This window comes from Lepidochelys kempii, chromosome 3 (genome assembly GCF_965140265.1).
Source record: "Lepidochelys kempii isolate rLepKem1 chromosome 3, rLepKem1.hap2, whole genome shotgun sequence".
Lineage (NCBI taxonomy): Eukaryota > Metazoa > Chordata > Testudines > Cheloniidae > Lepidochelys > Lepidochelys kempii.
Genome location: NC_133258.1, coordinates 161,393,691 through 161,682,048, shown reverse-complemented (window position 1 = coordinate 161,682,048; position 288,358 = coordinate 161,393,691). Strand labels below are relative to the sequence as shown.

Here is a 288,358-nt window from a genome sequence, read left to right as displayed (position 1 = left end):
AATTCGATAGGTCCAGTATTTCATTCATTTTTGTGAGCGAGAAATTTTTATTAAACACCTGCTTGTTAGTCACTGGATTCAACACCACCAATTCATAGGCCACCGAACTGTAATCAAAGGTCAAAAATTCCTTGCAACAGATGTCTATTAACTTGAAAACTGTTGCAAGTTAATAGACCACTACATAGTGGCTTAGGAAGATTCATCAGGCCCTTTCACCATAGACGAAATGATTAAACATGATCCACTCCCACAAAAGCCCACCCAAACCAGTTAAAAATGAAAAACCGTGCACCCAACGTGAGGATTGTAAACATCATTCTGCTCATGTTGTATCCCTTCCCCTCCCTTTTGTCTGTCTTTTCTGTCTAAATTTAAGCTTTTCAGGGTAAGGACTGTCTGACTCTGTGTTTATACAGTGCCTAGCACTATGAGGCACTTACTTAGCAGGTGCCTAGGCAATCTTGTAATAAACACAATAAAGAGTAGTAGTAATTAAAATGTTAACAAATATCTACATAATCTATAGGCTTACGTTAAAGTGTGAAAGTCTCGTTCATTCACTCTTCATTCAGTATTTGGATAGCAATGTAGAGAATTTCCCTAAAATACTCAGTTTCGCAAAAACAAATTCAGCCTTTTTCAATACTCAGGCTCTAACATGACATAGGAAAGTATTCAGTCAGGACGTGTGTGCAACTCCCAGCAGTGTTAACAGGAGTGGCACAGTGCATGGCTATACCTCAGAGGGGAAAGAGTGATCTTAGCACCATCCAATTGTCAAATCAGCAAAATGTCTTTTTTAGTTAACTAAAATAGAAGGTTAATAGTATGGAATTTCTGATGTATACACTCTTTCAGAAATATAGCAGCAATTGAATTAGTCATGGTGGTTTAATCATTCATAAAAGAAAAGTTTCCTATCTCAACACACATGCTCTTGCAATCACTTTGGTAAATAACCTTGAGACAGTTGTATTATATGTTATGGGATAATGGGTTCAAAGTTGTAAAAGCTGGAAATCTTTCACCATATAAAATGCTGTTATGAGCATTAACTTATTAGGTGTTTGCTGTTGTCATGAGTCAGGAAGTTTGCAAGACCAAGCTGTGACACGTACCTTAAAGATGACACATACCAAAGAGTTTGTGTCAAGCACTACAGTACCTGAACCTAAAACACCTACCTTCATCCGCCAACGAAAGGTAAAAGCGACACCTACACACAGATTGTTTTTAGTTTCATATTCATCACAGGCTAACTAAAATGCCTTTGAAATATTATACAAATTAGAAGGACGTTTTACATTTCTTACAGTGTTTCTGCAGTTTAGGGGGTGGTATGGTTTGGAGCAGGTGATGAGCAGACAGAATTCTGTTAGTGGGTCTGTCTCTAATTTGCTGTGTAACCTTGGGGAAGTTACTTAACCTTTCTGAGACTCAATTTACTCCTCTGCAAACTAGGATACCATAGAACCTTTATACAGATGTGTTGTGGGGCTTAATTCTTTTTTGTTTTGTTTTTGTTTTTTAAGACCCTTGGGTAAAATGGGCTTCATACAGCAATTCCAAAGTATGAATAGCATGAAGAAGCTAATACTTCATAGATTTTAAGGCTTATCATTAAAAAGCTCTGACAGGGTGCTTGGTGATGTTCAAAACCTAACAGAAGTCAATAGTCTCCTGCTCTTAGAAACTTACACCCTGGACAGAGAATGCTGTATAAATCATCAGCTAGATCTGAATGGAAATTAAAGATAAATGTCAGTGTTTTATTTGCTGCTCACATGCTGATGTAGCATCCTCATTTCCCCCCTAGATTAAGATGGAGGTACTATGAGCATATGTTGTGTCCCAGCTCCTGGAGTCACATGATGTCTGTCTCAGCTTTCATGTAAAAAAAGACATTGTTTCTAGCTTTCCTGATTGCAAAGAGAACCTTCAAAATGTGAATAGAGTATAAACCAATGCAGTGATATCTGCCTGAATCTGCAGACAGCATGAAACACTACATGTGAGCAATGTGAATGGCTCCATGCATCTTACTCAGACATTCATTGCTCTGGTAGCTCACTGACACTTCTCTATGTAGTGGTGGCCCTTGCTGCAGACAGCTCACCATGTTGAGGTGGTATTGGGAAAGGGTGCTGACCGTTGAGAGCCTCTGGTGAGGGGATGCAGATTCCTTCTCCTGACATGACAGAGCCCAGCCAAGGAATGGTGGTCTGAGGAGGCTCAGCTTGCCCAAAGGGGAGTGGAGGCAGAGCAGGAGTGTGCTTCTCCACAAGCACAGCAATTGAATTTTGTGTGGGTAGTGCCCACTGTTGCCGCCTCAAGGAGGAGTAGAGCCACAGTGTGGGGGTATATGGCCAAAACACAGGATTGGGGCCAAGGGGTTCCCTGTGGGGATTTGCCTGGCCCAGACTGCCTTAATTCAGCCCTGCCCACATCTACTGTGTAGACCAGTTTGGCAGAGCAAGTCTCCAGCATGTAGGTGAGCCAGATTAAGGGTCAGTCTCGGCTCCCGCCCTTTTCTACATATGTTACGTCACGCTTGCCTTCAAGCAGGTGGAAGTGCAGTTAAGGAAGAAGGTTGTTTGTCAATGATCTCTTGTATCCATCTGTTTAATGGGAACACCCTTGAGAGGACTGTAGGCTTTGCCAGTCTAACCAGTGAGAGTATTCAGAAAATTGGGGAAATGGTGTCAAAGTGAAAAAAGCAAATGACTCTGAATGAGGTTGGGGGGGAATTGTTCAGAAGAACTCAGTAAGACCCTATTAATATCTGCAGAGTCTGCAAATACCTGCTAGCCAAATGGCTTTCTGCATTTCTGGTTGGTATAATAAGCTATCCCCTGTTGTCATGGCCTGATTTTTCAGTGATCCACTTCTGAAAACTGCTTTGAAACAAACCATCCATTTTTCTTTTCTTTAAATGTATTCAAATAATGAATAATTAACAAAAGGCCAAAATGTCAATCTACATTCAAGCTATATTGTGTAATTTCATAGGCTTCCAGTAAAAAGATAAAAAACCAGTAATTGGCAGGCTGTATATTTTCAAGATTAGACATGAAACTGGAGATCGGAGGCCACAGAGTAGCAACTTTGTAAAGTCAGTGAGCTTTCCAATTGGTTTCTCCTAGCCTCTTAACTTGTAGCTTTTCCAGTCAACTCCCTCTCCGTTCCTGTGTGCTCATCCACTGCTCTTTGGATTTTCACAGATTATACGAAACAAGAGTCCTACAAAAGACACATAATAGCTGAAGAAGGGAGATAGGAGGCCCCAAGGGGAAGAATTCAGGTACGCCCTGGAGTACTTGCAGAGAATAGATTGGCAGCCTAGAGATAACTGACGGAGAAAAAGAGGAGATTAGCGAGACCCAAGGTGACTGGAGACCAGCAATCAGAGGACAGTGGCTGAGTAAACTATCCAAAAGATGCAAGTAGCTGGGAGTTCAGAGCCCCTGGGGCTGGGCAGTAGCCCTAACGGGTTGCAAAGGGGAGATAAGAGGCTTGGAGATCATGTTTGCTGTGGCACCGCTGAAGAACTTGAAATACATCGCAGCAGCTATCCATTGAACTCAACAGCAGTTTATCACTTTCCCAAAAGGATAAGTAGCCACTCTGTGTGGGTATTTTGCCAGAAGTGCAGTAACAATGTTGTTCAATGCTCTTTTCTTTTTCCCCAAGAGTCTGTCTAGATAGCTGTTAAAATACAGAAAACAGAGGTGCTGTTTTAGCAGTGGGTTAGTTCTGTAGTCTCGCCTGTGGAGACCTAGGTTCAGATCAAGTTTAGGAGGATGTAAGTGAAATGGGCACGGAGGTGCTAAAGCCATCAAAGCTGGCCACATTCCCTGTTCCCACACATCAAAGGGGACCTGTGCCTCCCATTCAAGTTAATGGGACTGGAGCTTAGGTATCCGTGTGACCACAGACCTCAGATGATTGAATAATGAGCTTCTGATTCTATATGGATAATAGACTACCAGGCTGGCGCTAGTGCTCATTGTATTTCATGTTCTTTGTCCTTAACAATTACAAGCAACATTGATTCAAAAATAATGAAAAGTGAGCATGTGCTATGGTCTTTATAGAAATATGTTTTCACTCTGACACCCCTCTGCCCAGCTTAGTCAGACAAGTAAAAATGGATGTATAGCAGGGTCTTGTGGGTCTGATGATAGATGTACCATCTGTTGTCTTTGCTCTCTCTACAATATTAAGAGTCGGAGGAAATCACATTGACACAATTGCACTCCAAATAACCATGTTTATTAATTATGTATAAACATACAATGCCTAACTACATAAATCTCTACACTTCTCTGGCAGCATTCTGATGGCTTCTGCAACAGAAGATCAGGAGGCCCACTAGTGGGCCCAAAAACTATTTAAAGGGATACTACCCAACTCCTATACACACCCCACTTTTCAAGGGACAAGTTAGAGGGGTGTATGAGATTGGGAAGATGTACCTGGATGTGACACCACAGTGAAAAGTGACCAATATTTGTATTTTTCATTAAGACTGGAATAACGGCTCTCAGCTGCTGAATGCAACATAAGGCATTTCTCCCTTCTGCTGCCTCTCTTTCAGTCAATGGAGTTACTGTTGGCAATAACAGTGGAAACTACTTCCACTTTGCAAAAGGAACATGCTTCCATTCTTCCCTTTCTTATGGCATGTTGTCCAGAGGCCACGTTTAGCTTGGCTATTCTTTGCCTTGTGTGTATGTCGCATACAAAGAAGGCTCCCTCTGTCCATGCAGTAATGAGCATGGAAATGTGCAAGAGTAGTTGGCTTGGAAGAAGACACAGGAACGTGAACTACTATTTTGAGAGTTCTGTCAGATAGAATCCTTGTGGTTTCTCTTGGTCCCCTGCTGCTACTGTCTCATATGATTATTTTTTGGCCAGTACCGAGTGCCTGAGAGTTCCATTATTCTGGTATCAAAACCAAACATAACATAACTGCTATTTGTGGGTTGCAAATATAACATGAGGACTAGAGCCATTGAGTTCTGTCAGTGGGAGGCAGCAATTTGCCTTAATGCGCTATAGTCTCCCCATTGTGCCCAGGACAACAAATTTTCACTGGCTAAGGGTGAGTGATGAACTACTCCCCAGCCTCCCCAGCAGGGTTGCTGGCTGTCCTTGTGGCAGCCCAATTCTCTGCCACGCAGAGGAGATCAGAATTCAGCACCAAATTCTCTGCTGGTGAAAATGGACAAAAGTCAGTTGAAGTCAGTGCACAATCACATAGTTCTACCAGCAAGGGATTCAGCCCTAAATTCTTGTACTCAGGACCTGAATTCCTTCCTTCCTGGGCTGGTAAAGGCTGAATGAACTGAAGAGAGAGCCTGTTTAGTTTGAGAATTATCCAAGGAACCTCCCCACACGTGACTCCTCTCCAACTAACCCAAAATTTTCATGGACAGGCTTTGAAGGAGCTGTATCCTGCCCTTATGACTAGGGAAATGGCATATCCACTTTACAGCTGTACAGGACGTCACAGTTGTCAGTAGGAAGATAAGGTAAGGCCTTCTACCCCAAAAACTCAGCCCCTACTGCTTGTGCTAAAGGGGAACCTCGACTAGCTATAGTGGTGTTAGGGCTTACAACAGGCCCTAGAGGGGAACAAATCATGTCGCAACAACCTAATATTCTTCTTTCATAAGGCTTTTGATACTGTCTCACATGACCTTCTCATAAACTAGGGAAATACAGGCTCAATGAACCTACTATAAGAAGTGTGCACAACTGGATGGAAAATCATACTCAGAGTAGTTATTAATGGTTCACACTCAAGCTGGAAGGGCATAGTGAATGGGGCCCTGTGGATCTGGGTCTGGTTTTATTCAATATCTTCATAAATTATTATAAATATATTCTCTATGCCATTTTCCAAAGGTTGCAGATGATACCAATTTGGGGAGGGGTGCAAGTGCTTTGGAGGACAGGATTAGAATTCAAAATGATCTTGACAAAATGGAGAGAAGGTCTCCAATAAATAGGATGAGATTCAAATAAGGACAAATGCAAAGTACTATGGTTTGGAAGAATAATCAATTGCACACATACAGAATGGGAAATGACTGCCTAGGAAGAAGTACTATAGGAAAGGATCTGGGGGTTATAGTGGATCACAAACTACATGTGAGTCAAAAGTGTAATGTTGCCAAAAAAGCGATCATTCTGGGATGAATTATCAGGAGTGTTGTAAGCCAGACGAGAAGAGTAATTCTTCCACTCTACTCAGCATAGATAAGGCCTCAACTGGAGTATTGTGCCCAGAACTGGGCACCACACGTTGGGAAGTTGACAAATTAGAGAGTCCAGCAAAGAGCAACAAAAATAATCAGAGGTCTAAAAAACATGTCCTACAAGGAATGATTGAAACAATTGTTTGTTTAGTCTGGAGAACTGGGGGGGCGGGAGGCATAACAGTCTTCAAGTATGTGAAAGGTTCCAATGAAGTTGGAATGAGCTGCAGTTTGAAATTTTTAATACCCATCCATTGAAAGACAGACAAATCTCAGTCGCTTTCATTGAACTTTTCAGGTATAATTAGAAAAGAAAGCATTGGGCCAAATGGTTGGAAATCTTGAAATCTGTCAGAAAATTCTGATTCCACTTCTTACAATTTTTAAGGTGGGGGTGCTTAGCTGCACCCCCTCTTGCCCCTGTCTGCACCCCTTACTGCCCCAGGCTGGGGCCAGTGGGCCACAGCTGGGGGTGGCTGCAGAGCCCCAGGCTGGCGGCCGGGACCCCAGGCCAGCAGCAGAGACCCTGGGACTGGTGGCCAGGACCTGGGCAGTGTGAGTGCCACTGAAAATCAACTCGCGTGCCGCCTTTGGCACGAGTGCCATAGGTTGCCTACCCCTGGTATAGATAATACTTAGCCCTGCCTCAGTGCAGGGGACTGAACTAGAAGAACTGTGAAGGACCCTTCCACTCCTACATTTCTATGACACAGATGCTTCAGTAGAACTGATATTCCATCCAGCAGAGAGCAGAGCTCAGGTGGTACATAGTCATGAGCTCCTATGTAACACCTGGTCTGGCCAACCAAAGCTGACCTTGTGAGGGGAGGTAATAAAAAATGAGGAGAAATCACAGAACAGCTGCCAGCACCATGGCAAAGCCCCCCACAAGGAAGACTGCTGAGCATCCATGTTGCTGTAATTAATTTGAGTGAGAGTGCACACCACTCTAGGGTGACGAGATGTCCCGATTTTATAGGGACAATCCTGATATTTGGGGCTTTGTCTTATATAGGCGCCTATTACTCCTCCCGATTTTTCACACTTGCTGTTGGGTCACCCTGACCACTGCACACTCATGAATAGTCTTAACGGTTGAAGTGAGAGGCACAGGGCCTAATCTGCTAAGAATGATTGTCCTTTAGCTCAAAGGTGGGGGGGGGGCGTTAGAGGGGTGACTATGGCTAGATCTTCACTGACAAAAAGGGTGTGTTTTTACAGTAGAATAGCTAACACATGCTAGCTATCTTGCTGTAAAACCATAATGGAGCCGAAGCCCTATAGTTTTAGTACAAGATAAACTAGGTGAGGTCAACCACCAGCAGGGCTGGGGGGTGATAATGCTGACCTCGCCTTGCTACTTTGAAGTAAACACAAGTGCCTTGTCTCAATTTAGGATTTTACAACAAGCTAGAACTATTGCATGTTTGTTACCTTGCTGAGAGGAGGGGGACGGGATGTGTGGAAACCACCTTTGTGTCAGTGAAGACAGCCCTATGTAGCTGAAAAGGTCAGCATTACTGGTTTATTCCAGAAGATGGCTGGCTTGGTCTCCTGCAGCCATAATCATATGGCTCCCATGTCTGCAAATTCACAGGCTGCATCCTGCCCTAGATAACACAGGACTTTAACTTCATGTCAACCATCCCGATGTGCAGAATACACAATCGGAGTTGCAGCTAGCAAGGGATGTGAAGGGTAACAAGAAGGGTTTCTACAGATATGTTAGCAACAAGAAGGTCAGGGAAAGTGTGGGACCCTTACTGAATGGGGGAGGCAACCTAATGACACACGCTGTGGAAAAAGCTGAAGTACTCAATTTTTTTTTTTTTTTTTTTGCCTTGGTCTTCACAGACAAGGCCAGCTCCCAGACTGCTGCACTGGGCAACACAGTATGGGGTGGAAGTGAGCAGCCCTCAGTGGTGAAAGAACAGGTTAAGGACTATTTAGAAAAGCTGGACATGAACAGGTCCATGGGTCCAGTTCTAATGCATCCAAGGGTGCTGAGGGAGTTGGCTGATGTGATTGCAGAGCCATTGGCCATTATCTTTGAAAATTCATGGCAATTGGGGGAGGTCCTGGACAATTGGAAAAACGCAAATATAGTGCCCATATTTAAAAAAGGAAAGAGAGAGAACCCCGGGGAACTACAGACAGGTCAGCCTCACTTCAGTCCCCAGCAAAATCATGGAGCAGATCCTCAAGGAATACATTTTGAAGCACTTGGAGGAGAGGAACGTGATCAGGAACAGTCAACATGGATTCACCAAAGGCAAGTCATGCCTGACCAACCTGATTGCCTTCTGTGATGAGATAACTGGCTCTGTGGATATGGGGAAAGTGGTGGATGTGATATATCTTGACTTTAGCAAAGCTTTTGATATGGTCTCCCACGGTATTCTTACCAGCAAGTTGAAGTATGGATTGGATGAATGGACTATAAGGTGGATAGAAAGCTGGCTAGATTGTCAGGCTCGACGGGCAGTGATCAACAGCTCGATGTCTAGTTGGCAGCTGGTATCAAGTGGAGTGCCCCATGGGTCGATCCTGGGGCCAGTTTTGTTCAACATCTTTATTAAAGATCTGGATCAGGGATCGGCAACCTCTAGCATGTGGCATGCCAGGGAAACCCCCTGGCTGGCCAGGCTGGTTTGTTTACCTGCTGCGTCTGCAGATTCAGCTGATCGCAGCTCCTACTGGCTACGGTTCACCATCCCAGGTCAATGGGGGCTGCGGGAAGGGCGGCCAGCACGTCCCTCAGCCCGCACCGCTTCCCGCAGCCCCCATTGGCCTGGAGCGGCGAACCGCAGCCAGTGGGAGCTGCAATCGGCCAAACCTACAGACGCAGCAGATAAACCAGCCCAACCTGCCAGGGGGTTTCCCTGGCGCACCACATGCCAAAGGTTGCCAGTCCCTGATCTGGATGATGGGATGAGTTGCACCCTCAGCAAGTTCGCAGGTGACACTAAGCTGGGGGGAGAGGTAGATAAGCTGGAGAGTAGGGATAGGGTCCAGAGTGACCTAAACAAATTGGAGGACTGGGCCAAAAGAAATCTGAGGTTCAACAAGGACAAGTGCAGAGTCCTGCACTTAGGAAGGAAGAATCCCATGCACTGCTACAGGCTGGGGACCGACTGGCTAAGCAGCAGTTTTCCAGAAAAGGACCTGGAGATTACAGTGGATGAGAAGCTGGATATGAGTCAGCAGTGTGCCCTTGTTGCCAAGAAGGCCAACGGCATATTGGGCTGTATTAGTAGGAGCATTGTCAGCAGATTGAGGGAAGTGATTATTCCCCTTTATTCGGCACTGGTGAGACCACATCTGGAGTATTGTGTCCAGTATTGGTCGTCCCCCCCTACAGAATGGGTGTGGACAAATTGGAGAGAATCCAGCAGAGGGCAACAAAAATGATTAGGGGGCTGGGGCACATGACTTATGAGGAGAGGCTGAGGGAACTGGGGTTATTTAGTCTGCAGAAGAGAAGAGTGAGGGGGGATTTGATAGTAGCCTTCAACTACCTGAAGGGAGGTTCCAAAGAGGATGGAGCTTGGCTGTTCTTAGTGGTGGCAGATGACAGAACAAGAAACAATGGTCTCAAGCTGCTGTGGGGGAGGTCTAGGTTGGATATTAGGAAACACTCTTTCACTAGGAGGGTGGTGAAGCACTGGAATGGGTTACCTAGGGAGGTGGTGGAATCTCCATCCTTAAAGGTTTTTAAGGCCTGGCTGGGATGATTTAGTTGGTGTTGGCCCTGCTTTAAGCAGGGGATTGGACTAGATGACCTCCTGAGGTCTCTTCCAGCCCTAATATTCTATGATTCTATATTATAGCTGTAACAGCGTGTTCTATGTGGTCCTTCAAAATCTACCACTGGCCATTCTGATTTCCAGCCCCACACCCCATGCCAATTCTTGATGCAGAACACCATCAACAACTCACAAATAATGTCTCATCAATATGTAAGTGGGGGAATGGTCCTGCTATTGTGGGGAACTTTCCTGGCTTCTGCACTACCCTGGTAAAATGGGCTAGCAGAAAGATCTGAGTCCTCGCTCCCACTTCCTTTACCCAGAGGCCTCCCTGCCCTCGAGGACTCCCCTTCCACTCTTCTGTCTGGCAGAGTCCTCATAACCCTGACAAGGCTGGGCCCAGGATTCCTGGGGGGCTTGACCCCCAACCTTGCTGTGGTCACCTAGGACAGGGGCTAGGGTGTCCCCACTCTGGGGTATTCTCTCTGCACTGGGCACTTCTCTGACCCACTGACCATTACAAGTTATTTAATCAACAATTTTAACAAGAATAAGGAAAAATGGGAAAGGTTAAAGGAAACACATCACCCCGCTCTGTGGCAGGGAACATCACAAACAGTGTCTCTGGAATGTCAGGGCAGTTCACAATCTGTTCCTTTTTAAGTCCCAGGCTGCCTTCTCAGGACCTGGCTGTGCTGCAGGGATGCTGTGGGTTGGACACTTGCTCTGGTGGTGGCCACATGCTCTCAGGCTCTAAGTGCCAGGACCCTTCATCCCAGTGTCGCCCCCCCGCCCTGTCGGGGTTATGATCCCCCTCCAAGCCTGGCCTGCAGAGCCTCTTGGCTGAGGCATCTCCCTGTGCTGGGCCTGCTGCCCAGGGTCCCCCCTCGCTCTCCCCAGCTGCTCACCGCACATGGCTCCGGCCTGCTCCAAACCCAGCTCCACCACTCTGTCTCAGCGCTGCTGCTGCTCTGTGGGCTGCTTCTGTGACTCTGCTCCTAGCACTGGCCTCCTTCCTGGGCTGCTTTTCTGGCCCCTCTGGCTCTGGTTGTTGCAGCTTTCCTCCCAGGGCTATTCTGGTCCCTCTGGATCTGGCACAGCTCTGCTCCCCAGCTCAGCTTTGGCCCCTGCTTTCTCCTTAGCTCAGCCCCACTCTATCTGACCCAGGCAATTCCAGCTTACATGGAGGACAGGACCCCCTGGCCTCCTGACTCCCTGATCAGGCTGCCCACCCTGTCATTCAGGCTGACCTGGAGCATTGGCCTGTCCCCATTGTTCCTGGGGACTGTCAGTCTCAGGGTCCTGATTTCCCATTGACCCTTCCCCTTTTAGTATTGGGAGCTAGCCAACCAAAACACCCCCACTGAATGTTAGTAAGGGGGCAACAGTCCCCTTACAAATACACTGGTATTCTTGGGCAAAAGAGCCTCCTGAAATTTACTCACAAAATTCCCACATGTGCAAGCATAAACACCTGTATTTGCACATGCATATTAGGATTTGTGAGCCTAATTAATTTTGCCTGTATAAATAGTGAGGTTTACATTCACAAATCCACACATTTTGTGGATGCTTTTTTTGGAAGTCATTTTTAAAATGTGACCTCCTGCATCGGACCAAATTCTTTCCAATTCTTCTGTGGCTTCTTGGGAATAGGAAAAGACCTGGACAGTAACAACCTTTTTAGTAAGGAAAAATAATGAGTCATAAAGGCTAAACAATGGCCTCTATATCTCCAAGGCCTTCAAATGGTTGATGTTAGCCCTCTAAGCATGTTGCTATGTGCTGTTGGAAGAATACTATAGGCCTTTCAAATGTTGATAAGTTAAATGTGTCAGAGCTAAAGCTCTGACAAGCTCCAGCTTTCCATCCTTCCCTCACTCCCCTTACCATAGAATATACTGATTTCCCACAAATGTTTTTTATATGAACACTGGAAATGTAGCTCATATTAATGCTTTAGTTATTAGACATATTAATCAATATAAAAGTTGACCTTTATTATGGAGTGTTTCCATAATCTTTATTATATAGTAATACTAAAGGCATGCACAGTTAATACTGGTCTTGCTGAACATTGCTAATACAGATTTGTGCAAATCTGCCCTTGCTCTTTGTAGCCACGTGGGCAGGGAGGGAAGCAGAGTGAATGCAGTAGGCTCCTGGTGGTGCCTGGTTCAGGTTAGCTAGGTGGAGGTAGGAAGAAGCTGTATGGTTGAGCATGCCTTACAACTCCCTCAAAAAGCAGCAGTGTATGCACCCTCCCTACACACTGCTGCACACTCAGATGGTGCCAGGGGCCTGCTTTGGAGATCTGGCCCATGAATGAGTATGTTTGTGCCCCAGGGGGCACTAGCAGGGTATCCTGCCTTGCTCCTGCATCAGTTCACAAGCTGGGTTTCACAGGACACAGGCTCCCTTTGCCCTCTTTTCCCCCACTAATGCATCTGTGTTACACAGATTTGGCCCTTTACCAGCTGGAAAACACCAACAGCTTCATCCTGGGACCTGTATAGCACAGAGGATTAAAGCTCTAAGGGTAACTTTCACAGGTGGAAATCTAGATTTAAATCTTGTTTAGTTCACATGCCCAGAATATGTTTTGTCTCTTAGTTGACTCTGGTCCACACTGCAAAACCCCAGCAGAAGTCACAAGCGTTGCTCAGAACTGGCACTGGAATAGCAAACATGAATTGGCAGAGCTTTGTGGTGACACTGAACACATCATCTGCATTCTGTACATACAGTGCCTGGCTGTAGCCACTACCCTTTCTTAGATCCTCAGTATCAAGAGCTCTAAATTCACTCCACAGTGTAACAAAAACAGTTTGAGTGGCTGAAGATAAACAAAGAGGGCCAGGTTTTCAACATCCAACAGGTCCCCCATTTCTTAGTGAGCTGTGGGATGCTGAGCACATTTGAAAAATGGTTTGTTTTTTCAGTCTAAACCTCGTTCTCCCTTCAGAGGCAAGATTCACAATGAAGTCAAGTAGTCAACAAGTCCTTGGCTCAGGATTGGTCCTTAACAATCATGGACATGTTAAATCAATTTCATATATTGACTTTAGGTCTCCAGTTTCTAATACACATCAAGCACGGGACTGCCAGTTTCTTTAAAAATACATTTTATTATAGCACCTCTGAACTTTCTTTACTTTGAAAATAATATAAAATGTACATAACACATTAAGAAATCTCTCATTAACAGTTAATAAAATGACTGACGTTTACAATTCAGGGATTTCAATGAGCAAGGAAATAATAGTGGCACATTATTCAAATCATATACTGTATAAAAGGTAGAAAACAAGTTTTTAAGCAACGTAACTCCAACATTGTAACAAAACCTTACAGTGATGTCCTCATATAAGGCATCACAGTCCAAAATAAAGCATTTATGGTACATCCACCATACAGGACACACAATTCAGACTGCATAGTAAGCAGGTTCTATAGAAATCTTTAACATTTTGATAAACTCTTCTGCAACTTGTTCCTTTCATGTGTGAAAAATCAATGGTCAAACTCTTCCTTGAATTAAACCCTGTGGATTTACTGATTTCATTTTATCCTCTCATGGTCACAGGACAGCCATTTAAAAAAAAAAAAAAAAAAAGCTGGACTATTTGTGAAGAACTCAAATTATTCACAGCAGTGTGAAATTCATCCTTGTGTAGAGGGTCAGCACAAGGCTGCCCCAAGCATCCACATGGTGGATGATCAGATGTTAGCAGCCTAAAAAACAACAAAGACCACTGTTGCTTAGTCTTGTAGTTAGAACTACAGAAAACTCAAAGATTTGGGGGGGGGAGGGGAAATAAGGCTGAATTCCCAGGAAAAAATGTTTGGAAGACACTGGAATGTTGAGAAAGGGAATGGTGTAATCAAATAGGAAAGGGCAGAAATACAAACGATCCTGACAGCAGAGAGAATTTAAAATGTTCAAAGATCAATTTGCAATGGTTTTGTATCTCCTCTAGCAACAAACACAAAGGAGGAGGAGGCGGCAAGAAAAGGTCGATCTGAGTGAGGAGTGCAAAAGATAAATCAGGGAATGAAAGAGGCAGATGCAAGTTGTAAGACAGGTACAGGAGAAGAACTAGACAGCTACAAAAAATAGGTGGTGTGTAAGGAAATGCAGACAATAAAATGAACTATCAAAGCCAAAGAGAATGAAAAATGGCTGCACAAGAGCTCAAGTATCTTCCTACAGAAAATAAAGAGCAAGAGATCGGATGAAAATTCAGTAACACGAGGGAGGCACTGCTAAGAATAAGTTAACTGAATTCCTTCTCTTACTCTTTACAAAGAAAAATGGGGGCAAGATGACAAGTATAGCAAAATTATTGGGAGAAAATATATAAATATAATCCGTATGGCTATGATCAGAAAGAGAGAACAAAGAAGACTGAGAACTTGAATTCACTTAGATGTTTGGGCCAGATCCTCAGCTAGGAAATCTGAGCATAGTTCCACTGAAGTCAATGGAGTTATACGAATTTACTCCAGTTGAAGATCAGGTCCCAAAAGACTGATCTGCAAATCCAATGCATAAATAGGGCACCAGGAAAAACAACGAGGAGTCCTTGTGGCACCTTAGAGACCAACAAATTTATTTGGGCATAAGCTTTCGATGAAGTGGGTTCTAGCCACTCCTCGTTGTTTTTGCTGATACAGACTAACACGGCTACCACTCTGAAACATGGCACCAGGGTGAGCTGGGTAAGGGGATAAAGAACTCTCTTATCTAGCAAATTAAGAGGGTGCTTATAAGTTGAAAGCAGTTCAGGAGGAAGAAGATGGATGACTAGTTGAATGTCATCTGTATTTTAAACAGATTTCATTCACTATAGGCAACTATGACAAACTGAAAGGAGGAAAGTTGAGAGAGGTTCTGAGGACGCCAATCTGGTGTGGGATGGAGGGCAGTAAATCAGGAAGGGCTGAGGATAGCACCCACAATCAGATAGGAGATTTTAGGTAACTGAATGCAGAAAAATGTAACAGAATTAAAGAAACCAGAATGGAATGTATGCCAAAATATGCTAAGCTACAATCTATGACTCAGAACAAGGGTCTGTAGATAAGGATGAATAAAATACTGAAACAAACAATGGGGTAAACAAATTTCAAGAGAATTAAGAGACACTATGGGAATTCAAGGGAAATCGCTTCACGTCCAATAGCTAATGGATAGAATGGAGTATCTCAGAACAAGGAACACCACGAACAACCAGTATAACTTGTTTTGTAATGGACTTAAGAAAAGCATTTTGAGGAAGAAAATGTTGTGTAGCATAATCCTAAATAAAGGCAGAGACTTCATCCTACCAGGTTTCCTGTCCTGCTACTATCCTGAAAGTGCTCATCATCCCTACAGAGGGGAGGCAAGGCCCATCTTCATAATTAAATGCTTTTAAGTAATTTAAAAAGATTTAGTACAAGGAAGCTATTTGATTTCTGTACCTAAAGATTTCTATAGTCCCCACTATTTGCTTATCTATGCAAAGGTCACAGATAAAGTATATTAACAGGTAAGCATACAAGTAGAAGAGAATTACTTCACTATACATTCAGGTTACAATACTTTAAAGAACCTGAGAAGTAGGTAACCACCACTCTATCAAACATTGGAGGGGGGGGAAAGAGAAAGAAGATGGTCTATATAAGCAAACATCAAGGCATTACACACTTACTAGTTTTTTGTAATTCCAGAGTCATAAACAATACTGACAACCAATCTTTCAAACTTAATACAAAACATGGTAACTTGATTTAAGATGTATGTACGCAAGTATGAAGGTGTGATTTTTTTTTTTAAGTTCCATCATACTAATAGTTATGATTTGGGGGAAAAAATTTTGCCATTTCTTCTTTGATTCTCAAAAGGAAATATAAATAATATTAGATACAAAGGAAACTACATTTAAATAACACCACAGTTATATACAAACCCAACAGAAGCAAAGGCAGTCTTAAGCTCACGCCATATTCTTTTAAAAGGCAGAGCAGTATAAAAAGACGTTGTTTACTGACTTGTCATATTGTGCAACACCCTTACAGCATGACTCTGCAGTCCTTACATCCAAACCTCCAACTGACATAAATGGGATGACTGAGTCAAAGAGAGTGCAATATCGACATACAATTTAATCTATATAATAAAAATGGATCTATTTACCCAAGAGATAAAACCTGCTTAAAGAGAATAAATATAGGTCTTAAATGGGTATTATTTGCCATGTTGATGCCATGTTGGCTCCTTCAGAAAATGGAAGCTCTCGAGCAATGAGAAACAGGGCTGTATGCTTTAAGTCTTGCCTTTAAGATTATGTTAAGAGGAAGTAATTGGCTGTACTAAATATGGGTGTGCTACTTTCAAACCAGCCTAACCTACGGGTCCTGGAAGTTTACCAGCCCAGGCACAGAATCTCTTTGCCCATCCTCACAAGGCGATGCTGAATTATGGGCCATGAAATAAATAGGGAGCGTACCCTGGGTGAATAGGATATTGAAAGGCTGTTTTTGACAGTGAACCCATGCTGAAGGTTCTGATTGTGAGCACTGGTAGAGCTGCCTAACATGGTGAGGTCAAGTGGCATTTTCAGCCAGGGTAGGTAGGGTTCCCTCTTGGAAAAGTATACTCACCCCAGGCCTAAGCCCAACCCTAGTGGTAGGATGAGGTGTTTTGTTTTTCCTCAAAGCACCTGAGAATGGATTCTAAAAACATAACTAGGAGGCTACCTAACATTTCCTAGTGATAGTGTAATTTGTGCACATAACACAACGTTTTGAAATATACCTCTGTGGGAGAGGGTGGGAAGCTAAAACCCTTTAAAATGAACCCAAAGAAGCTACCGTGATAAAATCAAGGCAATAAACTCCCACTGTTTTAAAACAGCTCCCTTTAAGCATAAAAATTGTATATCAAATTTTAAGGAACTTTCTTAATAAACAAAAAAAAAGGTTGAACTGTGTCTTACTGAAAAGAATGGAATTGCAGAATCAAAGTTATTCATGAATAGGTAACACTAGCTTATTTATTCATTCATTATGAATGACAACTAAGATATGGTATGTTAAAGAAATCATAGTAATTCCCACCTAACTTGACACATTAGACCCAGTGTAGTTATTACAATTACTTTGGTCAGCAAAACAAATTGAGTTTTAAAATCAAAATGGTGAACAAGCATAGAATTAATTGGATGAGTGTCTGCATATCCATTTACTAGAGTAGCTACAATCCTCATATGAAATTAATTATTATCAAATGTCCCTATGCTTTAATGTCAGCAAGTGTATTCTTTACACTAATCAGAAATAAAAATACTAAGGTTTAAAAATTACTACTATTAGAGAAGCAAGAAATCAGTTTCTGCTCTGTCCCCTCAAAACAAGAGGCAGTCCAGAAAATAATGAAAGTCAAACATTCCTGTGTGTGTTTTCCAGCTATCAGACACTTTGATTTCATTCACAGGCTCACAGTTCAGAAGCACAAGAGTTACGGTTACAACTGAAAATTCCTGACTATGTAAACCGAGTTTAAGGATTAGTGAAAACCATATCTATTAAATTCCTTAATGATGATACAATAGTTCAATCCAGTAGAATCATCAACACACTATAGGGCTTTCATGAAGCAGCCTGTTTCAGTAAAAAGACCAGAGTTTTATTCCCAGTGCCACTGGCCATAAACTGCGAGCAGTCTACACTGAAGTACACCTGCTACACTCTAAAAATAAAAATTCCCATCTAGTTAGTTCAAGAAATTTGTGTTAAATTGCCTTACAACTATTTTAGGTGAATGCAAAAAATGAAGATGATAATCCTTATTTCAGATAAACAGGTTTTTACATATGTTTTGGTTTATAACTATAACACAGATGGCTTTTCCAATGCGCATTTCAGCTCCAACCAGTGGCCTCTGACCTTTTGGCCATTAGGGCTTGTTCTATACAGAGATTATGAAGTGTAAAATTAAGTGTTTCAAAAATGTGTACTGTGTGGATATGATTTGCCATCTGATTTTTTACAATTGTCTGTATTTTTTATTCCATCCCCTGCCAATATATGCTCAATAGGAATTTCAACACCATTTTTATTTAAACTATTGTCTTTATGCAGTGTTGCGGGAAGGCCATTTTTCTCAGGATAACCATTATCATGAGTAAGTTCAACTTCCTGCTGAGGGCAGCACAGCTGAGAAGCACAAGCTTTTGAGATACAGGGTGAGCTGCATATTAGCTCAGAGGTCTTGTGGTCAATGTACTCTGGTTGGATGGTTACAGAATGGATCCCTGCTTCGTGGAAAACCTCCCGCATTTTATAAGAGGCATCTTGGTAATCAGAAGTGGTTTGGCACTTGACATGAAGGGTAGCAATATTCTTCCCACCTGCCAGTTCCCAGACATGCACCTCATGAAGGCTGCTAACCCCTGGCACATCAGTTAGTCTTTCTGCTAGAAAACATAAGAGAAAATAATTTAAGAGGGTTGTTCGGGGGGGGCCAATTGCAAGTTTCTGGTTATTATGAGGAATAGTGTTTAAAAGCCACAGCCATGAAGAAAGACACCTATCAATGCTCATCCACTTAAGATATAAGCATGTGACTTTTTAAAAGTAGTTGTATGTAATGTAACACCGACACCCCCTTCAAACTTCAACTTTCTCCTAGTCCTCCAGGGTCTGAACTAAGTCGCTTAACTTGGGGACCAATCCTTTGGACATGCCTTTAACGCTTATTGGCTTCAAACAAAGCTGAGGGCACTCAGCACTTTGTAGGATCAACGTTAGACTGTAATCTCCTTGGGGCAGAGATCATGTCTTCCCTGTTCTGCTCAGCTCAGAGCCTGATGGAATTCAAAAAAAAAAAAAAAAAAACCACACACACACCAAAGAAATCTCTTAAGCGTGCATTTATAAAGTTACAAAATTAACCAAACAATGCTACTGTCAATTAACATTTCTAAAGCGCTTTGAGATCCTTGGACAGAAGGTACTAGGAAGTACTATTATAATTCAGTGTTGTTCCACTAATAATATTTTGTGTGGGTTGTTTGTTAACAGCTCAAGGTCTGGTATTTTTATGTATTGTTGGAGTACCACATTCTCAAAATGCATGCTTTAACTAATCCACAGAGATTTGAGTCATGTTGCTAGGACACACACATGTGACTCCATTTCTCACAGTTCTTGAGAATTTAGAGCTGCTATGAGTATATAATCCAAACATGTCATTCCAGAAATAACACGAGCACTAAAGTATGTCACTATAATTAATAAAAACTCAAAAAAATTGACTTACTCAGTACTTGCATATTAACACCTTTGGGAACCATCTGCAGCAAAATGGTTGCGGTCTCTTTGATAAGGGGGAAGGCAGAGGATAAGATGATGACCACCATAACTATGGTCAGGCTTGGATCAATGTAACACTGCCAGTTACACGGGGTATTGGCATCCAGGGGAAGTGCATAGAATATTGCAGCAGCAACTACCACAACCACAGATCCAAGTGCATCTCCCATCACATGTAAAAGAACACCTGAAATAAATGACATAATACCATTTTGCATAAGCCTTCATTTGGAGGGGGAAAAATCCAGATGAACTGTTACAGACTTTTGAATTTATTTTGTTCAACATGAAATTGCAGCATTTAGGAAATCAGTACCATAATCAGATATAAAGCTTGCAACAGCGGAGAAGAAAACAAGTGGGGTGGGTGGGACAAGCCTGAACAACTATATGGTTGCATAAATTTGGTGGGTTATTAAACATTTAGGCTACACAACAGATCCACAGAAGTTAGCACTGAACAGCATGCCAACGTACAATGTTTTTAATCAAACTGCTGGAGCTTACTATGAGCTGGGTACACCTATAAAGGGCAATCAATTCGTATCATGATTATGGATGATCAAATAACCGAGCTGCTAAATGAGGCATAGTCCACTTCTCTCCTAAGTAGATCAATTATTCTCTTTTGATAGCAGTTCTGTGACCTTGCTGAGTTCTGAAATAACAGCAGTAATATAACTAAACAACACTCACTTTGGAGGGAGGGGAAAACTTCTAAGTACACGATACAGAGATGGGCCTGAACCAAAACGACAAATCCAAACACTGGACAAGTTTGGATCCTGATCTGAGCTTCAGAACTCACATAGCTTTATACAGGCCAAATTAACACACACACACACACACACGCTTCATTTGCGCTCAGACTGTGAGAATAACTCAGTTTGGGTCCCAATTTTTCAGCTTGGTTTCATCTCTTTTAGTGTAAGTATTTGTCCTAGTGCAAGTTCAGAAAACACCGCATACAGCTCTTCTACTTACTTCCACAGTCATGGAGGGAAAAAAAGAATGAGAAAAGTGTATACATTTTAAAAGATGCCTGTAATACCTCTCTAGGCCAGCCCTGTGCATTACATTGAGTAAGATAATGTGCTTGCTACACATTCACAGTAATCTTAGAATCTTTTTTAGAGTAGCAGCCGTATTAGTCTATATTCACAAAAAGAAAAGGAGTACTGTGGCACCTTGTTAGTCTCTAAGGTGCGACTAGTACTCCTTTTCTTTTTAGGATCTTCTGTTTTCTTCTTGCAAGAAGTATCTTTCCCTTGATGTGCTTTCTAACAATCTCCCCAGTCCAAACTTGCATTTTAACATAACCCATGTTAGATGGTAATACTCTACTTTTATAAGACTAACTTGCCATTACTTTTTATTTTTGGGTGGCAAGGGGATAAGCGGAGTTGCCGCCTCTAAAAACTTCCATTTTCTTATAAGCTTCACTCCTACATCTCTCAACTAGGATAACTGCTTATAGCTCCCTCGTAAACCTATCAATGCTCAGCTACGAGTTTTCACTTTGCAATGATGTAAGACACTAAACTCCCTAAGGCTGAGAACACTGCCTTTGCTACCACTTCTTACCAATTTGGGGCCCAAATGCTGATCCTCCACATGGGAAGGGAAGGCAGTATATCACTAGACTGCCTTGAATCACTCATTAAGAGCCAAGTAGTCATTAAGTCACTAGCTTTCAGCTGAAGGAAGTTTCTTCCTGGTAGGGTTAAGAGAACTCTCCTTTTTGGTTTTCCAGAGCAATCTGCTGCCTAGAGGTCACAAGGGTCCTGAGTTCAGTTTTCGCTGTAGTAATCGTGGAAACCTCACTGCTTTCCATTTAAAATTAAATTGGACTGGAGTATGTACTGCAGAGTTTACTTCTGCACTGACAAGGGGGAAGGACAAGATGCAATTTCCCTATAATTCTCGGATGCTAACTGTGGATGTCTACACGAGGGAAATCCTAAAATGTCCCATCATTGCAAATATTGATTCAGCTCCACTGGTATTAGCAATATTGGGAGCCCTAATGAGGATGGGCTGCTCAGTGCAGCTCATATTTTGAGCACCACGACAATTAGATCTACTCTGAGCAGAGTTAGAAGATACAGTGCTTAAAATGCACACCTTAGTGTGCCAAATACACTAGCATGTGGTATTTTGAGGATATCACATCCACCATGAAAGTCTGCTGAACCTGACCTCTAGAAGTTCAAGTAAGTGCCACTGTTTTAGCATATGGTGCGGTTTTGCAGAATACTTTTTTACACTGGTATAATAATGAAAACTTTGCAAATCTTTGCCATATACTAAAAATAGACACTCACCTGACCGGACCACCCCCTTATATTGGATTCACTTGGCACTATCTGCATAATGGATGTGGGAACATCACACTGGTGCAAGAGATGGTGATCTGTGATCAAGAAAAATCTTTGCTTAACATTTTTAATAGTGTTTTGATTAAATAAAATGTTAAGTATTATTGGTGGGACTTTTCTGTTTTTAAAGAAAAAGTGTATTTAAAATCAGTTATGCTCTGGATGCATTTGGGAAACTCAGGATGTATCCACATATCTAGTTAGTTTTGTTTGTTTATTTTAAGGCCATGCAGGTTACCTTCAAGAATAGGTTAATTAGCATATTTCATTCTGCAGATATTCAGAGCTCTGTGGATCCTTTCTCGTGTTGGACAGAAATAAATATTTTGAGAAATAAATGTGAGGAATGGGCTGCTTGGAGGAGAGGTGGTCCGTAAGAGGGTCTCTGTCAGGAAACAGTCCACAGAACAACAGGGCTGCAGAACCACTATGCTCTTCTTCAGTACTCCTTACCCAACTGACTATGGGGCATCATTGATACCAGTCTTTAAAGAAAACTGTGCTCCAGCTCTTCAGCTAAAAATACTGAAATACTATGGTAATGATGCTCAAGAAATAGACCAAAAAGAAGAGAATGGGGACTTCAATCAGCTAAAATTAGAGGAAGAGACTTTGAAGATAAAGCTGTTTAAAAGGGTGCAATCAAAAATAAAAATGTGAACACATACAAAGGGCCAGACCCTCAAATGCTCCATTGATTTCACTGAAGTAATCATTGCCACTTCAAACCATTTGGGGACCTGGCCTAAGAACGTAAAAAAACCCCGAGATAGTCAAAAATTGTGAAAACTATCATCATTTTTATTTTCATTGGAATTCTGAAAACAAATAAAAATTGAAATTTGGAAAATTTTGACCAGCTCTACTTCAGAAGTCTTTAAACAAAACAAAACAAAACAAAAACCCGTACCTCTGATGTTCAAAGCTTCAGACTTTTTCTCTTTTTTCTGTACTGTCTGCTCTTCAGGCCTTTTCTGAGTGTTCAGGGAATCACCTGCATTCAAAGAAACAACCCTGTGTTGTGTATAAATTCTACAAACAGAAAAAAAAAACACACCAATCTTCTCAACACCAACTTATTTTAAAGAGAAACAAACATAAACTCAAGAAAAAGTCAGTCTCTGGCCAACATCTCTTTAATCAACGACCCTTCTCCCCCTGCCTATTTCAAACAATACAGTATAGAATACATACAAGCGTGAAATATGTAGGATGTTTGCATGGAGTTTGTTCACAGTGCGGTTACCATTAGAGCAATCTTTGGAGGAGATTCCACTGCAAACAATAGACAAGAGGATGTTTCCTTTTATTTTAAGGTTCTCTCTCCCTCTGTCCCCAAAGGAAGAGCCACAACCACTAACGAGGTCATTAGGGTATCACAATAGCAACAAAACTATAGAAAAGGGGAACATGAAATAGCAGAGGAGGAAGGAGGGGATGGAGCCCGAAAGGACATAGAAAAGGGAAGATTGATAGATTCCAAGGCCAGAAGGGACCTCCATGATTATCTAGTCTGACCTGGCTAGGAAAGGCCACAGAATTTCCCTGGAATAATTCCTAGAGCAAGGCTTTGAGAAAAGCATCCAGTCTTAATTTAAAGAGGACAAGGGGAAGGGGGGGAGGGTGGAAGAGGAGAGGAAGTGGGGGGGCAGGATGGAGGGCCGGAATGCGGGCAAGAGAGAGACAGAAGGAGAAAGGGAGGGGCAGAACGGGAGAAGGGAAAGCAAAGGGAAGAAAGGAAGGAGGAGGGGCGAGAAGAGCCGGGGCGAGCTAGGATGCAACTGAAAGGCACCTGCTTCAGCAGCCTCCTGACACTCCACCACGGCCGCCTCCTCCCGCCCGGGGCCGGGCACCACCTGAAGCGGCTCCGGGGTGGCGGCGCGGGGCTGCAGGCGGCTGCAGCAGGAGCCCCAGTCCTGGAAGATGAGCAGCCCCACCAGGTTGACGGCCAGGCCCAGCGCCCCCACGATGAGCACCAGCGCGGGGCCGTCGATGGGCTCGGGCCGGGCCAGGCGCAGCACCGCCTCCACCAGGATGGTGAAGCAGAGGGCGGTGAGGAAGACGGCGTTGCTCAGCGCCCCCACCGCCTCGGCGCGGCCGTAGCCGTAGGTGGCGGCGGGGCCCCGGCGGGCGCGGCGGGCGATGCGGCCGGTGGCGATGCCCACGCACAGCGAGATGAGGTCCGAGAGCATGTTGAACGAGTCCGACACCAGCGCGATGGAGTTGCCCAGGTAGCCGGAGACCAGCTCGGCCACGAAGAAGCCGGCGGTCAGCACCAGCATGAAGATCAGGCGGCAGGTCTTGCCCGAGTAGCGCCCCATCCCGGCGGCTGGCCCCGGACCCGGAGCGAAGGCGGCCGGCGCGCCCTGAGCCAGCGCCGAGCCCCGCTGCCTGCAAGCCCCGCCCTGCGCCCTGCCCCGGGCCGAGCCTCCGCGCCCAGCTTATATGCCGCGGCGCCAGGCAGCCCGCCCCCGCCGCGCCAGAGGGTGGCACCTGCCCAGCCCGGGGAGGCGTTACCCGCTCCCCGCCCTCCCTGGCTCGCCTGTCGGGACCAGGGTTTTGTTCTGGGTAAAACCATCGCCTGTTTCCAGACCCTGGTCGCGGGGAGGGGGGTGAGAGATGCAGGTCACAATCCTCCGGGCAAACGCGGGTGCTGGCTGACGGGGCTGGTTTTTTCTTGCAGCATGGTGACAGGGTATATGATGTGGAGATGCAGTCGATGGCACCCTCGCCTTTGGATCAGCGTCAGCACGGTGCTAGCGGTGAGTTCCTCCCCCAGCTGTGTGTGGCTCAAAAGCTTGTCTGCCTCCTCCCCCCACCTTGTCTCTCCCCCTCACAGCCGCGGCAGCCCCAGGAAGGGCACATAAGGGCCCTTGTGAAGAGGCAGAGAGAGAGGTTTAGCTACTGGAGATAGAAAAGGAGGACTTGTGGCACCTTAGAGACTAACCAATTTATCTGAGCATGAGCTTTCCTGAGCTACAGCTCACTTCATCGGATGCATACCGTGGAAACTGCAGCAGACATTATATACACACAGAGATCATGAAACAATACCCCCTCCCACCCCACTGTCCTGCTGGTAATAGCTTATCTAAAGTGATCATCAAGTTGGGCCATTTCCAGCACAAATCCAGGTTCTACCGCACGACTGTCCCTTACCCCCTGCCGGTACATGCCCAAATATGGTCCCCCTAGGAGAAATCCAAGGACTGTTGGTGGAGGGGGCTGTTTGGGGCGGGGAGGGGAGATTTCCAGGCCTGTTTTGGGGAGTCAGACTGTAGTGGAAGGAAGAGTTAGGGGAGTTCATCCAAAGAATAAGCAAATAAATAGGTGGCTGGTTAGCTGAACTGTCATAGGCTTGCCCATCACTAAACTCCAGCGGCAGGATCTCAGTGCTCACCTCAGTCCAGAAATAGAGTTCTTGCTCTTCCCTCAGACACACGCACCATCTGTTTTGGTTTAAAATAAGGTACATAAGGAATGCCAATCTATGACAGAAAAATCTTGAATGCATAAACCCCTCCCTCCTCACATCAGCAAAGGACTGAGTGCATTGAGGAAATACACCTTTGAGAAGGGTTATGCCTTATTCCCTCTGCTGGATGCTTAAGGTACTCATCTAATTAAACAAAACAGAATTGGGAGGATTATGCTAGCCAGTAATGCTTGTTGCTAGAATCTTCTTAAAAGCCACATGATGGAATTGAAATAGGCTCTGTGAAGCAATTGTTACTAGATAGCCCCTTTCAGAAGCCCCTTTACAGAAATAAAAGTTATAGATTGTGACCTCTTGATTTCACCCACTACAAAGCTGTTTCTGGGGTGGGGGTGCAAGAGTAATTAAAATGACACAAGTAGCCTGAACAAGATGAAGTAAATTTATGTCACATCTAGAGTGTTCTGTGTCATGTAAATACAAAAAGTAAATAAGTAAACTTCCGTGCCATGTATCCATTGTTGTTCCTATTCTCTTTTTCTTCATGATAAATCCTAAGAAGAATTGTGTGCGTGTGTGTAAGCGGGGAAAGGAGAGAATGTGTCTGTTAATACTACCCTTAACTGATCACGTAGCCCTCAAAATTTCAAAAAGAGATGCAGTAAATTAAGCTGTTTTCAAACTCTCTACTAGGTTCTTACAAGAAGTATCAATGACACTGGAATTCCAGGGATCCAAAAAATGAACTTCCATTTTTCCTTTGCAAAATGTTTGTTCTCTGATCTCTAATAATAAATCAAAAATTCGGAGGTAGCTCCTGGAAGAACATCAAACTTGAATTTGATGCAGTTAGAAATCTGAGAATAGTTGACAGTTAAAAGAAAGAACAGTATTTCTTTAGAATTATATCTTGTAAGATAGCCTTTAAATTGAAAGAAACATTTTAGTGTTCAGACTACTACTTACCACACACGATTCACCCTAAATCCCATGGCAACTATCCCTGAGCCTGGCATCAAGAAAACCAATGGATTGACTGAATCTCCCTATTAAAAAAGACCAAAGCATATAGGCTACAATCGGAAACAGTAGACTTGTTAGGTCTGTCATAGTTTCCTAGAGCACCTAGGTTTGTTCCTAGAAGTCTTCCCATCCAATTTTCAAAGAACACCAACTCTATCAAGCTAGATAGATCTGATGAAATCACAGTCAGTGGTATTATGACTTAAAATATGTAATGGAGTCCAAATATCTTATGTGAATAGTAGAATATATATGTAAGAAAAGAATATGTGGCAATGTTTGTAACAAGATTTTAAAATTTTTCCACAAGCTGATGTGGAGCCAAAAGTGGCAAAAGGTTGACAAACTCAAACCAATCAAATTCTGTTGTGTTCAACACAGATTATTCTACTTAGTCCTCCTGAAAGCCTGAAAAATAAGTAGCACTGGAATGACAAAAGTCTTCTATTAAGCTCAAAAACAACAAGAATTTCCCTAGAAATCACTAAAAAGTTTTCAATCAATACAAGATATGTTTTCATTAAAAAGTCCCTCATTTTTTCACATCAAGTTCATCTTTAAGAGCCATAAGATTTAAAGCAAGTTCTGGGAGATCTAGCATGCTAGAAAGATGTTGAGTTCCAGGTGTATATCAGGTAGACCTAGGCAAAGTATTTCCTCTTGAACATTTTTTTGTTGCTGAAAAATGCAGTTTCAGCAAATTTGTGTTGGTCTGCTCTTTTCTCTTGTTGAAAAAAATTCTGACCATCCAACTGTTTTGTTTTGACATTTTTGAAACAAAACATTTTAATTTTTTGACTGAAAACAGCTTTTTCTTTTGAAATTTCCTTCGATTCTATTTTAAAAATATTAAAAACCCTTAAACCACTCAAAATTGAAACAAAACATTTCATTTTGGGTCAAACAAAACATTTTTGTGGGGAATTTTTTGTTTTTATTTGCTGAAATTTCAAAACAATTTGGCTTTGGGTCAACCCAAAAAGAATTTTTTTTCAGAATTTTCAGCCAACCAAAAAATCAGTTATTCTCACAGTTCTAATTTCAACTGGTTGAGTGAAACTAGGCAGCCATTGAGAGGATAATCTTCTACTGATGCACAGGAATTTACAAATGCAACTTCCATGTTATTTGGGTATTTTTGTATATATCCCTCACACACTCCTCATGTAATAAACCACCCTCTAACCATTAAAAATGTACAGATGCATACAAATTACTTGATAAAAAATTGTATTGAAAGCACACTTTAAAAAGGAGTCTCACCATAAAGACTAGCACAATAGTGGGAGAGGATAACATCGTTAAAAATAATTCACACACTTCAATAATTTTAAACTAGAATTAACAAATGTATGATAAAAAAATCTTAAATAATGGTATAAAATCAAATGCAGGGCAACTTTTCTATAAATTAAAAAAAAATGGCCAGGCAATGGAAACCAAAATACCTTTTATAAGAGTTAAATCATCAGATTCCCCAAATAGAGAGTTAGATAAAAAACAAGACAATGGATCTTTAGTAAAATAATAAAATTCATAATACCAATTGCTGCTGTTAGTCACTGGCACTCTGTTTGCAATCAACAAATTCATTGCAGCCTGACAATTTGCAGGACTGGGACATAGCTGTTTAAAGTTAACATGAAGGCTCAAAGGATTTTGTTTTAGTAACATGTACAGTATTGTATTTGGAACTTGCTAATGCTAGGTAAAATATGCATTCATTCTCTTTGGAAAAAAATTGACATAAATCACAGTTCTGAACTCACTTCAAAAATCTTATAAAAACACTACAGTACAGTAATTATTTTGAAGAAATAGCACTAAAAATATTTTCAAACACCTCAGCAGCCTGTGACTAACTCATCTTATGTTTTAATACAATTAAAGATGACTCACTACAAAACTCAGAAGAAATACGTATTCTTTCTCTCAGTTCTGAACTTTTTTCGAATTCCCCCACCCAGTGCCCACTGGCTCTTACTTGCCCTGCATGTCAAGGTCAGACTTCTTGTTCTAACTTTCAAGACTTTACCCTTCTCTGAATTGCATGTTCCCAGCTTTGTCAGTGGAAGTAACCTTCATGCCTCTTTTGTTTCTTTCTCCCTGTTCTGCCCTCCATGTGTTTTCCCATGCCAGCCTTCCCAATCGCTGCTCACCAAGCCACATACTCTTCTCAGCTAAATCACTCCTCAAAACCCACTTCTCCCTATTCCCTACACAAAGTGACTTAATTTACCAAACAAGAATTATTCATTTAATTGAACCTTCAGGATAACCACGTGCCTCAACCGACTTAATTGTGTGATAGTTCTGTAACCCTTGTCCCATTCTGTCCTCTCTGTATTCTTTGTTAGCTTCACTCTTTGCACCCAAATTTAGGTCCTAATCCTGCAATCGAGACTGTGCGGGCAAACCCTTCTGCTACCAGGGAGTCCCATTGACTTCAGTTGGTTTCTGCCCATGTGAACATACCGTTCTGCCCATACCAATCCAGTTGCAGTATCAGAACCTTCGCTTGTAAGTTCCTTCAGGCAGGAACCATGTATTTTCAATTGCTTTGTAAAATTCTTAGCACACTGTGTATATATTTAAACAATGGAGTAATAAGTTAACTGGCTAATGTTAGTTCCAGTTACTTATCCAATATCTGGAATAACTGAACAAACCATTTCCATTAAAAGCAAGAGCCAACCCAAACCTCCACCCAAAACTTGAACCGAATCAAACTTGTTTAAGAGGTTCAGCTTACTTTTTGGTTTTCTAAATTATTTGTCCTTCTTGATTTCAGCTAAAATACTGTTAGAAAGGCTGCTGTTGCAGTTCCTCCATCCTAGTCAGAAGCAAAAATTGTTAGATGTCTTATGAGCAAGACTGTTCTCCTATTCAGTTCTGAATACCAAGAATAGTTGGATAAGTATCCAGACTTTTGGGTATCTAACTTGTAAGGTTTGCCCAGCGCTAATTTTAAACACTTTAAAAGTAGGAACTCTGTCCCAAATTTAGCATTACTTTGTAATAGTGATATTCTTCCACTACTCAACAGAAGAGATAACAGAGGCTCACTTGTATATTACTGCCATCAAAGGCATAGGGCTGTGTGTGTTGATTTGAGTTTCATTGCTCAGAGAAGTTACAAAGTAGCGAGGGATTCAAAGGTAATAACAGATGTGACAATACAGAGAGATCAATTTTCAATCCATTTATAAAAAGTGCTTACCATGGAATAATTCCTTTATCCGGTGAGTGTTGGTATGAAAGTATTCTGTTCATAACTTTTTGTTTCTGGTTCTGTTCTCTACTGTAGCTCTACCTTTAATACTACTCAAAATAACACCTGTCAAATTGATGGAGAAAGAGCTACATCCTAGGGGACTGCTGAGGGTTTGGAGGACTGGCAATAGGATACAGAGATTTAGGATCACCAGGTCAGTAGTAGCCTAAAATCATTATCATCAGGCAGCTACTCGGTGGCTTTGATTAAATGTGTACAGTAACAGCCCACAGTTTCACCGTTTCAAGGACCCACTTCACAAAAACCATCACTACTCTTGGTGCCCTTGGGGTATGTCTTCACTGCAGAGTTAGGCTGGGCTCCAGCCTGGGCATTGCCCCTTCCATGCACACAGAAAAATTTGTAACCCGGGTTTAAGGGTGCTTTAAGACCAGGCTAGCAGGCATGGCATAGGGAGGTTATAGACTTGAGCTCAGGCTTTGCTCCAGCCCAGGCTGGCAACCCACCTACTTTGCAGTGAGAGAGCAGGCTAATCAAGCCCAGGTGTTGTTAGTCCTTCAGTGCTATCCCACAAATCCACCTGAGCTGTACTTTCTTTTTTAACTCCTCCCATTTTCTCCACTGAAAGACACCCTATACTGGCTTAGCATTTTAACCCCACATTTCCCTGCTCCATTTCTGTTGTGCTTCCACAGCATTTGAAGAGAGATGCCAGCCAAGGAACCTTCCTCCTGTGCTGCCATTTTTTCCAGAGGCTGACGCCAGCCTTCTGGTTAAGCTAGGGTGTGATATCGGTAAGATGCATAATTTGGGAAAATGTACCCAAAATGACATCTTTATATTTAATGGACAGGAAAGAAACAGAGGGTTGGGTTAGTGCACTGCAATTCGCTTTATAGTTTGCAGACTGATTTTCATCCTTAATGACATTATATTAAGAATTCTTGCTGCCAGATGCTGTTTGCTTTTGCCTTAGAACTGTCTGCATTAATGAGTCACTCCATTTGGAAGTTATTTACGTAAAATATTGTTCTCCTGTTAGTGCCACAAACAGCAGCTCCATGCTAGGCTACACAGACAGAGCATCCTGCGAATGGATTCACAGAGCAGTTCAGTTCAATGCAATGCTAAGAACCATAGGATATCCCACCAGAAACCCATCCCAGCTCTTACAACACTCTTGTGTGCACACACAGGCCTGGCATGGGTAATGCTTTGCTGTGCCTAGCCCTGGCGAACTCTGCAGTGGAGACATGCACCTAGTAGCCGCTCTGAGACTGCCATGAAAGACGGCCAAGGATTGATTGAACACAGAGGATTAATTACTCTCTCAGCCTAGAAGCGTCCCCTTCAGAACTGGGCTGAGAAATGTTGGTGGGTCAGCCTCAACTGACACATGGAATGATTTGATTCATAGCCTTAGAGTGGGTTTTATTTTTAAAAGACGCTGAAGCCTTGAAGACCTTTCAGGACGTCCTCCCTTCCCACCAACTCATCCTACGCTTAATATCCAGCCTACAAATGCCCTTAAATTTATCTAAATCACATCCATGTATTATCTGCCCTTCTGACATCTGAGCAATCCTTTTCTGATCACTTCAGGTACTTAGGAAGTCACTTCTTTTTCAGGTTAAAGATGGTCAGTCCCATTTACCTCTTCTCATACACTATCCCTGTCTGTCCTGAGTTAAACGTGGTGCCCACTATGTAATGCAATGTGGTTCAATGACGGCAGTATATAGGGGAAGTTAGTCATTTTTTAGTTTTTCACTGAAAATTATACTAAATCAGATTACCAGAACTTAATGTTGTCACTTAGCAGCACTTCTAGACTGAGGTTCAATGACAAACCCTGTGCATACATTGAGCTTCTATGCAGCATTACTTGACCAGTAAAAGAAAAGAACTGAGATGAGTTTAAACAGCACCTCAACATTGAAATTCTCAAATCTGCTATACTTACAATATTAAAGTTTTTTATTATCATATATCTAGTTATCTTAAAGACCTTTTATTTTCTTACTGTTGACATCAGATGCTGTAACATAATTCTGAAAGTTTGCCTGTACCTTGAATATGAACCCTGTCACCCAAAATTAAATTGTACAAACAGTTTTAGAATCAAAGGACACAAGACAGTTCTTTTTAACTTTACTACTGTAAACTGCTCTATGCAGTGCTCTGCATGCTTTACTTTCTGTGCTTGTAAAGTTTTAAGTTTTGCATTGAAACTTTTTTTTAAACAAAAAGGAAAATGCCTTTTTCATCAAAATGAAAATTTGTGGGGAAAAAATTCATTTTGATTTTGGTGGAGGGAGGAAAAGGCATCCACCCTTTTTAAGATAAAAGTTTCCACAAGAAGGAAGTGTGGAAAAGTTTGAAAAAAAGTAAATGAGAGAAAGTGGGGTTTTCCCCCACAAAAATTACACTTTTTGAAATTTTGAATATGTTGAAGAATTTCATTTTCAAATGTTTTGTTTAAAGAACAAAAAAATTCACAGAATATTTCAAATGAAACAAAAACACCCTTTGTTTTAAACATTTTCATGAAGTATGCTTTTCTTTTTTGGACCAGCTTTACTTATGAGTGGTTGACAGGCTCTTCAAAATCCATCTTTTCTGCCTTAAGATTCAGGGTCAAATCTGCAGTTAGGGTAAATGAGCATGGCTTCATTGCCATCACTGGAGCTTCACCAGTTTACCCATACTGAGGATCTGGCCTTGTTTCTGGATAACTGTTTACATGAAAAAGTCATCACAACTCATGGGCTTTGGAAGAATTTGCTGAGGACTGTTTAGCATATTATTTCAGATAAAGGGACTGATTAAAGTGCCTCTGAAAGACATAAAATTCAGCGGTGATAACTGATAAGCACCAAACATTGCTTTCAAGACTTATCTTTTCTCTCTTTAATTTTTTTTATTATTGTTGTTGTAATTATCTTAAACCAATAAAAATCTACCACAGCAAATCTGAATATAACTGTGCATTTTAGCCTAGATTGGGCTGACTCTTTGTTATATGCATGCACACTTCCCTATGATTGCATAGGAGCAATTGAGAGCTGAATATGGCCTTTCATTAATAATTACTTCTGTTGGCAAACATGTAGCTAGGGGCTAAATGGTATTATGCAAAATCCATTAGCACAGTGCACAAGGATCCATGAGAGTCAGGCGGTCAGTGAACTCAACGGACACTTTCTTGTTGACAACCATCTGTCTATAGAGAAATTTAACCAGAGCACTTGGCATATGCATCATTTACTATCTTTCAAGTGGTTAGCACTTCTCAGAAAAAAAACAGTTAATAGCCATCCACATGGTGAGCACATCTGTCAAATGGGAATATGGATGCTGACCTCCTTTATAAAGCTCTGTAAGACTTATGGATGAAAAGCACTATATAAGAGGTAAGTATGATTGATTATTATTCTGCTTCAGAGTGTGTGTTTGTGTGGGGGGTGAGAAAAATAGCTGTCACAGTCTCATGTACACAATTCTGGTTAACTTTATTTTGGGACACTGCCAATGACACATTGAGACTACATCAAGTGGGTGGGCCAGTCTTGCCCATGCACTCCAAAAATGGGCCCTAACTTTTGAGGAGAAAGGCAGGATTTTTGCCCCCTTCAGAAAGCATACAAAGCTTTTCAGCTCTGTTTTTCAGAATTGGAGAGCTACTTTTTGAGGAGAACAACCAGAACTATTTCACTGTAAGAACTCTGGACTCTAGGTTAAGGCTGAGGAGCCCTCAGATGACTCCAGAAAAAGACTGGAAGCACTGATAGCATGACAAATGTGATGATGAATGCAGAAAGAAAAGATGATGTGAAAGAAATGGAAACTACTTCGTCCATATACAGCAACCTAAAAATAGGAAAGTTTGGGGTCCCCCTTTAAAAAAAAAATCTAGGCCATTTTTAGCCATCCCCAATTACAATTATAAGATGATGTGAATTGCCACAGGAAAACAATGTATTGGTTTATCAGTCCATCTTGATTAGTCTTTGTGACTACTAATAGCTCTGTGCAATTTATCTTGTGTGTGTCACTTATTGGTACACTGGCTGTTGTATGTTAGTAATAGGGATTTGGGTCAGACTTTAGGTTTTCTTTCATCATACTCTCAAGGCAATTGAGAGAAATTGACATGGAGGCTTTCCTTGGCCTCTATAATTTCCTTCTTTCATAATACCTGATTTAAAAATTCTCTGCATGCTCTGTTCTCCCCTTGATAAGCATATGTAAACACCCTACCCAATAGTGTTAATAGATATTACATGTATAGATATATATATATATATATATATATCAAAAGCCAGGAACAGACACTTTAATCATCAAGTCTCACTCTCTCTTTGTCAAATATCAATTTTAACAAATTGAGAGTACAAACAGCACCTTGTTTTTAATTGGGTCTTCTGAGAGCAACTGTGATACAAATAATAAAAAACAAAGAATAAGAAAGAGCAGACAGTGTTTCTCCAGGCCCACACGGTTGTTCTGTTTTGCTTGTAAGAGTTGGAAATATCTGTAGTGATTGTAGAAAGCGGGCCATTGCTGCTATAATGCATGATTGCTACAGCTTATAGCTGGTGGTCTTTTACACTCACTAAAAATTTCTCCAGGCCATCAAGCTGGTGCAAGTGTGTTCATAAGCCAGTGAGTACACACAATGAACATTTTCCCCCTTTTTTAAATGTAGATTAATTTAATGCTCATGAAAATCTCTGTATTAACAATCCTAGAGCCTGAAAGCCTCCCTATTCACTGAACAGATAGTGGCAGTACAAGTTCTCCGCACAGTCTTCTTAATATGCTTCGACTCTGACCTGGAAAGTAACAGCCTCACTGCTGAGACCATCACAAAGGATGCAAATTAGTGCCAGTTGTGTTGTGGATACCAGGCAGGTAGGAACCAGAGTGAGACCACCAATTCATGTCACATACACCAAACAGCTACTACATCACTGAAAGCTCTTTGGGGCAGGTTTTGTGTGTTCTTATGACAAGTGTGGAACATGCCTAGTATAATAGGGCCCGACGACTAATTTGGTTCTCTAAGGCACTACTACAAAACAAATTAATTACCACCACCAATTTAGGCTTCAGTTTTGAGCTGGAAATGGGAGGTTCTCTACTTGCCGTGTGACTTCAGGCAAGTCAATTTCCCTAGGCCAGTTTCCCCATCTGGAAAAAATTGGGAAAATGGGCACCTGTTTTGTGAAGTACTTTGAGCTCTGTGGATTAAATGGCTTTGTAAGTGCATGGTATTATAACTTAATTGCCTGACTCAGTCAGTCTCCCTCAAAGATTTTTCTTCTCAAATACCAAACCTTATGGAAAATCCTGATTCCATGAAAGTCAGTGGGAGTTTCCCAAAAAATAAAACTCAGCAGCAGGTCCACTTGCTCCGGCAGTTGTTTTTCCGCATCCGTTAAGTTGTGTATGTGTGATCTCAAACGGGAGAGCACACAGCATTGGAATGTATGTCAGCCACGTAGTTACTTTTTTATTTAAAAATGCCCCAATCATGGCAGAAGCAGTGTGTGTATAAAAACCATTAATCTGCTCTGAATGATTTGTATCAATCCTAAAACCTTCCCACCGACCCAACCTGTTAGAGCATTACCACTAGCTCACCCCTCAGCCTCACCTCCTCTGCAAAGGCCTGGAAAAATAGGTAAGCCTTGCAGTGTGCCTCAAATTCAACAAAGTCAGGTCCTGTTGGCCAAGGAGAAGCACAGTATGTATTCCATTTGGCCTCTGGCTCGCATGCCATATCCTATCTCATATGGAGGTTTCTAGTGCATTGTGAGTGTTCTCCATCATCTAAGAAGCGTACACACAGCACCAAAACTGTACTCGCTGAAGTGTATGGACCCTCCACCACATGGCTGTAACTACAAAGTGCATGTTTTCAGATTCTAGTTAATGAATTGTTGCTCATTACGTCCATCCACTGATTAGATTTGCCCCTTCAGTCCCAGACATTTTGTAAACAGCTCTATATCAGGTTTTGTTGTCTTTTCCACCAAAACAAAAAACATAGCCGAAGTACATGAAGGAAGACAGGAAAAATGCTTTCTCCAATTCAATATTTATTGTTTTTCTTGAGTCATACATAGTGGGACACAGTAATTCCCTGTAACACAGTGAGTCCACCAAGTGAGCTCCAGTGCACTGGTTGTCCAGGGAATATTTATTGTTTTTCTTGAGTCATACATAGTGGGACACAGTAATTCCCTGTAACACAGTGAGTCCACCAAGTGAGCTCCAGTGCACTGGTTGTCCAGGGAATATTTATTGTTTTTCTTGAGTCATACATAGTGGGACACAGTAATTCCCTGTAACACAGTGAGTCCACCAAGTGAGCTCCAGTGCACTGGTTGTCCAGGGAAAGCTGCTTAGTCACACAGAAGTAAATAGTTACATGTCTTGCTAGACATACAAGAATAATCTGAAAAAATTGTGCAATAAAGCAAGCTCCTATATTATTAAATATTATAGGTGGGTCGGATAATACTGCCTATTAAGGTTGCCTGACACTTCCCACTATAAGTTACTGTTTTCAGTTGCTTATGACTTTGCCAAACTAAATATATTTTGCAAAGGCTGATAACTTGGCCAAATATGGGCAGATTTTCATGGGAATGGCAAAAGACATCCCTGACATGAAGCCCCCAGGGGTGTTTGTGAAGCACTCAGATACTGTAGTGATTTACCGCATAGGAATGCCCATGAGGACAATAATAATTCTGGCTTTCAAGCATGGTTTGAATAGTATGCAGTAAATAAAGCTTGGAACCACACAATGAGGATAAAATAGCTGCTCATGAACTGAGCACTGTCCATACTATGCACTGAATGAGGCAGGGGTCCTGTGGAGAAAATGGAATGTGGACCATGTAATTAAACACCATCATGATACATCTCCACAAGGGGGGAAAATTAAGGTTCTCCTGCAACCGTACTACTGGTATTCCCTAACTTTTGAGTGCTTGACCTCACAATCTTAATGTTCCTTTAACATACCATTTAAATACATGCAGAGACTTGGTCCTGCACAAAACAGTTTACAAAACTAGCCTCAACACTTTTTTTTCCTTAAAAACACATCATACTCTTACAATATATATTGTAGAAGCCATAGGTGTTTATACAATATGCCTCTCACTCCTTTAACAAGGCTACAATATCAGGTTTATCATAGAAAATGAAGCATACATGCACAGGAACCATGCAAACAACATTTCCTTATCAGCGCTTAACAAACAAACATGCTTGACCTCTCATGTTAGATCACTTGTTAGGGTTAAGAGGTGTCCGGTTTTCGACTAGTTCCAGTCAAAAAGGGACCCTGGCAGCTCCGGTCAGTACCACTGACCAGGCTGTTAAAAGTCCAATTAGCGGGGCTGGAAGGGTCTCTACTCGGCTCCATGCAGCTCCTGGAAGCGGTGACATGTCCCTGTGGCTCCGAGGCACGGGGGCAGCCAGAGAGGCTCCGCACACTGCCCCCGCCGCCACCTGACCACTCCCCAACCCTCAGCTGCAGCCCGGAGCCCCCTCCCACACCCAAACTCCCTCCCAGAGCTCACACCCTGCACTCTAACCCTGTGCCCCAGCCCTGAGCCCCTTTCTCCACCCAAACTCCCTCCCAAAGCCCGCACCCCACACCACCTTCCACACCCCAACACTCTGCCCCAGCTTGGAACCTACTCCCACACCCAAACTCCCTTCCAGAGTCTGCACCCCACACCCCTGCACCAGCCCTGAGCCCCCTGCCACACCCCAGACCCCAAACCCCTGCCCCAGCCCAGAGCCTCCTCCTGCACCCTAACCCCCTCATTTCTGTTCCCTTCCTAGAACCCGCACCCCCATCCCAGAGCCCGTACCCCCTGTCTCAGCCCAGAGCTCCCTCCCATACTTTGAACGCCTCAGCTCCACCCCCCAGCCCGGAGCCCCCTTCTGCACCCCAAACCCCTCATCCCCAGCCCCACCTCAGAGCCGACACCCCCAGCCAAAGCCCTCCCGCCCTCCAACCCCCTGCCCCAGCCTGGTGAAAATGAGTGAGTAGGGGGGGAAGAGTGAGCAACAGAGGAAGGGGGGGATGGAGTGAGTGGGGGCAGGGCCTCAGAGAAGGGGTGGGACAGGGATGGGGCCTCAGAGAAGGGGCAGGGAAAGGGTGTTCGGTTTTGTGCGAGTAGAAAGTTGGCAACCCTATCACTTGTACCTCAGCCAAGTCTATCAAGGTAAGAAATAAATCTCTTCCCCGAACAACACCAGACCCACAACTGACCAAAGTCAGAGTTAATTTTGGAGGTTCAGAACCATTATACCCTTTTTACATGCTTAGGCCTCTCCTAAAACAGCAGAAAGCAGAGGCTGTGTGTGAACATTTAAGATAAGAGATCAGAAGGATGGTGGCCTGTCTTAAGAAGTGTCTTCTTCTATTGTTATTGTGAGAGAATTTACCAGCAATATTATCTTGTTTTGAGTCTCAATGGGCTTGATCTTGCAAGTAAGCTCTTTCAGTGGCATTTTTGCCAGTAGGGACTGAAGGATCAGGCTTATTATATAAAGTACATATATATATTTTGACATCTGAATCTCTGAAATATTTGTGCATAGCTGATTTACCCACCACTAAATTCATATTTCTTACTAAAAGCAGCATGGTTACAAATTGAAAAAAGCCAACTAGTCAGTGCAACTAATGGTGAGTACCCCCTTCCTAGATAAAGAGTCTTAAAAGGTCCCCAGCTGATTCCCCCCAACTTATTTTTTATTAAGAGATGATGGTGGAAGATAAAAATGAAAACCAAATGAACTGAAACATATTTTGTGGGTCAGCCTCATTCAGTAACACCATAGCTCATCACCACAGAAACCATTGTGCTGTAAAAAACCCAACAATCCTGGATTATGGTATTGCTATCCACCTTCAGAGCTACAACTATAAATATAAATAAACCTAAATGGAATATAGCAAGTACTGGGAATGAGCCAACTATATTCAACACAACACATAAATATAGGTCTTATTCCAGTACTGACTGGTCCATGAACAAACTTCCATGTGCTTTGGTGGGAGTTCAACTAGTGGAACAATGGCAGGACTGGGTAATCAGCAATGTTAAAATATAAGAAATACCCTAAAAGGGTTTGAGGAAACTACCAAGTCTATTTTTGTATGTTTGAGAACAGCCGGGGCTTCTTAAAGTGCAGTTCTACTCTGAAAAGTGACTATATAACAATGGCACCTTTCCATAACCGAGTTGTTTCTTTGTCTATTCAGAATCAGATTTGGTGGTGTTTTTTTAAATGTTTGTTAGGCCTGCAGAGCAAAGCCAGTTAAGAGAGAAAACTGAATACTATTCCTTTTGTGCCTCAACAGGATTATACATGAAATTCCATTCTGTGATTTGTCAGTACTCAGACATGGGTGCTGGAACAATTTGTATAGTGGGGTACTGAAAGCCATTGAACCAAACTGCAAACCCCGTATATGATGGAAACTACTTCAAAGCAGGGGGTGCAGCAGCACCCCCAGCACCTATGTTCATTGACATAAATGGATTGCACAGGTGTTAGAGGGTACAATATGAAGACATTTGGGTAGCATGAGCATAACTCAAGGGCCTTATTTGTCCTCTATTACACAAGAAAGAGTCTATCTTCTACTTATAAAATGACCACATTTAATATAGAAAACTATCAAGAGAGATATGGAACTCCCATGTATTCATTATATATAGATATAGATAGATTTTATACATATACACTGGCACTTTTCAGAGTAGAACTCCATTTAAAAATAAGCATCTTTAATTCTTTTAGTTTAATCAAAATAGGATCCTATGTATTTATTCTTAGAGAAAATAAGTTTGAATTTTTCAGCAAGGCTACGAACCTGCAACAGGTGGAAGAAAAGGGATGAAAGATAAAACAGACAGTTTTCAGAGTAGCAGCCGTGTTAGTCTGTATCTGCAAAAAGAAAAGGAGGACTTGTGGCACCTTAGAGACTAACAAATTTATTTGAGCATAAGCTTTTGTGAGCTACAGCTCACTTCATCGGATGCATTCAGTGGAAGATACAGTGGGGAGATTTATATACACAGAGAACATGAAACAATGGGTGTTACCATACACACTGCAGAAAGAAAAGTAGCCCCCTCCCATCAAAAGAGAGTGATCAGGTAAGGTGAGCTGTTACCAGCAGGAGAGCTGGGGGGGGGGGGGAAGAACCTTTTATAGTGATAATCAAGGTGGGCCATTTCCAGCAGTTGACAAGAACGTCTGAGGAACAGCCTGGGCGGGGGGAGTAAACATGGGGAAATAATGACAGGTTTCAGAGTAGAAGCCGTGTTAGTCTGTATTCGCAAAAAGAAAGTGAGCTGTAGCTCACGAAAGCTTATGCTCAAATAAATTTGTTAGTCTCTAAGGTGCCACAAGTACTCCTTTTCTTCATGGGGAAATATTTTTACTTTGTGTAATGACCCATCCACTCCAAGTCTTTATTCAAGCCTAGGTTAATTGTAACCAGTTTGCAAATTAATTCCAATTCACCAGACCACACCATACGATCCATTATCTACAGCCAAGCTCTACGATACAACTGCATTTGCTCCAACCCCTCAGACAGAGAAACACCTACAAGAGCTCTATCAAGCGTTCTTACAACTACAATACCCACCTGCTGAAGTAAAGAAACAGATTGACAGAGCCAGAAGAGTACCCAGAAGTTACCTACTACAGGACGGGCCCAACAAAGAAAATAACAGAACGCCACTAGCCAGCACCTTCAGCCCCCAACTAAAACCTCTCCAACGCATCATCAGGGATCTACAACCTATCCTGAAGGACGACCCATCACTCTCACGGATCTTGGGAGACAGGCCAGTCCTTGCTTACAGACAGCTCCCCAACCTGAAGCAAATACTCACCAGCATGCACACACCACACAACAGAACCACTAACCCAAGAACATATCCTTGCAACAAAGCCCGTTGCCAACTGTGTCCACATATCTATTTAGGGGACACCATCATAGGGCCTAATCACATCAGCCACACTATCAGAGGCTCATTCACCTGCACATCTACCAATGTGATATATGCCATCATGTGCCAGCAATGCCCCTCTGCCATGTACATCGGCCAAACTGGACAGTCTCTATGTAAAAGAATAAATGGACACAAATCAGACATCGAGAATTATAACATTCAAAAACCAGTTGGAGAACACTTCAATCTCTTTGGTCACTCGATTACAGAGCTAAAAGTGGCAATTCAACAAAAAAACTTCAAAAACATACTCTAATGAGAGAATGCTGAATTGGAATTAATTTGCAAACTGGATACAATTAACTTAGGCTTGAATAAAGACTGGGAGTGGATGGGTCATTACACAAAGTAAAATTATTTCCCCATGTTTATTCCCCCCCCACCCCCCCGCTGTTCCTCAGAGGTTCTTGTCAACTGCTGGAAATGGCCCACCTTGATTATCACTGCAAAAGATCCCCCCCGCCCCCCCCCCCCCGCGCTCTCCTGCTGGTAATAGCTCACCTTACCTGATCACTGTCCTTACAGTGTGTATGGTAACACCCATTGTTTCATGTTCTCTGTGTATATAAATCTCCCCACTGTATCTTCCACTGAATGCATCCGATGAAGTGAGCTGTAGCTCACGAAAGCTTATGCTCACATAAATTTGTTAGTCTCTAAGGTGCCACAAGTCCTCCTTTTCTTAAAACAGTGGTTCTCAGTATAAATTGTAACATATCTTGTTTTTGAAAAAGATTTGCGTCTGTGTTATTCCAAGAACCACTGCCATGTTATAGAAAACAGAAAAACAAAAACAGACCATTTACAAATTTTGCCTACAGTACATGGACCAAATTAAGACCCAGCTTAAGCCACTGAAATCCCATTGAAGTCAATGGGAGTTACACTGTATTTCCCAGAGTTGAATTTGGCCCTATGTTTTTATTTGAAGGAATGGCGAGCAGTGGATCGTCTTTTCCAACTTAAGCATTTTATAAAAACCAGTACCTTTCACTGAGATTTCAAAAAAGTTTACTGGGGGATTTAGCCACACAGCTCCTTTTAATTTCAATGTGAAGCCAAGTCCCCTACTTCTTTTTGAAAATATCTGCCTTTAATTTTAATCACTTATCTGTTGCTCATTATTCACCTGAAGTCATTGTGCTCTGCTTGGGATGACACAGTCATTCCTGAAACAAACTATTATGCCATCACAAATTTAGGACTAGAATTTCTGGTGCAGAACAAGCAGCAGAATCTGATGGAGCCCTAAAGTAACAAAACTGGTATTAAATATCCCTGTGAATTCAAATTAAGCATGTATGGAGAGTATCTGGCTAGCAGAGACTCAAATTGTCATAGTTGTGAATGCAAATGAATAATATGCACCAGTAAGTGTGTGCAGATTTTGAGAGAGTTGGGCCAGAATTCTTTTACAAAAGTGATTAGGAGACATCAGTGGGTCTTTAACAATGAACCGAAATAACCTACACATCAACTGGAAACACACAGAAGATTAAGAATGCAAATAAATATACAATAGAAAACATCAGTTTCTGGCACAGAAAGCTGAAATGGGAAATAATAATGGTGTTAACTGAAACCTTTGGGCCAAATTCAGTCTGTGTCTATCCCTTTAATGTTTAGTGCCTGCACTTTTAAATGAGTGTCTCTGATAATTTATATGCAGCGAGGGATGCATAAGTCTTTGTCTACACTAGGAAAGAAACTGTTAGAGTCCCAATCTATAAGCATGATACTAACAGTTGTGGACAAACCATGCTATAAACAAGATTTATTCTTGCATTCGTAGACAGAAATAACAAATATGTGAAACCAAAGCATGATTTCTCTATATTTAGACAAGTTTAAAACATCTCCCTTGCATGATTTTTGGATCTCCCCCCCCCCGCACCATGCCAATCCATAGAGTCAGCTATGATTTTAGCCACAACCGTGTTACACGACTGTTTTCACAGAGTTTTGGGGGGTAGGAGTGGGTAAGAGGTGACAGTATAGATGGGACCTTATAATAAAGATTTCAACAGCATTTGTCTGTTTCTTTAAAGCCAACATCTTACCTCATCTAGAACATGGTTTATAAAACCAGTTGCTTTATCCCACTGTGTACTTCAGCTTTCTCCCCAAGATGATGATCGATCAATGCAGAATTTCTATCAAATGTATGTTCCCCCTCTCATTTTAATAATTTTATTTTTAAAGGGGGGGGGATCTTGCCACCTTTAGTCAAATAGAATAGATTAGCTGCTCTAAAAAATTAAGAGCAAATGAGGGAAAATTCTCTTTTAAACATTAAAAAAATCTTCTAAGAAAATAAATGAAAATACGGTAGCTCCTCTGTGCCACTTTGTCAAAAACACCTTCTGTAAGTTCTTTGCCGAGTGTGGTGAATGGTTTGCGCCAGGTGTGCTATCATGCTGACCAACATTGTCTCATTGTTTCTTTTCACTCTGTCTGTATTCATCTGTTTTCTCTTGTCTAATACAGTACTAAGATTGTAAGCTCTTTGGAGCAAGAACAGTTGTTTCGTTCTGTGTTTGCGCAGCACCTAGGACTCCATGGTACTACTCTTGGTAATCACAATGTAAACAGAATGTTCATTGGGAGGAGAGAGATTTAAATAGAAAATCCATATTTCTCTCCCAATTTGTCAATCTGTAAACCATGCATCTTACTAGCTCTTTTTGAGTCTCCTAAACCCACTACATCTGCTATAACAAACAGCACCTCTGCAGTAAGCTCTGGTAAAACAAATTGCAGACTTTTAAAAAACATCTTTTTTTAAATGATTTAATAAATTGGTAGGCTTAGAATTCTCCTCTTGCCATTAGTCAGTTCTTTATCTTGGCTTACAAACCCTAAACACTTCTCAGATGTGCCTTGGACAAAAACTATTACAGCTTTGTTGCAGTATTTACAATTATCCCTGCTTGCTCACTGGTGGTAACTTCAGAGATGCTGAGCATTCACAGTTCTCAATTAAGCCAAGGGGTGCTCAGCATCTCTCAAGCACTGACTTTCTGATAAATCTGGACAATTCATCTCTCAGTAGGACAATGACAGACCCTGATTCCAATTTGGCAACACAGAAAAAAAGAATTTTCCCCACTTGCTCATTGCTTGATGGCTTACCAAAGGTCAGCTACATCATTGGGACACCATTTACTTCAGACAAGTATTAGGAAGCAAATGTGGTGATAGAAGCCTTGTAAAATAAGCATGAATATCTATTGGCTCAGACACAATCTACTCCCCACCATTACCAAAATTATTGTGAAAAAATTATTGTACTTGCTCATCACAAAGAAATAGCAAGTGGTCACCAGGCTAATTGTCAAATAGTGCTTTGGAAGGCTGGTTTTGGACAGTCTAGAAAGTTCATTAGCTTATTTACCTGTTTCAGTGTCTTCTTGGACAACGGATGCCTCACAGTAACAGCAGTCCATAAAGACAACATAGTTTAGCACATTGAAGAATAGACCTACAAGTCCAACAATGAGGACAATCAGTGCCTCTTCCGTCTTCTGTGGATTGAGATACCTCTTAATTGCCTCAATGAGGATGCTGAACATCAGAGCAGTGGCAAAGATGGAATTGCCAAAGGCACCTACCACATCTGCCCGGGGGAAGCCAAACGTGCTCTTCTTGTGCCACCTGATGCGGCTGAACCAGATGCTGAGTAAACCGATAACCATGGAGATGAAGTGAGATAGGACGGCAAAAGCATCAGAAGCTAGAGACAGGGAATTACCAATGTACGCTACTGATATCTCCACCACAAAAAGCACAAGGCTCACAACACACATTAAGATGAGCCGGCTGCTTCTTCCTGAGTAACGTCCCATTTCTGTACTCTCTCTTATCCTGTGGTTAGTCTGATCTCTACAAGCAGCAGCAGAAGAGTTCGTGGCTACAGCTCCGCAACTCCTCCTTTTACCTCAGTGCTACTCACGTTTGGAAGTCACTTTTATAAGATGCACTAAAACAATAAAATCAGTTTAAAGGGCAGTTTAGCAACAGCTAATCAGGTGACGGCTGCTGCAATGCTCTATCTCCACTCTTCTAATGTGCCACTCTATGGGGATTGTTTTCATTTATTACAAATAAAATGAGGGGAAGAGAAACACCAGACTGAACCCCAATACCAAGAGCATCTTTAATTAGCTGCCACCACCAGTATCATAGCTTTCAAGCATGAGGGAGGCCCAAATATAGGACCACAAGAACCATTGGTGGAGCAGAAAGCTTTACATGATGAGATGCACCTATATTAGATAGGTGATAGAAATTGCTTAATAATAAACAAAATTTTCTGTTAGCAACCATTTATAGTATTATCCATGTGTCTGTGGAATACAGGTAATTTGAGGTCTGTAGTGTGGGACAGCTAAATACAGTTTGTTATGAACAGAGTGAAAATGCCATGCCAGAGAGCTGTTAGAAATTAAGACATTCTCCAAAAGCCAAGTTTTCACAAAGGCCTTAGTTGAGCCCCAATTTTTGCATACACCCATTTCAAGGATTAACACCTGCATGTGCAGATGGGAAATTCTAACAATTACATGCACAGGTATTAATCCTCAAAAACTGTGTACTTGAAGGCCATTTCCTACAGGTTTGGCCCCCAAATGTGCAAGCTGAGTATTAATAGAATCCAGAATTGTACGCACTGGGAGTTATTTTCTGCTTATAAACCTCTCACCAACTAGAAGAGAAGGAATGTAGGAATCCTGGGGCTAACCCCAGTTCTAAATCAAAATAACCTGCTCCTGAATATCTAGGAGAACGGGAAGCCTTTCAGCGGGTCCCCCTTTTGAATTCTCATGGAAATGCGTGTCTGTGTGTGCACTCAGCTCAATGATTCCTGTAAAGAAAATAAAGCAGCCAGAAGTATGCTAAGTGATAGACATAAAAGATAACATGCCTGCCCTGAAGATTTTACAATCCTTTTTTAAAACTTAAATTGCCCATTTGTGTACACATGAGTTTAGTCATGAGATAAGGGAGGAAGAAAACAGCATACAATACAGTCAAATATGGATAAAACAACAATAATGTTGGATGGTTAATAACCAGGGTGTGCCATTGCAGGCATACATTTTGACTGAGGTGAATTATGTTGCAGTCAGAAAGTTCATCTCCAGTTCCCATCTATCATTTTCTGCTCATGTTAAGGGATAAGTGAAATATCGATCTTGTTTAACCCCATTTGCAGGTATTTAACAGAACCCACCACCAGGATTAACATTTGTTTGCTGATTGTTCCACCACTGAATCATGGTACCAACCTATGGCTTTTGCTGTTCACCTGTCCCTCTGTTCTAGGGGCTATGGTGCATTTAATTTTCCTCCACTTCCCAAACTTCTCATCAACCCTTTTGACAGCTACCCTGCTGTTCTGTGGACCTGAAAATAATGTTTATATTGCTGTTATTCATTGGTTGATCCATTCACATTTCAGTTCCCTCAGTTACAAAGCTTAATTCATGTTTACATTCCAGTTGGTACATTTTCATCTAGGGCCAGTTTATTACAAGTACTACCCTGTACCCTGCTCAGTACCTGGTTGAACTAATTACAAAACTGATACCTGTGATTATTACTGCTAAAGTTTTATATCATCTGTTTCCAAACATTACTTCTAGTGTTCTAGCTGTATTTGAAGTGTGCTATTTCTTCCCATAAAGCACAATAATGCTTTACTACACAGAAGAAATTAACAGTGGGATTTTGAAAAAGGGGTCAGACTGATTTCCTTGGGAGCAGAGTTAGGCCAAAGCTGAGTGCTTTAGAAAATCCCACCCTGAGGTGTTAATAGTTAGTGATGGACCTAAAGCAAGACCTGGATTTGAACAGATCACCTGAAATCTCTAAAGATAATGGACCCCGCTAGTAAAATAGTTACTTCCTTTCTCTAATACTGGGCATTGTCACTTTAGCAGTGAGAGACTGTGGGACAGCTGATCTTAAAAGTATTTACCTAGAAAGTGTTGGGTACGGAAAAAACCCTAGAAGTTTTTTACTTGGTTTTTGGTAAAGATTTAATCTGTTCTGGAACTTGTGCAAAATACTGTACGTGAAGTTTCCAAGCAGTGAGACAAAGTGAGAATATTCATGCTACAATGTTCACAGCATCTCCTTGCTCTTCTCCTAGGAGCCTAGATACTGGTTTGATGACACGTTCTGAATTAGGCAGAAGTCCTAGAGCTTTATTAAAAATATATATATATTTATATATACACACACACAAAATCTACACCACATACCTGAACTGAGCAGAGAAACGCTAAAGTTGTTTGGAGCCCAAAAGAAAGAGGGAAAGTTATGGGATGGAAAACTAGCACCCCCCCTAATATGCTAACTCTCTTACTGGGATAAAGAATTGTTGTTGGATATAGTGGATAAGTTATAAGGGAGTGCTTGTAGCTGACCCACAACTAGTTCTGAACTTGGCTGCTGTCCCAGCCATCCTCTCTCCAAGAGGCTTTGGCTCATTCCAGTGAGTACAATGTACTGCATCCGATGAAGTGAGCTGTAGCTCACGAAAGCTTATGCTCAAATAAAGTCTCTAAGGTGCCACAAGTCCTCCTTTTCTTTTTGCGAATACAGACTAACACGGCTGCTACTCTGAAACCTGTACACTGAAATTTGTTTCTCCTGTGGTTTTGCCATGGTTCTCTTTTCCCTGTGGTTCATTATTATATGATGCTGGGCACTGTGAAAGTGTATTTCATTCTACAAATCTCATAAATTTACATTTAATTTTCTTTGGTATTCATCAGAACGGATAAAGACAGACACAGGGCATCCAGGTTTGGACAGTCAGAGCAGAGGAAAGAGGTAGGTATTTAATTCAGAATGGCATGGTGTTGCTGAGAGAACTTTCAGGAGAGAGAGAGACAACACAACTCCGCTTGCAGGAGGCTTCCCTTTTACTTAAGGGGTTCTCACTGTGGCTGCAGGAGACACACAGCGAGCTCAGCAAGAGGAAAGTGGGGACACCATTAATCAACCAGTGAAGGTTGGACTCCAAACACAACCCAAGTGCTATTTCAAGATTTTGTATCAGTCACCCATTGCCAGGAAACTATAACCTACTTGCCTCACATTTCCGTTATCCGTTCCTTTCATGGGGTTATTTGTGATGTAGAATTCACAAGCATGATCCCCACATTGCTGAAGGGTTTACCTCTGAGCCTCTTTCATGATGAATCTCCATGTCCTTTCCAAAAATAGGTATTATTCCCATTCAAGTCCAGAAAAGCTGTTACTCTGAACCAAAAAGGAAAGCCTGCAACAGGATGAAGACTCCTTTGAGTGAGGATCGACCATGTTCTATGAAAAACCTTTTAGCTAACTAAAACTGGCCCTATGCTTTTTGTTTTGCCTTCAGGTGGCAGGGAGCTGGATCACTTCCAGAAGTTTGAATCATTGCAACAAGCTGTGCATTATGGACAGAGAGTTTACCAGGGGCCCAGCTTCCTGAACTAAATCGGATGTTGGTTTAATTGACCATGTTTCATGCTTAATTAGTTTGATTTACCATGTTTCATTAAGGATTCTCTCAGGGAATGAACTGATTTTACAGTCATCACTATGTTGCACAACAGAATATGTTATAGCAACAAGTAAGGATAGGACTCAGATCCACCTACCCAAGAAGCAGCCCCTTGAATTAAAGGCATTTCTTCAGCCGCAAATAGCAAATTAGATCCTCTGACAGCCAAGTTTTCTGATTCTGTACAGTAAGTGAGGGGTGATACACAAACATTACAATATTTCTCTCATCAACCCACAACATTATTTTATTCAGATTGTCAGACTGTTAGGGCTGCTTCAGTTTTCTTGACCTGCACTTACTGCAGTTAAGGGATCAGAAATTCCATTATAATGGCAGACAATGTCATTTCATCAGCTTTAGTGGAATCTCTCGTTTCTGATTATTCTTTACAATGTGTCCAGATTTACCGTTTTTAAAAGGTAGAAGAGTTTGCAGATTTGCATGCCAGTAGAGTGGCAAATTCATACTCATATTCAACAGGATGGGAACGGTCTCTCCATAAAGTGTTACAGAACAGCTCAAGTGGTGCTTCCAGATGTGCAACTTTTTCCTCACCGCAGAAACAAAGACTCTCTCCCCCTCCGCCAGTAACGAGCACTGCGGAGAAGTCATCAATTCAAATGCTGCTATAATTAGGAAAAAAAGTGCACGGAAAACCTACTCTTGTGAAAAAAAACGGGTTCTTTCGGACTCATCAGGTTTTCATAGCAAACCTATGGCAGATTGAGAGCAGCTCATTTCTAAGAACAATGCCTTCAACGTATTTTGTTTATTCTCGTCTCTGATCAAAATAATTGAATGCATGCTGCCCCTTTAATCAAAATAATTGATAATCGGTGTCACACCTATGAGATCACTAAAAGCGGTGGGCAGAACCAAGGAAAGGCAACCTGGATGCAGCTTCCATATTTTAGATCTTCTAACATTTGAACCAACCTTTAGAGCGGATACCCTGGGGCACTTCAGCAGGAGCTTGAGGATGTTCAGCAACTTGCTGGTACACGTCCTTACTAATGTAACTTTTGCTCTATTTGATCTTCCGTGTCGTTCTTCTGTCTCACTTGTCACCTGATGATTATGGGCAGCTGTGCTTCTCAACCTCTGCAAGATTGTGCACTTTGGTTCCACTGCTAACCTGCCCTTCCAATCCCGATTCCCACCTCTGGTAACCCTACCTATACTGGGATTTCTGAAAGTCCTTGGAAGAAAAACTGCAGCTTTTTCCACTGTTCCTATAGTGGGGGGGATTCTCCAGGACTTTTAGAGCCCCTCCCTTTATGCTGCTTCAGCACCTTTACCCAGCATAGAGGGGCCAGAGTGGGGATAAGAATTTCACCCCCAATATCAAATTGATGGGAGGATTAGGGCATCTAAGGACACCTATAGTGCAAAAAACTCAACCTCAACGTCATTACTAGTGTCTCCATAGTAACCAGTTTAACAAGTTCAACAACAAGTTTACCAGAAAAGGTTGGACATACGGAGGATTTATCTCCAGAAATCTTTGGTGCCAGGAGGAATAAAAGGTGCTACCAGGGATGATTCTTCTATATCTCTATGCCACACTGATCTAGTCGCAAAAGAAAATTGCTTTGATCTCAGCCAAAAAAATTCTATGCTTTGTGACTAGGTTTCAATTGCCAGTAAGTACAGTCATATATTGCAGTCTGATGCAATACCTGATCCTCCTCTTTTCTGCACTATTTGAAAAGACTATCTTCTCCCCCACTAATCCCATATACAGCAATTCTATATTCTGCTCTCAGGAGCTTTATTTTCAAGCTATGCAAAAATTTGGCAGACCCTCAGCCTGTCTTCTAAGCTCCATCATGGAGGCTGATAGTTGAAAGCAGGAACAGTGCTAACCAAACTAGCTATTACTGGATTATAACACAATATTTTGAATTTGATCTAAAAATCCAGTGTCCATATACATTAGTTTGAGTCCAGAATCATAATCAAATGGCAAGTTTTACAACAAATATAATTAGAGCTTTATAATGTGGCAAGCACTGTGTCCTCATATGCATCTATTCTATAACAGTGTGGATCTCCCAATTCCAATTGGAGCCTCTGGGCACTACAGCAATAAATATTATATCTTACTGGGTAGATTCCTGCAAGGACAACATAGATATGAATTGTTGCATATGTAAAGATCAACTGCAACTTTAAAAATGACTCAACATAGAACATCCACAGTTATGTCACATAGGGTTTTTTTGTGGAGGGCGAGGGATTTTGGAAATGGGATAGATACAAATACTTCAAGAGCATAAGATAACCATTGACTGACAGGGATTAGGAAGAAACTTTGTTCTGAGCAGTTTACAACTGTCCACATAAAACCCCCCCACAAACAAACAACTTACCCTGAAACCTGGTACTGACCACTATCAGAAACAATACTACACTAGATGTACCACTGATTTGATCTGACATTGCAATTACTATGTTCACTTGAAAACTACTTAGTGTATATGTATTTCTAGCCAATCTATTTTTAAGTTTAAATACAAATAGTATCCCATATCCCACTGATGCATGAAGCAGCACATGCCATCACCATCTCCTGATTGCTATAATTCTGCAAAAAAACAAAACCATGGGGCTTGATTTCAAAGTTTTATCAGCATAATTTTCTCTTGAGCGGAGAACTTGTCAGATGTACTCGAATTTTCCCATTGTTTGAAATAGTATGGAAGAAACAGTAATTGATACAGACATGTACTTCTAGGAGGCTCCATACAGTGAGAAACCTGGCTGGTCTCCCATAAAAAAAAGCCATTGTATTGTACTCAGTCATTTTGAATAAGAGTCTAAATCACGGATCTGCATGAAGTGGAAATAGCATTTCACTCCCTTTTGAAAAGCTGAGAAGGCTATAAAAGTTTGGGGATAAGGCTCTAAGTGAGTTTTGCATCTAAGATTGCCAGAGTTCACATTTTTATGCATGAGAAATAACCCCAATCAATTTGGAACACAGGAGACACATGCAGAAGACAAGCCTGTGGGAGGGTAAAACTCCAGTTTAAGTTTCCTGAGTTTTTGTCCGATTCTCCCTCCAGGATGCTGGGTTTGGAAGCCATGGCTGCCAAGGATTCACAGGAATGTAATGGACAAGCTCACTGAGCCTGTGCCATCTGAACTGCACTCCTAGCCACTTTCTCCACCCTGGCAGCATAGTTTTTGTGAGCCATGTTGCTACTGGCTAATTCCTCCCTCCCGCCGATATATCAGAGCCCTATCGTGAAGGGAAGGTGCACGGGAAACTGGTGCGAGAAGCAGATTTTCACTCAGAAGTGTCAGAGCAGGGAGCATCTCGCTGGCTCCACCCACTCTTCACACCAAAGGACAGAACTCCTACCAACTTAAGACTGGAGATGGAGTTTCATGGTCTCCAGAGCAACACCCTGTGGAGGTGGGGCTTCATCCTATTACACTGGTTTGGGGGCTTTTCTGACCCATGTTACTCCCTCTCCGCTTCATTCAAAGGATTTATACATGGGAGAGAGAAATGGAAGTAAAAACAGGATATTTGTGAGGGAACTTGCCAAAATATAAACATGACAAAATATTCAACACTCAATACCACTGTATCTTCAAAGCATTTTACAAGGATTAACATTCGGCAACCCTTGCAATACCAATGAGAGACAAGTAAACATCATCTCCAGTTTAGAGATTGAGGAACAGAAATTAAGTGTATTGTTCAAAGCCAGGCACCTAGCAAGTTAGTGGCAAGCATGGTTTCAAATTTCTAGCTCCCAGTCCTTTGCGAGGACTATACTAAACCATATCACTTTAAAATATACAAACACTCCGCACGGTGCAGAATAGTTTAACCATTTCCCTGGTTTAGTTACATCATCTACAACACTTCAGGTTTTTCCTCACAGATCTGTGCTTTGCGTACATGAAAGCACACTCACTCCCCACAACCAAAAGAGAAACCAAGCAACAAAAACCCAAATCTTTCCACTAACACAAAATAAAACACAAAAATAAAGATAGAACCACTTTATAGCTCACAATACATATTTATTATTAGAGATGTTTACAGAAAAGTCTGAGCAATACTGCTAATCTAAGACTGACTGGGGGTTTTTTATACTTTCTTATGGCTTTGTTTTTTGAATTATTTAAAAAGTCACAAAACTGATAAGATCTGGGGAGATTTCAGTCTTATTAAAAAAAGTTGAGTTCAGAAATAAGGAACAAGGTGTTTTTGCTAGTAACTTAGTAACTACGACCAAAGACGGTGTAGAACTTGGCAGGGTTCTTGCCACAGACACATTTAGCTCCCTGCTGCAGCTCGCAGAGAGGTTTGAAGGGGATGCAGAGACTTTTTGCTCCCATCGATGGGGCACCAGGTTCAAGATCTTGATCTCTAAAATAGAAAACAAATTTAATATTCTTAATTCCCAAAAGAATTACAAGAAAGAAATCTCACACACAGTGATTACTTCATTGGGTAAAAACTTTGAGGCTAAGGGAATAATAATGCCCTGTCTTGTAGTACAAGATAAGGCCCAAGAGTGAGAATCCTATGTGGAGGGTCTCTCTAAAGCAGTGATACTCAGACAGAGGCTCGCGAGCCGCAAGTAGCTCTTTAATGCGCCTCCTGTGGGTCTTTGCAGCACATGATATTAAAACATTGGTTAATAATTAAATCACACAATCAGGATGTTTTTACTACGTTATTAACCAGGCTGTCCCTAGCCTCTGCTTGCCAGAAGTTTGGAATGGGCGACAGGGGATGGATCACTTCATGATTATCTGTTCTGTTCATTCCCTCTGAAGCACCTGGCATTGGCCACTTTTGGATAGACAGGATACTGGGCTAGATGGACCTTCAGTCTGACCCAGTGTAGCTGTTCTTACATTCTAACCAATTGTGGTTGATAAAACAACAATACTTGGTCAGCTACTTTGCTGTGAGAATAATTTATAGTAATTAGTAAACGAAACTATGAATTCACACTTCTGTGGCTCTTTTGGATAATGTTGATCGCTAATTTTGCTCCTGAACCACTGAGGTCTGAGTATCACTGCTCTACATGAATGTTACTTTCATGTTGTTTTATACTCAGATACCCAACTTGAAAGTTAAATGTAAATTCTCTTAAATTCAACAGTTACAGTTTACCTGGCAGTAGTTTTCTTGATCCAGTCCTCACACTCGATTTCCCCACAAAAGGGAATCTGCACAATCTGAAATGAAAGAAAGATGCAGAGTTTATACAGTGAAAACAAACAGGCATTATTTTAGGAGTGACTCCCAAACCCTACCATTATAGGTCTAACACTTCAGACATTGAAGACCAGATTTTTGATAGTGCTCAGCACCCATAACAGGAATCAGATTTTCAAAAGAGTACAGTGGGAGTGGATGAATGCGGAGCACTTTTGACAATCTGGCTGCATACGCATGCCTAAATGAGCTGGTAGGTGGACAGTTCTGAAAGTCTGACATCCTTTTATAATAAAGCAGAATTTTTAGACTGCAGGTAAACTACTCATTTTACAAAGTTAGCTCATAGAATCAAAGAAATGTAGGGCTGCATCTAGTCCAGCCCCCTGCCACATTCTAAACAGGAAAGGTTCAGCTTAATGATAACCACAATCAAAGGTAAAATTAACACAGCTCAAAAGGGTTTTTATAGCCTTTTCATCCTGAAAATATACAGCGACAGTTGCCCCTTTGTAGTGAAATACAGTAGAACTTTAGTGTAAGCTCACAGCAGAATTTGAAGAGTGATGGTTGCTAGCTTATTAGAAATTTAGCAACAGGATATTTTTACATCTATGAAAAGGGGTCCAAAAATTTCCTCCTTCTAGCTCTGGATATCCAGGCTATTTTTTTTAAAAGAAAAAAATAAATAAATCTCAATTCCCGTATCTCTACTGGATTATAGAGCAACACCTATTTACATACTTTAAAGAAATGCTTTCCCAATGAAGTTTCCCATTATAATTTTTAGGATCAGTGCTATACATTCATATTTTCTGAGGAATAACATTATGAAGGGACTTATTTCAGTATTTTCATTAAGGTAAAGAGAACCGTCACCAGCATATTTTCTTCTTACATAAGCAGTAAGAAGGAACATTGGATAGACAAGACAAGATATTAAGCACTGAGGCAGTACAAGATGCAGTAACCATACAGTTAAATTATTTTTAACCACTTCAGCCCATTTAGATTGTTCAGTATTTCTAAACTTAACAGGGCAGCAAATTTCTGTTTCAGAAGTCTAACAGTTCTAGGTTTTCCAGGGATGTTTCACTTAATTTCTTCACTTCATGTACTTTAACAGTAGCAGTTAGGAAGTGTTACTGTAAAGCCAAGAAGACTATTTTTAAAAGATTATGGAAAACTGAAGCAAAGACAACAGCTGAAAAGGACAGTTGCTAAAATGTCAAGAAGTCTTAAGTGCACATTTGCTCCACACACTCCTGTTATTTTAGTTTTCCTCACCAGAAGCCTAAATAAAATTGTTGTGCTATGTTATGCTACAAGAAACAACTTCTTCTTTGCACAACAACTTCTTCTTTCTTTTACTTAAGAGCTGTTGTGGATCATTCCTGCAGCTTTCATTAAACTTTGCATGTAGTTATTACTGAAGACACAAAAGCAAAGAAGTCCACATCTCAAAGATTTTATGGTCTAAGGGGTTAATCACACCAAATACAGGAAAACATGGGAAATCTCCTTTTAGACTGTGGTCAATGCAACATAGTGAGGTTTTAATTAAGAGAGATTTGAATAAGAGGGTTTCCGTGAAAAACTACTACTTTTATATATGTTACCTGCTTTGTACAATATATAAAAACGGACACAAACATTCATATATACACACACGAGATGAAGTGCCTCAAACTTTTATTCTTTAGATCTAGGTACTCAGATAAGTGCTTGTAACTTCAGAGGTGGAACATTTACTTTTCTAAATCAAAGATGTTCACTACACTGCTTCTTTTCCATGTCATAAAGTGCAACTACTTTAGATGTTTTATTTACAAGTTTGAAATCTATAATCTAGTACTATCCCAGATGCAGAGCTAGCTAGGTTAGTGATTTCTCATGGTGCTCTCCAGCATCTGCTTCTGAATAAGTGAAAGGAGGTGGGGTATTCAAGGTTGGACATTGCTGCCTTCCCAGATCATCTTCACAGAAGTAAGAGCTATTGTGATTTGGGGCTTTGAGGTGTGAGGAAATGTCCGCAGATCCTGGAGAGCCATTAATCCATAATGATAATTTGCTTGCAATACAATTACATTTTTTATATATTTGCTTTAAGCTGCATTTTTGCTCTTTATGGATTTTTTTCCTTAGCTTATTTTGTAACTAAGGCTATGTTTACACTACAGCCTATGTCGTCAAAATTTATGTCACTCGAGGGTGCGAATATTCCACCCCTCTGAGCAACATAAATTACACCAACATAAGCGTTCGTGTGCACAGTACTGTGTTGGCAGGAGAGCTTCTCCTGTAGACCTCACTTCTGCCACTCGCGGAGGTGGGTTTTTTTTCATGCTGATGGGAGAGCTCTCTCCCGTCAGCATAGAGTTTCTTCACCAGATGTGCTGCAGCTGTATTGGACAGCTGTGCCACTGCAGGGCTGTATGTATAGATATATCCTAAGTTTACCACATTGCCCAACATTTTGGGAAAGCCTCTGTTTTTCACGTCTCTCCTTTGTTCTGTAGGCCAACGGAGACCAAGGGTAGTTTTTAAAAGCATAAACTGATGTTGCATCAATATATAATAAAATCATTGTGATTATTTGGGGGACAAAGAGGTCTTTACACTTAACATCAGGTAAGCCAAACCAGCTTCTGGAAAGGGTTTGCATTAGTGAAATGTTGCTTCAGAACCAGCAGGCTGAGTGCAAAAATCTTTTTGAGAAGGTCCAAAATAACTTGACATATATTTAGCTTCTGGGGTGATGGCAAACCAGATGTGGTTTTTTAACCACCATATTTAGGGAGCAAACATATACCCCAGTCAAGGTCAGGGTCCCTACTGTGCTAGTTGCTGTACCAACAGAGTCAGTCTCCTCTCTGACGAGTTTACAATCTAATTTAAGACAAGATGCAGATGAGATTGTGTGACACAAATTACAGGAAAAAAGATTAGGGGGATGGGTGGCGGTGAGAGTAATGCATGAGTTAGCTCATAATTGTATTTTTTTCTATTCAACATAAATCCCACTGGCCCTGTACCTAACCCTTAAAGGACATGTTCAGCAAGAGTGTATGGTTATTTTAAGAGCAGAGCCAAATTGGCATCCCACTTTTTTTTTTTTAAACACTTTTTTCTTTTGTATTATTTCTTAGTTGCAGTCTTGCACCAATAGTGATTCTTAGGTGTTAACGAGATGCAGTCTTCAAGAACATTTATTCAAATGTTTTCAAGTGCTGGGGGATCTGGGTATAGAACTTCAGGGATAGGCTCTCCTTAAGTCAATCAAAGGTGGTTTAATGTGCACCTCATGGGAAGAATAAAACACTTCTTAAACATTAAAAATACAGTCTTAATGGCTGATTTAGACTTCAATTGCTCCACCAAAAACTTTAATTTTTTCATAAGTTGCTAGTGCCCTTACCACGGAATTTACTATAAAACTCAGTCCTGTTACATCATCAGTTATTCTGATGATCAATCTTAACTTCTTGATGCCCAGCACCTGTCAATGCACTCAATGCTTCTGATGAGGTTAGAAAGGTCAGTTTTCTTTGACGCAAGTAGTACGTACTTTGGACTCCTGGAATGCAGTCATAATGTCTTTTTTTTTTTTTACACCATTTGTAGGGGAATAATTATAGTATCTTATCTTAATCCAAATAAAAGATATTTGCATTAAGATCTGCTACGGTCACTTCCTGCTGAAAAAGCAGTACACTCATTTTAAATAAATGATGCCGTTTGATAACAGGTATGTAAAGTTTCCCGTAGTGGCCTTGTCACCTCTAATGCCTGAACATAGTATTTTAAAGACTAGTAGCGTGGAAAATTTTAATCAAAACTGTGCTTTAGTATAACAGATGGCAACTGCAACTACTGCAGCATTTGGGAAAGTTACAGTTTGTTGCCAACCTCTCCATGAAAAGTTTCCAGTGTGTAAGCAAATTTGATTAAACTACCAAGCACCCTTTCAAATAGTAATAATGCATTTATTTAGGCTGTGAAAGCATCTGATCTCCAACTGGCCTGTAATGGATAGGAAAATGTGTGTCCTGTTTTAACAATGTTGCAAGACACTTATTCAGACTTCAGTGTATTTGGAACCTCCTTACCTTTCCTGCTTCAAGTTCTTTTTGAAAATCTTCCATAGTATTGGCCACCACCATATGATTTGTTAGGTCTTCAAAAGCTCTAAGACAAGAAAAGAAATTTAGTAAAGACAGATATGAGTATTCATCTTCTAAATGAAGTTACCATCTGAAGCAATTGTGCTGAGCCAAACACCAAATACCAAATTACAAGAGAAAAAGTACAAAGACTGTAGAATCTTCTTAATCAGGATATTCTTCTACAGCTTGTGTTCCCAAAAGAAGAAATTCTGATTAATTAAAAGATATTTCTCTCCAGGCTGTTGCAGTTCCATCACACTATTAGACAAGCCCAAAGGTTTGGGAGATGGCACTGCTATTTGGTTTGCAACAGGACTGAGGATATTGTCTGAGAGAGTACAGCAGGGGCATCTGCAATATACTCAGCCTATACAGCTAGTGTGAAAAGAACAAAATACTAGCCAAGAACAGGCAGGGAAGCATATCATATGTTTTCAGCATGTATCACGGTGTGGAGGGACTGAAAACTGACAGAATCAGCCGGAAATGAAGTCACAGAAAAGTTAAGCATCACCATCAGATCACCTCAGAGATGCACCAGTTAACTAGGAAATCAACTTAAGACTGTTGTAACTGAGTGGAGGGTACTATAATAATGCTTGAAAGCTAAACCTAAAGCGGAAATCAAATCTCATTTACCTCTTTTGGTTAGATCATTTTCTGACACTCAAATACCTTAGTCAACTGAAACTCCAAATATAAACAGGTTTATATCAAGGATGACCTTATAAGGTCTTGAAATCAGAATAGCAGGACTGCCTTTACCACACTTGACAACCCTGCACCTCTCCCATACAGGCCTCAAGAATATGAAACAATCATATTCTTATGCATCACCTTATTACAGAGATTTGCCATACGTAGTAACTTCAGATAAAATTTTCAAAAGGGCTTCAGTGATTTAAGAGCCTAAATACCAGTGAAAGTCAATATGAAAGTGTTACTCATTTTTGAAAGTGGAACTTGGGTGCTTTTGAAAATTTTACCTTAGAGATAGATGTAAGCTCCAATATTATTATCAAAGAATTTTGTTTTTTTGAACAGATTCTAAAAGCCTTCCAGCACTACAAGCCTGCACAGTACCACTACATCAAAAAAGTACAGGGGGCTCATTTTTAGATGTCAGTACCATATGGATATTGGCAGAGACTTAACTTGAAGATCTGAACTTGAAGTGTTGTTAACATTTGAAAATTCTATTTCACAGGCACATTTGGGAAACTTTTTGTGACAATCAGAATGAGCTTCTCAGACTGAAAAATGAAAGTGCACAGAGAAGACTTGTCTTGATGACTCTCTCCACAGTTAAATCTAAATGAGTTGAAGAAATCTCTTCTACAGTTAAAATAAAGTCGTGTCAGTCACAGATGCCATATGATTTATTCCCTTTTAGACTAACCTGTTGTAAAGGTTAGCATGGATCTCCTCCAAAATGTGTCTGAGTTTATCCTCTGCCTCATGTTCTGCAAAGGTCAACTTCTGTCCTGTGTCTCTTCTGACAGCTACAAACTGACCGTTCTTCATATCTCGTGGTCCCACTTCAAGCCTGATGGGAACACCCTACAAGCAAAAATAATGCAATACAAAATTAGTGAAAACTGCAGAACCGGTCAGTCACTCTCAAGAGAGTATGGTTTCATTCACTAAGATGCTTTGTTCAGTATGGATCCACTTGACACATGATTTTTATTTCTCTTTGTCTTGCTCTCAGACAAATCCTATGATTAACAAGAACTGTTTTGCTGTCTTAATACAGTACTTGGAAAAAATTCAGGATTGGGGCAAACCTAAAGCTGTACTGATTCTCAGTTTCGCCTTATCAAAATGCTACTGCAAGGTTTTTATGAACTTCAATTATGCTCATTTTATACTCTTCTGATAGGGTTTGAAACAGGAAACAGAAATAGCCTTCTTTCATTTGGATGACTCCTTCCCAGATGATGCTATACATGTGAATTAAAGATGGCAACCTACAGGGAGTTCCATGAAAAAGCTCCCAATCTTTTGCATGCTCCTGGACTTAAGGTATTTATTTTTACTTATGTGTTCAGTACACTGTTTCTCTATGGACTGTTGAAACGGAAGCTACAAAGGACCTGTTATAGCAAATTGAAGCATCGTACAGTGTAGTATAATAAAGAGTCAAATTAAGTGTCCTTTCTTGAAACAAAAAATAAAAACAAAATGCCTTTCAGTATGCTAAAATAAATACAATATCCCTCCCAAAACAATCTATTTAGATTTATACTTTCAGCAGCCAGTCAAGAGGGAATAATTTTTGTGGATGTGGCTGTTTACTTAACTAGCACAGGTGTTAGGCCTTTTCCTTTCTGAAAGAAATATAGATTCTCCCACAGCAAACAAAATTTTATTGTGTTCAAACAATGTTGTCACAATCAATAATGCAGTGTAATCACCACTTTGTTTTCAATTGCTGGAAGTTTGACCTCCCCTGAGGATAAAAGAAACTGAAAGAAAAGGATTAGAAAAACCTTTGCATACCCGTGCCCAGACTGGGTGACGAGTGATGGTGGTGGGAAAGAGAATCTAGAAAATAACTTTGTATATACTTGTTTATCCAAGTTCCTCTTTCACATGCAACGCTCCTTACCAGTGTGCTGCACCTAATGATTATTTTTTCAGGTGGTTGTTGATTTACGTGTTTGTTATGTACACTGGCATATCAGCCACATTTAGACCGTTTTAAAACATGTTTTAGACACTATTCTAACACAGCTAGAACACAATTGACCTAATTACAGAGGATTGTTAAAATTACAGTAAATATAGCTTTACTAATTTATACCCAATATAACTCTTCAATAAATGATTTATTATAATTTTGGCCTGGCACAGCATGTTTAAACTGTATTACCACAAACGTTTTTTTAAAAGGTCCTTGAAAACAGCTCCACTAAATGTTAATACTGATGTTGGTAGAATACTTGAAGGCCTAAGAGAAGTTAATTGCATTATGTAACATTTTCCTTGCTTCTTAAACCTTATGACAAAGGGCCCGTGACTTCTCATACACACAGGCAGATCCCCAACTGTTTGTTCCCATTTGTAAGTTTTTACAGGTGTACTGGTAACTGCTGGAATTAGGAGTCTAAAGCAATATTTTATTGCAGGAACGTGCTGTACATATCCTTTCATTTAGGAGAGGCTGTTCACAGTTTCTTGTTCCCTGTGGAAATCCAATCAGTAGGCGAAATGCCAAAGAGAGTCTAGATCCTGACCATTTTAAAAACATTTTGTAAGACACCTTTGTCCAGGCTTCCACTCACTGCAGACTCTAGATGATCTTGGCATTTGATCTACAGACTAGGTTTCACGCCTTAGGGCTAGTAGTTTGATACTGATGGGTGACCTATTTTTAAGAGGGAAATGTTTACTTCTATTCCAAGTCAGATGTAAAGGTACCGAAATCCTATCAGCACCTGGCATCAAATAAACTTGTAACAATAATAGTGTTTTTTCATTTACAGAATGCCATTTGGGATTCTGGGAGAATATCCAGTATCTCCACCTCTTTGTTCTCAGGCCTGGTCTACACTACATACATACTTCCATATACCTACGTTTCTCAGGCATGTGAAAAATCCACACTCCTGAGTGACATAATTAGACCGAAATTAAACCTGCATGTGGACAGCACTATGTTGGTGGGAGAGCTTCTCCCAATGACACAACCACTTCCTCTTACAGAGGTGGAGTTATTAAGCAGAAGGGAGAGCTCTCTCCCATTGGCTTAGAGCATCTTCACCTGATGCGCTGATGTAAATTTGTAGTGTAGATCTGACTTAAGGCTGATGCACCTCATTAGTAAGAGGCATGGAAGCAGTCACATGCAGAGTGTGACTTAATGAAGTGCAGTGCTCAGCAAGTGGATACTGTAAAGCGATTGAAGAAGCCACCTTAGAAGCTACCTGCGACCTTCGCAAAGACTCAAGTCTCTCTGCGGGAGTCACACACAGCTATTGTCAAAAAACTTTTTAGACTACGGTCTTTAAGGCAGGAACTCTCTCCCAATGTCTATATGGTGTGCAGGGCAACAGAGCAGCAAAGACACTTAGCACCTCTGGACACTGTGTAATTATACAGTATTATGTCAGCAGGTTAGCTTCCTCCAGAACCTCAGAAGTCTCACTTGGAATTTAAGACTAGATATAACCCTGTCCCCCCTGCCCCCAAAAACACTTCCTTCCTGGTTTGTTCATGGTGAAAAGCACTTCTTACTTTGTGAACTTAGTGGAGCTCAGCAAAATAAGTGCTGTTTTGCTGTAAATCACAGCCTTAACATTATACCATTTTCATATTCTAATATATTCTGACAAAGAAAAGTTCTCTAGAATAGCAAGCTAATGCACTGGGCTGTCTTCTCTGGATACTCAGGTTGAAATTCTACCATACTTTGCAAAGGAAAAGCAAGAGAGGCTATCACCAAACTATTTGGTAGAAGAAGTAGCAGATCTCTGTTTAAGAGGTGTCAGATTGGAATGACATGATTTTTGCAGACGTCAAAGGAGGTCTATGAACAAAGTTGTTTGTGAAAACTCACACAGTGCCTGCCCATACCACACCAGGCTCAAGTCAGCACAAATTCCCCTCAATTTTGTGAGCAAAAAATTAAAACACTTTAAAGTAGAAGTATTTATGAGTCTTGTTCCATTACTGCAACTGTAAGAGGAGGGAAAAATGGATTCCATACTGGGAGCACAAACACTCAAATGTTAAGTCTCTTACTTCTCAAAATGGCTCTGGAGTCGGATTTTAGACTGACATTTTTCATGACATTTTTGGTTGCACTTATAAATTGTTTATAAATCCTTTATAAATGATTTTTAAGCATATCAGAAGGTATTATAAAAGATGGTTGTAAGCCAAGGTAATAATCAACCTATTGCTTCTGTTGGACTCTGTAACAATTAACTGTTTATTGCAACCTTAACTTATTAACCTTTAACACACTACTCAGAAATGGAGCTTTAGGATAAAGTGTGACATTTTCACTCTTTAGGTGCAATGGGAGATTTTTTTCAAGACCCATTGGATTGCACAGGAGGCTTCTACATCATCTTATACTGAAGTTTGTGTAAATGTTCAAATGCCAAACTTCCAACTCTGATGCCACAGAGCTCCATTCTGTCCTATTTTAATTTCTCATCCCTTTCGTTATGTTGTAATATACATTATATTTAAACCCAGTCTTGAAACTTGGTCTCCTTTATTCTCTTCACTTTACAGATATCTTGTTTTATATGCAGTTACTCTGTTTTCCTGTACAAGGAGGACTGAATCTACTTTTAACCATAGTATTTGAGTGATGAAGTAGTTGCTTTTCTGATAAATAAAAAGGATTCTTTATTTAGTGATACCATCCAAGACCATCTTGTATTTTCCATTCTGCTCAACTAGGATATCAGAAGCTAGTGTTACTCCTGGCGGAATTTTGCACAACTGTGCAATGCAGAATTTTACAGGAATTAATGTTTTTTGCACAATGACAGGTTTCAGAGTAACTGCCGTGTTGGAAAGCTTATGCTCTAATAAATTGGTTAGTCTCTAAGGTGCCACAAGTACTCCTTTTCTTTTTGTTTTTTGCACAGCATTTCTGTTCCCCCACAGAAATGGGCTGCAGTGCTGCTGGCCGCCACTAGGGGCCGCCGAACGCAGAAGAGCCCAGCTCACACACAGAAGACACTGCCAGAGGGAGGAGAGAGCTAGAAGTTCAACAGCTGCACTCCCTTTCACGCCCTTAAGGGCAGAGGCGGCAGTGCACAAGAAACTCTGTGCAAGCCTGGGACCCAGCATCAGGCTGTTTCTCCCTCTGGATCCCAGGGCTCTGAGGGGCAGGGGAGCAGGTGTCTGGGCTGGTGGGGGCCATGGATGGGCCCTGGGAAGGGATAGATGTCTGGGCTAGGGGAGGCCCTGGGGTGGTGGTGGTGGGACATTTGGGTGTCTTGGCTAGGGGTGGCCCTGTAGCTGGGTTGGGGGGGGCACGCAGCTGTTCTCTGGGGGGGGATGTTTGGGTGGATAGGCTGGGGGTCCCCCACAGCTGGGCTCTGGGCGGGGTGGGGGTGTGAGTGTCTGGCTCCCTAGGTGGGCTCCTGAGGGAAGGGGGCAGAGAAGCAGAAACTGGGTTGTCGAAGGGGTTTCTTTAGATCTCTACTTCTGGGGGAATTTGTGTGTGTCTGTATTGTTACAGACATATTTCCTGACAGGTATTTTGAAATAAATGATCAAAATAATTGAAACTGGCATGATCTTGTGGTGTTATTTTGATAAATACAATCTGCAGATTTTAAAATATTTGTGCAGAATTTGTTTTTTGGCACAGAATTCCCCCAGGAGTATAGTGTCCTCTCACTCATCACACATGTGTTTGGCATGAGTTTTTTTTTCCTTTTAATTGATTTAGGTATGTACCTCTCTTCCTTAACATTGCTTATAGATCATTCTGTGTGTGCGCATAGAGTCAAAATTCACAAGTTCAAGACATCTCTTGTCCAAGTTAATTATTTTTTCTGGGTGAGAATCTGTCATCTCAGAAACTGCCTTTTTTCTTCAATTAGCTTTTATGAAATTTCAAGAAACACAAGTCACCAATAATTGCAGCAATTCATGCTGTATCAAAAATTGACCATTTTTCAATCGACTTTAGACAGAAAATATTTGCCTGCAGAGAATACAAAAAAGTCCACATGAACATACATTAAGATCTACTGAAAAGAAATTTACCTTAAGCTCCCAGTGATTGAACTTCCAACCAGGTGAATAGTTGTCTCTTAAGTCAGCACGTACGCGGACATTGACACTGACCAGCCTTTTAAGATATTCATTACATTTCTTCATCAGTGCCTCTTTGTCCTCTTCAGAAAGTGTATTTGTGATGCCACAAGGAATAATTACAACCTGTGACATGATGCAAATTAAAAGAAAAAGATACATACAGTAATGGAAAAAGTTGTTCCCAATTATTGTCATGTACTGTACCAAAAATACCAAAAGACAATCAACCTTAAAGTGTTGAGTTTAAGGATGTGGAAGGTTTAAGGAGACAGTGTTGTGGTGCTAAATCTGGTTAACATCTTTCGAAACCCCCTAACTAAGAAACTTTTTTGCCAAGTATTAAAAATAATCTAATTTTGGGTAGATAGAAAATGTAGAAGATATAGCTTGTCTCTCACAAGGAATATAACTCGAGAACCAACCTGATAAACTCTTACTGACTGCATACAGAATGCTCTACAAGTATTATTTTCAGTACCCCTACATTAAAAAAAAGAGTTCTTTTCATCAGGCACCCAATAGGAAATATTGATTAATCCCATTGCAAGACAGGAAAGGAAAAAGGTGAGGTACTTTGAAGTAAAGTTCTGCCGTATGAACCAATTAGACAAGTCATTTGTACACACCTGAACACAAGCTACCCGAGGTGGTAGCACCAAGCCCATATTATCCCCATGGATCAATGTCATCACACCAATGGTCCGAGTCGAAATTCCCCAGGAGTTTTGATAGGCGAACTGTTTTTCTCCTGGTATCTTGGGATCTTCAAACACAATCTCAAACATTTTTGAAAAATTTTGCCCCAGATGGTGCGATGTTGCGCCCTGAAACCGACACATATAGAAGTCTCTGCTCAACAGAAATTTACAATGACTGCTAATTATAAGGTCAGCAACATTCCTTTTTGCTGTCCTTTCTTTCAAAAAAGTGAAAAAATGTATGTATTAATATATACCTGGATAGCTCTTCCACTGGCAGATACATATGCTTCCACAGTGGTTGTATAGTCTCCACCTGCAAACTTCTCTTTTTCAGTCTTTCTTCCTTTCACAATAGGTATTGCCAGGAGTTCTTCATACACCCGAGCATACAGATCAAGAATCTGCAATACCTATGATTAAAACCTTTAAGTTACTTCAGTGATTTGGAGTTACTCTTCAAACATTTTCTAAATCCAAAATATTGCTGAATGGCGTGACTGGCTATAACTGCATAAAAACCTGAACATCCTACTTGTCTCTTCTCTTCAAATAAAACTAAAGATCAATTTTATTTTTTACTCATTTCGAGGTTTTGCAGATGTTTTCTGTAAAACAAAATATTTAAGTCTAGAAACCATTAAACAAAAAGGGTCATTATTACAGAGGTGTCAGACTCCATATGTGATTAAGTGCAAAACAGAAGTCAAAACAGGGATTCAAACCTTATAATATTTGAAGATATGGCATATCATCCCTAAAACTGCAGCACTTACAGTTTGTGTATGCAATGTATATTGAAAACTGAATATATTAGCTTGTTTGAGAGTTATAATTAACTATAAGTTGATCCTTTAAGAAACTGAGAATCCTGTGTCACTCTTCTTTATATACTAACTTCACATTTATTCCACTCCAAGCCTATTCATATCCATGATTCTCTATGCTCTCCTCCCTCACTCAATCAATCACACATTCACTTTGCCTGACCCCTTTTGCAGCATTTAGGCTATGCAAAGCAGCTGTAAACCAACTTAACTGGCCACCCAATCCTAGCTGCTTTGCAGTGCTCAAGAGCATCTCAAAACAGCCAGAGAGCAGGACAAATCGGGCCCTAAAGAAATTAAGATAAAAGATGTGATGTGAACATTTCCAGGTAGTTAAACCTCACTGAGGTGTCATGCACTTGATATACTTGAAGAAATAAAGTTGTGTAGGCCAGGAAGGATTGATTTAAAAATCAACAATTTTAATAATTACTTAAATCGGCAAGCAGGAAATCTTGATTAAAATCAATTTTAATTATTTTGGATTTGTACTTTAATTATTTTTCTAAAGAAAGATTGATAACCATTAAAACATGTTGATTTGCAGCTACACATAGCCTTTACACTATATTCGGTACTACTTTTTGCTAACCAGAAGTATACACCATATCAATAATATTTAAGAAATTATATAGCCTAACTTTTTACTAGATTAAAATTTTTCATTGTCATTTGTGTCAAGACCAATTTGAATAGAAATTCAAATTCAATTAAAACGTATTAAACCAGCATTTTAAGTTTTTTTTTAAGTAAATAAAACTACCTTAAATACGCTGAATGCATCAGAAAAAAGTTTATTAACGGATAACTGATTTATTAAAACAAAGGAAGATACATTATCTGTAGTTAGTGATCTGAACTTGTATCTCATCACCACTGTTCCCTCTAAGCTGTATGCGTGCACACACAGATCCTAAACCCTGCGTGCACAAAAATTTGCACAGAAGAAATTTTTTGCACACACAGCCTGTCAAAAATTAGAGGGAACATTGCTTGTCACCCAGTCCTTCAAGATTCGATAAACTAGTAGATCTAAGCCTCCTACACCTAGTTTTCATCCATAGAATGGAAGAGGAAAACAAGCTTTTCTGCTTTTTCAACTCCCAATCAATTTCTTAACTTTGAATGAACAAGTCATTGAACTGAACAGTTGAAGAGGCAGCTATTGCAGCCAAAAGCTGGGTTAGCGCTTCAACAAACTGGTTGTAGGTGCTTAGCCAGCAAATTTTTACTAGCTTAATATCATGTTTTGTATTGAGTTTAAATTATTTCAAATAGATAAAGTAGAACCTCAGAGTTACGAACACCTGGGGAATAGAGGCTGTTCATAACTCTGAAATGTTTGCAACTCTGAACAAAACGTTATGGTTGTTCTTTCAAAAGTTTACAACTGAACATTGACTTAATATAGCTTTGAAACTTCACTACGCAGAAGAAAAATGTAAACTACTAAAAAATAATTTAAATACAATACTGTACTATATTTGCTTTTTTTTTGGTCGCAGCTGCTGCCTGATTATGTACATCCGGTTCCAAATGAGGTGTCTGGTTGACTGGTCAGGTTGTAACTCTGGTGTTCGTAACACCAAGGTTCTACTCAGAGTTTAGGCTTTAAAAATAGGTTGTCATTTTCAAATTTAATAAAATTATTTAATTTAAATAAAAAAAAATCCAAATTAAAAAGTCCAATTTTTAAATTTTATTAAAACAAAACCAAAAAACAAAAGAACAGATTTTTACCCACCTTGAAATAAGGCTAAGTTGTTAACAATTGTATCTACTCAAATTATCACTCTTCCTCTACAGAGAAATTGCATGCTATAATTCTACTAGCTGTAACTGAAATGAGTCAAGGTGTGGACAAAACGTGCCAAAAGTGCTCATTGGTCACTTTGTTGGCCTAGCTGTCATCATGCTTTGAAGATTCTGCGGCTGCATGCTAGCTTGGGCATCATTGTTTGAAAGGTTCCTTATGGCAATGCTTCATCAGTGCCACTGTTCACTGTGGTAGCACTACCAGGGCTGCTGAGACAAGCACAAAAGATGCTACAGTTCAGGGACTGCCCCCTCCTCAAGATCCCTTTTCATGTAGCGCCAGTCTACCTTCTCCAAACACATTTATTCCACTCCAAGCCTATTCATATCCATGATTCTCTATGCTCTCCTCCCTCCCTCACTCAATCACACATTCACTTTGCCTGACCCCTTTTGCAGCATTTAGGCTATGCAAAGCCGCTGTAAACCAACTTAACTGGCCACCCAATCCTAGCTGCTTTGCACTGCTCAAGAGCATCTCAAAACAGCCAGAGAGCAGAACAAATCTGGCCCTAAAGAAATTAAGATAAAAGATTTAAATTTGATGTTACACTTAAGGCCTTAAGAGGGTCAATGTTCACATCACATTGACGCTGCCAATACTCAAACCAAAAAAAAAAAAAAAAAAAAAAAAGCTGGTGGCGCGCGCGTACGCGCAAAAATGAGTGGCAAAGATCAGTAATAGTTAAAAACATTCAGTGCTTTGTACCTCCTCTGCTGCTTCTTCATAAGTAGCAAATGCTGTGTGTCCTTCCTGCCAAAGGAACTCACGAGTGCGCAGGAAAGGCTGAGGATGTTTGAACTCCCAACGCTGCCAAGAAAAGGAATTTTTTTTTTAAAAAAAAAAACATTCAAATTCAGTAGCATAACTGTGAACTACTTAGATTCCACTGACTGCATCTGACGAAGTGAGCTGTAGCTCACGAAAGCTTATGACCAAATAAATGGATTAGTCTCTAAAGTGCCACAAGTACTCCTTTTCTTTTTACTTAGATTAAGTTTTTTAAAAAGCTACTTCTTTGGCATTTTATACTACTCTGCAAATCCCAAATTTTGGGATTAAAAAAGAAGTTTGGATTCTTTTTAAATAAAGGAATTGAACATACTTTCACAATGTGGTCCTTTTAAACTAATATTTTATTTAATTATTATTAAATCATACCTATGCCCACACGCCAAAACACATTACATAATGAAACTATTAATTGTTTATATTTTAATTAATATTGGTATGATGCCATCTCTTACAGAACGATTGTCCTAATAAATTTAGGACAATTTTTAAGCATACCAAATTCCTTGCCATGTGCTTCACTTTAAAAAAAAAAAAATGGTTGACTAAATGCACCTACCACTACATTGCACCACTGATTAAGCTTGATAGGAAGATCTCTATGTGACTGCACCCACTTTGCAAAGGCAGGATACATTACTGTAAAAGATTATAAAAAATATTGTTGGTTTTTCTGAGGAACATGTCGAACATGTCTCAACCATAATATACATAATTTGTTAAACATAAGTATAAGAGACCCTGTGCTTCATTGTGAGGATTTCACTTTTCATATTTTCTGTCCCACTCAAGTGAAATTCTGCAGTGGACACAGGACCTTGATGAAAGGAATATTTTTGCCTTGCTCCAACTCCTCAGGTAATACGTGGCTTGCTTCTGGTCTGAAGCGAAGTGGTTTCACACACACCTCAGAACTCAAAACACATCTACTTTAGTGACTCTTTACGAAGGTGAACGGGAAACCTAGCTACTTTACACATGCAGTTAGTTTTCATATTATTAAATCACTGTCTTTCATTAAGACTAGAACATTTAGATGCATCTAGATTCATACATACACAATCAGCTAATTAAGAAATTTTCATGATAGCACACGATCATATTACAATTTAGTATATTGTATCTGATTTAACTAGGAGTTGCTCCACTTTTGTATCTTAGTTATATTTAATGACTTTAAAATCTGAATATTAATGAAAAAATGCATAAGGTAAAATACAACATGAACAATGAAAATTATTTTTCGTAAAAGCAAAATTGAATAAAAACCTTTCATCCCCAAAACTTCAAAATATTAAAGAAAATTCCAGTCAAAGAGCTTTCTAAAGTATTAAATAAGAAAACTAAATAATTTGCGTGTGTGTAAATAAAACTACTTTAGCTAGTTTATTGGGAAAAATTTAGAAATGTTTCAAGTTGTGATGAAACAGGAAAATATTTTCCTGTAAGATTTTTCCAGTGTTCAATCAGTGTCCTACCTAGTAGACCACCAACTGGTCTCAAAACTACAACAGGATTCTGCTGTATCAGTTACTCATTCTGAAACTGTTGATTACTTGCAAGTTAGTTTCTTACCTGTTTCACTTGTAGGACGTACAGCAATTGGTTCAGCCAGCTCTGTTTTACCAGATCTCGTAACCCAAGCAACCTAAACATTTAAAATATTAAGTTTCCTCCAACTTGATTTAAAATAAAAAAAAGATCTTAAAGTTCTAGGTTCCCTATCACCTTCATTAATTACACAATATAAATGATATTTAAGCACTACTGAAATAATTGTTCTAACAAGGACTGACAGACACCTACATAGATTCCTTTCCACCCCTTCTTCATAATGGAAAGCAGACCTCCAAAAACACTATCAAGAAGGGTTTACAAACTTTTAACTGTTTTATATTTGACATCATTGCCTACCGGACTAGGAGCAGCAGAAGTTGTTTGCACAGCTTCTGGTTGTAAGAATACAAAAATATCTGCCTACATCATTTATCTGAGCACTATCCTTAGTTTTTAAAAAGACACAGTTTAGCTAAAGTTAAATGTAGTACATGAGTGCAGTAAACAGAATTCTGATGTGTACCTCAGGAGCAAAGTCAGCAATATGAGTTTTCTCTTTCTCCAGAGCAGCCTGGGACACAAACATGGGAAAGTAGCAGTTTTCTACACCAAGTTTCTTGATCTCACCATCGAAAAAATCCTTGATGGTTTCCCAAATGAAAAAAGTCCATGGACGAAGAATGTAGCAGCCACTCACATCATAGTATTCAATCATCTCTGATTTTGTGATCACCTGTCAAGAAAATATTTTTAAGATATTAAGGTTCTATTTGCATGCACAAAAAAGCACTACAATAATTCAAGCCTAATGACACGCCGCTCACAATAAGTTGATCAAATCAGCAGTTTAAAATGGCTGTAATTTAAAACCAAAAAAGCCAAAGAGAGTTTGTAAGCAAAGATTTAACAATTATATTTAACAATTTCCTCCCAAGAAATGGAGGGTTTGGTACAGAATAGAGGGGCTCAGATACTACAGGGAAAAGTGCATATTTTCTAGCATCACTTACAGATCACCTCTATGACCAATTATGGAGTGGTAATGAATGGTTCTGCAAGGATTTTGCTACAGCTCCTTTATCCAAAAAGATAAAGAGTGCGGATGTAGGACCTTGAAGGTGAGTGATAAGGTGGGAAATGTAAGGGGTCCTTAGATCTCAAAGAGGGAGTGCAGATGGTCACTCTCTCCCTCACCCTAAGAAAAGACAAGCATAGGCCATTTTAATTATCAGTGTTCTTCACTCACTACAAAAGGTCACCAAACACATTATGCATTAATCATGACAAATGTCCGTGTTGGTGAAATGTGCCAGTTTGATAGTGGCGGAGACAATCTATTTATGCAGAAATCCGGTACTGTAAACTTCCCTCCATGCCCTATCAGTGTCCCTCAAACCCTGCCCTGCCCAGACTACCCGAGGCACTGTATTAAGATCAAAACTCATTTTGCACTGACCACCCATAAAAAATGGTGGTAACTTTTGGTTACAAACCATCCTGAGCTAAACTAAGACTGCTAACATCCATCAAATACTTATCAAGATCCTTTAGTGTTTCACTGCCAGAATGTGTTTAATGAATAAGGGGGTTCTTGTTTTTTTAAGCAGGTGGCCATTATTAACTTATATAGCTTCACAAGTTTACACAGCACTTGGAAACATACGTCCAGAAATTAAAGAAAAATGCTGGTAGCAATTTAAGGAACAGTGTTATATTACAAAAAAAATAAAGGAGTGGCCAAAAAAATCATTTTTGTGAAATGTGAGGTGAAACAACTCCTTAATTCAAGTGATGCACACTTACCTGAGAAAACCAATCAGAAAGATTTTCTTCTTTTTTAGCTTCTAGACCAAGCCTATGGAATTTGAAAAGAACAGAACCCTATATTTAGGTCACTGCCAAGTGGTGAAGGTAGCATTAAAGCTGCATGCTTGAATGTTTTTTTGGGGGAAAAAGTCCCTTTTAATGTAATTAAAAATCTTTTGTTAAATGTTAAAGCATATTTACTTCAGTGATCTGCAAACAACCTTTTTACCCTATCCCTCCAAACCATGCCCCTCCGAAATTTAACTTGTTTCAGATCATGATGATCCCTCTCTAACAGGACTCAAGAGAAGCATTCATACAAATATCTCAGTTTTTCCTGTTTAGATCCCTCCTGCACCAGTTACATGCCTCGATGCATCAAGCTGTGAAACTAAAACTTCCAAATAAAAGCCTGATTCGAGCATAAGGCTCACCTAAGTTTGTTTGTTTTTTAAACCCTAAGTTTCATAGCTCCACTAATGCTATTGTTTGGCTAAAGAGTTTTGTGAAGCTGTTAAGGTAACTTACTGGCTTGCTTTCTGAAGGCTTTTTGCCTCAGAAAAAATATTAGTTTGTTTTATTTCAAATGAAAGATTAATCCTACCACCACCAACCAAAATAAAGCATACTAGCAATAATGGCAAGAGCTTGCAAGAAGCTGAGCTCCATCAACTCCTAGCAAAGTCAATGACAATAGATCATGTATTAGGTGCTCAGATCAGGGTTTAAGACTGCAAAATCCAGTTTTCTTGCATAGTTTCTCTGATTCTCCACCATACCTGTCAATAATATGTAATATTTGTAATGAAAACAAAAATGTATTATGCTTATTTTATAGCATATAATTTACAGTACATGGATTTTACTCCCTCCTTATATAAGCTATAAATTTGAAATGAACATGATAAAAAAAACACATTAATGGAACATGGCATCATTTCTTTTTTGTATATTCCCACACTACCAACTGAAACTAAAAATTTAAAAACATTGCTCTAGATTTAGCTCTGTTCAGCCCTCCCAATTTAGATTTCATGTAGCTGGATTGCTAATTTCTTTACCTGGTCTGTTTCTTAGGCCCCTGACCTTCTCCTAAACCTTCTGCGGAGAGGCCATTACCACCTTGGTCTTTCTGATATTCTTTCTTCTGAGTATCACTCTGTTTCTGTTGCTTATTCTGCTTTTCAGACTTGTTCTCCTTCTCTTTTTTTTTCTTGTCTTTATCCTCAACACCAATGGCAGAGACAGGCTTATAGTCTACTCCTGCAAGAGACTTGTACTGGGCCTTCAGTTGAAGCAGTTCCTGCACTGCTGTATCTATTTTATCCTTTGGTTTGAAGTGATTCCCATGGAAGAACAAGCAAATAAAGAGAAATCAGTATGAATCACAGGAGTAAATGGACCTACAGATGTTCTATATATACACATATGTGCTACATCTTCTACTCCTGGGGGAATTCTGCACCAAAAAATTAAATTCTGCACCCAGTATTTTAAAAATTCTGCATACTTTGTCAAAATAATGCAACATAATCATACCAGTTTAAATAAATTACCAAAATAATTGAAACTACAATACCATGGATGGAGAATGGGAGTGGAGAGCACTGGAAGAAATCTCCAAACCTCCTTTGTCTAATAGTAATGTAGCTAGGTTTGACCCTTTATTTCTAGTTATTAGTCAACAAATATATGCATCCATATGCTCAGTGTTACATCGTAAGCAACGGAAGAGCAAGTGAGGGCTAGGGAATCAAACTCACAATTTTTTTGGCTACTGACCATCTCCAGAAAGGTCAGTAGTAAACCGTTCATGGAGCACATTTTGATAGAATTTTTCAGTCCAAAATTTAGACCAGTTCTAATCGCTAAAGCATCGTAAGTATTTGTAAGGCCATACTGTCATTTACAATAAGGCTCCTTTATACCACTCTGGCAATGTAAATAAGCCCTAAAACTTTTACACCTGTTTTATACTCTTGGGGGAAAATCCACTAAGAACAATAGGAACCATCCACTAAGCAGGCAGACCACTACTTTCTGCTCTGCCCGAGGGGACAAAGCCTACCCCACACCTACCTCCTCAGAAACACCTCGAAGCCCTGCCCCTCCATGCCGGGCGTGCTTAATAGCGAGCAAGAGGGACAGAGTCTCATTTGCTCGCACTCCCAGCCCTAGCCCCTGGCGGTGACTGACATCTTCCCACGTACACATGACTAGCCCTGCCCTAACATCAACTGAAATGTCTTCTAAGGTTATTATTTTTAACTAAGTTGTGTTTTTAAAAAGTTTACCTTTTCTGCTTTTCCTGCTTTTAGTTTACGGACCTCTTCTCCTTGACAGGCCACCTTGTTAAACAGAGCTTTAGCTTCTGGTGTGTCTGGGCCACCGATTTCTGTGCCTTTTGTTTGAGATGAAGCAGATATCTTAGTTGCTGGCAGATGTCCTGGCTTGTAGTCCTGCCCAGTCTTTTCTTTATACTCTGCTTTCAGAGAAAGGAGGAGTTTCACTGCTTCATCTACTTTATCCTATGTGGAAGAAAAAAAAATTTAACGGTCACAGAAGAGGATTCAAAAGTACTGAATATACTCGGTCATAAGGCAAATTTTTTTTTAGTAAAAAAGGGAAGCACCAGAGATGGGGGTCAGCTTATGAACGGGTACAGAGGGACAGGTGGGACACAGCCCCTCCCCCCAACAGAAGCAGCACAGCCAGCAGAGCCAGAAGGGAAGAGGCAGGGCCAGAGTCTCCCCACTTCTGGCCACGCTGCTCTCCCCCCAGCCTCCAAAGCAGCTGCAGCTCCGGGGCTGGCACGCTGCAGCCGTGCCACTCGGCCCCGCCCCCCAGAGCCGGCTGTGGCCATGCCACCCAGCCTGCCGGAGCACGCCGCAGCCATGCCGCCCAGCCCGCTGGAACATGCTGTGGTCGCACTGCCTGGTCTGGCCCACTACAGCAGCTCCGGCCAGGCCAGAGACATCGTCCCCGGCCCTCCCCAGATAAAGTGGGAAGGGACGGGATGGAGAGAGTGTGAGGGTCCCAGGCTAGGGGTGGGGTCATGTGGGGGGTGGTCACAGGGGTTACTCCCCTGACCCCCCAGCTTCTCTCCACAAAAGGTTTCCCCACCAGTTGCTGTCCCGGCCCATCAGGGTAAGCAGCTGGCGTACCAGGACGCTTTGTTTACTTACGTTTACCTCCGTGCCTGTGGACGCTCGAGGTAAACAAACCGTCTTGGCCCACCAGTAGCTTATCCTGATGGCCAAAGAGCCAAAGTTTGCTGACCCCTGAATTATAGGGACGTCCTATGAATGGGCCATAAAAATTTTCCATTTTTACTTATCCATCGGGGGGGGGTGGGGGGGGGCGGTCAGCTTATAAACGAACCGGCTTATGATCAAGTATATACGGTAGGTTAAGAACATTCTTTTTTCTCTACTAAGAAAAGGCAACAAATAAAACTGGGCAGACAGCAGAGTCCAATCTGTATCTGGCCACAAGCAGAATGTGTGTGGTGGTTAGAGAATGAAAAGCACAGCACTCAACCCACAGTGTTGAGTGCTACCAGGATTGAAGCAGAATGGAGCTCTCTGATTGCTGTTAACAAAACAATCTACTAACAACAGTTATAGCAGTACACTGAAGAACCTGAAAAAGCCTTTCCTCATTCAGGAGGAAATATAAGATCAGCAAGGGCATTTAGAGAGACCAGTGGCTTCTGAGAGCAGATGAATTTTTCTCTTGCTCCTTCTTGGTGCTATTATTCAAGGAAATAGATTTTCCTTTTAAATTCATTCTGTGGCTGGGGAAAGCCTCATTACTTTGGTAGTTTGGACTAATGGGCACTTTTGTTCGCCCACATCACACCACATTACATGGTTTTAAAATTAACAGTGCTCAAATTCCATCCTGGTCATACAGATTCCTCTGTCTACCTGCCAGTCTGACTTTCCACACATGGTGGGACTGTGCTGGTAAGAGAAGAATTTCAGAACTGCATGTCTCAGGAGTAAGAAATCCAAACCTCTTCTGAGATACAGGAATATTTTACTGGATTGAATACAGAATTGGTGGTTTAGCTGCCAGAGGCAGAACAGGTTTCAGAGTAACAGCCGTGTTAGTCTGTATTCGCAAAAAGAAAAGGAGGACTTGTGGCACCTTAGAGACTAACCAATTTATTAGAGCATAAGCTTTCGTGAGCTACAGCTCACTTCTTCAGATGCATATCGTGGAAACTGCAGCAGGCTTTATATATACACAGAGAATATGAAACAATACCTATTCCCACCCCACTGTCCTGCTGGTAATAGCTTATCTAAAGTGATTTCCAGCACAAATCCAGGTTTTCTCACCCTCCACCCCCCCACACAAATTCACTCTCCTGCTCACCAGCAGGAGAGTGAATTTGTGTGGGGGGGTGGAGGGTGAGAAAACCTGGATTTGTGCTGGAAATCACTTTAGATAAGCTATTACCAGCAGGACAGTGGGGTGGGAATAGGTATTGTTTCATATTCTCTGTGTATATATAAAGCCTGCTGCAGTTTCCACGATATGCATCTGAAGAAGTGAGCTGTAGCTCACGAAAGCTTATGCTCTAATAAATTGGTTAGTCTCTAAGAGGCAGAACAGGAATTCAGGAGAATCAGTTCAGGGTTACTTAGTGGAAGACTTCCACCCCGTGGCAAAATGTGGAAGAGTTAAAACTGAAGAAACTCTATATTTACCACTATTATACCTTTGAAGCTTTCTCTGCTTTGAGTCTGCGAACCACCTCCCCTTGTTCAGCTACATTATCATAAAGAGTTTTGCTGTCTATTGAGCTAGAGGATGTCAAATTATTGCAGGATACAGGAGAAGGAAGAGCAGCAGCAACAGAGTACGTAAAAGGAAGAGCTGCAGGTGGATTTCCAGGTTTGTATTCCTGATCTGTCTTTTGTTTATATTCTGCCTTTAGTGTTAAAAGCACTTTCACAGCAGCATCTATTTGATCCTGAAGCAAGAAGAGAATTAAGATGTACGTACAGGTAGAAACAAAATAATGGAAAAGAAACCACAATCTTAACTAGAATAGCGCTACAATAACTGCTGTAATACACTATTTTAGGGCCAGATTCTGTTTGCCTGACTCACACAAGCAGATCCCAGGAATGAACAAGTCTATAATAAGGGGAGTAGGATTTGGCCACAAGTAAGCTCTTTGTAATTTTACTTTGTTTGTCAGACCTACTTCAACAAGCCACACACCAAGGATTCAATCATACAGCATTCATACATTCATGGCTCCCCAGTGAAGTCTTGGCCCCAGGCGGGCACAGCAGTCCAGCCACGTTCAGTACATTGTGGGATTGGGGGCCAAGTAGACAAGACTTTGAATTGAAAATTATTAAATGGGGATTGTCAAAAAAACCAACACTACATTTCTGTTATTCACCCCACTCCAGAATAGTTTTAAAACTACAGCTTGCTTTTCATCATTTATGTCTTATGAAGTTCATTCAGCTAGCACAATAAAAATGAACTGGCTAATTTCCCTTTCTGGTTCTCAGGCACTACAAGCACAAGACTGTTGTGAAGCCAAATAAAACAATTTAGGAGAATTAAAGAAAACCTAATTGAAATTTAAAAAAAAATAAAATAATGAAAATACAGAACCTAATGGGAACAGAAACAAGTTTCACAAAACCTACAGTTTGGGCTTAACCAAGCTGAATATATCTCTTTCCATTAAGAAGCTTTTAGTATTCAGTGTCATTATACCTTTGAAGCTTTCTCTGATTTAAGTCTGCGAACCACTTCGCCTTGTTCAGCTACTTTACTGTATAGAAATTTGCTGTCTATTTGACAAGGAGGAACAGGAGAAGAAATGAACACAGCAGGTGGGTTTCCAGGTTGGTATTCCTGGCCTGTCTGTTGTTTATAGTCTGCTTTTAGAGTTAGAAGCACTTTCACAGCAGCACCTATCTGATCCTAAAGCAGAAAGAGAAAGGGGGGAAAAGAAAGTTGTAGAAAGACAGAAAGAATAAGATAAGTTGTACTGAACAACAGATCCTTTTTTATATAAAAAATAACACACCAAGTTTACAAAACCTTGAGTACCGTATATTCATAGGCTATTTATAACTATTAGTTCACCACAATTTGAGTAGATCTGGTAAAGAAAACATTTACCCTTTAAAGTAAACCCTCAGATATTATTTATTTGTACTGTTGTAGAACTTAGGAACCCCAGTCATGGACCAGACCTCCACTGTGCTAAGCAAACAAACGCCTATTAGAAATACTTTTGTACATTTGCAACAGTTCTCTACAATACAGTACCTCTAAAGCTACAATACATAGATATGAGCCTTCATTCAGATTCTGTAATGCCACAAAGAAAGTCTAATTGCCAGACTATTTAATCACTGGGCAGGAAATGTCAACAAGTTTTCCTTCTTTTTGTGATCTGCTTTGCTGTTGGTCAAAATAGTTCCATATACTCACCAAAAACTGCAGTCAAAAGAGAAAATCAGCAAGTACTTGACAATTTTTACATTTATTTATGAATAATTTTACGCAGGGAAACTTATTCTTGAAGTGTTAGATTGAATTAGGTCAACCATTTGGAATCACCTCTTTTGAACAATGTTGTGGAGAAAGAGGGAAACAGATTATGACTGAGAACTTTTGCCAGGGACCAGTTTCAGACAGTCCTGTATTTGGTTTGGGTGGTAAGACTTGTTTGGGCCAGTTTCTGGGAAGAACAAAAATATGGAAAATGTAGCAGTTCTGCTCATATCTAAGGGACCTAATTAACATTCCTCATAAATATTATTGGGACAGAATTAATCTTACCAGTGCTACTTGGAGAACACCACCACCTGAGAAGAGAGGGCCTAGAGGAACCAAACCCAAATAAACTTAATGAAAGCAAGGGAGGAAAACATAGGTTCACTTACATCCTGAGAAAGCACATTAAACTATACAAATATTCATGAAATATTCATGTTCTCTTAACTAGTTTCTTAAAACACTTACCTTAGGTGCTTTCTCAGCTTTCAATTTTCTGACCACCTCTCCTTGCTCAGCTACTTTATCATAAAGAGATTTGCTGTCCAGATTGCTGGAAGTCTGAGGTGTGGAAGCAACATTTGGTACTGCTACAGCTGCTGCTGGAGGATTTCCAGGCTTATACTCCTGGCCTGTCTTCTCCTTGTATTCCACCTTCAAGGCCAATAGCTGTTTCACAGCTGCATCAATATCTTCCTTTGCAGCCTTTTTACCTTTCAAGTCACGAACCACATCACCCTGAGCAGACACTCTGTTGTAAAAGACCAGGGGGTCCTCAGATGCAGCAGAGGCTGGACTACAGGTATCAGCAACAAGTGGAGCAGGCTTTCCCTTTGAAGCTGAACTAGCCTTTGAAAACAGAAGCAAGTTCTCAGTGTTCCTTTTTAAAAAAACGTTAATAGTAATGTTATTTATGAAAGCCTTTCCTAAAAGCCTTATTTACCTCTTTCTTTGCAGTTTCTGCTTTAGTCTTCTCTTTTGAGCCAGATGTTGGCATTTCCTTTGTGTGTCCATCAGGGATATAAATCAAAATGCATGGGGCTTCTTTACAGCTATATGGGCTACAGAAAGAGATTAAAAGAACGAATGTTTTATACACTATCACTATAGGGCCACTGCACCAATAGGAAAGAATACATGCAGCATGTCTACCACTTTTGAGGGGGAGGAGGAGGGAGAAGATATTCAAAACCACTTCTTACCCTATACTCTCATTACATACTCTACTACAAAAGCAATGGCATTTCTGATTGCAACTACTTAATGTTGCCAGTTCACATTCTGTACTGCTCAGTGTACTGTAATGGATGTTTATTGCTCACACAATTTCTCCATCTCACAGCTCCCTCTCTTTAGGGATCTAATTCTCATCTCATTTAGTTGAAATAGCAGCTGAATGCAGCTTTCCCATCTCTTCTGCATAAAAATGCAGATTTGGCCATCTGGATTTTTTACAGCGCATTCTAAAAGACCTTTAGGTTTTGCATCCAGCATATTCTGTAGATGGGAAACAAATCAAGTGTTTGATAGTGAATGGGATCGTAAGGGAATCTTATATACACAGAGTGAAACACTGAATAGTTTTTCATCATTAGGTATACACCTAATATAAACATGCTTTTCTCTAATCAGGCAATCACCTATTTTATTCCATCTCTGGGATTCTTGATTTACATATTCATAATGAATACAAGGAAAATTGACTCCCTCATTATTTCAGAGAATCCTTGTTCTCACAGAAAACGTCACCTGGATGACACTGTACATCTACATGAAGGCTTAACATAAACGCAGGCCTAAAATGACACTAAGATTTTTTTAAAACTATATTTAAAGTTTTTATATAGTGCCACAGTTGTGCAACTGGTTTAATTGCAAACATTATACCTAGCCCAATGCAAGATATAGATGTGTGTGTGTGTGTGTATATCAGAATGTTTTTTTATTTTTGCTGGACAAGAAAAAAAATACATTTCTTCCTCAGGGACTTCAGTATTGGTGTGAATATATTAAAAACAGAAATGCATTAAAACAGACGTTACAGATCTATAATGGCAATTCTCAGGCTATATATGGTGTTTATTTACAAAGCTGCTTACCTAACCGGTTCATAGGGTTGATCACAAATAAAAAATCCTCTTCTCTGAAGTTGTATGATGTCTCCTTTTTTCAACTCCTTAAGGCAAGGATCACCTAACATCAGTTCTTCTTGCTGTAACAGTTAAAAGCAAATTAAGACCATTTCTTATGAGCATTGTTTAAAATAATGCTAAGAATTATCGTAGCTGCATTGAAGGATTCCAGAGATGTGCTAAATTCACAACTGCTGAAGTGTCAATTAATCCCAATGACATTGGATAAGATACTCTCAAGGAGATGTGCTAGCCTGAAAATATGCTAGGGTGAAAGAGAGTTTCCAAACCATCAGTGCCAGAGGGCTAAAGCGTCATACATATGGTAGGAAGTCAGTGTAAATTATACCGAGAAAAGTTAATACAGTATTTAGTTCTTATGATTTAAAATAAAACCTCAATCTTCTTGAGGTAGAAAAACAAATAGGAACAATTACTGGAATATATTTAAAGATCTTTCCCCTCCCTGAAGCATGAGAACACAAAAAAATTCAGTTAACTATACAATAAGAATGTACAACTCAAACTAATAAGTGAAGTACTATCACAAAACATTCCTTCACACATTACTTTTCTGCTACTGTCATCAACAGACCCAGCTCACAGGGTCTATGCATTCCCTCTCTTACTGAAGAGCCTCAGTTTAGATCCCATAATATCGGCTGAGGACACAGGGTTGGAAGAAAAAGTGACAATGACTGGAAGAAACTCCACAGAACAGTGCCACATTGTACAAGACACTTTAAACCTGCGGCCCACCAGCTCCCCGCAGCCCCCCCAGCATTTACCTAGAGCGGCTACAGCCCGGTGCCCACTGGGGGCAGGGCAGGCTCCCCACCTGCCTGCCCTGCCCCCACGCTGCCCCGGGAAGTGGCCAGGACCTGCAGGGGGGGCGCACAGGGGTCTGTGTGTTGCCCTGGTCTCTCCTCCAGGTACCTCCCGCAAAGCTCCCATTAGCCAGGGAGCTTTGGGGGAGGTACCTGGATGAGCGGGCAGGGCAACACACAGAACCCTGTGCCTGCCCCTAGGTCCCAGCCGCTTCCTGGAGCGGCACGGGGACAGGGCAGACAGGGAGGGAGCCTGCCCTGCCCCCGGTGCGCACCAGGCTGGACCTGCCCCCCAAAACCCCTCCTGCACCTCAACCCCCTGCCCTGAGCCGCCTGCCGCACCCCTCCTGCGCCCCAACCCCCTGCCCTGAGCTGCCTGCCGCACCCCCTGGGGGCAGGAAGGGGGCGAAGTTGGGGTAGGAAGAGGCGGGGCAGGGGTGGGGCTGCGGTGGGGGGCGTGGTCAGTGGTGCAGCCCTCGGGCCAATGTACTAGTCCTCATGTGGCCCTCGTGTTTGAGACCCCTGCTTTAAACTGAGATAGCGAGATACAAAACCAAGTGACTGCAACAACTATAAACCCTTTCTGTGACAAAAAGCAAATTTAACAAGTTCTACCAAAAGAGCCAATGAAGCAAAGTCTTCCTAAAAACTATACAACTTCAACTGTAGTGTTTTATTCTATTTGCTAGACCAGTAGTTTTCAACCTGTGGTCTGCAGACCCTTGGGGGTCCATAGACTATGTCTAAGATTTCCAAAGGGTCTGTTCCTCCAGCCAAAATTGTTTTTGAGGTCTGCAAACAAAAAAAAAAAGAGGTTGAAAACCAATGTACTAGACAACGAAACTCTGCTAAACAGTCTGATCTCCTACCAGGTTGCAGCTTCCATTGACTTCCAATTTGTTGTGCAACATAAAAAGCTTATCTATTTCAAAACATTGCTACGTGTAAAGACTCTTCACCAATATCAAAATGCCAACCATGAGCCAGATCCTCAGACAACATAAATGGACTTACCTTCACTGAAGATCTGACCCCACAGACATTTTTGTAGCCCAGAAGACTATATCTACATTTTTAATATAGATTGGGGGAATCTAGCTTAAGTTTGAACTACTCAAACTGCTTTGAAATATAACTTGAACATTTGGGAAAAGAGAGCCTAATACCTTTTAAAAAAAACCCCAAAACTGGTGCTGATGGTAAGGAGAAAAAGTAAGTAAAAGCTGTGTTGACTAAGAGGAGAATACATGAGTTACCTTACTATTTCGGTTGACATATTGCTTGAAATCTTCATCTTTACCTAGGACAGGTTTGGTGATCAGATGGTCATAGTTAACACAGACGGCTGGAATGAGAGGCGCATGTGGGGTCTCTGCAAGCCAAGTGATCTTAGTGGTTTTTTTGTAGTCCTTGTTCTCCATGTTCAGCTTGGCATCAATGGACACAATTTTCCTGCTTGAGTTTCTACAGAAGAAACAGAAAAATGTGATGAAACAACATTTTTACACAACAATTATGGTATGTATTTGAATATTTCTTAAGACAATATCAAAAATATGGGAATTGTTGATCAAAAAGGCTCATGTCAAAAATAGTCTTAGAATGGATTGTGCATGGACTAGAAAGATGATATTTTCTAGGACAGAGTCCTGTAACTCACTGGCCATCAGAATTCTCCAGGGACAGATACCAAAAAGATCTAGTACAGATTCTTGTACAAGATAGTTTTGTTTTAAAAAAAACCTACTAGTGGTCAAGTATGTGACTGATTAATTTAAAGTCATCATGCATTTCAATTTATTTTTAAAATGCCATTTAGTTTCAGAGGAAAAGGGAGAGAATCTCATGGTTAGGTATCAATCTACACTATTCACATGAGTCTGAAGGGCTCTCTTGATTAAAAAACTGAGAACCACATTAATGACTTAGAAAAGAGCATTCTCTTATCAGGAGAGAGATCATGTGATCCTTACCTGTCAGGTTCACTCTCCCTGAGGCACCTGGCATTGGCCACTGTCAGTAGACAGGATACTGGGCTGGATGGACCTTCAGTCTGACCCAGTACAGCCATTCTTATGTTCTTATCACTACAGGCCATATTCAAAAGGCTAATCTGTTCCCCACACCACCCCAATTCACTTTTATTCCAAGTAAAATATTTTGGATCAGATTAGGATTTACATGAAAAACATAGCAAATTAATAATTCTGGTAACTTCTGAAGCAGTACTTTGCTATGAAGAGGTACCAAAGGGGATATGCAGATGAAGTCTTCCTCTATACTAAGATAGATGTACTTTAGATTTACATCTGTGATTGGTATATACAATTGCCATCAAGCAGAGTCTTGAGATGCTTTTTAATACCTTTCTATACTATAGATCATCAAGAGGTTATACGTAGGAGTATTCAAAGTTTTGGATAAATCACCACACAGCAGGCACTTCTGAAGTATTTCCATTGTTTTAATTTATTAAAAAGAAGTAGCAAAGTGTTGTGCAAGGCATAGAAAAAAGCCTTACACGTTTCCATAAACCTTCCATCTTTCTAAGCTTTCAGTGCAATGATTTTGAAGTTGGTTACATCACATTTTAATTTCACTTTTTTTTGCAACCTTGCAGCCAAACAGATTTTGTTTTTCAATCTGCAAGAGCATATGTTCACTTTTAGGATGAGAGCTCTTATACCAAGTATCAGTCACAGAGCAGATTTGCAAGCTGTTATAAGGTGACATGGGCTTTCTTTTAAAAATAATTCATACTGTAAGAACTAACAGACAGTAACAACTACGGAAGTGCGTCAGTAAACTGAATAAGAAGAATTTTCATGCAATATCTGGCCTCACTGGTGATTTCAGACCCAGAACTACAGTAAGCTGTACTATTTATTAAACAGGCAGCTGTGTGATCCATTTAAAAATGATTGTCCACGCTACCTTTTAATATTTCAAGATGCAAGAAGGCTATTCTTGTCAATGAAAAGCTGAGGTGCAGAAACCTTTACTTGGAATTACTTTACACTTGTTACCTGTGTATTTTAGTGATGATAATGTTGCCCCAATTTATGAATGTAACAGTCTCTCCCTCAGTCAAAGTCTCTGCATCTGCGCCGTCAATCAGCACTTTGGAGCTGTACCACACAGGCTTCAAGCCAACATCAGCATTCTGTATGTTAAGAAAAATTAAAAGTTGGTTATCATACAAGTTGACTGGCTTAGCTAACAGAGCTGAGTCCTGACACACTGCTTTACATGAGTGTACACAGAAAAAGAATTACAATACATATCACATACTTAAAAAGAATCATAACTAAAACAGGGAAAAGTTCTCTGCACAGGACAAAAGGAGGGATGGGTCTGAGCAGTGTTGCCATTTTTTACACAAGTCATGCTATTTCACGTTTTTCTTAAATCCCCAGCTCCCAGAGTCATCTGATTGCAGGAGAATCTTGGCTTTTTATTAATAACATGAGTTTCTAACCTTTGGGGTTGCAGAGAAAAGCCTGAAAACGTGAACACATTGCATCCTGAAAGCTCTGAAGTCAAACAACAAAACTCGAATGCAATCTAGTCTTTAAAAAACAGGTCACCCAATTTTTAAGCCACTCTCTCGATAGTTTGGGGCCTGTCATGATTTTTTAGAGTTTGGGTTTTGTACTACTGTCAACAAGAGAGTTTTATTCATTCCTTTCCCAAGGCATGCAGTCTGCAAGGACAGAGATAAGGAGGAGGTGAAATGCGGTAGTGCACAATTTCTCTTCTCCTGAGATCTGGCTCCATCTCTGGTCACAAGCAAAATGGGTTTAGGAGTCTAGCTCATCCCCTGGTGGACATGCCATTAGCAATTTTTAAATTAAGTTTGAATTAGATCATATCTTCTAGAAAGAAAATCTAACAAAAGTTAATTCAGAGAAATATTATACAGGAGGTCAGAATACAGCACAATGGTCCCCTGTAGCCTTACAATGTATGAAAGCACAGAGATGTCAAAGTCCCTAGCTTGATCTCATTCTTATAGTGCTAAATTGTAACACTAGACACTCCCTCCCCGGTCCCAGTTGATTCCTCTAACCTATGGCTAATGTCAATCTTAATGATCAGTACCATACAGTAGTTTTTAAAGGACGACAAATGCATGCACAACCTTTGGGTGTTTGGCCACTTCTTTCATCTCCTCTAGGGCTTCAGGAACAGTCACAGTGACCACTTCATCCTTCAGTAAAGCAGTATACCGAGGTGCCACTGGGTCTATGACCTACGGGAAACAAAAAGAAGATAATCATGACTATTGGGCAGTGTCAGAGCAAAAGATTACATGAAACAAAGTAAAGTGAAAAATATAGGACTATTAAGTGGTATTCTTTGTGTTACTGCACTTGTTTGCCTTTTAATGCTACTTTCACCAAAAGTTATAAAAAGCAAGACAAACAAGAAAATATATAGTCAAAAGTGAGCAATCCTTAAGCAATTTTTCAGACTTTCCACAAAAAAGTCTGTATTTAAAACAGGCAAAGTTGTTGATAGCAAACAGGTACTATCATACTGCAAGTAAACCAGATCCCAAATCAATGCTTCACTGAGAAGGACGACAGTAGAGCTATATTGGTGTAGTTATACTCTGTATGTAACTGTACTAAATCTGCCTGCTGGACCATTTTCTTTCTAGATAAATCCATTTTAAAACAACATGTTGGATGCCATACTTTTGCTAGCACAGACCCTGATCCTATGTTCATTTCTCAAAGACTCAGAGATAGCTTTGCCTAAGCAAGGAGCACCAGTTGGGTCTATAATATTAAGAAACACCATTTTAATACAGCAGCATTAGATCACTATAATAAGGCAATACCATAGTATTAAACTCATTTTTGAGTTTCCCACCATTGTGTTTTCTTGCCAAACTAGTCACCATCACAGCCTCTCCCTATATTTTTTTTTTTATAAAGTCTGTTTTCCCTCCCAGCACCACCTTTCATAGGGCCTCTTGAATCTCTTACAACTTACTTTCATAAAACATTTGGAGATGCTTACTTAGAATAATACAGTACACACAAGGGGCACTAGAGGGCTAGCAGGAAACAGTGGTAGACTAACTGGCAGGTGAGTTGGGTGCTAAACTTAATGAGTGCAAGTAAATATTTTTATGTTTATCCTTTCACTGCAACAGGAATGCACATGTAAACAGCAATTTTACAAGTAAACAGTTTGTCAATCTATTTTATACCCAACTTGCTTGGCACTAGCAAGTATGAGTGTGCTTTGGATTCAGAAGTCATACATTTATCAGTGAGTCAGTATGTGTGACAGGTTTCAGAGTAACAGCCGTGTTAGTCTGTATTCGCAAAAAGAAAAGGAGTACTTGTGGCACCTTAGAGACTAACCAATTTATTTGAGCATAAACTTTCGTGAGCTACAGCTCACTTCATCGGATGCATACTGTGGAAAGTACAGAAGATCTTTTTATACACACAAACCATGAAAAAATGGGTGTTTACCACTACAAAAGGTTTTCTCTCTCCCCACCCCACTCTCCTGCTAGTAATAGCTTATCTAAAGTGATCACTCTCCTTACAATGTGTATGATAATCAAGGTGGGCCATTTCAGTATACGTGGAAGCCATACCCTTGACGTGTTTTGGACAGATGTAATAGGAAATGGCTTGTTAAGGTACCTCAACATCCAGAGGCCTCATATGCTCCTGTATGATTTAGTAACTAAAACACCTAAATTTTACAATTAAGGTTATGATTTGTTTTCATTGTTATAACCATGCCCTTTGTTTTAATAATTCAGGCCAATACTCCCCGAGGTAACTGTCTCTACAATGTAACAGCATAGTAAGAGCTCTCTGCCTGCAGAGATCTTTTATATCAGACTGGGAAATGTGTAGGAACAATTTCTGCCCTTGTTTATATTATTGACTCCAATGCAACGGCACAAGTAGAGGACGACAGAATTTGGCTGATAAATATGGTGCTACCCAAGGAGCAGGAATTTCAAGACACTTAATTAAAACAGTTTTAAATATACTATCAACTGCCCCATATTTTTAAAACTCCACTACTCAAGTAAGTTATTAGTATTTATGCAGCAACAGAAAGAACCAATTGATAATCCTTATTATACACCAAATGGACCAAAATACAAAAGGTAGGAAGGGATACAAGACACATGCCAGACAAGCAAATACTACTTAAATGAACAAATCTGCAGTAAGGCCTCAGCAAAAACAAGCAGGAATCCCAGTACAAGAGTTACAGGCATTCACACAAGTTATACAGTCAGCATTCTAATGATTCGCCTTATTATAGTGTCCAAGCATTCACTGCCAAGAAGCAACTAACCATATTAAGATGCAGTATTCCTTATTTGACACTCAGTTAAGGAACATCAAAAAGGGATATATATATATATATATATTTATATTTTCATTGATTCGGGCACAGGAAATACACAAAAGGCCTCAGTACTTTCACTCCAGAAAGGAAAATTGGACAACATGAATTGACTGGAATAGTGTTTCCATCTACTTTGACAAATAAGTCAAAACAGAACTGGACAGCATTTTAAAAACAGGAATAATGCATTTTAAATGGATCTGTGCAGCTCATATTACCTAAGCAAATGTGATTGTGCTATGAAGCTGCATAAAGACGGCTTATGCTATGAATGCTTACAGTACTGTAAGCCATGTGCTAAGGCAAAAGAAGCATTAAGTAATACCTTCTTACAGATAGCTCGCAGCTTGAAAGCAGAAAAATGAAATGCAGAGTTTTCAGATCAGATTCACAAAAAGTATCATTACCTTTCTGCATAGTTCTAAGTAAAACAACTCAATATTGGTTTAGCAAGTCAATATGATTAGTGCTAGCTCATGTTAGAAAGAGGAGACATTCCATTTTCCTGAAAATGTGCCAGATGATGCAATATATTTAAAAAATTGCTACTCTTTATGATGAGCACTCCAGTGAACAGTGGATTCACTACATAACCCAGGGACGAGGATACCAAGAAGAAACAGCATCAAACTCATACAAGCATGTACCTTTTTGTTAAATGACCAAATTTTATCCCATTCCATGTTCACAACAGATCGGGAGGAGCCCTGGAAGGCAAGATTAACAAACAAACAATCTTGAATATCATGCTTAATGTCTGTGGAATCACAACAGAAATGCTAAGCATGTTTACCAAAAATAAAGTATTTTTCTGCTTAATCCTCATCTTACAAAATAAACATTAAGGGCCCATTGCTGCCATAATCTCAATCCAAACTTCCATTGATACCAATGGGAGTTCAGCACACTACAGGCTCAAAATCTTGCAGACCCATAAAATTTTACATAAGGGGCTGCTCACATGCATAAATGTAAGCAGGACTGGGACCTAAGCCATGATAGGCATGAGTCTTCAAAAGGAGAAAATCTTGGCAAAGTGACATAAATGCTTCAACTGAAAGCTCACCACATGTAGTTTCCAAGTTTACAATCAGACTCCAAGAATAAGACGGGGAAGGGAAAGACAACACTCACCTGTGCAGCAATAAACTGTTTTAGTCCTTCAACAGTCATGCCTCTTCTCAGCACACCACGCACAGTGGGAAATCTTGGGTCATCCCTGGCAGAAAGAGGAAAAAAGTTGAGAGGTTCATTCAGTATCTACTATTATGCACTAAATTATGTTTATTAATAGGTGATAATGTACTCATTTTTTAATATTTGTGTAAATCACAGTTTCAAGAAAATAAACTTTTGTATTATTTTGCATGTGAGAATTTAGTGCTGGGTGAAAGAGGCTAACCTGACAGTCCAGGAAACTAAACTTCTCTACCTATGGACAGTTCTAATACAGATTCTCTCTCACTGCAGGCCAGCATTCCTGAACACTAACTTGGGATGGGAAACCACCTCTTAGTGACAGCAGCTCTTTTCCACACCAATTCAATCCTTGGTGTGTCTGTCAAGAATTGAAGAGGTACCAGTTACATGTCCCCATCACAAGTCAATACTATGTACTGGGGACTAAGATGTGCTATCCTGCCCCCTCCTTCCCTTTTATTCTAAAACCATTCTTTGCCCCTCCTATGTCGAAGTTTGGAACTTCCAGCTTTCTTCCTGTATCTTATTTAAGTTTCAAACTGGGAGGAAAAAGGTGGTAGTACTCTAAGCTCCACCCATAAAATAAATTCTGCCTGTGTGAGTCACCAAAATGAGAGAGACTGCTCACAGTATATTGTGCAGATGTTCAAAATACTCTGAGCTCCCTTTAAGCTCCACTGGGCTTCCTTGACTGTGGCTCCCTCTCGATATGACTTAAAATACATCTATGGACTCTACTAAGTTCTTTGGATTTGGCTCTTCCTTGATGGGAGGGGGAAAAAGTGGTGGTCTCTCCTAAATGTCACCCGCTTGTGGAATCAAAAGTAAAAACTTAACTCATAGTAAGTTGTGCAGATCTGTGATTTTCCCCACTCCCCCAACTCCACTTCCTCTTCTTTTACATGAAGGAGGGAATAGTCAATGTTTAGATTTAAAATCATCCCTACTAGGCATCTAAGTTAATAACTCATCAAGATGAATGGGGCAGTTCAGATCTCAGATACTGCTCAGGCTCTCTGCAGACTCAAACATCTCTGCATCAGTTAACAACAAAAACGTAAACTGTTTCTTCACAGATTCTGGAGAACAAGATACCAGCTTCCAAGAGATGCTAGTACATTGTCATGCACCAGCTCAATCTGAGCCCTGATTTATTTAAGATCCTTTTGTTGTTGTCACCCACTTTCCTAAGTTCAAACACAGAGGTCTGAACAGTCGTAGGCTTGGAAGGGCACCAGAAACAATGGAACCAACCCAACTGGTACTAAAGTCTTAATTAATATAGTAATATTTTGCACTCCTATATCACTTTTTATCTGTAAGTTAATACAAACATAGAAACTGCCCTACTTGAGCAGCAAACCAGTGTCTATGTAGTTCACTCTCCAGTCACCAACAGTGGCTAGCATCAGATGCTTCAGAAGACTTAACCCTGCAGTAGGCAGTTATGGGATAACCTGAGCGCCACCCCCACCGGGAAAAAAAAAAGTTTCCTCCCTCCATCATTAGGAGGTAAGTTACCTTCTACCAGTTTATGCATTTAAGCTGAAGGGTTTATTCCTTCCAAAGCTAGGGGTTTTTTTGTTTGTTTTTTAAATATTTACTAGTCATTTAAATTAACTTGTTATCCATATAACTATTTAATCCTTTCTCTCAACCCTGGTATCCTCTGAGGCTCATAGGTATTTTGTGGCAACAAGATCCAGTCTAATTGTATGCTGTCTGACAGTATATTTTTCTATCAGTTTTGCTACTTTGCAAGTCCACTGAATGCTCACCTGTACTTCTGTGGGTAAGGGGAATAAAAGTTCCCAATCTACCTTCTTTGTACCATTCATTATGTATTTATGATGTCCCGCTCTCTTATTTGTCTCTTCTCTAAAATAAACAACTTTGGAAGACTCAGCGCCTCCCACTAAAGTCAAAAGGTGCTCAACATTCTCTCAGTCAGGGCATTTTAATCTCTATTAAGAGGTCTAACTTTAGGCACCCATTTTTGAAAATTTTGACCTAAGTGCTTTACAGGGGTAGAAAAAACGTGTCCCCATTTTATACCAGTAAAAACTGAAGCAGAGCAAGGCAATACTAGTATATTTCTTGTCCTGGAAACACAAATATGATGGTTAACTTGTAAATCCCAACAAAATTCCCCTCCTCCCTCCATTTGGCTTGCTTCAGAGAAGACTGAAAAAAAGAGGAAATTGCTGTAGGCATTTATAAGACACCTACACACTTGGCATTTAAGTGCCAAGAAAACTAAGAGAAGAGAACTTACAGGCTATAGGTGAAAAAAGTTAGTATTTCTTTAACCAAAGAAAAGTGACTGCATGCATTCTATAATTTCCTTTATGAATAGCATACATGTGTGATTACATACAATTGCTGCTATAGCAGAAATGCATAAAAACATACCATCCATCTACCAGCCCTTCATTGACAAACCAGGTTAGCTTTCTTTTAGACAGCACAGTGTTGTTGAGGTTTAGACGACTGTACTCCCAGATGTATGGCTTCCTTATGCCCAAGGCTTCAATGATCCAGTAGAACTGCTCGTCTCTGTCATGGTATTCTGTTGTTCTTAATGCGTGTGTGACACCTTCAATACTGTCAACAATGGGGCAGGCAAAGTCATATGTAGGATAAACACTAAAAAGAAAGAAGAGCTTAAATTAAAAAGTCAGAAAAGAATATACATGGTTTTCAGATGCAGGTAAACTATATCCATAAAACTAAATACTACTCCATACTTTATAATCACTCAAAAATCCTTAAAATGGTCACTAAAGCTCCATCAAGAATTAGTTAAAACAGCATATCTGATACTGAGCTCTTCTATAAAAAAGAACAAATTAAAATATATTAAATGACATTTTATAAGCAAAGGCAAAACTATCGAATAATTCAATCCCTCAATACTTCAAAAACCGAGAAAAAATTTTCAACACCTACATTTTTCCCTACACCTTGTACCAATATGTATCATCAAAAAAAAATATCCGTGTTCGGGCCATAGTTTAAACTTCAACAGCCAGCGATTACAACATTTTGCGAATACAGACTAACACGGCTGTTCCTCTGAAACCTACAACAACAGAGGCAGTGATTTGTCAATTACAAGTGAGTACATTATACCTCTGTTTTAAATGCATTTCTACCAAGAGCCAAAGCCACCATTTTAGTTCAACATCCATATCAAGTCAACATTTCCCATCTGTTGAAGCTATAACAGTGGGAAGAGTGGGTGGAAACAGGCGTTTCAAGTAAGGAATAAACTATAGTGTTCTGCAAATAGTCTTAGGTCAATGCACATGAAGTAACTCTTTATACTGAATGAAAAGAACAATTGCTATGAACACGCAGTTGCCACTCAGCTAAATAGGTCAACGACACCACTTCACACTAAAGATTACTCTTCAAAGTTGAGAGATTAAGTAAAAACAAAATCCAATTGTTTGGCTGTTTTTAATGCAGGCAGTCAAAATGGTTTGCCAAGATTTCTTAAGAAAAATGAAAAGGAGTACTTGTGGCACCTTAGAGACTAACCAATTTATTTGAGCATGAGCTTTCGTGAGCTACAGCTCACTTCATCGGATGCATACCGTGGAAACTGCAGCAGACTTTATATACACACAGAGAATATGAAACAATACCTCCTCCCACCCCACTGTCCTGCTGGTAATAGCTTATCTAAAGTGATCATCAGGTTGGGCCATTTCCAGCACAAATCCAGGTTTTCTCACCCTCCACCCCCCCACACAAATTCACTCTCCTGCTGGTGATAGCCCATCCAAAGTGACAACTCTTTACACAATGTGCATGATAATCAAGTTGGGCCATTTCCTGCACAAATCCAGGTTCTCTCACCCCCTCACCCCCCTCCCAAAAACCACACACACAAACTCACTATCCTGCTGGTAATAGCTCATCCAAAGTGACCACTCTCCCTACAATGTCATTAAGAAAAATGGTACTCATCACATGTGGAGAGGTTTTTTTTGTTTTTTCTTTTTAAATGGCCCAGCTTACAAAGACATGAGAATAGGGACCTGCTATAGAATTTTCATCAGTGGGTACTGTTATGAAATGCTGGCCAGAGCGCATGTTTTAAAAGTCCTCTGAAGAAGTTTTGTCATTTCTACAAGGAGATTAGCTACACATTCTGGTTGAGAAAATGCAAACAACTCCCAGGTAGTTAAAAAAGGAAACCTGCTGAAGAGCAGAAAAGAAAGCATATCAAGGTCAATATTAATAGAAAGTGCACGTACTTGTAGTTACTTGCAGTGCGTGGGTGTGGTTGGTTTTTGCAACGATAAAGGGTTGGGTCCCTCATACACCCATTGTTACTATTCATGTCTATTTTTGCTCGTAGACAACACATTTGTCCACATTCTGTTCCCTTTTTCATTTCTTCCCACATTTGTAGATTCTTCTCAACAGCTACCAAACAAAAAAATTTAATACTTTAAGTTACCTAAGGTATTTCTGACTAGTCTCCAGCACCATATTTTGTTACTGACATTGTCAAACATCAAAGGTATTGCTGCATGTGTTTAGATCCAATATCAGACAGTCCAGCTTTCCTCACACGCTTGTAGGTGAGAGTAAGATTATACAGCACATATGCATTATGAACATACATAGATGTAATAAACTGGTGTGTAACAACAAGCTTCTTGAGTCTTTTAGTATTGAAGGGCATGACACTGAGGACCTCAGTGTTCCTACAGGCTTGTTAAGTACTCCCAGTATACAATTAAAACTAAAGATAGGTGGGATGATTAACAATAGAATGAAACAAGATTATATTCCATTGACAAAGATAACAGGGCCAGGAGAAGAGCCATAAAGCATCTTACAGTTATTTCTGTGTTTAGATTCTATTCTCTGCTCACGCTCCATTTTCATTTGTTCTGCAGCAGTATCATCCACATACGCCTTCCCTTCTTGGATAAGCTTCTCAGCATATTTCATTATAGTTTCAAAGTGATCTGAGGTATATGTAAATTGATCTGGTTTGATGTGCAGCATGGCAACGTCATCCAGGATAACCTGCAAAGAGCGATACTGTAATATTCATACATGCAGAGAAGCTTTCTAACTCTATGCCAAGCTTCTTTTGAATTTTAAATGTCTGCATTTGCCGAACCATTAACACACAATGGAACATATGAAGGTACTGAAGTTATCAAAGGGATACATAGGTAGTGATTGCTATAGGGCAGGAGAATGAGATCAGCTCCTCCAGGGGAGGGTGGGACAAGAAAAACTGGCAACAAGTTCTTCTTCTTGTATATTTAATAGAGCAGGAATGGGGAACCCTTTTTCTATCGGAGGGCAACTGACCCACAGTCGCAGGCCACACACAGCCCTGTGGTGGGGCGCGGAGGCTCAGGGCTTCCGCCTGCAGCAGGGCAAGCCAGTGCTCACGGCTCCAGCCCCTAGGTTCCTGGGTGGGGCCAGAAATGAGGGGTTCAGGCTGTGGAAGGGGGCTCCAGGCTGGGGCAAGGGTGCAAGAGGTGGGGGTGCGGGCTCTGGGGTGGGGCTGGGGATGAGGGGTTTGGGATGCAGGAGGGGGCTCCGGGCTGGGGCCAAAGGGTTTGGTGTGTGACAGTGGGCTCAGGGCTGGGGTGAAGGAGGTGGTTCAGGGTATGGGCTCCAGGAGGGAGTCTGGGTGCGGGAGGGGGCTGGGGTGCGGGTTCAGGGTCTGGGAGGGAGTTAGGTGCAGGAGGGAATCCGGGGTGGGGGCTCCAGCCGGGCGGCGCTCACCTCAGATGGCAATGCAGCAGAGCTAAGGCAGGCTTCCTGCCTATCCTGGGCTCCACACTGCTTCCAGAAAGGAGGAACTAGGGGGCTCTGCACGGTGTGTGCTGCCCGTGCCCACAGGTGCTGCCCCAACAGCTCCTATTAGCTGGGAATCACAGCCAATTGGTGCTGCAGAGCTGGTGCTGGGGGCTGTGCGCAGAGCTTCCTTGATCACCCCTGCTCCTAGGGGCTGGAGGGACATGGCAGTTGCTTCCGGGAGCTGCGTGGAGCCGACTGGACTTTTAATGGCCTGGCAACCCCAGCTTCCCCCTGCAGTGGGACAAGCCAGCACTCGCAGGTCCAGCCCCACGGCGGGGGAGGGAGGAGGAGATGACACAACGCCAAGGCTTGGGGCTTCTGGCCACAGCACGGAGACTTCCCACGGGCCGGATGAAATGAAGCAGTGGGCCAGATCTAGCCCGCAGGCCATAGGTTCCCCACCCCTGTAATAAAGTGACAATAGTGCAAGCCTCAAAACACTCCTGTGTGATGAAGAATCCTGAGACTGGAAGCGGCAGGAAATCATACAGATTCTTTCCTTTCTTTCACCTCATGGATGCCACAAATAGTGAAAAGGTGGCAGCAAGAATAAATTATTAAAAAGGTTTAAACCACTTCGATTGTATTGAACACCTAGGAAATTTCCTAGTGTGGATTTTTGCTACAGAAAAGTTATTGTCACTGAAACGAACTGTATTTAAGATTACAGAAGCTTTTAAAGTAGTACCATGATTGCCATTTGTGATTACGTCAAGTAACATAGCAGAGTCTATAAACTGTCAACAGATTTACATGGATTTAACACAGACTATAAATATTAGGGGAGGGGAAGAAAGAATGTGGAAGTCATAGAATAATTAGGCTACTGGACTAAAACTACTTGGTTTTTAAGACAAATATGGGATGGCTTGGAAGAGTTTTCATGCAAAGTTAAACACTACTGTTCTACAGAGCCACCCCTGAAATAGCAAGCCTGCCTATCATTTTAATTTTAAATTGATTTCTCCAATGAATGGCTTCCACTGTTCTTTTACTGTACCTTTTCAAAGTCTTCTTTTTCTTTTTCAGGATTTGTGTCATCAAACCTCATGATGAGTTTTCCTTTAAAGTTAACCTGGTAATGCTGATTTAGCAGAGCAGCTTTTGCATGACCAATATGTAAGTACCTAAAAATAAAGACATTTCAGAAAACAAGGTTAACATAGCAGCAGATTCATTTACATTTCTTTTGTAGGATACAGTCTGTTCAGGGATAAAGGGGAAATAGACAATAGGTTAAAACTTAAAACAAATCAACCACCAAAAGCTATTTTATATTTATTGAAATACTGAACACTTATTAAAGCAATTTAATATATATATAGTATATAACACAATCTGTTAGATTTTATATCTCAAAGCGAGGACTTCATAATACACCTGAACATATGACTAAAATTACTTTTTGCGACATTATAAACTGTTTTAGCATTAGTCTACACTGAATTTGAATTGAACTTGAATGATAAAAAACTAATCTTATTAAAAGTATTGGCATTTTAAAGAGTTCACAACATTCTGAAACACTTGCACTGAGTAACTGTCAGAACACTGGGGAATTCAGATGCATTAGTGAATTCCATCATACGGTAGCAGAGGTATCCAAGAACTTGGACAAACCCAAATCCACAAAAGTGTCTGAACTGTTACTTCTACAAATTATTTCATTTTTCCAGAAGTTTACACATGGTAGTGGGGATCTCTCCCCCTCAGATTACCGTATAGATTCCAAAAACCAAACTATTTTGTTTATGGTTCTCTCATCCATACCATTTGTAAAATTACATGCATATACAATATAGCAGTAGTACTTAAATAGCATGATTTATATCTGATTAACAGAATGAGAAACAGTATTGCAAAGTCTGAAACAAGTCATAAGATGTTGGCTAACCAGCCTACAGAAAAAATGCATTAAACAGCAATTTTAAACTTTATCAAATCCTTTTAAGAAGAAACAGGACATTGAAAGTAACTGGAAAACAACATTTTATGGAACTGGTGATGGTACTTTTAGCGCTCTTTTTACTGTTATTTCTGCGGTCAGGTTCTAAGTAAAGGACAGCTTGGTAAGTGTCAACCTTTGCTAATGAAAACATTTTAAAAAACATCTAAGTGACTGAAAATTCTCTTTTGTTATGGAAATCACCCCTAAGACACTGTTCATCTTTGACTAAACCAACTATACACATGACCATCATCAGGCCAGGAGAGGCCCTTGAATTCAACTGTTAAAACACACTAATCTGGTAACTATTTCCAAGATCAAACACAATCCCTCTCCTGTATTAAGAGTTTTTGAAAGGAATGTGGGTAAAAAACACAAACCATTCTTAAAACAGGTCATCTTACCCGCTGGCCTCAGGGGGAAACCGAACAATGACCTTCCCCATCTCTGCACCTGGGAGTTCCACAAATTTCCCAACATCTTGTTTCTTTTCTGTTGCCTTAGAAATTAACAATGACATCATTAAATATCTTACACAAGCTGTACAATACAAACACTTAAAGGTTTCTTCTCTGAAAGGAGACTGAAAAATGGCAACATGGGGTCCCTTGCTCAGATGACTTTCATATCATGCTCGCTCAGTTTCGAAGTTAGAAACTGATCTGAAGTGAGATCTGCAAATTTGACTTAGGATTGGAAAGTCCAGATGGGTTTTCTGTTTCTGTTCCTCACTACAAGTAAGAAAATTTCTGCAAGCCAAGTGTTGTGCTCAGTTATCTGTGGACTCCCACTGCTTTCAAATGGAACTTGGTTAACAACTCTGTTGATCTCATTCTACCATAGATGGTTTTGCAGTGGTAACAGAAATTGTAAAAACACTTAGTAAAGCAAGCAGACTGAACTCTGAATACAAATATACAGTACCTCTGAGTAACAGATGCCATTTTTACACAGTCACTTTTCCAGAGCTGACCCACCTTATCAGTATCCATAAACATTTAGGGATGAAATTACTAAGATAAAAAATCCTTATAAAACAGTTAAAACCTTTAGTTTACAGTACAACTAATTCCCTTTAGCATAAATTCTAAAGTGAGCTATCAGAAGAAGATGCAAACTTTTACTATAGTGCCCAAACATAACAGCCACCTTCACCCTATAATCAGAACAAAGCTTACCACTTTGGTCTTTGGTGCAGCTGCAGCCCACTTGGTACCCACTGATTGAAAGGCACACTGTGCTTCAAGAAAGACGTACCAGCGCTTTGTATGGACTGGAGCCTTGTTTTGCTGCAACTGTTCTTGCCATGCACTACTGTCTGTTGGGAAACAAATTTTGGTTTTAAAATTGTAACCTTATAACTAGAATAGCTGGACTTCTAGTAACTCACTTTTTAAATGACATTGTGGATTAAAAATAGGCTGCACCATTTTCACATCTCAACCAGTTGTGAAAAATGATACTTCTTTACCATACATAAACTGGGTAACAACAATGCACTTACTTTAGAAGACTCTGCAATCTGGGAACCTCTCTGTTTACCACCCACTTCCATATTAGAGATAATTATAGAAACGAAAGCCATTGGTGATATGGCCATGCCTCCCCCATGCATACAATAGTTTAAAAAAATGTTAGATGGTCAAAAACACAGCAGCATCCATTCTCCAACTGGATGTTGAATGTATGCATTGAAAGCACACAAACCGAGCAAAATTAGATTGCTCCCTCTAATAATAATGCAGTCTAATTAAACATTTCTGTACAACATTGGTTCTCAAACTTTTTTTTCCATGGACCACTTGAAAATTGCTGAGGGTCTCGGCGGACCACCTAATGATCTTTCCAAATGTTGTTTGTACCATTAGTTAACTATTGTAAAGCACTTGGGATAAAAGCGCTATACAAAAAAACCTTAATAATTAACGTTTTTTTGTTCTACAAATAAAAGCACACAACTCATTTTAATATCAGTAGTCTTACCTTTCTAATGTGATGGATATGCCCTCTCTCCCTCACTGCAGCAGCACCCGAGCTGGGGCTGGGAAGGAGGAGGGTCTCTTCCTCTCTCCCCTGCCACGGCAGCCTCCGAGCTGGGGCTGGGAAGGAGGAGGGTCTCTCCCCAGCAGCCACAGCCTTGGGGCTGGGGAAAGTTGCCTCTTTCTCTGGCCGCCACAGCCCTGCATGTCCCAAATTCCTCCCAACCCCTCTTTTCACCCCACTGCCCCCTCCGACCTACCCCTATTCTCCCTAAGGCCACCACCTCATCTTACATGTGCTTTTTCTCCAGGGTCCAGGCCCTAATTAGGTGGGTGGCCCTTCATTCTGTTGTGTGCAGCCGCCCAGGCACGCAACTCAGAGGGAACTATCCGCGGACCAGCTGAATGATGGTCCGCGGACCACAGTTTGAGAACCTCTGCTGTAAAAGAGTTGAGTGATAATTTACACCCTGGTTAGAGTCAGATGCAAACTTAGCCTAGAGTATATTTTCATATCTAAGAAACAAAACATGAAAAACCGATAGACACTCTTAATTATAAATCACACCATAATTTTATATTTCTTAAACATCAGTTATGTTATCAAAAGAAACAAACCCTCACGATTATCTGCTCTTACTCCTACAAAATTCTCCTTATTAAAAATCATTGCAGAAACTGGAGACTAAAAGGAAACAGATTTTAACATTGTATCACATTGCAAACCTGTGAGAACAACTGTATAATACCTCTTAGTACAGCCCAGACACACAAATCTGCCAGACTCAGGGAGTTTCCAACCAAGTAGGTCCTCAGAGACAGACAGTGATTAAGCTCAAGGACTGCTGAACCAAACTGGGCACGGGTAGATAACTTTGTTGCACTGAATTCCAGCCAATGGTCAATCTAATTTTAAGGAGCAAAGACGTCAACATCATATTTAACATACAAAACAACCTTTAAAGTTATAGAAATTCTTGCATGAGAAAGTGGTAGTAGTATTAAACACATGGCTTTGAATATAAAGTCATACAATCACAGAAGTGTAGGACTAGAAGGGACCTCAAGAGGTCATCTAGTCCAGTCTCCTGCACTAAAGGCAGGACTGCATAAAATACTCCTCAGGGAATTCTGTGCCACTGTACATGCACAGCATTAATGCGTCCTGCAGATTTTTTTTTCCGTTGCAGAAAAGATATTTGCCAGAAAGGCTCTGCAGTTACAGCTTTCACCTAGCAGGGGTGCTGTGGCACCAGAAGAGAGGCAGCAGGCTCACCAGCCGTAGCAGTCAGCAGCCAACAGGGAGAGAGCAGAGGCTGTGTCCCTCACAGGGCCAGGTGAGGAGGCAGGGGATATGGGAGGTGGAAGGGGGTGAGGGAGAAAAACAGAGAGCAGGGCACACAAGGCTGCTGAGGGGGGGGTCGACTGGGGTTCAGAAAGGCTAGTGGGGGGGAATAGACTGGAGCAGATGCTGAATAGGAGTGGGGGTGCAGGGCCACATGGGGATGGTGTAGGAGGAGTGGTTGAGTGATTGGGAAAGGCTAGTGGTCAGCCAGGGTCTGCATGGGGGAGGTTCCTCAACTCCCTAACAATCCCTTCTCCCTTGCCCCCACAAAATACCTGTTCCATACTTCTTCTACCCACACCCAACAACCCTCCAGGTTCACTCCCACACTCCTTCCAAGCAATTACTTCCCTCTCCATCAACTCCTCCGTTACCCCTTACTCCCCCAAGCAGTTGCACTGCTTCTGAAGAGTGCCAGAAATATTTCTGTATTGTAGTTTAAATGAATTATTACTCAAAGTTCTGTATTAATATGCCTAGTAAGGAATCTATTTGTCAAAAACCATTTCCTGAATCTTTTTTGTTGTGTGTATTGTAACAGACATACTCATTGACAAGTATTTTGAAATAAATTATCAAAATAATTGAAACTGGTGTGATTATATTGTGTTACCTTGGCAAGTAAAATATGCAGAATTTTAAAATATTGCGCACAGAATTTTTAATTTTTTGGAACAGAATTACCCCAGGAACTACAACAAGACCATTCCTAACCAGTGTTTATTTGTTCTTAAAAACCTCCAATGATGAAGAGTCTACAGTCTCCCAAGGCAATTTGTTCCAGTGCTTAACTACCCTGACAGTTAGAAGTTTTTCCCAATGGCCATATAGAACACTAAATGTAGAAGCTCCTAACTCACAATACTGGTTCAATGATTATTCACAATTTTAGCAATATGGATACACTTCTCTGTGAACTCTGTGTGTATTATATGCTTAAAGACAATGTTTGCCGTCAGACTGGATTTAGACTGGTGTAACTCCATAGACTACTATGGAGTTTCTATCCATTGCACTTGTGCCAATCTGAAGTATCTGGCCACTGATTTCCAGCAGTCTGAGATTTTGCTTTGGTCTAAAACATGAAATGACTTCCATGCTTTTGACTATACTTTTAGATTGCACATTACAAAAAAAAAGCCACAATACTTAAAAGATTAATAAAGAGAATTCAAAATTTTCATATACTGTCATGAATCTAGAGTTATTCCTTAGCATTATGGGACAGTATTCCTGTTCCATTTGATTCCATTCATTCTTCCTGGCTGTATATTAGTGACATTCTGCACCACCCTCTCCCCTGTCTGTTTTTCCACTTTAAAAAAACAAAAATACACCAGTTTTTCCACTGTATTCCCAACCTCCTCCTCCTCTCCCATCCCCACAAAAAAGTTTACTCTGAGAAAGAAATAAAGATGTCCCAATTTTAAAATCTATTTCAAGCAGTAAAGGCCAGATCCTCAATTGGTGTAAATAGACAACTCCACTGATTTCAATGGAGCCATGCCCATTTACACCAGCTGAGGATCTGGCTCTAGCATACAAACTTGATACCTCAGTCACAAAGTATCTCTTAAAATCCTTCTAAATCCATTCCATATGTCATGGCAGTAGGAATTCTTCCAATAGCCAAGATGACGTGGCAGGCACAGATGTCACAGGACTACAAAATTCAACTCTCTCATTGACAGTTACGTTCTAAAACATTCCCACCACAAACGCAGCTGTCTTAATATTTCTCAAAGCTCAATTTTATTTTTGAAAAAAAAAACAACCAAAAACCAATATCTGGGAATTAAATGTATTGTATCAAAGTTACTGACCTTGCAAATGCATTTCTGAACACTTAAGTCTTGCACATATTCAAAGTTCAGGTTCTAATTTGGGTTAGGAAGTTCGCTTTTTGTGGTTAAATAAATTACAAACAATTAAAAATTCATAAGCAACATAATGAAGCAGCACTTTTCGCTTACATGAAAAGGTAGGCAGTTGCCAGGGTTGAAGATTGATCTCCATTGCCTTAAAAGAATATTGTACAGAGGGTGTGGTCAAACCCCTAATAGCCCTATATTAACTCAGTCAAACTGATTCTGTTACCACTATCAATCTGAGGCACCTAGTTTAAAATTCAACATATGGCTCTTCTGGGCTGAAGCCAGGAAAAATTCCTCCTCAATTCCACATCATACCAAGTCCTGATAACTGTAATAACTTCATTTTGTTAATATAAATCAACAAAGATAACTAAGAAGGATCTCTTTGGGTTATGGAAACTTTAGATTCATCTCTAGGTTTAATTTGGAAGAAATTTTGGAAAATTTAGGACTCTAGGGGAGGGAATCCTGCCAACTTGGCAAATGTCCACCCAGGGTCCCAGACCAGAACGCAGCCTGCATGGCTACAGTATGGAGACTGGGAATCATAAGCAATTTTTAGCCTAAAGCTCTATGAGGCAAAAAAAACCCGATGTGGTGGTTGGTTGGTGTAAGAATTTGTGAGATCTCCATAAATAGTTGTGCATAATTCACCCAGCAGCTCTGATGGAGGCCACAAGCAACAGCTGTGTTAGAAAAACAAACAGTACACAAAGGAAGTGATAGTACCAAAACTGAAGAGATGGAAAGAAAGAAATGAACACCCTGTCAGAGACCAGCATGGTTAGGAGCCATTGTGAATAATTCTACCACGGATCCATGGATGTGCGTAGTCATAGGCAGTTTCACAAAAATGTAGCTTCAGCAGCCCAGGTAGTTGGACTCTCATATAGAAAAATGCTGCATCATTCAAGGGCTATGTAGGTAAATCCCCAAATGAGCAAAAATGCAACCACATGAAAAAAAATCAAGTATGAATGGTTATTTCTCACCTCAGTGTGTTCCAGGAGATTAGAACCATATAGCCCTGCGGAAGTGGCAACTCTAGCCAGATAGCGAACTATGGAATTCACATCAGTGAACACAACATGGCTATAAAAACAGAAAATTCAAGATGAAGTAACTTATTACTAGCAGTTTGAGTGTCATTACACATAAACAGTTCTAAAGAGTCTACATGAAATGCAACACATTCCTAGCTGAAGCAGCGGGCATACAGCTACCTGAACAATAAGACACCTATTAGTGGGGCATGTGTCATCCTCCCCTTCCAGCTGGTCACATTATAAACCATTAAGGAAACCATTAACACAGATCAACCATTTGCGGGTGCGGGGAGGGAGGCAGGCGCGGGGGAGAGAAAAGGGGAAAAAAATAATGTACTTCAACTCAAAATGAAATACTAGGCAACATTCTTCCCAGCTGTTCCCCCTCCCCCCAAAATAATCAGAGTGCAGAGGTACTGCCTAGCCTCCTGCACCTAAGGAGTTAAATCAAGTTTTGCTTTCCCAAGTTCCTTCCTTGGACACCTGTGCAAAGAGGACTTTAAAAAGGGCTGCTGGAGAGACAAAAGAAGAGCCTCTGGAGGTAATGCAGTGGTCCCTGCCCAGGCTTGTCTGTTACTCATTTTGCTTCCATTAGGTGACTACATTTATAAAGATTCACTCCTGCTGAACAGACTTTACTGCCTATGATTGTATTTTTGTTTCTACTCAGTTTTCCTATCAGCTTACATCAAATTCAGACAGAATTTACTTCTCTCAATATTTTGCCATTCGTACATTTGTTACATGCGGTCCATAATGGGAGTAGAATTGTACAACCTAGGGTTTATTTATTTTTTATTTCTATTTCAACAGTGCCTAGAGATCCTAAATGAATTATGGTACCATAGCACCAGGCGCTGTGGACACATGGATTGAGAAAGTCATTCCCACAATTACAATCTAAATAGCAAAGAGGCATAAAACAATTATGTGAATTGCCCGAGATCATGCAGCAGGTTTGTGGCTGCCTTTAAACACAGTTGGCCCTAGCTTGTTTGAGATCCCAGTGTAGATAATGACACCTCTCTCCTTCTACTGATGGGACTATTGTAAAACTTCAATACAAGGAGGCCATCTTACAAGCACATTTGTTTCAATGGTTTATCCTCTTCACTCACAATCATTGGACCTTGCCCATTGTCCGGATTTTAGGGCTTCTTACTTCAAAACTAATGCATTTCGATTTTAACTGTAAAGAACATTTTTATTAATATTCACAGAGCAGCTCTGGAAGTTATTATTCTCCCCTAAGAAGCATGACAATTATCAGTTTTTTCCTATAGTCCACAATCCTGATTTCCACAATCTTGTAAATTAGTCATTTTCATTATCAAAGCTACTATTTTTTCTAAACGTGTATTAAATGATACATGATAAAACTTTTAATGTTTTATTTTACTGGTTATCCGTGCTTTAATTATCTACTGCGTGCACACTGCTGTTTGGTATAGATGAAGACTTTCAAAAAATGTATGTTGGATTATTGCCCAGATGTTTCCCCAGCTCAGAGCGGGGAGCCCAGAGCCCAAGGGGCAGACAGGCTCTAGCTGGAGCCCTCCACCTGCCCCAGGGTGACAGCCTGAGCTGTGAGCCTAGCTTTCATATCAATTTCATGGCTCCAGCATGGAGCCACGAAATTGACAAGAATGACAGCCAACAGCCCACAGTGTCTACACTGACACTGCATCACCCTAACTACACCAACCTAAGCACATTATGTCCACGTAGTATGACACTTACGTCGGCGGGAGCCCAATTTTATTTTTGAAAAAGGCTGTAGTGTAGACACTGACATAATTAAGTCAACATAAGCAGCTTTATGTCAACCTGACTCTGTAGTGTAGATCAGGCTTGAGTGAGCTTGACCCTCATTCTTTCCACACTCCATACTCCCACTCTTTTCAGTGACAGTTTTGAGTGCCCAAAGAATATATGATTGAACCCACAGAGACAAATACCAACAGAGGAAAAGAGGCACACTAAGTGTCTCAGACTTCTTTATATTTCTATATGTACTTGCAAACAGAGATGGATGTCAGAGAAGTAGCTTTATACATCCTGCTATGAGAGAGGTTCATAGAAGACATGCAAAGTACTGCTGATTTGATATTTTGGTTTCTGCTTCAGGGCACTGCAATTTTACATCTTCCTGACTAACTGTAGACTGGACCCAGATTATTTAAATAATTTATAAGAAAAATATAGCAGTGGTCAGATTGTTATAGGGAGTTAATCAGTCACCCACATATCAGAACTGAAGATTCAAATCCTGATATCTGATCTGGAGATGATCTTGATTTATTATCCATGGTAACCAGTCTTTAAAGCAGGTTACTCCACTGTTCAGTCTCATAAGATTTATAATATTAAAACTGACAATGAAATATCTGAATTCAAGGTTTGGTAACCCTCCCCTCCAAAACTTCTAGACTGCAGGATATGGAAGTTCAATTGGTGCATGATCAAAAGCAAATTTAGCATCTATGAATGTGCAATAAATCCTGTTGCTATGTCATTGTCATAAATATAAAGGGAAGGGTAAACCCCTTTGAAATCCCTCCTGGCCAGGGGAAAGCTCCTCTCACCTGTAAAGGGTTAAGAAGCTAAAGGTAACCTCGCTGGCACCTGACCAAAATGACCAATGAGGAGACAAGATACTTTCAAAAGCTGGGAGGAGGGAGAGAAACAAAGGGTCTGGGTCTGTCTGTAGTCGGCTTGGCCAGGGACAGAACAGGAATGGAGTCTTAGAACTTTTAGTAAGTAATTTAGCTAGGTATGTGTTAGATTATGATTTCTTTAAATGGCTGAGAAAAGAATTGTGCTGAATAGAATAACTATTTCTGTCTGTGTATCTTTTTTGTAACTTAAGGTTTTGCCTAGAGGGGTTCTCTATGTTTTTGAATCTAATTACCCTGTAAGGTATCTACCATCCTGATTTTACAGGGGGGATTTCTTTATTTCTATTTACTTCTATTTTTTATTAAAAGTCTTCTGGTAAAACACTGAATGCTTTTTCATTGTTCTCAGATCCAAGGGTTTGGGTCTGTGGTCACCTATGCAAATTGGTGAGGCTTTTTATCCAACATTTCCCAGGAAAGGGGGAGTGCAAGTGTTGGGAGGATTGTTCATTGTTCTTAAGATCCAAGGGTCTGGGTCTGTAGTCACCTAGGCAAATTGGTGAGGCTTTTTACCAAACCTTGTCCAGGAAGTGGGGTGCAAGGTTTTGGGAAGTATTTTGGGGGGAAGGACGCATCCAAACAGCTCTTCCCCAGTAACCAGTATTAGTTTGGTGGTGGTAGCGGCCAGTCCAAGGATAACGGGGGTAATATTTTGTACCTTGGGGAAGTTTTGACCTAAGCTGGTAAAGATAAGCTTAGGAGGTTTTTCATGCAGGTCCCCACATCTGTACCCTAGAGTTCAGAGTGGGGGAGAAACCGTGACAGTCATACTGGGGTCAGTTTCTGAAACAGAACTTTTCAACTGAGATTGCCAAGTACATATGAACGTACAGTATGCTTTCTCCAACAGCAAGTCTGCCTGAAATAAAAGCAGTAAAAATGTTTTCTACTGCTTTGCAACAGTCTGTACTAACAGTTTACTTTGATTAGTAAGACTAGTGAACAGAATTCTGAACACATATGGGGAAAGAATCCTGACATGTCCTGACCCGACATGTCCTGTAACATTTTCAATTAACAACAAATTTTTGTTTTAGAAAACAATTAATACTTTTAGAACCAGACCTCTTCAATTTCCCTTCCTTTGGAGAAAGAAACCATGAATTTAGATATTTCTTTCCAACTGGTTGGCAGGTAGCTCTGAAAGTGTCAGCCTATCAATAGCATACAGAAGACCACGTCCATGCTGATGTTATTAACAAAAGCAATGAGAAGGAATTCTATGGAAAGTGTCATGAACTGACACAGCAGCAATGCCAAAAATCCTTGAGAAGGAACAGGGAGGAGATTTGTGGCACTGTTATAAAAAATTACACGTCATTTGTACAAAAAGTTGCAAAACCATTCTGTGCAGCGGGAATACAACAAATATCAGTTTCTCTCCCACCATGAATATCACCAAACAGAAATTCACATGCTAGACTGACTACATTTTGCTACCTATGAAAAGAATCTGGGATTTAAAACATTATGCAAAGTCATCAAGGTTTGAAATTAAGATATTTATTTTATTAAACTGAATCCAGCTGGTAACCTTACCCATCAAAACACCATTTTATATCTTAAGTTACATGATACTGTTCAGATTACTGGTTGAAAAATTAGTTATAATCAGATTTTAACTGCATTTCAAAACATTCCTCTTAAGAAAAAGCAAGCTTAAAATGCCCCCTGTTCTTGAAGAAAGGAAGTTGTTACTACCAATGATTTCCTAAAAATCAAAAGTCTGAGATGTCCCAGCTGAATTTCAATTTGTGCTGAGATAAAGTAGTCCCTGCTCCTCAATGTAATGGAATGCATTTACCAAGAGCATTAGCCCAAAGACCAGTTTAGCTGATGCTTCTCAGATTACAATTACCATTTTAAGAGAGACCCCTGTTACAGGAAATAAATTGTGAAGATGACTATACGGATAGACAGAGATGAAGGTTAATGCAATCTTGACAGATGAAATGACTCCTCAAGCAAGAATAATAGGAAATAGCAACCATAACAAGACTTGGCAGAATGTATTTTCACATAATTTTAACAAATATTGGTATTTATTTTAAGATTTTTTAAAATTTGTATCAATTTAAATATTCACAGTTGTAGGGTCAGACAATAGTTACTTAATGACAGACAGATTCTAAAAGCAAACGCTTTATACCCATTAAAACACAAATTGTCAACATCGCGTCTAAATATACAAAGTAAATATCCTTAAATCAAACTAAAGTTCTCCAGCAGCATTTTTCTTACTTTGCCTATCTGCACATTTAGATTACTGATGGAAATATTTTTTCATTGTGTGTGTGAACAGTGAAATCAACCTTACTGATAAAAATCTAATCCTTCCAAGCCTAACCATAACCTGTTTGCTTGTACAAATTAAAAATCTATTTGTGCAACACTCCATCTCTCCTGGGGGTGGGTGGAAGAAGAAATCAGAGTTTGAGTTCTGATCTGTGTCAGGAGTGCAGAGGGGGAAAAAGGAAGAGCCCCTTGCTTCACACTCTAGCCAATCCTTCACCACTGAAGCAAGGACTGCTGCAATGCAGGGCCTTGCTGGGTGTGGACAGAGGAATAATAAGTTACTTTATTTCTGATTTTATGTAAAAAATTAAATAAGGTTACTACATGGGTTCAGAAATAAGTTCAGGCAATTTCAGGTTTATTATTCCCACATGGGATGTATTGTGCGTGTAAATACATTATCCAAAAATCAAAAAAAGTTAGTTAATAGCTAGTTATGGTTGCTTAAGGGGAACATCTATGCATACAAAAGAAATATCCAGTTAAGGGTTGTTTTTTAAAGTTGTACAGAATACTACACCTTATCCCTCCCCAATAACATTGTTATGCACAATAGCATGTAAGAGAGTAATTCTGAAGGACATATACATGCAGACGGTCAAGTTAATGTATTTATTTTGTAATTATGTACGAATGAGAAAAAATAGTAAGAGGGAAAAGTATCATATATGGTTGAAAAAATTAGCCTCTTCCAAAATGCACAGCGAACGACTGAAAAGAATTGCCACCCAATTTCATGATGCACTACGGTATAATAGTCAAAATGAGAATTACTGGGTATTGTGTAATTATTTATAATTTTAGTTTACAGTTGATTTTTAGAAGACAAATACAGCAAACTGAAAAGCTTAATTAGTGGCCACCTCTAAAGCCTTAGGTTTAAATTACTTGTTCAGTGTGACACAGGATGCCAGAGGTACGGAAAGATCCCACTGCTCCTGGGTTCAAGGCCAGTTCTTTAAGCACAAGACCATCCTATAGAAAGAATACTATGCAATCACTGTAACTGAAGGCTTTATCACTCATCTGTGTGTCTCAGTTGTTCTTAGTAGAAGTTGGTATTGATGAACAGCCCCTTTTTAAAGATCCTTTAAGGCAACAAGCCTGATACAAACTTAACTGTGGTACCACTCTAGTGCATCCATAATTTCACGCCTATATGTGGGATATTTCTCCAACTAACAGATAACCTGCATTTATGCTGCAACTTTGACCTCAGATGCACTCTGGTCTAGAGTCTCCACTGAAGCACCTCAAACTTCCAGTCTGTCAGCAGTTTTCCACAGCTGCACTAACACGATCAGATAAAGTGGGACTGAAAATTTATACTTGGCATAGTAAGTAATGGACTAGTGACAGTTTTAGAGTCCAATATCGTGTTAAGTTTTAAAACCAGAAGCATGCTTGTCGCACAGAAGACCTGCATGTCCCAGATTTCTATAGGTACAATTGTCTATGATGTCGGACAAGATGGTGCAGCGCAACTTAAGTCAATGGAGTTGTGTCTACAGGACATGTAGCCCTGTGTTTCTGTCCTTGGCAGGTCACGCGGTATTAAGTCTTAAAATCCTTAACTTTACAATTTAAAGGAAACCAGTTTGAAAATATTTAGAACTTACTGGTATTATTTTTTCCTGTTATTCCAACAAAAACAGCATATGGTTTAGAAGGGGAAGGATGCAAAATCAGCGTCAATAAAAAGACATTTTCTAAAATATCTTCTTTCTAGAAGATGTGGCATAAACAAAATATGAAGTGACATGCTATAGAGTTAATTGGCACTTTTTTGGGATGACACTGTGGCTTCCCTTCTCATCAGTGATGTGGTCAACCCAAACTTATACCAATAAAATCCTTTACATACCATCACATGCACATACGCACACACTTGTGCTGTATATACATTTATACAGACATTTGTTTATCACAAGATGGCTACCACTATGAGAATTCACAGCACATGGAGAAGGTAAATGCTTTAGATAATACAGTGATGGGCACCATACAAGAAGCTAGAGTACAGACTAAATATTTAAAGTATGTGTACATCAGAAGCAGCAGAGGTCTCTCAACCTTTCTTTAAACATTTTTCCCACCCTATAGTCTTTTCATTAGAAGATGAAAACTATTACAAAACATAAAAATTGCAACTGTTTGCAAAAAATATACAGTGCAATGATAATTTCTCCCCCTGCAAAAGATTACTGTCATCATTACGTCAATTTTAAAAAGTGCTGACCTAATGCTGATGGCAGAAATGCAAAGTCACTTACTCAGATACACGAAGGATGGTCTCTTTGCCTTCTTCGACCAAAATTTTGACATCATTTTTCACATGCTCTACAGTTAGCAAAGCTCCTAAAAAAGGAGAAAAGATAAAATATGGCTGATCTTTCTCCTAAGTAAAGAATATTTCATAGGTTACAATAACATTTTTTTATACACACACAGCATTTGTCTGAGCATTTGCCTTCAGACTGAAAGGCGCGGGGGGGTGAAGGGGAGGAATCAATGTTTTAGTCTATAAACAGGCAGCTTTTTCCTGGCAGTCCTTATGGTCTAGGAGGAAGGGATAAAAGCTGGCATACAGTAATCTGCAGCGATCTCAGAATGGGATGGTTTTAACGTTATTTTGCTTCCCAAGGATACTGTGAGAATTCATCCAATCCCACACCAAGCTAAAGAGACTCGCTCAAATTGTTTGACATGAGTAGTGCAGTCATCTACTCTTCAGCACAGGCCTGCCACATGCTCTTGGTAAGAGGCCTAAAGCAGCATCAGCATCTAAACACATCACTTAAAAACAGTCATGTACTCAAATGCCACTAAAGAGACTACACTCTGGAGAAAAAACATCTTGGACAAACGCCTTCATACTGTAAGGCTGTACCACACCAACATTTTAGTCTGTCATTACTGTGTACCTCAGCTACTACCGTTGGGGGCATACAGAAAGGAGAGACACAAAAGGGCAAGGTTCATTTTTTAAAAGTAGAGACTGAAATCATCTTTTTATCCATAGGAGGAATACAGAAAGCATCCACACAATGTACTATCAATGTACGTGGGCCCTGACCATCTGGAGACGAGGCCCTTGCCCTCTGTCCAAGATACCCTTGTGTGAAGTCAACAGGCCTCCCCACACATGCACAAGGGGCAGCCTGTGCAGATCCAATTACAGGATCAGAGCCTTACACTGTAAAGCCCATTACAGCTCTTTGTTATTCATTCCACTTTGTCTGTATTTTAAGTTACAAAGGGTAGGATTAATAAATTAGCCTCAACAGAGCACTAGGAGCAAGGAACTTCCAAACTCTAATCCCAGTTGTCAGATTCCCTCTCTGACATTAAGCTTGACACTTAATGACCCTCACCTCAGTTCTCCATCTGTAAGAATGGGGTAGCATTACTTGAAGTATCTTTGTGAGAGAGGCAAGAATTAATTAATGTTTGCACACTGCTTTGAAGATGAAAAGCACTACATATGTGCTGTACTGTGTAATTAACGTAAATTACATTCATAGTTAATACATTCTTTTCCATACTTCACAAGAACCATTATTAATATGAACTAGGAAAAAGTTATGACAAAAAGTGTTTGATTTTTAAAAAAAACACAATTATTTTTCCTTAAATAAAAATGTTATATTTGTAACGTTCACTGTGTTTCAACAGTGTCCACACCAGAATGGCTTGTCTAATCTTAAAATGCTGCAGTGGCGCTGTTGCACTCCAGCATACACAATATCTATGCCAATGGGAGGGGTTCGCCTTTCAATGTAGGTAATCCACTTCCCTGAGAGGCGGTACCTAGCGCTGTCCACACAAGGGGGTAGGTCAGTTTAACTTCATCGCTCTGGGGCATGGATTTTTCACACCTCTGAATGACATAGTTACACTGATCTAATTTCCTAGTGTAGACCAGGCCTAAGAATCCTTTAATCTGAAGTCCATACTCTAATTACAACTCAGTAGCAGCTGTCAAATACAAAGTAAGTCCCCAACTAATTACAATTTTGTATGATGTCTTCCATCATAATAATACCACCACCTAACTCTTCACAGCAGTGGTTTTCAATCTTTTCACATTTAGGAACCCCTAAAAAATTTCAAATGACAGTGCAGACCCCTTTGGAAATATTAGACATGTCTGTGGACCCTGAGGGTTCCATGGACCACATGTTGAAAACCACTGCTTTAGAGCACTTTTCATCAGCACATTTTGCATATGCAGAACTGAAGCGCAGAGAAGTGAGGTGATGCCCAAGGTCACCCAGCAGGCCTGAGGCAGAGCCAAGAATAGAACTCAGCTCTCCTGTGCAAGTACTCTAGCTACTAGACCACATTGCCTATCTTATCAAATGTTATTAGAAAATGCTTAGTAGAGTGAAAGTCCCTAAACTTTACATTTTATTCTGCAAAATTTTGTTTAAATATACAGCATGATAATTTTACATCATCTCATACAAACTGCATCCCCAAATGCTTTCTAGAGTCCAACGATGCAACTTACAAAAGCATAAAGAAAAAAAAATTAAGGTTCAGAGGCAAGGCAAGAAGGCTGAAATGCTGTTTCCAGATAGCAGCAGTTGCAGAGAAGGTTCTTGCACCCACAATAAGACTCTGTATAGGGACAAAGAGAAGCCTTGGCTAGATGAGTAACTGGAGCAGGAAAGAGAGCAAAGAGAATGTGCCATGCAACTAGATCCTGAAGTGAACAGCCACTAGAGATAGAAGGTGGATGAGATAAGATCTTTTACTGGACCAACTTCAGTTGGCAAGAAAGACAAGCTTATACAGGGCTCTTCTTCAGGTCTGGGAAAACTTCTCAGTGTCACAGCCAAATACAAGAGGAAACGTACTGCTGAGTACATCTACCAGATCTGAAGAAGAGCTCTGTATAAGCTCAAAAGCTTGTCTCTCTCACCAACAGAAGTTGATCCAATAAAAGATTACCTCACCCACCTTGTTGCTCTAATATCCTGGGACCAACACAGCTACACCACCACTGTATACAGACAGTCATTAGACATGCAATGAATTTTGCAAAAGCGCTCTCTACTTTTGCACATACAATTATATTTGTATACAAAAAAGGCATCTGTGTACGAAAAAACTAGCAAAATCAATCAAAAGCTGGATTGAGGCCACTTCAAAAATTTGGTCTACAACATGTGAAGTAATTTAAAAAACCCAATTATAAACAGAACCTCTAAGTCAGTCACTAAATGCACTAACTTCTCCATTAAATATTAAAAACAGCTACAGAGCCAGCAGTCTATTGGAGAGAAGCCACCTCAAGAGAGGCTCAGCACTGCAATAGCCAGGTTGTTGCAAGTCAGGGTTGAAACACATTAGCGAAAGTGGGGGAGCATCTCCCTAGCTCATTATGGTTGTCTGCCCATCCTGGAGAAGGATGCATTGTGTCTGCCCATCCTGGAGAAGGATGCATTGTGTCTGCCCTTCTCCCTTATTAATAAAATACCACATTTGAACAAGACCATAATTCAATCTATAACTTGCTCCCGGTTTGTTTTCTCAGGTCGCTGTTTACTACACCCAGCTTTCTATTACTACAAGGTTACCCACGGCAAGCCATACAGATGACGTGTCGTTTCAGAAAGCTGGTGGTATTTCTGTCACTTTCTCTGCAGGCAGGCAAGACCCACTTAAGGTGCTGAGCCCCCAGTGACAGAGCACAGACCTCTTCTGCGCCGTGCCCCCAATAGGGCAGACCTGAGCCGCTGGAAGGAGGGGGGGGGGAATGGGACACGACACCCTGCGGGCAGCTTTGGCCGGAGGATCCCGTGTGCCGAGGAGACATCAACAGCCCCCCTCCCGCGGCGCTTCCCTTTTCCCCCTCTCTGCCCGGCCCCCATGTCAGCCCCACCCGAGGCAGCCACGCACCGCAAGTGCCGGGGGAGCCGGGCACAAGGGCTCAGCCCGGGCAGAACGAATCAGGCCGGGGGAGAGGGGCTGAGTCCCCCGGGCCCCAGGAACCGCCTGGCTCCGAAAGGCTCAAGCCCGCCTCCCCCACGCCCGTCTGTCTGTCTGTCTGTCTCCCCGCCCCCGCCGGGATGAATGGAGGAGCCGGCGCCCAGCGCCGCATGATGCAACCTGGCAGCAACGCGGCCCCCCGGGGGCAGCGGGCCGGGGGTCCCGGGCCGGGCCGCGCTTACCGAGCGGGGGAACCTCCGAGTTCACCGTCAGACTCAGCGCCATCGCTGCGCGGCCACAGCGACCGGCTCCCTGGGCCGCCAGAAAAGGAAGGGGGAGGCACAGGGCGCGCGGCAGCTCAGCGAGGCTGAAACGGCTCCTCCCCCTTCCAGGGCCGCCCTATTCCCGCGGGGGCGGGGGTGGCTGCTGCTGCTGCTGCCACGGGGCTGGGCACCGCCTCCCTTCGTCACTTCCGGCGACAGGCAGGCAGCCTGCCGCCCCCCCACGTCTGGTTGGTGTTCCCTCCATACAGTCCCCCCCGGAAACTGGTTGACAGGGTGGGAGGGGTTCTGCGCTCCTCCAAGGTCCCCGGGGGCGGCGCTGCTCGCCCAGCTTTGTCCTGGTGTCTGTGCCTACGCGGAGGAGCGCTGGCGGGCGGGGTTCCCCTTCCCTGCAGTTAATCCTGCGCTCTGCGCCAGGCGGCAGCTAGGCCCAGGGCAGAATACAGCGAGGTCAGGTTGCCATCGCTACGCCTGGATTTTTCAGGGCCCGAGAGCCGTTGCTATGGCAATGTACGTTGCTAGGGAGCAGGCCAGGGCCCAGGCCGCAGCACAACAGGGACCCTGCCCACGGGAGGCATCTCGGCCTCTTACCACAGCTGTGACCTGGCCTGGAGCTGACCGGGGCCGGGGAATGGAGAAGGCTGGAGCCTTTCGGCGGGTGGGGGCTCATTTTTTAGACTTTCTGGGCAAGCACAGTCCAGTGTAATCAGTGGGAGGAGAGAGCGTCGCCAACACGGGACTCCAGGAGCTGGGGCTTTATGGAATGTAGTGTGAGATTCGTCCCCAGGCAGGAGTTTGCCTCCATAGGGAGGCTGAGCTGCTGCCATTGGCTTAAATATAAAAATGAAAGTAAATTTTTCCTTGCTACTGCCCCTGTTCCAGCTGCTGCTGAAGCCCATAAAGCAGGGGTTCTCAAACTTTAATACTGGTGACCCCTTTCACATAGCAAGCTTCTGAGTGCAACCCCCCCCCAATACATTTAAAACACTTTTTAATATATTTAACACCATTATAAATGCTTGAGACAAAGCGGGATTTGGGATGGAGGCTGACAGCTTGTGACCCCCCCCATATAATAACCTTGCAACCCCCTAGGGGATCGCAACCCCATTTGAAAAACCCTGCCATAAAGAGCCTCCCACTGACCCCTAGCCAGCCGGTGGGTATAGGGAGGGGTGAACACATGCAGATGATGTCTCGTGCTGGACGTAGGCTTGTGTGGGAGCAACAGCATCCACTACCAGAGCAGGTGTCACCAACCCTACTTATATTAACATTCCCCTCTAATTCTTAGGCAACACTTAAAACATACGTTAACCTACCTACATTGCTTGGCACTGTGAAAAATTTCACATCTTGTGCAACATAGTTATTAGGAAAAAGAAAAGGAGTACTTGTGGCACCTTAGAGACTAACCAATTTATTTGAGCATAAGCTTTCGTGAGCTACAGCTCACTTCATCCGACGCATACTGTGGAAAGCTTAGAAGATCTTATTATATACACACAAAGCATGAAAAAATACCTCCTCCCACCCCGCTCTCCTGCTGCTAATAGCTTATCTAAAGTGATCACTCTCCTTACAATGTGTATGATAATCAAGTTGGACCATTTCCAGCACAAATCCAGGTTTTCTCACACACACACCCCATGCCTCCCACACACACAAACTCACTCTCCTGCTGGTAATAGCTTATCTAAAGTGACCACCCTCCTTACAATGTGTATGATAATCAAGGTGGGCCATTTCCAGCACAAATCCAGGGTTTAACAAGAATGTCTGGGGGGCGGGGTAGGAAAAAACAAGGGGAAATAGGCTACCTTGCATAATGACTAAGCCACTCCCAGTCTCTATTCAAGCCTAAGTTAATTGTATCCAGTTTGCAAATGAATTCCAATTCAGCAGTTTCTCGCTGGAGTCTGGATTTGAAGCTTTTTTGTTGTAAAATAGCGACTTTCATGTCTGTAATTGCATGACCAGAGAGATTGAAGTGTTCTCCGACTGGTTTATGAATGTTATAATTCTTGACATCTGATTTGTGTCCATTTACTCTTTTACGTAGAGACTGTCCAGTTTGACCAATGTACATGGGGCAGAGAGGCATTGCTGGCACATGATGGCATATATCACGTTGGTGGATGTGCAGGTGAACGAGCCTCTGATAGTGTGGCTGTTGTTATTAGGCCCTGTGATGGTGTCAAAAAGGCTGACAAAGGAGGTGCTGTTGTCATCATGAATAGGTCGGAATATGAACAAGAGGCTGCTCAGCAGCTCTCCAACACCACTTTCTACAAGCCATTAGCCTCTGATCCCACTGAGAGTTACCAAAAGAAACTACAGCATTTGCTCAAGAAACTCCCTGAAAAAGCACAAGATCAAATCCGCACAGACACACCCCTAGAACCTCGACCTGGGATATTCTATCTACTATCCAAGATCCATAAACCCGGAAATCCTGGGCGCCCTATCATCTCAGGCATTGGCATCCTGACAGCAGCATTGTCTGGCTATGTAGACTCCCTCCTCAGGCCCTACGCTACCAGCACTCCCAGCTACCTTCGAGACACCACTGACTTCCTGAGGAAACTACAATCCATCGGTGATCTTCCTGATAACACCATCCTGGCCACTATGGATGTAGAAGCCCTCTACACCAACATTCCACACAAAGATGGTCTTCAAGCCATCAAGAACACTATCCCCGATAATGTCACGGCTAACCTGGTGGCTGAACTTTGTGACTTTGTCCTTACCCATAACTATTTTACATTTGGGGACAATGTATACCTTCAGATCAGCGGCACTGCTATGGGTACCCGCATGGCCCCACAGTATGCCAACATTTTTATGGCTGATTTAGAACAACACTTCCTCAGCTCTCGTCCCCTAACGCCCCTACTCTACTTGCGCTATATTGATGACATCTTCATCATCTGGACCCATGGAAAAGAAGCCCTTGAGGAATTCCACCATGATTTCAACAATTTCCATCCCACCATCAACCTCAGCCTGGTCCAGTCCACACAAGAGATCCACTTCCTGGACACTACAGTGCTAATAAACGATGGTCACATAAACACCACCCTATACCGGAAACCTACTGACCGCTATTCCTACCTACATGCCTCCAGCTTTCACCCTGACCACACCACACGATCCATCTTCTACAGCCAAGCTCTGCGATACAACCGCATTTGCTCCAAGCCCTCAGACAGAGACAGACACCTACAAGATCTCTATCAAGCATTCTTACAACTACAATATCCACCTGCGGAAGTGAAGAAACAGATTGATAGAGCCAGAAGAGTTCCCAGAAGTCACCTACTACAGGACAGGCCTAACAAAGAAAATAACAGAACGCCACTAGCCGTCACCTTCAGCCCCCAACTAAAACCCCTCCAATGCATTATTAAGGATCTACAACCTATCCTGAAGGATGACCCAACACTCTCACAAATCTTGGGAGACAGGCCAGTCCTTGCCTACAGACAGCCCCCCAACCTGAAGCAAATACTCACCAGCAACCACATATCACACAACAGAACCACTAACCCAAGAACCTATCCTTGCAACAAAGCCCGTTGCCAACTGTGCCCACATATCTATTCAGGGGACACCATCACAGGGCCTAATAACGTCAGCCACACTATCAGAGGCTCATTCACCTGCACATTCACCAATGTGATATATGCCATCATGTGCCATCAATGCCCCTCTGCCATGTACATTGGTCAAACTGGACAGTCCCTACGTAAAAGAGTAAATGGACACAAATCCGATGTCAAGAATTATAACATTCATAAACCAGTCAGAGAACACTTCAATCTCTCTGGTCACGCGATTACAGACATGAAAGTCGCTATTTTACAACAAAAAAGCTTCAAATCCAGACTCCAGCGAGAAACTGCTGAATTGGAATTCATTTGCAAATTGGATACAATTAACTTAGGCTTGAATAGAGACTGGGAGTGGCTTAGTCATTATGCAAGGTAGCCTATTTCCCCTTGTTTTTTCCTACCCCTCCCCCCAGACATTCTTATTAAATCCTGGATTTGTGCTGGAAATGGCCCACCTTGATTATCATACACAATGTAAGGAGAGTGGTCACTTTGGATAAGCTATTACCAGCAGGAGAGTGAGTTTGTGTGTGTGGGAGGTATGGGGGGGGTGAGAAAACCTGGATTTGTGCTGGAAATGGCCCAACTTGATTATCATACACATTGTAAGGAGAGTGATCACTTTAGGTAAGCTATTACCAGCAGGAGAGTGGGGTGGGAGGAGGTATTTTTTCATGCTTTGTGTGTATATAATAAGATCTTCTAAACTTTCCACAGTATGCATCGGATGAAGTGAGCTGTAGCTCACGAAAGCTTATGCTCAAATAAATTGGTTAGTCTCTAAGGTGCCACAAGTACTCCTTTTCTTTTTGCAAATACAGACTAACACGGCTGTTACTCTGAAACCTATAGTTATTAGGTCAACTTAACCCCTACTGTGGACACCGTAGAAGATAGACAGCTAGGTCAATGGAAGAATTCTTCTCTCAGGGAGGTGGATTTACTGCAGTGGGGGAAAAAACACTTCAGTTGCTGTAGTAAGTGTCTAATACAGAGTTTCTCAAACTGTGATGGTCCACGAGCTTCATTCAGGTGGTCCGCAGATAGTTCCCTCTAAGGTGCGCACCTGGGCGGCCGCACAGAAGAGAATGAAGGCTCCACTAATTAGGTGCCTGGAGAAGATGCACATGTAAGGTGAGGTGGTAGCTTTGGGAGGAATAGGGGGCAGTGGGGTGAGAAGAGGGGGTGGGGGAATTTGCAGAGCTCCGGCAGCCAGAGAAAGAAGTGACTTTCACCAGCTCCAGGGAGAGACGGCCCTCCTTCCCAGCCCCAGCTCAGGGGGCTGCCACTGTGGGGGAAAGAGGGCACATCCATCGCATTAGAAAGCTAAGACTACTGATATTGAAATATAAGTCGTGTGCTTTTATTTGTAGAACAAAAAAACATTATTAAGGTTTTTTTATACAGAACTTTTATCCAAAACGCTTTACAATAGTTAGATAACAGTACAAACAACATTTGGAAAGATCATTAAGTGGTCTGCCGAGACCCTCAGCAATTTTCAAGTGGTCCACAAAAAAAAGTTTGAGAACCAACTGGTCTAGGATACAGCAGCTGTGCTCCTGTAGCACTTCTAAAGGGAAAGCAGTGGACGTGTTTTTCCTTGACTTTAGCAAAGCTTTTGACACTGTCTCCCACAGCTTTCTTGCCAGCAAGTTAAAGAAGTATGGGCTGGATGAATGGACTATAAGGTGGATAGAAAGCTGGCAGGATTGTCGGGCTCAACGGGTAGTGTGATCAATGGCTCCATGTCTAGTTGGCAGCTGGTATCAAGTGGAGTGCCCCAAGGGTCGGTCCTGGGGCCAGTTGTGTTCAATATCTTCATAAATGATCTGGAGGATGGTGTGGATTGCACCCTCAGGAAGTTTGCAGATGACACTAAACTGGGAGGAGAGGTAGATATGCTGGAGGATAGGGATAGGATACATAGGGACCTAGACAAATTGGAGGATTGGGCCAAAAGAAATCTGATGAGGTTCAACAAGGACAAGTGCAGAGTCCTGCACTTAGGACGGAAGAATCCAATGCACCGCTACAGACTAGGGACCGAATGGCTAGGCAGCAGTTCTGCAGAAAAGGACCTAGGGGTTACAGTGGACGAGAAGCTGGATATGAGTCAACAGTGTGCCCTTGTTGCCAAGAAGGCCAATAGCATTTTGGGATGTATAAGTAGGGGCATTGCCAGCAGATTGAGGGACGTGATCGTTCCCCTCTATTCGACATTGGTGAGGCCTCATCTGGAGTACTGTGTCCCGTTTTGGGCCCCACACTACAAGAAGGATGTGGAAAAATTGGAAAGAGTCCAGCGGAGGGCAACAAAAATGATTAGGGGACTGGAACACGTGAGTTATGAGGAGAGGCTGAGGGAACTGGGGATGTTTAGTCTACGGAAGAGAAGAACAAGGGGGGATTTGATAGCTGCTTTCAACTACCTGAAAGGGGGTTCCAAAGAGGATGGCTCTAGACTGTTCTCAGTGGTAGCTGATGACAGGACAAGGAGTAATGGTCTCAAGTTGCAGTGGGGGAGGTTTAGGTTGGAGATTAGGAAAAACTTTTTCACTAGGAGGGTGGTGAAACACTGGAATGCGTTACCTAGGGAGGTGGTGGAATCTCCTTCCTTAGAAGTTTTTAAGGTCAGGCTTGACAAAGCCCTGGCTGGGATGATTTAATTGGGGATCGGTCCTTCTTTGAGCAGGGGGTTGGACTGGATGACGTCCTGAGGTCCCTTCCAACCCTGATACTCTATGATTCTATGATTATGTAGATGTACCCTTGATGGGCTAGAAGCTGTTAAGATTTATTTAATTTATTATAGGAAGCTACCTACTTACTGAATATTTAGATAAAACATTTGGTTTTCTTGGCTGGACTCATTTGGGAGCAGCAAATATATCAGGAAACCTGTGTGACTGTGTCCCCCACTACTGTGTTTATCGTGCATATCTGGTATTGCACAACAGTAAGAAGCTGCTCTTAGATTGCCTGGAGATCTCTCAGGTAGAAAAACAGCCTGCCTCCTAATAAACTAATGTTGCAGATCATTTGAACCACTTGAATGTGACAAAAAAATGGACACACTCTTAAATCATATCTATTCACTTTTGGCATATTTGCAGTGGTCTACCATCTGATCTGTTGTAGGCTGTTCAACACCTCTTATGGAAAATTTTGTACTGGGTATAAAAATGTGGGGATAAGGATGTGAATCAGATGAACATTTGTCTTCTGTTAATATATGTAGAGTTAATGACATTAAAATCAATTATACAGGGGAAAAAAAACTAATGGGGCTTTCAGAAATAGCTTCTGTCTCTAACTTAAGATCCTATTACAGGTGTAGTGGACACTGGATAAAATACAGACAAATCTATGGTTTCAGGTTTATGAACATGTTAATTAAAATCAATCTTTACTACATTAAACATGACTTCTTCAGTTCAGAGAACTACTTGTGACTGTACTAGAAATATGAAATAAACTGGGTGCTCACTTCACTAAATTGCATAAAGGAACTTATGAGTTACTATACCAAATCAAACCAATATGCCAGGGGCCAGTGGCAGATACTTCAAAAGAAGATGAAAAAAACAAACAGTCCCTAATTGTCTAATAAGGGTTTAACTTACAACTAGAGAAAGTGTCTTCCTTACCCCTTGTCAATTAGAAGTTGGCTCATTCCTAAAGCATAAAATCCTATCCACCATAATTGAGGATAATTTCAGTCATAAATGTGTAATCCTTTTTTGAATTCTATGACACCTTTGTTCTCAATATATTGTGGCAACGAGTTCCATAGATAAGTCCTACATTATGTAAATGACTTTCCTTTCAGCTGTACATAATATAATTCTTATGAGAAAATGTTAATGGAAGTGCTTGCTCTCATGTCTGCATTCCATTCCTTATTTTGTAGGCATGTCTATGCCTCATTTTCCCTATCGATAAAATAAGGATAATGATATTTATCTCCTCTGTAAAATGCTCTGAGATCTACTGATGAAAAGCACCATATAAGAGCTGGGTATTATTATCACTATGTCCCCATTTATTCATCTCTGTAAACCAGGAGTGGCTAAACTTACTGACCCGCCGAACTGCATACAATAATCTTCAGAAGTTTGGGCACCACAAGACATGCAACCTGTCCCGCAGGGCAGCACCTGCTAGAGTGTGGGGGTTCTGCCCTGATCTCCCCCCCCGGTTAAAGCCTTTAGACCCTCGCTCCCTGCAGGACAGAAGGCCCTAGTCTGCCGCAGGGCAGGAAGCCCTGAGCTCCCAGTCCAGTAGCCGGAGAATAGGAGGATATGTGGGGGAGCTCACACTTTAACTGTAATAGAGCCACATGTGGCTCACAAGCCACAGTTTGGCCCTTCCGGCTCTAAACAGCCCCAAACTGTACAACTGCTTCATACAAAACTGTTTCCACATCTCATATTTTCATCTCCCATCTCTGAACCTCATCTGTTTCCTCCATTAAAATATTCAGAATAAACTTCCAATTCATTTATGTCATAGAAGGGTCCATTTTCTCACAGTGCACAAGGGATTAATGTGCATAATATCCAATGTGACACCAATGGAACCAGGTGAATTCCTCAGGTCTCAAGAGTACATTATATATAGCATCATTCATCTGAAACCTTCAAGAACCTTTAAGATTGTTATTTAGCATTAGCTGCAACTTAGCAGGCATCCCAGTAACAGAAAAAAGTGTTGGTCAATGGCAGAACGTTTTATTAAATAGCCTCACAAAGTATCATATCTAATGGAGTATTTTAGGGTTTGTCTACAAGGGGACACTCAGGAAAATTAATCCAAAGTAACTAAAAGTGTGAATTTAAAGTCCATTAGTTAAATCTGTATGGACAGTCTCATTCAAAATTAAAGTGGCCTTAAATCAGTTTAGTTTAAATTAGTGAATTAAACTAAACTGAATTAAGGCCACTTTAATTCTAAATGAGAATGTCCACACAGGGGTTTAATGCAGTTTAACTAATTCACTTTTAATTCTTATTTTTAGTTTATCTGGATTAACTATAGAAAAGCCCTTAGTTATGAGTGAATACTGACTACAGGGTTAGAAATGCCACAAAGTTTCATTATTACCACCATTTATAGAGCACAGTAAGTATGTCTTTTCCTGTGTTTTAAGTGCCAATGTCTCTGCTCCATTTATATACCAAGCTGAAATTTATATCTAGGTAATTTTTAAGAGCAAATCCCAAAGAAATTACCTCTTAACATCCCTTAAATACATAAGGATTTAATAAAATAATTTCAGTAATTAAAAATTAAAATATTAAATATCCTGATTTTTTAAAATCAGTTTAAAGAATTAATTTTATATAGGAGATGGGGGGGAAAAACAATTGGTGATAGATATAAGTATCAGATGGTTGTAACAGATAACTTCAAACCTCCTTTTTTAATGTATTTATGTCAATTTAAAAACTGCTGGACATTGGGGTTGCAAAAACTTAGCCAAGCTAAGAGAAAAATTGTATTGTGTGTAAAATGAAAGCAAGATGTAGAAAACTGGTGCAGGAAATGTAATGCTTGCATTGCAAAGACTGGGGGAGCTCCTGTGCATCACTGTTTTGTGGAGGCACCAATAGAGTGCCTTGCTGTTGATGTGCTGGGCCTTTGCCAGAGACAGGGGCTGTCAGTGACTCTGTAGCAACTGTACTTTGTACATACAGAATTATGACTAGAAATGAATACACATATGAACCTTCCAGAGTTAGGATGAAATGCTAAGACCTTAGTTCTGCTAGCTACAGAAACAGCTGCAAAATCCTCGGACTATCAAATATATAATCAAAATTGAGCTGCCTGTGTGTGAAGAGTTAACTCCTGTAGCAAAAGAAATTGCTTCAGTACTATCCCCCACAAACCTAATCCGCTACAAAAACCCTCATTGAAAGCAGAGAGAAATAAGCCAAACACCAAGAATAAAAGGGGTTTTCACATGCTGAAAAAATGTTACAAAACGTCAAAAGCTGCTATTTACAAAAGGAAGCATGTCATGCTTAAGAATCAATAACAGTAACTTTATTAAAGCAGTTGGACCCAAAACAAATTATTTATTGTCAATATATAAAGTGAACTAAGTATTGCTGTCTATGTATAACAAAAGATGTTGAGCAAATTCAGGCTATGGTTTCGTGCCCTGAAATTAGTTAAGGAAATAGATTTGGACTGTGACATTATTATGTGATACAAATGTACACAGTATAATTGCACAAAATCTATTCACAAGAACAGAACTTTCCTTGGGTTCCTTACTTACAAAGGGAAGGAAAAACCATCTACTGTGAATATTGAAAAACTGTCACCTGTTACCTGGTAAAACTACTGTAGGTTTTTCCCCCCTAAACAATCAGATTTAGCAGTGTATCTAGACATTCTGTACACTAATTTCTAAAACAAATCACTGATCAGCACAATATCAGAATGAATCTAGGCTCAGATTTCATAAAACAAATTTTCAAGCTCATTTGGCAGTTAGCTTGAAATATTATGTTAATGTTTTTTTCACAGCCCAGAGGAAGTTGCCTTCCTCCTTTAAGGCACAAGGGCTTGTTTAACGCTCTCTGGAACACGACTCGCATAGTAGTCAAAGTTTTTCAGCGTGGCAAGGACTCCTGCTGAATTCATGTGTTTCACCTCCTTGTTATAATGAAAAGGATTTCCATGGATATCAGTCAACTTGCCTAGAAGAAATATATGAATGTGTTATTGGTCCCAGTTAATTTAAGCACAGCAGCTGAATTTTTCCTGAAATAGAACACCTACTGGTTCTCTCTTCCTTTGAATCATAGTTGTTACAGATAGATGTAGAAGATCAAGTCTTTTATATTTGCAATGGCAAGATACAAACTCCTGACACGATATTAAACCAATACTATACTTGATCTTAGTGGCTAGAAGAAACCTCTTACACATTAAGATGGGCAGCAGAAAAGGTCGACCACCACCACTGATCTAAAGTTAATTCATATTTATTCAAACAAGCCTTTTCATAACTTATATTTTCACCAAGGCACAGTGGCTTTATGCTATTTGTAGGGTAGTGATTTTACTGGGTTACACATTGGATTAATTCAAATATGGAGCCAAATCCTGCAGCTCCGAGCAAGGACTACAGGATTTGGCCAACAGTTTTGTTGTTTTTGAAGAATTATAAGATGCCCTCCGTACACACAGTGAGCATATACAGAAAACAAATGAAAAATTGCAGTAATTGGGAAAAGGCCTCGTTGTATAGGAAAACAATAAAACAGCAAAGGAAGCTGTTGGTTGGAAAATAGTAGTAGTAAAACCGATGTTTTAAAAGGAATGTTTTTTGTACTACCTCAAAATTAGTAACTGTATTGGGTCTTGAATAAAAGCAGACAAGGTAAATTATACTGCCTTCTACTGGCAAATCCAGGGTCTGATCCAAAGCCCACTGTAGTCAATGGGAATTGTTCCACTGATTTCAAAGGGCTTTGGATCAGGTCTTTAGTGCTTAAGGGTGGTGCTTTGTTTTGTTCTTAAATATATACACAGGCTTTTAGGTCAAGAAGTTATCTGCCAATAATGGGCATAATGGAACTCACCTTGGTCCTATGAAAATATATCATATGACCTACCTTGTGCACATACACATTAGAAAAATCTACTGTAACTTCAACTTCTTTCAAAAAAGAGTTATGAACATTATTGTTAACTTACCTCCCACAGCATGTAAAATAGCCTCGGGAGCACAAGTATCCCACTTCTTGCACCCAGGACTAGCAAACACATAAGCAGAAGCCTTGCCTTCTATAAGCTGAATGATCTATTACAGATGAAAAATGTCAGTCATTTCGTATCACCCCCAAGCATGCAAAAGATAGAACAGGAGTTCAATGGGAGTAGAATTGGGTCAGTTTGATACTGCACACACTCTGATGGCCTCACCAGAAAGAGGAGTCTCAAAGGCTCCTCTTCCGGTTTTAAAAATTTAATAATCTTAAAAGTCTACAAAAAAACATAGCTGTTACCATCCAAAGTGATCCATTTTTCATTGTCTCAAATATAATCTATAGGAAGCAAATCTAGACCTTGGCATCCAACTCATGTATCTTGGCTGGATGCTGAGGAGATCTGCCTGGGTGAATGGAGAGGAAACAATCCTCACATGCCGATAAGGCAGAGGTGGGCAAACTACGGCCTGTGGGCCGGATCCAGCCCCTCAGGGCTTTGGATCAGGCCCGCGGGATTGCCCCCCATGGTGCTGCAGGCCCCGCACCACTCTCAGAAGCGGCCGGCACCACATCCCTGGGGCCCTGGAGGGGTGGAGGTGGGGCCAGAGGGCTCCATGCATTGCCCTTGCCACCAGGCACCACCCCCCGCAGCTCCCATTGGCCGGGAACGGGCAACCACGGCCAATGGGAGCTTTGGGGGAGGTACCTGGAGGCGTGGAAAGGGCAGCGCGCGGAACCCTGTGCCTCCCCCTCTCCCAGGGGCCGTGCAGGGATGTCGTGCCGGCTGCTTCCCGGAGCATCGTGGCATAGGGCCAGGGCAGGCAGGCAAGGAGATTGCCCTGTCCCTGGTGCGCACTGCTGCCACCCCGGAGCCGCTTTAGGTAAGTGGTGCCGGGCCGGAGCCTGAACCCCTCCTGCATCCCCACCCCCCAACTCCCTGTCGCACCCCGCACCTCTCCTGCGCCCTAACCCCCTGCCCTGAGCTCCCTCCCACAGTCCGGACTCCTCCTGCACCCCTGCCCTGAGCCCCATCCTGCACTCCGCACCCCTCCTGCGCCTCAGCCCCCTTCCCTGAGCTCCCTCATACACCCTGCCCTGAGCCTGTTCCTGCACACCCCACCCCCTCCCACACCCCGCACCCCAACCCCCTTCCCTGCATACAATTTCCCCAACCAGATGCGGCCCTTGGCCCAAAAAGTTTGCCCACCACTGCTATAAGGCCTTTCTAGCCCTATTGCACACTTTCATATGGGTTGGGTAAGAGGACCAGAGGCTCCAAGTGGTTACAGATATTCCACCCCTTCCTTCTCCCCCAAACAACCCCTGCATGTTGCTCGGCAAGGAGCCCCAAGAGCACTGGACTCCACAATATGGAGCGGGGGAGCATTCCCTGTATCTAGATCTCCACCAAATCCTGCCCCACCTCTTCAGGCACCAGTTCCACTGCCAGGCGTCCCTTTGCACCTAGTGAGATAAGGATGACATTTGGCCCTAAATTCTTTGCTCTCTTTACAAAGATGTCATATCTTACAACTAGCAAAGAAAAATATTGGATTGTCATACCTTATTTCCTGCACCTCCAACTCTCACCACACTATCAGGGTTCATTGCACTAATGCAATCATTTACCAGCTTATTGCTGTGTGAACGGGTAGTAGTGATGATGTGTTTCCCAGCTGGCACTTCTTTCAGCTGAAATCCAAAGGCACCCAAACCTAGGACACCCCAGATTGTCCTACCCAGCACGGCATCTGCTCCTGCCTACACAGAAGATGCAAAAAACAAGGCTTACAGTTACCACAAAATACCACTTCATATTTTTTAAAAAATATGAACACAAAGGAATAGCTGGAGACATTTTATTTCATTATTAGGAATAGCTGGAGACATTTTATTTCATTATTAGATTCATTTTAGAGGGTAAAAGTGTAAATTGTGGCAATGGAAAAGAAGTGAGTTCTAGTAACAGAAACACAGGGCAGGAAGCCAGGACTCCTGGGTTCTGTTCCCAGCTAACTGAATGACAAATTGTGTGACCTTGAGCAAGTTATTTAGCTTGGGCAGGTCTCTGTGCTTTAGTTCACTCGACTGTAAAATGGGGATAATAAATCTTCCTTATCCACCTTATAGGGTCTTTGTGATCATGGATTAAGTTTGTAAATCTCTTTGAAATCCTTGCATCAGATATTACAGAACTGAAAAGTATCCTCATAATTATTTCAGTGTAATATACCAACTATGAGCTTTTCTTTGCTTTGCCCAATCCTAATCAGCTCCCATTCTGTGTCCTTGGATTGTCCCTGAATTTTGCTATTCTGGTGTTATAGTTAATCCTCTTCATCCCCCATTTTGGAGGGAGGGACGTATGGGACTGGGTTTGGTAACATTCTGTAACTCAGCTGCAACTAACTGTGGTTAGGTCTAGAATACAGGCTGGGGGTGTAATTCCCGTGGGTGCGTACATGTACTTGCACTAGTTCTCATTAAGCAAACATGAGTATAAACAGCAGTGTTGTTGCGACAGAAAGGGTAGCGGGAGTGGAGTCACAGGGGAGCCGTGGTGGGTACAAACCCGTCTGAAACCAGCAGGTACGTACTTGGGACTGCTAAGCCATGCCTCTGCTGCCGCTATCTGTGCTACTGTGGCTATGTGTACGCATGCCGGGGAATCACACCCAGAGCTCATAGTGTAGACAAAGCCAGACAAACACCTGGTGCCTTCTAAGGCCCAGCTTAATGATGTCCCAGGATTCAGTCATCAAGTGGCACTAAGTGGAGTGGTTGGCATCTCCCTGTGAATCTAAACAGGTCACTTCTGCAATGCATCCAAGAACCACCAGCCTGGAGCAAGATATCATAGGTTTTACACTCATATGACAGGCTAGCTACAATATGTGTAATGCCTTGTTACCAAAAAGGGTGGAGAGCTGTTGCAGTTATTTGCATGTCCTTGGAATTCATTTCCAAGAAACTATCATCAACAAGCACACAGATCAATAGTTCCTTATATTAGACCATTAGCTCTAGCTAGTGAAGTGTGGTATGTATTGTAGGTCAAGCACTGTTGAGCAGAAAGTGTGTGAACTAGAATTGTGTCCTAGAAGTGACAGTTACAGATTATTTAGTGCTCGCAAGCAAAATCAATGCATTTATTACCTCATAGTTGTAGAAGGGCTGGTTAATAACTCCTGCTATTGCTTTACCTTCATAAGCAATTCCAATAAGAACTGTTACATGGTCAAGGAGACCTGTGAAGAAGTAATAATTATTCAGTAATGCTTGAAAATGGGAGTAAGGAAAAAAAACCCCAGCCCTCATGCAAACCCACAATCCTCTATCTTTGTTCAATTACTTGAAAATATTTATAATGGCCAAGATTGGCAAAAGTCACTAGTTATTGTGGATGCCTTCATTTTTAGTTGCTCAATTTGAGACAATTTGATACTCTTGAGCAATCCATATTCTGAAAAATAAGACCCTGTTAAGATGTCTCAAATTGGATGCCCAAAACTCGAGGCGTCCAAAAATTACTAGTCACTTTTGACAATCTGAGCCAACATGCATATTTAATATTAGGAAGACTCTGGTGAGAAAAAAAATTCTATCACTACATAGTACTATGTAAATAACATTCATATAAACCACAGGCCTGAATCGGCAAGCGCTTGGTAGTAAACAGTAGTGCCAATTGTGCCAGATGTTATACAGGCCCACAATTAAAAAAAAAACAAAAAAATTCCCTGCCACAAAGAGTTCACAGTCTTGCTTAGCACAAGATGCCACAGGAGGATACAGTAGTGGCACTGCAGATTTTTTCAGAGAAGCCTAATAAGTGCCTGCCGGATTGGACCCCAGTGTTCTACAAAAAATAAAATTTACTTCTATGATAAAAGTAATTATGTTGTTTTAAAAGAATGACGTAAATACAGTAGTAACATCTGTGTGTTTTCAATGATGCGGACACAAATATTGTAGGATCATACAAGTTTAGGTCTTTCCTATCTCTAATTCATTGATCTTTCCCCTTGCAAAGAAAAGCCAGAGAGACAATGTATCAGATAGTAAAAGATTACTATTAATAAAAGCCATTTAAGGCATATCCAAAGCAAACGTATGTAAAAGAAAAGAAAAGGCCCCAATCCTGTGAAGTGTTGAATACCCTCAACTCCCATAGAAATCAAAGGTAGTGGAAGGCACTCAGGATGTTGCTAGGTTTGAGCTGGTGCCTAATGTGAATAAAATCTCATACAAGTTATGAAATGGGATTACAGGAGTCATAACAACTGTAAAAAAAAAAAATCTTATACAAATGTTTTGTCAAGGAAGACACTTTTGGAGACTCTAGTGATCTTAGCTGAAAACTTTATGTGGAACTATAACTGGGTGTCTGCAGGCAAGTACCAACAGAGCATTTAGTAGAAAATATACACTGTAGAAGTAACAGTGTAATTCCAGTGTGGGCTTCTAGAAATGTCAGGAGTCAGGAAAGCAGAGCTCAAATTGTTTATATGGACAAGAGAACTCTAAAACAGTGCCAGGAAAACCACTTAGTGACAAATCCTTCTTTGCCCAACAAACCTAAGTGACATTTTCTTTTTCAGATACGAAGCATTTAAGAAATCCTGCTTATTCCTGACTTGTAAGCAGGATCCAAATGTATGCATTACATGCCCATCTAACCAAAAAAATTCTGACTTTGAGTCTGACCCTTCTAAATGACTTCACTACCCACACTTTTCTAGTTCAGTGGTTCTCCAGGCCTCTTGTTCTGCAGGCCACTTTGTAAGTGGGAGATCACCGCGTTATATAAATTAAAGATAGAAAAGAACTATTATGTCACCTAGTCCTTCCCCTGCCAGTGAAGATGGTTCCTTACAGTATATTTCTAGTGCTATGACCAGTCTAACATAAAAAAAATGCTCACAAAATCCTTTCCCTCCCAACATTTTCTATCTATTCTGATGGACTCTGCACACTACAGTTTGATAAGCTTCTAGAATGTTCTAGCAATTTTCATGTTACTTTTATTAAACTGAAATAATTTTTCAAATCAGTACAAATATGCAAAAGAGAAGCCAACCTTCCGTGTATTCTTTGGTCCCATCCAGAGGATCAACCCACACAACAAGCTAAAAAAAAAAAAAAATGCACACAACACAAGAGGAAACACAAACCACGGAAATTAAACTATTGGTATAATAGTTAGCAGCAGTGAGAGGAGGATAAACCTCACAATGGTTAAGAAATCTTACACTTAACGTACAAAAAGAATGACATTCATGTTCATAAATGTTTATTATATATAGGGCTTGACAGCTCCAGGGATTTGTAAAGAGATATCAGACTTTTCACCAGCTATTTAGCTGGCTATGTAATGTGGATTTGGTGAGCTCAATCCATTTTGCACACAAAGATGTCCACATTTAAAACCTAACATCAACCCACCACCGCTTGCACTAATTAGCAATGCTGCTTGCAGTCTCAGTAGAGATGTCAAGGATTGAATGAGAGTGCTGTAAACTTGTCTCTCTCACCAACTGAAGATATTACCTTGCACACCTTGTGTCTCTAATATTCTGGGACCAACATGACTACAACAACACTGCATACAAGGAGTCAATGGGCATGGAAACTAAACTACCCTCTCACTCCTAAAGGCGGTCCCTTTAGTATAGATCTGATACACATTCATGGGACATTACAGAGAAACCTGCAGTTCTGCTACCCATGCCACACCCATTCTGTGGATATTTAGAGGGCTTCCATTTTTAGGGCTGTCACTTTGTCACCTTCAATTTAAAAAGGAAGTATTTTCACTTAAACCAAAAGATAAGCTGACAACATCAAAATTATCTGTTTTATTTCTTGGATCTTAGGTAAGACTAATAAGCTATATGGGAATGTAAGAAAGTAAGTGTAAAATTTTTATTACCTCTTCCTCTTTAATGGAACTGTATTGTGGTGGAAAAGCTTTCTTCAGTATTTCCTCACATTGACCTTCCTCAATCAACTCCTCATCTACATCATGAGAGGGCAGGTCCTGACAAAAGGACACAAAGACACTAACGGAAACAGGCAACAGCCAGAGAGCACTTTGTGTGAGCCTTTGCAGCTCCCAAATATGGTTCCATTCCTAGCACTGCAAATACAGCGGAGCAAAGTGATACAGCCACTCCCTAGGTTTTAGTCACATGCCAGCCTTTTCCTTTATCCCAGGTTAACTTGGCCTGGTTGCAGGCGTGAGAGTGGGATTTGCCTTCCAATCACTGGATTTGCTGGCTATTCATCTGATGAGGCTAACGCTGAGGGAAGGGGAATTGGGAAGGAAGATAAAAATTAAAGAGAACACGTGGCTCTCTTAAGCCTGAAAATGACAAATGTAAATCATAAGTAGCAAATTACATTTTCAGGATGTTAGATGAACAGAGTTCTCACCTCTTCTCCAATGATTGTCACTCGGGGGAATTTCCGTGCCAGTGAAGAGCAAATAGTCATCTGTACCAGTCGGTCGGCTTTGGTCTGCAAGTCATTGGGTCCACACTGCAAAGGACGGGAAGGAATTATTCTACTTTAAAACAACACAGTGGCCTGTATCACACTGATCATGGATATACAGTTCCTAGTGCAGAAGGATCCATGTCACAGAAATCACCATCCCAGTTAACCAACTTGAGAGAAGCCAAGGACTGAATAGGTCATTGAGACTGAGTTTTCTCTCTTATCATCCATCTCAGGAGTGAAATACATTGGTAGGGCAGTGTGAGGAAGCTTGTTCCAATGCTGCATGTGTTGTACCTTCTCTGTGGATTCAGCACAAAACATCCTTATTTTGTATGATAACATTCATACAAGTATACCACACTTCACAGAGCCAAGTAGTACATTTATCAAGTTAAATAAACATAAGAAGAGAAGGAGAGAGAAATTAAAAGACATAAATAAGGGGAAAAATGTTTTGGCATGCTACTGAAAAGACAGCAAGTTGAAGAGGCAGGAGCTGCAGAGAAGAGGGCTGTTATGCCAGCTGTGAGCTGATGTATGGAAGGTGCTAAACAAGCAAAGGGATGTAAAAAAAAAAAAAAAAAGGGAGAAGGGCTTGGTAGTAAAGACGAGGGATCTTTCATTCTCCAGGTTGTGTGCATGCAACTCACACAGAAGGCAATGGGAGTGAACGTATGCAGTTTATGGGATGGTCAGGTCCAAGAGGGCGATTTTTTTGGACTGGATCTTGGAAAAATTAGGGAGGCATTAGTTGTTTGAAGATGTTTATACATATGAGGAGACAAGTGGCATTCTGCACATGTTGATGTCTAGGGAGCTGTTCCTTGGGAAGGCCAAAAGAGAAGGAAGTTGCTATAACTTCTGTTAGTGTTGTCAATTTGCATTATTCAGAAGCACAAGGTTTCCACTATAAAAACTGACTGCTTAGGAAAATGCAGCTACTTACAACTGCTTGGATAAATGGCTCACTCAGAAATAACTTTTTACAACCACAAAAAGGTGAGAATGCTACTCTCAAATGTATTTTCATTACATTTTCCTGTACGTCAAATTTCTTAAAGCATAATAACATGAAATTTATTTATTATTATAATACAATGAAATTTTGATTCACTGCATAAAGCCAAAAATAATTAATCTTATTCATGTATAGATACAGACTTCGCAGGATAGGGGCCATGATATTTTGTGGAAAAGCTTTCTTTTTAATTTATAAGGAATTTATAGATAAAATGGATGTAACTTTTTTTTTTAAACAGTCTGCAGACATTTTCCACATCCCACAAACCACTGAAGTCTAAGGATCACTCACATAGTGGTCTAGCAAAGGCCAGGCTACTAAAGTGCAAGTTAGCAGCACTGTCTTTTTGTATAGTTTTTGAACTAATAATAAACAAGATGAGGAAAGTTATAATGATAATCACATTTACTAAAATAATTCCCTTGACATTGTTCTTAATTATTTTGTAGCACTTGGCCTTCTATGATTATTGGGGGGAGGGGAGGAGACCTTTATTGGTTTATCAGTTTTTTTGTTGAGTATTGCTGTTCCAATATAGGTCTAAAGCCTGTAATCCTTGCACATGCAAAACTCCCATTGACAGACTTCAATGAGAATAAGGATTTCAGGATTTGGTTCATAGAATCACAAGAGTTAGAGACAGAAGAGACCTTTTAGGCCATCCAGTCCATCTCCCTGCCAGCGAAGAGAGGAAAGTTGGTTTTGTGACTGAGGCCCTGGACTGGGACACAAGCGATTTGAATTTATTGTGGATCCTTGGACAGGTCACTAATCTCTCTGTGCCTCAGTTCCCCCATCTGGAAAATGGCGCTAATAACCCTACCTCACATCCTTTCTTCTTGTCTATTAGATTATATACTCTTCAGGGTAGGGATATCCCTTATTAGGCACGTACAGTGCCTAGCACAATGGAGCCTAGTCTTGGCTGGAGCCTCTAGGCATTATTGTAATATAAATAATAATTATCCAAGACTGTCCCAATCAGAGGTTGGGAGAAGAGAAGAGTAGCAAAGATTGCCAGCCCATCACAGCAGGCAGAGGATCCTGGGATAAAGAAGATGGGGAGACAAAAGCCATCTTTCAACACCCTGAAGTGGAAACAGGTGGAGCTTCAAGTTTATGTGACACCTAGTGACCAGAACAAATATGAAAGTTGGAACGTCTTAGCATGATCTAGCAACAGCATCCTGACAGGAAATCCAGCAGGGAAGAGGTAGGGATGGGAGAGGTCAGTAAAAAAAGAAGATGGCCTACCAATGACAACCAGGGATAATGCAATGGACTTCTCTCCACTGCATTATCCCTGGTTGTCATTCATAGGCCCTCTTCTTTTTTACTGACCTCTAGCTAGTAGATTTATTTCTCTGATTAGCAGGTGTCTAGTAAATATTTCATTATCAACAAAATGAGTCAAACAGTATTCTTTGTAAAGTCATATATACCAAAGGAGTGAGAGAAGAGGCTGGGATCAAGTTAGACCAGAGGTTCCCAAACTGTTGGAAGCGGAAGAACATTCAGGGGTGTGCAGCTGGGGCCCGGGCCAGCCCCCATGGAGGGCAGGGAGGGGAGAGACACCCGGCACCACTCCTGTCCCCAGCTGTGGCCCCAGCCTCGGCTCCCTTGCCCCTGTCTGTGTCCCCCCCTCTCCCAGAGTTGTGGGGGAGGGGACACAGACAAGGATAAAGGGGGGCATGAGGTAGAAAGCTTTGGGGACTTTTACATTTAAAAAAGAAAAAGGTAAGATAGAAGAGTAACAAGAAGGGAGGCAATGACATTAAAAGATCAAAAAGAAAAAAAGTCTGTTAACTAGGGCCTACTTCTGGTGCATATTCTATTTCTTAGGCTTCAAATGCACTTTATGCTAAGACTCATAGTAATTGAATTAGAACACACATATTTATTACATGATACCAGGAGTAAGATGATTGCGTGATAGCATTACCAAGCTCTGGATCTATGACTTATTGTGGTTACGATAACTAAGCACATTACTAGAACATTGAAAGAACTTGCAATTAGACTTGAATAGGATATATTTTCTCTTTCAAATGAAAAAAAAACAAACCCAAAAAAGCATAAACAAAGCATTCAAAGACTAACCATTAAATCAAAATCACTCTGTTATAAAATATTTACACCTTTTTTTTTTATTGAGGATGCTCTATTGCGTGCTAGGGGAAAAGAGAAACAGAAAAGGAAAAAGCTGTAAGAACATTTAGAGAAATCACTGAAATAAGATACAGCAGCCTGGCAACTGCTGTCAGTTGGGTAACACTCCAGGAGACCAGGATTCTGTGGGGAGAGAGTTGGTTATTGCACCTTATATAAAATGCTACAACAAGATTAGAGATAGGGCCAAGATGGGGTTCCGGCCAATGGGAGCCGGTGGGGGCATTACCTGCAGGCAAGAGTGGAGCGTGGAGCCTAGGACCCGGACCTGCTGGCTGTTTCCAGGTCACGCACAGCATGGGTGCCAGGACAGGCAGGCAGCCTGCCTTAGCCCCCATGCTAGGCTGCTGTCTGAGGTAAACCCATGCCCCAACCCCAAACCCCAACCCTCAGCCCCCCCTAATCGGTAGCACCCTCCTGAACCCCAAACTCCTCACCCCCATCCCCACCCCAGAGCCAGCACCCCCTCCTGTACCCCAACCACCTGCATCAACCCGAAGTCCCCTCCCACACTCCAAGTCCCTCATTTCTGGCTCCACCCTAGAATCCACATCCCCAGTTAGAGCCCACACCCCAACCCCCACCCTAGCCCAGTGAAAGTCAGTGAGGGTGGGGGAGAGCGACGCACCAAGGGAGGGGGAATGTAGTGAGTGGGGACCAGGGCTTGGGACAGGGGCAGGGCTAGAGTGTTCAGTTTTCTGCAAAGTTGGGAACCCTATGGGGCTCCAGTAGGCCCTGTACTTCCAACCCTACCCTCAGGATTGGGGCCCCCATGACCCAGGGGTCCTGTCCATTTGCTGGATGAGGAAGAACAACCTGAGCCAGATAAAACCAGGCTATTTATCCAAATATCCTTTTCTTTGTCTGTTGGTCCCTGGAGAATCCAGTTTGAATTCATATATGCCAACCTCTCCAGGAGGTGGCTTCAAAGGATGGATAACAAAGGATGGACATTAACAACCCCCTCCTCCTAGAGGAGTTACATACAATTCCACAGTAACACACAACTGCATTTTGAATATAATGGTCACCAAAGGTATTAAACCTAATTCAATAAAGTATGCCAGGATATTGTCAGTCTGTCGCAGCACTCCCTCCCCCCAGTTGTGTGGAAGCTGTCTGATCTTCAGAAAGAACTCCTTGCGCTGTTTTTAACTCATTGTTCTTAACAGACATGAGATCAGTATGAAGGAAAATAAGTACCTTCTCCACTATGCCCAGGTCTCCGCCAGCTACCACATTTCTGACGATTGTTCCAGCTCTGTGCGCAACAGAATACGCAGAGGCCATTAGGCGCATCAGCACAGTTGGAGAAGAAGCCATATCAAGTGCTGAAGAGAATCAAAAAGCAATCTTGTGAATGAGAACTACACATCATGATTTCATGTATTAACATTCAAGGAAAGGTTAGGTTATGCTAGAAGGAGAGTTTGGAGTGTTATTTATATAAAGGTAAAACCTTTTGTGGTAGCTGATTGGAAAGGGGATACTGAACTAATCTGGGTAAGTAGGAGACTTTTCAATTAAATTATTACAAGTTTGGGGATAGAAGGTCACTCAAGTAATGAAAAGTTCAGATAACCAAGGTCTGACTGTAGTCCTATGTTAACAGAGTGGAAGGCAGTAATTTTTGTAGTTTACAGTGTGACATGGATGCAAAAAAGGGTTGCATAATGAGAGGCATTGCATCATGAAGCAGAGGCGGTAATCCTTCTCTAGATGACTCTTGTAGGTGAATTTACCCTCTCCTAGCTCCTTGGTTGCAGGAACTAGCAGTTTCTCTATCTTCCCTCCTTGTTCCTGCAACCTCACATTTCCCTTCACATTCTCTCTCCTAGCCTCTCCACCGTTACCCTGTTCCCCATTCTCCCTCCCACTTCTCTGATCTCCAGTCACCCTCTTTGCCCTCAACTTCTCACTGCCCCTATTTCCCTGCTCTTTATTCCCCGTCTATGTTCTCCACATTCCCCTCCCTTATTCTCTTTCTTTCCTCTCCATCTCTCACACTACACACACATTCCTACCCCCTCACTTCACTAAAAGGATACTTCTAACTTTCTGACGCTGGCTAAATCTTGATGTATCCTGAGCAGAAGTGGCTAGTAATGCTAAGTGTCTAGTATATAGAGTTTTATGGATTTCAATAAAATACCATGTAGAAATGGGGAAAAAAAAAGCCTGAAACAAAACAACCCAGTATAGTCTGATAACTTTACTGACAATACTAAATGTGCAATTCTCGTTTTGAAACCTAAAGTCATGTAAATTACCCAGATTAATGCCAAAATTACATCAGATTATAGCCCTTCACTTCTGACTTGAACACTATCAGGCATGCTCTTGTAGTTAAAGCACAGGAAGAGTAGGAATTAGGATTCCTCAGCTCTATTTCTGGATCATTTATTGATTTCCTGTAGAAACCTGATTAAATCATTTAATTTGCCTATGCATCATTTTCCTTATCTGAAACATATGAATAATAATACTTTCCTGAGTCTTAGGGGTGTTGTGAGGTTTAATTAATCAGCAAAGTGCTTTGCAGTCCTTTGATGGAAAGCACATTTATAATAATTGCCTTGTTTTGTCAAAGAGGATGGATAAAAATTGACTTTTTTTTAAAATCAGATTTTTTTATTTAAATTAAACATACATTTAAAAAAATCTATTTAAAATTAAATTTGAACATGACCATCTATGTTAAAGCCTAAACTTATTATAATTTATTAAAATATTTCAAATTAAATAAAAAATATTAAGCGGCACATGTTGGCTGCCAAGTTTTTAAAAGTCGAACCACAGAACTAGTAGATGCCACTGGCTAAGCACTTGAAACCAGAGTCTGTTGAATTGCGAAACCAGCTTTCAACCAGCAGTAGCCTTTTCTGCAAATGCAAAGAGAATATTTTCTTCACTTCCATTTATTCAACTAGTTCAGTTCAACAACTAGTTCATTCAAAGTTAAGAAACCAATGGGAGTTGGAAAAGCAAGAAAGTGTGTTTTCCTCTTCCAATCTATGAATAAAAAGTAGGTGTGAGAAGATGAGAGTTCTGAAGTCTTGAAGGACATGGTGACCAGAAACAATCAGTTCAATTTCACAAACTACAGATAATAAATCCTTCCTTTGTTTAATAAATCAGTTTTAAACTCCCCCCTTATGTATTCATCTACATTAAATCATTTTATTTACCTAATAAACTATTTGAAAATGCTATTTTGGAGCATTTTTAATTGAATTCCAATTTCCACCCAAACAGAGCTTAACACAAATCACTAGCAAAAATATTAATAACCTGTTAAATAAGAAATGCATCATTCACCATTTTCTAACAAACAATATAAAAATCAACTTATAATTGCTTAAATAAAAGTGTATGCATATAGCACATGTATGCGTATATGCTCTTGGTTAGCAAATTTAGCATGAAGGCTGTATTTAGTTGCAAATCAGCATATTTTAATGATTACCAACAAATGAGAATCAACCTTTCTTTAGGAAACTAAAGTACAAATGCAAAACAAAGTTTCCTGCTTACTGATTTAAATTATGATTAAAATTGATTTAAATAAATTCACCCTGTTAACAACTTAAGTGCCTTTTTACCAATTCTCTCTTATTTGCATTCCATTCATTCTGTGCACAGAGAGTAAGTGTTGCAGCTTTAGCGATGATATGCCATATCTTCATAAATAACAAAAGTTTCACTGCCTGCTTTTAGTGCAAACAGAAATCAAACACAAATATGGAGTCATGTTTGGCACCTACATCACTTTGATTTAAGTGAGTGTTTCCCAAACTTGGGACGCCACTTGTTCAGGGAAAGCCTCTGGCAGGCCGGGCCGGTTTGTTTACCTGCCGCATCCGCAGGTTCAGCCGATCGTGGCTCCCACTGGCTGCGGTTTGCTGTGCCTGGCCCCTGGGGGCTGCAGGAAGCGGAGGCCGGTACGTCCCTTGGTCCGCACCACTTCCCGCAGCCCCCATTGGCCTGGAGTGGCGAACCGCGGCCAGTGGGAGCTGCGATCGGCTGAACCTGCGGACACGGCAGGTAAACAAACCAGCCCGGCCCACCAGGGGCTTTCCCTGAATAAGCGGCGTCCTAAGTTTGGGAAACACCGATTTAAGTCAAGCTACCCTGTTAAATTAAATGCCTTTTTTTCTAGTTCTCTCTCAATTTGAGTTCCAAGTGACAAACAGTCTTTAAATTGCGTCCTTCCCAGGCACCCCTCAGGTTGAGAAGGATTAGGTGGGACTCTCTTTAGAATCTGTCATTGTCACTTCTTAATCAGCTGCTTCCTTCCAGAGCCTCCACAGCATATCCAGTCACCGCCAGCCCCAAGAGCAAGAGACCAAGTTTGGCATGTCTAACGAAGATCTCACATGGGACCACAGAGCATGACTACTAAGCCACTGGGTTGCCTCTTTTGTTAAAGATGTAATACTAGACTATTATTACTAATCCCACATAAGTTTGATTTTGGAGGGTATTTAGCTGGAAGGTGTGGTCAGAATGACTGAGGCTAAAGTCTGACTCTCGCTGCAGCTGCTTTTGAGAATTAGGTCTATAGGACTTGAAGCCTTTGGTAACTTAAATTAATATCTATAAAATGGCTAAGATGTCAATTTTTAACGTATGTGACATGTAGCACTCACTGCCTCAGGATATTATTGACGCAAATATTATTATTTACTGAGCTCTCTTACTGCATCTAGTACTATGGAAAACATACAAGAAGACAAAGTGACTATTGCAAGAAGCTCAGAGTCTGAGGCCGTGATCTTGGAGTTCCACTGAATTAAGTGGGCTCTATGTGGGCATAGGGGTCTCCCCACATGTAGCAGCTTGCAGGAGTGGGCCCTAAAGTTACACAGACAGTACATCTGAAAGACAAAATACACCACATAGTGAAAATGAAGGTGCATTCTCTTTAAATCTCTCTCTAGTGGATTCTTGCTGAAAAGCTTTGAGGAAGAAATGTGTCTTAATGAGTTTGTATTGTTTTTTAATAAGGTCATTTGTCACTCAGTAACATTTACACCACCGATTAGGTATCTGCATTACTAAGAATAGCAGCTACAGTTGATTAGCTAAAATGAATTTACACAGAAAATGATCAGCAACTGGGGTCAGGATTAATTTTGCTCCACGGCACCAGTCTTGCATAGTTAGGTTCATGAGAATCAAAGGACTTAGGTGCATCATGAATTGTGGCTATGGATTATTTATTCACCCACATAGTTGTTGTGGGGGCATTTGAGGAGTTGGCTGAGGTACACCTCATGTTGGGACAGGTATTAGTAGGCCCCCTGGATCTTGAAAGGTGTGTTGTGGGAGGACCACGTGTGCTGGTAGTGGTGCAGCAGCAACTATATGGACGAAACCAGACAGTCGCTGGGCTCTCAAATGAACTCACACAGAAAAATGATAAAAGACAAAAAACACCATCACCCGTAGGCAAACTCTTTCCACAGAACGATCGCTCCATATCTAAACTCTCAGCCCTCATCTTCAAACAAGATCTTCACAACACCTTCAAAAGATGAGCCTAGGAATAGAAATTCGTAACTCTGCTGGACACTAAAAACCATGGTCTTAACAGAGACACTGCTTTTATGGCTCATTACAATACTCTGGGCTCGTACACACTACCACTTATGTTGATATCACTTACGTCGCTCTGGGGGGTGGCTTATTCACACCCAAGTGATGTAAGTTACGCCAACCTAAGCACCGGTGTGGACAGCACTATATCACACTATGTCCTGCCAATGTAGCTCCACCTCTCATGGAGGTTGTTTTATCATGCTGATGGGAGACTTCTCTTCTGTCGGCATAAAGTGTCTTTACCAGACGGGCTGCACTGTAGGCAGTACTTCTAGAGTAGACTAGCCCTTTGTAGCTTACTAACCCAACTTTGTTCTACAACAGCTAAGGAGTTAATTGCCCACTTCATTTTAATTGGTCTCCCCCAACACCTGTTAACTTCTTTCAGAGTAGCAGCCATATTAGTCTGTATCCGCAAAAAGAAAAGGAGGACTTGTGGCACCTTAGAGACTAATGAACTTATTTGAGCATAAGCTTTCGTGAGCTACAGCCTACTTCGTTGGCTGCATTCAGTGGAAAATGCAGTGGGGAGATTTTATATACACAGAGAACATGAAACAATGGGAGTTACCATACACACTGTAACAAGAGTGATCAGGAAAGGTGAGCTATTACCAGCAGGAGAGAAAAAAAACCTTTTGTAGTGATAATCAAGGTGGGCCATTTCCAGCAGTTGACAAGAACGTGCCATGTACATTGGCCAAACCGGACAGTCTCTATGTAAAAGAATAAATGGACACAAATCAGATGTCAAGAATTATAACATTCAGAAACCAGTCGGAGAACACTTCAGTCTCTCTGGTTACTCAATTACAGACCTAAAAGTGGCAATTCTTCAAAAGAAAAACTTCAAAAATAGACTCCAATGAGAGACTGCTGAATTGGAATTAATTTGTAAACTGGACACCATTAAATTAGGCTTGAATAAAGACTGGGAGTGGATGTATCATTACACAAAGTAAAACTATTTCCTCATGTTTATTTTTCCCTCCTACTGTTCCTCACACATTCTTGTCAACTGCTAGAAATGGCCCACCTTGATTATCGCTACAAAAAGTTTTTTTTCCTCTCCTGCTGGTAATAGCTCACCTTATCTGATCACTCTTGTTACAGTGTGTATGGTAACACCCATTGTTTCATGTTCTCTGTGTATATAAAATCTCCCCACTGCATTTTCCACTGAATGCAGCCAACGAAGTGAACTGTAGCTCATGAAAGCTTATGCCCAGATATACTTGTTAACTTCTTGTGCTTAACAATCTGTCCCACCTTGTATTTAGTTGTGACACCTTGGTTACCTTTTCTAGATCCGAGGAAGAGCTCTGCGAAGCCTAAAAGTTGTTGGTGGAAAGGACAAGAAAGTTGGTCCCGTAAAAGATATTACCTCATCCACTTTGTCTCACATATCCTGGGACCAACACTGCCCAAACAACACACAAAACCATTTATATCAGTTTAGCTTGCACCTGTAAATTTACTGAAACAAGATAAACCTGGCATATGTTGGTTTAACAGGGACGTTCAACTCACTTTAAGTTTTGCACTGATTTAATGGAATTGATGTAAAAAATACACTTTTAGTTATATGTGTCTCTTTGCCTGCACAGACCAGGCCAAAGACTCTCACTGTGTTAACATCACTTCAGCTGCACTGGTAGCGGCACACATGTGCATAAAGCCCAAAGCCTGGACACTCCTATGCACGTGCTTAACTTTACTCCTGTGGGTAGTCTCATTGGGCTAATAATGGTATGTCTGCAGTATCAGGGCCTAATTTTGTAAAATTGTACATTTTGAAAAATCTGTAGATACGGCTTTTGGGTGGCAAACCCACCATATGCTCAGATGTATCTCGTTCTTGTTGTATCCACTGAAGTAATCGGTTGTGTTATAAGGGAGAACAAAAACCCTACTTCGTTTGGTGTGGCTGGTTCACTTTCTTACCCTCTTCCTTGTTCTCAGCAATATCCATTTCAGTTTTGCTTCAATTGAGCAATAACCTACACTTGTTTAAAGAGACACTGCTGAAGGTAGTAGCCCGTAACATAGCTTTTTTTTCCTTTTATGCTTCCAAAAATCTCTGTAATGTATAGATAGTTTGCTCCTCCACTATGAAAATAAATTCCTTCAATTTCCCCCCATCCCTTTAAAATGAATGTTTTTGAAAAAAAATCAGCAACAGCCTTCCACTCATGAGCGGTTCTAGAACAACAAACCAGTGCGAAAAGATGATTGAGGAAAAATATCTTATGCTGAACTTTTAAAAAGGATTTATTTTAGGTTTTTTAATCACTTTTAATTGATCTAACATAGCTTTACCTTTATTTTTAAACAGCAAAGAACTCCCCCCTTAAAATAATTCCTTTACCCCCACATACTAACGCAGATACTAATAAAGCAACTGAAATAGTCAACCGAATTATTTCTGTCTTGTGCTTTTCCAGGTGGAATCCGGGCTTAAAAATCTCATACATATGTGCACTGACTATTCTCACTTGTATGATTGTCTTAGCAAACAGAATTAGAATAGAGAGAACCCCTTAAAATCACAAGGCACGTGGATACACAACAAACAACGCGGTTAATGAAAACATTTAACTGTCTTTCATGCACAATTGTTCCTTTTTTCTCCCATCAGAAATCCCTCCTCGTCCTGGAAGTTTTCCTCCCCCATTGATAAGTTTCACACGCTGACACATATGTAACTGGTATATATGAGACACAGACCCTGGATAAAGAATAAAATACCTGTGGTTCAACTGGCAGCAACGAAAGCAGGCTACTTCCTCCGTACAGTACCCTGCCTGCTCCTTCCTTTTCACCCAGTAACCCTCCTACTCCTCCAAAACTTCCTGGGTCCTAGCGTTCACCCTTTGCAACCCTTGGCGGCCGCAGCGCCATGCAGCTGAGCCACCCAGAGGACGCGCATGGGTGATTTCATGGGCTCATTAGTCCCTGCCGCCCCGGGGGCGCCCAACATTCCAGCCCGCCCCCCTTCCGCAGAGAGAGAGGGAGAGAGAAACGCCTTTCAAGGCGGCGTGTCCCTCCCCGCGGCCCGTCCCGCCCTCGCCGCTCTCCGTAGCCGAGCCGGAAGCGCCGCCGGAGCGCGCGGCGAGAGCTGGGGGAGGCCGCGAAGATGTTGTGGGCGCGGAGGGCGCCCTCCTTAGCCAGGCGCGGGGCCCCGGCGGGGGCCGCGTGGGGCTGGGCGCGCTCGGCAGCCTCCGGGGCCAAGAGCGGGCTGCCGAGCTCGGAGAGCCGCGCGGACTCCAAGTACCGGGAGACGGTGCTGCTGCCTCGCAGCCGCTTCCCCGCCCAGCTGCCGGGCAGGCTGCAGCCCGAGGCCGAGGTGGAGATACAGCAGGTACCGCGCGCAGGAGCCCGCGGGGTTCGTGGGGAGCTGTCCTGCTCGGCACCGTCCATCCGCGTGGCCTGCAGCCCCCCAGCATTGGACTGTGCGGCCAGGGGGATTCGTGTTGTTCCCTCTTCTCTCAGCGAGCGGTTTCTAATGAGTCTGGCTTAGCCCTGGAGGGTGATCTGTGTCACAAAGCCCCACCCGTATAACATTTGACGCACACGTTACAACCCGTCGCTAACAGGAGACCCGAGTAATATCCCTGCTAGAAGATGCGTTTATGATTGTTCACTAGTGCAGCCCTGCGCTTACGGGAGAAATGGTAAAACAAATGGTCAACCTGCAGTTGTTTAACGCACCAGTTCTCAACTTGGGGCCGCCTGGGGAGGCTGCAAGCAGTTTTTGGGGGGTCCGCCAAGCAGGGCCGGCATTAGACTCACTGAGGCCCAAAGCAGAAAGCCAAAGCCCCGCCATGCAGGGCTGAAGATTGAGGCCCCGAGCCCCGCCACCTAGGGCAGAAGCCGAAGCCTGAACAACTTAGCATTGCGGGGCCCTCTGTGGTGTGGGGCCCCAGCAGTTGTCCTGCTTGCTGTCCCCGAATGCTGGCTCTGGCTTTTATATGCAGAAAAACAGTCTTTGTGGCACAGGTGGGCCCTGGAGTTTTTAATAGCATGTTGGGGCCTCAGGAAAAAAACGGTTGAGAACCTTCTTAAAACGTGCAGTCACAAGAGCTTCCTACAAACCTGTCTCCCTATCAGTTTAGTCCATCTTGAGTTAGTGGTTGAGGAAGACAGAAGATTTTGGTTCATAAAGCTTGATGAATATTAAACATGAACCAGATGTGTCCCTGGTGTTGTTTTGATTTCAGTGGAGTTATATCAAGAACAAATCTGGTCAAATAAGTGGTCTATTTAATGTAAGAAAACAGGCATAATATTGTTAGCTTAGTAGTGGAGGTTGGCAAGTAATTTACAAGCTATTAAAACCCCAGAGAGGAGAGTCTTCACTTGAGGAGTTCGAGCAATTCTTCCTCTTAGTTTTTTGACTGTTGGAATGATGTTAAAATGAAAAGTTTTTTTGAACTACTAAAATGCAAGCATATAATGAATTAAATGTTTTCATATTGTCCGTACAGAAATGTGGTTTTGCAGAACTATATTCATGGCAAAGACAAAGGAACACAAAGAATGAATTTTGTCTTCATGATGGGCCACCGTATGCCAATGGAGACCCTCATGTTGGTCACGCGTTAAATAAGGTAAGTATAAGAGTAGTATGTTTAAGGTATTATATGCCTTCTGTAAGGTGCAGTGCACTCTCAATTCACATTGAAGTAAATGCAAGTTGAGAATATTCACTACTTTATAGGATAGGGCCCTTCATTTCTCTTTAACGGCTAAGCATATACAGTAACAATGAAAATAACAAATTGCTCTGTGTGGTACTTATAGTTTCACATTGGTATTCAGATGATAAACTTATTTTCATTCTGTCAAAGTAAATCCAGTTTCTACTTCGTCCCAGCAAACTGCTAGATGCATAGTTTGAGTATTGTGTGCATAGTGACTTCAGAAATATGTTACCATAATAAAATGATAATTCCACTTCGTGTAACCCTCAAGCCCCTGTGTAGTTGCAAACTTTGGACTTCAGCTGTGCAAAATTTGGTTGTCCGTTGATCAAGAGGTTCTTATGATGTGCTATAACATGCAATAAGAAACATAAACGTGAAGGCTGAAACTTAATCTTTAACACTCCTGATTGTGCTTGGGTTTTGCAGAGTTCACCAAAATCAGTAAGACATCTGTATAAAAACAACAAGGAGTCTGGTGGCACCTTAAAGACTAACAGATTTATTTGGGCATAAGCTTTCGTGGGTAAAAAACCACTTCTTCAGGTGCCACCAGACTCCTTGTTGTTTTTGTGGATAGGACGTCTGTATGTTACTTTATATATCAAGCTAATATGTAGGGGAATGAGGATAGTAATAACAATTATATCAAAAATAACATTTGGGTTTAAAATTTTTCCAGATTTTGAAAGACATCACTAATCGGTTCCATATGATGAGAGGTTATAAAGTGCACTTTGTACCAGGCTGGGATTGTCATGGGTTGCCTATTGAATTGAAAGCATTGTCAGAACTCAAAGAAACTCAAAATCTTTCACCGATGGAGGTTAGACAGAGAGGTAAACTGTCCTTTGCAAAATTTTTGTAGAAACATTTCTGACTTAAATAATTGTATTCTATAAGTTGTTTTTGAGTCTTCAGTTAAATATTATTTTGCTAGCTTTCTGTGTGTTTTCATTTTAGTTTCAGTACACTGAAATTTGTGAGGAACATCTTGGTTATTAGATGATACTTGATCTGCAAAATACATAGTGTAAGCTTACAAGGAGGGTGACCTTTGTAAAGTGGGTTCATCAAGTACAAGTTTGTATGAACACATTGTAAGTTGTAATAACCATAGATGGAGAGAGGGAATTAAAGGTAATGTACATCTGGGATTCTAATGTAGTTCAGGTCTGTAACATGAAATTAGTATTGTATCCAATTTTTATTGAGGTTGTATGCTGAGTTGCTGAACCTAAAAAGAAAAATATCTTTGAAAAGAAGACCATTTTTTCCCCTAATGTTTTTGAACTAATCTGGATCGTTATGGGGATCAGGAACATGGGTAATTGTCATTGAATAGTTGTGTTTCCAATGGGGTAGCGCAGATTGGTTCTTGGCCCTAACATTTTATTAATAACCTAGAAGAAAACATAAAATCATCACTGATAAAGTTTGCAGATGACACAAATTGGGGGAATGATAAATAATGAAGAGGCCTGGTCACTGATTCAGAGAAATCTGGATCGCTTGGTAAACTGGGAGCAAGCAAACAATATGTATTTTAACATGGCTAAAGGTATATACATCTAGAAGAATATAGAACATACCTGCAGGAGGGGGGACTCTACCTGGGAAGCAGTGACTCTGGAAAAGACTTGGGGGTTGTGATGGATAATCAGCTTCATAAGAGCACCCATTGTGATGCTGTGGCCAAAAGATCTAATGTGATCCTGGGATGCTGTCATAGATCCACAGGATTGATTCTATGGCCTCAGTTTTAGAACATTCTCTAGGAATCTGGGGTCTCAAGGGGTCTCACTCTTCCTCCAGGGTAAGTCCCATGATTTCACCACCTCCTTAGGCTGGACCTCTTCGCCATCAGCACGCCCGCTTCAGATGATGAGCTCTATTCAGTGAGTCCCACTGAGGCAGACTCTTGAAGGAGACTTGTACGTTCTGTGTGGATCAGTACATCATTGCAAGCATCTGTAATGCCATTCATACAGTGTTGTCAAAACAGAAGGGTTTATTAGTCGAATGGAGCACAACATAGAAAGTCTTTAGGTTAGCATGGAAAAATGAAGGTTAAAGCATAGTCTGTTCCGGGGAGCCCAGCCAAGCTGTAGTGAACCCAGGTTATTCAAGCTCTGTCTCTCCATCTATCCATTCTTCTTTGTTAGACTCCCAGGTGTATCCATAACTGCTTTCCTCAGCCAACATCTAACTTCCATTTCACACCAGCCCTTTCCCCCAGTCCTTTGTTCCTGAGCTAGGGAGATGCAGCTCTGCACGGTGCAGAGAGACAGGGAAGTCTGTATCTCTGTGGGTCCTTAGTTGCTAGGTGTCCATGTCCAGTCTGCATCTGCCATTGTTTTCTCAAGAGCTCCATTGATATGGGACCTAAGGCCACAGACAACTGAGCACCATTGACACCTGTGTTTTAGCCTGTCCTGAGAGCAAACAGTCCCTTTGCTAGGTAACAATGCAGTATATAGGGGAAACAAAGGCACACATACACTTGATAAAAATATTACAAAAAAATTCCGCTTCGTTACAGATACATAAATGGACAAATCTTCAATAGAAGTAGAGAGATTATTTTACCTCTGTATTTGTCACTGGTGGGACTGCTGCTGTCCAGTTCTGGTGCCCACAATTCAAGAAGAATGTTGATAAATTGGAGAGGGTTCAGAGAAGAGCCATGAGAGTGATTAAAGGATTTGGGGAAAAAAGCCTTTTAGTGATGGACTCAAATTGCTCAATCTGTTTTGCTTAACAAGGAGAAGGTTAACGGGTGACTTGATTATAGTCTACCAGTATCTGCATGGGAAACAAATGTTTAATAATTGTCTGTTCTCTTTAGCAGAGAAAGGAATAATGTGATCCAGTTGCTGGAAGTTGAAGCTAGACAAATTCAGATTGGAAACATTTTTAACAATGAATGTAATTAACCATTGTAAATTTTGCCAAGGATTGCGGTGAAGTCTCCATCACTGACATTTTTTAAATCAAGATTTGCTGTTTTCTAAAAAATATCCTCTAGAAATTATTTTGGGGAAAGTCTATGGCCTGTGCTATACAGAAGGTCAGATTAGATCACAGTGGTCCCTTCTGGCTCTGGAATCTATGAAAACACATTTGTTTTTTACCCCCCACACCATGTATAATATTGGGAAACTGTGTAGGTGGTGCCTTCTGAGAGTTCATGATGGATTAGATGGAAAGTGTTCTGATCATGTGTTGTAGTTGGTTTATTGGTAATAGTTTTGTCATGCAGTGGAATGACTGGCAATTGTAGCCAATGTGCCCTTTAGACTATGTAGCTTATGTGCTGTTGTAACTTCACATCTCTTGAAAAGGTTGTGTTTGCAAACTGCAGTCTGTATGCACTGGCAAAGCAGTTATGGAAAACATGATACATCATTCACTTGCTTTGAATTTAACTGTTCTCTCCAATAACTTTTTTTAGTTATTGCTAGGTGATTTTGGGATAATAAGCATTCAGACGATTTTAAGTCACACATGCAATGAAATTTCTTTCCATTTTAAGTTGGCATGTAGTTTAAATTTTAAAAGGGCATAATATTCAAACCCATGTTGATTATGCTATTCTGATAGTAGTGGTGGTTTAAAGTAATGCTTTTAAAATAATGTGGTACATGGGGAGATGATTTTGGATTTAGCTATATTAGAAAAGTGGATGCCTTTTCTCTGTCTTTGTATGGTGCTATTATATACTTGACTTGCATCTTGGTTAGCTACCATATACCTATTCCAGATGGAGCTGCATTTTAGGGTTGAATAAAATTCCAGGTGTGTAGAGCTTATTGTTCATGATTATTCCCATTGAGGAGAGCATAAAACCCCTTATATAACCCCGTTCATATCAAACTTTGGCTAGTAGGTGATAGTAGATGTTCGGGAGCAGTGTTCATTTGAGAACCTCAGCCAACCATTAATGCAGTGACTTTTCACCCAGGGTACAATTCCTGGAATGTACTGGAGCCTGTATCTTTATTATTAGCCTCTGGTTAGTAGATGTTTGATACATTTTAAACTTTATCCTATTGTAGCTTCTGGAATAGAGGATGCTCTTCTACCCTTTTCAGAACTTCCTGATTGCTGCCAGGGAACAGCTCTCTGCCCCAGCCCTCCTATATTTTGTTGTTGTCATCTCTCCCTACTTGTATCTCTTCCTCTCCCACCGGCACCACTCCACCCCCTACAGTTCATAACTTCTCGCAGTAGGGTGGATGGAGCATGACATTTATGATTCTAGACCACATCACTGCTGCCTTCAGGGTTCTGAATAGAGCTTGCCAAATAATGGGGGCGGGGAGGAATGTGAAAACTTATGCAATTGAAAAAATCAAAATTAATTTGAAAAATTATTTGCAATTTACAGTTTAACCAGTTCTAGTTCTGAATAGCAGCAATTTAAACCAACTTGGTTTTAATTTCAGGCAGCTGCTTGCTGCTTTGGAAAGCTAGGAAAAGCAGAAGAGGCACTACAGCGGTTGATCAGTTTACATTCATTTTATATTTGGCAGGTTGTCTTCATAACCATAAGGGTTAGAATTTTTTTCCTTTTAAAATTAAAGTTTACATTCTATTAAAATGAATGGCTTACCTGAAAAAACTTCCTGTAGGTGATTGGCTTTTTCAAACCCTGCCATTCGCTTTGATGGGACGACTCATATGAATAAAGGATTTTGAAGCTTGCAAAAGTTGCTGTTATATAAATCACTTAGTTTAGTTTTATATTTATTTTGTTCCCAGCTGAGGTTAAGCTTTCTCTAGCAAGTAAGCCATTAGCATTTTCTAAAACTAAAGTGATCATGCAGATTTTAAAAGAACATTGTTTTTAAAAATTATTCTTCCTTTTTAGCAAAAGAATTTGCAGAAAGGGCAATTGAGAAACAGAAATCTGCCTTCATTCGCTGGGGTATAATGGCAGATTGGACTAATTGCTACCACACATTTGATAGGAAGTATGAGGCAAAACAACTGAGTATCTTCCACAAAATGTATGACAAGGTATGCTAGTTTGTCATTTAACAAAATCCTTAAATTTTTTAAGTTACAATATAGTTTTAATCAAGTTAACTCTGTGTTTTTTCCCTTTAGGGTTACATTTATCAGGACTATAAACCGGTATTTTGGTCTCCTTCAGCAAAGTAAGAATCAACTTTCCATTTTATCTCTAAAATAGAAGCAGAGAGAGCAATACATTTTCATGTTAATGTGGTTAACTCATATCTGATCTTCACCCAGTACAGCCTTGGCTGAAGCTGAACTTGAATACAATCAGCAGCATGTCAGTCGTTCTGTATATATCAAATTCCCCTTGTTGAAATCGCCTCCTAAACTGGCCTCTGTGATAGGTATGATTTGTAACATTTTATTCTTAAGACTCTGATATCTTTGGATTTTATGACAAATAACGTATTTGTTAATTTGCATCTGTAGATGGATCTTCAACTGTTAGTTTGCTAATCTGGACCACCCAGCCCTGGACTATTCCTGCCAATCAAGCTATTTGTTATATGCCAGATTCAGAGTATGTATTTAACTTATTTAACTTTCTGAATCTGCTTCCGTCAGTATCAATATCTATTAGCAGAGTTGTATTCCTCCTAATAGCAAGGCTGAAGTAATAGGCATCTTAGGTTTATTTAATGGTATTTTTAATTTTTAGGTAACTCAATTTCAGACTTTTTCCCATCTCCTTTTTAAAAAGTTAATTATTCTTTATTTTTAGTTCTCTAAAGGTATTGCTACTTTAGGTCCTGCTTTTGCATTCGTTCTATTGAAATCATTTGAAGCTTTGAGTGTGAAACATTTGCAGGATTTTTGTAGTTAAAATCACATTTTCAGATGGCTTAAAAGCAGCAAACATCTAAAAAATTTAAAAAGTAAGCTTTAGTACTATAAACTATATAGTTTGCTAATATTGATTTTTTTTTCTAATTTAATGTATTTAATACATTTGTCTTATAGCTATTCCATTGTAAAATGTGCAAATACTGGTGAATGTTACATTCTGGCTGCAAATAGAGTTGAGTCTACAGCTGCCATCTTGGATACACAATTTGAAGTTATTTCAACATGTAAAGGTAAGAGTTTAAATATACTCTGAATGTTAATTTGTAAGGTAGTACGTTGTAGGCGTTTGTTTAAAATGTTGATGTGAAAGTAGAATATCTGTTTCATTAGCTACACTTTGCACATGTATTTATAGTAGTTTTAGCTAAAAATAATCTGAAGAACAGTAATCAAAATGTATCAAAGATTCAGCATAGTGAGTTGGTGGTGGTGGTACTAACTTTTCAACCATATACTTCAAAGTGCTTTACAGAAGTTATCCCATTTGTAAAATGGAAATAAGAAGTTGGAGGATAATTATGTACAGAATATAGAGCATAGCACGTGAGGAGTGGACTAGGAATACAGTTTACCTTGGTGGTGCTGTTTTGCATCTATCCTCAAAAAGAAAAGGAGTATTTGTGGCACCTTAGAGACTAACAAATTTATGTGCGCATAAGCTTTCGTGAGCTACAGCTCACTTCATCGGATGCATGCAGTGGAAAATACAGTGGGGAGATTTATATACACAGAGAACATGAAACAATGGGTGTTACCATACACACTGTAAGGACAGTGATCAGGTAAGGTGAGCTATTACCAGCAGGAGAGCGGGAGGACGACCTTTTGTAGTGATAATCAAGGTGGGCCATTTCCAGCAGTTGACAAGAACGTGTGAGGAACAGTGGCCCGGGGGGAAAATAAACATGGGGAAATAGTTTGTGTAATGACACATCCACTCCCAGTCTTTATTCAAACCTAAGTTAATTGTGTCCAGTTTGCAAATTAATTCCAATTCAGCAGTCTCTCGTTGGAGTCTGTTTTTGAACAAAACCACTAACGCAGGAACCTGTCCTTACAACAAAGCCCATTGCGACATATCTATTCAGGAGACACCATCATAGGGCCTAATCACATCAGCCACACTATCAGAGGCTCGTTCACCTGCATATCTACCAATGTGATACATGCCATCATGTGCCATCAATGCCCCTTTGCCATGTACATTGGCCAAACTGGATAGTCTCTATGTAAAAGAATAAATGGACACAAATCAGACATCAAGAATTATAACATTCAGAAACCAGTCGGAGAACACTTCAATCTCTTTGGTCACTCGATTACAGACCTAAAAGTGGCAATTCTTCAACAAAAAACTTTAAAAACAGACTTCAATGAAAGACTGCTGAATTGGAATTAATTTGCAAACTGGACACCATTAAATTAGGCTTGAATAAAGACTGGATATGGATCTGTCATTAAACAAAGTAAAACTATTTCCCCATGTTCATTCCCCCCCCCCCCCCAACACACACACACTGTTCCTCACACGTTCTTGTCAGCTGCTAGAAATGGCCCACCTTGATTATCACTACCAAAGGTTTTTTCTCCCCCTGCTCTCCTGCTGGTAATAGCTCACCTTACCTGATCACTCTTGTTACACTGTGTATGGTAACACCCATTGTTTCATGTTCTCTGTGTATATAAATCTCCCCACTGTATTTTTCACTGCATGCATCCGATGAAGTGAGCTGTAGCTCACGAAAGCTTATGCTCAAATAAATTTGTTAGTCTCTAAGGTGCCACAAGTACTCTTTTTTTTTTTTTTTTTTTTTGCGGATACAGACTAACATGGCTGCTACTCTGAAAAATGCATCTATGCTGAAATTCAGGTGGATTCCTAACCCAAAGTTGGTTCATATGTACTGTGTGTATCTTGTACGAGAGTCCCAAATGAAGTTAACATGGGTCTGGTGTTAGTGTACTGATTGCCTGCTTCACTGCAAAATCCTCATGTGGGCTGTTGAAATTCCTCACTGGGGAGGCATTAGAGGTACTAAGGCTGATAGTGCTCTGTGTTGTTAACATCCAAGTACTGTAGCTGACTGTTCTCAGTTAGCTCAGGAATTCATGATCACCTGAGGACTGTTAAACGATCCTAGGTGATTGCTAGCTGCGCAGTTGTCCACACTTGTGATTTGGAATTTCAGTTGGGATTGTGGGTGTCCGTTGGAAATTTTACCCATGTTATGGACCTATCCTTACTGCCTCTGATTAGAGGTGGCGGAGCGCCTTTCCTGAGGGAGTGAGGAATTCTTTTGTATGGCCTGTTCTCAGTGATTGATGGAACGTGACCATTTCCTAAGGGATGTGAGTTATCCATTTCTCCAATAGGAGGAATGTTTTGGCCGGACTTTATAATCTCATTCTCAGCGATCGACAAAGTGGCCCTAGATGTCTTCTTCTCCGGCTTTATCTGCTCAAGTCACTATGGTTTACAGGTGACCTGCAGCAACTGAAATGAGAGCTAAAATGGAGCACTGATGACAAAAGTCTCAATTTTGGAACCTATTTCTTGCCTCCTTCCTCCACAGTTTGAAATTTGTTTACCTTTAAGACCTACAGTTGTCCATCTTAGTCCTGAATCTATTTATCCAGGCTTGCGGGGAGGGAGAGATGCAGTAAGGTTTTGCATTTGGGAAGGTGTTGAAGTATTGTTTGAATTTGATCTCTGGTTTATTTTTATTGCGTGGTTTGGGGGAAGATGTTTAATGTCACTGTACTTTACAATGGTTAGTTGCCTAGTGATTGAGTTGAGAGCCTTTGTTTTATAACTTCTTAAAGATACAGTATATATAAACAAATATGGTCAAATGGGAAGTTAAAGCAAAGCTGGGAATAGATTTTGGGTCTATTGTCTCCAGCCTCGTCTTCAGACCACTAGATCACAGTATATTATACTGCCATCCTGGATTCTAGAGGTCAATATTGGGTCCTGGTACATTGAGACCTAAGACGGAAACAGATAAGAATGCACTTAGTGCCTTTAGGCTAGGAGTGCTTTATATAGCTCAACTACTGCTGGAGTAGCGTTGCCTGGCTCAGAAGAAAACAATATTCTCCTGGATGGATGGGGTGTGTCTGTGTAGGAGTGGCACAAATGGAGAGACAGGGAAGCCCAGTACTCTGGAGGGTGGATAGGAAAAACTGTATCAGAGTATGGATACTTGCATTTTTGTTTATGAATTGTAATTTTTTTGTTCTATGACTTTGAAAAATACAAGCTGGGCTCATAAATTGTTGAATATCCCATTTCTTTTTGCTTCAGGTGTTGATTTGGAAAATGGTTCTTGTGCTCATCCCACAATTCCTGGCAGAGAGTCCCCTTTCTTGCCAGCAAATCATGTGACAATGGCAAAAGGAACAGGTTTAGTTCACACAGCCCCAGCTCATGGTATGGAGGATTACAGTGTAGCTTCCCATCACCAGCTGCCCATGGTACTTTTGTTTGTTTGTTTTTTCTCCTCATTTTTAACCTGTATATTTTTGGTCACACACCACTAAAATGTAAAGAGTCACATAACTTACGCATATTGCATGACATTTAAAATTGTTTTGACACCTGTATGTAACCATCTCACTGTCCCTGATTAACTTGGAGACCTGCTGTAAACAGCATTGGCTGAGGAAGAGCAAAGGCTTGGATTCTAAAAACATAAGTAGGAAAAATGGTTCTGCTTTTCAGCCAAGTGTTGCCTAACCTTGGTAATGTAACAGTGGAATGGAATACTCCTTTTTGGAGAAGATAAATTATAAATACAGAGAGATCAGTTGCAAATTGCAACTTTTTGTGCCTCAGTTTGCCAAGCCATCAGTAATATAGGTAATTGTTGTTTTTAGTATCTCTCAAGGAGCTTTGAGGTCTTTGAGAGATTCTTGGGGAGGAGCAAAGATGCTCTGTAAATGTAACAAGTGTTAGCTAAAAGGAACAAATTAATCCTCTTTCATGGGAATTGCTTAAAAGAAAAAGGAGCTTACCTGTCAAATAATTTACTACAGTTCTATAACATGTAAATTTTTCCTTGTAATATTCTAGATTTCTGTTGGCTTGGCTTTTTTTTTTTCCCCCCCTTGCTGTGAGATCATCAGAGTGTAATTTGATCAGCTCTTGAATAAAGGAATTTGCATGTTAATAAAGGAATTAGTAATTGGAGGAGAGCTGTCCAAGGAAAATCTAGGAGATGGTGACAAGAGTATTTGCTTAAATACGTCTCAAAGTGCTTTACGTTATACTGAGGGGAAACTGAGACAAAGAGTGGCTAAGTGACTTGCCATTGCTCATGCAGCAAACTAGTAGCAGCACTGCGAATAGAACTCAGCTCTTGTATTTTGCAGTCTAGCACCCTATCCCCTGGACCATACTGTCTATAGTAGTGTGATAGTTGATTAGGTGGTGCTGTTCACTCTTAATCAGTGCTGAACTAATGCTGCTGCATGATGTTATGGGGTACTGTTCTGTGGAAGGTGACAGTCATTTGGATTAAACGTAAAAGTGAGATTTTTGCAGCTTTTTGCAGTTTTGTTGCCAAAAACGTCTCACCTCACTTCTTGCAAGACTGGGGCTAAATTTCCAATGTGGGAAATTGTCTGCCTTCCCCTGTAGCTTCAAATGGATAAAGTATTTTTTGCCTTCTCTATTGAGCTAGTTTTCTGCTCTGTATAAAGGCTGACACCTTCCTCCTCAGAAGTGGCTGTTTCAGTGATGGATGAAGTGATCCCCGTATGTGTAATCAATTTGCAATATCTGTGTGCTTTAGGAGCTCTGGCAGAAAGGATTAATACACTGTTTTAAAGCTGAGCCTGACATGATCTAACTTGTGCTTAAGATTTTTTCCTTGGCATTATTTCTGGCTAAGTGTACTTCTGTTTTGCTTGTAGTTATTCTATCTGTTAAGAATTAAGTGGAATAGTACTCTTTGACGTGGTGTAATAACATGAATGCTGTATCTTCACAAACTCAGTGGAGTTCATCCTGTGCTGAGGATTCAGGCTCAGTGGCATGTTGGCAAATTTCAGGGTTGTTACATCATAATTACCTTTAAATATTAAAAGTGATACCTTATTTTTCAGCCTTCTTCAGATGTATGGTATATTATACTGCAATCTTAGTTCATAATTTCAGATTCTTGTAAAATAACAGGAATACAATAGTCCCTTGATATTTTGACATTACTAAAAAATATTCTTGTTTTTAGGATTGCCTGGTGGATGAAGGTGGATTTTTTACAGAAGCTGCAGGTCCTGAGCTTCAAAACAAGGCTGTACTGGAAGAAGGAAATGAAGCTGGTTAGTATCTTGTGTTCAGTTAGTCAATATTCTGTGAAATATTTTGAAGGCTCATGTAAACCAAACTAATTTTACAGTGAACAAAATATTGGCACTTCCTGTTATCATAAGGATGGGAATTGGATTTTGGGGAAAGGAAAGAAGTGGAGTTAGTGGCACCAGTGTGTTGTGTTAAACTGATTTTTTATTACCGCTAACTCTTAATTCTCACTCTCATTAGTCATTCAGATGCTTCAAGCAGCAAAGAGTTTATTAAAAGAGGAGAAATGTGTACATAGCTACCCATATGATTGGAGGACTAAGAAACCAGTGATTATTCGTGCAAGCAAACAGTGGTTTGTAAACACAGCAAATATCAAGGTTACAGCCCAGGTACTACACTTCGTTACATAGTTTGCTATTTGAGGGAGTGTAAAGGACATTACTATCATATGTGGTCTTTGCATAACATGTACATTCCACTTCAAAAGTATGCTTTCCTCCCTAAGTGTTTGCTATCAGCTGCAAAGTGTTTGTAATCACAGTCTTATTAACAGTTAATTTAGAAATTACCAACAGTTACATATTCATTTATTTGCCACCAACTTTAGACTAATTGTGCACTTATGCCCTTTCCCATTTAAGACTCCGAAGAAGAAAGTTGGGAGAGCTGGGTTCAATACCTCCACTCAAGCCCAGATTTCCTGTATGACCTTTGCAATCACTTAACCTCTCTGTGCCTCAGTTCCCGATCTGTAAAACTGGGATAATAGAGGACATGTGAGGATAAATACATTAAAGATTGTAAGGTGTTTGGTATCAGGGGTCATATAAGTAGTTCAGATAGGTAGATTTAAGCAGAAAATAAAGTGAGTGGTGGTGATATCCATGAGATATCACTTCGGAGCATATTATATCAATATGTGAGGATTTCTGCCGGTAGCTGTTTGTGCCCTCAGAGAATAAGTAGTGTCCTTTTGTTAAATTCTGAATTCTCGCCAACCCTGAATAATTTTAGTTATGGTTATTTCATAGGAATTGTTAAAAAAAGTGAAATTTATTCCTGCATCAGCAGTGAATAGAATGCTAGAAATGCTGGACAGAAGGACATATTGGTGCATCTCAAGACAGAGGAGTTGGGGTGTTCCGATTCCAGTGTTCTATCATAAGACAACAGGAGAATCCCTTATAAACAGGTATTTATTTTATTCATATTAAAAAATAAGAGTCCTGTCTTGCTCTGATATGGAAAATATTAAAACTACAAACAACTGAGGTGCAAGCAAATTCATTTTGGTTCATGACTGTGTAAAAGGTGTGTTTTTTGGCATAGTTAATTTTATATTGTTTAGTTATTTTAAATGGAAAAAGAGGAGCCAATGTCTTATTACTGAATGTGGTTTAAAGGTAGTAGTCGAGGTCTGTCTCATTCCACTAACCCGCAATCAGTTGAGCCACCTTCTTGACAGTCGTCTGTGATTTAATAGATTTTTTTCAGGAGAGCTGATGTTAGACATCCGTATTAAATGTAAAGAACTGCATCCTGTAGCTAGAACAGATTATGACTATAATCTCAGCATTATGACCTCAATTATGCAATTATTTGTTACAATAATTTCTGAAATTGAAGAGCTGACAGATGCTATTCTTACAGTTAGAATTTTTTTCCTAATATATGATCTAGATCTCCCTTGCTGCAGATTAAGCACATTACTTCTTTTCCTACCTTCACGGCCATGGAGAACAACTGATCACCATACTTTTTAAAACAGCCATTAACACATTTGAGACTGTTACCAGGTTCCGTCCCAGTCTTCTTCTGTCGAGACTAAAAATGCCCAGTTTTTTAACCTTTCCTTAAAGATCAGGTTGCTCTAAATCTTTTATCATTTTTGTTGCTCTTCTCTGGATTGTCTTAAATTTCTCCACATCTTAAAGCGTAGTGCCCAAAACAGAATGTAGTACTCCAACTGAGGCCTCACCAGTGCTGAGCAGAGCAGGACAATTACCTCTTGGGTCTTATATATGACACTCTTATATCTATTGCAAACTCTCCTTTTCATGAGTTCACAATAAAAAAAAATAATCTGAACTGAGTTTTAAAATATTAGTACATTTCAGCCTAGTACACTGATCAAAACAAATCAAGCAAACAACAAAAATCCCCCAAAGAATTTTATTAACCTTTTCCAAAGTGTTTTTCTTCTGATTGTCTCTTACACTGATAGCTAAACTGCTTTTAGTTTTTAAACTGAAACTTTTGTTGAGCTGTTTATTTTCATGATCAGGGTACTACCTTTAGCTTTTTGGGGGGAAGAGGTTTTAAAGTAGGAGTCTACCCTATAAGATGACTTTGTAAAAATGGCATTGTGGAGTCCTTGCTTTCCATATTTGATTTTTGGAGTCAATTCCTGCCTTCAGATACACAAGTGTAACTCAGTTGTATTCAGATTATGCCCTCAGTGACCCCTGTGCAAATCCCTTTAAGGATAATAAGATTGCATAGGTGAAGGGGAGTGGAAATTGGTTGCCGAGCCTCTTCTGGCTGTCTCTGTAAAGAATCCAGCTTGACTTCCAGAGTTCAGGGCAAGTTTTGAGGACTGAACAAATTTGATATGGAAATTCAGTCAGACACAATTGATATGGAACCTAATAATGCCATTTCTACAAATTTGGTTCTAAAGTGGCATACACTTTTTACATTTAGTAGGCAATCCTGGTGGATAGGGAGGAAGCGTTAGATGTGTGGTATGTCTTGACTTTATAAAGGCTTTTGATACTGTCTTGCGTGATATTTCTCATTAACAAACTAGGGAAATACAACCTAGATGGAGCTATTATAAGGTGGGTGCATAACTGGTTGGAAAACAATTCCCAGAAAGTAGTTGTTAGTGGCCACAGTCAAGCCAGAAGGGCATATCAAGTGGGGTCCCGCAGAGATTAGTTCTGGGTCTGGTTCTGTTCAATATCTTCATCAATAATTTAGATAATGGCATAGAGATTACACTTATAAAGTTTTGCAGACAATACCAAGCTGGCAAGGGTTGCAAGTGCTTTGGAGGTAGGATTAAAATTCAAAATGATCTGGACAAACTGGAGAAGGGGTTTGAAGTAAATAGATTGAAATTCAATAAGGACAAATGCAAAATACTCCACTTAAGAAGGAACAATAAATTGCACACACACAAAATAGGAAATGACTGGCTCGGAAGGAGTACTGCAGAAAGGGATCTGGGGGTCATAGTGGATCATAAGCTAAATGAGAGTCAACAGTGTAACACTGTTGCAAAACAAGCAAACATCATTCTGGGATGTATTAGCAGGAGTGTTGTAAGTAAAACACAGAGTAATTCTTTCACTCTGCTGGAGTTTTGTGTCCAATTCTGGGCACCACATTTCAGGAAAGATGTGGATGAGTTAGAGTCTGGAGGAAAGCAAAAAAATGATTAAAGTTCTAGAAAACATGTCCTACCAGGGAAGATTGAAAAAATTGGGTTTGTTTAGTCTGGGGAAGAGAAGACTGAAAGGGGACATGAAAACAGTTTTCAAGTACATAAAAGGTTATTACAAGGAAGAGGGAGAAAAATTGTTCTCCTTAACCTCTGAGGATAGGACATGAAGCAATGGGCTTAAATTGCAGCAAGGGTGATTTAGGTTGGACATTAGGAAAAACTTCCTAACTGTCAGGGTAGTTAAGCACTGGAATAAATTGCCCAGGGACGTTGTGGAGTCTCCGTCATTGGAGATTTTTAAGAGCAGGTTAGACAGCCACAAGTCAGAGATGGTCTAGATCGGGGCGGGAAAACTTTTTGGCCTGAGGGCCACATCAGGTTTCGGAAATTGTATGGAGGGCCGGTTAGGGGAGGCTGTGCCAGGCTGTGCTCCCGCCTCCTATCCGCCCCCGTACTTCTTGCTGCTCATTCTCTGACGGCCCGGCCCCCGCCCCCCCCACACACACTCCCTGTCCCGTGACCGTCCCCGGAAACCCTGCCCCTGACTGCCTCCCATGGCCCCATCCAACCCCCCCTCCTTCCTGACTACTCTCCCCGGGACCCCTGCCCCCATTCAACCCCTTCCCCCCGTTCCCCACCCTCTGACCGCCCCAATCCCATCCACACCCCTTTTGCAGACAATACCAAGCTGACAAGGGTTGCAAGTGCTTTGGAGGTGACCCCTGCCCCCGACCACCACCCCGAACTTCCCTGCCCTCTATCTAACCCCCCCTTACCGCGCAGCACGGAGCACCGGTGGCTGGCGGCGCTACAGCCGCGCCCCCCCCCCAGAGTGTTGCTCGGCCGCCCAGAGCGTTGTGCTGATGTCGTGTAGTAAATTGCTCTCTGTAACTGCTACCAGTAGCACATTCCTACATGGAGCAGTTTAATATACTACACCTGCAGCGTGGCATGCTGAGGCTGCGGGGGGGAGAGGCCAGGGGCGAGCCTCCTGGGCCAGGAGCTAAGGGGCTGGGCAGGAGGGTCCCACAGGCTGGATGTGGCCCACGGGCTGTAGTTTGTTCACCCCTGGTCTAGATAATACTTAGTCCTGCCATGAGTGCAGGGGACTGGACTAGATGACCTCTTGAGGTTTCTTCCAGTCCTACGATTCTATGCAAAGCTAGTCAATGTGTGTGGTGTGTGCACACAATTCTTTTTGTTCACTTCCTCTGTCTGTGGTATTTGTTATCAGCATGCAAATAGTGCCAAGGTACTCTTGGACAGAAATGTGTAAAGGCTCTATATATTGGGTTAAGATAATCTCTTACATGTGGAAGTCATTCATTTAGCATTTACAAAAAGGCTTCAAATATATATTTACAAAATAAAGTATGGCTCCTCTGCAGGAGCCATTACAGTCCATCTGGAAAGTAGCCTTTTAAAGAAATATTTTTGCTTTTAGTATTCCTGAATTGTGTGAAAAATAAAGACGGTTTAGTATTATGATAAAAACAAAAAACTCCTATGTAGCACAACTTTGCAGTCAGTCAACAAGCTATGAAAATGTGTCTTAAGCAATATTTTCCTCTGAAATTATAGATAAACACCATAATATGTACAAATAGGACTGATTGCATACATTTAGCTGGGCAACAGGGAACATATTTGAAGGTAGTACTGGATAGGAATTCTCCTTTAGTTATATAGCTCTCTTAAAAGTGAAGAACATATCCCGAAAGGTGTGCCTTTGTAAACATTTGAGCTGTGGCATGTCGCTGGAGTTGTATGAACAGTGGCATTGTTGGGGCATTTTTATGGAGAAAACATCGCAGTAGATCAGTAACTCCACCTTTGTGTAAGCCTATTATTCATGAATATCAAAAAGTGGCATGTGGGGGTGGACAAGGGTCAATACAGCACATGAGATGAAAGAGTAAAATTGTATGATTGAAAATTAGATTTATTCGGCTGCCACATCTGTTGCTCTTTTAAAAAAAATAATGAGCATTGACTTAAAAATAAGTATTGTACAGTTTGTTCTTCTAAATATTTCACAGTACAGCAGGAGATGCATTTTCTCTAAGTTAGCCATAGCAGACTTCTGGTTCCAAAGCAGTTAAGGCATGCAGAATATTGGCCTACAGAAGTGACAGACAAATTTAGAAGACACAGTCTGTCAATTCATAGGTCATTTTCCTGTACACCAGTTCTTAATCAAATGTACAGCAGTCCTTCATATTTTATTGTGGTTGGTTCTCATACATTACAGTATTAGCATGATATGGAACATGAAGCTTCTAATGTCTTTTAAATATTCAGACTTATATAAATGAATGATACAAAATTATAACAAAATATTCCAAAGAATTTTGATTGAAAATTGCACTTATTTTTTTTAACTCCAATGCTGTATAAATGTGTGTGGCTGCTTCACATTCTGTCAGTAGATATCAAAAGTAACAGCATCTCCACTGGAAGTCAGTGTAGTCCACATGGAGTTGCTGTTACATCTGATAATACTGCTGGTTAGTCTTGAATGATTCCCCATACTTATCTTAAAATAGTAACTCTGTTAAAATAAACCAGTGGTATTTTTCTGTGCAAGTATGGGTATGCCCATGGACTTGCCATTTTAAAGTCAGCAGCATTCTATTTTGCCAGATGTATGTTGCATGCCCTAAGACAGTAAGCTGTAAAAAAGTTTGCAATTCTGCTGTTACTTTCAATTTTAAAAACAAGAACTAGATTCTAATCCTGCATAAGTTACATTTAATGCTTCGTCTCTCTAAGAGTCTGCTCACTTACTGGCATCCACATGTGGCATTGCGACATTTTGGGCATGCAGCAACAAGCATAGTTTTCCAGCATTAAAAAGTGATCTAAATGGTGTTCTAACGCAGATAAATATTAAATCCCACAAAAAAGTACCTCTGTCTCCTCAGCACATTTAAGTCGTGAGTTCAAAAGTTTCAGTAAAATGGCAAATTCCTACTTCCTATATGAGAGAGAAGAGAAGTTATACATTAAATAATTGCAGTTTTCAAATAGTTATTATGAGAATGTGGGTAGTAGGAGTGTCTCTGTGTGTGTATAAAATTTTAAAAACTGCACAAGACAACAATTTAACAAATTAAATAATCAATCTGACTCATGCAATTGCTGTTCTCCAACATCAGGTTTTCAAGTAAATATTTTAATTCATTTTTTTTCTTAGATTTATTGAAAAAGTAACAATATCCTAGAGACTAAATCACTTTTTAAAAACAAAGTCAGGAAATTAAAAGCAAAGATTTAGAATAGTGGCTCACCTCAAGTAACAAATACAAGTGCGAACTTTTATAGATTTCTACTACTTAGCTTTACTAATTCATTCTTATATTGGACTAATAAAATTTTCTAGAAGTGTTCTCGCCTTTTCCTGTGATTTTATTATTAGTTAGGTATGTAATCACTTCACTTCAATTTTACCTAGAAAATCAAGTTGCATGTTTTTTGTATAAATACATCTAAAACTGTAAGTAAATAACTTTATCAAATTTACTTTATTTAAAACATATTCCAATAAGTTCAGAACATTAGCAACTTACCCCTTCCCTTCTGAAGTACTGTCCAGCAAAGTACCGTCTGGCAAAGTACTGATACCTACGTAAAAAGAAAATCTATCTTTCACTCATTATTATACAAAAAGAAAAAGGACTAGAGAACACTGAGAACTGTTTTTTTCTTCTGCTGGGAATCATCTTAATGCTACTTAATTTCTGATAACGCCCTAAATAGGCAGTCAGTACAAGCAATATCAGAGTTCAAAATGATTGGCTGGTGTCATGGTAGCATGAATTACCTCATGGGTTTTCACTGTTAGAGACCTAGCAAGTGACACGTAATACAAGTTATTTTAGATATGATCTATGACTATAAGGCAAAGTTTTACAATGGGGTTTATTGCTTACTCTCTGAATTATTGTACTCACATAGAAATGTATAGATTGTAGAGTGATGAGTAATTATTTGAGAAAAGTTTTTTCACTGGCACTTTGATATATTTATGTATAGAGAGAATTTCACCTTCGTTTTTAAAATATGCATGCAGTACGTGTACTATAACTGCAAAAATAATAGGGAGAACACTTATTATTCATGAGAATCTTGGGGAGAGGTCAGAGGAGTGGCTTTTAAAATCTTTCATGGGGGCAGAAGTTGCATTCTTGGAATCTTAGATATTATATGCAACCGCTTTTTAAAAATACTTTATTGTATGATATTTAAATTCTCCCAGAGTTTTTGTTACAGAGATTGAATTAGATGTAAATAATTTCAAATTGCTGAATCTTTACAATTAGTTGATTTCAGACTACCATAAAAACCTGAGAATACTGGTTAATGATTAGTAAACCTGTCAATATTTGACTACTTTTATTTCATATAATTAATTGCATAATGTAACCAGGAGTATCTGACAAATTATCTGATGCTATTATATTGTAGAAGAGAAAGTTATCTGTTAATTCACATCAGCTTCAGGGGAATTTGCACTCTAAAATAAACTCCTACTGATGTTCGTAAATTAACCATATGGGGCTTTATTTTGTATAACATTAAGCTTGATAAAGGCATAGTCCAACCCATGATGTCTCAGTGGACGTATTCATGGAGACAGTAGAGAAAACCATTACGAAGTGGGGTTGGCGAAACCTTTGTGGTAGGTTCATTTTCTAACGCCATTCACACACACACACACAAGGAAGATTGATTGCACGGTTGCATTTTCTTCTGGAGGTCTACAGGGAACAACAAGTAAACAAAATTCTTTATTACAGATAACACAATTTGCCATTCCATATATGTGTCTGAGTTTTCCTCTCATTTTCTTACCTTTTTACTTATGGCTACCAAGTAGAAATTTGGGAGAATATTTTTGCCACTAATTCTGTTGAGGCTGTCTGTCTGGCAAAGTATTCTGGAGCAAACACTGTTCATTCGGAAAAGAGGTAGGTAGGAGGGAGCTTACTGCAAGTGTAATACAGCATTCTCTGTCATTCTTCTGTACAGTCACTACTTCCTATATGCTTTAAAAATCAGATGCAGACTAGAAGTCTTTCTGTTCTAAACCTTTTTTTGAGAAGCTTAAGTTAGGAATTAATATTTTTTTAGTTAGAAGAAGGCATCATTAGTATTTTGTAACAGTTATTTAATTCCTATTGATTGGGTTAAACAGATCTATTATTCATCTGCCATTTTTCATAGAACTTGTCCCTCCTGGGGGTTGCAAAACCCAATGCTTGTTGACAAAGTAGAGTTTTGACCTACTTAGTGGCTCTCATTTGATGGACTACTCAGGTTTTTTCCCTCCACAAATTACTATTATAATCCATCAGTCTATACAAGGCATACAATGTGGACATGGCACAGAAATAGCATTGATCTTAGTGGATGATCTTGGAGCAATGAACAGCAGTCAGACTTCCCTGTCAGTATTTCTAGTTCTATAGAAAATCTTCCAGCACTGCTCATGAGGCAGCTGATTTGACTGTAGGGACTGATAGGAGTAAGCAGAGATCCGAGGTTATGTTCACTCTTTCTAGAGCAATGGCCGGAGGGTTTTCACGTGCAATGACTCTTCTTTGGAGGGCTCATTCTGCTATGTTGTCAAGCTCTCTTGTTCAGTGTTCACATGAAGTCTGTAGGATAGATTAGCTGCAGTGTCAATATGTTGATGACACTTATCTCTACATCACCTTCTTTTCTTCAAGCTTGGACAGAGAAATATCCCTACTCACCCAGTATATGACAGAGATTGCGACCTTCATGTTGGATCGGATTGAATCTGGAACATGAAAATGATGCTAGGTGGCAGGGAACCCTTAATTGAAGGTCCTTACAATCTTCCTACAGAATTTTTCCAGGTAGCTTGAAATTGTGGAGTTACCTGGCTCATCTCTGCTTATGGGCATTCAAGTAACAGTGTTGGTGATTTTGTAGAATATTATAGATGGTGACAACCATCTTGAATTTCACTTGGGGACTGGATTTGTTGCCAGTGCAGAATACTGAGTACGGGTGTAACATATTTCTTATATGCAGAAGGCAGACATCTTAATTCTTATCCAGGTGGCTTCTATGGTTAGGCCTAAATAGGATCACCATGGCTAGTTGTGTATCTAAGATGAATGAGTTGTGTATCTAAGACCTCAGAGACTGTGTATGCTCTGTTGCAGTCTCTGCATTCAGTAAACATGCTCAAAAGCTATATCACCAAGAGCAGTGTTTGTGATAGGTCCCTAGCTCTGGAACTAGCTTCTGCTAGAAATCTGTCAAACTGGGCCCAAACAAACAATATATGTTTTATTACAGCTAAATGTAAATGTATACATCTGGGAACAAAAAATGTAAACTATACTTACAGAATGGTGAACTCTGCCTTGGGAAGCAGTGACTCTGAAAAAGACTTGGGAGTTGTGGTGGATAATCAGCTGAACACAATCTCCAAGTGTGATGCTGTGACCAAAAGAGCTAATGGGATCCTGGGATGCATAAACAGGAGAATCTCCACTAGGAGTAGAGAGGTTATTTTACCTCTGTATCTGGCACTGGTGTGACCACTGCTAGAATACCGTGTTCAGTTCTGGTGCTCAGAATTCAAGAAGCATGTTGATAAATTGGAGAGGATACAGAGAAGAGCCATGAGAATGATTAAATGATTAGATCAAATGCCTTGTAGTGATATATGCAAGGAGCTCAATCTGTTTAGCTTAACAAAGAGAAGGTCAAGGGTGACTTGATTACAGTCCATAAGTATCTACATAGGGAACAAATATTTACTAATAGGCTCTTCTGTGTAGCAGAGAAAGGCATAACAATTCAATAGCTGGAAGTTGAAGCTAGACAAATTCAGACTGGTGTACATTTTTAATAGAGCAATTAACCATTGGAATAATTCACCAAGTGTCGTGGTAGATTCGCCATCACTGACAACTTCTAAATCAAGAATGGCTGTTTTTCTAAGAGCTGTGCTCTTAGGAATTATTTGGGGGAAGTCCTGTGGCCTGTTATACAGGAGATCACAATGGTCCCTTCTGGCTTTAGAATCTATGAATAAGTGTTTGAGGCTGCTAACCTTTTGCAGGAGATGCAGGATGCGTTCCAGAAATAGGCCAATTGCAAATAATAGAAATCACCTTCAACTCCACTGCGAGAACATCTTAAGACTCTACGTCAGTCTGCTCTTTATTGAGGAAAGGTTGTTACATTTGTGTGCTAAATGTTGCAAAAGTATGATCACTTAAACGTTGTAATGGATGTTTTAAAAATGTATGGACTAATTTTATCCGTGATGCTAGTCTGTTGAAGTGCTGTTAGCCATGTTGGAGTTGCATAAGGGATGAGTTTGGCCCATTAGCTAACGCTGTATCAATTCTCTAGACTAGAAACAATTTGGCTGGCTTCTTTGGGGTTATTATTTATCCATACCAGCTAAGGACCCCTTAATCAAAGCCTGTGAAACTTTTCCAACTTGATGCCAGAGCCATTAGTCAAGACTGATTAGTATTTCTATTCTGTGATTTACTTCAAGAACAATTCCACTTGACATGAACTGGAGTTTACCTTGTTATAAGTATACTGTAGGGACATTAGCAAGGTCAAAACTGAGTTATTTTCTTCGGATTTATGCACATCCCAGAAATCTGAGGGAGGCCACCTTGAATGCTAGTAGTTCAGTTTTGGTTTGAATTTTTGATTTGCCATGTTTTACATACAGAGAGACCATAACATGTCAAATTCTTGAGTGTCGTAAGCCATTGCTACGAAGATACAACTCCTGTTTAAAAAGCAATAGCAGTTTTGCCAATGACTTCGTGTACAGGGCTTGGGCCCATAATCAGCAGAAATTTAGATTTCATCAGAGCAGAGCTCTTGAAATATCCTTTTTTAAGTAAATGAAGATGACTCGCCTGTAATCAAAGATCTTCATGAGGGCCTCTGCACATTCATGCTCTTGAGAGGCACTGGTGGTGTAGCTTGGATTCATGGAACCTTCTGGTTGCCACACCCACACTGTCCCATCTCCTCAGCTATGAGAGGAGACATGGCACACCAAGCACCTTAGTTCTTTCCACTGCCTCTTTGGGTTCAAATTTGTAACTCTGAGGAAGAGGGAAAGATGAGCAGGAAGGGCAGAGGTCATTCTGAAGAACTCTGGTTACAAGTGAGTAACCTTCATTTCTTTTTTTAAGTGACTTCTTCACATTCTCACTCTTGGGAGCAGCATTCCTGCCTCTGGTCAGTGGGACAAGGAGGCCTACTTAAGTAATTGTAATGCTCCGCTGCCAAATTGTGCGTCTGATTTAGTTGCCAGATTTGAGGAATGTTTTGGGAAGTATGAATCAAGGTCCAAGTGGCAGCTCTACAGTTTTCTATTATGCAAATGCTTCGAAGGCAGGCTGTAAAAGCAGTCTTCACTCTAACAGTGTGTGCTTTAAGCCCTTCTGGAACAGGAACTGTTTATAACAGTCTTTAATAGAGTCTGACTCACTTAAAAAGGTATTGGGATGTGATTGCCTGAGCTTTAGTCTTTTCCGCATAAGAGACTAACAGTCTTAGAGATTTTCTGTATTCCTTAGACCTATTTAAGTAAATCTAGCATTCAAAGTGTGTTGCTAAGCTTCCCTAAGGAGAGAGGCCTAATGAGAGATACTGCCACAAAAGTACTAGCGAGAGGACCCATGTAACCACAGGTTCTCTAACTGGAGGGGAAACACACTAAGCCCTTCCAAGAATATTTCCTTTTTACTGTGGCTTATACTGTCTTTTGTTCAGCTGAGCTATAATGTGTTGAGGTGGCTGCAAGATGTACTGTAGGGTGACCAGATGTCCCAATTTTGTAGGGGCAGTCCTGGTTTTGGGTGCTTTTTCTATATACAGACTCCAACGAGAGACTGCTGAATTGGAATTAATTTGCAAACTGGACGCAATAAACTTAGTCTTGAATAAAGACTGGGAGTGGATGTGTCATTACACAAAGTAAAACTATTTCCCCATGTTTATTTCCCACCCCCCACCTCTACCCCCCCCACACACACACACACTGTTCCTCACACGTTCTTGTCAACTGCTGGAAATGGCCCACCTTGATCATCACTACAAAAAGTGTTTTGTTTTTTCCCCCTCCCCCTCTCCTGCTGGTAATAGCTCACCTTACCTGATCACTCTTGTTACAGTGTATATGGTAACACTCATTGTTTCATGTTCTCTGTGTGTATAAAATTGCCCCACTGTATTTTCCACTGCATGCATCCAATGAAGTGAGCTGTAGCTCACGAAAGCTTATGCTCAAATAAATTTGTTAGTCTCTAAGGTGCCACAAGTACTCCTTTTCTTTTTGCAGATACAGAATAACACGGCCGCTACTCTGAAAACTATCTGCTGTGTCATTAGCCCTAGAATTGGACGGAGGGACACACAGACTCCTTGTCATAGTTGAAGTAGTTCCAAGCACCAGTGTTCTTCAGACATTGTCTGAATAAGCTTGACGTGGTCTTGTTTGGTTTTTTGGAGAACAGGAATTTGTGTGTGTGCGGGGGGGGGGAGGAGGGGAGGAGAGGAGGGAATGCACAGAGGAGACCTACCTTTCCTAACGTAGAAGAATCCAGTCCAATATTGACTAGTTGTCTACTTCTGTTCTAGACCAAAACTTCTGATGTTTGGAATGGTCTTGTGTCCATGCAGGCACTGTGCTGTATTGATTGATTGATCTGTGGTGCATTGCCCTCTGGGTATATAGCAGGGTTCCTCACATTGCTTCTCACTGAACTTCAAGTCAGTGCAAGAAATGCCATTTCCTCCAGTGTTATGGGTGGTGGTAATAATTGGCAAGTATTTAGAGCATTTTATCTTAAGTCGTCTTACAAAATATCTTCACAATGTACCCTTCTTGGGATGCATTTTCACATGGATTAGTTTCCTAAAATTTCTTACTGTTGTAACTTGACCAGCTCCACTAACTTAGAAAGGGCGCCAGGCAGCTGCTGGTGTGTTAAACTGGGCTCAGAGGTCTTCACAACTGTGACTGTTGTTGCCTGGAGGGGCCACACTGAGATTGCACAATCAGGGCAAGCTGCAAAGAATGGTGCAGACAATCCGCAAAACTGGTGGTTATTCTAATAATTAGATTCACCAAGCCAGCAACAAAACAGCTTTTATAATACCTTACTGGTTACCCCGAAGCCAAAACCACAGTTTCCTTAAAGCAACCCAGCCTTGGGCTGCCACCCAGACAGCCAAGTCAAAGATGATGAGGATTACTGAAAGTCTTGTTCATCATATATAAAGTTCTACCAATCATAAAGGATCAGACACATTATCCACCAGGACAATGAATATTTCAGATTTTACCCAAATAAACGCTTACAGCCAATTCTTATTAACTAAACTAAGATTTATTAAAAAAGAAAAGAGAGTGAGTATTGGTTAAAAGATCAGTATACATACAGATATTAATAAAGTTCTTAAGTCAGTTTCATAGTACAGAGGGTGAGTTGCAAAAAGTTCATTTCAGAATCTGTTGATCAGGTATAGTCCAAAATAGGCAGTCCGTGTAGAGAGTTTGTTCAGATTCTTCCATGACAATTATTAGTGTAATCCAGACTGGAGCTGGAGACCTCAGTCTTGTGACTCAAGCTTCCTGTGACCAAGCTTAAGCAGATCTGAGATACAGGATTGGGGCCCTAGAGTTCTTTTGTAGATTTCTGGCAGGCTATTGGGAGCCTCTTGACAGCAGGTGTTCCTTGTGTGAAGAATAGTGGCCTTGAAGTAAAACTTCCTATTTCCTGTGTATACACAGGTAATTAGGTGCGTTCATCAGCGAAGGTAACTAAGGAGTTCATAGACCGTTTACTACAAACTTCAATAAGAACTATAGATGATATAATTACGCCCAACTTAATGTTAACATCCCCTTTTGATCTCTGAATCAATAGAATTTGTGACGGACAGGAACTGTTGGGTTACATTGTTAACCTCTAACAAGATATAGGTGTAAACAGACCAATACAATCACTGTCTTCTTCCAGTTCTCTAACAATACAGGTTTACATTTCAAAGCTCTAGTCTATCTAATATGGCTTTGTTAGCTATTTTTAAGGGATGGCCCTAATTACCATTTATACGCTTTTTCTAATATGTCTTTAAAGGTTTAATTTGGGTCATTTAGCCTGCTAGTTGCTTAACCCTTTCTGACCCAGCATTACAACAACACACAAGTTGAAGTGCTGGCATTTGCCAGTGTCTTGGCTACACACAAGTACTCACAGTTGCTAACTGTGGACAGTTTTAGGAAAAAAACCTAGCGTGGACAAGGCCAAAGTGTGTAGAAAATTAAGAAAATGAAACAAAGAGGTAAAGTGACTCTCCCAGGGCCACAAAAAGTCAGTGGGGAAATTGGCAGTAGAACTTGGGAGTTCCAGGCTCCCATTTAGTTGTGTGCTCAGGCTGCTAGAGATTACCTGACTTGTTGCAGGAAAAATGTGAAGCTTGAAAATCTGGCTCCACTGATGTCAACTACAAAACTCCCATTAACTTCAGTAGAATTTCACAGAAAGCGTTAAACTTGATTTGGTAGGCAAAAAATAGAAGAAGAAAATCTTTATTAAAATGCCAGCAGAAGCATGACATTGCTGCTGTATGTGTGAAATCATTCCATAGGCTGAAATGACTTTGTGGTTTATTAAAATAAATTGTACATGTTAGTGTTGTTTTAGAAATTAGATACAAAACAGGATTGTGTGGGGGAAGGATGGGGTCTTTTTAATTCCTAGCCTGTGAGCAAAAGATGTTGGATTATTTAAAACAATATGAGTGTAAAAGATTTTTCCTTTTTAGAACATTCCTCTTTGTAAACGAATTATTATTCAAAGTGAGATCAGCTAATTCAGTAGGGAAAAAAATCAAGATTAATGCAATAGCATAGTGGGAAGGAGTGGGGGAGGGAAGAGCTCAAATAGTCCTGATCTGATGCACTAACCACAATCTCAGTGAGTCTGCAGTTCATAATTCTTCAAGAATCTATAAAGGTAGAATACAACACATTTTTCGTGCAGAGGTTCTCTATCACATACATCCTTCAGGCGACCTCATAAGAAAGAGAACCTCACTCATGGACCCACCTCGCTTCCCAGCCCACCAATCCTTCACTGCACATTTCTCAAAATACTGCATCATGTGTATCACTTGAAAAGGCCCTGCAGTTACTGGTGGTTCATGGCCCAGGCTTGAAAACTGCTGCTTTAGTTGGTTTGGTTTGTATCTCAATACACATCATTACTTTGGGTCTCAGGTACTTTAAGGAATGTAAAGTAGCTCCTTGATTGAACTGTGCTAATTTGTTTCCTTCTTACACAGCGAAATCATAGAGAATATTATTCAAATAGTGGAGCAGCAAGGAAGTGATGCATGGTGGACTCTTCCTGTTGAGCAGCTTCTCCCAAGAAAGGTTGCAGCAAAGGTAACTGTCTGATTGTAAATGTAGGGGGTGGAAATTGGTGTGTGGCGGGGAGGGAGAGGGGGACAACCTAGATCTCTCATAACACCGAAAGTGCAATATAGCTAATGCTATTAATTTCATATTGAAGGCACTTGAGGGCTACAGTGATGGGCAGCAATATTAAACCCTCAGATATTTCTGTGATCCTTAAGATTTTTTTATGTCAAATGAGAACACATCCAGGTTGTGTATTGTACTGTGCTATATCTCAGTGTTGTACGTCAGATTGGTGCCAGAAATTTAGGATGCATTTCTACTGGGCACTCTCAGCAGGTAACTGAGGGCACAGTTAATGCACAGTTGGGCTCAAAATGTTTCTGTTGGATAGGTCTAGTTTTTCTGATGTTTGTATTTAGTACTTGCTACTGTTTGTATTGCTTTCATGGCTGAATTCTTCAGCCACTGTGCACATATAAAGTATGTGTCCAGTATGCAGTTCATGTTGGCTTCTGACTTTTGGGGGGGGGAGTTAGGATCATTAGTCTTCTGAAAAGTAACTATCATATCTAATTTTGTAAATAACTACTTGCAAAGTGTGCATGCTTCCTGACATCTTCTGCAAAACTGGTGGACCAAAACCAAATTCTGCTGTGGTTATTTCTACTTTGGGGACACTCACCTTCTTCCAGTTAAAGGTACAGGATTTTCTATTTACTCTTATTAACGCTATTTAACTGTTACTTTATTAGGTCGGTAGCCATGATGTACTGGATTATGTACAGGGACAGGATGTCCTGGATATCTGGTTTGATAGTGGAACTTCCTGGGCTCATGTTTTGGAAGGTACGGAGTTGGTATATGTTGAATATTCTTTTGAAATGCTTGCTGGGCCAGATGCACTGCTGTCGTGCACAACACTGCTGAAGTCACTGGAGTTGAGTTGGTGTAAGTCAGTGGCAAATTTGGGATGAGTTGATTGTAAAGCTTTTTAAGAACAGGATTTGATGTTTGCAAACTCATTTTCAATATCGTGAAAGTTCATGTTTTTCAGTGAGTTATCCTTGATCATTCTGGCATGTGAAGTACCATACAAATTTTTAAAATAAAAACTAAAGATGCACAGATTTAAAATTTCCTGTTATGAAAGCAGTTCACTGCTAATGTGCAGACCTCAATTTATTTTGAATTAACGCATTTTAAAGTTTGTGCTGATGTGTACTGAGTTTGTCTTTCAGAGTTATATAGAACTAAGACTAGAGTTACCACTGAAAATGTTAATCATAATTACACACTTATAATAATATACATCAATGCAGAAGTTGTCACTTCTGATCATTTTGTGTAGCAAGTGCAATTTCCTGTGCTGTGACTTCGTACTGCGTGTCCTAGTGCAGACACTTACTGTTGAGTAGTTTTTTAATAAAGTTACTTTTTCACATTACAAAAGCTGCAATGTTTAGTGCCTGAGATTCCATGCATGGAATATAATACAATAAAGTTACAATTGAGTTGTACATGTAAGCAACCTCAAGAAAACAAAGGGGCGATATTTTTCAAATTTTAGAAGTACTTGATATATCCAGAGGAGGCTTCAAAGTTAGGTGCCATTTCTGGGTAAGAAGCTGGTGCAGTACATCAGGTTTGTTGAACTTTAAACCAGGAGTATCCAACTGTGTGATAGCAATCTTGTTGAATTGTAAAACATGTTGGCATTAGAGATTTTATTTCCTAGCAATGCAGTAAGGCAATGGTATCCTCAGCAAACAGTATATTTTCTAAAGGACAATTGTATACATTAAAGTTCATATTTTTAAACTAGTTGATTTGTAAAAAGTGACTGTACCAGAGCTATTTACATTCCTAACCCCCTAAAGACATACTTGAATAATGACCATAAATTAAAGGCACAATTGTTACTGCAGTATATTCTATAAAATTATCTACAGGATGCTTTGTTTTGCTGTTTTTATTTTCTTGCATTAATAGTCCTCATAGTAGCATTAGCTGGATCATACCATAATTTATCAAAAGAAATGGGAAGGCTATAGTGACCATGCATATATTGGAACATTACCCCAATAGGGTGGACACTGTGTGCCATCTTTTTCTGCTGTCCCAGACAAAAAACTGTAAGGTTGAGTACATATTGGTAACGTAAGGGTGTATAACTTCCAGGGACATAGCAGTCAGTAAAAGTACCACAATTTAAAAGTCAGGAAGCTCTCTGTAAAGGTAGCTGAACTATCTTAACTCAGCATCATAGAGGAGCTAGCCCTACGTTTGCTCTCTTCTGGGTGCAGTATAGAAATGTACCCCACAGACTGTTGATTTAGTCTGTTCCATGCATTCATGTTGCTGAGACTAAATGTGGTGTGCTGTCACCTCACTATCATTTGGTCTCTTCACACAGGTGCTATAATTTCATGATCTTAATCTGAAGTTTGGGTAGTGTCCAAAATGGGCTGGGAACTTCCAAAACCAGAAGACAAGCTCTGCCTTGAATATCTCGAAAGGTCGGGGGTAGGGATGGGAGTGGGATGGGGGAGGAGCTAGCAGAGGATTTGGCAGAGCAGGGAGGAATTTTTCTGTTGAATAGGTAAATCCAGTAAATTAATGTTAATTTTCTGCTTTCCGTTCTCAAGCTAGAGTTGACCATAAGTGTTCAGAAGGACTTTCTAGTTGTAGTGAACATCACTTCTTAATGTCACTTAATCATACAGCTGTGTGTAAATCAACTACAGTTTTGGTGAAAAAATTCCCCTTTTTCTACTTACACCCTTTACTCCCTCTAGAGGAAGCAGTTTCTGGTTTGAGCTATCTTTCCACATACAGTGTGGTTGGTAAACTAACTTTTTTTTTTTTTTTTTAAATAAAGCCTAGATCTCCAGCGATTTTCTGACAGTCCTGTTAAAACTGATGTGTTCTAGCACTCCTATTTAAAAATCTTAATAACCTTTTTAAAAATTCATCAGTTAATCTTTGGTTGTGTGCACTGTCATTGAAATGAGTTCAATAAATTGAGTAAATTTCAGTTCTCTTTGTTTGAAAATCAAAATTTCTCATGGTCAGATTGGCATCAATAATGCTTTCTTTGGAGGAGGGCACATGGTTTACATCTCTCTACATGAAAGAAAAATTGTTCTCTTTAACCTCTGAGGATAGGACAAGAAGCAGTGGGCTTAAATTGCAGCAAGGGCAGTTGAGATTGGACATTCAGAAAAAATTCCTAACTGTCAGGGTAGTTAAGCACTGGAATAAATTGCCAAGGGAGGTTGTGGAATCTCCATCTTTGGAGGTTTTTAAGAGCAGGTTAGACAAACACCTGTCAGGGATGTTCTAGATAATACTTAGTCTTGCCTTGAGTGCAGGGGACTGGACGAGAAGTCCTCTAAGGGTCCTTTGCAGTCCTGTGGTTCTATGCGTACTTTCACGTGCACATTCACCCACAGAAGGTACCTCAGATTCCTGGGTAGGACAAGAGCACGACCAATGCAGAATGCTCCAATTTGGACTAGCTACAGTGCCTAGGGTCCTCACGGAGGTCATCTCAGTAGTGACAGCCTGGATGAGATGAAACAAATACATCATCTCTTCATATCTGGACAACTGGCTCCTGATGGGCAGATCCAGCAAGGCGGTCCAGGCAACAACCCTGTTCCTATTGTGTCTGCTGTCTTCCTTGGGAATCTGCATCAACAAAGAAAAGTCCACTTGGACTCCCACAAAGACCATAAACTTTATAGGAGCGGCCCTAGGCACTACCGCAGCAAAGGCCTACCTCCTTACTGAAAGATTCCAAGCCATGAACAACTTGATAAGACAAGTTATCTTCAGACCTTGGGCCACAGTCAAGGTCTGTCTTTCCTTGCTGGGCCACGTGGCCTCATTTACTTACATAAAACCATTTTCCAGGCTCCACCTCTGTTGCTTGCAGGCCTGGCTCTGGTCTATTTATTCACCAGACAGACACAACAGGAATACAAGGCTAACAGTTTCTGCCAGGGTAACAGCTTCTCTTGTTTGTGGGATGAACCCAGAACAAGTGCATGGGAGAGTGCCTTTCCTTACACCCACACCTGATGCGACCATTATCATGTATACATCCCTCATATAATGAGGAACCCACATAGACCGTCACAGTGCACAGAGTATTTTGACTCCTTGGCGGGCCAGGAAACATACAAACTTACTAGAACAAAGAGCACTCTGTCTAGCTCACAATGCATTCCTTCTACTCATTCAGTCCTGCCGATCCCCCTGCTACCTCTGCAGAAAATATGCCACGACAGGGCTAGGGTCATCCTCATTGCATCCAAGTGGCCAAGACCGTTTTGGTTTTTGGATTTCCTGTGAATGTCATCCCATCAGTATCCATCTCTCTCCAAATCTGTTAACTTAGGAGAATGGCAGGATCAGACGTCCCAACCCAGGCCGCCTTCATCTCATGCCCTGGTATTTGGATGGGAGCTTGGCTGCCGGTGGGTGCAGAGCACCCACTAATTTTTCCCGTGAGTGCTCCAGCCCACAGAGTCAGCGCCTATGTATTTCACAGAGGAAAAAGTTTCCCTTTATGTCTACCCAGAATTCACCCCCAAGGTAATTTCAGAGTTTTACTTGAACGAACGTATTCACTTACACGTATTCTTCCCAAAACATTATGCTTCCAGCAAACAAAAGAGATTGCACTTCTTTGACATCAGACAGGCCCAGGCCTTTTATCTGCAAAGAACGAATCCCATTAAGAAATAACTGAGACTGTTTCTCGCTATAACAGAGCGATTGTGTGAACAAGCGTTATCTGCCCAGAGAGTCTCTAAGGGGATCTCTGGATGCATCATTCTCTGTTATCACTTGGCATGTATTCCTCCCCCAGATAGGGTGAGGACCCACTCTGCGAGAACACAGGCAAACTCAACACCATCTCTTTGAAAAGTACCTATACTGGACTTTGTCAGGTAGCCATCCACACCATCACGAAGCATTATGCCCTAGTCCAGGTCTCTTCTGCAAATGCAGCTTTGGGGACAGCTGTATCACAGACATTCATACCAACTGCATCTTCACAACTCCTTCCTGTTTGAATACTGCTTACCCATCACCCATATGTGGAGAATACATACAGGAACCAGCACTTGAAGGCAAATGAAGGTTACTCAGCTGTAAGTGGAAGTTCTTTGAGATGTGTGGGTCCCTGTCTATATTCCACTCTCCTTCCCCACTGCTTCAGATCTTATTTGATTCACGGTAAGAAGAGGAACTGAAGAGGTGTACCTCTGCACCACCTTTTGTACCCTTGGTTCTGGAGCACGAGGAGGAAAAATAGCATGGTTTGTGGACCAAGGGACACTACTTGCTAAAATCTCCCATTTCAGGCACATGGTGCACATGTTTACCCACATGTGGAATACAGATAAGGACCACATAGCTCAAAAAATTTCCAGTTACAGGTGAGCAACCTCCATTTCTCTACTTGCTCCCCATGTGGAGAGGGGGAGGTGGTTTTTGATTTTTTTTTTCTTGGCTAGAAAGTAGCTCAAATTAAAATGAAATATATTTTGAATTCTGAACCCCTCTAATTTAGGGTGTTGTAATTCAGGATCTCTGCCCAGTTGACTTTATTTGGTAGAAAAACTCTACCTTTGCCCCTAACCAGCCAACTTTGAGGCTAACATTTTTTTGTGGATTTTAGTGTGTGGCTAACATAAAGCTTATAATAATGGGAACTCAGTTGCAGCCTTGGTTATGCAGTAGCATACCACCTCTCTATGAAAACAAAAAACAATAGCACGGCTGGTCAAGAATAGGTCATGTAAAAGTCCTCTTGAAGCAAGAAGAAACTTTTAAATCTGCCTTTTAAAACAGTTAATCTCATGGGCCTAATTCAGCAAGGTACTTAAGCATGTCCATAAATTTAAACTTATGAGTAAGTCATTGAAGACCCAAAAAAAAAACCAAAAAACCATGCACATTAGTTATAAGTGTTCTGTACATAAGGGAAGAAAAACAAGTTTAAAAATTTAAAAATACACTACTTTTTTGTTGTATGTGTTATCATTTGAGGCTACAGACTTCTGCGGCAGCTAAACGTTTTGCAAAAAAAAAAGAGAATATTGAATCAGTGGCTTTGTGTAAAGGATGGTTTAATGTATTGCAAGGAACATCTGTCTTTATGGACAAGGCTTTCAGCAGTGGAGAAATTAAACAACTTTATCTTGAATATTATAAAATGCAATGTAAATATTTACATTTATGTGGTTTCCCTTTCAGAAACAGTCACTAACTTCCCATGTTTCTACACAAAGCAATTTTACTGTGAAAGGTAATGCACAGAGATTTTTTTTCCAAGATATTTCTTGAGCAACCTTTTTGTTTTTTAGAAATATCACAGCAAGCAGAGCCTCCTGTAGCCAAATTCATGATGGCATACTGGCTTACAAAAGATAGTGTGCCATATATATGTAAAAGTACCGTTTATTTTTCCTGCAAAAGTTCAGCGACCGCAACAATTCTCACAAAGGTTCTTGCAGTTTGTATTGTCTTGTGATTACTAAAAGATATACATGGCTAAGGTCCTAACAAAGGACAATAAATGCAGGTAAAATTCAAGATCGCTGCAGGGTTTAATATGTGATAATGACCCAAACGTTTCATTCTGTTGCTGTTAGCTCAGTTAATGGAAATGAACCACTGATGCTTCTGCAAACACGTAACAAAAAATGATACAACTGATTACCGAACAATCAGAATTTCTGAGCAACAAAGAATCCCAGTTAAACAGCTAGTTTTGGCAGTGATGGTGGATAGGTTTGGGGTTCCTATTTACACAAGACTTTTCACTGCACTTCTAATATGATTGGATTAGCTGTTTCTGAGCAAATAATGTTGTTCTACCTGGTATGCGCACATTGAGATTTTAAATTCAACATGTATGGGATGTGTGTGATGGTTCTTTGATGAAGTGAGATTCGTCGAGTTTTGAAAAAAATAGGTCTTGCAGCCTTAGGTTTTTAAATGTATTTAAAGAATTGTTCAGTGACTGGAGTCCCTAGCAAACTGTACAGGGAAACTAGCTTTTCAGGGATGGCTCCCCCCCCACTTCCAGTCTTGGCCGTTTGCATCAGACCCATGCAGAGTTTATAAATTGTGCCACTTAAAACCAATAAGTGCTATTTGCTCTGTCTGCCAACCCGAGATTAGTCAAAGGCACCACTCCTTCCCAACGAACAAATTAAAACAGAGTTTCTACACGTACCTGTTCTGGAATTGAGGGATGGGAAGGTGATATTTCATTTACAGCAATCAAAGAATTCATTCTTTCACCCTCAAGAGGCTGTTCTGACCCTCTGCTTTACAGTCACTAAAAATAAAAACCCTCCACAACAGAAATAAGTACTAAACTGCTCACCATATTTATATACGGTAGCTGACCCTCTGCAGTGTGCATTTGGGGGCGGGTGGGGGAGGGAAGATTAACACCTGTAGCAGACAGGTTAAGAGCAGCAGATTCCAAATCAGAGGATCCCTTGATGGAGAGCAACTTACCAGTTGCCTCATTTCTATTTAAGGAGGCTGTTAACTGAAACATCTCAGCTGACAGCTGTAACATGTATTTCAGGGGAGAGAGGCAGTTTCCCATAAAACCCGCTACCAAACTCTTTACTGGATAAATAATAAATATTGTTGTTACAAATAATATACAGCTTGGCATTAAATGGTGGCTTTTGGGCAGGTGCTATAAATAAATTGAAATAAAAATACTTGTAGTTCATTTATTTGTTGTTTATTAGGAAATGGCTTAAAGCTATTTTTTCTCCGTCTGCGGGGTTTTGTTTAAGTCCCCTCCGCATATTTACTACAACCACTTGGGTGGGAACAAGGAAGAGGGTGGCTTGTGCATTCTATTCAGGTTAATTCATGCACGAATTGTAATGGAAATGGCTTTGCTTTGGTACAGTTTGTTCTATGCTGTGTATATCATGCTCATCACCATAGTATCCGAGTACCTTTCTGTCGTGCGTTAAGCATGTGTTTTCCTGAGTGTTTAAATTTCTAAACTACCACATTAGAAGTAACAGACTTGGTTCCAGTTACATCGTAGACATTAGAGTAGGAAAAGATGTATTATCATTTTGTCCATCCCCACTGTTGTTGTGGGACTATAAGGTACAACTAGGTGAGTGTTTTGCCCAATCTAGCTTTATTTGGCTTGAGTAGACTTCACTGGGTATTTTTGTTTGGTTTTTCCCCCACCCCACAATCTCATAGCATAATTTTTTCCCCAACTTCATCCATGTTATTCCCTAGTCATATCCCTTTGAGTTGCGTTGAATAATTAATTTCCAATTTGGGAGTTTCATCTTTCAGATGCTGAACTGGTAGTATTGTGTGTTTCTCAGACGCATGTTTAGGAGGTCATTTAGTTAAGATATAAACATCTAGTTTGACTTAATCTTTCCTCACCATTTAATTCCTATAAATTCAAAACAGAGAAGAGTAACCAAAAAAATCTACATCTTGTAAAAAAATATGCCCCGAATTATGTGATACCTTGGATGCAATTCCACCAATGTCAGATCAGAACTGTTGTCCTCTTGGTTTGGGATGTAATGCTCCTGCAAATGCACTGGAGAACTACATTGCCTTTTTCTGCTGCTGTGTTGTATTACAAGATCTCATTCAGTTTGTTAGCCGTCTGATTGTCTGGTCTCTTTTTTAGTACTCCTGATCAAGCATCTGCATCGGTCATTGAATTAACAGTCCATTTTTATAAATCTAATGTGAGAACATTTTTCGATTTTTCTACTGATGATCATAGCATTGACAAAGGACTTGGCATCTCTTAATATTTTAACTGTAGAAGGGACATGTTCTTGTGTCAAAACTTAGACCATTTACATCGTAAGGTCCTGTTTCCACAAAGACACATGCACAAACATTAAATCACATTTAATCCAAGTGAATAGAGAAAATGGTGTATAGTGATACATCTGCAAAGATAGCTAACCTACTTGCTCATTTTTAATGCTGAGAATTTTTGCCTCTGAAAATAGCATGACTCTTTGCATCTGTGTTTCAGATGAAGCGAATAATTTATTTAAACTTATTGAATTCGGTGGCACTACTTAAGCACATGAGTTTTTGTGGTATCATGGAATAGGGTCTGATGAAGTCAATGGAAAAGGCTCTCATTGACTTCCATAGGCTTTGGATCAAACCCTAACCCCCAGTGCAAGAGAGGAATTTAACTTTCAGCACCATAATTCTTTCTCTATCTCCCTTGTTAATGTTTAACTGAATGAATGTGATTATTTTACAGAATGCCTATCTATGCTTTTTAACTTTTTGTGCTGACCAGAAGATTTAAAATAAAACTTGGCTAATTGTTGTTGGCATTAAAGTATAATGCATTTTAATCTAGAGGCTAAAGTCTATAAGATCAAAGATATAGAATCTCGAAATCCCTACCAAAATGGATCATAAACTGTAATACACTCCTTAATGACCTGTGCCCTATAACTGATTAATTTCAAAAACAACTGAAAATTCTTCAGGACCCTCACATAATTTTGCACATTGCTAAGAAATTTACATGCTGTTCTAATTAAAGTTGACACAAAGTCACTACTACTTTGCTTTTTTCATTACAATTGAGATGAGAACTACCCAATAGATTTAGACAATAGATTATAAATTATTTAATTAATCTGAAATATAGGCTCAGAGTACTGCTATTTCTACAGACACATAATAATCAAGAACTCATAAAAAATGTAAACTATATTTACCAGGGCCCGCGTCCCTGTAGACATACCATTCTATCTGCTTTCTACCAGACAACAAAGACCAACACTAATAGATTAATTTGGATATTTATAGACCATTTGTTTAGGTTCTTCAGTCATCTAGATTTGAGTCCCCTTATTAAAAGAAAATTTCTTTTCTTTACTTGCCCTACATTGCTAGAAAATTTCAATTCTTGCAGTTGACTTGCCAGAGAAAAATACCTTATGTACGGTAAATCAGTAATAGATGCCAAAGTTATTGCTGTTCTTGCGTTAAAACATCCTTTTTCTGGCCTGCTTACTCACTACAATTATTATTGTGCTTATTTTGTCTTTATGCATATTTTGCAGTCTCTTGTTGCAAAGATGAATATTTTTATTGTGCTTTCTAACTAGATATTTGATTTATTTGAAGGAAATAAATAATGTGATAGAAAAACATAACCTCCACCCACACACCTTAGTTAGCAGTGGCTGAATATCCTTGACCTTTGTAATGTTGAACTATTTTTTATTACAGGATGGATCTGAATATCGAAACTTCCATTAAGCTAAACAAATAGATAAAGGCTGTAAACAACAGGGAGAAAGAGAGGAATAGTCTCAGGTGGTTCAAGGGCGAGGATAAAAGGAGCTATTGAATGAAACTGATTAAAAGAAGATTTTGGCTAAAAATCAGGAAAAATTTCCAACTGTGGGATAACCACCAATTCTTACCTCCCTCCCTTTTGAGTACCCGTGTAACTTCACAGACTTTTGGGTTCCCATGACTTGTACGGTTGGCAGCACAATTGCGTACCAAGCTATGAATCAGTTTGTTCGTTGTTTATATTGAAACCTACAGTTTTATCATTAATTAATATTTGTAAAGTGCCTTGAGCTCCTAATATGAAATGCACAGAGTGCAAAATAGGCAATATTATAATAGCCTGTATTTTCATAATTTAGTATTACTTTGTTAGAGGCCTATGTGGGAAAGTAAGCTTGTTTGTTGCCGACAAATTCTTAGAGTTCAGCGATTCTCAGCATTTAATGACCACCTATTTTGTCTGTCAGCTGCTTGAGTAATTGGGGATATTAGACTGTTAACTTGTATTGTTTTCAACAATTCATTGTGTACTTTTTTACAGTAGTAAATAAACAAGTTCTTGGTTCACAGAACAAAAGCATAGTGTTCTATAACCATTTACAGATATGTCTACTACAACACGTTAATATTTTTCTTCCGATTACTTCATTTTACCATGAACCTACCACAAGTATTTAGGAATCTGAGATTTTTTTTTTTTTAAAATCAGTTGACGACATATTTTTGTTTTAAGGTGCAGATCAAAGGGCGGATTTATACTTGGAAGGAAAAGACCAATTGGGAGGCTGGTTTCAGTCCTCTCTCTTAACTAGTGTGGCAACAAGAAAAAAAGCCCCTTATAAGTAAGTGCTTGGTCTGCAACGTGGCCATTTATTGAGCTTTTATATAATGGGAGTATGGTAATTTGAATAGAGAATATGAACAACCCTTTCTCCACAAAAAGGAAAGAAAGCCATTACTGAATCTTCAGGTGACAGCCATACACTTTTTATTGTAAAGGTTTCCTCAAAGGTGTCTATCACAGTACATTTTTATCTTCTGTTGAACTTGTTTTTCCCACTCTGAGTTTAAATGGATGCTTTCCTTCATTGTTCCCACAGCTTTCTGTGTTCATCTATCTCATTCACTCAGGTTATACCTCACTGTGTGTTCAGCTGTCACCAGTTACCCTTGGCATCACCCATTCTTGCCACCCCCTTACACTGCCAAGATCAGTGTCTTACCTTAATATGGGACACATTATGGCAGCTCACACTGACTATAAATTGAACAGCAGGGGGTGATGACTAAGTAGTGTGTCCCTGTGTTTTTGAACTGTGAATTTAACATGAGTGGCAAAGCTGTTAGCTAAGGGTAAAAATTAGGGCCGTTAAACGATTTAAAAAATTGCAATTAATTGCAGTTTTAACTGCACTGTTAAACAATAAGAGAATAGCATTTATTATAAATATTTTTGGATGCTTTCTACATTTTCAAATATGTTGATTTCATTTACAACACAGAATACAAAGTGCACAGTGCTCACTTTGTATTAATTTTTTTATTACAAATATTTAGACTGTAAAAAAAGATAAACAAAAGAAATAGTATTTCACAGTTCACCTCATACATGTACTGTAGTGCCATCTCTATCGTGAAAGTGCAACTTACAAATATCAATTTTTTTACATAACTGCACTCAAAAATAAAAAAATGTAAAACTTCACCTACAAGTCCACTCAGTCCTACTTCTTATTCAGCCAATCGCTAAGACAAACAAGTTTGTTTACATTGACGGGAGATAATCCTGCCCACTTCTTATTTATAATGTCACCTGAAAGTGAGAACAGGCATTTGCATGGCACTGTTGTAGCTGGCATTGCAAGGTATTTACATGCCAGATATTCTAAACATTTGTATGCCCCTTCATGCTTCGACCACCATTGCAGAGGACATGCGTCCATGCTTGATGATGATCTAAAGCAATGTGGACCGACGTGTTCATTTTCATCATCTGAGTTAGATGCCACCAGCAGAAGGTTGATTTTCTTTTATGGTGGTTCGAGTTCTATAGTTTCCACATCAGAGTGTTGCTCTTTTAAGACTTCTGAAAGCATGCTCCACACCTTGTCCTTCTCAGATTATGGAAGGCACTTCAGATTCTTACACCTTGGGTCGAGTGCCATAGCTATCTTTAGAAATCTCACATTTGAACCTCATTTGTGTTTTGTCAGATCTGCAGTGAAAGTGTTCTTAAATCGAACAACGTGCTGAGTCAGCATCCGAGACTGCTATAACATGAAATATATGGTAGAATGCAGGTAAAATCACAGAGCAGGAGACATACAATTCTCCCCCAAGGAGTTCAGTCACAAATTTCATTAAATGTTTTAAATGATTGTCTTCTGCATGGACGCGTGTCCTCTGGAATGGCTGAAGCAGCACACAAATATTCAGCATATCTGGCACGTAAATACCTTGCAACACTGGCTACAAAAGTGCCATGTGAACACCTGTTCTCACTTTCAGGTGACATTGTAAATAAGAAGCAGACAGAATTATCTCCCGTCAATGTAAGCAAACTTGTTTGTCTTAACAACTGGCTGAACAAGAAGTAGGACTGAGTGGACTGAGTAGGCGCTGAAGTTTTACATTGTTGGTTTTGAGTGCAGTTATGTTAAAAAAAAAAAAAAATCAACATTTGTAAGTTGCACTTTCACGATAAAGAGAGTGCACTACAGTACTTGTATGAGGTGAATTGAGAAATACTATTTCTATTTTCTTCTTTTCAGTCCAAATATTTGTAATACAAAGTGAGCACTGTACACTTTGTATTCTGTTGTAATTGAAATCAGTATATTTGACCATATAGAAAAAAATCCAAAAATATTTATGATAAATTGAAATTGGTATTCTATTGTTGTTTAACAGTGCGATTAAAACTGCAATTAATCACGATTAAACTTTTTAATTGAGTTAGTTTTGAGTTAATCACTTCAGTTAATTGAAGTTAATTGCGATTAATTGACAGCCCTAGTAAAAAGTGGTGAAATAACTTAAGCTTTCATTTAAAACAATGTTTTTAGCTCCTCTGGTTGCAAAGAGAACACTGAATAGAGGCAGTAATTTGGGTTATTGAATTGATTGCATTGGGAAATACTCAGTTTATTGAATGTTACTTTTTCAGTAAGGAAGTACGCATAATACTACTTGGATTTTTATAAACAACTTAAATGAGCAAATGCGTATGCACTGAATATAAATGTCTATTTTGGTCATATGGAAAAATGAATGTTATAAAACATATATTGCACATGTGCATGTGTTCCTTTTTATTTATCTGTGTATGTGTGTAGATAGATACAGATAGATATAAAATACGTATCTATAGATATAATCTGGGAAAACTGCCATTGACTTCAGTGAAACCAAGATTTCACCCTTAGTCTGTTAGATTTAGTCCAGTGGTGGGCAACCTGTGGCTCACGGCCGTACACAGCCTGTCAGGGTAATCCGCTGGTGGGCTGCCAGTTTGTTTACATTTGCACAGCTGCCCACAGCTCCCAGTGGCCGTGGTTCGCTGTTCCTGGCCAATGGGAACAGCGGGAAGTGGCGCGGGCTGCAGGGACGTGCTGGCCGCCACTTCCTGCAGCTCCCATTGGCTGGGAACCACTGGGAGCTGCGGGCGGTGGTGCAAATGTAAACAAACTGTCTGGCGGCCCACCAGCGGATTACCCTGACGGGCCACAGGTTGTCCACCACTGATTTAGTGGTTTTGTACAATTAGGAAGACTGTTGGAGATTGTGTTTCTGCTCTTCTATAGAATTAAGTTTCAGTACTCAATAGATTTCATTTTGGATTGAAGATTTTTTTGGTTAGAGTTTACTTCTGGAAAGGCAAGACTGCCACACTAAAAAGATACACATCCTAAGACTTAATTTATTTTTAAGTAATATTGACCTGTTTGGGTTTTGTTTGGTTTTCCTTAGGACTCTAGTAGTTCATGGATTTACTCTTGGTGAAAAAGGAGAGAAGATGTCTAAATCTATTGGCAACGTGGTTGATCCTGACGTAGTAATCAATGGAGGCCAAGTAAGAAACGATACACATTGTGTCATGGCATTTCTAGTTACATTTTTTCGTGACCAAGAATTGCAGTCATGTTGTGTAACATTTCCCTGTGCAACTGCTTTATGGCAGAATATTGGGACAGCTGCTGTATAATAAAGTTGGATATACTGAACTCCGTTGAGCTGAAATTAAAACCTTGAATTGTTTCTCAACTTTGAAGTGTTCAAGATGCAATACATTTAAGATTAATTCTATTGAATATGACTATTCTGTGGTGATAGGGAATGGAGAGGGGCTGTAACAATTATATTGAAGATACAGTTCAGTTCTAAGCTCTTGAGAGATGTTGCTCTAATTTTTATTTTATTTTATTTTTTGAAGAAGCTGAATTGGATGTGTACTGCAGAGAGATGTCTTTGCAGTACAACAGTCATGGCATCATTTGCATACTAATAGGCATGTAGCGTTAGGCCATTGACTGGGCTTCTTGATCTGGAAACTTTTAGTTTCATTCTACATTCAGAGAAGTTATACTGAAAATAAATTCTCTGAAACCGAGTTTTGCTAGTCCTTGCTTTTACTGGTGATCCTTTTTGGGGGTCTCTTTAGAATTATGTGAAACTTTGGCATAGAATAACAGATCCTTGGTAGGCTTTCCTGACATGATTTGATAAACACTTTTCTCTTTTTGTGTCAAAAAATCAAGGGGGAGGGGGGGAATGATCTTCCAACTTCAAAGAGAATGTGGTATAGAGTCTGAAGCTAAAAATGATTTAAAGGCATTCATGTTTATACTGTATCTTCTGTTTTATTAGTTAAAACCATGCCGTTTTTCTAGACATCAAATATATTGGAGTAATCCATACAGCGGGTGGCAGTGGGGAGTTGTTCTTTGAGGTGTGCTCAGGATAGAGCCACAAAGTAATCGTTTTCTAACTAGATATCAAATTGGTTGGGAAGCAAGTGAATTAATGTGGCTTTCTAAATAATGTACTACAGTAAAGCCGCTCTTCAGCTATTTATTAGGTTGTGTGGTGATTGATAGGCACTTCCTTATACTGAAGAAAGGAAATAATTAAAATCACAGTACAGCTGTGACGCTAGCTTTAAGTCTGGGACCCTTTCTCGCTCCATGGGAGACCTGCTGGAGGGGCATGGCTAGCGATGTTTGCGGTGGTGCCATCAGGGGCAGGGGATTCAGCACATAAGCAAGAGGAGAGTTGGAGCCCCATCTCTGTTAAATTAATTTTTAGAAAAACCTTTCTACACTTGTGTACTGGTTCTCTGTTCACCCTGATTGTCAGATGGTATGGGGAGGGAAGAGAAAATTTGTCTCTTTCACTACCCACTCCAAATGCTAAGATTGGGGGGGGGTTAGATGGGGTGGTACACCCCACTCAGTATGATTCCAGAAGGAGGAGGCCTGGATTAGCTGCTGCTGAAGCTAGCTCTGTGCCTCCAATAGATTTTGTAAGGAGAGGTAGAGGGAGGCTGTAACTGCTGTGAGCTTGTATTACAGTACTGCTATATCAACCGATATAGTAAAAACAAAGGATGGGTATCTAAATTCCAGAGTGTACATTTTAGTTTAGAATTATTTGTAGACAGATTTTTTTGGGCACAAATACAAACATGATGATGATGTCCCTGGAATCTTACTGCATTGGTTTTAAAATGTGTTTGCAGTCTCTTAAATTGCAAATAAGCAGCATTGAAAAGAGCTTTGCGTTTTTGTCAATGAACAGGACTACATTAAGGAGCCTCCGTATGGTGCTGATGTCCTTCGCTGGTGGGTGGCAGAATCAAATGTTTTTACTGAGGTGCTGATTGGACCAGCTGTACTTAGTGCTGCAAAAGACGATATAAACAAGGTGAGAAGTGAATATAATGCATTTGATTTTAAGAGAACACATCCTCTTCACCTTTGGTTTTATATTTACAGAGTAGAATCCATTGTGAAACCAAAGATGACCACTGACTTTGAAATTTGTCGCAGTGCATTTGAGCTTTTCTTTTAGCTGAAAATGAAAGGTGTTTTTTCACAAGCACATAATTATTATTGCTCTCTTTTGTGATGTGCTGGTCAAGTAGTAATATATTTTAGGGAAAATAAAAATGTGTTCTTTAGCTTGCCTGCCTTTAGCTACTGTTTTTTGTATATAACCTGTTTATTCACAACTCTTCTGTTCTGATCCTTGTGGTACAGATATTGTATTTTGTAATGATTTGGAGTCATCAATTAGAAAAATGGTTGAGCTTTTAATTTTATTTAAATTTAAATTGACAGAATGGAAATCTCTCGTGTGTCTTGTTTATTCTTCATTCTGATGAAACAGTTTCATTTAACACTTCTGAATGGTTTATTGCTAGCTTCGGAATACGCTACGCTTTATGTTGGGAAACATGGCTGACTTCAATCCTGAAAGTGACTCCATCCCCAGTTCAGAGATGTATGTAATAGACCAGTACATGCTACACTTACTACAGGATTATGCTAAGAAGGTGAGGGTGAATTATGTTAATCTACGGTGTACTTTGTTATACAAGGTGGGTTGTTAGTGATTAATTTAAATTGGGAATATCATGTCTCTGGGGAAAATGCTTCTAAGTGTGTTTGCATTATTTTGAAGAGAAAAATTTAAACAGTGAGCTTTTCTAATAATGGAGCAAAATGAAGATCTACCTTAAATTTGTGATAAGGAAATAACTGTGAAGCATACTGTATATAAAACTGAATGCTTTCCATTATAAATGCCAATTTTTGACGAGAAGAAAACTCACTCTAGACTGCACTTGGCATGCATCTGTATTATACAGTACACCGAGATAGCTCGTAAAAATGTTTTCATTGTATGTATGTAGAAGAGCTTTAATCTTCATGTAGCCATATAGTCTATTTTGAAAAACTAAAGGGTAAATTTGCTCTCTGCCACATGCATGCAACTTCCACTAAAGTCAATGAGAGTAAAGGCTATGTATCTGAGGGCAGAATGGGACCCTTCAGGTGATCACTAATGGGGCCTGCCTCTCTTCTGGGCAACTTATGGCTTTTTGAAAGGTTTAAAATATGAGTCCTAAATGCAATATGAGTCCTAAATGCTCATGTTAAACTTTGCTTTATTTGAACCTACCGTCAGAGGCTTCAAATTGTTCCAATTAGAGGCGGGTATACAGCCACCTCTGATGCTTTTTTTTGGTCAATATATTTGAGTGCAATTGAGAGCACTTTCAGCGTATGTGACCTGTGTAGCTAACATTTCCTCTTGACGCTCCAGATGCTGTGTTTATGTTCAAGATTGGAGTAGTTATCGCAGAATCACTTGGCTTTCAGTCACCTAGGAAATTTGGAGGTTATGAAATGTTCACTTTATAAATATGAATCAAATACAAGTTTTTTTGTTCAAAATCTTGAGACAAATTGGTTAGATGTTTTTTATTTTAATTAGCAAAGATGCTTCGGCAATGTACAAGTGGTGAGAGGGTGGACATACCTTCGCAGAGCTGGTTAGATGAACCAGGCTGAATTTCAGCAAGTTCAGGACCTAGCTTACCAAACACATCTAGGATAATTGAGCCAGAAATGCATTCTACAGACTCGAGTTATGAAAGAAATCAGAAGGCTGTCTCCTAAAACCTGCTAAGCAGAGAAGGGAGTACTGGAAATACCTGGTTGAACAGTAGTTGCTATACCTAGCTTGCTTTTTGGATTTCTCTTCCCTTAATCTTTTTTACCAGATATACTAGTATGGAAACAGGATTTCTTCAGATCTTATTTCTCTTTGCCATCCCTTAGAGAGGGATGTTTGATTCTGTGTTTTGGAATGATTTCTCTATTCCCGTTGTCGCAAACTCAGTGTCTAATTCATATGAAAGATGAATTATCAGGCTTTTTCCTCAGAAGAGCCCAGAAAGATGCTCTCCCGGGCTCCTTACCTTTCTCATACTCCGCACTTTCCTCTACTTTCTTCAAAAGAGAATGTTCCCAGGCTCATCGTGACCTGCATTTCTGTCCAGTGTGATAGTAATTGAATGTGCTGCTGTCATCTCTCTCCTCACTCTGTTCCCCAGGTTACAGAAGCGTACAAGGAATACGATTATGGCAAAGTTATTCGTTTGTTGCAAGCATTCCACACGAGAGATTTGTCCAACTTTTACTTCAGCATAATCAAAGACAGGTAGGCATTCATTCCTGCCTTCACTAAGGCAACTCCTTGCTTTTTATTATGTTTTTAAGGGACCTGGTTTGAGACTGGCTGTGGAACTCTCATAAGGAGATAATATAAATAGTGACTGAAGTACATCTCCTTCCCATGCTACCCTGAAAACAAATGCTTGTGGCAAAATAGAATTTATTTTTAATGAATTTTGGTTAGCAGCTAGAGGGTGATTTATAGTATCCAGTAGTATTGAACCCATCTTCTTAAGATCTGTATTTCAGCAATTCCTGTTTTCTTTCAAATGTAACTGGAAGGGATACCAGATAGTATAGATTTAGCCCCAATAGGCCTTTTGTGTTACTGGCTCTTCATTGAATTGCTTAGTTTTTCTAGAGGGGATACACATCTCATTCTTTGCTAATACTCTCGTTAAGTGGAGAACTTACAGGTTCAGAAGTAGTCTTAGGCTTTGTAAAGAAAGCTGTTGGAGTGCAAGCTGGTATTTATTATGCAAGAACTAGAAGGTCATAGATTTTCCAGTAGAAGCTTTTGCTACCTCTGTCCCAAGTTTTTCAGGACAGAGTTTCACATTTCCTGATTCTTCGTCTCAAATTTCCCCAATAAAAAATTTCCTTTAAGGGATGAGTTTTGCTTTCTTCAGTACCTTTTACGCCAGTCTAGAGGCTGGGTGTGGGTCTTTTCTGCTGGGGACCCAAAACACTGAAGCTTTCTGCCAGGTATCATCCCTCCTACACAAAGAACTTTTGGCTTACTAAAGCCAGTTAAAAATACAAAGCAGTCACATGAAACCTCTTTAAACAATTATGTGAAACCCATAACTGTGGTAAAGGCAGAACACAGTGTAATCTACATACAGATTTTGAAAAACAAATGATGGCTTAAAGTTAGGCCCTTAAGTCTATACTGAAACACCTAAATAAGACTGATTTTAGTGCAAATCTTTTATCTGGCTGAACTCTCTCTCTCTCCTTACTGAAAGCAACTTCACAAACTCTCCCCTCTTGTGAATCACAGGCTTTACTGTGAAGAAGAAAAAGATCCTAAACGTCGTTCATGTCAAACAGCCTTAGCCAAGGCTTTAGATGGAGTGGTGCGATCGTTTGCACCAATCCTTCCCCATCTGGCAGAGGAGGCTTTCCAGGGCCTCCCCTACAAGAAAGGTGAGGCCTGTATAACTCCGTCCCAAAAACCAGACACTAACATTTCAGAGAACTCGTACTAGAACAGTAACTATGGACAAAAATTTGCGTGTGTTTAAAAACCTGTATTTTTTTTAACTTGGCAATCAAAAGGTCGTTGTCATCCTTTGTTTAGATCAAATAAAAATAAGTAAAGAAATCAGCTGCAGAACAGTTTTATGGAAAGGGAGCAGTAGACAGCACAAACTCCAATGCATTGAACATTTTTATTTCAAGAGTCAGAGAGTGTTTTCCGTTCTGGCTGGATTAACACAAGCTCCCTGTGGAAGAAACCTGGCCTAGAGGAAGTGGTGGAGGCTGTATGTGCGATGAGAGACTCTTTCCTTGGATCCATTGCGGGCAAGAATGCTTTGGAGTATGAAGTCGTCATTGTAATTGACCCGGGGCTGCTCTTTGAGTTAATGGAGGTAAAAACAAAAAACACCCCCCCACATACCCCACCTGTTAACATTCTAGAAAAAATAACTTCTGCTAATCTACTTGAGCACTTAGGGCTAGATCTCTGTAGGTGACTTGGAGTCAGGGTTACAGTGCTTAACAATGAGGTGTCCTGAGGTCTAGTCGAATCCACAGCCCCAAATCAGGAGCCCAGTGCTCTGTTCAATGCATGGGGAGAGTTAGGTGGCTTAGAAGACAGCAAGACAAAGCTAGCCTTTGGAAATACTGAGGAGCCCTGCCCTGAGCCCTGCCCTCAAAGGGAGTTAGATGCCAATCACCATTTGGGATTCACAGTTGGTAGCCCTCTCCTGGAGTTAGGCACCTGTGTCAGGTCAACCCTTTCTTGCAAAAAGTGGAGACCGGTGCCTGCATTCCCTCCCTGGTTAGTGCATTCACCGAGGATGGGATGGGATACCTGGGTTCAAATCTTCCCTCTGCCTTGGAGTAGTGACATGAACCCAAGTCTCCCATCTCTCAAGTGAGTGCTCCAATAGCTAGGCTATAACATCCTTTTGCCTCACCCAGTGAATATTCAGGTATTTCACACAAAGTGGAATAGCTTCAACAGAAGAGATTGAGACCCTCTCATGCTCCCCTCTAGCTTGGTGGTGAGAGCACTTGGCTGGCACAGGGTGACCTCCTGTTTTGTGCAGGGCCTGATCTGGTAGGCAGCGTCGGAGTTCCTTCTGGATTGGGCCCTGCAGGTACTAGGTCGGGGGACAGCTAGGTTGAGGATCTCTCTAGGACTCAGGTGCCAAACAGCTCCACAGCATCAGAACATAAGCAGCTTTGTGCATGCTACTGACAAGCTTAGGTGGCAGCCAACTGGGAGTTTTGATCTAAGTTTTGGGCTTAGGTGCCTAAATCCCTGGATCTAGTCCTTAGCAGTCATCTTCTGAAAAATGCTGCAAACACTGACCATGTTCCGCTTAGCTAATCCACGTGATTCCTGAGCCAAGGTCAGAATGTGAAAGGGCTATTTTCTGTTTTGAAAACAGACACAGGGTCCAGACTTCCTGATATCTTAAATGATTAGGGTTTGATGCAGGTTTCCCTAGTGGGTTGCAGTTCAGTACTGGATGTGGGACTGACACAGAAGGAATAGACAAGGGAATTTGGACACTTTGGTTTCTTGGTCCTCTAAATGACTGAAGTTAATGCCAAGCCTACAGGAAATAAGTTGGTAGTTGTTTCAGTCCAGTTGCTAATGAATGTGTCCCTAAGAGAAACTACTACCATGTCTGAAACTCTGATCCTTTAAAATGCAAGGGATTGACTTGTGCTAAGGCCTGAGGCATTTAAGGAAGGTGTATGCTGAAGTTTGAAATTATACGGGTGAGACATCTTTCCAGTGTTGTCAATCATTCTGAAACCTTGTTTTATGCCCCTGACAGCAGGAGCTGCAAGGTCAGAGTATAGTTGTCATACTGCTGGCAGTAGGACGTACTCCAGCAACTGGAGATGTGGCTCAGACAAAAGCTCTTGCTAGCAACATTTGTTGAAATGTCCGGCAGCCAAGTGCACAACTTTAGCCTTTGCCAGCATGAGGGCTGGACTTGAATCAGGCAGCTTGCAGACACCCATAAGAATGTGTGCAAACCCCATGTAAGGTGTATTTATTGCAAAAGTTTAAGCTATTTAAGTTCAGAAAGCAAACTGTTCTTTCCAGACACTGCAGTCTGAGGAGTCTTCCAGCGTATCACAGCTAAATGAAATCATGATGGCTTCACAGACAACTTTACTGTCCGAACTACCTATAGAAACGGCCACAGATGAAAACATCATTAAAGGGACCTTTCTGATTAACTTAGAAGGTAAGAAAAGGGGACTAACAGAACTAATCAATGCCTGCTTCTATCCAGCAAACATGGCTATCTCTTAGATAAGTTTAATCTATTACCAAGAGCTGATGCTGAGCAGGATCAGCCCCTTTCTGTGTACTACAGTTTTTCTTGGTCTCTTACTTGCATTTAGGACATTTGTCAAAGGTGGTTCTTGGAGTTTAGCTTTAGTTTATAAAAAGGAATAGAAAAATTAACCCCCCTAAATACAGTTGGAGGCTGCAGTGTTAGCTGGGTTTTCAATGCTGACTATAATCTATACAGTAAAATTTTCTTTGACAGGTGGTGATATTCATGAAGAGTCATCTTATAAAATTATAGTCCTACCAGCTGCTAAAGCAAAATGCCTTCGTTGTAGGAAGTACACTGCTGATTCTCCACTCTCACTATGTCCACGCTGCACAGAAGTCATTGCTGGAAAATGAAGTGAGCTGAACAATTATTTTGTAGATATTTCCACTTAGACTATAAAATATATAAATATAAAAGACGATAAACTCAGTGTTTCATTAACCAAATGGAACCCCTGAGCTAGGAAAGTAACTGCAGAGTTAAAGAAAACTCAGTATATGCTGAAGAAAGCTGTAGCAGTTCATGGCCAATGCATTTTATGCCTTAATCTGAGCAGAACTACAATAGTGGAAAAACCTTTAAAAATGCCTGTTGATATCAACTTTACGCTTAATAAAAGCTGTTCTTCAAAGCAGTGTCCTGTTCCTTGAACACAGACTAGTACTACAAGTGGGTCCCAAAATTTAATGTGGTCTAAGGTAAGTAGAGTCCTTTCTCAAACCAGATGCAACTTCTCTTGCTGGCTACTGTAAAGAAGGGATCAACTACTAAAATGGCAGGGTATTGCCTAGCACTAAATTATATTAGTAGCTACAGATAGTGCAGTCTAAATTACTTTAGTGGTGTAAACTGACTTTGTGAAGTTGCATAGTTCAGCTAAACCATTTCTGTATGCTGGAGTAACTGGTAAGGAAAAACATTTAACTATACATCATAATTCAGGTCTGCATGCCGACAGAAGGAAAAAACTAGAATCAAATCCCAAGTTTATTTAATTTACACAAATCCACAGCAAGTGACACAAAATAGCAGTATATACATAATCTTATTACTTACAGTACATTACAGGTTTGGGGTAAAGTGTTTCACAACCTCTTAGGCCTTGATTGTCAATTACACTAAGTTCCTTCATGCTGCTCTGGTAGTGTGAAGGGATTTAATGTAAACAAGAAACAACTCAAAATGGGTTAGCTAAAGCAGGTTTCATGACAGATTGTAGGTTCTCAAACATCCATTAATTTCTACAGAGGGTTAAAATGCTGTCTCTAGACAAGGCATCATATAGTAAGGCCTAGAGTAGCCTTAGAGGAAACTGTCCTACAGTCTTAACCTAGAACATCTCAGACAGCTATGTGTCTCTTACCAGTATTTAACTTGTCAATGTTATGAAACAGAATATTGAATCAGTCTATAAAGTTGGCAGGTACTGGCCATTATTTGCTTTCACTAGCACAATGCCTTTCATTGTAACCATAATCTCATACAACAATACGTGTAAATGAATTGTAGCTACATTCTTTAGAATGCCATGTTTTTTCCATAATAACTGATACAGGCTCAAGCCAGGAATTTATGAGAATCATTCTTCCAGTCCTGATGTTCATAGAAAACACATATATCAGAGTACAACAGGGATACTCAGCTGCTGGAAGTTAAGAATGGTGGTCTGCTTCTGATGGCTTGAAAAATACCACCCAAAACTTAGGGATTCTGGCTACATAATACAGATATCCTGTGGCACTGTACTATGAAGAACACACAAGGTTTTGTAAAACTCAGCTATTCTGTATTACAGATCTTCAACACAGTGGGCAATAAAGCATGCTAACATCTTATACTTTAATTGGTCTGTGTAGACCCTGCTGGTGCACACTAGAAGTTCCCTAGCACACTTATACATTAAAATAGCATTCTGTTAAACACATTAGTGCGCTTTAGAAATCACACCCCAGAGGGTGCATTATCCCATGGTGTAGTTCTATTCACCAGAGAGAGAGTGTTCTAAATAACTCATTTAAGGAACTGAAGTATTAAGACCAGGAGCTTGATCCTGCAGTCCTAACTTCATCAGGATTTCCATAACAGCTGCAGTAGGAAATTTACACTCCACTCTTGTTTGGGTGAGGCCTTAAGTGATGTTTGTTTCTACTTTGATGGTCTTAAGAGTATTCTTCCCCAATAGTTGAACTTTGATGGGTGGGTTCCTCTTTCTAATTTTATCTACTTCACTCATTGTTATACTGCTGTTACAGGAAGTGAGCTGCTCCTCTGAAGTACTACCACTAGGGGCCCTTCAGAATGTAACTCTCTTTTATGGAAGTAAAAAGAGACCATTTTTATTTCAGAAAAACATGATAGCCTGAAATTTTTCCTTACATGAAACAGATTTATGGAACTGACTGTTGTCCAATAACCAAGCATATATGCAAAATACTTTTAATGGTTTTTCAGAGTATGAAATATAGAATCTCACATGTTAGGGTAAGAATATAATTTGTAAATAAGTGGAATAAAACTGCTGTTAGATGTAACCATCTATCTAAGCTAGAGCACAAGTGCTTGAGTTAGAAATAAATAGTGGAGCACTTGAGTTATTGACAAATGTACAAAGATTACTAGCTCCTAGTATGTGATGCACAATAGTGTGGAACTTAGATGGACTCCATTGTCAAAGTATTTGCTTTTTAAATTAAGTTTATTTTACAAAAGCCCCATGAATGTTTCCCTTCACAAAGGTTAGCCTCAGTGTGTAAAATCATGCCCTACCTCCTCTTACAGCAGACGTGTTTAAAGCTAGTACGTAAATTGTCATGAAGAGATTGCTTCTACAGCCTCTATCAGATTCAAGGCAAGGCTATATTGCCCATGGTTTTCCGGTAAGTGCTCTATTACTTTGTTTACTAGTTTCGCTGTTGTTGCAATGGGCACTTCGAGATTTTGAAGATCGTGGGGGTCCTGCAAAAGGATTTTTAAAAAGTGTTAGGAGCAGTGGTAGGAAGGAAAGGCTACAAGACACCATGATATTCCTTTTGCTACAATGAAGTTTGCTTGTAATTGTGTTCCTGATCTTATCTCTAGATCAAGGATCATTAACTTTTGACTCGTGGCCCACCAGGGTAAGGCCCCTGGCGGGCCAGGCTAGTTTGTTTACCTGCTGCATCTGCAGGTTCAGCTGATAACAGTTCCGCCTGGCACAGGCCAAGGGATGTGCTGGCCACTGCTTCCCGCAGCCCCCATTGGCCTGGAGTGGCGGACCATGGCCAGTGGGAGCTGCGGACACAGCCAGTAAACCAATCTGCCTGGCCTGCCAGAGGGTTTACCCGGGCAGGCCGCATGCCAAAGGCTGCTGATCCCCACTCTAGATCATAGCAGAGTTAAGTAAGCCTAGTACTAGGTTGAAGTCAACAAAGCTATTCTTGTATCATTACACTCCTTTGAACTCTATATTCAGGGAATCAGCAGACTTCAGAGAACTCCTTTGCTATGGTCAGATTCCTTTGAGCAGAATCAAAGTTGAAGAGTTCTGTACAGGATCCTGACTTCCACGAGGATAAACTTTACCCTCAGTATAGTCTTTAAACGTACAGAAACACTCATACATAGAAGACTATTCAGGAGGACATGAGTCTTACATACAACATAATGCTACACTTTTTATGAATGCTTCTTGGATCAATTCTGGCATCTCTCAAGAGAACTATGACACTCACTATAGTGCACAGCAAAAAACTAAATTTGTTTCCTCTGAAAGAAGCTTCATTCTACAACTTCTTGAATTGTTTCACAGATTTAGCACAAGTTAGTCTTTCCCCTGGGCTAAGGAAAGATCAGCTACAAGCTGTTGAGCATATTGCCACTAATTACAAAGTAAAGCAGTCCCATTGTTTAAAATATAAGAGTTTCCCAGGGGAGGCAGGGGCACAGCCATTAAAGTGAAGATTAAATTATTTAATCTTTTGGAAACAAACATTCTTGGCTCCTACACATCTTGTCCTCAAGAGCAGCAAATACGCAATTGTTTACATGCACCAGAACAATTTCCTCCCCTTTAAGTGCTGGTAAAACTATTCCCAATGAAGTCTAGCAGTGAAGAGAGGCATTTCTGCAATATTTTAAGCCAACCAAGGTATTAGCTCTATCCTCTGAATTGACTGAGTACACGCAACTTGTAATACTGAAATTGTGTGGCTTTTTAGAAAATGTATAATGGAGTAAGTTGATCATGCTGGACTGTCTTGTTCCTATTAACCAGAACTGAAGTCAGGTAGGCTTGGACTCATCCTTTACACTAGAGCATTACTAAAAATGTTAAATTTTAAAGTAATAAGTGTCTTTGGTCAAGAGGAAGCTTTCTATACATTTATTTTCTCATTGAGGCTGAACTTACCATAGCTTTAAGCCAGGTACATAGTGTTGGGGGAAGTCTGGCCAGCAGCTCCATGCCTTCTTTTGTCTGTGTGTGTAGTAAAGCGTAGGCCAGTCTCTGGCCTGTGAGCACAAGTAGCTGTGATGCAAGCACTTCTTTGTCATGCACTTGAAGAATGGCCTGAGAACAGGAATATACCAACAAAACTCATAGTAAAAATGTGCAAGACTACAGATTACCCATGTGGAAATCTATCTTGCTTCAGCCCTAACCTTCAATTAATACAAGGACAAATGACCCAACAAATCAAGAAATGTGAAACTGATTTATCAGCCAATGGCATGGGTTCTTGTTAGTGACTTACTGAAAACTGTGGAACAAATCCAGTTTTGGCCAAGTCCTGCACGAAGAATGGAATTCTTATGACCGCATGGCAGTGAGTGTCAAGGCTCAAGCTTATACCTTAAGATTCCTGAAACGCAAGTTCACATCCCCTCTGTCTGAAAAACTGTCTCCTGCTAAGATGACAGACTAAGAAAACTGAAAGCCTTTTTTCTGTCTCAAGCCTGCACATTACCCTAAAGTCATCCGATGAGAACTATAGTGATTTGCACACAGGCATATTACTACAGACACTTGAATTTTGCTTATTTTTCAAGCTCTCTAAAATAATTAACTTTTTCAATATCACCTCTTTGCAGATTTGTTACTTCCCTCTAATGAAGGCAGAAACTAAGCACTATGCAGTTTGAGAATTCCAGACATGGATAGTTCAAAGGCTGCATTTTTGTTTTAACATGCTGCACCAACTATTTAAGAAGCATTAAATAGAAGTTCCAATACCTCTCAAAATATCGGAACCAAAACCAGCAAACATCTCTATTCTGAACACAGCACAAAGATTTCATGTACCTGCACAGTAATGAATTTTCAAACTATTCTTCTATGACAACTTGTCTAAGTAAGTTTGACACTGAAGTTAAATGCTAGAGTTTGGGTTAAGGAGCTGCTCAAAATGGAAGGAGAGCACTTTGAATCCCCACATTGTTTCTTAACCGTACTGACAAAAGTGAATTCTTATCCCAGACATCAGTGCTTAGCTCAACTGGACACGACTGTACCTGCTTAGTTTTGTTCTGCAGTGGTGGTAGAATCCCATCATTGAAAGGTGGGAATTCTTCCCCCCACTCTCCCCAAATAATTGGTCCTATTTTTTCCTTCTTTGAGACAGCCATGTTTATTTATTTATTTGATGCAGATAACTGTGTGCACCAGAATCAAGTGTTAGAATGTGGTATGTTCTCTGTTGCTGGGGGAGCACAATCCAAGTCAAAATTGTTTGTAAAATATAGGGAGAATATGAATCAGTTACAGATCTGAGTAATTTAGCTGTGCCTCGTGATTTCAGCTATACTCAAGCTGCCCAAGGCACTTTTTAATCATTACCTCTTCTCCGAGATGATCCATTCCGTAATTATACAGTTCACACACATAATGCCTTCTAATCACATCCTCACTGAGCTGAAGGTGCTGAGCCAAATCCAGAGCTAAAGCTGGCCAGTCCTTGTCTTTTTCAGAAGGAAGTGGTGCCTCTTCTGGGAGACCTCCGGCCTTTTGTGCTGAGCACTGTACTTGTACCACTGCACTCACAGCTTTCATTAAGAACTTGGAAGCAAACACCAAAATGAGTTAGCAGCAGTTTAATTTTACCTGAAACTCCTTTAAAGATCTATAGTTTTCTTGTGGCCGTGTAAAGGATTTAAACTTACTTGTTGGCGTATGGATAACACATTTGGATCCATATCCCCACTGGGCAGCAGCTGAATGGAAGTCAGGTCTTTGAAAAATGCATTTTTGCCCTAAATTGAGAACAGAAAAACCCCATATTCCTTTAAGTGAGGCAGACAGAGAAAAGTAGATCCATTTTGATCAAGCACTTGAAGGGATAATACTTTTTCCCCATTTAAATGCTATTGCATCTTAAGTTTCCAGTCCCGAAGAGAAATGCAGTATTTTAAATTACTGAAAGGCTATGAAACAAAAGAAACACATTTGCTTAAGCAATCATGTTTTACTAATGCTTCTAGGTTTTTTTTAACTACTTCACCGGGCATTCAAACTTAAAAGTTAGGCTACTAATTTCAATAGCAGAGGGTTCTCAATCTGCTATAGTTATCTAACCAAATTGAGCTATCATTACATAAGGAAAGGAATCACCTTTTGTTTTAAGCCACTAGCATTCCTTTCAGACCCTGAGGATTATCATTCTAGACTGACATGCCAACTATGACATTCAGTGTGAAATACATCCAACCATGGGGTCTTTTAAAAAAGTAAAGTATTTGAGGGGTTTGGTTTTGTTTTAATACGTCTAGACAAGAATCAATAGCAAAATACAAACAAAAAAATGGTACTTTCTGTTTATAAAAATATCTCAATACATCTTTAAAGGAGAAATCTGCACAGAACTTCTTCACAGAACCAATTGTTTTCCAGTAGGATTGGTTTACAATAGTCTACATCAGCACTTTATTTCTAAAATTCATTCAGTGTCTGCACCTCAGCTGGGAGGAAAGCAGCTCAATACATAGCATTTTCTTTACATCAGTTTTAGGACTCTGGGAGCAACAACAGATTACTAAAATAAATAGTTCCTATATTTAAAATGTAGTGTGTTCTTGCTCTCAAAACTACTAGCTATTTGTTCTTTCCCGAGAAAGCAGTGTGGCATAAAGCATCAGGAATAATTGATACAGAGACTGACAGATTATGATAATGAAATATAAGATTTATTCTTTGTAATTTCTCTGATCTGACAGCTCTCAGACTAACAAAAGTATGACCTAATCAGAGTGCATCCTGTATTTTCACCATGCAACAACAGTCACTGGATGGACTAAAATGAGCTGATTTTGACACCTCTAAACCACTCTCAAGACATCCTATTCAGAAGAAAATGTTACCATGTTTGTGGACTGCTGTTCTGGTAACAATCCTTAGCTGAACAGAGTGCACCAATTGTCTTTGACATGACATCAATCTACATACGGTGTTTAAAGAACTAGTTATAAATGACTGATAAACCATGCATGCTTGTTAACTAGCAGCAGCAAGGACAGCATTATATTATAAAACATGTACTCCTAACACCTTTAAAAGACATACCTTACTGTCAAATAGTGAGAGAGGTTTCACACTCTTCAGAGAAAACCTCATGATTCCATATAATATAGTGCACAATACCGACTGGTGGTCGACAAGTGGGTAGTGGATGTGTTTCTGCTCCAGGGCTAGCTCTACTATTGAGATTGGTCCTTCAGCTGACAGCCAGGCATCCTCTGTGTCCAATACTGGAGCTTGCATTTCATCACTACTAACATCAGCCTAGTACAGCAATGCAGAGCAATCAGCATTAAAAACCATTATTTTAAGATACTGTTCAGAAAGATTATGGGAATCTCTGTTAAAAACAAACAGGAGTTATATTACAAGCCACAATTTCTCCTGCCAAAATATTTTAAAGAATAGAAATGTTCCATGTTCACTAGAAAATAATTTACAGACTTTGGTTAAATGAAGTCATTAAAGTAATTGTAGCTATATTATTCATGTTGCCTTCAATTTTCATGGCAAAAACTTACTACTAAAACCACGCATGTTCTTCCGTATTTTCTAATCAAAAGAATATTTTTACCTCCATTAAGGTTTGAAGAAGATCTGAACATGAGCCAAGAAAAGATGTCATTGCAGTATCACCCATACCTACATCCTAGTAAATAAAGATAGAGTAAATTTCTGCACTGTGATTTTTAAAATGCATCCAAGTAAACATTTTAGTTGCAACTGACGAAAAGGAGGCTCTTTAGCAGCGCTGTTTACGTTTCTGAGAGGGCAGGCTTTGCTAGAGAATACACAAAAGGCACTAGCACTAACTTCAGTTCCTTTATCTCATTATGTTTAAGGCCAAATAGTTGTAACAAAAGATTTGGATATAACAGACAAAAGTAGAATTTGAGAATTTCAATAAAGCTTTGCAACATCTGGAAAAGTTTTGACTATAAAAAAGTTGCTTATTCTATCCACTTACTACACTGTTCTATTAAGTAACTATATTCCTCAAAGAATTTTATCAGAAACAACAAACCCGCTGTCGCCTGAACATAGTTTCAATTAACTCTTCCAGGAGTTGATAAAATTTTATGTGGACAGAACGTGAGGCAAGCTTCGGTCTCAAATTCACTTTCCGTAACATTTTTACTAGATTTGTCTACACCTTTCAACTTCAATTTGTCAAAGTGGAAATTTAAGACTGGCTAAAATTCATCAATATTTTTTATTTTAATCTTTCCCACCCAGATCTCCTTATGCGTGGTCACATTAAGAACACGAAAAACAGATGCAATGACCACTGAAACAAAATAATCAAATATTGTCATCTTTAGACAAATAAAGTATTACTTGCCCTTCTGCATAATCTGTCCTTCGGAGCTTTTCCAACCTATTATAGAACAAATTTTCAGCATAAGTCTGACACATGAGCAGTCTATTTGTTAAAGTAACTTATTTTCCTTATACAATAGAAAAAAAAATTTTCTACACAGCTAGATATAATACATTGAATGAATATCTTAAAAGAACTGTGATTGGATACAGGCTATAGTACAAAATAAGAGCTGAGAAGCAATTTCTATGCTGAATACTTTCAATGGGCAGAGCTTTTGGCAAAAACATTCCTTGCAGGCTGAAGTTTTCCCACAGTGTGTCTCATCTGGGTGATTTATTTATCTGCCATCTGAAAAATCAGACTGAACGTGCAATGGTCATTTTCAAGATGTTTGAACATTCTATAGAGTCTTGCTTATGAAATAAAAAATAGTTGCAGAATGATTAACACACCTAAGAAGCCTGTTACTTTTGTTCATCTGAATAGCATGTATATGTACTTTTCTACAGAGCTTAGAAACATTTACCCATGGTGAACACTATTCAAAAATCTTGTGGCATGACAATAATCCTTTCTAACTTTCCATCTTTGCCAGTGTTATTTATTTCACTACTAGTGCAGTAATTTTATAATTAGTATTTCAAAGCATTAAATGATGAATGAATTATGCAAGCTGGTGACTTTCAAGACTGGAGGTTGATGAGATACAAGGTTAAAAGAAGACAACACCATCTGTCCCAGATAAAGGATTGACTCTTGGAATAGGATGTTAAACAGGCTACCCTCAGTTAGGAGAAAATCTGTGTTATTGCAAGATAGAGCTACCCTCTTGGGATCCAATTCAAGTTTCAACTGATTTTTCACAGGGTGCATCTTTAAAAGAGGGTAATCTTCATTTGACTTTTTACTTAATATTCACCCAGTTATCACATACAAAGAATGCTAAATATAGGTAAGGAAATTCTCAGAGCAATCCTTCATAAATCTCTGAAGCACTACAACCACTTCACTGGCTTTTCAATCATTTGACTATTAAGGCAGAGAAAAAAATAACACTCTTAGCAATTAATGGTAAAGTCTGCCTCTCAATCTCTTTAATTTGCACTGAATTTGTGTTTCAAAATTGACAATCATACTTTCCTGTTACATGTGGAGTATGTTCCGTTTTGAAAAAAAATGTGAAATGTTAAGTTGAAAGTTCTCTATGTTCATCATTTCTAGCTGTTCGATCACACTGGGTCTGATTCTGATCTAGTTTACATCAGGGTGATCGAAGGAAAAATTTCCACTGAAACAAATGGAGTTATGTTGGTGTAAAACTGATGTGAGAAGACTAAAAGGCACATAAAACCTGAACCAAAGCCCACTGACAGCAACTCAGAGACTCCCAAAGACCTCAGTGGTGCAGGATTGGGGCAATAGTATCAAGAATGAAATCAGAATGAAGATGAAATACATGACAAATATGAAAAAGCAGCAAGGAAAAATGGATACTGCAGAATAGCAATTGAGATAGGGAAGCCACAATAAGAAAATTATACAGTGTAAATCATCACACGCTTTCCTGTCTGCCTGAATTCTGAGCCAGAGTCCGATCTCTATTGCCTGTTTGGGAAAGTTACGATAGTGCTGCTAAGCTCCAATTTCCACAGCTCAATGAATCTTCTGCAGATGATGAAAAACACATGTAAATGGAAGTTACTCATTCCCACGGTATAAAGATCTCACTGACCCAAACTCTGTTGTGATTAGACTGTGCTGTGGTACCCTAATCAACAGCTGAAGGAAGATATATGGCCCCAGAATTCATATAGCAACTTGAATTAAGAGTATCCACCATGCTATACCCGAAGTCTGTAAGTTGGAGGACTTTTCATAGTCACTTTGGGAACTGAATAACTGCTAATATATCAAACACTATTTGGGGCAGTTTATATTTTGAGAGCTGTGGTAAGGCTGGATAAGTTATTACAGATATTTATCCTTTTGTTGGTATATTGTAATATGCATACAAGCTTCTAAGGAGCCCTGAACTGGAGCTTTCAAACACATTTAAATACATAAAGTAAAGGTAGCTCACTTTTAACAGATATTGAACATGGATGTGTTCAAAGTGTTAGGTAAGAAAGTATGTGAAAAGACTGAATAAATAAGGCAGAACATTTTTAACCGTACTTATTTAGATGTTACTGCACCAAGGTACTACAGAAGCAGGGGGCTGTAAAAATGCAAGCATTAGGTAAAGAACTTTTGCTTAGGAGATGAGACTAACTGAATTCTTCTGCAGCCATGAGTCTAGCTGCAGAAGAGTACATGGAAAATGAATAAATAGTACAAAAAAGATAAGCCACAGAAAGGAGAATAGGAAAAAAGGAAAAGGGAAAAAAAAGGAAGAGGGGACAGAAATGATGATACCCCAGCATCTCTAAAGTCATCACCAGCATATTACTTTGGTACTCCCCTCTTTTGCCCTAAAAACTGTATTACAAATATCTGGACTTCTCTGTACTAGTATGCTAGCGATCAATTAGTTCTCCTATACAACTTGCAAATTGATACACTTGAGGTAAATTCCTTCAGTTTAAATAGAGCAATTATTTGATAGCTCTTAAACGCAATTTGGAATCACCCCCTTTCCTCCCTAAGCAAGCCAGTTAATTCACTACTAAATGTATGAAAGCTCACAAACAGACATATTTAGAAAGGACATAGCCTGGCAGAACAGATGGCAAACAGGTCCTGTAATACAAGACTGATTCAGCAAGCCAGGGGAGTTGAAAGTGTTCAGCACCATCCAGGACATGTTTTTGCATCTTTAATACCCCAAAGCCTAGAAGGAATACGGTACACAAGCCAAAAAGCAACTTCTGCATGATCTTAATAAAGGTTTCATGGTAAAAACCATCAAGTGCAGTTACAGCAATGCATAGGAAAAAATGTAGTTCTTGGGTTATCTATTAAGCTAATTTATTGGTTACCAGGTCAATAAAATGTATAGGATAGATAATACAGGAATGGAAAGCTCACATTCCTTAAAATAAAATCATTGGTAAAGATTTTTAAGTCTTTTTTTTTTTTTTTTTTGCAAAGGAGAACTTTTTGGAATTCACCCTTTCAGTATAGTTTTATGCTAGTGTCAGGTGAGAAAAAAAATTTAAGTGTATGCTCATTATTGATGTGTGGAAATATCTGCCAACTTCAGCTGCTTATTAAAACTTACAATAAGATCTTTCCAATACCTGGTCATTCCAAAAGAACAAACAGATGTGATAATTTTTCAAAAATAAGCATTTCCCAATATATGCTTTTCAAAAACAAAAAGACTTACCCAATATAATGAAACCACCCAAGCAGCATAATTTAGCTCTACAATCAAAGATGCTCCAAAAACATAAAAAGCAACGTTTTAAATATTTGATAGCTTAATATCTCTGTGAATAAAAAATTAATCAGTAAGAAATGAACTTAAAACTAACAGCCACAATAGCACGTTTACCTTGTCCATTAGGTATGTAGCAGCAGAGAGCCGTTTTACTATAAATGTATTCCACATCATTAGCGCAATACCTAAAAACAATTACAGAAATATAAGCTTCGTCTGAATGGTGCATCAAAACAGGTTTAATGTAAACCCATACAATGAAAGTTATTGCAGAAGAAGAGAGAGAGGACTGATTTAAAAATTAATGGTACAGTACAACACAGATGAAACAGTACTTTGGGACATAGATTAATCTGTCTCCAACAAAAGGATAAGTCAGACTTTACTATATAGTCATGCAGTGATCTCATGGGATTTGCATTCCCTTAAGACAGCATCCGACACCAAAGCACAAATAGTTCAAAACTCAGAAGTACATGGGCCCAGCGTTCCTTTAGTAGTGGGGAATTAGGAGAGAAGGAGATTGCAGAGGGAGGCAGATGTCAAGTCAGCCGAATTATAAAGCAACAAGCACAAGATCCCAGGTTCAATTTCAGAAGTACAGGACGGCTTTAGTGTCCAGAGAGAGTAATTACATCTATGGCTAATCCATTAAGAATATCATATTGTGCACTATGATTAAAGGAACTGTTAGACATATGTAGCGAGTCTGGGACTGAACACATATAATAGATCATCACTAGTGCTTTAGTCATATACTGTATTGTGCTTGAAAGCAGTGAAGAGGCCTAGAACAGGACTATGCTCTATGATGCACAGTGTAAACAGGCAATATTGAAGAACAGGCCCTGAGTGATGAATGGAGTTGGACCAGAACTAACCCCCATAAAGATTAAAAAAGTTAGCCCAGTTTTACAGAAATGTGTTTGACCATGCTTCCAACTAAACTAGTTTTCAACGATTTAGCAAAAGCATGTGTGGATGTGACCAAATCATGTTATAACAAGGAAGGACTTTGGGGTTTTTTTTTTAACATGGTTTAGCCCTATCTACACACCTCAATCTTTGTGGAAGAAAAAGATTGGAAAACTGGGGGAGCTTGAATGTCAGCATCAGAGTTCCCGATTTAGGCAGAGATGCTTGGCCAGCACAACAAACTGTACAGATTTAAATGAATCTCTATGTACACTGATTTATTTTGCTCTCCTGAAATTTTATCAGGATGTTCTTTAACAATAGTTCTGTACTTACCATGCTGTATGTGAGCATTAACAATGCATCTGAGGTGATCTATAGATCTAATGAGAAAACGTGCTTCCTTATATAAAGGGGGAAGAAGAATAAAAAAAAACAAAAAACACATTATTCCATTATTCAATGGCAGTTTCAAAAACAAATTGTGAATTCTTAAAAAGATGTTAATGCAGATGGTTTTCAAGAAACTCATTTTCCAGTTAAAAAATATTTTAGGATTTCTTTTATTACAAGACCTGTTATTTTAATTTCCTCTCTTACCATCAAGCAAATGCACATACATATCAGTGCCACCTAAGCTAATCACCACTGAACACTGCGATTCTGATGTAATTTTCCAGAGTTTTAGTTTATATGCTGATGACACATTTCTTGCAGAAAAACACCTTCCTTGACTGTTGGCGGTTTATTTTGCAAATACAATTTTATTTTTGATTTAAAAAACTAAACCAATGTCTACCAAAAATAAGTCTGTTTTAGAGTCCATCTTTAAAAAAATGCAGAATAAGATAAACCTTTACTATGCAGTGAGGTGCCCGATAGCACAGATTTACTGAGTCTGAGAGATGCTGACCTCAGTTACGAACTCTGGATGTTCAGCACCCTCCCAGGATCAGAATTTAAGGGAGCAGTTACAAGTAGGGCTGTCAAGCGATTAAAAAAAATTAATCGCGATTAATCCCACTGTTAAACAATAATAGCATACCATTTATTTAAATATTTGTGGATGATTTCCACATTTTCAAATATATTGCTTTCAATTACAACACAGAATACAAAGTGTACAGTGCACTTTATATTTATTTCTATTACAAATATTTGCATTGTAAAATATAAAAAAATAGTATTTTTCAATTCACCAAGTACTTTAGTGAAATCTCTATCATTAAAGTTGAATTTACAAATGTAGAATTATATACAAAAATAACTGCATTTGAAAATGTAAAACTTTAGAGCCTACAAATCCACTCAGTCCACTCAGAAAAAGACAGTGCAGTAAAAATAATGTTTACAGTGCAGTAAAAACAGTGCCACCAGACTCCTTGTTGTTTTTGTGGATACAGACTAACCCGGCTACCCCCTGATACTTGACAGAGCAATAAAATAACCCTAACTAGATCAGCATTGTGTATTTATGAGGTGTGCATATTTCAAAATCAGAAATATGAAAGCTGAAGAACTTCCCCCTTTTCCCAATAAGACTGGCAGTGTCTTCCTGTCTGGCATGAACAGGTCTTCCTCTCTTGGTAGATGGTATCCCATACTCCTAGAATCTAAGACTTTCTTTTCTTCATTAGTTAAATTTGTGCTCTCCATTTATCACAGTCTAATTCTGATTAATTTCCTTTGAAAAAAAGGTTAGCTTCAATTAGTAAATTATACACAAGTATAAATATACCAAAAAATTTAGATTACATTACCTCTGGATCTTTATTCCATTGCACTACATATTCCCAACAACAATGTGTGTGTAGTATATCCAATTCAAGACTACAAGGAAACTGCTGATATGCTAAATGCAGCAACTCTAAAACATAATTGAAGAAATTAGACAACTTTTTCATCCTAGTCACAATTTCTACTAATTAAAAACAATTCAGCCAACTCAGTCCCCTGGGAAGAAATTTAAGTTGGAAAGGGTTATTTTGTATTTTTACCTAGGATTGTTTCCATGCCCATCTCTGCTCCTGGTTTCTCAAGGGAAACATTCCTGTCAATTTCTACAGGTTCCTCTGTACGTTCCGTCTCTTTTTTCCGTTGTGCCAACTTCAGTATCATGGGACTGAAGTCCTGTTTGAAAATCCATTTTGCTACACTGTCAGCAATGCCTCCTAAGATGCAAAAGGAAAGTATAAGGCACAGTCAAAGTTTGCCAGCGACATTTTAGAAGTAATAAACTTGGATCTGAAACACAGATGACAAGGGAAGAGACTCATCTGTCAGTTAACAGAAATCATTAATTGTATAATTTTTATGTCAATTAGAAAATCTCAATCAAGTAACTGGTTAGAAGCCTACAATGCAGTCTCCAGAAAAAGAAATGAAAAATTATTTTAAAATAGTAAAAATTACATATAATTAACATATCCTCAGTGGGACTACTCCCAAAATAAGGTGCCATTCACTGGAGTAAGAGTGATAGAATCTGGCCCTGAGTTGGGTGAGAAAGTTAATCAAATCTGCTTTGCACGAGAGTATACCTTTCCCTCCTTCAAGCAACTTCTTTACAGAGAGTCTGCAGAGTGGCTCAGCCTGAAGAGATGATACTCTGGTTGTCCTGTTTCTCACTTTACTGTGCAATAGTGTCTGAAGTATCAGACAATCTTCTAATTGTTTCAGTAGAAGTTTCCAATATTCAGTATCAAGGGAAAGTGCTTCCCAGGAATCTGTGTCAGCACCTACAACAGTTTGGGAAAACTAACAAAGCAGGTTATTTGTGAGCTTTTTTGCAGATCAGCTGTAGATGGAGAATGAACAGTTATACAAAAGTTAATCAATATTTAAATTCACACACAGGTCTTACAATCTCTTAAATACATGTATGCATGTAAAAGTATGCACATAAAAGTGCAACACCACACATTCCAAAAACCTCAGTCTGTCTCTGGCCAAATATCAACCTGTAGACCAGATGCCCTCTTACACCTACAAACAAGAGCTTTTAACACTTAAAAAAATCAGAACATTATTATGGAAGGGGATTTAGATAATCAGGAACTTTTTTTTTTTAATTAGTCAACTTAAAAATATTCACACAGTCAGAAATTGGCAGTTAGGCAGGCTGAGTATCAAAAACAACTTAAAAGTTTAGTTTTTGAAATCGACTAGGCTTCCTGCTGGTGTCCCTCTAAGTGTCTCTTTTGGTCCTGCAAAACTTCCACTCATTCAATGTCAAGAGACACCCTATAATTCACACTGTAAAACATACTGTAGGTATCTCCAGATTGAATTGTATATCATAATGGCTTGCAATGCCTTACACCTGGGCAGATTAATCTGCAAGGCCAAACACAAGTTTCCAGGTTTCTATTCCTTTGAATCCTATCCCAGAAAACTGTGTGTTTTGTGCTGGTTTCTGAGTGTTACTGAGTGAATGGCAAGACGTTCCTTCCCTCATAAGGGCAAAAGCTTTGCATGAATCTGATACAATTATTGCTGTAGAGAGGGAGAAGTCTCAGATTTACTTACTTTTTTCTCTGCCATACTGTCAGTGATCTGTGCAGTTACGGAATGCCCAACGTGTGCAGATAATAAGGCGGCTCCATTATTTTCAGACTGAATACAAGCTGTGCGCATTTGCTGCCACCAGGGGGAAACTGATTGAGAATCCCATGACTCATCGATCGCAACTGTAGAAACAAAGGGTGGGGAAAAAAAAAAAAATCAGCTGGCTGCATTGAGAGAGAAACTAGCAGAGTAACAACCTCACTTTGGAAGCTGAATTTGCCTTTATCTGTTAAAACATAAGGTGATTAAATACAGCATCTGTAACTGAACAAATTCACTTAATCTGCAAGAGCCACCAAGTTATCTTTTTCTCAACTTTTCACCCACAATTTCTAGATCTCAACCAGCCTTTATAATGAAGTGCAGAGTACGAACTACTGAGATTTCACGAAGTCCTGGTTGAGGGTTTGCAAAATATGATAGAAGTCACCAGGCAGTGAAGTCTGCTTTACATTTCTAATGTATCCAGTGGATCATATAACTATAAAGTGCAGTGCTGTACTAGGGTTGCCAACTTTCTAATCCCACAAAACCGAACACCCTGGCCCCGCCCCTTCCTGGAGGCCCCGCCCCCCCACTCACTACATTCCCCCTCCCTCAGTGGCTTGCTCTCCCCCATCCTCACTCACTTTCACTTGGCTGAGGTTGGAGTGCAGGAGGGGGTGCGGGCTCCGGGGTGGGGCCAGAAATGAGGGGTTCAGGGTGCTGGAGGGGGATCCAGGCTGGGGCAGGGAATTGGGGTGCGGGCTCCGGGGTGGGGCTGGGGATGAGGGGTTTGGGGTGCAGGAGGCGGTTTCAGGCTGGCGGATGGGGCTGAGGGTTTTGGAATGTGGGAGGGGCTGCAGGTGGAGGCTGGGGTATGGAATGTGGGAGGGGGTACAGGCTCTGGGCTGGGGCCGGGGATGAGGGTTTTGGGGCACAGGAGGGGCTCCAGCCTGGGGGGTGAGGCCAAGGGATTTGGAGTGTGGGAAGGGGCTGCGGGTTGAGGCAGGGGGTGGGGTGCAGGCTCTGGGGTGGGGCCAGGGATGGGCGGTTTGGGGTGCAGGAAGGGGCTCGGGGTTGAGGTGCATGCTTCTCTTGGGTGGCTCCCAGTCAGCAGCACAGCAGGGCTAAGGCAGGCTCCCTGCTTATCCTGGCATCATGCTGCACCCCGGAAGCGGCCAGCAGGTCCAGCTCCTAGGCGGGGGATGGGAGGGAGGAGGAGGAGGAGGGGAGAAGGCTCCACGCCCTGCTCTCACCCGCAAGCACCACCACCCCAGCTCCCATTGGCCGTGGTACTTGGCCAATAGGAGTGCAGACACCTGGCAACCCTATGCTGTACTGAAGTTGCAGAGATGTGCAGTCAGTAAATGCTCCGGAGCAACAATCTCAAAATGGATGTTGTAGTTGTAGTAATAGGGCTGAACAAAGGCATTCTGGAAGGCTTGAATAGGAGGGGAATAATTAACAAGTATGGATAAAAACCACCACAACACACATCAGGCCCAGGATCAAGAAGTTTTGAGGGGGAAGAACCCCAAATGCACTCCACTGCATGATTGTTCTCAGAAGCTAAGGTGGTGGCTGTAGAGAGAATGGGACATGGTTTGAAAAGGGACATTGTTAAAAGGAAAAAAAACAAAATATTTTTTTAAAAAGGAAATCCCTCCAGAGACATCTATCACTTCAAACTGACACTGGAACCAAGGTCCTTAAATCTCAGTGTTTCTATGGATCCAAGCCAAAATTTCAAACCTTCCAGTCACTATAAGGTGAAACAGTCTTGAATTGTAATTTTAAATAACCCTATTATAAAATGCTTATTATAAAATGCAATCAAGTAATATTTAGTTGGGTTGGCTTTATTTACAGAGCAGTACAGATGGTCAGAATGGCATGTTTCTGACAACCACGAATACTAGTTTTAGCTGACTGTGATATTTTAAGATTATGAATGTGTGTTTCACCTTTCATTTTGCTCAGAAGGGACAGCATAGTGTGAAGGCAGCAGACAGACTGTGGTTCATCTAGAATATCTTTTTCCTTGGAAAGCCACACATTGAGAAGCAGAGACTGGGGGAAAAAAGTGGAATATTTATTACATCAAAGGTTGTATTTTCTCCAACATAACTTCTTAGGGTGGAGATGATCCCTGGAACCATGTTATAATACATCAACACAAAGAGTTCACTGGTGTGCCGCAGATGATACGTCACATGACAACGCTTTTAAGTGCAACAGTACCACACTTCAGCAATCTTTCAATTACAAAAAAAAGATCTCCGGGACAAACTCCTCTCATGAGCCAGCAGACAGACAATTGCAGTAAAACAGCCCATCTCAACCTGGACAAAATTAGTATCATGTTATTATATAGATCGCAAAATAAAGGCAAGGAGCAGAAGTTTCTTAAAACCGGAAAAGATTAAGTTTAGTGCTTCAGTCATAACTCTGGGGTAGGAAAGTACCAGAGTTAGGAGAAGATGAAACATGCAAGAGACAATGATCTATAGGCTGCAAGAAATGAGCATACACAGTTGATGTTAAAAGCGCACATATAGTACAGAAGCCAAACTAGGAGTGTTTTTTATGGGGGGGGAGGGGGGTAATTCACTGATCAAATAAATTGTTTTCTAAAATCAAAGGAGTTCTATTAAGGCACGTAATGAATGTTAGCTAAATAAGTAGTTATTTGTAGAGGACTGTATATTAAGATTTTTTAAAAAGTTAATACAAGGATTTGATGCATAAGAGCTACATTTAATATCAGTGACTAAAAGACCAGTTTAACTAGTACGTCATCTTCTCAACCCAGATAATTACTCTATAGACTCCTAATTATATTTGGATTCAATTAACCCTTTGGTACCAAGAGTCACAATTCCTAATACTCATGCACAACAACAGAAATGTTGAGAAATAGCTGATAGTTTAGGTGTTCTAATCATCATAGTGCAATGCTAATTAAGAAATTTCTTGTGTGTGTAGTTGAACAAACTTATAAATTACAGACAGCAGCTACTTTACATTAGGCTTTGGTAGTCTTGTGATCTTTCCAAAATTGCAAATAATGGTATTCATGTTTATTTGGACACAAAATGCTGACTGAGTGATTCCCTCTAACAATAGCCCCAAAACTACTACAGAGACTATGGCAAACTGTGCTAGCTGTCTGGCAGACTTTCACTTCATGAACACACAGATTAGAGTAGGCTAGTCTACCTTCATAAAGGTTGCATGAATGGAATACTTGCAACGTGCAAAATACAAATGGCAAATAAAAGTGATTCAACTCTGAAAAATGACTAAATCAGACATCAGGAATATTAAACAATTTTCCATCTTAGTATGTCTTTGCCTAGATAATTACACATTTAATCAGTAACGAACCTGCTATTTCTAAATTTGCAGAATGTAGCACTTTAGATTGTAACCTGGTATTAAATCCTACAGAAACCTGAGGTCAGGTCTATGCTAGAAGCCTTTGCCAGAAAAGCAATGTTGGTTAGATGTGTGATTTTTTTCTGCAATGTTTCTATGCTAGCAAAAACCCTACTGTAGACACACTAATACCAGCACAGAAGTGCTTGTACTGTAGGTCTTATTCCACTTGCCAAACAGGTATAAACTGTAACACACAAAAGCACTTCCTTGCAGGTATAAGTTGCATCTATACTACAAGCATTTTGCCAGTATAGCTATATAGCTATATAGTATAGCAGTATAGAGTATACAGTATAGTATAGCAGTATAGAGTATACAGTATAGTATAGCAGTATAGAGTATACAGTATAGTATAGCTATTATAGGTTAGGCCTTAGTAATCTGTTAAAACTTTAGTCGACTATCAAGCTGTCTTTAATTACACCTGCTTTGGAGGTAAAACTTAGCAGCAGAGCAGGTTACAGGAGGGGGAAAAAAACAGGAGAACAAACAGGCAAAATATCTACTCTACACTATAAAAAATGCTCTGTGCATTTCATAACAAGTCAATGATTTTTTTTTTTTTGGAACATGAGGGTCTGTCAGGACCCTAAAGTGGGACACAGCCTGTTGTACTGCCTTTACTCTACATCATCAGCTTAAAGAAACTCATACCCTATATACAAATCTGCCTACCTGTATTATGTAGATTATCAAAAGATTTTTTTAAAATCTAATCTATTTGCCACTGCATATGCTGTGTTCACTATTTGCAGCTCTCTCAGGTTAAATGAAGAAAATCAGTAACTCAGTTTCACTTTCAGGTTCTTATTGCTGTGGTGCTTGGGTTTCAAGCACTGCAGGGAATATTTAGTTTAAAAGGGATTATCTTCACTGGAATTTAAAAGATTAGCCTGTAAAAATGCATTTTTAAAAAACAGTTTTGAAATTACATTCATTTTTTAAAATAATTTCTCACTTGTTTATAACAACTTTTTCTATGTTTGAAATGAAAATGTTTCCTCACCAAGTCTCATTCCACAAAAATATGTATTTCACTTGGATTTATTGCTTATCTGCTGGCATGAAGTATATTATTTCTCATAGCAAAAGAGCCGTGAAGAAAATATCTTTAAGATGGCATGTGTATTGCTGATTATATACATTATATAGTAATTAGGCTGAAGACATTTGGGGCTAGAACTTAAATGCCTCTCTCTATTTTATCCTGAGTTGTACCCATTTTATTATATAACATAATTGACAATGCTCTCAAAAGAGGGATTTACAGATCTCAAAAAGGGCAGAAGTCTAGACACTAACATGCTAAGTGTACATGGTTATTCCCGGTGCTTAAAGGTCAATATTGTAAATTGTGAAATTTTTCTGGCATTGAGATGTTTAAATTCATGTATATTCTGGGTAAAAAGCAAGGAACACAATTAAATCAGTATCTTACCAATAATAACTGAGGGCTAAATCCTGCAGACTCCAGCGTATGGCACATTTCCTCTGTGGAACTCTCGCCACACAAACATTTCCAGAAAAAAAAGCTCCCTAAAAACAAACAACACATCAACTTCATCTACAATGATCCAACACTCAACATGCAGATGACTGGTTCACCAGACAGATCAGGACTTACTGGGCTTGAGGCAAGGGAGCTTTGAGCAAACAGTGTAATATCCTAATGCCTAGGTCACAGCCTTTCTTTGGCTGATGCGGAGCCTGTGGATCCATAGACAGACAAGGATAGGGTCAAGGAGATAGTTCTGGACAGCTGCCAGGAAGTGGGATACACAGAGCAGTACTGTTTGGAATGACTATTTTACTCTTAATTCTTTTTTCCAAAAACAAGGAAGAAGGGAAGGCAAATAGAGTGTGTGGACAAAGGGCTATATAACAATGTAAAACAGATTGCACCAGTTCAGATTATACGTATCACCATTAAATATAGAGAAGAGTTTAAAAAGTAGAATATGTATGAGAGCAAATTTAGCTGCCAAGTAATCCAGGCCTGTGTGCCATGGTGGCGTGTTTTAGAATCCAGCAGGAGAACCGGAGCTATTTTTGCTGACTCACTCTGGTGTCAGATCATGAGAGTCCTATTAGCTCCAACCCAGGAGTATACAAATGGTTGGATGTGTCTGAGGCAGAGAGAAGTAGAGGCATAGGGGCTCTCTTCTAGGAAACAAAGCTGAACTCAGGAGAAAGTTTACATTAGCATTTATGTTTTGTTGCCATTATTTATACCACCAGCTTACAGTAGTTCTGTTATTGAGGCAGCTTGTCTATTGGTGGTTCTGGTCAGCAAGAGGCCTGGTGACTCTGTCCTGGTTTTAAAACCCAAGTACAATATTTTGGAGGGGATATAGGAGAAGTACACTGAACTAGACTCTAGGCTACCCTAGAAAGGGCCTTTGATGTTCACACAGACATAAAGATAGGCACCCCAGGAATTCTTCACCTCCAATTCCTCTCATGAGGAAAGTTTGTTGAGGCCATGACTAGACGCCATTTGCCTCACAAATATACAAATTTGGTATCTGTTAAATAGTTGGGCAGAAGGATATAATTTGATATCTGCTAATATGAGGTGCCCTTTGCAGGTGGGGAGTGGTGTAGGGGAGTGAGATAGGTGGACAGTTGAGAAATACTTTCCTTCTCACTCCAAGGAGGCAGCGTGGTATGGGAGGTTGAGAGGCAACACATTGATGGGAATTCCAGCACCCCGTTTCCTGAAGCTAAGGAAAAAGTGTGGGTTTCTTGCCCTAGCAATGCCCCTTGATCTAACTGGAGAGCCTCTGCCTTCTTTTATTTCAGTGTCTACTTAATAAATGTAGTCCTCTGGCTAGTAAATGTCCATCCAGTAAATATTTTGAGCCCCGTCTTATCCAGATTTTAAAGTTAGACTAAAACAGAATGAAGCATTAATCTGACAAAACACTAGTCCTTCAAGAGCTCTTACCTAAAGCCACATATTCTCCTTCATCTAGTTTCTTCACTAGAATCATGTCCTTTTCATATTCTAAATACTCCAAGAACATTTTCACAGGCAATATACCATCTTTATCATCAGCAAATCGAATGGTGGTTTGGATGTTTTCTTGCTTGTAGTTTTCCAGTAACGTCTGGAGCCTAGCAAACACTTTTTCATCCAGCCTGAGTAGTTTAGCCAAATCCTTAAAAGCAGAAAGATTAGAACAACTGTAAATAATGACCATATGTAAGTTTGTATCTGAAGATATAACATACTTATTTCCCACACCCAATTTCTCTCTGCTGTACATGACTGCAGTTTTTTTTTTAATTAGCCAAAAATCCTTGAGAAAGCAGCCACCTTGCAAATTGGGCAGACCTATTGCAAGGTTCTGTAATGCCGATATGCAGAGATTTCTGTAATGATACTAAAAGTAACCCAAAATATGAAGTAGAACATTTTGTACATCTATTTAAAATACTAGATACAAGGCAGATTTGGTCACAAGTTAGTTTCCAGAATTAATTCTTCCTCCCAAAAAGGATAAAGGAAAGCCTTCTGCACTTAGGACAAATGATTGGAGTCAGGAGACAGGAGTTCTATTCCTGGCTCTGTCTCACATATTAAGTGACTAAGGCCTTGTCTACACTGAAGGGAAAAGTCAATCTAAGCTACGCAATTTGAGTTACATGAATAGCGTAACTCAAATCGACGTAGCTTAGATCTACACACTACGTGACATCAATGGGCGACGTTCCCTCATCGACTCCTTACAGGAGTCGATGGGCAAGTGATCGGCGGTTGATTTAGCTGGTCATAACCATAAGTGGTATCTGACAAACGATGAAAATGAACATGTGTCGTCCGCACAGCTTTGGATCATCATCAAGCAGAACCTGTCATCAGCGTGGACGCATGTCCTCTGTAATGGTGGTCAAAGCATGAAAGGACATATGAACCTTTAGCACGTCTGGCATGAAAATATCTTGTGACACCAGCTACAACAGTGCCATGCGAACGCCTGTTCTCACTTTCAAGTGACACTGTAAATAAGAGGTGGGCAGCATTATCTCCCACAAATGCAAACAAGCTTGTTTGTCTTAGCGATTAGCTGAACAAGAAGTTGGACTGAGTGGATTTGTAGGCTCTAAAGTTTTTACATTGTTTTATTTTTATTTATTTTTGAGTGCAGTTTTATTTTTGTACATAATTCTACATTTACAAAGTTCAACTTTCATGACAAAGAGATTGCACTACAGTACTTGTATTAGGTGAATTGAAAAATACTACGTCTTTTGTTTATATTATTTTTATTACAGATATTTTCACTGTAAAAAAAGAAAGTAAGCACTGTACACTTTGTATTCTGTGTTGTAATTGAAAGCAATATATTTGAAAAAGTGAAAAACATCCACAAATATTTAAATAAATGGTATTTTATTATTGTTTAACAGCGGGATTAATTGCAATTAATTTTTTTAATCGCTTGACAGCCCTAGTAATTTTCCATTTAATCTACCTGCCAAATGGTTAATTCTTTCACAGAAAGAAGTTTTGATGTTACTTACATTATCAGAGAACGGAGTGCTTGGCTGCATGCTCAAAGAATTCAGTTTGCTGACTGACTCATAAAGATGCAGCAGCTTTAACTTATTTGCACAGAACTGGAGCAATCCTTCATCAACACACACAAACTCTGGAGAGAGAGAAATAAAGATGTGCATTAGTCTGAATGAATGTGTGAACTGGAGCTGTGAAATGTCCTTTGTAGTTTCATTAAACTCTTATAAAGGAGTTAGATGACATATGCTCCAGTGTGATGTTTTCGACACACTCTTGCTCACAATATGATGTTTAATACATGGCAAGTTAAAGCGAGGATGATTTTTGCCCAAAAGCAAATAGGGTATCAGGCTTATTTTTGCCAAGAAAAAGGCTGCAATGGAACACCGAACACAAGGCTACTGTAGAGGATCTCTTGTGCACCAGCATGTAAAAATCAAGGAAATGCAGGATGCTACAGACTGCACTCTTCAAGTAATTACTTTTTTAAAAACAAACACAAGTTCCTTGCAAAGTACAATGCTGCATGAATTTTAGTTGTTATGCTGCCAATATGTGAATGTGGTAAATCTGCAAATAATAAATAAAATAAAAAAGCTGCAAATAAAGTTTCCAACACTAAAATTGAGAAAACACAATGGGCATTATTGTCTTTCAGTGACCAAACGGAAACCGTGTTAACAAAAATCAGTAGAAATCCCCTGATATTTGTAATTCTTCAGAGTTTGGGAAAGCAACTAGCATAACTATGGCAGCCAGAGAAGACACATGCAATTGATATCAACCCAGAGTTTAGAATTTTAAAAAGCACTAATACCTCAATACAGTAATAGTTAATTTGACTAAAAAATTAAGTGTTTTCTTCTTCTTTATCAAACTAAATAAAGAGCCTATTCACAGCTCAGCTTCTTGTGCAAGTTGAAAGGCACAATGGAAACACCAAGATTAAGGGAGGCTGTTTTTCAGTTTATATAGTAACTCACATTTGTGAAACAACATGCAACAGACAATTCAACACCTCAGTATAATTTGCATAACACTTCCTGCAATTTCAAAACAAGCGCAGAAGCAGTCAGTTACAAGAATGCCCAAAACAGACACCAACGTCTGCAATTAGGAGTCTTTCTAAACTGTTGAGTTGCTACTCAGCATGCACGCTCACTCAGTTTGTCTTCTACCTGCTAAGGCCTAAACTGAAGAATAAGATACTGAATCTAAACAATGGGATCAGGTAACAAAAAAATGTGTCATTTGATGTATGTCTACTTTCTTACTTCACCTTGAATGGCCCCTTGAAATGTGTTAACTACTTATGCTAAGTAATCTCATCCACCTTGTATTTAGCTGTGACATACAGCATACATTTCCCAGACCTGAAGAAGAGTTCTGTGTGAGCTTGAAAGCTTGTGTCTCTCACTACCAGAAGTTGGTCCAATAAAACAATGGTTTTCAAACTTTTTTTCTGGGGACCCAGTTGAAGAAAATAGTTGATGCTCGAGATCCAACGGAACTGGGGATGAGCGGTTTCGGGTGTGGGAGGGGCTCAGGGCCGGGACAGAGGGTTGGGGTTCGGGGGTGAGGGCTGTGGGGTAGGGCGGAGAATGAGGGGTTAAGGGTGTGGGAAAAGGGCTCTGGGATGGGGAGGGGGTTGGGGTGTGGGAGAGGGTCAGGGTTCTGGGCCGGGGGTGCAGGCTCTGGGGGGGGCCAGGGATGAGAGGTTTGGGGTGCAGGAGGGGGCTCTAGGTTTGAGGGGGACAGGGGATTGGGGCACGGGGTTGGGGTGCGTGCTTACCTCCAGTGGTTCCCAGTCAGCGGCGCAGCCGGGGTGCAGAGGCAGGCTTCCCGCCTGTCCTGGCACTGCGGACCACACTGCGCCCCGGAAGTGGCCAGCAGCAGGTCTGTCTCCTAGGCGGAGGCGCGCAAGCAGCACAGCTTTCACCTCCAGGCACAGCCCCCCAGCTCCCACTGGCTGGGAACCGGCTCGGGGGCAGCATGCAGAGTCCTGCGCCCCCTCCCCCAACCTAGGAGCCGGACCTGCTGCTGGCCGCTTCCGGGGCGCAGCACGGTGTCGGAACAGGTAGGCACTAGCCTGCCTTCGCTGGGCAGCACCGCCGACAGGACTTTTAATGGCCCGGTCGGCAGTGCTGACCAGAACCGCTATGACCCAGTGCGACCCACACGTTGAAAACCACTGCAATAAAAGATATTACTTCACCTACCTGGTCTCTCTACTTTCTTAATCTGCATATGTGGGAAACCAATTCTTAAGAACAACATTTGATAAGCACTATCTGCGACAGACCCAGTATCATATTTAATAATGTCTTAATTTACCTGACATTAAAGGACATAAAACAAAGATTCTAAACTGATTTTTCTGTAGAAAGATTTGTCTCTGAACAAACCATTTGTGTGCTCAAATGACTTCCCAGTGTACAATTTTCTCTCTATGAAACTCAGCCATTCCTCAGATACTCTGCTATTAAAAATCCTGGAAACAAAAAGGAAGCCTGAACAGCTTGGTACAGCTAATCAATTGACCTTTTCCTCACAATAGCAGGATTCATACAGGCCAACATCTGTTTCAGAATATCCATTTAGCCACAATATTACTGGCCGATACGCAGCCAAACTAGGAGGTACGAACTTGAGCCAAATTTGTTCTTTAATGTGACCAGGCAAGGAATACAGTAATACAGTGCAGATGGAAAAAGAGAGGACAGTGCATAAAGCACACATAAGCTAACAAAGAGGACTCAATAAATACAAAATGAAAATGGAGGCATACATTTTCCATTTCATTGTGAAAATAGTTTCTCATAAGAATCTGTATTTTTAGGACTTCACATTTGAGTGGATACACTAGCTATTTAAAGCCATATCTTGTCCTGATCACGGCAGGCCAAAGTTGGGCAGAACACTCCAAGGGTGAAATCCTGGCCCCATTAAAGTCAATGGAAAAACTCCTATTTCATTCCACAGCTCTGAAGTTACACATCATCAGTGGGGGATCCCTCACTACGGAGATGGTCAGGGACAGGCCCTCCCAACCCACAAGCATTCTGGGATCCACAGGCAAATTCTGTTTACTCAGGGCCTCCATGCACCTCCTGCAGTAATACGGCTTCTGTGAACTACACTGCCAAGGGCTCAGCTGTTCCTCCTCACAGTGTGGATAGAGTCCATGCAAAACAACAACAATAGGATGAACATTATCTTACGCTGGAAAGTCGCTGTGCATCTGAAGGTGATTTCACAGAGATAGACTCTTCTCCTGCTCCCTCCCTCAAGACCTAGTCATGCCCCCCCAAAACAACAGAATCCAAAACGCAAGAAGCATTTCCTTAGTTTCAAGGGAGGAGTTATGTTGGGTTATTTTACCCTCCTCCATCTGTCAGAATTTTGACCGAATGCACTTCTTTGGCCTGAGAAACCTACCCTTAAGGGAAACTGTGGATACAGCCCCCAGTTTAGAAAGACCTAGAAGTGCAAGACCAGTAAAGCCATGCTGCCCAAAAGGAGAAGAAGGGAAGCATCAGATAGATCTACAACCATTTCAGTGGCATAAAACCTCTGTGCCCATGGTTCAGTGCCTTCAGTGAATCCAAAAATTTTAAGGGTTTAAGGGACCAGACCTAATTTTCTTCCTAAGGAAGGGGGAAGACTGAAGAGGGAGCTCTATAAGGTGGAACGTCCTGGAGGCTCCTGTTCTATACAACAGAGTTGAGCCCAGCTTATTTTTACTAATATATACAAAATAAAAGTTTGGTGAAGATGCTGAAACATATTGATAGAATTATTTGCAAGTCAATGTATATAAACGTATAAGACAGGAATATATCTGTGTGTATTTAATTGAAAGCAATTTATGCTTCTTGCATTTGCAAAATATACATAATGCATGGACTCATTCAACCTGTCAAAGATTTCAAAAATATACTGAAGTAATTCTTGCATTATAGATACATGGCAAGTGCTGGAGAAGGTGCTCACTAGCAAGCTGATGCAGGCAGGGAAAAAAAAATACAAAAGGAATGTCTTGCTCTAGCTGGCAGAAAAGCCAAGCAGGCCAAGCTTGATGAAGCAGTGGAGTCCCATGATAGATATTCTCCTGGCCTCACAGCAGTAGTCTTGCTTCAAGCCACACCACAGATAGATTGTGTGTGTGTCTGCATATTACAAAAGCAGCTTCCACTTACCCTGTTTTTTTAAGGTGTCCATCAATGTCTGAGTGATGTTTGAGAGAGAGGAGAGTGGTACACGTTCACTTGCCAATATGCTTTCCAAAGCCTGTTAGCAGAAATTTAACAAAATGAAGTATTTCCATTCATCTTCCTTCATGTTACTGTTGAAGTGTTTAAGGAAGCCCATAACAATACAAGTCAGAGTATTTTTAAGTTACTATTTCCGCTACACATATTTGCACTTACAGCACAAATGGATCCTGCAGCAAAATCACAAATCAACATGAATTCTATGTACTATGTTATAGAAAAAATAAAATAAGCAATGCTGTAAAGCAAGTCCTTAAGCTTTGTCAATGAGAAACCATGGAAAGAACTAAGAAAACTGTGAAAGGTCAATGGCTTTACACCCAAGTCTGATCATGTGAAATTCTTTCCCAGATTGAAACTCCCCCTCTCAATATTCACCTGTTTTTTTGTAGCAGGGTATTTAATATCAAGAATTAATTCCTTTGCTTCAGCTTCAACCACATCTGCAACAAAGATGATCAAGTCATTAATTCATATTTGCAACACGGATCTTGAAAAGCAAGTCATTCTGCACCACAGTGAAGCTGTACACTTATTTACATTTTAATTGTTTGGTTTGACATGATTGGACAAACTGCCACCATTAACTTGGAAAAAACTCACACTGACTGTTTGCAGTGTTGTAGCTGTGTTGGTCCCAGGACATTAGAGACACAAGGTGGGTGAGGTAATATCAGAAGTAACAAGTTGGTCCAATAATAGATATTACCTCAACCACCTTGTGTCTCAGAAACGGAGAGGCATGTATTATTCCAAATTTGCCTCTTTTGTAAGAAAAAAATTACATATAGGAACAAGGGTATCTATGCGCAAAAGGTGATATCCCTCCTACCCCATGCAGCTGGCAAGCATGGACGCTACGCACCATTTAAACGCTAAAAATAGAGCTCAATTAGGACTTAAGTGGTGGACTGGGCTTGTGCTGGCTCTTTGTACAAGAGTGGATTTCACCCAAGGAGCCTTTTAAAAATCTACAGGCTACTTGCAAAAGTCATGACATAATTTGTGCCAATATGCACTAGGAGCCTGACAAATTAATTTTACCCTGCCCTGTGAGAAAATCTCACTTTTAATACAACTGAACCGTGTCATACCAGGTGACCTGAGTCAACATTAGGATGGGAGTGCAAAAAGTACTAACAAAGATATCATTAGTGGGGCTGGGACTGCTCCGTAGAAGACCTAAAAATTACTATAATTCCATTTCATTTCAAGAGGACTCTTCAGATGTCTTTACTGTTGAGAACAATTGCTCTAAAATTAAAATGAGGTGCTGAACATCTCCAAATAACCAAGGTGAGAAGGATATACTGTACAGCACACTGAGAATTTACCTTTTTATGTTGTTTTGCCCGTCTGCACAATCCAGATCAACTGAGCTAGTCAGATGCTGCCGCTCACATCACATACACTACTGAACCCTTCAGGAGAAAGTACTGCCTGCCCCCTAACGCTCCCCAGATACAGCATGTCTCCAACATTGGTTTTTTGTTTGTTCTTGGTAAAATAGTATTAAGAAATCCCTAATTCTATTGAACATAGTTAAAAAAAAGCAAGGATTATTTGAATCCCATGATCAGACAGCTGTGGAGCTCAATAGTGAATACAACATCCCCAGCAGACTCATGGCAGATAATTTGAGACTTATCTAGACTTTGCAGATGTGTATAAAGAAACGAACATTAACTGAACGCTCTTCTTAATCTAGTTTTTTGAAGCACTCAGCACAATTCTAACCTGATTTTAATATACATTTGAATAGTAAGTTTGCAGGTCTTCTTTCAATATGCAAACAAATTCACTTACACCTAACGAACATTAAAGATGGCAAAATCGACAGGTGTATATGTATGATATACACGTACACTAGGGATACAGGGTACATATTGTGTGCTTCAGTTGGTGAGACATTAAGAAACAACAAACACTTAGGAGAAACCTACCCAGATTTGAGGTTTTAGCTTTGAGTAAAGCACTTAACTTCTTCACTAGATGCATATCTTTTGCTCGTTCACTCTTTTTATCACTGAAAAAGATTTTTAAACATCTTATATAAACACACACTGAAATTTTATGTTTGTTACTTCTGAATTACATCATTGGTGAAAACATTTTTTGTTCACTCTGGCATAAAATGAACACAATTACTAGTTATTCTAAAACTCAAGTATTACGTCTCATAAAATAATCAGACATTTCATTTCCCAAGGGCCAAATTCCACCATCATTACTCACACTGAGGACACCTTTCTCCACACAAGTGCATGAGACTACTCTTGGAATAATGCACTACTCAGCATGAGAAAGAATAGCTAATTCTGGCCCTCTGGAACTAAAAAACAATTTCAAACACTTCTTAACGGAAGCCTTTTGATAGGAGACAGTTAAGGTAGATTATTATATAAAATGGAGCTAACCTTACCTTAATGCTAAATGGAAAGGTACATGAACAGTTTTTATGCTTCCAGACACTGGATCAACAAGACATATCTGGTAAGTCTGAGACTGCCAACCTTGACTAATCATATTGTTTAAACCCATTATTTTATAGCCAGGATACATCAACCTGAAACAAACACACAGATATGGCCATGACAATGAAGACTGAAATTACCAACATGCATTTTTTGTATAAGACACAAGGAAGAATTTCATGTAGCCAGGACCCAGCACAACTAATGAAAAACTTCAGAATATCTAATTAGTGATCTATGCCAGCAAAGATTAGCAGGGGTGTTAGCAGTGGAGAGGGAAAAGGAAACATATTTGTTCATAAATAAGAGCACTGTGCGCTGCATTCAAGCAAGGATCAGAGGCATCGTCAGCAATTCAAAACCAGTCTACTAGCACTCATCACTGTGGGCACTGGAAGACGACTGCCTGAGAGGCAGGAATATGTCTATTACACACTTATTTATCCCACTAGCACAGCGTACTTGTCATCATGTCAAGATGCTAAGCATTTCTTACCTACAGTGTTTCCCCACATTAAAGGCACCAACCCGGGGTCCTTGCTGAGTGCTCCACACTTCCAGGATTCCTCTTCTTGGAGCATAGATCACAAGAAATTGAGCCACTCTACTTGGACTTCGAGTACTTCCAAAAGGAGAAAAAACCATTTTTTCAGCTTCTCTTTCATGAAGGTCTTCCACAGTCTGAATCCAACCAATTTGTGCATCACGATATCCTTTGTAAGAAAGGACAGGAATTAGTCAACTAGTTTACACAAACACACACAACTGAAAATTGCCTGCTCCTGGAACAAGGTTTATATAAGTGTTGGGTGGAAGGTTATTGTGCCCTCCCCAAAAATTTTATTGTGACCACCTAAATGCTATTTAACAGTAATATAAGCACCCTTATCCAACCTAAATATCGTTACTCACATTTACTTCCCTAACACACTGATTGGGCCAATTGCTCTTTCTGACACAGAAAAAGGGATGCCTTCCCAGATCAAGTCACCAGGATAGTACGTGGGATTCAGCATACACAAGTGACATCAACAAACCCTCCCAAGCCACATTACAATTAGCACACAAAACAAGTTTTAAAACTGAAATAAAATGTAATTGTGAACTTTCTAAAGTGTTTGTGGAATAAGTGAAGAGAAAAGTAAAGTATGATTTCAGTTTACTATCTCCTTACCTCACTAGGAAATGCATGCAAAACATTCAGTTGTTAAACATTTGTTAGCAGTTTACAACTAAAAGGACTTGGAGAGGGGGAGAGAGAGAGAGAGCTTGAGCACGTATGGCTCACATCACACTTTATTAATAAACAGGTTTAAGCAACTTGCTGTAAATGCTGGGAAACCTGGCAGACCAAACTGTTGGTTTAGTAAATGCTTATTCAACTGAAAAAATAAAGATAGTAAAGAAACAAAACAAACAAAAAAAACTTGATCATGGAAAGGTGTTAAAGTAACATGAAAGATCAGTAACACAGAAGAGAAAAATGGTGAGTGGGTATATCTGAACTAACAGAGAAGCACCAGAGAAACCCCAACTCTAGGGGAGAGGAATGCACAGGAGATACAAGGAGACTCCAACCATTATGCTACGGTAGCTGAAACAGAAGCTAAGCAGCCTGGGGGAAATGTGCAAATAAAGGTTCCTGAGTTCTAGTGGAGTTTCCGGTACATAGCCCACGTACTTGTGCTCAGTGCATCAACAAGAATATGAGAATGTTTGCTTGCAAATTTGATTTCTGTCATTCCTGACGGACTCCTGTTTTGGTTTCCCTTCTTAGACCTCTCCACAGCATTGAGCCAATTACAACGGCTGTCTGGAAAGAAATGAGATTCCACCGTGCTTTCCCTGTAGACTTAATTCAGGAAAGCCAGTATCTCTGGGCCAAAGTAAGCTTGAGTGGGAAAGGGAGAAGTGACATATATGGAATACAGTTTACTGCCTCTGAAGTAACTAGTGCTCTAAGGATCTTCCAAACTCGTGTTTGCACTGTGAGGGCAGTGGGAGGACAGAGTGCTGCTAGAGATATTTGTAGCTTCACAGAAACCGGGTCCAGAAAGAAGGGTTTTTGTTTGTTGTGTTTTTTGTTTTTACAAAAAAAAGGTTCTTCTACAAGTCCTATCCGGCGGTTGTGATACTGGCTGTGCTTGCTGTCGGAGTCTTGGAGATGGCAACGCCTGCATCTCCTCTTCCCCACAGGAAAGCTGGGGCAGAGAGATGAAACTGATCGCGCTCTCTTGGAACAGCCAGCAAGAGATGCCAACTGACCCAACAAAGCAGTACGCAAGTGGAACTGTCTGCCCTTCCGAGTGATTTTCTCGGCCTTTTTGTGATGTCTAAGGTAGGGGAACCAAATGCCGTTGCTTCGTCTCTCAACTGAGAAAGAAGAAACTAGAGCTGCACAAATCTTGAATAAATAAGCTCAAAACTCTTCAAGAGAATGACTGGATCAGCTGCTGCATGCTGTTGTAAGGTCTAGAAAGGGAAATTCAGCCTCAGCATCGGAGGCTGTTGATTAAATCCTTACTGTAGATCCCACCAATAATATTTTAAGGTCCAGTTCTATAATTCTGCCACCCTTGAATTTATATTAAATCTGTTTGAGAGATTAGAACAATAAGTGCCATGATAAAGGCCAAAGTACTCAGAATTCTAAGCCAAATTGAACAGCCACACCATTTCCACGCAAACTAATTGCTGATTTGATATATACCAACATGTACCTTTCCACATGCGAATGGCAAGTCCTCGTGTAACATCCAGTAAAAGAACTCTTCCAAAGTCATCAGTTACTGCTGCCAAAGTGTTACATGGAGACAGACATATGCTTTCACCATGGCGCCGGGAATCTGGAAGTCCAAACCTGAAATCAAACACTCAGTTAACGAATATCAAAAGACACTACGTTAATTACTTTAGAATTATGAACAGTACCTTTTGCAGGATTAGAGAAATACTTTTTTCTAGGATGCCGAAAGGATGGGTGATTTGTTTTTGTTAACAAAAATAGAAGGAGCATTTTGCTATTAAAAATGTTGTGCTTGTATTTACTTAGAGACCTTGCAATTTCATGGAAGTCATAGTATAATCATATTATAAACTGATAAAATATGAAAGGTCCCGTAAAAGTTCAGAGAGCAGGCTAAGTATGTTTAATGTCCCTAGTGCCTTGGCATGCAGAGTGTCTCTGCAACAGGTAATCTTGTTGATTCTTTTCTATTGCTGACCAGAGCCGGGCATACCTGGAGACACAGCATGGCCTTAGTGTTTAGGGCAGAGGCTAGGAATCAGGAGAACTGGATTTAATTTCTCAATTTGCCGCTGTCTTTTTCTGAACCACTTGGTAAGTCACACCCTCTCTGTGCTCCTGTTTCCCTAACAGTAAAATTAGGATGCCTGTAAGTTATTGTAAGGAACTTTTACATCCTTGCATGCAAAGCATTTTGTACCATGAGAGTATTTACAAGATTGCTCATGCCGCTCTGTTGAGTCACTTAACCTACTCAACAGTAATTCTCCTGCTGCTAAACTAGGCGGGTTTTGTTCTCTTTTGTTTTGGAGGGAGGAGGAGAACAAATGCGTGCTGAGAGCTAAGTAGAGATCATTAAATTAATTCCATTTATAAATTAAATCAATTGAAACCAAACTCACATTTAAAAAAATCCCAGCACAAGATTACCACTTTCAAAAACTATTCAAGACAATCAAGGAACAGAGCTTCGGAGGAATTGAGGAGTAGGTGTCAAACTTGCCTCACAGCTAAAGGGGTAGCAGGTTCAACTTTTGGTTTCTGCTTTTGGACAGCCTCTTCTTCATGTTTACTCTTCCAACCAAGCCAGCCACTTGCAACAGAAAAAGTGATCAGCAGAATGCCAATGACTGCACAACTTAAGACATGCAAGTTAAAACTAAATCAAAACAAAACTTTATTTTGCATTTCATTACCTGGCAGCATTAAAGAATGCTGAAGTCAGTTTACTAGCGACTGCTAATGCAACGTGAGACAACAGTGGCTGCGTGCTACCCTGAAGGAAAAAATAAAAGCACTCTTAGAAAGCAACAAGATAATTCCTTAATTTCTCTTATCACTACATAATGAGAACTCAAGTGCTGAAACACACTAAACACTGACTAACTCCAGCAATGAGGGGAAAAAAAAATGCACTGCAGCTAAAGTCTTGAAAGAGATGTTGCCAAATTTGACATCATCCACATTAATTTTCAATACAAGCAAGTGATAGTTTCTCAGTCAGGTAGAAAAACTACAGATGATCTCAGCTATGCAGGCCTCATAGGCCCGGTACTAGGAAAGGAGCTAGAGGTCCAGCAAGATCTCAATTCAGTGTCCCTAATAGGATGTTATTCCACATCTCCAAGTCCCAGCTTGTTGTTTCAGAGGCCCGCTGAGAACCTCTGGTCGCTTAGCAGTATGTGGTGCTACAGCAGAGGCTAAAAACTACAGTCTATGATGCTTCATGGAGAGCTAGTTGGTTCTGTGGTATGGGGGTTCCTTATTGACACCAAAATAAGTACATTTTCTCACAAATGTTTTGCAAAAACTTAGCTGCACAACATTCTGATATTGCTTTGGTTTTGTTACCTTGTTGACCTAGATAAAGATATTACACTCTGTCTTGTATGTTCCAATATACAGAAGGTAAACAGGAACATAAATATAGCCATGCTTTTTTACCAATACATAAATAGTACATAAATATTTTGTGAAAGGGTCATGGCAAGCAAAATCATTTTAATTCTCTATTATAATAGTTACAAATAAAGCAAAACACAAACTGGGGCAAGAGGACATCAGGCTACAGAACACTCCCAGTGCCTCCATATAACAGGGTCAAAGGCCAAGTGCCTCCAGAATCCAAAAGAATTTGAAAATTGGATTATGACATGTGATCTAAAACTTATTTTAAGTTTATTTCCTTAACCATAAAAGAGTAGCTAGTGGAAGACAAAGTCTCAACTAACAAAATTAATATTAAAAAAAATGTTTCTATATTGAATTTTTTTTTTTTTTATTTAAGGTTTTTAAAAAGTTAAAGTCTTGGATGGCAGGAGCCTGGAGCACATTTCACAAAGAAACCATTCCAACCCAAAGGGATTTTTCCCAATTACAGGTAAATTCTGAAGACTGAAGGAAAAAAACCTGTACAAACTGGGGTAAATGAAGTATTCTTCAAAAATAGCCTTTTTTTATATATGGAAAAGAAAAGGATATTAATTCTCTCATTTGCCACTTGGGACAAACTAATTCTTTTATCATGCCCATTTCATAATATATACATACCTCCAGGGCATAAAAGAAACCAGTGAAAGGACTGGAGCCTACAGTAATGTACTGAGACATAGTAGGTGGGCTATTCTTTATAGCTGCATTATAACCACCTATATTGGAGGCAGTCTTCATTTGATCAAAAGGAGACAGAGTCATGATACCTAATACAGAAAAAAAAATACTTAAATTCATGTAAACTCAATACAAATGGGCATTTCAGGCTCTTCAATTCTAAGTCTACCCATGCATCCCTGGCCGAACAGTCATAACTCTAGAAAAATACAAGCCCCAACTTCACTGACATCTGGTTCTTGCACACTATATATAGCTGTATTATTGGATATCTAAAACTGATTATACAGTTTAGTAAGAAAGCCACATACCAAGATTTGGAATCAACTGACCATTTTTATTCCAAACAAACCCAGTAGATGCAACAAAAAAACCTACTTGTGATTTGTTTTAATTTTAAAAGTCTCCGTTTTTATTTTTTGTTTTCAAGGGGGAGTGTGATGATGGGGACCATTTCCTCTTCCTGATCAGAGGAGTGAGACCTGTCCCGGTGACAACAGCAGGGGAAGGAAGCTCAAATATCAAAGAGGGCAGCATTTGACAAGTTACTTGGCTAACCGGAACAGCATAATACACCCCATGTGTCCCACCTGGCATACATGTCACCAGATACCCACATGCCCTTCTTCCTCACAGGCACTCACAGCCCACCTCTCTCCTTCCTTTCTCCAAAGACAAGTAGAGGGGGCCTGGTCTGCCTCCCTCAACTATCTGCCTGTCTGTGATGGAGGCCTGGGGACAAGCAAACATCCTCATATCCCCAGAAAGCCATAGTGTGGAAAGAGAATAGAGGCCTGCTATGTCACCTCTGGAAATAAGTCAGCTGAACCTTTAAGTTTCCTGCTCCCTCTGCTGCAGGCAAGGTCTTTATCCTTCCTGCCAGACAGTCCTTTAATCCACCACATAGGAGTCTGACCCAATCTCACTCAAACTAAGTATTAGGCTGCCCCCTTCCAAAAGAGAGAGGAAGACCAGAGACTATACACAGCCACTATTTCCTCATTCCTTCTAATGGGAGAATCAAAGCCTTCTGATGCTCTTAAACTCATCCTTTAACCTTCTTCTGCTAAGCTCTATGCGTTTCCATCCAAATGTTACCATAGAGCAATACTCCAACATGCACGGTAATCCCTTAGTCTGACAGCACTGACAAAAGAGGTCTCATCCAGTTGAATGTCTGAAGATAAATGGTAATGCTTACCCACACTGGCATGGTCAACTATGGTGTCCACATCCTGCAAACCCCACTTCTTATAGGCTAATGGTGGGGGTTGTATGTTCTCATTGCCTGATGCTGCGGCTGCCAATTTGTTATAAAAAATGAGACATAAGTAAAAAGCTATTAGTTCATGTCAGCTTAAATATTGTATCATGTCAGCTCATGGTACAATGCTTTATATAATCAGTTACAACACAGTGAACACTGAGGGAAATGCCAGTGGAAAATCATTTTGTATTGTGATTAATAAGACATTACATACGATAACTTTACCTATAGGTTTTCATAGAAGCATTGTCAGACTTTTTTGTACAGTACATTAAAGGACATGCTGTGCAAAATTAGAATATGACCATTTTTTCCATTTTGCTGAAATTAAGACATTTAATAAAATTTAGGGAGCAAAATTTTGTTCACAACATCCAGCTATATTTGTAAAGTCCAAAATAAATTAATGGAGATAATTTATCTTATCAGTTATTTATGGTTGAATAAATGGTTTCTGCATCAGTTCCAGAATATTGGTCCTTCTCCTGGTAGTGAGTGTCATTACGGGAGACAATCTTGTGCCAAACATAAGTAAGCAGGTCCTGCAAAGATCCACATTCACAGGATATGCGACAGTATGCTTTATTATACTTGAGTTGCTAGCAATGCTCCCATCTCAACCTGTCTGCAAACTTAGGACAACGCATATGCAAGGGATTAGCACGTGAAAGATACTGGAGTGCTTTTATTGCAAGCATTAAAGTGCAGCTAGTTCTAATTGCTCTCATTTGTGACGAGTGATAATTCCTCAGACAGTAATAGTAAGGCTATGCTTTGGTGGTAGGAGTGGCTATAGCTAGAATTATGGTCTATGCCTTGGCAGGTGGGACACAGTATAAAAAGGAACACCCGTCCTCAGTGTAGTTCTGCACAAAGGTCTCAAGGGGTGTCTGTGGGGCCATTAGGGCGACTGACTGAATTGGCACCTGACCTTGTTCAATGACTCTCTTGGTTCTTAGCTGAGGGGATGGGAGCCTTCACTCTTCCTTGCCCTGCATGGACATACTCTCCTCTCCTGGGCCCCAGAGGAATCAGCCCTCTCCCTGCACAGTGTCAGCCTTAACCTAACAGCGCTGTTGGCCCCACAATTCCTGATGCTCCCATGCTGGCAGCTCCATTAGGGTTCCTCTCTATTCCTGGCCTAACAATGTGCCCATTCCGTGTCACTGGTTCCTGGCAGAGATTGAGAACAGGCAACAGAGAGTTGGAGCACAGCAAGAGGCAAAATCAGGACTCAGTGCAAGCTTTTGATTAAGCCCATCTCCCAGAAGTGAGAAACCCTCCCTTCACCCAGCACACCATTACTTGATGGTTCTCCTTAACCCCAGGAAACTGACCAGTTCCCAAGGTGCAGCACACTTGGATTAGCCAGCATCCCAAGGATATAAGAAAAGAAATCAAGGTAAGCAGCAGGGCAGGTTGTCAAAAAGATTGAAAAAGAGTACGCATTTTTCCTTCACAGAAAGAGCTAAAACAGCCCTCAGGATTTTTCATATCTTAGCCCTGATCTACACTGGGGGGGGGGGGGAAATCGATCTAAGTTACGCAAGTTCAGCTACATGCATAACATAGCTGAAGTCGATGTACTTAGATCGACTTACCGTGGTGTCTCCACCACGGAGTCGACTGCTGCTGCTCCCCCGTCAACTCTGCTTGTGCCTCTTGAGGTGCTGGAGTATAGGCGGGCGAGCGCTCGGGGGTCGATTTATCGCATCTAGACTAGACTCGATAAATCGATCCCCGCTGGATCGATCGCTGCCCGCCGATCCGGCGGGTAGCGAAGACATACCCTTAAAAGTGTAAGGATATCAACCATTAAAATATGAAGAGCATCTGCCCACAGCAGAATCACTGTTATGACAGCAGTACTTTTCAAAACCTTTCATAAAAAGAAACACACTCAACTAAAACAAAAATCACTAAGTGATCACTGTGCTGACCCCTCTAGACATTGATAAGGTGCATCTAAGATGGCTGCGTACTAGCAAGTCAAATCTTCTCCAGTCAACATCCTCAAGCAAGCTGTGTTCTGAGGAAGTGCATTTCTCAAAAATATTTTCCTTCACATAACTATAAGCTGTATAAAACTGACAAACCATATTGGCTTCAACTCCAGTCTGATATAATTAACATGAATTTTAAATGATTTTGTATTAACATACAATGTAACAAACAGACTTCTGTAAGTACAGGCAGTCCTCGGACTTATGACACAATCGGTTCCTGAAAATTGTGTCACAAGTCGAAACATCGTAACTCAGAACCGCAATCCACTCCATTGCAGGACTGAGCGCCGTAAATTCAAAACCAATTGTCGTAAGTCGAATCAGGGTGTCAATTCAGAAACGTCGTAAGTCGGTCGTAAAGTCGAGGACTGCCTGTACAAGTACTACTGTAGGTCACAGCAATAGACAGCTTCTATCAGAGACGTACCTCTTGCTACCTGATTACGACAAGCACGAAGGGACTGAAAGAGGCTGAAACCATCAATTGTCACAACTGCTGCTGGATACAGGATACTCAGTTCTTCATTCTTTATTAAAAACAATGAGGTAAAGGAGACAATCACTTTCACCATCATTATGTCAACTTAGCACTTCTCCTCTCTGAAGGAAAGCTTTGTAAATAATACAAGGTAACAAGTGTTTTGTCTGAACAGTTCATTTCTAACAGACTCTGCACAATGGAATATCATGCAGCAACAAAGAAAAGTTTAAAGAACCATCCGACATATCAGCATACAATTAACAATTATTCAAATACAAACGCAGTTCTGTATTTACAGTCTACATTTTGTCTGCTTTCACTGAACTTCATGCCCCTCATCTATTTATATTTTAAGGGTTTAAGCAGAGAACATACAAGTTGTTGCAACTCGTAAAGGTTGCCTTGGTATGGGTCTATCTAGAGTGCAAATATCAAAGGATTTATGACCCAAATCCTATATCTATAGTAGGGTCTAAATTGGCACCTGGGTCCATTTTATATACCCAAATGTCCATCTGCAAGATTTAGATGTCTTGTTAAAACCTCCATATGTCAAAATTGGGCCCACATCATGCTAAACTATCATAGAAGAACACTTGTATAAAGATAAACTTTGTAATACTTCCTAGTTTTTTTCATGTTGCAGAATGGTCGGCTTTTCCACAAAGTTGAACAAAGTTCTACAAAGATCCCTGTACAGGAAACGGCATAATAGAATGCAGATTCCTACGACTACCTTCAAAATAGTCAACTTTTTTCTTTGGAGGTATTTTTTTTTTTTTTTCCCCCACTTTTCAGCTGTCTCCAGAGTAATCTTACTGAGAGATAAAAGAACATTAAGTCATCTGCTAGAGCACCATGCAATTCTTGGAACCTGCCAAGCTGCATATTCCCCTTGAAAATCCACAAGCATACTACTACTATATTTTGCACACATAAAAGGAAAACACAGGCAACAAATGAAGCCCTCTTTTACATAAGTGATACAGTAATTCAATGTCTCTCTCAGCTTTGGGACTAAACATACGCCTCAAAAAATAAGTGGAAAGAAATACTGCTTTCCTGTCTATGTCTTTATGACTTAGCTGGTTTGAGGATTCTTCTACAATGACATATCCCTAATCTCTTGCTCAGGTCAATCTTCCACCTGTCAAAAACTATTAAATACACACTAGTGGATTCACGTAGGAAAGAAACATGCCACATACTGAAACAATACTATTTTACTTTTGAAATAGCCTGCTACACCACCTGTTCAGTGACTCCAGGATGTCTTGGAACCTCATAGGTTCTGCATTTAAGCTGCAGGACAGGATCTTCATTTAAGAGCTGTGCAAGAAGTAGGACTCCAGTCTAAGAAAGAAAGAATAACTAACATGAATATTTATTCACTAATTCACCTTTGCTTACGAAAGGCTTGCAGTATGCTCTACAGAAATAAAAGTTTACAAGTTACAGCAATACATCATTACTTTGCAACTGAACTTTGAAAGAAGACTCACCTCTGTGTAGAAACGGACGTAGCCAGAGGTAAAACCTACCACGATGCAGGTCCAGTCAGGACGGCCTGTGGAGCTCCTGTCCCATAAAAAAACAAAACAAATTAAGGGGAAAAAACTAATTTTGCTCTCAAATATACACAAATTCCATTGACTTTAAAAGGATTAGCATGCATTTATCTGAAGGCAGAAGCTTGAATTGCTAAAAAGTCTATTCTTACCTCTTTTGGCTTGCCAGTGGAATGCACAATGCACTACTTACACATTCACTGGAAACAGAAAATAAAAATATGAAGCATTCATGCCAACCAGTTTAAAATTACATACCACAATAGTTCTATACGACCCATCAGATCTTGCCAGTCTTATTAATATATTTTAATAACTTAAATATATTTTTAAAAATGTATTAAGACTCAAAAATGATTACATAAGGAGGTAAAATATTATGCAAAATACTAATACAACCATATTTGTAAAATTATACACAATTCATATTGTGAGTTAAAAGAGAGTTGCTGGGCCTTTTTATAAATCATGTACACTGTAATTTCTATTCAAAGATCCTGAAGAAAAAAATCCTAATTTCTGTTTTTTTTTCAAAATTATGTATTATTTATGCTGTGTAGCAGTCCACAGGTAAGATTAACATACTATTGGTGCAGACAGAACAATAATGCATGTAAAAAACATATTAGAAATATAGACCACCACAGGGACAGAAACAGAAACTGTTTTAGAAGTTTGAAAATGAGTTCTATTTTATGCTAGACAAGAGTCATAGTAAAAAAAAAAGGCAATAGGGTTGAAATTTGAAAGGAAAAAAGAGGCTATAAACTAATGCAGTAAATGCTTTCTGTACATCACTACTAAAAGGCAAAGACTAACAAGTCACTTTGCAGTCAAGGTAACAATGATGTACACTGCAGAAAAGGCAGACCAATCCATTAAGTGCAGAATGCAGGAAATCCATCTATGATTGCTCAAATAAGCTTGAACAACAAATAAGAAATCTGACGCTGTTTACTGAAAATTGAAGGCAAGGACATGCTATCTTTAGTTTTCAACTGACCACTAAAAATAGGTTAAGGATCATAAAGATTTTAGAGACAAATGAAAGCTAGGATCTGAACTGTCACAGTGGAGGAAGTTGCACAGAACTGTTTTAATATAGTTTTCATAGTAAGCAATCAACTAATCTGGATTTAGGATCCAGAAATTACATGATTATATCTAAAATGATTGTGAGTGCTATGACAAGGGTTCCGAATAAGAATAAATGGATTTTTGAGAAAAGCAGATAGAGGATATACAAAACAGGTTTTGAAAAGTAATTTGACTATCGGACAAAAAGATGCAGAATAAAATAGCAAGCTGCTGTGCTCATATACCACATTTCCCATTTTAAAGAACAAATGAAATGCTCTATAAAGAATAATAAGTAATAAGTAAAAAAAATGTTCAAGAGAAATATACAATTATAAAAACACATAGGATCTCTGCTGCTAAAGTTGATAGGGATTAAATGAAAAGTAAATATGGGAGAACCTTGCTAATTTTCACCTTGATCATTATAGGCCTGATCCATCTGACAAAGAGTCATTGGGTTTCACCTCGCTCCTTAGCGAAGATTTAACAGTACAGTGCTCTAGAGAGGCAAAGGCTTCACTTTGTTTGCAAAATTATTAGGGTACTTTTAGTAATATACTAAGTAGAATCAAATTATTAAAACTAAACTACAGTTGTCCAAAACAAAATAAGAAAGTACACTCTGATGCAGAACTCTGTTTTCATTATGTTTGTTCATTTAGTAATTTGCAAAAATTCCTTAGGCTGCAATGGGTCTCCCCAACCAGTGTAATTAGAAAGCATTTACTGTATAAGAATAATGAGCACCACAAACAGAAGAGCGTTTTCCAAGATATGCACACACAATTTGGGCGGGAGAAAGCAGACAACAGTCAAGGTTTCCTTGAGACTAACAGAAATCAGAGATGGCAAGAAACACACACTTTGGTTACTCATTTTCCAATATATGGACACAGATTTTATTTCCACCATTAAATAAAGCTTTAAATTTATTATGGAAACATTTAATACAAGTGAAAAGGTTCTATGAAACAGATAGCGTATCAGCCCTAGGTGACATTTCCAATGACATTCAAAGTGTAAATTCCATCTGAAACAAGTTTCTGCAGGCATAATACGTCAGCTCTATTCCCACAAGAACAGAAAGTGATTAAGGCTAGCAATTAAAAAAAGCTGAAGATATTCTAAATACAAGTTTGACACCAGTTTAAATGAATTAAATTTTATAAGATTAAGGAATTGAGTGAAACCACATATGTAAAAGCAAAGCTTAGAGAACAGAGAGGATTGCCAGTTGAGGAAAATATTGGGGAGGGGGGGTGAGGGGTGGGAAATCAGTCTTTAAGCACTATGTGTAGCTACAATAAGAGGGTTAGGTTACACTGCTATAGAATTTGGAGTCTCTCCTATTTGAAACACCTGCAAACCCTTAACTGGAGCAGTAAAGTTAGTGATCACACCTCATCTAAAGAAATACCTCCCTCAAGGGACTCTAACATACTGAAAGGGATTCTACTAATGTAAAAAGGAATAGCCTCTGTGAAACAGGCCATGTTATTTGAATAGTGGAAGGAAACAAAGAAAAGCCAGATGCATATTGTGATATTTATCAAAGATAATTCAGCTCAGATGCATGGTAGTAGCGAGTTTTTAAACAAGGTTCGTGCTTCCTACCCAAAATTTCACATGGTTTGATAAATCAACATCTCCAGCTCCCTGTTTAACCATCATACTGCACATACTGTTACTGTGACACACAGTTGCAGGTGTTGGAAAGAGCACTGAGAGGGAAAGAGCAACTCAAGAAGGTAAACCTAAGATGGTCTACTGAAATACCTGAACGATGTGATGAAAGGGGGCAACTGAAATATTTCTTGGCAGCAGAAGAGAAAGCATTAAGAAATTCTGTATTCTCTCTGGCTACTTTGGTTAGGATGACTAATTGAAATCAAAGCCAAGATATAATTGGAAGTCAAATCCAAAAGCTAGGCTTGAAGTAAAATTTTCAAAACACAAAGTAACTTAGGAGCCCAAATCTCATTTTCAAAAGTAGCTTAGGCACTCAGGCCACTTACCATGAACCTTCAAGATCAGAAGTAGGAGGACAACAAATGCAACATGTCCACAGCATCTTGGGGGAAGAAGGGCTTTACATCATATGAGTGATGCTCTATGCCTGTGACTTGAAGTGTTTAAGTATTGGTGTGATGGTATGAAAATGGGGAGGGGATCCTTACAGACTACTTCTGTCTGCAGCCCCAGCACATCAGAATAAAAATGTTTCTCCCACACCCCGAAGAAAAATTCAATTCTACTCAGTAGATGTTCAGTTTTATTTTCTTGCTAGATTAAGGAATTACAACAGTTTTGTGACAGTCCAGATCTTTGAACAAATATTTTTATTATAATTATATGTACACCCAGTAATTTGCATATAATCACACCCTGGAATCTCACTCCCAAAAACAAGAAGTGGCTTTTGCATTTGGGCACTATTTTTAGCCACGTAACTTACTCCAGCCCAGAATTCTTAAAGTTGGAATGTATAAACAACCAATGGTGATTAAAATCATTTAGTCAGTTTCCTCTCTCCAAACTATTTGTAAAATACATTTAAGATAAAAAGAGCAAAGAACTAATTAGTAATAGTGACATTTTAATCAGATAAACTAAGAATTCAATACCTACCCTTCTTCAACATTCAGAGAGCCACTCCAACCAACAGCATATTGCATTTCCTCCTTCCCCTTGTCGCTGTATTTCCATTTTGCTGACATTAAAAAAGGCATTGTCCATAAAGAATAGGATGTTAAAAGGTAATTTGCAAAAACAACATAGTTCCATTCCTAATATTCCTCAATATAAAACGTTTACGTCAGTAACCAGTTTTAAAAAAAACCTCTTACCATAGGAAGGGAGTATGTTCTACTGATCTGAGGAGGGGACTGGGAAACACAACTTATGGATTCTTTTCTCACTTCTACCACTTAGTGAGACCTTTTGCACATCATGTCACCCCTCTTCATGCTCCTCAGTTGACTAATTTATATTTTCTTAAATGAAAACATCAACCTATTTTATTGGAGCCATAAGGCTCACTTCAAACAGTGAACTCGTCAGATGAAAAGTGCAATGAAAGTACAAAACACTATTACCTGGTATGGTTATCCACAATGAAATGAAAACCCTAGAGTTTGAGTTAACACAGAGGAAAGTGGGCAAATCTAACTAGTTCTAAAGATTTGATTTTCATAATTCCTTTAGTCACTTCATAGTAACACTGGAAATCACAACAGACTTAATTGTTTCTACAAATAGAAACATTTTCCAAACAGAGTTAGCCAAGAGTAAAAATCACAGCACTAGATACAATACAGTACATCATGTGCTATCTATATGCCACCTAAAAACTGACAAATTAGAACAAATGCCACCCAATGGTTCAGAGGCAGCAGCTATCTATCCACCAGGTGAGCCAAAGGATAACTTCCTTATGCATGAACCAGTAGGAGCTCTGTTAAACTTCAATTAGCTGGAAGGTGTTCTTACAGGCATCGTGCATTTCTGTCCTTCCATTAACTATGTGAAACTAGTAGCTAATCAATTTTTGACATGCATGATTTTGCGGGGAACAACAAATATGGGCTGATGACTTTAAGAAAATGCAATCATTCCAATTTTCAGAAATCTCAGTTTCTGCAGCATTTAGTTACAAGTTATTATCCCACCATACTGGCAATGACACATTCTGCTGCACGGATATAGTTTTTAAGTCAAAGTAAAAAGCTTGTAAAAACACCACCAAGAGTTCAGGTCAGTTTAGCTAAAGCCTTTTCTCTGGGAAAAATTAAACAAAAGAAAAACACAAAAATTAACACTAAACATAAACATAAAATTAATACAGCCCAGAGATTTTGTCCAGAAAGCATAATTAATTGTAACATCTGCAAGCAAAACTACAGGAGATAAGATAGTTATGGTGTATATATTATCAAATTATGCCTGTTAAAATGACTCAGACCTACAAAAAACAAAGGACCTGAGAGAAGGCTGAAACTTCAGATTTGCCATATCTGCTTGTGCCTAGTTAATACATCACATGTATTACATAAAATAGTCCACCATACTAAAATCCCTGAAAATAGGGATTTATGATAAGAACTGCAATTGTTCACTAATTTAAGTACTGGGCCATAAGTAAAAAATGTGCATTACATACTTACGCACTAAAAAAACAGCTTTCTGCTCACGAGCTATTACCATCAGATCATTTGCTGGTGATAAGGATAACACACAGTCTTGAAGCCAGTAACTTGTCTGTGTCTTGCAAGCAGATTCTTCTTCTTCTTCTTCTTCCTGTATGCACAGTTTTAGTTAGTGTAGGCAATGATTTTCAAAGGTGTTTGTTGGTTTGTTTGTTTTTAAAACCACACATATGCCTTGCTTGCTCTCTCTCAAAACTAATCTAGTACTCAATGCCCAGACACCAGTTTAACTATGGTATAAACTTGCAGAACAGCACAAGTCAGGTTTATCTACTTTACAATAATTCTTTTAGCATATTAACAAAATAGCACATAAAGGAGAATTAGTTGGCTATTTGGATTCTCAAAGCCATGTCTCTCACCAAAGACAATTAAGGACCCTAACAGACATGGAATGAGAGTTAAAGTACTATCATGGACTAGAAACCGGGAGGGAGGGAGGGAGGGAGTGGGAGGGGAAGAGGGAGAGGGAGAGGGAGAGTGAGAGAGGATAAAGTAGTCAGTTTTCAACATGAAAGGAGTTGCCCCAAGGTAACGCCACTGTTTGGAAAATATATTTACTTACAAAGAACTAAATTCAGGTTATTGCACTCAACAATCCTGCTCTCCCTGTGCCTTTACAGATTATGGGGCTTCAGAAACCAAACTCAAATGTGAGAAACACCAAAAAGTGTCCCACACATGTACCCAAAAATGTTATCGTTGAAGAACAGCTCCCAAATCACAACCCTGCAAAAAGTAGGAAACGTAGTTACACGGTACTGCTTCACACAGCAATGGCAGTAAGAACTGGGAATTAGGCCTAGTCAAAAAAAATTTCCATCCAACCTGTTTTTAACAGAAAACTAGGTTTTCAACTAAAAGTTTTCCATAAAAAGTGTGTGTTTTCAGAGGAAAATTTTGTTTTGTTTTGTTTTATTGAAAAATCAAATGCCCGCAAAACAAATGTCTTTGGTTTCTGGACAACATTTTTCAGTTTTCAAATTTCTGGTGCAAATCAAAATTTTCTGTGAAAAATTGAGATTAAAATTGTTTTGTTTTTATCAAAGTTATCGGGGGTGGGGGAGGGGGATTTTAGCTGTGCCCACACTCCCAATACAGTTTTAAAATGTTGACACCATGAAAAATAAAGAAAACAAGAATGGTATAGAGAAAGGGGAGCACACAGCAGCGCTGCCATGGGAAGAGAGAATGGGGGAATAGAAAGAGCCTGTTGCATCAGGGGAGAATGATGGCATACACAGAATCCCTAGCATGAGAGAGGGGAGGGGAGGGGTTGCAGGGAGCCCCTGAAACAGGTGGTGATGGGAGGATGGAATACAAAGAGTTGGGTGGGGGCAAACAAAGGAATACATGGAGCCTTGGGTATGTGCATTGAGCTTGACCTGCAGAAGAAATTAAGCGTACGATCCTCCAGTTACAATGCTATCACTGATTACTATGAATTCCTTCTGCATCCTGCCTCACAGAAGCAGGACAGTTCAAATATATACTCTGCTCCGCCCAGTCTCTACCTAAAACTGAGTTTTTGACCTAGGACTCCCGTGTAGACAAATATGCTGTTCTACCAACTTAAGCTTAAAATCAGTTACTGTTTCTACATAATATTTTTGGAACTGCTGGGAAGGAAGTGGTTTAGAAGAACAAAGAGATGGAGTGCAAATAGCAATATACAGATATGCAAAAAGCTACATACAAACTGCTCACCTGCCAAAAAATCAGTGTTAACAAGAGTGCGCACACTGTACCAGTACTCATTCGTATACTTTTGAGCAGTTGAAACATATGTTTTGAATGCATCGAGTTTTACATTTGTTTGAAAAGGTTCCCCCGCACCTCAAGTTAGCCAGCCCAGTCAAATTAAGACCAGTCTAGAATGAGATCTCCTACTTTTCCCCAATTTTTGTAATATTAGTCTTTAGATGTTAAGACTTGTTCAATTTCTTTTAATCACACACACACACTGTATTTACATCTACCTAGGATGTTCAGATCTCCCGTAATACATTTGTGTTTTTATTAATTTCTAATGTAACCAGCGGAAAACAGAATTATTTCAAAATTTTCAGAAAAAAACCCCAGATATCCTCAAATACAGACTCACGTGACCAGAAGATAGGTACTTTTGTTAAATGATTTAAATGACAACAAGAATGGAGATAATTTACAAAATCTCTGTATTGTATAAATGGCAAATAGGAATATAAGAAAAGTAATTTAATTCTACAGCCGTGAGTGCCATGCAACTTTTCACGCTAAATCCCTATGATTTCAACTTCAGTAGGAGTTTTTTGTCTCTCTTTATTCTTTGCCAGTCCAGCAGATGGTAGACTGCAGTAACTTACACATCCTATTGATGGCTAGCCTCTGCACCTAGCCAGTTGTAAAATGTCAATTATCTGACGCTTCCATGTATCAATGTCATTGCATATGTCCCCATATACTGTAATGGTGCTAGTAAATTCCTCTACAGTTTAGGGAGTAACAGTGGACAGGCTGACAAATATGAATGACTTCACTTCCTCTGTATACTTATACAAAATATGTACCTATCCATCAATTACCTGTTTGATCTGTATTGTATATGCACACCTGCAAGCCCTCTAACACTTATCTATACCAAGGAAGAATGTGGAACAAAAGGAATTGAAGATGAGAAAGAGGTTTCTCCCTTTGCTGCCCATCATCAACCTGATTATCCTTGTCCTTGATGAGACAAGAGAAACAGATTCATTGCTCCAGTAAGAAAGCAATTTCTAGAACTATAGAATAAGGCTCTGATCTTGCAACTTACATTGCAGACACATGCAGGGGTCCAGCTACAAAGAGTCATCAATTTCAATAAGAAGCCACCTGCAGTTAGTTGCAGAATTAGGGCCCAGTCTATCTATCCAGGTATTCTACTTTACACCCCCCACTATTAGACTGACTAAATAGTAGCAAGTTGCAGCCATTTTTCAAGCCCTTGCAAGACGGCCACAAAGCTTTTTAATACACCCAAGAAAGAACTTTGACTAATTCTTCCTCTTAGAACAAAGCACAGTTTGAATAACAAGGAAAGTTTATCATGTGTAAAATAAACCCTTTGTACAGAAAGCCAAAGATAATTAGTGTGGTTAAGGCTATTTTTAATCCCAAAGAACTTTTCAAATTCAAGCCCTGGACAACAAAAGAAGAGAATTCTAGTTTTAGGGTTGGAGGTTGTTTCCTGTTTTCCCTCCCTCCCTCTTTAGAAACACACACACACCCACCCACCCTTTGGAAAGTGTTTTTTTTAATCTTTCCCTCTTTTGCCCCTAGATAGTGCTGCTCCCTGGCAGCAGCTGCATGACACAGGGGTTTCTTTCACTGCAAATAAAAACCCACAGCACTGAGTCTCAGAGCCCAGGTCAACTGACTCATACTCGTGGGGTTTGTGCTGTGGGGTGAAAAACAGCAGTATAGACATTCGTGCTTGGGCTGGAGCCCAGGCTTTGAAACCCAGTGGGTGGGGAGGGTCAGCTGACCCAGGCTCTGAGACTCGGTGCTGTGGTTTTATTTTGCAGTGTAGATATATCCAAATATGAGATACTACCTGGAGGTTGGGGCCCAATAGCTACAGGTGTGATCTGCAACAGCTGAAGAGACAATCTGATACCTGATTACACCCTCACACCCCCTGCTTTATGAGGAAAATCAAGACTCTGGCAAAGCTGGTGAGCCAATAGGAAGTTATGGGGGCAGAGGGATGAGGCCCACAGAAGGAGAGTTAATGTTGGAGTAAGCAGCCCCCCATTTATCATGGAGGGCTAGGTAGGATTTGAGTGGAAGCTACCAGCAGAGCAATGAGGCCATGAGGGCAAGTTGGTGAGTGGAGAGAGGAAGAACATTTCAAGGAGGACACCAGGGAGGAAGAGAATGGTAATGTACCCCATCAAGTCATCTCTGACCAGCTCTGCTCCTTTCCTCTCCCACTGCCCTCTGTTCATTTCCCCTTCCTAGGTTTCACGGGCATTTCATTGCCTACTCAGCAACATCCATCCCCTCCCAGCTCCAGAGTTCTTCTAGGAGCTGACCTACCCTGAAGTCTTTTTTCTGCTATGCTTCCCTCTAGATAACCCTCCGTAATAACTAAACTAGCTGATGAAGCTGCAGCCCCCAGGTGTGGATGCCTCCCATGCAGGAGTGAACCAAAAGTGGCAAATTATCTTCCATAAACCAACTATCAAACAAACCAAACAAAAGATACTCTCGTTGACTTACCTTACTCCTCTCGTTCCAGTGGAGTACCAGAGTTGACTGGAGAGCACTCTGCGGTTGATTTAGCTGGTCTTCACTAGACCTGCTAAATTGACACCCACTGCATCAATCGCAGAAGCGTCGATCTCTGGTAAGTGTAGACATGGCCCTAGTATCTCACCCTCTAAAATGGATTGTTCGTCTGTTCTCTCAAGGGAGGCAGAGAAAGGTTAACCTGGAACTTTCAGTCTACATACAGGTCTAGGGCAAAGAGACATCTGCAATTTTCCCCCAGAGCAGTGCAACAGAAGTACTTGTGGGCACACGAGAGCCAAATACCTAAGGGTGCATGTCACTATCACAGTGAGTAATGTATAATTAACTTAAAAACTCAGTTAAAGAAAATTATGGACAAATAGCGCCATTTACAGTGTCATTAGTCAAGTGCTATCTTGGCCACATGAAAACTACTCAACAAATTAAACCAACAGAAAAGATTCTTTGAGAGAAGACAAATCTTAGTGATAAAAGTGAATACATATAGACTTACAGGTTCTTGTGTTTCTGCTTCATCCCAGGCTCCCCAGCCATCATCTTCCCAGTTTGGTGATTTATCTACTTTAAACAAAAAGATAAAAAAATCATGAAACTACAGCATCGAGAAGGAAATAATTAATTATGAAGGACATTTTCCCCCTATGCATCACAGTTTATATCAGACCTATAGCTGCTTGGTACAGCTAAGAATAAAGGCAATCAACACATGCATCCTGAAACATAAGATACAGCATGCTGTATTTTTCATGAAAGAGATATTTATACTTATTTTTAACACTTCATAAGCATAATTTCTAAATACAAGATAAAGATGTGGTCTAGGCACAGGATTGGGAGCAGAGAACATCAGAATCTAAATCCCAGTTCAGACTCACTCCACCTATAATTCTGAGCAAGTAAATCAATCCCTCAATGGGGCCTCTTGGTGCTATGGCAATAAAAATAATAGACAAAGCAACTTCATTTTTTCTCAGCTTCCACATGTGCCATATGAGGAGCAACACCAACGTATTGTGAAGAGTAATCTGCTAATTTCTGTAAAACAACCTGAAACTGACAAAAATTACAAGTGGTAATATCTTTTATTGGACCAACTTCTGTTGGTGGAAAGGACAAGTTGTCAAACTACATAGAGTTCTTCCTCAGGTCTGGAGAAGGTAACCAGAGTGTCCCAGCTAAATATAAGGTGGGATAGATTGTGAAACGTAAAGAGCTCAGGCATGCTGTAGGAGACTACTTAGAATGAAGGGGGCAATTAAGGGTAGCAGGCAGTAAGGTGCATTATGAATTTTTGTTATGAGCCATAAAACCAGTGTCTCTGCTAAGTCCATGATTTTTAGGGTCCAGAAGAATTATGAATTTAAGTTCACAGGCTTCCTTAGAGGATGAGGACTGAGATCAAATATGGACAGAGAGCTTTGTGAAAAGTGTGTTTTTCTTTTATAATTTTTCTGTCTGAGTTCATTTCAGAGCATAGTGATTGTCTGTTTTCATTCACATAGTTGTTATTGGGGCATTTGGTGAACTGGACAAGGTACATCACATGTTGGGATAGGTATGTGTAGGACTCATGGATCTTGAAAGGTGTGTTGTGGAGAATACAGATCGTCATACAGTAGAGATATGTCTAGGTTTTGTATTTGTTATTCTGGTGCTGCTTTGGTGTCCTGGTCCATGGGGAGCTTGCTTCCAATTATGAGCTTGGCAAGACTGGGGAGCTTTTTAGAAGGCCAGAAGAGGGGGTTCAGGAAAGATTTATTTCAGGTTTGGTCCCCACCAAGTATGGGTTGTAATTGTTTGATGATACCCCCGTACGGGCTCCAGGGTGGGGTGATATGTGACCAATAGGCATGTGAGGTCAGTGGGAGGGTTTTTCCTCCTCATATCCTGGGACCAACACTGCAGAAAACAATGGATATCATCGCATTTTGCCGTTTAAAATGGAGACTTCACAACATGAAGAAGGAACCCAGACTAAACAGCAACATCCACTGCCTACGCAGATGGAAGAAACAAACACCATCCCCAGAGGATTCACCATCTATAACCCTCTGACCACTCATACAACTCCAAATGTGCTGAAGGACCTGCAGAAGCTCCGCAGAAGGACCTCAGAAAAACTGAGAAACCATCTCTCCTGAACCTTACATACTCCAGAAGAGATCACCTCAAAACAAGAAATCACCACGTTTCCACACACTGGAAGAAAAAAAAAACTCAGGAAATCTGGAGATCATGCAGGAAACTCGAAACAACTATAAAAAACCTGATGACAGCAATCCAACACAAAAACAAAAAGTGAAACCAACTACAACAACTCCACAACCAACAGACCACCACCTCCTGGAGAAACTACAACACCAGGACCCATCACATGGACACACCAACATCATCAATTTCTAAAGACTGTTCCTAATCTGAACTGACATATCTACTCTGCAAGGGATTGAACTTCTGCCCTACCACTGAACATACTAAGAGAGAGTATACGTGAGTATATATATTCTCCATACATGTGGAGAACTAGAAGAATTCTTCCTTTAATCAGCCTCAAGGAATTCTTTCACAACTACCATATCCCTACCAACAGTCGTCAAAAAGAGTCAACCTGCATCCCCAGAGTCACAAGCGACCGTTGGGCAGATCGAAAACGCATTGGGCAGATCCCACGACAAAATTCTTTGGTCAGAAATGGAAAGAACATGCTTGCAACAAAACAGAATGGTGTGGCATCAACTTGTATTCGTGGAGGGACAGACAAGGACAAGCCAGACAAAGGTGATTATGGTATTTTCTGTCTTACTATCTAGCCCTTTCCCAATGATTCCTAATATTTTGTTAGGGTTTTTTTGTTGTTTTTTTTTTTTTGACTGCCCCTGCACATTGAGCGGATGTAGTGATTGTTTGGCAGGCTTCCTGCTTCTGATGTACTTAAAATATTTTTTGCTGTTAGTTTTTTAGTCTTTGACCAGTTGCTCTTCAAATTCTTTTTTGGCCAGCCTAATTATATTTTTATACTTGAATTGTCAGAGTTTATGCGCCTTTCTATTTTCCTCCGTAGGATTTAACTTACAATTTTTATAGGATGCTTTTTGCCTCTAACCGCTTCTTTTACTCTGTTTAGCCATGGTGGCACTTTTTTGATCCTCTAAGTTTTTTAATTTGGGGGTATACATTTAATTTGAGCCTCTATTATGCTGTTTTTAAGTATTTTCCATGCAACTTTCAGAAATTTCACTTTTGTGACTGTACCTTTTAATTTCCCTTTAACTAGCTCTCTCATTTTTGCATAGTTCCCCTTTCTGAAGTTAAATGCTACCTTGGTGGGCTTCTTTGGTGTGTCCCCTGTCACCCCCCAAGGATGTTAAATTTAATTATATTATGGTTGATGTTACCCAGGTGCTTTAACTATATTCACCTCTTGCACCAGATCTTGATTTAGTCCTATGTGGAACTCAGGAATTGCCTCTCCCACTGTGGTTCCCAGGACTAGCTGCTCCAAGAAGCAGCCATTTATGGTGTCAAGAAACTTTATTTCTTCATCCCATCCTGAGGTGACATGTACCCAGTCAATATAGGGCTAGTTGAAATCCCTTATCAATTATTATTAGAAAATTTTCTATTTTTCTCTCTAATCTCCTGGTGCATTTCACAGTCACCATCACCATCCTGGTCAGTATATCCCTATTGCTATATTCTTATTATTCAAGCATGGGAATTCTATACATAGAGACTCTATGGTACAGTTTGATTCACTTAAGATTTTTTTTTACTGTATTTGACTATGCTTTCTTTCACATATAGTGCCATTCCCCCACCAGTATGACCTACTGTGTCATTCATATATATTTTGTACCCTGGTAGAAAAAGGAAGATTAGAGAGGAGGATGAGGAAAGTTAATTTCTTGGTGTTAGTTTGGAGGAGGGGGGTTATAAAGGATGATTGGTAGCTTAAAGAAATTCAGAAAACAAACTGCCACCTACAGTTTTAGGGTTTTCTCATGGGAAAGTGTTTGGCAGGAGGCCATGTAGTAGTTAGAGCAGGGACCTGGAAGTTATGGCTCCTGAATTCAATCACAGACTCAGTTACTGACTCAGTGTGACCTTGTAAAGTCACTTGCTCTACCTCAGTTTACCCATCTGGAAAATGGGGACATTAATACTTCTATCTCAGTGTGTTATAAGAGTTAATTAGTATTTATAAAGTTCTTTGTGACCCTGGACTGTATTGAAGTGTCAGTGAAATGCAAAAATTATTAGAAATAAAACCCATCCTTTCAGATTAACACATATGCAAACAAAAATTAGGGGCAATCTCTCATGTGACTGGTAAAGGAGGAATAAGACTACTTTCACCTTTAGATCACTAGTTCAAATATTGACAAGGTAAGCAGTAATCAGAAGTAATTACCAAAAGCTGTCCACTGACCTAGGTGAGACCATGTCAATACAATTCTTAGTACACAGACATGCATATCACAAGGATCATCCTCAAATCAGTACCCACTGCTAATAATCTCAGCAAAGCAACTGAACTACTCACTCTCCCTAAGAGTTCTTCAGATCAGGAAAGAAGAATATTGCAAGAGAGCAGTAAACTACATTGATGCTGTCTGTGCTGCTTCTGTTCTGGGGATAAAAAGATTTTCTTTCTCCAGGATCTTTTATCATTACCTTTCATTAACAAAAAGGCCATGTCTATACTGGCCCTAACACAAAGTTTAAAGACTATGCCAAAACAGAGTTTAAATTTGGCTGTAGTCAAACAACGCTCTGAAACAGTTTGACTAGCCAGATTGGAATGGGCAATGTTCTGCATCCAGTTGCTGTAGCTCTGTTTGGCCCCTTTCACACTGGCCTGTCAACCAAACCAGGTTAGAACCCACTATGGCAACAGCAAAATGAAAAGCATGCTTGCTTATGCACAGTTTTTCAATTCTGGTATTAGGCTACAAATATTTTTAAAAGACAAAACTTGCCAACAGCTTTGCTGAAAAGGCATTTTACCAGGTTAGACCAGAACAAGCGTAAACTACAAAGCACACCCACACATGAACCACCTTTATTAGAATTCAAAAGGTCTCTACCATCTATAAAAGAAAGTGACTCAGCCAGCTTTAGTGAATCAGCACAATTCTGATTTTTCAGGCACTCTTTCATAAGTGACAGTTTTCCAACGGTCAGTTTCTCATCTTGGTTTGTAATCAAGTTTGAGAATTTTCCAGTATATGGATAAATTAAATTAATAAGAAAGAAGGAGTAAAATGTTTTCCATCTGACACTGTGACCACCATTTTGCCACAGGAAGAAAAGAGATTTAGGAAGGAAAAAACACTAACACATGAGATTTTAATTTTTAATTGTTGGAGAGAGCTAAACAAAATGCAATTTATATTTGCATTTCATCAACTTAAAATTTTTAAGTTTTTTAAAAAACCCATTAAAATGCCACTGTACAGTCCTGGTGCTCTCTGGAGCAGGGATCCACACCTCTAACACACTGCAGAAAAGTCACCTTGTTGGGGCCAATGTGTTCCCTGCAGAATAGCCCCCAGAATCTTTATGTGGGAACTGAGCCGCTTTTGCATTAGTATGCAGAAGTGATCTACTGGGTGACCTATTATGGTACCTCCGGCTAATTTGTCAAGGCAGGGCCATGGGGTCCCTCATCTGTGACTAGGGATTAAGGAATATGCTACTACAGTTGCAAAGACTGCCTGCCCTCAAACGTTAATGATTTGCTCAGGGCTTGAAAAAAAAAGGAGAGGTTACTCACCTTGCAGAGTAACTGGAGTTCTTAAAGATGTGTCCATAAGGGTGCTTCACTTCAGGTGCACACATGCCCCTGAGCCCTACACATCCTCATGTCCCACACCAATACATAGGGCCACACGAACATACCAGCCTCAGTTCCTTCTCTAACACAAAGTCTCACAAAGGAATCTCCGAAGCAGAGGGGAAGGAGGGTGGGTCGTGGAGCACCCACAGGGACACATATCTTGAACAACTCCAGTAACTGCACAAGGTGAGTAATCTCTCCTTCATGTGGTGTCCCTAAGGATGCTCCATTTTAGGTGACTCCCAAGCAGTATCCCACAGCAAATAGGGAACTTTGGAACAGAGTCTAATACTAAATAAAGAACTGCACTGCGGAGGGCGCAGGCTGAACAGACAGCTACCAAAAATCTCAAATCAAAGGCAGAGGGGGAGCATATACACCTGAAGGGGAGCACCCATAGAGATATAACTCAAAGAAGACCCCACGCACCTGCGACTGTTATCATCATGTAACAGTTTCACAAACAAGTGTGGGATGGGGAAAACAATGCCAACAAATACTGCAGAATCTAAGCTTTAAATTTCTATTCCTTTTTATTGCAAAAACAAAACCTTGTATTGGTTCACATTCATGAAGTCTTCCCACACATGCATGCAGACCACTCTAGTGCTTTTGCTACTCACAGCTTTCCCAGCTGCTGCAGAGTGAAAGCTAACCAGTCTTGTCAGTTTTCACTGCTGCTGTACAAAACCCTGGCCTCATCTACAATGTCAATTTTAGGGAAGTCACACATTTCTGCAGTACCCATGTAGCTTTATCAGAGCTAGCAATGGTGGAAACAAGGGTGTAAACTAGCTGCCAGCACTTTTAGTACCGTATCCCTCAGACCTACAGTATTATGAACGAAGTACATGGCAACCCTGGAACCAGATCAGTTCCACTCTTTTGCTGCTGCAGCTGCTTCAGAAAGCTGAGTTTACCTGTTCAATGCCACTGTTTCCTCATCTTTCAGATCTGCTTCTGGCTAATAGATGTCCGGCAAAAGCTTCTCCCTCCCCCCGCCATTAATTTAACTGAGTGGCAGCAAGACAGACAATTTTTTCATCAAAATTAGTGTGTAGTCTGCTGCAGAACCAGTAAAAATAGCATTTCCTTCTGCTAGTCAGCAGCAACATGAACCATTTCATTTTCTAATTCAAAAGCATTAGATTTGTCACCACTACAATCTTCTACCCCTATTTTAAAGGTGTTTATAACTTGACAGGGAATATTTACTTTGGGATGCAATTTAGAATATAAGGATTCACCTTAAACATATATTTTAGAAGAACATTTGAAGAACCAATTACTACCTTGATAATTTTAGGTTTCAGAGTAGCAGCCATGTTAGTCTGTATTCGCAAAAAGAAAAGGAGTACTTGTGGCACCTTAGAGACTAACCAATTTATTTGAGCATAAACTTTCGTGAGCTACAGCTCGCTTCATCGAATTACCTTGATAATATTTTAGTGCAATGACGACATAATTTCTATGAGGTTAATACCTACTATCATGTTGATGGAGTTAGTTATATTTCAGAATGTGAACTATTTACTTAATATAAAATCAAACATAAGATCTACAGGAATAATTCCCATATTGGATAAATATGGTGTCTATTTGTATTTTATAAAGTTCAGAAAGAAAAGGAGAGAAAAATACTAACAACAGATCTACTTTGTAGTAGACAAAAGAAATTTCCCATTAATCTAATCTTGCATTTTCTTTCAATTCCTGCCCACACTTGGCACTTTTTCTAGGACTCTGTGTTATTTCTCAGTCCTTACTGGGATTAAGAGTATTTTCCAAACAATATGAGCTGAAAGTTTAACACACACTTGATTTACACTTTCCTCCAAATCTATTAATAAAGATGCTAAAGAAAACCAGGCCTTACACGAATCCCTGTAGTATCTTAACTCCATACACTGTGGTTTGTCATTACCCTTTCAGCCTGTTTTCAATCCATGTGACGATGTTCATATCCAAGTAAGAATCTGAGGTACTGTATCAAAGTTTTATTGAACTCAACCTCTATTATCTCTATGGCATTCCCTTTGTCCACAAATTACATAATTCAATTCCCACCACCCAAAAATACAGTTTTTTCTTTAAAATATAATTGCTGTTCAGTATTCATAGGTCATTAGTGTAGCCCTTTATTCTATTTAATGTTAATTATACTCCAGCGGGTTCAGCTCTGGCAGCTACAGTCTCTAGTTCAACAGAGCTATCTCTGTTTGTTCTGGACCCAGAGCCCATAGGAACACATGAAACTTTAGGCAAATAAGTGAAACACACACAATTACAAAAGCATCTATCTTTTAGTAGTTTTATTAAAGTTATCAACAAAGTTATAAATGTCACAGCATATACAATTCCTAAATCTAAGTACTATGTACAAATTAAACCTACAGACATACTGACATCCTCGTAGATGGCGTTAAGAGTCTGTTGGCCCTCTCATAGATTGATCATCAATATGGGAGTGGTCCCTGCTGGAGTTTCCCATAGGAAGATCAATTTTCCTGCTCCAAGCAACCATTTTTAATATTGTGATTCTGTCTATACCTACATTATGCGTAAGTACATGAAAGTGTCAACCCTCTCTTTCTTATTGGTCTGTGTCCCCTAGAAAAACAAGGGACCCCGAATTCTATAGGCTGTGTAGGTTTTCATTAACATTGATGTACCACCTTTATCTTCAAAAAGAAAAGGAGTACTTGTGGAACCTTAGAGACTAAAATTTATTTGAGCATAAGCCTTTGTGAGCTACAGCTCACTTCATCGGATGCATGCAGTTTTTCCACTGCATGCATCTGATGAAGTGGCTTATGCTCACATAAATTTGGTAGTCTCTAAGGTGCCACAAGTACTCCTTTTCTTTTTGCGGATACAGACAAACTCGACTGCTACTCTGACACCTTTATCTTGTGGTTAAGGCACATGTTGGAGACATTATTTGTTGTTACAGCTTTTTATAATTTAAATTTAATTTTCGGAGCTACACTTTCGCACTATTACCAGTTGGTATCTCTTTTTCCAAAATCTTTTGGGTTATTTCTCGGTCACTGACTTACGTCATCATTTCTTGTCTCCAAGGCCTAAAATAGCTAAGCTAAAGTCTTGCAGGCCTCAGCCCACAGTTTCTTACATTTCAGCTTGTCTTACTCATGTCTACTACTTGGTTCCCCTAAATACTGATCAATCTTACACTTTTATAATTCTACAAATCAATTCTAATTAACATACAATTAATATACGGTATATTGATTAATCATAACATCACACAATAAATGGATACTAAGCTAAAATCATTGGCTACATTATCCTCTGGGTTCTAACAGATTCCACACACATTTTAGTAGGGATTGATGCTAGGTCTACGAGATGGCAATTGCAAAAATCATTTTTTCTTTTTTATGGCCAATACGATATTTGCTTTTTTCTATTTTCTGTATAACTCCAGATCTCTATAACTAATGCAACTGAACAGAGTTTACTAGTAGTAAACAAACTTAGGAAAGTTAAACAGAAGAAACTTCTCCAATCTCACTTTAAAGGACACCAACTTCAACAGCCCAAAAAGACAAAACAAAACAGTTAATAGTTTCAGATACATCTTCCTCTGAAACTCTGCTAAATTTTGGAGTTCACAGTCATATACTGTTACTTTAAAAAAAAAAAAAGTTTCACACAGCAGCAGAGGAGAGAAACACCCACATAAAAATGTGGGGGAGGGGAAGTAATCAATTGAACTGGCTAGTTTACTAAGTGGTGTCAAAATGCACACAAAAAAAATCCCTCTCAAATCTCCTCCATTTACTTGTAACACCTAAAATTACCCAAAACAACAACAAAAACAGGAGCAATCAGATGAAGGAGACTTTAAGATAAAATATAGCTAGATGGTTCCAATCTTTGTAGAAAATATTAAAGGGGGAAAAAAATACAAGCGTGTGTATGTATATGTATATACACACACACACACACTTAGCTGCCATTTATTCTGCTGTATATTAATCCTTCAATTCTGCAGTTAATTATGACATTTCTTAACACAGATTATTTTATTACTGTGACCAATATCTGGCTCATTTTATCACATTATATGATAGTTTATAATATACAATTGCACATAAATGAAAAATTTATTGGATTCATACTGTGTTGTATAAAGAAGATAATGATTGCAGCTATTATTTTCTGATCAAGCCAACACATAATCCCACATTACCACTGCTAGTTGTCAGATTAAATAGAGTACAAATAGCTATTCCCAATATACACACACTTGTTAAATGATACACAGCAGTTTTCAAAAACAATTAAATACCACTATGCTCAAGGTCTAGAAATGATTTATGTTTCATTATTAGTGTTAACTTTAGCCTGGGAGCGTCATACTTATAAGCCAACAAACACTGCAGAATATAAACTTTAAATTTCTATCCCTTTTTATTGCAAATAAAACACTGTATTGGTTCACATTCATGAGTTCTTCCCATGCACACATAAAGACCGGTCTAATGCATTTGCTGTTGCTACACACAGGTTTCCCAATCTACAGCATAATGGATGAGGAAAAAATTGGGAAGAGACAAACATGGGAAAAGGCATAGCTACTCCAGTTCTAGTGTGGAAGGGGAAGGAGCCAAGAAATAGCATGATTTCAAATAAAGAGAATTAGAACAGAAGGGTGCAAACAATGGAACAAAAAAAAAAAATGTAAAGAGAGGAAATGGAACAAACAAGTAAAAGAAAGCACCAGACAGGAACCCCATAATTTTAAGTTAGTAAACAGTAGGAGAGTTTCTATTTTTTATAGTACTTTCTTGGCAGACATCCTGGTGTGGTAAGTTTTAGGAAAAAAGGATTGCAAGATGGTGTTGCTGCACAGAATTTGTCTCACACTGCTTCAAAATGTGATTGTCGACCAGGTGTATTCATACCTTAAATGCCATAACAGCGAGTAATTTTGTCTGCTGGTTGACAAGGACTGCGATGAAAGAGAGAATAGGAAAGGGTTTCAGATATATGAAAGAAAGACAAACTTGGGAATTGGAGTAAAGATTTTTGCAAAATGGGCAGCAGCCACCCAGCTCCATGACTCATTTAAGAATATCAATAGCCAGCCTACTAGTTAGCAAGCAAAACATCCAGATGAGTTAAAGAATTTTTCCATTGCAGATGTGCATCTTTTTGGATATCGGGCTACCTGAATATTTACAAGAAAGTGATAGCATTAATCTGTATAGGCCCCAAAATTCACAATAAAGAAGGCTATATTCAATGCAATACATAGCCTCCTATGCCTTGAATAATTTCATACATTTGGGTTGACAACTAAATTATTATTTATTTTGCAACGTACTGTTAAAGAGTCTGGTATTTTTATTTTTTGGGGTTTTTGTTTGCATTTGTATATGTACATATTACATAGTACACCTCTACCCCGATATAACGCGGTCCTCAGGAGCCAAAAAAACTTACCGCGTAATAGGTGAAACTGTGTTATATCAAACTTGCTTTGGCCTCAAGCATTTCCATTATTGATAGTCACTTCTCGCCCCCTGACTGACCCCTCAGAACCCCTGACCCATCCAAACCCCCCTGCTCCCTGTCCCGACTGCCCCGACCCCTATCCACACCCCTGCCCCCTGACAGGCCCTATCCAACACCCCCGTTTCCCGCCCCCTGACCACCCCGCCCCCAGAACCTCCAAACCATCCAACACCCCCTGCTCCCTGTCCCCTGACCGCCCCCCAAGACCCTCTGCCCCTTATCCAACCCCTTGGCCCCGGCCCGGCACCCTTAACATGCCACTCAGAGCAGCGTGTCGGAGCCAGACATGCTGATCCGCCGGAGAGCGCAGACCCGCCCCCCCCAGAGCGCTGCTTTACCACATTATATCTGAATTCGTGTTATATCAAGTCGCGTTATATCGGGGGTAGAGGTGTATATTCCTAGGATCCTGCACAGGTTTCACTTTTCTAAAATGAAAGTAAGCTTGAAAACCTTAACAAATTGTCACTGTCTATTTTAAAATATACTGTACTCTATGTATAAATAAGTGCTAGTAAGTACTGGACTCTGTGGTTAAATAATAGAATCTTAGCTTCCGGATCTCTTATTTCTGTCTTTTTTCTCTTTTTCCTCTGCTGGCAGTTTTCTCAGGCCTCCAGAAAGAATTACACCATTTGGATCATTCCCTTCCTCCTCATGGGACATTTTGCCTTTCTTTTCTTTTGTACATATCTAAAGTGCACATTTGATTGAAGGCCTGGTGTGTCCTGAAGGTTTAGCAACAGAGATCAAACCTTCACTTCACGTGTGGAGTCACTGACTTAAAAGTGCTTAAGTATATGTTTAATTTTAAGAAGAATTTGACTTCAGCACATGCTTGAGCACTTTTCTGAATCTAAGGCGTGGCAAAGAAAGGTCTTTTCTATGCCCCTTTACTCATGCCCTTTTTTAAACATTGCCATTTTGCATAAAAATAACCCTACCAGAGATAAGGGGGAAAAGGGATAATGGAGGAAAGAATGAAAAGCTGTATTTTATAAGCTCCTGGTGGAGCAGTGCCTCCTCTTAATTCACCAGACCATCAACTGTCAGCTTTTTCCCCCACATTCCCCCACACCAAGCAAGTTTTGGAAACAGGAGGAAAGCATTTCCCAGAATCATCTATATCATTTCAATGTTTTCTCTAAATCATAGCCTTAGTCCAAGAGAGAGAGACAAGCAACGACTACAGTATCTATGGGCTCGGATTCAAAATAATTGCTCAAAGAAACCCACAGATTAACCATTCAGTTCATTAGGTAGAAATTTAGAGGTAACGCAGCGTCTTGGAGAAGCAACAGTACGTGGAAAGTCACATTATTTTGTGCTGTCAAATAAAGCTTTTTTTTTTTAAATTAAAAGATAAACCATCTCCCCTTTGCCAAAGATGTAGAAGCCAAGCACAGCTGTTCCAGCATACCTAGTTTATATTCCTACGTGCAATTCACCCCAAAATTATCTATGTAGGCACTTTTATTCATCTACATTTATGCCATCCTAACCTGGCCTGCAGGGTCAACGAATACACATACCAATCCAAGAAACATTAGTTGGACTACCCGCGCATCTTTTGAGTCATATTTCTTCGGTGGATACCACCACCTCAATAGTGCAGTAAGCATTTTTATACATAAATCTGCTAAGATGCAGGTGCCAAACAGAATACCTTGAATACGACGTATAACTTATTACAATTGAAAAACAATGTCAGACTACACTATGCATAAATCTTCAAGACATTAGGCTCTAATCATAATGGACCTGACTTTTCACTGCACAGCATCTTGTGCAGTTATTTATGATTTGCAAAATGAGGATATAACACTATAGCTGAACCACTCGGTGATAAAGACCATAATGTTATAGCTGAACCACTGAGTAACAGCGACCATAATGTAATTAAATGTAGGGGGGAAAATACCAAAAAAAACCCACAACAGTAGCATCTAACTTCCAAAAGCGGGACTACACAAAATGAGGAAGGTAGTTAAATGGAAATTAAATTAATCACAACAGTAAAATGCCTGCAAGATGTACAGCAACTATTTAAAAAACACCATAATAGAGGCTCAAACTAAATGTATACCCCATAAACAGTAAGGGTCAAAAAACTGCCAACATGGCTAAACAGAGTAAAAGAGGTGGTTAGAGTCAAAAAGACATCCTTTAAGAATTGGAAATCAAATCCTACCGCGGAAAATAGAAAGGAGCATAAACTTTGGCAACTCAACGGTAAAAGTATAATTAGGTAGGCCAAAACAAATTTGAAGAACTAGCAAAAGACAAAAAAAAGAACAGCAAAATATTTAAGTACATCAGAAGCAGGAAGCCTGCCAAACAATCAGTGGAACCACAGGACAATCGAGGTCCTGAAGGAGCACTCAAAGGAGACAAGGTCATTGCAGTGAAGCTAAATTAATTCTGTGTATTAGTCGTCACTGCAGAGGCTGTGAGGAAGAGTCCAACACCTGAGCCATTCTTTTTAGGTGACAATTCTGAGGAACTGTCCCAGATTGAGGTGTCAGTAAAGGAGGCTTTGGAACAAACGGATACATTAAACAGTAATAAGTCACCAGGACCAGATGGTATTCACCCAAGAGTTCTGAAGGAACTCAAATATGAAAATGCAGAACTACCAACTGTGGTTTGTAACTGCTTGATTACATCAGGCTCTGTACCAGATGCTGGAGAATAGGTAACAAGACACCAAATTTTAAAAAAGACTCCAGATGTGATCCTGGCAACTGCAGGCCAGTAAGCCTAACTTCAGTACCAGTCAAATTGACTGAAATGATAGCAAAGGGCAGAATTATCAGACTCATAGATGAACATGATATGTTGGGAAAGAGTCAACATGGCTTTTGTAAAGGGAAATCATGCCTCGCCAATCTATTAGAATTCTTTGATGTGATCAACAAACGTGAACAAAGGGAATCCAGTGGATATAGTGTACCTGGACTTTCAGAAAGCCTTTGCTTAAGAGCCTTTGGTAAGGGACCTTGTCAAAGTAAGCAGTCTTGGGATAAGAGGCCAGGTCCTCTCACCAATGAGAAATTGATTAAAAGACAGGAAACAAAGGGAAGGAATAAATGGAATGGAGATATGTAAATAGTGATGTCCCCCAGGGATCTGTATTGGGACCAGTCCAGGTCAACATATTCATAAATGAATACGGAAAAGGGGTAAACAGTGAGGTGGCAAAATTTGCAGATGATACAAAATTACTCCCGATAGTTAAATTCAAATCTGACTGCAAAGAGTTACAAAGGGATCTCAGAAAACTGGGTGACTGGGCAGCAAAATGTCAGATGAAATTCAACGTTGATAAATACAAAGCAATGTAAATTGGAAAACACAATATCAACTATACATATAATACTCCTGAGGGCATTCTGCACCAAAAAAAAATAAAAATTCTGTGCACAATATTTTAAAATTCTGCAAACTTTATTTGTCAAATAAACGTGGAGGCTCCAGCATGGCATTGGGGAGCACAGGCCACTGGCTGCACAGAGGTGGGAGATCACTGTGCAGCTCCACCCTGACACAGACTCAGTGGTGAGGCTGCACCCAACCCTAACAGTGCAAGGACTGGGTCTGCCCAGAAACACCCCAGGGCTTTGCCCCTCTGTGCCAGGCTCAGCAAGGCAGGATCCAAGTGTGGAGGGGCTTCGTGGGAGGGGGATCCAGGTGTGGGTTGAGAGGGTTCTATTTGGGGCAATCTGAGTGTGGGCGGCTCAGTGGGGGATCCAGGTGCAGGGTGCTAGAGGGGTTCTGGGTGCAATGGCAATGGGACTCTGCAGTGGGGTCAGGGTGAAGGTGGTTGAAGCTCAGCGGGGGCAGGGTGTGTGTGTGTGGCAGGTCGAGCTTGGCGGGGGGGCTGGGTGTGGAGGGCTCAGTGCAGGGTCCAGATGTTGGTGGAGTAGGGCTAAGTGGGATGGGGATCCAGGTGCAGCTGACTGGGGCTCAACAGGATGGGGATCTGGGTGCGGGTGACTCGTCGGGGTGGTCCAGGTGCAGGGGGAGTGAGGCTCATCGGGGGGAGGTTTTCGGTGTGGGGGGTGGAGGCTCTGTGGGAGGGTCTGGGTATGAAAGGTTCTGGATTCACAGGTGTTGGGCAGATGGGGGAGCAGCTCCCCGTACAGTGATCCCTCCCACTGCACCTAAGGAGCGATGGGTGCAGGAAGCACAGGGGGGTGTGGAGTTTGCAGAGCTTCCTAGAGCCAGGTGAGAAATCTCGGGGTGGGTCTGACATAACCCAGATGCTTTGTAGGGGAAAAGGAAGTCCCATCCTCCCCCGCACAGCCAGGACTAGCAGCTGAGCCAGGCACAGCTGGGTCTTCCCCAGTACCACCCACTACCCCACAGTGATTTACCTCTATGCCAGCTGCCCTAGGCATCGGAAACATTCTGCTGGTGAGGCTTGTGGCTTTCCTTTGCTTCCCCGTCAGAAAGTCATTTTTCTGAAGGGAAGCAAAGAAATCTGCAGGGGACATAAATTCTGCACATGTGCGGTGGCGCAGAATTCACCCACGAGTAAAATGATGGGGTCTAAATGAGCTGTTTCCACTCATGGAGAGTCTCCGTGGATAGTTCTCTGAAAACTTCTTTTCAGTGTGCAGCAGCAGTCAGAAATGCTAAAAGAATATTAGGAACCATTAGGAAAGGGACAGATAAGACGACAGATAATATAATGCCACTATATAAATCCATTGTACACCCAGTCCTTGAACACTGCATGCAGTTCTGGTTGCCCATCTCAAAACAAGTATATTAGAACTGGAAAAAGTAGAGAGAAGGCAATGAAAATTATTAGGGGTATGGAATAGCATCCATTTGAGGAGAGATTACGAAGACTGGGACTGTTCATCTTAGAAAAGAGATGACAGAAGGGATATCATAGAGGTCTATAAATGAATGGTGGGGAGTAAATAAGTGTTACTTACCCCTTCCCACAACACACAAACGAGGGGTCACCAAATGAAATTAATAGGCAGAAGGTTTAAAACAAACATAAGGAAGTACTACTTCACACCATGCACAGTCAACCTGTGGAACTCATTGCCAGGGGATATTGTGAAGGCCAAAAGTATAACTGGGTTCAAAAAAAGAATTAGGTAAGAACCTGGCTATTAACCAAGATGGTCAGGGATATAGCTCCATGATCTGGCTGTTCCTAAACCTCTGCCTGGTAGAAGCTAGGCCTGGATAACAGGGGATGGATCACTTGATTGAGTGCCCTGTTCTGTTCACTCCCTTTGAAACATCTGGCACTGGCCACCATAGGAAGACACTATACTGTGCTATATGGACCACTGGTCTGAATCCGTGTGGCCATTCTTAGGTTAACTATTGTGAATGAGGAATTATACCCTCTTTGCACAAGTATAAATAATCACACAAGGTATAAAATAGTGAAGAATCAAGTCTAAAGAGTATACTCTTGCCCTGAGAAGTGAGAAAACAACTTAATGGGCAGGAAATCAACTACTTAATCGTCCATCATGACCAGATACAAAAAGATTTTGCCCAAATTGCTCTAGTAAAAAAGTTAACTCTAATCCATAACTAGATTATGTAGGCCAAAGGCAATGACTGGAGAAATTGTCTGTTAGCCACAATAAGAGGCAGATGGCAACCATAATGAAGAGGGACAACAATTTTAAACAGTGGTGTTGTTTTTTTGAGAAAAATAATTTCAGTCACTGCTCCACTGGGCCCTTCTGCCAATTTTTGTGGTTTTACAATCAAATATATATATATATGAAGTCTTTATTTCCTTTGCAGCTGCCATTGATAAACCCATACAGAAACAAGAAACTAACCGACTATCTAATGGAAACTGATTATATATGAAGTGCTGTCAGGTGTACAACAGAAACTTGAAAAATGATAAATATTTTTTCTAATCTCTATTATTAAGTAATTTTTAAAGACAGAAAAATAAAGAGATGTATGTTGCCTATCTTTGACAATTAGAAAATGACACACTCTTATCAGTCAGCTCCTGAATGCCTCTTTCACATTTGGATCATATAGTTCTGCCCCTTGACATGGAATGTCTCTACATTTTTCATGTTAGTTCAGGAAATGTAACCCAAGGAGTAAAGCCAAGTACTATGGGCAAAAGAAGTGCAGAAGTGTTTCAAGTCCAGGTTCTGCAGCAGCTGAGGGGTGATATCATGAAGCTTGGCTGAATAAAGCTCTTTTAAATTCATCTTCCTGATAGTGAGAGTCCATAGCAAATTTTTGTAATCAAATCTATTCTATGTAAAAGGATATTTGAAAGACCACAAAAGTAAACCTATTGTAATAATTATGATACAGCAGTTTAGTGACAAAGTATTATTGTAGTGGGACAAAGCTCACTCTTTGGTGATGCCAGTATAAAGTGTACTTTAAACCCCTTTCACAATTTCTGTATTTTAGTATTGTTTTTCCTGTTACAAATATAAGCTCCCAGCTTTTTTTTCCAAATCTCCTCAGCTTTAATCTCTCTCACCCTCACCTTAACTGCTTTCAGAGAAAGCTTTAAAAAGCAAAACTAAAAACTACTGGCCAAGCCATAGTTTTCAACAATCTGCTGATCCTCTGGCTCTTGCCCCTCACAATAAGGGCATTCATTCATCTCTCAAAAGCCCCAGTCTTTATCACCCTTCTCTCTACAACTATCACCCCCATCCTTCTTCTCCCTTTCATCTCTAAGCTCATTGTTTACAATCACTGTTTCAAATTCTTCTCCTCCAATTCCATTCTCAACCCTCTTTAATCCAGTTTCTACTCTTTGCACTGCATTGAAACTGCTCTCATCAGTCTCTAATGATTCCTTCACAGCCAAGATCAGAACCACTACTCCATCCTCATCCTCTTTGACTGTCAGCCACCTTCAACACAGTCAACTATGCTCCTTTTCTTGAAATCTTTTCCTTTCTTGGATTCCATGTCTCTGCTCTCTAATTGCTCATTTAGCTCCTCACTAACCCTCCAACTTTCTGTGGAGATTCCACAGGGCTATTCTTCATCCTCCTCTACACCTTACCTCTGGGTAAACTCATCTGCAAATACAAACTCAAAAACCATCTACACTGACAATTCACAAATATACCTCTCTACTCCAGAGCTATCTCCTGTGCAAACTAAAGGCTCAGTCTCTCTCTCTGACATCTCCTTGTGGATATTTAGCCATGAGCTCAGATTCAACATGGCTAAAACAGGGGTCTTAATCTTCCCCACATACACCTTCTCCCCCACCTCCTTTCTCAATCACTATGGACCACACCAACATCCTGCCTGTCACTCAGGTCCATACCCTGGGCATGATCTCTGACTCAGAACTCTCTCTCGGTCCTTACATGCAGGCTGTATTTAAGTCTCGCAGATTCTTTCTGCATAACATCTCTAAAATAAGATCTTTCTTATCCACAAAGCACAAACTCTCATCCAGGATTTCACCACCTTGATTATGGCAACATCCTTTTCTCTAGCTTTAACAAATGCAGTCTTGCCTCATACATATCCATTCATAATGAAGTTACAAAGATCATTTTGCAAGCCCCTCACTTTGACCATGCCACCCCTTTCTTCACATCCATCCACTGGCCCCTTCTCTAGTGCATCAGATGTAAGCTACTTGTCGCTGCTCTCAAGGACCCATCATACTTTTTCTTATTCACTGGTGAGATATTGACTCCTAACACCAATCGGCCAATGAGGCAAGCCTCCATCAACCACTTGTTAATTTTTAAAACAAGCACCTATGTGCTGTCTCCCATGCTGCCCCTCATACTTGAGAGGAGCACCCCATAAACGTCTGCAAAGCTACCTCATTATCCTTCTTTAAACTTGCCTTTGCCAGAATGATTACAAAAAACTTGACAAGAGTTCACTGCTGCACTAAGACCACGGCCTACCATGCTGACCAATATTGCTTCATTGTTTCCTTGTATTCCCCCATGTCTGCCTGTAGCCATCTGTTGCCTCTTGTCTTCTACTTTGACTGTAAGCGGTTTGGGGTAGGGTCCATCTTTCAGTTGATTGTAAAGCACCTAGTACAATGGGGTAATAAAGTTACATTTTTTAGCTGAAGTCAACCAAATTAAAACGTCACCTTACTTGAAAGGCATTTTCCCAAAAGTAGGGAAAATCCTCCAAGCATGAAACTCCCATTGACTTTAATGGGAGCTCTTCCTCAAAAGACAAACAAAGGACATGTCTTCATTATTAATGGCACCGATGGGAAAACGCTCTCCCAGCGCTATAAAAGAACCCACTCCCACAAGAGGAGTAGCTCCCAGTGCTAGTGCACTCTCTACACTGCCACTTTACAATGCTGAAACTTGCAGCGCCCCGGGGGTGCTTTTTCACATCCCTAAGCGAGAAAGTTGCAGCGATGTAAAGCGGCAGTGCAGACAAGGCTCTAAATGTTAAAATTTTGAGATTAAAATTTGTTGCAGGTAAAGAGACTGTTGTGATCACTAAGAACCCGACTGAAGGCTCTGTGTGGGCATAGCAGTCCACCCATGCGTAAAGAATTGCAGGACCAAAGTTTAAATTAGAAATTAGGTGAATATGAAATTAAAGCTCTCTGGAAAGAAAGTCTTAGTAATTTGAAAGGAGCAGGGAAACATCTAAGATCTGTAATTTGCAATGATGTTAACGCTTGAATTACAGTAGTTTACTTTTCAGAGTAGCAGCCGTGTTAGTCTGTATCCGCAAAAAGAAAAGGAGGACTTGTGGCACCTTAGAGACTAACAAATTTATCTGAGCATAAGCTTTCGTGAGCTACAGCTCACTTCATCGGATGCATCCGATGAAGTGAGCTGTACATCTGATAAGTGAGCTGTAGCTCACGAAAGCTTATGCTCAAATACATTTGTTAGTCTCTAAGGTGCCACAAGTCCTCCTTTTCTTTTTTAGTAGTTTACTTTATCACAGTACCAAACTATAACTTCTTACATTTGGTTATGTTTATTTCTTTCAGTGTAAATTGGAAGGTATATGGGATTCTGTACAAAATGGTATTTTTGAAACCTTAAAAAATAAACTGATATCTAAAGCACAACTTTAGCAGTGGTTCAAGCGGAAAAAATATTTGCAAGGACAGCAAACAACCTTAATTGCCTAATGGCCGACTTCAAAGTCTTTATCTGAAGTACACCTCCTCTCCCAACATCAGTTTCTGCTTTTCCACTGTATGGTTAAAACCAATTAAATTACGGTGGTGTTTTAAGAGGACACTCGGTATGTCACTTTGCTGTGGAACTGTAGTGACGCTAAGCCAAGTATTGCTACCGCACTGTAGACGTGTACAATTCAGCTCCTTCACTGTGGTCATCGCTGAGTGCCTTTCCCTTCAGCTTTCCATGGCAAAGGACAAGCCATAAGGCTTTAAATCCGTTTAAATATGAAGCAAAGGGGAAATTTTATACTATAAATATATTTTTTAAAAAATCCCAGAGGGGCAAACGCTCCACAGCTTCCCCCCGTTTCAGCGCACACATCCTCGCCTGACATGGGAGGTCATGGGGGGGACAGGCACAGCCCCTACAGGCAGGGACCCTGCCCCACGCTAGGGGCCGCCCCCCGCACAGGTGAACACCCCACGCGCGGGCCCGGGCGCTAGGGGCAGGGACAGGCTCCTGGGCGAGGGGACCCAGAGGACGGGGAAGGTCTGTCGCCCCGCACCGCGGGCCTAGGGAAGCGGGGGCCAGAGCGGGGCCGAGCCGGGCAGGGACCACTCACCGCTCTCCCTGCCGGCCGCGGCGCCGCCCGGGCGGAGATGCGGGCACAGGAAGTCCCGAGCCGCCGCCAGGTCCTGGAAGTGGCAGAAGGGGAGCAGCGAGCAGGACATGGTGCCGGCGCCCACCGCCCAGCCCGGAAACGCTCGGCGCCCCGCCTAGCAGCCTGAGCAGGGCGGCGCTGTGCGCATGCGTGGGAAGGGGGCGGGCTGAGGGACGCGTCACGTGATCACCGTGGCGTTGACAGCGTTGCCCCCGCCCCCGCCCTTTCCTGCGGGGGCCTGGTGGCGGCAGGGCCCGTGCAGCACCAGCGGGGGGACCCCGTAACGGGTCACCGCCCGCCGCCATGGGGGCTCGTCGGAAACCGTTGAGGCTGCGCCTCGGCGCTGGCGTCGCGGTGTCCCCTAACTGCCTTCGTCTCCGTCCTCAGGCGCGGCGGCGGCGGCAGCTGTTCCGTTGCCATCGCCGCTCGGTGCCGGACACCGGCCGGGCTCTGCCGCCGCCGCCTCCCGCCGGGAACTGAAGCGTTTGAGCCACCCCGGCGCGCGTGTTTTTACCCCGTCACGGGATCGCTCGGAGCCGGGCTTCGTCCGCCCCCGCGCACCGGCGGTCCCAGCCCCGCCGCGTCGATCGCACCCTCACGAGGGCGAAATCCCCAGTGGAGCATCTGCCCGCGCCAGCCTCTCGCTGTTTGCAGAGGAGCGCGGCGGGGGGAGGACTTGTGGCACCTGAGAGACTAACAAATTTATTTGAGCATAAGCTTTCGTGAGCTACAGCTCACTTCAGCTCATGAAAGCTTATGCTCAAATAAATTTGTTAGTCTCTCAGGTGCCACAAATACTCCTTTTCTTTTTAAGGTCAGGAAAGACTCCCTGAGATAGAGCCTTGGTGAGAGTCAGGAAAGTGGGGTCTGGGTCAAGCTTGAGAGAGCCTTTCTGCTCCCGAGAAAGAGGAAAGAATTATCAGGAAGCCAGTGGATGGGCTAGTCTGCTGATCTTCCTGAGCCAGTGAAATCCAAGCCTAGAGAAGGCTGAAGGATGAGAGCAGCAGCAGAAGATGCCTGTTGGCTCTTGGAGATGGAGAGCTGAAACCAGAGGGCTAGAGAGAGCTCTGCTAGAGAGCCAGAGTGTGGTGAGGGATGCTGGAGCTGTACTTGCATGGATTACGGTGTTGGGTCTTGGTGTGCATGGGGCTTTTTTCTGTAATAAACTAATCCCATCAGGGCCATTTTCACTAAGAAGGACCAGCTGGACTGTTTCGGGGGGGGGGGGGGGGACGGGATGGTCAGGAGGGAAATTGAGGTACGTGTTCCAGACATGCTGCAGCCTGCTGGCAGAGGGTGCTCCTAGGTGGGGCCGCTCTGTGACAGGCAGCGGATGATACCAAGATGGGAGGGGTTGCAAGTGCTTTGGAGGATAGGATTAAAATTCAAAATGATCTGGACAAACTGGATAAATGGTCTGAAGTAAATAGGATGAAATTCAATAAGGACAAATGCAAAGTACTCCACTTAGGAAAGAACAATCAGTTACACACATACAAAATGAGAAATGACTGCCTAGGAAGGAGTACTGTAGAAAGGGGGTCATAGGGGATCACAAGCTAAATATGAGTCAACAGCGTAACACTGTTGCAAAAAAAGCAAACTTCTGGGATGTATTAGCAGGAGTATTGTAAGCAAGACACGAGAAGTAATTCTCCTCTACACCACGCTGGGCCTCAACTGGAGGGTTGTGTCCAGTTCTGGGTGCCACATTTCAGGAAACATATGGACAAATTGGAGAAAGTCCAGAGAAGAGCAACAAAAATGATTAAAGGTCTAGAAAACATGACCTATGAAGGAAGATTGAAAAAATTGAGTTTGTTTAGTGTGGAAAATAGAAGACTGAGGGGGGACATGAAAAAGTTTTCAAGGTGTGATGGGTTCGGTCACAGAGACTCCCTTGGGACTGCCACTTGATGTGCTGAAGTTACCTCTGAGCCCATTTTCCCTGCGAGCTTGGGACACCAGAACCCTGCCTTGTTGAGCCAGACACGCTAGCCTGCTGCAACACAGACCCAGGTCTGGTCTCCCCACCCCAACGCTGCATGCTTAAACCTGCTCAGCAGGTTACTTGTCTCCAGCACCCAGACACCCAGCTCCCAATGGGATCCAAACCCCAAATAAATCCACTTTACTCTGTATAAAGCTTATACAGGGTAAACTCATAAATTGTCTGCCCTCTATAACATTGATAGATATGCACAGCTGTTTGCTCCCCCAGGTATTAATCACTTCTGGGTTTACTAACAAAAGTGATTTTATTGCATATAAAAAGTAGGATCTAGGTGGTTTCAAGTAATAACATACAGAACAAAGTAAGTCACCAAGCAAAATAAAGCAAAAACATGCAAGTTTAAGCCTAATAAATTAAGAAACTGATTGCAGGTAAAATCTCACCCTCAGAGATGTTCCAATAAGTTTTTCACAGACAAGATTCCTTCCGAGTTTGGGCCCAATCCTTTTCCCTGGTACATTCCTTGTTAGTTCCAGCAGGCATTTTAGGTGAAAAGCGGGGCTTTCTCATGACTGGGACCCTCTTTGTTCTGTTTCACCCCCTTTCATAGCTTTGGCACAAGGTGGGACTCTTTTGTCTCTCTGGGTCCCCACCCCTCCTTCTAAATGGAAAAGTACCAGTTTTAAGATGGATTTCATTGCCAGGTGACATGGTCACATGTCCTGTGAGACCCCAGCCTTCATTCTTCCAGGGCAGGCCCGTAGGCACCCAAGAAGGTTTGCAAGTAAACAGACCAGTTACAACCAATTGTCCTAGTCCAGGAGTGGCCAACCTGTGGCTCCGGAGCCACATGCGGCTCTTCAGAAGTTAATATGCGGCTCCTTGTATAGGCACTTACTCTGGGGCTGGAGCTACAGGTGCCAACTTTCCAATGTGCCAGGGGATGCTCACTGCTCAACCCCTGGCTCTGCCACAGGCCCTGCCCCCACTCCACTCCTTCCCATCTTCTCCCTTGAGCCTGCCGTGCCCTCCTCCCGCCCCCCCCCAGAGCTTCCTGCACGCCATGAAACAGCTGATCAGGAGGTGCTGGGAGGGATGGGGAGGCGCTGATCGGTGGGCGGGAGGCGCTGGGAGCTGGGGGAGCAGAGCTGATGAGGGGGGCTGCCGACGTTTTACTCTGGCTCTTTGGCAATGTACTTTGGTAAATTCTGGCTCCTCAGACTCAGGTTGGCCACCCCGTCCTAGTCAATTGGAGTCGTCAAGCTTACAAACCGCCATTAATGGCCCACACTTTGCATAATTACAATAGGACCTCAGAGTTGCACTTCATATTTCTAGCTTCAGATGCAAGAATGATACATGCATACAAATAGGAGGTACACACTCAGTAGATTATAAGCTTTGTAATGATACCTTACAAGCACTTGTCTGGGAAGAAGGGGCTACGTTTCTAGCAAGCTGGAGTCAAAGAATGCATTTTTAGATGCTGATGCTACTTGGTCAGCTAAGCTTACTGAGGAGTCAGAAAGCACCCTGAGGTTTCACATCACTGACAAATGAGGGCTGTATGTTTTCAATAGAATGTGGAGACAGTGTTTCATCTAGTTCTTCAAAGCAGTTCCTCTTTCTAGTCATGATCACTTTAGTCTTGTCTGGGTTCAGCTTGAGCCAGCAGCTCTTAATCTGTAAGCATTCTGACATTTTAGTAGTGGCAGTGGTTACATTTATGATGAATGAGATCTGTAGCTGAGTGTCATCAGCATATTGTTGACAACTGAGCCAAGACATCTCACCATCTTTTCCAATGGTCTCATGGAGATATTGAAAAGAGGGGAAGATATTATCTATCCCTGTGAATAGAACTACTTTAGAGTGAATTCCCTCCTATTCATATTATTTGGAAAGATCCAGGGGGTAGTAAATGGCAACAGGTTCTTTGTGGAGACCCTTGACTCTTCAGTACACTTTCCTCACTCCTCCTTGATCTACAAAACTCCATATTTGTTAATCTTTCAGGCATGCTGCAAAACCTCTCTTTTTACATTCGGATGTGTTGGGGTCTCCATCATTTAAATTATTTAAATCAAGACTGGGTGTCTTTCTAAATCATATGTGCTAATTCAACCAGAAGTTATAGTCTTGATGCAAGAATTACTTGGTGAAATTCTGTGGTCCCATGTTATGCAGAAAGTCAGACTAGGTGGTGATAATGGTCCCTTCAGGCCTTAAAATCTGTGGTGAAATCCTGGCCCTATTGAAGTCAGTGTGAGTTTTACAACTGACTTCAGTGGGGCCAGGATTTTACCTTAAGAATCTTTTTCTGGACATCTGGGGATAAAGCAAAACATGAACAGTTGAGTCTTATTTCCCCAAAACATGTCACTGTCCTGCTTTAAAGCTATGTTCTGCAAAACAATGAGGCATTGGTATTCTTGGTTGTTCCCATTTAAGTGAGCCACATCATTTTTCTATCATGTCTAGGGTCTGTTGACTGATCCATTGCTGTTTGGGGTTGGGGCACCTTTTCCCCACCACTTTGTTAGCAGTGTCCGTAACAGAAGACCTGTAAACAATCCTGTTTAATAATTTAAAGATTTATCTCTGTAGTAGTAGGTGAGTTTTCACCACATCTGTCTTGGAATTCTCCTACTGAGAGATGTTTAAAAGTTTTGCTCGTATTTTCTGTCTTGTATACCCTCATTAAGAGCAGCTTTGACACATCCCAAGATGCTGTGCTGTTACTAGCTCGCTAAGGTGCCATCAAGCAGGTAAAAATATTCACTTGCTGTCTTTGAAATGCACCTTTTCGATGTCTGTGTTTATTAGAGTAAGACTTTGATATCACAGATCTGAGAGACCTATCAGGGATATGATCAGGAGATATAAACATCATGGGGAAAAGGATGCCTGCTGTTCATGATCTTTGTCAGAGAAAATCTGTCAATAAAGCAAATTCAGCTGTCTCTGAGGATGAGTTCAGGCTGCCTTCTGGGGGAGTCAGCATTGATACATCTGGGTGAGATACTTAACCTATGTCAGTATGGCAGATATCTATGTAGAGCTGGTTGAATCATTCATTGTAAATACATTATCCAATGAATTTGGCCCAGTTTTTTTCCATTCATGAGCAAATCATTCATGAGCCTGTCCTGATTTTTGCAAATAATGTATTCATTATTCCTAAGTACTTGCAGAGTAGGTTGGATGAACAATTTTCAGCCTTACATGTTGTTCACAAACTGTTCACTGCAGCTATATGTATTTATGGTGTGTGATTGGTCACCTCATTTACATAGTAGTGCTTCTGCTTTCTGGTTGGATGACTATATCCTTTTAACGAAGAAAATAAATGATGACTAGCGAATGACAATAATGAATACTCTTGATCACACACAGTGCCCATGTTCATTTGCAAATGTGGCCAAAGGATGCACAATTACCATTCACTAAGTAAGCATTTATCAAAGTGTGGAGTGTGCATGGAGGAGTGAGTATGAAGCACTCATCGGAGAGGGGCATTGAAAAGGTATTAAGATGGGTAGGCCTGTAACACCATATCAGGTTTCATCTTCCTGAAGGGGGAGTTTAGCTTTCCAGCATTTGGGAAATTATACCCTAAACATTTTTGTATACAAAATCTTGGTTGTGCAAATGTTTATGAATAGTGATGCAAATATTGTCAAACTGAAAAGCCATTCAGAGTTTGAACCACTGTTCACAAGTAAATGTAATAAAGATGTAATGCACAGGAGGGCTATTAAGAGATAAGTCTGTATTTTCTGACCCCAGTCATCTGACATGGATCAGAGTTACTAAATGTTATACCCTGTCACATGACATGGGTCAGTAGCCAGGGGCTGCAGTGGCTATTGTAACAGGACTGTTTTTGCAGGACTGAGCCAGATCCATCTAACCCATGAGGGTTATATTTATAATTCTAATTTCCTGGGGAGGGAGAGAATTTCTTATATCAAACAGCAGGTTCTTTTTAGTCTTTATCAGGTGTTTTGTTAACATATTATATCTCTCTCTAAGGGTAATAGTAAGTGTATACATTGGAGCATCTCCCCTTGGATGTATGTATACTGAAAAATTGAGTGGTGGCTCAAACTTTTTATGTTTAAATTTCAAATATAATTTGTCCTACTCTCAGTTTTGGCATCCATGGTATAGTCAGGATTTAGCATGATCTAGGAGATGGGACACATGGTAGGTTCTGTATCTGAGTCTGCAATTGAAGTATTATATTACCTTGGGCAAGTCCCATAACATCTATGCCTCAGTTTCCCCATTTGTTAAAGGGGAATAAGAATGTTTACCCACCTTTTTGAAATTATATGAAATCTGCGTGTGAAAATACTTATTCTTTTATTACTACATTTCTTAGAAGAGTCCTCTTGCTCTAATAAAGAGCCAAGCGGCCCCAGTCTTGTCCATCAACTTAACAGCTGACACTGTCAAGCTCTAAAAAAAGAGTTCAATCCAGTCATCTTCCACTGGAGCTTGGATGATTATATCAGCAGATATCGCAGGAAGAGCAATGTCTGGGATGATCACAAGATTCCTTTCATACTTCTTATAGAGCTGTGTTGGCTGGACTGGCTGTAGATAGAAAGCCATCCACAACAAGAAAAAATATCCAGAGTGTTGAGCTTTTTTGGTATAAGCTTCTCATGTGGACGGACAAAAGCTGTCTCCCATAGGACAACTTTCCTCTGCACAAATATCTCACCGCATCAGAGCCAAAATAAACTTCAGAGACTTGCTTTTTTTTTTTTCATATGCAGTTTAAAAGCAGAAGCATTTAGTTTCGGGTCTCAGGGATGATGTTTAGGGCCTTTTGAGAATCCATGATAATTGCTGTTTTTAAGCAGTGGAGCCCCTTAATTATGAGAAGTCAGACTAGATGAGTATCTAAACTTTCTACAAAACTGGAGTCATCTAACTACTAATTTTTTACCTTATTTTATTTTGTATGGAAGCATTAACAGGGAGAAGAAGGAATAAGTGATGACTTATCTATGCTGAGAGGAGTACCAAGCCAAAATTTAACTTTCATCTTTCCACTTCTATAGCTTGCAGTTTCCACTATAACAGAGGCTCTCAACCAGGGGTACGTATGCTCCTGGGGGTACACAGAGATCTTCCAGAGGGTACATCAACTCATCTAGATATTTGCCTGGTAAAAAGGCTACATAAAAAGCACTAGCAAAGTCCGTACAAACTAAAATTTCATAGAGACAATGACTTGTTTATACTGCTCTGTATACTATACACTAAGTACAATTTAAAAAGTTGTACAACTTCAAAGGGTGACTGGATGATAAAAGTGAGCAGCAAAAACATTCCAGGGTCTCCTGCCCTATCTGTCTCTCTCTTCCACCTAAGAAGACAAACAAACTAGCCCTTTGACTTGCTGGGAGCATCCTGACTTGAGAATTTGGTCAGCAATGTTGCTCGGAACATTGGTAAGCCTTTTACCTTGAACCAAGTCTAGTTTGTTAAGTTTTAGTTACTAGAAAGCATTTTATCTTTCTGGTGTAACCATTTCTGACTTTAATATCTTATATTTGTACTCACTTAAAATCTCTCTGGTTGTAATTAAATAAACTTGTTTTATTTTTAATCAAAACTAATCCAGTGTTGTGTTTAAACTGAACTGTTTGGGTAAGTCCAATTAAAGTAGCAAACTGTTGACTATTGACCCCTTACAAGGGCAACAGACCTCTCCAGGAGAGGGCTGCACATGCAGGACACACATTTCTGGGAAAATTTAGGACTCTGAGTGTATTGGGGTCACCCTGCAAGTGGTAACCAAGGCTGCTGGAAGCCAGAATGTGGCTGGTGTGTTGCTTGCAAGCCGTAGCTGTACACAGACACTCAGCGTGTGACCTGAATGCTGTTTTTGAGCGGCCCAACTTGGGAACTACAGCAGAAAAGCATTGTAAGGCACCCAAGGTTGCAGGATGGGTGGTGGCAGAGTCCCTCACTAGTCTGAATTGCACACCAGACTATGACAAGAATAGGGAATAATGGATGAGTCTTTTCATAATTACATGAAGAACAAATTTCTATTAAGACAAGGGACCAAATTCATCCTTGGTTTAAATTCAGTGGAATTTCACCAGACTTCCTTATGTCTAAATATAACTTCAGAGGAGTAAAGAGGAGGTTTTGAAGACAAAAGTGAGCCTGTCTTTTTGTCAGAAAAAGAAAGGGAGCATCTATTGATGCTTCCAGGCATATTGCCTGCCCAGAGAGAGTAGCTGTATATTGGGGATCTGGATTATAGGTTTAAAGATTAGATATCAGGTACAGCAGAATGGAAATTGCATGATGTGTGCCTACTGGAGAAATGAGCCACATTTGCATAGGAAGAGTCAGACCAATTGTCAAATGTAAGCTTTGGTATTAAACTTTATAGAACCACAGGCTGATTGGATTGGTGTGTGTCACACAGTTTAAGTGTTTCATTGGGCTAGTAGCTAATCCAATTAGTGTTAACTCTTCAGTTTCTAAAATTGAACTGAAATGTTGGATAACGTCATTTTCAGCTTCATTAACTAGTGTTCTTCCTCAGGCTTGAAGTCTTAGATAACATGATATTTACTCACAAGTCTTGGGAGACAGGCCAGTCCTTGCCTACAGACAGCCCCGCAACCTGAAGCAAATACTCACCAACAACCACATACCACACAACAGAACCACTAACCCAGGAACTTATCCTTGCAACAAAGCCCGTTGCCAATTGTGCCCACATATCTATTCAGGGGACACCATCACAGGGCCTAATAACATCAGCCACACTATCAGAGGCTCGTTCACCTGCACATCCACCAATGTGATCTATGCCATCATGTGCCAGCAATGCCCCTCTGCCATGTACATTGGTCAAACTGGACAGTCTCTACGTAAAAGAATAAATGGACACAAATCAGATGTCAAGAATTATAACATTCATAAACCAGTCGGAGAACACTTCAATCTCTCTGGTCACGCAATCACAGACATGAAGGTCGCTATCTTAAAACAAAAAAACTTCAAATCCAGACTCCAGCGAGAAACTGCTGAATTGGAATTCATTTGCAAATTGGATACTATTAATTTAGGCTTAAATAGAGACTGGGAGTGGCTAAGTCATTATGCAAGGTAGCCTGTTTCCTCTTGTTTTTTCCTACCCCCCCCCCCCAGATGTTCTGGTTTAACTTGGATTTAAACCTGGAGAATGGTCAGTTTAGATGAGCTATTACCAGCAGGAGAGTGAGTTTGTGTGTGTATGGGGGTGGGGGGGATGTGAGAAAACCTTGATCTATGCAGGAAATAGCCCGACTTGATTATGTAAAGAGTTGTCACTTTGGATGGGCTAGCACCAGCAGGAGAGTGAATTTGTGTGGGGGGGTGGAGGGTGAGAAAACCTGGATTTGTGCTGGAAATGGCCCACCTGTTGATCACTTTAGATAAGCTATTACCAGCAGGACAGTGGGGTGGGAGGAGGTATTGTTTCATGATTTCTGTGTGTATATAAAGTCTGCTGCAGTTTCCACGGTAAACATCTGATGAAGTGAGCTGTAGCTCACGAAAGCTCATGCTCAAATAAATTGGTTAGTCTCTAAGGTGCCACAAGTACTCCTTTTCTTTTTATGATATTTACTATGAGAAATAAATTCTCAATTAGGTTGGAGAGAGAAAAGGTCCTCTGTTCACTTTCAGGTCAGTGCGTGTGTGAGTATGTGTGTGTCTGTGCGCGCATTCATAATAACAAAGAGTGACTGTATCTGAGTTACACATTGAATGAGTTTATAATACTCTCATAAATGGCTCAAGATCACTAACATTTCTTTGCTTCTAGAGCTGACAGGTGATGGCGTCAATATATAGCTGTTAGTATATCACTGATCTCCTTTGTCCTTTGAAATGTGTAACCCCTGTTTCATGTGATATGCTTAGTGGGGGATGGAGGAGGAGGAGTTGGTTTCTTGCGTTCTTTGGGTACATCTACACTCCACACTCCTTAAGGCAGCCTGCAGAGTACATACACTAGCATGAGTATAAATAGCAGTATAGACATTGAAGCATTGCTTTGGCGAGTCGAGTAAAGACATGCCTGAATCCCTAGGTTATGTACCCCACACTGTTCTCTGCACAGCCAAGCAGTGTCTTCCCCCATTTACACAGCTGAAGCACATTTGAAGCAGTGTAGTGTCCCACTGCCTCCCCCTGCCAGAGCCTTTCACAGATGTGTGTAGCTGCACACTAGAGAGTGGACGTAGCTCACTTTTCAGTGCAGCCTGTAGCTATACATACTTTACATCAGGGGTTCTCAAACTTCATTGCATCACGACTCCCTTCTGACAACAAAGTTACTACATGATCCTGGGAGGGGGATGGAGACTGAGCCCCGCTGCGTCAGGTAGGGGAAGAGGGAACTGCAGCCTGAGCCGCACCACCCTGGGTGGGGGTGGAGTTCGGGCTTCAGCTTCAGCCCTGGGTACCAGCAAGTCTAATGCTGGCCTGGCGGCCCCTTTATCCTGACCCAGAGTTTGAGAACCGATGTTTTACATGGTACATGCTGCTGCCAGTAGTGCACTGCAGACATACCTTTCTTTACCACATGATCCTTTCAGGAACCTAGTAGAACAATACTGTACATCCGTGTGAAGTGGAAGCAAAGTGGGTAACTAGTGCAAAAAAGTATTCGCAAACTAATTTCAGCAATTTTCATGACCCTTTTTATGAATACTTATGAATACGAATGGTTCTAGAAGGAAGTATGATCTTGTTTCTGCAGCATGTAAGCCAATACATAATTTTTTCTTTAAATATTTCACTGATTCTGGAGTGGGTAAACTCCTATGAGATTAAGTTTTGTTTTTTACTAATGCAACTGCAGCTGTGATTCAAATAGACTTTGTATGTTATCTACCAAGAGACTCATACATAAGTGAAATATGGAATAAAAATCAAATCAAAAGTTCTGTTGCCCGAATTGATTATTTTTTTAGGTGAGGGCCATAAGTAGGAGACTGGAAATTGAACCAAAATTAAGTTTCCTTTTGGAATTCTAACAATCTAGACCAATTGAATTGATATTCGATCAGCCACGCTACCGCAAGGAACTACAAGCTGCTATTCTGTCATATTGTCTGTTTTTATTTTCACTAACAGTAATCTGTACTTAATAAAAGATTCTGTTGGCCAGATATTCTGGATTTATATTTGTATAAATGCAAGGAGAAATGCCAGTGAACTCAACAGAGTACAACAGATTTATGTATAACTGTTTAACTAAGAGCAGGATTTGTCCTTGTGTCTTTTCTAGTTTATTCTAGTGAGCAAGCATATGTTATTCTTGCTTATAGCTGTTAGGGGGCAGCAGATATCATGAGAAGGGATTTGGGAACTTGTATGGGGGTGGGGGGGATGTGAGAAAACCTTGATCTATGCAGGAAATAGCCCGACTTGATTATGTAAAGAGTTGTCACTTTGGATGGGCTAGCACCAGCAGGAGAGTGAATTTGTGTGGGGGGGTGGAGGGTGAGAAAACCTGGATTTGTGCTGGAAATGGCCCACCTGTTGATCACTTTAGATAAGCTATTACCAGCAGGACAGTGGGGTGGGAGGAGGTATTGTTTCATGATTTCTGTGTGTATATAAAGTCTGCTGCAGTTTCCACGGTAAACATCTGATGAAGTGAGCTGTAGCTCACGAAAGCTCATGCTCAAATAAATTGGTTAGTCTCTAAGGTGCCACAAGTCCTCCTTTTCTTTTTGCGAATACAGACTAACACGGCTGTTCCTCTGAAACCTTTCATGAACTGTGTTCCTCCATGCTACTGTTTCAGTATTCAGTGGAAAGTTTTATATTTGGGTGAAGCATGTATTGCCTAACACCCACTTCAACTCCCTATTTTTCAGTTACTTATAACTTGGCTAAATTTGAATTGCGCAGGCTGAAATTTTCTATGCTTTATCTCTTCCTCAGTTCAAGTTTTTCTGAAAGATTCAGCAATAGCAGTGCAGCCATTTCAGGAATGGGTCTCATGAAAAATTGGTAGTTCTACAAATGTTAAAAATGTTTTTGTTTGTTTGTTTTTTCCAACCATTGCTTCAAACATCTCTAGTGATTTGAGCAAAAATTTGAAATTGGGTAGGGAAATAGGTATGGAGTCAGAAAGGTGACTTTAAAAAAAAAAAAATCCAGAGCTTGTAAAACTCTGAAAATTATCCTGTATTCCTCTAGGTCATAGACCAGTTTTGGGTGGAAATATAGTAGCAATCCCAGTTTAAATGTCTCATAAAATGAATAGTATAATTAGTGACATTTGAAACAATAATTGGATCAAATATGAAACATATCTAAAAATCCATGCTTCTAAAAACCATCATTAAACAGCACACTGTTATAATTTTAACAACTCTTTGTTATGTTAATAGTACAAAGGATTTGCTATAATAAATATTTCTGTCATTTGCCACTTTTACATTTTCTGACTAACGTACCATTGTTTACATCACTTCTGATTCTGGCATGCTGAGTTGGATTTTTAAGGGGCCATGGCTCAGCTTTGATTTACATCTGTCCTGCCTCCTAATCATGTGATAGAGCAGGCCTCCTGGGAAATATAAGATCTGCCTGTTCTCAGTAGGAGAGGGAGCCGTCAGAGGTAGCACTGTGTTGGGAGACGAGGGTACCTGCGAGAGGGAACTGGTGAAGGAGCCCGGGAAGGTGCGTGGAAAAAGCTAAGAAATCGCTAAAATAGAGGCCTAGAGGCAGGTTACAGAAGGTCATGTGGGAGTGATTTGAACTCTGGGAAAGCCAGAGAAGAAGACCTCACCTGCAATAGGCACTGTTACAAAGTGGCCCAGGGAAGCAGTGGAGAGGGCCATTATATGTTTAGAACAGAATAGTGCTCACAAGGCAGGTTCCCAAGGCTAGCACCTGTAGAAAAGATGGGCATGAGTTCCCTTATGGTGCCACCTAGAGATAGTATTGAAAACCTCTGCATTGAGAGGAAGGAATTGTTGAGCCTGGGGTACAGCTGATGAAGGAATTATTGGCTTGTGGAATGGCTGGAGGATTGTTTTGTTTGGACTGTCTTGTTTTGCCCTGGCAGGAAAGGACCTCTCTTGCTTTGCTCAAAAAGTCAAAGCACCCAATCACAAAATGACTGTCCAGTCCAATGGGAAATGGCAGTGGATGAGGGTCATGGCATGATGGTGAACTGCGTAAGTGTCCCTATTACAGATGACTAGAAGTAAAGAACACAGCGATAAAAATGCCATAGCCCTGTCTTCACTGCAGCTTCTGTTACTGTGATTGCCAGCGGAGCTGCGCTGTGGTGATCTACATGTCCGGTGATTTTTCTAGTGTGGACAAGGCCAAAGAGACTATGGCCAGGTTTTGATCTCAGTTACACTGGTTTAAATCAGCAATTCCATTCATTTTTATGGATCCACTGGTCCAGATTCTGAGCCATGTCCTTGGTGTATTGGGTATGCCAAGGTTGGGACAAAGGTTCACCACGTTGGATCAGTTCCTGACAAGTTTCTGACAAGCCCTCATCTGTCAGTTTCCCAAAAGGGCTATTTAAGCAGCTGGAAATAAGGAGGGCCTCTGTGCCCCAGCCATGCCCCTTTTCCCTGGTAGGCACCCTCCCTACTTTTAAGAGCAGGAGGGTGGCATAGAGTTGCTCCACCAACTTTGTGCCACCCAGGGATTCCCCCTGGGTAGGGGTAACGGTCCAGTAGCTGATTAAGTGGGCTTTCCAGAGTCTTTGTACAGCACAAGCAGTGCAAAACTGCTGGACTAGGGGGACCTGAATCTGAGTCATCAACTTCATGTGAGTTACTCCAGATTTACACCTGTGCAACTAAGATCAGAGTCTGGCCCTTTATCTTTTTTTCTGAGCAAAACTGAATCTTTTAAATTCTACAAGCTCTGCTTTATTATAAGTTTCTTGCATGCAAATGTGCATGTTTGATGGGGTAGGGGAGTGTTTCAAGGAACGCATTTAAAATATAGAAGTGTCTCCTCCATACTGGATAGACCTGAGATTTTGCACGTCAGGGACGACTGTTGCTTTGGAAAGAACACTATACAACCAATTAGTGCATTGTGCCAGGGAGGGAACTTCAACCTTTGTCTAGTTTCAGACTGTTTCTCCTGGAAATCCATTACTAAAACATGTGAGGTTGATCAAAGACATTCGATCAAAAGGCTTCATCTTCTTTCTGCTTAAAGAACTTGATGAAAGAACGTCCCATTGCTGCATGCATAGTGACCACAAATTTCTCCTGTGTTTCCAAAAATGAGAACTGGATGTCATAAAGTGCGAGCACAGCAAAGATAGTCCTAAATCCCAGCACAGCAATTTACAAAGCAGATTAATCACTATTAGATATTAATCACTATTACAAAACCAGAGCAGAAAAACCTGCTGGAAGGTGACTTAGATCTCTGGGGGACAGGGGGGGAGGATGGGGAGAGGGAAAAGACTCACTAGAGCAGACATAGCAATCCCATGAAAACTCTCTGCTTCACTGGGGACCCAGGACATTGCTTAAGTTTGGCAAAGCAAGAGCAAAAGTGTGACTTTACTGCTATGTGGATGAAATTCACTGCTGTGTGGATGATCTACACAAAAGAAGCTTCACATAGTGAGAGGATACCAAAGAGGCTTGAGAGCAGGTCCTTCCCACTCTTATGCTGATTGGTTATGTGAATTAGTCCCTATTTCATTAAAGATGACCGTACCCTGTTTTTCTTCTAGTTATTTCTTTGTGATTTCTAGTCACCTCTGAAAGAACTACAGTCAATTCCTCTCCATCTATCCCTAGTGGATATAAAGTATACAGGAGTTCAATGGAGGGCTTCCCTATCCTGAACCATTTTCAGAGAAGGGAAGGTCCTCCACTGTCTCTCTGAATGACTGATAGTTTGTCTAGCAAGTCAGCTCTCTTTCCATCACTCCTGTTTCTATACGGGCTTTACCCCATGACAGGGCTAATATAATCCTTGGATGGATGAACCGGGGAGAAGTGAGTAGGAGGTGATTTTCCCTCTGTATATGGCATTGGTGAGATGGATACTGGAATATTGCATCCAGTTTTAGAATCAACATTTTTAAAAGGATGTTGAAAAATTGTAGAGGATGTTGTCAAGAGCCCCCAGAAAGATCGGAGGGCTGGAGAAAAAGCTTTACAGTGAAAGACTTGAACAGCTCAATCTGTTTAGTTTATCAAAAAGAAGTTTGAAAGGTAATTCGAGTACAGTGTACAAGTGTCTTCAGGGGAAGGAAACACTAATGGGCTCCTTAACATAGTGAAAAAAGGCAGAACAAGTACCAATGTCTGGAAGCTGAAGCCAGACAAATTCAAATGAGAAATAAGGCACAATTTTTTAACAGTGAGGGCGATTAGCCATTGGAACAAACTCCCAAGGGAAATGGTGGATTCTCCATCACTTGATGTCTTCAGATCAAGACTGGATGCCTTGCTGGGAGAGATGCTTTTGCCAAATACAGGTTATGCTTTAGTCCAGTGGTCTCAAACTTTTTTATGCCCAAAATCACTTTTTGAATCTAAGGGCAACCCAGGATCTACCCCACCCCTTCCCCAAGGCCCTGCCCATTCCCCAAAAACCCCACCCTGCTCACTCCATCTCCCCCACCCCGTTGCTCACTCTCCCCTACCCTCACTCACTTTCACTGGGCTGGGGTAGGGGGTTGGGGTTTGGGAGGGGGTCCGGGCTCTGAGCTGGGCCAAGGGGTTCACAGTGTGGGAGGGGGCTCTGGTCTGAGCCTGGGGTGCAGGATGAGGTGAGGGGTGCAAGCTCTAGGAGGGAGCTTGGGTGCAGGAGGGGGCTCTGGGCTGGGGCAGAGTGTTGGGGTGTAGGAGGGGGTACAGGGTGCTGGCGCTGGGAGAGGGGTCAGGGCTGGGGCAGGGGGTTGGGGTACAGGAGGGAGTTCAGGGTGCAGAAGGGGGTATGGGGTGCTGGTTCGGGGAGGGGGCTCAGGGCTGGGGGTTGGGATGCAGGAGGGAGTTTGGGGTGCTGGCTCTGGGAGGGAGCTCAGGGGTGGGGCTTGGGGTGCGGCCTTCTGCCGGGCAGCACTTACGTCCAGCGGCTCCCGGTTGGCGGTGGGCACAGCGAGGCTAAGGCAGGTTGCCTGCCCACCCTGGCCCCACATCACTCCCAGAAGGGGCCAACACGCCCCTGCGGCCCCTGGAGGGGGACCGGAGCCACTCTCTGCATGCACCGACCCTACAGCTCTCCCGGCCAATAGGAGCTGCGGGGATAGTGCTTGCAGGCAGGAGCAGCATGCAGAGGGAGACCCCTGCCCCCGAACTTAGAGGGCTGCGCTGGCTGCTTCTGGGTGCGGCGTGAGGCTGGGGTGCGGAGTCTTTCTTAGCGACAGCCACGCTGCGCCGCCGGAGATCACAGTCGACTGGGAGATCCTCTAGGATTGACCAGTCGATCGTGATCAACCGGTTGGTGACCACTGCTTTAGTCCAACACAAGTTACTGAGCCCAACACAGAGATAACTTAATGAAATGTAAGGGTCTGTGGTATACAGGAGGCCAGACTAGATGATCGAATGGTTCCTTCTAGCTTTAAACTCTGAGAATTGAAGTAATTTCTAGTCCCTGTTTGCCTTTCTCTGATGGATCCCTTGCTGTAGTATCTATATACCAAAAATTTAATGTTCTACCCAACTGTATGGTTCCTTGATGTGTATTCAAATATGTTAAGGAAATAGACATAATTTATCAATGTATATGGAAGTAAAAAGCAGGTGGGGGCAGTTTGCCACTATCTGCCTCTACTCTGGTGGTATCTGTGGGTATGTGAACAAGCCAAGTACTGCAGCCACTGATCTGAATGTGGTGTATGACAGGAAGTGAGGATGAATAGTAACAGACTAATACCATAAATAAGCCTTCCGAGCTCCTAGTGATATTATACTTGTCCAGTGGATTAATAGGGGGTTTTAGGTTCAATCTCCATTGTTAATTCTTTCAATGTCATCGGAACTGAATGTAGGACTTTTCAATTAAGGCTGAGTTGTAAGGTTGTATATGATCTTGGGCCTGACTGGGATCTTTGCCAATCACTTCAATGGGAGCAGGGTTGGACTTTTAGTGGCTATAGCACTGATCTCACTTCAGTGATTAGTGCTATTAACTCTTCCAATCCAAGTATTTTAAACTCAGTGAGTGGGTTTTGGTCATCAACATCTTTATTTTGAATATGGTGCAGTTCAACTATCTCTATTTGGCAAGTATTCAAAACTAAGGCTTGGTCTACACTTAAAAAATTAGATTGACCTAACTATGTTGCTCAGGGCCGTGAAAAATTTTGCTCCCTGAGTTCTGTGGTTAGGTCGACCTCACCCCCAGTGTAGATGTGGCTAGGTCAATGGAAGAATTCTTCTGTCAAGACAGCTAGTGCTTCTCGGAGAGGTGAATTAACTACGTAGTCAGAAAACCCTTTCCTTTGATGCAGGAGGTGTCTAAGCTGTGGCACAGTTGCACTGCTGTAGCTGTGTTGCTGTAGTGTCTATAACGTATACATAACCTAAATTGCTACCCTCTGTGGTTATTATTATGTCTTCTGTGGGTCATTGCTCGGGATATCTGAAGAGAAGGTTAAGTATTAAACTCAGCTTCTTTATGTTTTTGGATAGACACAACACAAACTGATTTTCAGTGCTAAATCCTTCTTTACTTTCCAAGTTTCACATGTAATGACACATATACACTTGGTTAATTGTTGTTATAAATTAATGTTACATACTGTGGGTCAAATATTGCTCCGGCTTACACCAGAGGAACCTCATTGTCCGATGCAGATTGTGCATTCATAGTTTGTTGCAAGAGAGCTGGCCTTGTTGCTATGTCACAGAATTGAACCTGCCTTTGTTTGGCCTCAGCAGTGTCTGGGCTGAATAAAGATGGTAGGGTTGCTTTACAGAAATTTGTTTGCAAAGTCAGTATCATTTTTTGCATATATTTTCTTTTAAGTAAAAAGACCTCCAACTGCTTAATAGCAGTTTATACAAAAATAAATTTGTTCTCAGCAACTCTACAATACCAAACTAGTGGAGAAAAACAAATTTCATTTCTCAGGTCTCCAAGTAGGCAACAGAGAGTGAAAGCATGATTTTTTAAAACATCAAAATATTCCACGGTGCTTTTAAATGTATTGCCATATTTTAAAAAAAATTCCTACATTTTGACTAATAGGTTAATATTAAAAATAGTTTTCCCTTCCTGTTATGTCAGATTACTAGCAGGACATATGTTCATTTACAGTTTTATATGTTTAGTATATCAATTCTTACAGCTGTCATATCTAAACCATGATACTTGGTTAACACAACACTTTCCTTTCCTAGGTCAGTTCAAACTGTTCCCCTTCACTAGATCAACATGCTAAAAATTCACTGCAACTAGTTCACACACTGTGCACCTCAAGATACTCTGATGCTGTAGCTGACATAACTGTACTTGCCTTTATTCTGACAACTGGGAAAAACATTTTGCAAAAACAACTTACATTGTAAGTCAGTTTATTGAAGTCTATCAAGTTTGACATGTTACTGAGGATTCACTAAGCTGCAGTTTGAGGGACAAATCTGCTATTTACTCCTTAATCCCTTCTGATAGAAGTCAGACATCTGCTACTAAAGCCATTTTTATAAAAGCCCAAGGAAAACTTGCCTGGTATCTTTTCTGGTTAATAAATATTTCCAGCTATATTTGCTTTTTGCAAAGAAACGAACCTCTCACAATTGCTCTGTTTTTTAAATTATCTTGTGCTGATCATTGACTGTGTACATGCGTCTGCTGTGCCATTTTTTATTTAAAATTTAATCCTATTCTGATTTACTGAAAAATACAGTGGAAGAGTTATAACTACATAGTCACATTTACTAGCAATTGGCAGCCTTGCCTAATTTAAACATCCAGTAAGCTGTAAGTTGGAGACATGGTACATACCATCTTTGCTCTGTTCAAAAGATGTCTGTATACATTTAAATCACGTCAACTTCTTTTATTCACAGATATTCATTTAATCAAAGTAGACAATTATTCCTGAACCTTGACGGGTTCTAGTTTAAATGGCAATTATGAGTTTAACTTGGTCTATGACAGATTTTATTCAATAGGAAAACTAAGATAATAATTATGTGAATAAATCATTTAAACCCAAACAATGAAGAGTTTAGTTAGAACTCACTGCTATGTGCTGTTTATTAACTAAGTATATAGGCCCAGATATTCCAGAGCAGCTGCAGTCAGTGCAAGTCTGGTTGAGATGGGCACTAAACCACCTTTGCAAATCCCAAATCCTAGGCCAGCAATCATCAGCAGTGAACCAGATTAGAGCAGTCTAAATAGTGTATGCCCTGTCTGTTTGTCAGTTCTTCAAGAACCACAGCCTGATTATTCATAGACTCATAGACTTTAAGGTTAGAAGGGACCATCATGATCATCTAGTCTGATCGCCTACATATTGCAGGCCACAGATCCTCATCCACCACACCTGTGATAGATCCATAACTAATGTAATAAAATGTCATAAGTAATAAAAACATAAAATAAGATTGGTCCCAAGACCGATCCCTGAGAAACTCCCCTAGTAACCTCCCTCCAGCCTGGCAGTTCGCCTTTCAGTATGACCTATTGTAGTCTCCCCTTTAACCAGTTCCTTATCCACCTTTTAATTCTCATATTAATCCCCACCTTCTCCAATTCAACTAATAATTTCCCAAGTAGAACTGTATCAAATGCCTTAATGAAATCCAGGTAGATTAGAGCTACTGCATTTTCTTTGCCTAAAATAGGGGTCAGCAACCTACAGCACGCAGCCAATTTTTAATGGCAGGCTGCTGTCTGCTGTGTCCCAGCCGCCAGCCCCGCTCAGCCCACTGCCGAACCCAGGCCGGGACCCCGGCAGGCAGCAGCGTGCCATTAAAAATTCTGCCTGCCCCGGCCTGCTCTTCTCCGCCTCCCCGCCCCCAGCCCCCCATGGGGGCAGGCTGAAGAAGCTTGGTCCTGCTGGCTGCTGCTGCCGGGCAGGCAAGCTCCCCACTCCCCCACCGTGCTGGGTTCCTGCCCCTCCTCCTCTCCCTCCCTGCCGCTGATCAGCTGATGGCCCTTGCGAGGGAGGGGGAGAAGCGGAGCTGGAGCACGCTTGCTGCTCTGGGGAGGAGGCAGAGATGTGGGAACGGGGCCTTGGGGACAGGGGGCAGAATCGGGGCATATCCCCTCCAGCCCCCTGCCGTGAGCTGCTCTGGGCAGGGGTCTGGGAGCACCCCCAGGACCCTAGCCCACACCCCCAGCCCTCTGCCCTGACCCCTGCACCCCCCCACAATCCCAGCCCTGATCCCTGCACCCCCCACACATGCCCTCAGCCCTCTGCCCGGACTCTTCCACCCCCCACATTCCCACCCCCCCCCTTGCATCAAATGGGAGCTGCCCAGGTAAGCACTCCACACCCAAACCTCCTGCCCCAGCCCTGAGCCCCCTCCCTCATTCTAGCTCCTGGCCAGACTCTACACCCCAACCCCCAGCCTGCTCCTTCACCCCGAGCCCTCTGCTCAGTGCACTCCCACCCTCAGCTCAGTGCAGAGAGAGAGGAAGAGAATGGGCTAGAACCAGGGAGAAGGTAGGTACCCACTCTGTGTGCACAGGGCCAGGACCCCAGACCAGCAGCTGGCTGAGAGGAGCCAGCCGCCGGGAACCTGGCTGGCAGGAGCTGGCGGATGGAACCCCAGACGGGCAGCGGGCTGAGCCACTCAGCCCACTGCCGGTCTGGGGTCCTGGCTGCCGGCCCCACTCAGCCCGCTGCCAGTCTGGGGTTCTGGCTACCGGCCCCTTGCCAGTCGGGGTGCCAGCCGCAGGCCCCGCTCAGCCTGCTGCCAGCCTAGGTGAACAGAACCCCAGGCTGGCAGCGGGCTGAGTGGGCCGGTGGCATAAGATCAGCATTTTAATTTAATTTTAAATGAAAC

The 288,358-nt window shown here is 40.6% G+C and overlaps 6 protein-coding genes across 25 annotated transcripts; 2 read left to right on the top strand and 4 right to left on the bottom strand.

The window, feature by feature from the left end:
- Positions 1-13,156: 13,156 nt before the first annotated feature.
- SLC30A10 (solute carrier family 30 member 10) lies at positions 13,157-44,361 on the bottom strand. The gene is made up of 4 exons (XM_073338862.1): positions 43,911-44,361; positions 22,664-22,747; positions 19,323-19,562; positions 13,157-18,477 (listed from the first exon to the last, which is right to left on the bottom strand). Exons 1-4 carry the CDS (start codon positions 44,359-44,361, stop codon positions 18,005-18,007), a joined length of 1,248 nt encoding a protein of 415 aa, XP_073194963.1. The 3' UTR covers positions 13,157-18,004.
- Positions 23,504-63,132, top strand: LOC140909482 (uncharacterized). 8 transcript variants are annotated; one of them, XR_012158234.1, is made up of 4 exons: positions 23,504-24,515; positions 29,520-29,640; positions 59,320-59,462; positions 62,458-62,597. XR_012158234.1 is itself a non-coding variant. In XM_073338864.1 (2 exons), exons 1-2 carry the CDS (start codon positions 23,529-23,531, stop codon positions 63,095-63,097), a joined length of 1,038 nt encoding a protein of 345 aa, XP_073194965.1. In that variant the 5' UTR covers positions 23,504-23,528; the 3' UTR covers positions 63,098-63,132. The 8 variants fall into 8 exon arrangements, 4 of the variants coding, with proteins under 4 accessions (XP_073194965.1, XP_073194964.1, XP_073194967.1 ...); XR_012158232.1 differs by lacking the exon at positions 29,520-29,640; XR_012158235.1 differs by lacking the exons at positions 59,320-59,462; positions 62,458-62,597 and adding an exon at positions 30,644-32,376.
- Positions 52,098-114,177, bottom strand: EPRS1 (glutamyl-prolyl-tRNA synthetase 1). Of its 5 annotated transcripts, XM_073338856.1 has the most exons (35): positions 114,009-114,177; positions 110,103-110,187; positions 102,803-102,902; positions 99,341-99,497; positions 97,791-97,930; positions 97,017-97,111; positions 95,665-95,791; positions 93,680-93,872; positions 93,089-93,260; positions 91,236-91,469; positions 88,758-88,842; positions 88,271-88,330; positions 87,949-87,969; positions 85,369-85,479; positions 84,254-84,390; positions 82,484-82,691; positions 80,368-80,480; positions 79,212-79,329; positions 78,737-79,117; positions 77,477-77,686; positions 76,455-76,709; positions 74,020-74,253; positions 72,787-73,052; positions 71,723-71,774; positions 70,443-70,652; positions 69,938-70,010; positions 68,922-69,001; positions 68,279-68,380; positions 65,185-65,340; positions 64,856-65,053; positions 64,179-64,352; positions 58,837-58,997; positions 57,381-57,459; positions 53,227-53,291; positions 52,098-52,467 (listed from the first exon to the last, which is right to left on the bottom strand). In XM_073338856.1, exons 1-35 carry the CDS (start codon positions 114,049-114,051, stop codon positions 52,317-52,319), a joined length of 5,046 nt encoding a protein of 1,681 aa, XP_073194957.1. In that variant the 5' UTR covers positions 114,052-114,177; the 3' UTR covers positions 52,098-52,316. The 5 variants fall into 5 exon arrangements, with proteins under 5 accessions (XP_073194957.1, XP_073194960.1, XP_073194958.1 ...); XM_073338859.1 differs by lacking the exon at positions 76,455-76,709 and having other exon boundaries at positions 114,009-114,176; XM_073338857.1 differs by lacking the exon at positions 87,949-87,969 and having other exon boundaries at positions 114,009-114,176.
- A 9,516-nt stretch (positions 114,178-123,693) lies between these two features.
- On the bottom strand, positions 123,694-143,700 carry BPNT1 (3'(2'), 5'-bisphosphate nucleotidase 1). The gene is made up of 9 exons (XM_073338855.1): positions 143,435-143,700; positions 136,289-136,416; positions 131,830-131,934; positions 131,327-131,434; positions 130,475-130,523; positions 128,551-128,642; positions 126,958-127,155; positions 125,381-125,486; positions 123,694-124,377 (listed from the first exon to the last, which is right to left on the bottom strand). The coding sequence occupies exons 2-9, from the start codon at positions 136,406-136,408 to the stop codon at positions 124,229-124,231; spliced, it is 927 nt and encodes a 308-aa protein (XP_073194956.1). The 5' UTR covers positions 136,409-136,416; positions 143,435-143,700; the 3' UTR covers positions 123,694-124,228.
- A 54-nt stretch (positions 143,701-143,754) lies between these two features.
- Positions 143,755-232,289, top strand: IARS2 (isoleucyl-tRNA synthetase 2, mitochondrial). Of its 7 annotated transcripts, none has more exons than XR_012158230.1 (25): positions 143,757-144,047; positions 145,174-145,296; positions 146,072-146,228; positions 150,263-150,411; positions 150,502-150,551; positions 150,649-150,758; positions 150,844-150,934; positions 151,375-151,490; positions 154,568-154,737; positions 156,495-156,585; positions 156,806-156,957; positions 157,600-157,760; positions 172,392-172,494; positions 173,223-173,316; positions 183,578-183,686; positions 186,814-186,916; positions 188,641-188,766; positions 189,266-189,397; positions 190,964-191,070; positions 192,088-192,233; positions 192,489-192,679; positions 194,380-194,524; positions 194,834-194,977; positions 231,024-231,116; positions 231,777-232,289. XR_012158230.1 is itself a non-coding variant. In XM_073338852.1 (24 exons), the coding sequence occupies exons 1-23, from the start codon at positions 143,823-143,825 to the stop codon at positions 194,974-194,976; spliced, it is 2,994 nt and encodes a 997-aa protein (XP_073194953.1). In that variant the 5' UTR covers positions 143,757-143,822; the 3' UTR covers position 194,977; positions 219,225-219,265. The 7 variants fall into 7 exon arrangements, 3 of the variants coding, with proteins under 3 accessions (XP_073194955.1, XP_073194953.1, XP_073194954.1); XR_012158229.1 differs by having other exon boundaries at positions 194,834-197,499; XR_012158228.1 differs by lacking the exons at positions 231,024-231,116; positions 231,777-232,289 and adding an exon at positions 199,691-207,078 and having other exon boundaries at positions 194,834-197,499.
- Positions 195,598-267,610, bottom strand: RAB3GAP2 (RAB3 GTPase activating non-catalytic protein subunit 2). 3 transcript variants are annotated; one of them, XM_073338849.1, is made up of 35 exons: positions 267,353-267,610; positions 246,722-246,789; positions 241,912-242,044; positions 240,377-240,458; positions 236,821-236,868; positions 236,603-236,678; positions 236,352-236,453; positions 235,047-235,146; positions 232,548-232,646; positions 231,287-231,435; positions 229,933-230,012; positions 229,740-229,829; positions 228,711-228,850; positions 226,487-226,703; positions 225,939-226,082; positions 225,460-225,542; positions 223,895-223,959; positions 223,442-223,532; positions 219,248-219,375; positions 217,668-217,881; positions 216,159-216,256; positions 213,244-213,349; positions 211,259-211,419; positions 210,271-210,487; positions 209,728-209,901; positions 209,491-209,597; positions 208,067-208,133; positions 206,930-207,000; positions 203,452-203,487; positions 202,684-202,758; positions 202,155-202,373; positions 200,759-200,848; positions 200,436-200,654; positions 199,011-199,169; positions 195,598-197,578 (listed from the first exon to the last, which is right to left on the bottom strand). In XM_073338849.1, exons 1-35 carry the CDS (start codon positions 267,459-267,461, stop codon positions 197,432-197,434), a joined length of 4,164 nt encoding a protein of 1,387 aa, XP_073194950.1. In that variant the 5' UTR covers positions 267,462-267,610; the 3' UTR covers positions 195,598-197,431. The 3 variants fall into 3 exon arrangements, with proteins under 3 accessions (XP_073194950.1, XP_073194951.1, XP_073194952.1); XM_073338850.1 differs by having other exon boundaries at positions 246,722-246,786; positions 267,353-267,609; XM_073338851.1 differs by lacking the exon at positions 225,939-226,082 and having other exon boundaries at positions 267,353-267,609.
- Between the last annotated feature and the right edge of the window lie 20,748 nt (positions 267,611-288,358).

Coding starts and splice junctions, on each gene's coding strand:
- EPRS1 (XM_073338856.1), bottom strand. CDS start 114,051: ATGGCGCTGAGTCTGACGGTGAACTCGGAGGTTCCCCCGCTCG. Junction 97,112..97,790: donor CTGCACCAAAGACCAAAGTG/GTAAGCTTTGTT, acceptor TTAATTTCTAAG/GCAACAGAAAAGAAACAAGA. Junction 68,381..68,921: donor ATCAGTGGTGCAATGTAGTG/GTAGGTGCATTT, acceptor TTTTCTTGGCAG/CGTTGGGAGTTCAAACATCC.
- IARS2 (XM_073338852.1), top strand. CDS start 143,823: ATGTTGTGGGCGCGGAGGGCGCCCTCCTTAGCCAGGCGCGGGGCCCCG. Junction 150,935..151,374: donor TGTTATATGCCAGATTCAGA/GTATGTATTTAA, acceptor TTTGTCTTATAG/CTATTCCATTGTAAAATGTG. Junction 192,234..192,488: donor GGGCCTCCCCTACAAGAAAG/GTGAGGCCTGTA, acceptor TTTTATTTCAAG/AGTCAGAGAGTGTTTTCCGT.
- LOC140909482 (XM_073338863.1), top strand. CDS start 23,529: ATGCAACTGAAAGGCACCTGCTTCAGCAGCCTCCTGACACTCCACCAC. Junction 24,516..59,319: donor GCGTCAGCACGGTGCTAGCG/GTGAGTTCCTCC, acceptor CTCTTCTGATAG/GGTTTGAAACAGGAAACAGA.
- BPNT1 (XM_073338855.1), bottom strand. CDS start 136,408: ATGGCTTCTTCTCCAACTGTGCTGATGCGCCTAATGGCCTCTGCGTAT. Junction 131,435..131,829: donor TGACAATCATTGGAGAAGAG/GTGAGAACTCTG, acceptor TCCTTTTGTCAG/GACCTGCCCTCTCATGATGT. Junction 124,378..125,380: donor TATTTTACATGCTGTGGGAG/GTAAGTTAACAA, acceptor TATTTCTTCTAG/GCAAGTTGACTGATATCCAT.
- RAB3GAP2 (XM_073338849.1), bottom strand. CDS start 267,461: ATGTCCTGCTCGCTGCTCCCCTTCTGCCACTTCCAGGACCTGGCGGCG. Junction 235,147..236,351: donor ATCCTGGAGTCACTGAACAG/GTGGTGTAGCAG, acceptor TTTTTAATAAAG/AATGAAGAACTGAGTATCCT. Junction 199,170..200,435: donor TGGATCATCTCGGAGAAGAG/GTAATGATTAAA, acceptor TCCTGTTCTCAG/GCCATTCTTCAAGTGCATGA.
- SLC30A10 (XM_073338862.1), bottom strand. CDS start 44,361: ATGGGACGTTACTCAGGAAGAAGCAGCCGGCTCATCTTAATGTGTGTT. Junction 22,748..43,910: donor CCAAGAAGACACTGAAACAG/GTAAATAAGCTA, acceptor CTTTGAATGCAG/GTGATTCCCTGAACACTCAG. Junction 18,478..19,322: donor TGTTAATATGCAAGTACTGA/GTAAGTCAATTT, acceptor TATGTTTTCTAG/CAGAAAGACTAACTGATGTG.